We start from the raw sequence: 280648 nt of genomic DNA, 5'->3' as shown, positions 1-280648 counted from the left end.
GTGACTAGGATTGGTGGACAAGACACTGGGATCCTTTTCCCAGCCTTGTGTGATTTGGGGGAAGATACTGCTGCTCTCTGGGCCTCAGTTTCCCCTCTGTGTAATGGGCACTTGCTGAGTTTGTCCGGGGGCCCTGAGCCAGGGAGAAGTATGTTTCTTGGGGGGGGGGGGGGGTGCCGTTCCCACTGCTGGCCAGCTCTGCGTGAGTCAGGTGCCTATCCCTGGCCACCTTAGCCCTGTTCAGGCCTGAGATGTAGCTCTGTAGATTTCCAGGATCCTAGAATGATACAGATCACCTAATCCAACCCAGTCATTATACAGAGTGGGAACCTGAGGCCCGAGGGCATTCGAGAGGGGCCTTGGGCAGCGTCATATAGTGTAGTCCAGGCCTCTTTCCCCAGCCCCTCTGCTTTTATTCATTCATTCACTTGTTCGTTCAACAAATATTTTCCTGAGCACCTACTCTGTTCCAGGTAGGCTCTGGGGTTACATAAAAGAATTAGGTGCAGTCCTTGCGCCAACGAACTCAAGAGTCTAGTCTGGGAGCCAGATGTAGGTATCAGCACGTAGGTTCCAAACGCTGTGATTAAGGGGGTCTGGAGACTGAGAGGCAGAGGGGGCACATGGCTGAACCTGAACAGTGGGGCATCATCCTTTGTTTTTGACTTAACCCTTTCCCCTGCCACTCACACCTGTACACACACACACACACACACACACAGTAGATGATGATGATGATGATGGTGACACTGGCTGCCAGTGTGACAGTGCACTTCTTCCCCACACCAGACAACGTGCTTGGCATTTCGTAGACACTCTGTCATCTATCCTCACAGCAATTCTGCGAGGCAGACCTTGTCTCCCTCCTACAGACGCAGACTTGGAGGCTCAGAGAGCTTAAGTGATCCACCTGCGGTCACAGGGGATCCCCCCAGACCCCACCCCCGGCTCCCAGTCCATATAGAGGGACAGGCCGCAGCTCAGCCACTTGCAGCCTGTGAGGACGAACTTGAAGCACCTCTCTGGGCTTCAGTTTCCCACCCCTTTGGCGAGAACTATAAAACAGCATCCCGATGCCCCGCTGTGCCTCCTGGGCATTGCCTCTGGGCCTCAGTCTCTCCTCGGGCGCCTGCCCACACTAACCTGTCGCCCCCACCCCCCGCCCCCCTGCGCAGTGGGACCTGATGCAGAACATCATGGACGACATGCCCATCTACATGTACTCTGTGTGCAACGTGGTGGCCGGCGACCAGGACAACTGGCTCCGCACCAACTGGGTGTACCGCGGCGAGGCCGAGCGCATCTTCATCGAGCTCAAGTTCACCGTGCGAGACTGCAACAGCTTCCCGGGGGGCGCCAGCTCCTGCAAGGAGACTTTCAACCTCTACTACGCCGAGTCGGACGTGGACTATGGCACCAACTTCCAGAAGCGCCAGTTCACCAAGATCGACACCATTGCGCCCGACGAGATCACGGTCAGCAGCGACTTCGAGGCCCGCCACGTGAAGCTGAATGTGGAGGAACGCTCCGTGGGCCCGCTTAGCCGCAAGGGCTTCTACCTGGCCTTCCAGGACATTGGCGCCTGCGTGGCGCTGCTCTCCGTCCGCGTCTACTACAAGAAGTGCCCCGAGCTGCTGCAGGGCCTGGCCCGCTTCCCCGAGACCATCGCGGGCTCCGACGCACCCTCCCTGGCCACCGTGGCTGGCACCTGCGTGGACCATGCCGTGGTGCCACCTGGGGGCGAAGAGCCCCGCATGCACTGCGCGGTGGATGGCGAGTGGCTGGTGCCCATCGGTCAGTGCCTGTGCCAGGAGGGCTACGAGAAGGTGGAGGACGCCTGCCAGGGTGAGTGACGGTACAGGGGTGGCAGGAAAAGCTGCTGGGGCGGGGGCTGTGGTCCTGGCTTCTAGTGTCGGCTCTGGGCCTGTGAGATCCTGGTAAGGTCATCCCTGCTCGGACTCTGACGCGCGGAGGGGTCCGTTAGAGGAGATCACGAGAGCCTTCCTGGTCTTCGGTTTCCTTATTTATGGTCGGGTTCACTCATTCACTGAGAAGGGACAAACTGAAAAACAGGAGACTGTGGAAGGTTATGAGCAAGGATTCGAGGACAAGAATGCCTGGGTTCAAATCCCAGCTCTACGTTTAGCTGTGTGACTTTAAGTCAGCTTCTTAACCTCCCTGTGCCTGGTTTCCTCATCTGTAAAGCGGAGACAAACATAGTGCCCACCTTGTGGGGTGCTTATGATAATCAAATGACTTAATGCTCGTAAAGTGCTTAGGTCAGTGCCTGACACGTAAGTGCTTTTAAGCGTGGTTGTTATTTTTGATTCATCCCACAAGTACAATTTCAATATCTACCATATACCAGCGCTGTGGACCCATGATGCAGTCTCTGGACCTCGTTCCATCCCTGTTAACTCACTGCATGACCTTAGGCAAGTCACTTAACCTGTCTGGGTCTCAGGCCGCTCTCTTGTACACGGGGTGAGGGAATGGGACCCAGGATTCCGTCCCCTGGCTGCACATGAACCACCTGGGGAGTTTTTGGAAAACGTGTGCCTTGGGGTAAGAGTGGAAGGGAAGTGTGAGATCTGACGTTCCCCAGGGCCACGGTCCCAGGTTCTCCTGATGAATCTTCTACTGCTGACAAATGGAACCCAGAAAGGGGCCAATTGTACTGGACTCTGTCTGGGAGCGGGGCCTGGGCATTTGTGAGCTCACATCGGGAGGCTGTGGCTTGGCATGGCCAGGGCCTGTGACAGCGGAAATCTCTACAGCAACGTGGAATTTTTTTTCAATGGGTGACTTTTTCTAGAAATCGCTGTGGGGCAGGGCATTTGTGGAATGCAGGCCAACCTTTGGAAGGCCAGCTCATCCTCTCTCTCTGGGAATTTCTTTGCTGAGATAAGCGGGGTGTTGAGAAATTGGGGTTTAGGTGCCTGTAGTTATACGTACCCACCGGGTGATCTTGGGTAAATCTCTCTTCATCTCTGGCCTAGAATAGGAAGGCTTTTTACTTGTTTTTTTAGCTACAGATCCTGCAACACACGAAGTAGGTTGAAATGTCGGAGGAGACTGAAGCCTTTTCTGATCGGCTCCATTTGCCTCTTAAAGCCTCAGAACCTTGCTTAACACGCTCTGTAAGCCCCTGGATAAGAAGTTCCTTTTCTGGCCATAAGCCTCCCAGCTCCCCTCTGCCGTCTGAGTCTCTCTTCCTTAGGCGGCCCCTGCTTTAGGTGACCTCGAGTGCACACTCCCAGTTTCAGACAATGACTGCGGGGTGGGGGGGGCCCCGAGGCAGCCCAGTGGGTCGAGCAGGCTCCTCCCACATGACATCCTCACACAAGAATGCGGGGGTGGGGGGGGGGTGGTGAGGGGCAGCTGAAAACTTTCCACAGGCTGGTGATTCAGGCCCTGCAGAGATAAGTGGACATTGGGGTTGGGGGTGTTCTTTCCAGCAAGGCGGGGGGCAGCCTTCCTTCCCCTAGAGGCGGGGGGTCAGGGTTCTGGCAGGCTTTGTTTGTGAAGAGCTGGATGGGCCCCCGGGTAGGGAGGACTGGTTTCCACGAGCAAATCTTTGACTTTCCTGGTGGATCCTTCTCAACCGTGAGCCGCCCGGAGTCCTGGATTTTCTTCCTTGAGACCCCTCTACCACAATTAAAATTCCCTTCGGTGTGGTCCAAGGGCCACCGTGTGGCTGGGAACCCCCAGCCTGGCTGCTCTTTATCCCTGCGGATGTTCTCAGCAGCCCCTGACCACGATGCCAGTGGAGAGAAAAACAGTGACTCCTGTAGACAAGTGATCTTCACCGGCAGGTGTGAGCTAGGCGAGCACTTTATCCGAACACTTGCTCAGTCCGGCCCACCTTGAGGAGGCTGAGGCTCAGAGAGGCAAAGAGACTTGTCTGGAGTCACACAGCTAAGGCGTGTGGTCGTATCAGGATTTGAATCCAGGTGATGCTGCAGCTCCCGGGCCGGAGGATGGGCCGGGAAATGGGGCGGGAAATGACCAGTTCCTTTGGAATCCCTGACTCAGCTCCTGGCCAGGAGACAAGCTCTCTGGGTAGTCCCTGGATGGCGGGTCCTGGCACAGGAGGGAGGGTGATCGGGGGCTGTTACTAAGCACACTGCAGGAGAAACAGAGGCAGGTGCAGGGCCCGCCCTCCCTGCCTGGCCCTCCACAGCGCCGTGGACCCAGATTCTCCCACTGGGGCTTTTACTGATGACAGATGGAGTCCAGAGAGGGGTGTGGATTCCCTGAGGTCACTGAGCACCTGGCCCAGGTCATCTTCAGAGTTCGCTCCTTTTCAGGGTCCTTTCCCCAGGAAGCTTGGCACTCAGGAAAGAGTTAAATGGACAACGGCAGGGAGGCACCTCCCAGGTGCTGTGATCGGACAGGTGGGCACACTGCCCAGAGAGCTTTCTGAGCTATGTCAGGAATGAGCCAGCTTCACTCCGGTCCCCCGCCTGCCCCCAGCCCTGCCCGGGGTGGGGGTGGGGGGGGACAGTGGAGTCGCTCAGGCTGACCGTCATCTCCCCCGGGGCGGCTTTGTCTCTCCTTCCTGTGCTGGCATCGGCAGCCGAGCTGCTGGGGCCCTGCCTGGCGCCTTGGCCGTGGGCACTGCCGGCCAGGTGAGCAGGTGGCCAGCGGCCTTGGCCAAAGGCTCAGCCTAGCAGCTGGGAGGCCAGAACTGGAGGTGGGCGCCGTGAGGAATTCCTTCTTTGGAGGCTCCTGCTCCTTCAAGGGGCCCGGCCCCCTGGGGATGTCTCCTGTCTAGTTTCCCTGTCACCCGGTTCGTAGGGACACCCCAGTCCGGGCACCAGGCTGAGCATTTCACATGGTTTCCTTCAGTCTTCACAAGCCCAGAAAGGCTGAGGACTTTAGCTCCATTTTATAGATGAGGAAACTGAGGCCCAGAGAGAGGAGACAGTGACTAGTGACCAAAAGAGCTGGCAGCTGGCATGAGGAGGGCAGTGTACTGTGCCCAGCTCGCTGCCCCTGGCATGTGTCCTACCCATAAACGATACGAACTTGGCAAGTCCCCTCTGGGCCTCATTCTCCCCATCTGTAAAATGGGTGGGTTGGACCCCTGCCGATCTAGTGATCAGAGTCCACCTCCTGTGGACTAAGAACCTGGATTGCTCGGGCAAGCTGTTGACTGGGTGACCTCACCTCGTGCAGCAAGGATCAGGGTCCTAGTGCTGGCGTCCTGAATGACCCAGGCCTAGGGGGGGTGGGGGTGGGGGGCCCAAAGTGGAAGGGAAGGCATCCTCTGGGCAGGAGATGGCTCTAGTTACGGTGGTCTTTGGGTAGGGTGGCCCCAGGCTGTGTCAGGGGCTGTTGGCAGAAGCCCTGCTTAGTCAGGACATGACTGATCCTCAGGCTGGCCGCTCTGTGAGCTGTTGACTCTTGGGCACGTCCCCTTCCTGGGGAGTGCCACCGGGCCTGATTTCTGTGGTTTCCTCTGGCCTGCTGGGTGGGAGCCACGGATGGGATGGGATGGGATGGGATGGCCGCTCCCCACCTCTGTGCCCTGCCTGCCCCGCCCTCAGCTCACACAGGGGGCAAATTCACACCCCGGCAGCTCAGTGGGGCGGCCCCTCCCTCCCTCTCCGGAGGTAAGTGGGTCCCCTGAACGGAAGGAAGGAGGCAGGGAAAGCAAACAGAAGATAAAAGGCTGGTGGTGGGGAGACAGCAGGAGGCGGAGGCTGGCGGTGGGGGGAAGCCAGGCTTATCTCTGGCACGGTGGAGGAATGTGCCTGAAGATAATTCTCCAGGGTGTGTGTGAAAGGGGCAAGGTGCTCGCCAGGGGGACATCCCCACATGGGGCTGCCAGAGCCTGCTGGGGAGTGAGAAGCCACCGCGGTCTGGGGCCTGGGGCCTGGGGCCGACATTTCCCCTGGACGTTTCCCCTCGTCGGCAGGGTCCATGACTCCTGGGTCACCATTTGCTGCCCGTCAGGGCAGGAGACAAAGTCCACGCGCTTTCCCCCTGAGCCTCGGGGAGGTGACTGGCCCCAGGTGAATTGCCACTATGACCTCTTGACCCCGTGACCTCGCCACTACCAGTTTGGGAGGTGGTTGGGCCTGGGGGGAGGGGCTCTGCCAGGGGCTAGATTTGCGTCACTCCAGAGGGTGTGTGTCCCTAAGTCACTCCACGCTGCCATCTGAGAGGCGGGCACTGGGAACTGGAAAAACCGGGGTGCCGCTCTGGGCGCAGCCACCGTGCCCCAGTTCCCCTGCTCGGTGGGGCCCGGGCCTGCCGGGCAACCTGCACCAGAGAAGCTCTCCATAGGTGTGCGTGCCAGGGCCGGGCTCTGGCGCCGGGCGGGTGGGCATCCTGGTGCCCCATCCCTGCAGGGCCTCCGAGGGCACTGCAACCCTACTCACTTCCGTGGCGAGTGTTTAACGTACACGTCCTAGGCTTTGCCATCTTCGCGCGTTCATTCGCTCATTCGCCTATACCCATCCATCCGGTCAACAGACGTTAGCTGAACACCTACTGCGTGCCAGACCCGGGGCCGGGCCATGGGACGCATAGAAATGGGACTCTGTACCTGGTCTCCAGGAGCTGCCGGTCTCAGAGAAGATCCTCATGTGAGCAGAAATCATTTCAAATGGAGCACGAAAGCCAGGCTGTGAATTCCCCTGAAGCAGAAAGTGTTTATCTCTCTCGCTATCGTATCCCAGATTGTGCCAGACACGTAGGAAGTGCCCAACTTCTATTTGGTAAACAGAAGATTGAGTAATAGATGCCCTAATGGGGCAGAAGAGGGCCAGAAGTTGGGCAGTCTGGGACGGCTGTGGAGAGGCGCTCAAGCTGGGTGTTGAGGGATGCATAGGAGTTCCCCGGTTGGCTAAGGGACCCATGGGTGTTTGTGTATGTGCGAACCCGCAGTGCGTGACCCCGTCCCCACTTGCGTGTCCAGAATGCCAGGAAATCTAACCAAGTCAGAAAGACGCGGGGGCTTGTTGGTCGGTGTCCTCCGTGCAGATTCTGGGGCGCCCCCAAGCACGGGCACACCCTCCAGGGCCCCCGAGGACAGCCCCTCGTAGTTGTGCGGCTGGAGGAGGGGGCAGCACATTCCCGTCAGGCAAGTACTTGCCCTGTCGATGCTGCCTCTCCACTGTATTATCTGGCATATCCACAGCGGAAATCTCTCCAAATTCCCTCTTTCCTGCCGGCAGCAGTCAGGCCACCCCCGGGCTCTGGGGCCAAAGAATGGAAGCTGACTCTTCCCCCCACCCTCCACCTTCCTCCTCTTGGCATAGGGCTGGGGGCGCTGGGGAGCAACCGCCCGGTGGGGAGCGGGGGCACGGGGTGGGGAGGGGGGGTTGCAGGTGGCTAACACCTTCTGGGTAGAACCAAGCCTGAGCTGTGGGGGTTTGTGGGCCCCTCCCCGGCCTGAGGGTCTGGGCCGGATGTTCTAGGGGCCCCCGAACATCCCCACTCCATTGGGCCCAGACACCTGGAGCCAGTACTTACCCAGTGCACGGGCCCCTCCAGGGACAAGTCAGGGCACTTGGGGGAGTGAAATCCCAGCATAAAATGGCCCAGCTCTCTGGAATTTCAGTTTACTTGAACATTTGGGGGAGGAGAGAGCTATTTTTGTGATGTAACAGATACATAAGGAGGAATGCAAAACGCACGTGGATTTCTGAAGTACAGTAGGAGGCTTGGTTCCGCAGCCAACACTCCGGGCTCGATGCTACCTTTCCTTTGCATTGGCCATTATTGTGCCCAGGCTGAGAAAAGAGCTTTGTCAGGGAGGTGCCTTCCCCCCCCCCCCCGCTGCCCCCGTCGCCCCCCAATCCACTACCCTCAGCTGCTCTGAAATTAGTCTTGGGATTTTCTGGCTGTTGAAGCGGGTCAGGACTCATCTCCTGTCTCTTCGGGCTCCTTTTAGAAAGGTTGATTTCTCTTTGTGCTAAATCAAGATGTTTGTGGGAGGAGAGGGGCTCAAAGTCGAGTGTCCTGGGTTTAGGTTTTGGTTTCGTGTCTTAGGAGCTTGTTGACCTTGGACACGTGGCCTTGCCTCTCTGGGCATCAGACTCCTCTCCCCGAAAGTGGCAGGAATGATACGGGGCGCCAGTTTAACAGGCTGGTGGTGGGGACTAGGAGTGTCAGATGCTTGCTGGGCCCAGGAGCGGCACACAGTAGGTGCTCAGTCAGCGGTCCCTGCTAGTGACTGGGGCTCCAGACTCTGCAAGAGCGGGAGTTGGGTCCCAGGCCCCCTCTGTCCTTGACGAGCCCCCTGCCCTGCGGCCTGCGCCCTTTCAGGGCCCAGGCTGGGGTTCTGACGTGACAGCACGTGGAGGAATGGGCTGCCAGCGTGCCCTTGGAGTCCTGTCCCCTGACTCCCAGTCCTGCTCCCCTCCTCCTCTCACACAGGGAACGGGACAAGGAGGGAGACTCTGCCCAAGAATTTTCTTGACCGTGCGGATCTGACCGTGCCATTTTGCTCTACACCAAACCTTCAGTCCTTCAGTGGCACTCATTGTCCCTAGGATAAAGTCCTGGCTCCTTGGCCTGGCATTAAAGGCCTTTCTCAGTCTGGCCCCTGGAAACCTGTCAGCCTTAATGCCTCCTGCCCCCACTCGTACTTTCTGTGTTTTCTGTGTTAGTCCTGCTCTTTCTCGGCCTGACCCTCCTCCAACACCCCTGCCCCACTGAACTCCTACTCAGCCTCTAAGCCCCAGCTGAACTGTCCCCACTCTGACTCCTCAGACCTTAGCTCTTGCCCACCCCAATGGCAGACATTATCGTGTGTTCCTGTCCCCTGAGTGCAGGGGCTTTGTCTCATCTCGGGGTTCGTGCCACAGAACAAAGAACGTGGCACTAAGGTGGGAGGTGTCTCAGGACATTGTCCGCAGAATAAGCTGGAGGGAGGTACAGTCATGGTAGGGCTGTAGAAGAGGTTGTAGGAGAGGGTGGTCCCACCCCACCCTGGCCATTTGAGCAGCTGCCTAAGCCCTGGGCTGCCCTGGAGAGTGGGCCTCGTGTCTGGACAGCTTCCTGCCTAGGAAGCCAGGAGGGGGCTTGGGGCAGGAGCGGGACAGGCTGGTGGGAGGAAGAAGCCTCTGGAGTCAGGTGCCTGAGCCCCTAGCCGGCCTGGCCAGGACAGGACCTTCCCCCCAGAGGGAGGAAAAGCTGCTTCCTGGCGGCCCTCGTGAGTGGCGGAAGTGACTCGATCCTGGAGGCAGCTCCACGGAAGATGCCGGGGGAGGGGGGGAAGGAGGGGACCGGCCTTTCCTGCTTCCTGGTGGGCCAGCCCCGGAACAGGAAGGCAGTCGGGTCCTGGGGTGGGGGAACACCTGCAGGGGTGGCATCCTGAACGGGTGTGCCTGGCTGATCAGCCGAGATGGTGGTGAGAGTCCGCCCACAAGCACCAACGGTGTGGATGTAGTTACTGCCCTGGGCAGCTTGAACCTTAGGTGGGGACCCATCAGGCTGGTCTGCACAGATCAAAGGAGAGGAGGCAGGCGGGCAGCACGCTCTGTCCGGGGCCGAGCCAGGTGTGAGGTCGGATTCTCGGGAAGCCGAAAGGGGAGACGGAAGCCTTGAACGCCAGGCTCAGGTGTGGCCCTTGTTTCGAGAGCAGGTGGGGAGGGCGCGGAGGTTCGCAGCACAGGGGCGAGGCACTCGTTGTAATTTTAATTTAATTGTTTTAAAATTTAAATCCAAGTTGGTTAACATGCAGTGTAACAATCACAAGATGTTTCTCCAGAGAGAAAACAGGCCCACAGGGGTGTGTTTAGCAACTTGCACGGGGTCCCCTGGCAAGGTCCCACTAGAGAAGCCGCTGAGGGGGTGAACTGTCTCTCCCTGTGTCTGCCAGCCTGCTCCCCTGGATTCTTCAAGTCCGAGGTGTCCGAGAGCCCCTGTCTGAAGTGCCCCGTGCACACCCTGCTGTCCCCCGAGGGGGCCACCTTCTGTGAGTGCGAGGAAGGCTACTTCCGGGCACCGCAGGACCTGCCGTCGATGCCCTGCACTCGTGAGTCTTGCAGCGGGTCGGGGAGGTTGGCCGGGGGCGCGTGGCGTGCCGGTTGACACGTCCAGGCTCCCGGGGTCTCAACTCTGCCCTCTGTGCAGGCCCGCCCTCCGCCCCGCACTACCTCACGGCTGTGGGCATGGGCGCCAAAGTGGAGCTGCGCTGGACGCCCCCCCAGGACAGCGGGGGCCGTGAGGACATCATCTACAGCGTCACCTGTGAACAGTGCTGGCCCGAGTCCGGCGAGTGCGGGCCCTGCGAGGCCAGCGTGCGCTACTCCGAGCCGCCGCACGCGCTGACCCGCACCAGCGTGATCGTCAGTGACCTGGAGCCGCACATGAACTACACCTTCGCGGTAGAGGCCCGCAACGGTGTCTCGGGCCTGGTGGCCAGCCGCAGCTTCCGCACTGCCAGTGTCAGCATCAACCAGACAGGTGAGGGCTGGCCCGGCTGTGCCTCTGAGGCCATCCGGGATGTGGGCGGGGCTTCCGGAGGGTGGCCACCCAGGGTGCAGCTGTGTCCGGAGACGGGCAGCAGCAGGTGGTTAAAGTCATAGTCTGTGGGGTTGCTTCCGAGCTCTGTGACCTCTCTGGGCCTCAGTTTCCTCACCTGTAAAACGGGAGTAGTAAGAATAGAGTTATTGAGAGGATTCAATAAACTGTTATATATGAGGCTCTTAGAACAGTGCCCAGTCCACAGACAGGTTATACCAAGAGTCCCCTGTCGCTTTACTTTATTATTTATGCACTCGTAAATATTCGTAGGGCACCCCGAATGTGCCAGCCCGTGGGATCCAGCACCTGCGGCTCTGTGCTCTGGGGCTAGAAGTTAAGAATCCCAGCTGGGCGGGGAGGGGGGTGCCTGGGTGGCTCAGTCCGTTAAGCGTCCAACTTCAGCTCAAGGTGATGATCTCGCAGCCCGTGAGTTCGAGCCCCACGTGGGGCTCTGTGCTGACGGCTCAGAGCCTGGAGCCGGCTTCGGATTCTGTGTCTCCCTCTCTCTGACCCCTCCCCCGTTCACGCTCTGTCTCTCTCTGTCTCAAAAATAAATACACATTACAAAAATTAAAAAAGAAAAAAATAGAAAAAGAAAAGCCCTGAATGAACCAGGGCTGTGGGTGAGACTGGGTCTGGGTGCACTCACCCCCCTGCCCCCCACCAGCTCCTCACACCCTTCCCCCCTGCCACCGTCCTGCCCAGAGCCCCCCAAGGTGAAGCTGGAGGGCCGCAGCACCACCTCGCTGAGTGTCTCCTGGAGCATCCCCCCACCACAACAGAGCCGTGTGTGGAAATATGAGGTCACCTACCGCAAGAAGGTAACTCGAAGGGTCGGGGCTGGGCTGCAGGCAGGGGGACTGGCTGGTCAGAGGTGCTTGTCACATCCTGCACATGGGGACACTGCGGCCGGGGGTTTTCCCAGCAGTCACCTCTCCCAGGCCAGCACAGCAGAGTGTTGTGGGAGAGAAGACACAGTGCGCTGGAGTTTTCAGGAGAGAGAGTCGGGATGCAGGCAAAAACCTGGTCTTGGGGGCGCCTGGGCGGCTCAGTCGGTTGAGCGTCCGACTTCGGCTCAGGTCATGATCTCACAGCTCGTGGGTTGGAGCCCCGCGTCGGGCTCTGGACTGACAGCTCGGAGCCTGGAGCCCGCTTCGGATGCTGTGTCTCCCTCTCTCTGCTCCTCCCTGCTCATTCTCTCCCTCCCTCTCTCTCTCTCTCTCTCTCTCTCTCTCATAAATAAATGAACATTAAAATAATTTTTTTTAAAAGGCTGGTCTTTAAAAAAGCCTGACCCAACCTGGTCAGACAGACCTAGGTGTGAGTTTTGGGTCGTGCACCTGCTGGCTATAACCTTGTGTGACTCACTTCGTTTCTCTGAGCCTCGGTTTCCTCGTCTGTAAGAAGAGTGTCGAGTGTGCTAGAGAAAGTGAGCCTCCTTGCTAGGCTGGGCTGGGAGTGGTCTCTGGCAGGCTGATACCCCTGCCCTGCCCTCATCATCGGCCCCTCTATCCGTGGCCACCCCCAGGGGGACTCCAACAGCTACAACGTGCGCCGCACCGAGGGCTTCTCCGTGACCCTGGACGACCTGGCTCCGGATACCACCTACCTGGTCCAGGTGCAGGCGCTGACGCAGGAAGGCCAGGGGGCCGGCAGCAAGATTCACGAGTTCCAGACGTTGTGTGAGTTGGGTACCGGGAACGTGGGCCCTGAAACAGAACAGGTGGGACATCTGGGAGGAGGAAACGGATCAGAGAACTTAGCAATGCCCCCCTCCTGGTCAGCCTGGGCCTGGGATAGCCCTGTGTGGGGGTCAGCCGCAAGTCTGGGGAAGGGGCGGAATTGAGGGCTGGGGGCGGGGGACCAAGGACGTGCATTCAGGGCAGTATTGTGAGAAGGAGGGACGTGGGGTCCGGCATTGGCAGACTCGGTTCAAATCCCGTGTCACCGAGAGAGTCCCACACACCTGGAAAACTTACTGTTTTCCCTGGGGAGGACCTATCATTTGCCATCTATGAAATGGGAATAAATATTCTCATGCACCGTCACAAGTAAAAGCATCCAGCACATGTCTCGGGTCCCTCAAGTGGCCTTTGGGTGCAAATCCAAATCCACGGCATTGCCGTGACTTGGAGCGTGGCGGACTCCCTTGACATCAGCTGGTTTTCCCTGACAGCCACGGAAGGATCTGGCAACATGGCGGTGATTGGTGGTGTGGTTGTTGGCGTTATCTTGCTTCTGGTGCTAGCAGGAATCGGCGTCTTCATCCATCGCAGGTTAGTTGGAGCCCCGCCCGGGCTTCCCAAGGGCTGAGGTGGGACGCAGAGGGGGCGGGAACCTCAGTTTCCTGTCTGGAAAATGGGGCTGATGGTAATCTAATCCCTGCCTCCTGGGGGCTGTGAAGAGGCAGCCAGCCGTAAAGGGCCCAGCACAGCGCCTGGCACGCCGCAGGAGCTCAGGACGTGGCGGTCGTTATCTTTGCTCTTGGTAGTAACGGTGTGTCCACACTTCCTCTGGACACGCAGGCAGGAAGCTCTGGGAGCTCTAATGAGGAAAGCCCTCATTATGGCCACTTAAGGGGCCATTATGGGGCGTAGATCCCAAGGAGCGAGCCCTGCTTGCTTGCTCATTTCCTCCCCGCCTCTCCCGCTGCCTTCCCTGCACCCTCTCCCTGCTGAGCGGAGTGCTGAGCTCACCAAGCGCCCAGAGGGGAGCAGGAGGCTCCTGGCCAGAGCAGGTCGCTGACCTCCCTGTGTGTTTGGTTCTCCGGGGGTTTCTCTCAGGAGGAAGAGCCTGCGGACCCGCCAGTCCTCCGAGGACGTTTACTTCTCCAAGTCAGGTGAGAGGCAGCACCTCTCCATGCCCCTCCACGCCCCGCCCCGCCATCCCCGAGCTCTGTGGTGGAGAAGGGGACAGCCTTGCAACCAGGGCTCTGCAGTGGGCGGCTCAAAGGGGCGGGGCCAGGAGCTCCGTGGTCACGTGGCCTCCTCCCCTCCCGCTTGGGTGACCCCTCCCCAAACTGTGACCCCGCCCCTCCTGCTCCCTTCCAGAACAACTAAAGCCCCTAAAGACATACGTGGACCCCCACACATACGAGGACCCCAACCAGGCTGTGCTCAAGTTCACCACTGAGATCCATCCATCCTGTGTCACGCGGCAGAAGGTGATCGGAGCAGGTGAGCGCGGCGCCCCAGCAGAGGGGCCTGGGACCCGGTTGGGAGCGCTCGATTCCCGGGGCTGACGGGGTGCTCCTCCCACCTTGTCTTCCTTCAGGGGAGTTTGGGGAGGTGTACAAGGGGACACTGAAGGCGTCGGGGAAGAAGGAGGTGCCCGTGGCCATCAAGACGCTGAAAGCCGGCTACACAGAGAAGCAGCGGGTGGACTTCCTGAGCGAGGCCAGCATCATGGGCCAGTTCAGCCACCACAACATCATCCGCCTGGAGGGTGTCGTCTCCAAATGTGAGGGCTGGCACCAGGCTGGAGACGGGAAACCACCACCCACCCACCCCCCACCCCCCACCCCCCACCGGGCTGGACCACCCATGGCAGGGGTGAAAAGGGGCTGCTACCAAACGGGGGCTCGGTCCGTAGCTGTGCCCACCCCCACCCCCAGCGGTGCCCCCTGTCCACGACTCTGGCCACCCCCTCAAACCTGTGTCCACCCTCTGCAGATAAGCCCATGATGATTATCACTGAATACATGGAGAACGGGGCCCTGGACAAGTTCCTTCGGGTGAGGATGTGGGTTGGGGTAGGTGGGGGGTCCAGGGCTGGTGTGCCCGGGGTGCCCCGGGGGGCTCGGGGGCTGGTGGCTGAGGGCCTGTCCTCTGGCAGGAGAAGGACGGCGAGTTCAGCGTGCTGCAGCTGGTGGGTATGCTGCGGGGCATCGCGGCCGGCATGAAGTACCTCGCCAACATGAACTACGTCCACCGCGACCTGGCCGCCCGCAACATCCTCGTCAACAGCAACCTGGTGTGCAAGGTGTCCGACTTTGGCCTGTCCCGTGTGCTGGAAGATGACCCCGAGGCCACCTATACCACCAGCGTAAGTGCTGGGGCCGCTGTCGTCCCCGGGGATGAAGGGCTCGAGGGCGAAGCGGCCTTCACTCTGGGCACCTGGGCACAGCCCTCAGGAGGCGAGAACACTCTAGGGAGCGTGGAGGAGGGGTCCTGACTAAATCTGGCCTGGCTGCCGGAGTCCTGGGGCTGGCCAGAGGGGCAGTAGTGACCGGGCCTGGGTCCCCCACAGGGTGGCAAGATTCCCATCCGCTGGACGGCCCCGGAGGCCATTTCGTACCGCAAGTTCACCTCGGCCAGCGACGTGTGGAGCTATGGCATCGTCATGTGGGAGGTGATGACCTATGGCGAGCGGCCCTACTGGGAGCTGTCAAACCATGAGGTAGGCCCCCTCGCCCTGCCCGCCCTCTCCTGAGCCGAACTGAAACCCTTTGCCTGTTTCTGAACTCCAGCGGCTGGGCAGAGAAGAATTTGGGGGGCTAATCTTCGTCTGGTGCATTCAGTAAATGTTTATTGAGGGCCTAGTATGTGCCAGGCCTTGTGCTGGGCTCCAGGCCCAGTCCCTGATTATAGTCAGTGGAAGGACAAGGAAACAAGCCGATGGAGGGGGGGGGGGGGAGGGTGTCTGCGTTCCTGCGTGTGTGCACCCGCGTGTGCATGTGATATATGCGTTTGTGTGTGTGCGTGCACATGCCTGGTGCCTCACGCAGCCTGGAGGCTGAGACACGGAAGGGGAAGGAGGCGTGCCTAGCTCCTAGCTGAAGGAGTGTCTCCTATAGATGTCCCCAGACTGGAGGGAGGCTGGCTTCAGCCTGGGGCGCCCTGGAGGGTGCAGGGTCAGGAGCCCCTTCCTCCGTGGAGCTCTGGAGACAGACCCTTAGCACTAGCCCTCTGTACCTCTGAAAGTTGTGGTCTGAGTCAAGAAAGGAGGCCCATCCCCTCTGTTTCTGGGGCTCCCCTTCCCTACTCTGCCCACCTGCATGTACGGGGCCTTCTCGGGGATCCTGCCCACATCTGGCACCTGTGAAGGCACGCCTGACCATCCTGCCTTCCCAGGTGATGAAGGCCATCAACGAAGGCTTCCGGCTCCCCACCCCCATGGACTGCCCCTCCGCCATCTACCAGCTCATGATGCAGTGCTGGCAGCAGGAACGCGCCCGCCGCCCCAAGTTCGCCGACATCGTCAGCATCCTCGACAAGCTCATCCGAGCTCCCGACTCCCTCAAGACCCTGGCTGACTTTGACCCCCGGTTAGTTCCATATCCTCTGTGCATGGCGGCCCCTACTTTTGACTCCTGAGCCGCTTCACTGCAGCGGCCGGCCAGGGCTAGCGGACAGGGAGCTCGGCACTTACACGGGGGCTTTACTTACACCGGACAGGGGCTCGGGTAATGCTGATGGACGCCATCGACATATATGGGAAATGTGTTGGGCAGTGTGCGCCGTGCCGAACATGTTTTAACTCATTCAAACAACCGATGAGATGGGTCCTGTAATTATCCGCCTTTTGTTGATGAGGAAGCTGAGACAGGGCGATTAAGTGTTTTATGTGCTGGCAGGTGGCCAGGCTGGGGCTGTGCCCCCAGGAACCTGAATCTTAACATTTCATTATTTTGTGGTTATTGGTGGTGGCGTTGCCAGCGGGGGTAGAGGGGGGCAGCGGGAGCCGTGAACGCTGAGGGCTCGCGCCGCGCCAGCCTGTCTCCCTGAACCCTGCCTGATCTGGCTTCCCCGTTGCCCAGGTAAGGAAACTGAGGCACGGGGCAGCTGGGCGAATTGCCCAGGTTTAGGGAGCAGCAGGCTTGGAGCCTGGATGCGGCAGTCCCTCACTGGCAGGTGGGTGCTTCCTGTTGCAGCGTGTCTATCCGGCTGCCCAGCACCAGCGGCTCAGAGGGCGTGCCCTTTCGCACGGTGTCCGAGTGGCTCGAGTCCATCAAGATGCAGCAGTACACAGAGCACTTCCTGGCGGCCGGCTACACCGCCATCGAGAAGGTGGTGCAGATGACCAATGAGTGAGTCTGGCTCCCCCACCTTCTCCCCACCTCCCCACCGCTCCCCCTTACTCTCTCTTTCTCTCTTGGGGGAGAGAGGCTTCACAGGAAGGGCAGAACCAGGCCGGCAGCCAGCAGTTCTGGGCACTCGTTCCTGGCTACCCACCCCCCCACCCCTCGCGCCCCTCCCTCCGTCTTCCTGCATCTTTTTTTTCCAGAATGGGAAAATAATAGCAATTGTAATAAGAGCAGTGTTTATCGAGGGCTGACTATGCACCAGCTGTGAGCCTGAGCACTTTGAATCCGTGTGCATGCCAGCTCGGCAGGTGGGTCTTGTCAATGTTCCCGCCAGACATGTGAGAAAAGGGGGTGCAGAGAACGGCAGTGACTTGCCCAGGGTCCCATGGCCACTAGGGGAGCGGCAGGATTCCAGCCCTGGCCAGTGAGGGCCCAGAGCTCAGGGACCACGGAGGGCATTCGTGGAGGAACTGAGGTTCAGAGAGGTCACGTGGCCCACTTCAGGGCACACGGTCTGTAGCTGGGAATCTGGGGGAAAGAAAGGCTTGTCTTCACAGCTGGCGTCTCCTTGAATTTCCTGATTGCCTTGTGAGTAGATGTTACTACTTCCCCCATTTAGCAGGTGCGGAAACCGAGGCTGCCAGGTTATGTAGCTTGCCTAAGGTCACACAGCCAGGTAGGGGCAGCATTCCTGCCCAGGATGCCGAAAAGAAACGGGCAGAGCCCTTGGACTTCACGTCTCCCCAGGTGGTTGACTCTGGGCCTGCAGTCCAGCCTGACAAGAAGTGCCAGTTGCCCCGGCCCTGGCTCAGGGCACAGCCCTGTGTCAGGCCGCCCTGTGGGAGCTCTGCTTTCCCCTCCAACATCGGGGAACTTTCCCGGCATGGCCTTGGCTCGGACACCTCTTCCTGCCCCGGCGGGGAGAAGATATTATCCTCTTAGCCTTTTGTGCCTCCAAAAATAGCATTAGGTCCCAATAGCCCAGCTCGTAGAGGGTCCAAGGTCAGGGCCGGAATGGGCCCTGGGGCTGGGAGGTTTTGGGAATCACACGGAGGGGTCAATCTGGGCCTCCCACAGTTCGGGGTCACAGAAGTTCTGGGATCTGGGCCTGAGCAGGAATATTCTCCAGGGGCTTTGAAGACCGCTCAGCTGGGCTTCTGATGGCTGGTCACAGCTTCTTCAACCAGGCCACGGCCCATCCCAGGGGACGGGGAATCAGACAGGGACAGAGCTGGCCGGGGGGAGGCCTGGAGACGAGGAGAGAGGAGACGGGGCCCAGGAGATTTTTGTTGCCAGCCAGCGGCAGGGTCCCAAGCTCGGGCTGTGCAATCACACTTTGGCTTCAGGCCCCACATCTGCCGCTTCCTCGCAGGGGACCTTGGTCAAATTAGGGTCCATCTTTGGGCCTTGGTTTGCATTTCCCTGCTGTACAGATTGCATGGGTGCAGTTCAGGTGACAGCACATGGCACCCCGTAGGGGCTTAATCCACATCACTCTCCTCTCTCCTCCACCCCCTCGCTTTCTGCCTGAAGCCTGTGGGCAAATGCCAGGGTTCCTGGGCCCCCTCCTGGAACAGCCCCTTTGCCCCTCCAGGGGCTCCCACCAGGGACAGCACAGATTCTCTTGTGGGTGAGCAGAGCTGAGGGCAAGGTGAAGTGCTTACAGGAAACACATGTTCTTAGAAGCTTCCCGAAATAGCCCGGGGTGCTCCTTGGCCAATTCCTTTCCCACGAGCAGGGACAGGGCTATCTTGGATGGAGGGAGGCTGTGTGTATGTGTGTGTGTGTGCATGTGTGCTGTGTTTTGAAAGGCCTGAATAAAGGCAGGAAGTCATTCCATGCTCCCTCCTCCTCCCACCAGCTCGGTGGTGCTCAGAGCTCAGGCCTGTGTGACTCACCACCATTGCCTCCTTCTTGATTTCAAATAAATGAAATGAATGGGGATCTTAGAGCACTTTTTTACCCTGAGGGTTGTGTCTACACATGCCGTGAGTCCCGGTGGGAGGCGGTGAGCTGGTCTCAGAACTCAGCACTTTCCCCGATGGGGTCGGGGTTTAGGCTCCAGGGTCCCTTCCCTACCCCACTCTGGTCCCTCCCAAGGAGCTGGCTTGTTCTCCTGCGGTCCCACGGCGGCCACCTTTTCTCAGATCGAGCATCCACCACACTATCTTGGAGTTGCTCGAGGGTCTAGCTAGACTAGTGGTTCTACACGTCTTTTGAGGAACCAAGGAAGTAGGGGACGTTGTGCCCCAGGAAAACGCCCTGTCCCGTGTCTGGGGTGACACAATACAGCTTTCTGTGACGGAGGCACAGGCTGATGGGGCTTATGGTCTCTTCGTGCCCTCAGCGTGGCCTTGTGCCGACGGACTGTTTGCTGAGGCCACGGATCATTCACATGCGAGGCTCCAGGAGCCCTCTCTCACTCTTTGTGGCCAGGCCAGCACACAGTAGGCAGGGGAGGTGTGGCCTTTGAATTTCCCAGGACCGGGGTTGGCCTTGAGAGACCTCAGAGGAGAGGTAGCCCCCGTCACGTGTCTCCCTACCCCCATGATGAGAGTCGATGGGAATGGCAAGAGGGAGACTGAGGCTGAGGCAGGAACAGGCTTGGGATGGTCTACAAAGGCCACAGGCATCAGCGGGTCTGTGATTCTCATCTTTTGTGTCTCTGGTTAGCAAATGAGGCAGGGAAGGTATCGGGGTCTCTTTTGTGTTGAAAGAGGACGGAGCTGGGGTGGGTGGCTCAGGAGCGTCTCACCAAAGCTTCCCACTTTACATATAAAGAAACTGAGACCCGAAGACAGGACAGGACCTGCTCAAGGCTTTGATGAAGTCTGGGACTAGAATTTGGCCTCTTGCCTCCCAGCCCAGGGTTTTTGTTCCCAGGTGGGTCTCGGGAACAACCTCCGTGCCCACCCTGTCAGATTAACTACACCGATTTGGGAGAGGGGCTCAGGGCGGCCCCAGGGAACTGGCTCCGTGTCCCCCAAAGCAGCCATTCATTCATTCAGTAGGTACTCCTTGAGGACCTACTGTGTACCAGGCCTGTCCTGGAGCCCAGAGGACTAGGTCTCTGTCGGAACCCTCCGAGTGCTCACATAACCCCCTGATTCTTAAACCATACGTCAGGGTCTTTGGGACTCGATAAAATGTAGACTCCCTGCCCCACCTGGAGAACTTCAAGGTCCGTGAGTCTGGAGTTAGGCCCGGGATCCTGCCTTTTTAGTAAGTGCCTCCTTCCCGGGTGATCCAAGTGCTTCCCTGGGAGCACACTTTGAGACCTGTAGGTGTGGGGAACGCAGCGCTGCGTTTTCGGCACCCTTAGCTGTTTCGGTCAGAATGGCCCGCGGTGCTTGGTCAGGACGTTCTCCCAGGTGTCGGACTTCTGGCCTTCCTGCCATGGTGGGAGCAGCCAGCCCCTGTTGGAGGTCCGTGAGCCACCCTCCCCGCGCCCCTGGGTCTGCCCTTCCCCGCTCAGCACTTCTCCGAGGTCCCCCAGAGCCTGTGGGAAAGTCATGTCTCCGGAATTGCAAACAGGAGCTCGCACCATATAATTAGTTTCATTTACAGCCAGGAGACGGCCCATAAAAACCTGGGTGTTTTCATGGGTTTGGGCTGGTGGGTGCGGGTGGTGGAGGAGAAAAGTCCCAGAGTGAGCAATAAACATCCTGCTCCAGGGCTCCTGGGAGCATAAGTGGTTTTATAAGAGGATGGAGAGGCATGGAAGGGGGGGCGGGAGGGGGCTGTGGGCTCCTGGGCACGTCTTTCCATCTGGCACCCATGCCGCTTTCCCCCTCTCTGCCACCAGTTTCTGGGGTCTGCCAGCCTCCGGCTAGGTACTCATCCCCTTTTACAGGTGAGGAAATTGAGGTTCCTAAAGGGAAAACACCTGCCTCAGTGCGACCAGGTCACCTGACTGGTGACCCGCAAGCCCCTCCCATTGGGAGCCGGCAGAACTTTAACCTTCGAGGTCCCGCTGGGAGCGGTTCCTGAGTTCTTCCTCAGTTGTTAGCAGTGGGCACCCGGAGGGAGGAGGGGTGAAATAAAGCGGTGGCTGGGAAGAGACCTTGGGGGGAGAGCTTTGAGTAACACCCCTAGAGGGTCCCTGCCCCCTGCCCCCGCTCCCCTGCAACTGATGATGGTGTCGGTGCTGCCTGGGGAAGAGGACAGACCGAGAGTCTGGTTCGCGGCTTGTTCAATTTCCAGCTCTTTCCGCCTCCCAGCTGTGTGACTTCACCTCTCCGAGTCTCAGTTTTCTAATCTGCAAAATGGAGATGTAAAGAGCACCTGCCGTACAGATCGTTGTGCAGATTTGATTGGGGGGTGGGGGAAGCTTCTAGAGTTGGTGCTTCTGTTCTTTATGGGTAGTTAAGTTTATTTATTTATTTATTTTGGGGGGGGCAGGGGCAGGGAGAGAGAGAATCCCAAGCAGGCTCTGGGCTGTCCGCACAGAGCCTGACGTGGGGCTCGAACTCACCAGCCGTGAGATCAAGACCTGAGCCGAAATCAAGAGTCGGACGCTTAACTGGCAGAGCCCCACAGGTGCCCCCAGAATCAGGGCTTCTATCGGTTTCTTAACTTTGTCGATGTTAGTGAGCTTTCGGGATGTAGAACCTCCCGTCGGGCCTCTGCCCCCTCCGTGCCCCCCCTCTTCTCCCCTACCTCTCCCCAGCCAGCCCCTAACTCTCTCCCTTCCTCACCCACAGCGACATCAAGAGGATTGGGGTGCGGCTGCCCGGCCACCAGAAACGCATCGCCTACAGCCTGCTGGGACTCAAGGACCAGGTGAACACAGTGGGGATCCCCATCTGAGCCCCGGCCGGCCTCGAACCCCCTCGGCCAAGAATACTTGAAGAAATGGAGTGGCCTCTCGGCCTGCTCTGCACTGGGCCACCAGGGACCTTATTTATTTTTAGTTATTCCATATGGATGCCACCCTGAGGCCTCTGCTGGGGGGGGTGGTGGTCTTGGACGACACCTTGGCCTAAACTGAGGAGACGCTCAGGGACCCCGAGCTGGGGGCCTGTTCATCTACGAAGGACAGACTGCCAAGCACTTAGCAGGCACCCCCATGGCCCCAGCACCCCCTGGGGCAGGAGCCCCGCCAAGGCATTCAGACAGACACACAGGACATTTCCGAACTGACCTCCCCTTTGCTGTCTTGGGAGGTGGAGGGGAGGGGTAGCCTGTGGCCGTGTGAACAGGGTACCTCAAGTCCCACCCACGAATGAGAATCAGACAGCCAGCAAACTCAGCCGGGCAAGATCCACGGTGGTTCCCCTGTCCCTCTGGTGCCTTCCTCAGCCCCCCAGGCCCTGTCCTCAGCCCCAGCGGGCCAAATCTTGCTTCCCGGGGCCCTCGCAGGATGCTTGGTTGTGTTGAGGTTTTTTTTAAATATATATTTTATATTTTGTGGAGAGTATGTGTGTGTGGCAGGGGGCCTGGCCAGGGCTGGGGACAGACGATGGCCTGTGTCAGACATTCCCAGGCTGGGGGCCGGTCCATCCGGTCTCCCTCCCCTTTAGACAGCATTCACTACTCTGTCAGTGTTAACGATTTTGTTTTGTTGGGTATTTTTTTTCGAACCTTAATTTATTATTATTTTTTTTATATTTATTGTTAGGAAACGACTTATTTCTGCTCTGGAATAAAGTTGCAGATGGTTCAAACTGATCTCGGTTTTGAGTCTTTGGGGGGAGCCGTGGGGGCGGAGAGGCCTTCCGTGTTGGAAGCTGGGGGTGGAGAGTTCACTCCGAGCGCTTAAACAGAGCTTCTTGTCCAAGGCACACGCCGTGAAAGTGTGGGAGTGGGGGTGGGTGGGAGGTGGGCAGGGGGCCAGGGAGCAGGGAGCTGGCCCTGCCGAGCCTGGCCTCCACGCCAGCAGGCCTCTGTCACCTTTGATCTCTAGACTTCTGGAGGGCTGGGAGGCAGGAGAACCATGAGAACAGCCACCGCCTCCCTCCCACACGTCTCTGGAGAGAGCTCGTTGCAATAGTTTCTTCCACCATCCACGTAGGGCTCTGAGGTTTACAGAGGCTTTCCACGAGTTTTGGCTTGTTGGCACCTCAGCACTCAGATTTTGTGGCAGAGGAGGAGAGGAGAACTGAGCTTGGGCCTGGGGACAGGGCTTGTCCAAGGCCACACGGCAAGTCAGAGGCAGAGGCCAGAATTGGAAGCAGGGCCAGGAATCCCAATTAGATGCTTTTCTCACAGATGAGGAGACTGAGGCTCAGTCTCTGCACAGTGACTTGCCCTAAGTCACACAGCAGCAAGGCGCAGAGGGTCTCGGGGGAAGCCAGAGTCCTGATTTCAAACCCTGAGCCTTCTCCATGATATCACGCTGCCGCCCTGCATGCCCGAGGTCGTTCGCAGTGAGCCTCAGGAAGGTGTCGTATATAGGTGACCAGGGACATGGCCAGGTGAGCAGAGACGATCTGGGGCAGAGGAGGAAGGTGTCCTGGTGGAGGGTGGCTCCCGCACTGAGACATGTGGGGATTGTTGGGACAAGTGGCAATCAGCCAGTGGAGCAGGAGAGGACAACGCAGGCAGAGTAAACTGGAGGAGTGAAACCGTGTGGTCGTGCAAGGGGGAATCACAAGAACTTCGATGTCATTAGGGTACGAAGCAGGGCCTTGTAAGGCAGGTCCAGGAGTGGGGATTTTCAGGCAGGGGCAGTGGGGAGCCACTGAAGATTTTAAGCAGGGTGAGGCATGATTACTGTGCCCTAAGCAGAAGTCACTGGTAGAGGCAGGCCCAGAACCCCAGCCTCCTGACTCAGCTTGGAGCCGGGGGACAGCAAAATTCTGAGGCTGCTCGGCTTGCCTTGGGGTCTCAAGACTGGCCTGCTCTGTCCTGACCCCCTGCCACTGCAGGAAAGTGGCCTCCATGGGGAGCCGGGTCCGGGTCCGACCCACTAAGCATCAGGGAGCCATGCAGCATTGGGTGGGGCTGGGGTTGGGAAAGGAAAGAAGGCACTGGTTCGTCTCACCAGGCCTTCCTCCCGTTAGCACTAGGCCGCTGGGTGTGGCAGCTTGGTGGCTGAGTCAGCCTTTCCCGGGCCCTGACCCTTACCTGGCTTGACCAGGTGGCCACTATGGCTCTGTTATTGGGCTATGGTTACTGCCATTGCCAATGAGAGAACTGTGGGTCCGGCAGGGAGCAAGCCTGCGATCCCACGGTGAGCTGGGTCTCAATGGCACCTGAGGCCAGGCCTGAGTCCCATTCCCAAAGCAACTCAGCCACCCGCTGGCCCCACTGGTGAGCAGAAGTGGACACAGGAAGTGGCTGAGCACAGGAGAGAGATGGCCTCGTGGGCTGTCTCCCTCAGGGCCCTGATGGATATGAAGCCCTCCAAGGGCACAGGCCTCTGAGCTGCAGACTGGGATCTGTGCTCAAAGGCCAGTGGGCAGCTGTCTGGAGCCTCCAATGGATCTCATGATTGGCCAGAGGGGAAATTTAATTTTTTTAAAAGTTAAAATAAACCCAGCTCTGCCTTCTAGAAGGCCTAGAAGCAGTGACACCCCCACAGCAATAAGCACATCCAGCCCCCAGATCTTGGCTCCTAAACACCACCCTCTAATAAAAGAACCCAGAGCTCCTTAGAGAAATGGCTGCTTCCAGGGCCAAGACAGGGAAAATACAAGAATTAGTCTGGAGCATTCTGGAGGGAGGGAGAGTAAGGAAATGCTCAAAAAATAAACAGATGAGGGGATGTCAGACCCAGGAGCCAGGCTGAAAGAGATCCCAATGGCCAAACCTAGACCAAGTTGCACAGAACAAAAAACGGGGCGCCTGGGTGGCTCAGTCAGTTGAGCGTCCGACTTCGGCTCAGGTCATGATCTCATGGTTCGTGGGTTCGAGCTCCGCGTCGGGCTCTGTGCTGACAGCTCAGGGCCTGGAGCCTGCTCCAGTTTCTGTCTCCCTCTCTCTCTGCCCCTCCCCCACTCATGCTCTGTCTCTGTCTCGCAAGAAAGAACGTTAAAAGGAAAAAAAAAAAACGAAAAAGAACAAATAACATAGAATTAAATTGAAACCCAATAAAATAAATATCTATGAGTCTAAGCTGGTATAAACAATGATTGAATGACTGACTAAATAAAAAAATAAGACTAGACCAATCTTCCTTATAGAAGAGTTCCGCGTAATTCACGCTGGTTCTCACCGCCAGCAGGTGGTTAATTCCAAATCCAGGCTTTGAATGTACGGTGGACCCAGTGGCAAACCTTCCAAAGAAAGGAAGCGTAGAAAGGGTTAAAAAAAGAAGAGGAGGAAACAGAAATTTTACAGTGGAGAAACCCAGCAAACACTACTGTAACCACGTTGACATCATCAGTGAAAACACAGACCCAGGGCAGTAGGAACTTGTTGCTGGAATTTAAGGTCAGGTATCAGCAAACACTTGTACAGGGATTCAGTGGGGACCAGCCACCGCTCTCGGTGCTTTGCTCATGTTTAATTGTTTAACAGTTATAACAACCCCTTGAGGTGGGTACCACTGCTATCCCATTTTACAGATTTGAACACCGAGGCACAGGGAGATTAAATGACCTGCCAGAGCCATCTGGCTCATGCAAGGCAGGGGAAGGAATCAAGCCCAGGCAGTATTGGTCCCATGAAACGGAGCCCCTAATAAAATGCTTTCCTGGGGCCGCTTGGACAGCTCAGTTGGTAAGGCATGCCAGTCTTTTTTTTTTAATTTTTAAAAAATATATTCATATATTTTTAAGAGAAAGAGAGAGAGACACAGCATGAGCAGGGAAGGAGCAGAGAGAGAGGGAGACGCAGAATCTGAAGCAGGCTCCCGGCTCCGAGCTGCCAGCACAGAGCCCGACGCGGGGCTCGAACTCACGGACCGTGAGATCATGACCTGAGCCGAAGTTGGACGCTCAACCGATCGAGCCCCCCAGGTACCCCTGGACCATGCCACTCTTGAACTCAGGGTCGTGAGTTCAAGCCCCACATTGGGTTTTAGAGATTACTTTTTTTTTTTTCAACATTTTTTTTTTTTAATTTATTTTTGGGACAGAGAGAGACAGAGCATGAACGGGGGAGGGGCAGAGAGAGAGGGAGACACAGAATCGGAAACAGGCTCCAGGCTCCGAGCCATCAGCCCAGAGCCTGACGCGGGGCTCGAACTCACGGACCGCGAGATCGTGACCTGGCTGAAGTCGGACGCTTAACCGACTGCGCCACCCAGGCGCCCTGTAGAGATTACTTTTTAAAAAATGTTTGGGGCACCTGGGTGGCTCAGTTGGTTAAGCATCTGACTCTTGGTTTTGGCTCAGGTCATGATCTCCCAGTTTGTGAGTTCTAGCCCTGTGTTGGGCTCTGCACTGACAGCGTGGAGCCTGCTTAGGATTCTCTCTCTCTCTCTCTCTCTCTCTCTGCCCCTCTCCTGCTCATGCTCTCTCTCTCTCAAAATAAAACGAATAAACTTTAAAACATGCATTTCCATTTGCCACCCTCAACTGCCAAGACAGGACATTCTCCCTCTCTCTGCCATGTTGGGCACCTCCCTAGATACGATCTGAGAAGCATTGGTTCTGGAGAAACTGAGGCCACATAACCTTCCCACGTTTCCAGATATGTCAGTGCCATTTCCTGTTCTGTGCCAGGCTGGGCATGGGGCCACAGAGGTGAGTCAGGCCCCTCTCTTTCCTCTGAAAGAAGAGAGTTCTCAGTTAGATGCAGGCAGGGGCAGCCATACAGCAGGACCCGGGCTAAGAGGGGGAGGAGGTGGGTGAATAGGAGCAAGAAAGAGGCAACTGACCCATCCTGGAAGGTTCAGGCAGGCTCCCTGGAGGAGGAGGAGGAGCTATCCAAACTGAAACATAGGTCAAGTGGGAGACCACCAGGCAAGGTAGAGTAAAATGTCCCCAGAAGAGCCCGTCCCTGCCCTCCATACTCCAGACCTCTGTGGGTAGGGCCTGAGTCTCCCCCATTTGACCGGGACAAGCCATGTTCTGGCTCCAACGCCACCCTAGGCCCTGGCTGTCATGTCACGAGCAGCCCTATGATGCCAGCCCTGCTCTTGTCTCTACCCCAAGCAGAACCTTCATCTCCGACCTCAGTTGTCTCAGCTGGGAAATGGGCCCTCAGGCCGCTGCGCTCCTCGGGTTCTGAGCTGCAGGGGCCTTGGTAGCCCTTTGATACACCCAACCAAGCCCAGAAGAAGGTGAAGGCAGCAATTACGAGGGTGCTGGGTGGGGGTTGCCCTCTTTCTCAGCTGTAACCGGTCCAGGTGGCAAGTTAAAACAGTATCACCGGGCACCCGCCTCAGATCTCCTAATTAATTAGCGAATCCTAGAGGAATGGGCAGGCTCTCCGCCTTCCTTCCCGCCCCCACCCCCACCCCCACCTCCAGCTGTGGCCCAGGGCCGAGAATAGGGCCCACCGCAGGGCAGATGCTGCTGGAACAGAGGTTGAGGATGTGCGTCTGATGTGCTTGCGTTCTCAGCTCGGGCCCTCTGTGCGCTCACACCGTGCTTTATGCCTGGATCCCCTGCTCCCCAGAGCGGTGTTGGGCACCTAGTAGGCCCTCAATAAATATTTGCCCCATCAACAAATCAAAGAGGGGAATGGGGGGCCTTAGGACCCAGTGGGGAGCCATTTGGGGCCAGATTGTCAACATCCCAAGAGGAGGGTTGTGTTGGTGAGGGGTACGCGTTGCCCAGACAGCCACAGTTCCCCTTGGCCGGCTGGAAACCAGCGTTTCTGAACACCTACTATGTGCCACTCAGCGTGCCAAGTCCGAGACCCACACTGTCTTATTGAAGGATCACGATGACTCTGCAAGGCATGGGTTTATCCCCACTTTACAGACGTGGACACAGAGGCTCAGCACGGTGTCAGACAGAGGTCCCTCAGCAGGAGTGACAGAGCAGGGTTATGAGACCAGGGCCCTCTCGTCCCACTGCTTGCTGCTGATTGACATTTGGGGGTCTTAGGCATTCCTGGGAAGCAGGGCAGCCGGAAGACCTTTGGACAGGAAGAACAGAGTCAGGGACACTATTGGACGACTGTTGATTTTGCCGAGGGCCCCCGGGCATGTCCTGCGGCGTCTCTGGGTCTCAGTGTGCTCATTGGGCAACGTGGAGGCCGGAAGTCCGTCCCGGCTGGGATGAGGGGTTCCTGCCTCCTCCCCAGCCCTCTTCCAGGCAGTCCCCGGCCTCAGGCCCCACTCCAGCCCCCGGGGTCTGGCGTCTCAATCCAAGCCTTGTCAGCCAGTCCCTGTCGGCAGAACCAGACCCCGGTTTCTGGGAAGCTGCGGCCGCATCCCGCCCTGCCCGGGATGGGGGCCCCCCTCTCTCCCCCTGGGCCTTGGCCCCATTTCAGCAGCCTCATCACATTCCCCAGTGGCCTCCACTGCCGGATGGACGGACGCAGTTTCCACACTGGTGTGGCAGAGCCCGGGAGCTGCGTGACCAGGTCTCCTGCTGGGCAGAGAGGTCCTTCCCCCCCTCCGAGGACCAGGCCTCAGGGGCCAGTTAGACCAACCTCAGCATCTGGGCACAGACAGCCACACCCCTGCAGCCCCAGGACACATCTCCCGTGCCCAGCACCCCCAGACCCTGTGCCCTCACAGGGCACCCTTGTGCCAGCCAGACGCCTCAAACCCGCCCTGGCTTCTCCTTCCCGGCTCTCCCCACCCCCGCACCCCTTCCCTATTTCTGCCTGTACTCACTCTTCCAGACCCAGCTGGGATTCCCCATCCTCTAAGAGACTTCCAGAACCTCCTCCCCTGCTGCTAACTGATTTGGGGGAAATCAGCCCCAGCTCTCCGACATGGCCGCCTTCAGCACATGGCCGAGAATCCCGCTGGAAATGCTCTCAGAGGTGTCTGTCCACCCCTGACTCTTCTAGGCAGCTCAGCTTCCTTTCCTCAAGAACTCCGTACCAAGGGGCGCCTGGGTGGCTCAGTCGGTTAAGCATCCAACATCAACTCAGGTCATGACCTCGCGGTTCATGAGTTCGAGCCCTACACGGGGCTCTCTGCTGTCAGTGCAGAGCCTGCTTTGGATCCTCTGTCTCCCTCTCTCTGCCCCTCCCCTGCTCATGCTTTAGCTCTCTCTCTCTCTCAAAATAAATCAATAAACATTTAAAAAAAAAAAAAGAACTCCATCAAGTCCGCTACGATTTAGGTCGGTTGTCCCATATAATTAGCAATAGTATTCCTTTTCATGCTCTGTCCCTATTTGGATGATAATTTATTTGGTCGCCCTACCATGAGACGTGGAGAAGGGAGGGCTTTCCCAAAGCCCAAAAACTGGCAAGTAGCAGAGTCAGGATTTGAACCCAGCACCTTGCCCCAGAGCCCCGCCCTACACGGATGGGTTTTGGCGTGAACGAGCCTACCTCGGGCATTCTCCAGGGCCTGCTGTGTGCCGTCTGTTGACTGGAGCTCCTCCCCACACCCTTGACCTGACAAGCTGGCTTTCTCTCGCCTTCCGGCTCATGCGTCTGGCCTCAGAGAAGGTACCCCCCCACCCCTCTTAAAAGTGCCCTGGACCCCCTACCACATTTCTTTCCTGCACTTTTGACTCTTTGCATCTGTGGGCTCACGTGATGTGATAAATATCTGTCATCGACGCCCGCCTCCTGCTCAGCGGCCAGTTTCATGAGCCTGTTTGGTGGCCCCTGGATCCCCCAGTGGGATGCCCCCACATATTTGACGAAGGAACCAACGAGTGGTCCTTGGCACGCGCCAGGGAGAAGGGTGGGGAATAGGAGAGCCCAGGGGGTGCCCTCACAGATTCCTCAGGCTGCTGGGGAGAAAGACCCAGGGAAACATCAAGAACACGCAGAAGATAAATTCTGCGGTTTGACAAGCACGGGGACTGTGGGATCCGGAGGAAACAGTAACTTGCTCAGGGTAGGGCAGGTCAGGGAAGGTCTCCGGGAGGAGGTGCTGTCTGAGCTGGCTTGAAGGGTGAGGTGATAGCCGGGAGAATGAAGGGTTGCTCGGCTCAGAGGCTGAAGGCAGACCAGCGTGGCTGCAGCTTTGAGGGCAGGGCCCTGGGCCACAGGGAGGGTCGAGGCTGCAGGGGTCGGCAGGAGCCTGGACGCAGAGGGCCTTGCGGCACCACTGAGGATTTGATTTTTATCCTAAGCGTGGGCATCAGGGAGCAGCTCGATGGTTTTGAACCGGGGGAGGCGAGGTGGGCCAGAAAAACCTCAACTGTCGTGTTTTTTTTTAAAAATCGTGCGGTCCCCTTGGAAAAAAAAAAAAAAAATCTAAGTGTTGACTTATAAAAAGAAAAGTGGATTTATTTGTGTGCCACTGTGGGCCCGGAGCCCCTGCCTGCCTGGCCCTCAGGGCTGTTCTTCAGAACAGCTCCGCGGACTGAGCCACCCACCGAACTTGCAGGTGTCGCAGCCCCATCCCCCCACCCCCACCCCATCCCCAGCCATCTGTCTGGGAAGGTCCATTGTGGTGGCCTCTGACATCACCACAGGGGGCAGCGTGATGTCACGGGGCCCCATTGTGGCCGTGGAAGGCGAGGTGCCCCCCCCCAGATACCCCCTCCCGCTCTCGCCCAATCCTATTAAGCATGGGCTGGGGACAAAGGAAGGCGCTTTGTGTTTTAACGGGTCTGAAGTGAGTCACAGGCTGCAAAGGGAGGGCATAGCAAGAGCCTGTACATTCCAGAGCCTGCCACCTCCCCCAGCCGGGCCTGCAGGTCAGGCTGGAGGCCCTGCTGTCACCACCAGTCATTGTCCCCATGCCAGGCCCTGCGCCTCTTATCCGCGTCCCCCTCAAGTGTAGGACCAGAGCCTGTGATGTGGAGGCTGTGGGCAGGACCTCCTCGTACATCCCCGATGTCAGCCTGCGAGGTGGGGGTCCCCTAGAGCCCTGGGCTGGGAGAAGGAGCCAGCAAGAGTCCCTGAAAGATAGCTTCAGGGCACAGATGGGGGGGGCAAGGCCTAGAGAGGGACAGGACTGGTCACTGGTCACCCGGTGGCATCACTGAGCACTCATCAGCGAGCACTTAGTAAATTCCTACTGAGAGCCGCACTGGCCTGTGCTGTAGGTCATGTGATCCCTGAAACTCTGGAAGGTGGTGGCCGGGACCGGCCCCACGGAGCTGACCACTCCGGACAGGCCTCTCTGAGTAGAGAGGGAGGCTCAGCGTGGGGACAGCTAGGTGGCCGCTTCCTTGTCCCAGGTGTCTCTGAGAGATGAAGGAGGAGGACTCCCTGAGGCTCCAGCTCAGAGGTCAGAGGGCTTGCGTTGCAGTTCCTCTTCTGCAATGAACTCGCATGCCTTCCCCTCACTGAGCCTCTGTTTACTCCTCTGTAAAATGGGACCAATCAGGCCCTTCTCACAGAGTTGTGGTGAGGACTGGATGTGATGGTGTGGGTGCCCAGCTGAGGGTGGGGGCAGGGCATCACAGTACTGGCACACCCCCCCCAACCCCATCTCTCCTTGGGTGTCAGCCCTCAGCCAAGTCTCCTTCCAGGCTGGCGTCCACCCCCTTTGAGGGGCCTGTCTGGTCCTAGGCTGAGAGTAGGGTGCAGCCAACAGGGGATGCCTAGGCGGGGACAGGCAATGGCTTCAGGAGGGCTCAGCACACCCCACCGCCACCCGAGTGGGTTCTCCATCTTTGGCAGAGTACCCAGGCACGCGAGGAGGCTGGGGGTGGCTCAGTTTCAGGCAACAAAGCCCCCTTTCTCCCCAGCCTGAGGAATGCCCGGCACCCCTCTCACCCCCGCCTCCATCTATATGGAGACCAGACCCCAGGGTTCACTCTGTGGGGCCCAGGCTGGGCACTGGCCCTGCCCCGAGCCTGTGAGGCAGGCCTGGCCCTTTACGAGGCGGGAATGTCACCCACACACCACCTCACACACACACACTCACGTGCACACGCACACACACTCACACACCCATGCCCACATGCCTCCCCCAAAGAGCCCAGCCCTCAGTTCGGAGCCCTGAGCTCAGTCCAGAATCTGAGGCAGTCTGGAGCAAAGATGTCCACGGCTGGCTGGGGCTAGAGAAAGGGCCAGAGTGTGAGTGCCCTGTCTCACCTTGGCTCTTCCTGTGTCTTTGTGCTTGATGATGTTTTTTTTTTTAAAATATCTCAACTTGGCAAAGCAAAAAGTCACAGTCCCACCCACACCTGCCCCATTTTTTGAACTGGCATGTGAAATCCCAGTGTCGGAGCCCCTGACTCTGTTCAAACCCCTCATTTTTTACCAAGGAGGATGCGGAGACCACGGAGCCCCATCGGGCTGGGACTAGTGTGTGTGTGTGGGGGGGGGGGGGTTTGGGGGGGTGAGGGTTAGGGGCTGGTGAAGACTGCACGTGGGAGCTGGTGGCATCTCATTCCAGGGCAAGGGAGCAGAACTGGCCTCCCCGGTAAAGGATGCACCCTTTGTACAGATGAGAACACTGAGGCTCGGAGGGGAGGAGCCGAACATTCCCCAGTGAGGAGTGGAAGAATGATCTGAGCTCCAGCTCTGAGGCCCCGTGGGTGGGAGGGATGGTTAGAGGGGCCTGAGCCCCCAGCTCCCCTCCCAGCCACCGCAGCCCCAGTCTAGCCCCAGGCCTCAGCTAGGGCAGGCCCATCCTGGAAGTGGGTGTTCAGGCCCAGGCTGCTGCCCTGGTCTTGACCCCCTGAGCAGGATCTGCCCCTCCTGCCACAGCCCTGGCCAGACTCTGCCCAGACACCTCAGGAATGTGGGGGGAGGGGGAGACTCAGGAAAGATGGGGCCTGGGGTCCAGAGGTGGACAGAACAAAGAAGCCACGTGTCTGGACTCTCCCTGCACCCCCAGGCTGGACCACAGCCGGCAGAGGCAGAGGCCCCCAAGAGTGGGTCAGGCATGTGTCCCTATGTGCTGTGTGACCCTGGGTATCCTGCTGCCCATCTCTGGTTTCCTGGGCTGCAAAATGGGGTACAGGAACAGGGGATCTAAGGCAGAGGAGCCTGCTGCAGGCCTGAGGTTGGGACTTCTGGCAGAGGGTAGAGAGAAGTAGGGGGCCAACCCTGCGGTGGGCTCTTCTCCCTGCCTCCTCGCTCAGCCTCAGGAATCGCCTTAATTACAGCGTCAGCTTCCCTGCGCTTCCTGCCATAAACCCAGGAATCTAAATTAGAGGGCAGGAGGCTGGCTCCCCCTTCCCTCCGACCCCCCAAGTCTGCCGGGAAGTTCTCCTGGAGACAGGCCGCCAGTGGGGGGCTAACTACAGAGGTGCCCAGGGCCCAGGCTCGGGGGGTCTGAGAGGCCAGGCAGGCGGGCGGCTATCCAGAGGATCCTCATGCCTGTCACTGCTGAGCAACTGCTACGTGTCAGGCACGGGCTGAAGTCGCCCTTTTGATCCTCCCAGCACTGCAAGACTGACGTCAAGATCCCCTTTCACAGAGGAGGAAACTGAGGCAAGAGCCCAAGGTCACCCAGGGTCTCGGTGGCTGAGCCAGCTGGACCCAGGTCTCCAGCTCCCAGACCAGGGCTGGCCGCCTTTGCAGAAGGCAGAGGGAAGGGTGGGGAAGGGTGGAGAAGGGAAGGGGATGCTGACCCATGAATCGGCCCCCTGAGTCCCAGGGGGAGAGGGGAGGCTGTTGACGGGAGGGCGCTGAGGGGCTGGTGTGCAGAGATCAGGCAGGATGTAGGCTGCTGGGTTCTGAGCAGAGTCTGCCTTCTGTACGCCTGGCCTGGGCCTGGCCCTTCCCCGGGGGTCTGGCCAGGTAGATCAGGACTGGGCGGGGCTGGGGCCCTTCAGAGTGAGATCCAGCCGGAGAGCCGTGTGTGAGTGTGTGTGTGTGTGTGTGTGTGTGTGTGCGCACGCGTTTGGGGGTGTGTGCAGTTTGTGTCTGTGGGTACTTCTGTGTGACAGGGAGTGCATGTGTGCATGCATGTGGTGGGGAAGTGAGGTCATCTGGGCAGAAGGGAGCTGAGCTTGTCCAAACCACTGGAGCCACTGGAGGAGAGAGAGACAGACTTGGGGGGGAGGCAGCGTGCCGGGGTGGGGGTGGGGGTCTGAGGGAGGGAAGGAGACCAAAGCAGAGAGGAGACAGCAAAGGACAGAGACAGAAGGATGAGGTGGGGTGGGAGGCAGACAGACAGACAGACAGGATGAGGGGGGACGCCCCGGTGGTCGTGGGGGGACAAGGAGAGGCCCAGGAGCTGCCCAGAGAGAAGATGTTGAGTTTGACAAAGAGGGAGCCCGAGAGCGGGGCAGGGAGGAGCAGCCCTGGAGGGCAAGGGGGCTCAGTCAAAGGGGCTTCCCACTGGGCTGCCCCTGAGTGAGGACAGAGGGAGGGGGACCGAGGGAGGATGACTTACGCCTGCTTTTTGTCCCGGTCAGTGCATCTGAGGTCACCCAGCCCTCAAGGAATATTTTTTAATGTTTATTTATTTTTGAGGTTTATTTATTTGTGCCCCAGGGAGACACCAAATCTGAAGCAGGCTCCACGCTGTCAGCACAGAGCCCGACACGGGGCTCGAACCCACAAACTGTGAGACCATGACCTGAGCCGAAGTCGGACGCTTAACCGACTGAGCCACCCAGGCGCCCCGGCAATTTTTTGAGGACCTCTTACGCATGTATCCCAGGGTGGGGTCTACCTGAAGGAGCAGGAGTTCAGAGGCTTGAGAGCCCAGGGGGTGGTCTCTGGGGGTATGCCCCGAGAGCATGGGGGCAAGGAGGGGAGGCTGGGGGAGGCCAGGAGGGTGACTTCAGATGGAGTAGCAGCACGGAGGCTGGTGCAGAGCTGGGTCGGGCCACACCCTGGCAGGGCTGGGGCGGGAGGGGGCGGGGGCAGGTCCCACTTCTCCTCAGCCACATCCCAGCCCCATCACCCAACTCTCCTACGTGGCTTCCAAGGCCCCATGGGCCCTGCAACCTGGCTCGCCTCACCTCCCACCATGCTCTCTTCCTAACCCGGCGATTCTCAACTGTGGGGATTTTGCCCTCCACCACAGGACATCTGGCCACGTCTGGAGATGTTTTTGCTTGTCACAGTTGGAGGAGCGTGCTGCTGGTATCTGGTGGGTAGAGACCAAAGATGCGGCTAAACATCCTATAACACACAAGACAGGCCCTACAACAAAGAATCATCCAGCATACTCATTTTCCCTCTTTTCCCCCTGAGCATGCCAAATGCGTTCCTGCCTCAGGACCTTTGCAGTTCCTTTTGGCCTTGACTAGAGCACCCCTCCCTAGACCATCACACAGGTTGCCTTCTCATTCTTCCAGAACCTGCTCAAATATCCCCTCCTTAGAGCAGTTTTTCCTGACGCCCCCACCCCCTGCCACACTCTCTATCAGAAACCTCTGTTTATTTCCCTCCCAGCACTTATCCCCAAATCACGACGATCTTGTTTATTTATTCAAGTCCTTATTATAGTTTGTCTACTCTCCACTTGGCCGTGAGCTCCATGAAGGCTGGGAACTTTGGCTTTTCAGCAGCACCCAGATGCTGAGTACCGGGTGTTAAAATTTCACTTAGAAAAGCCAGGGGCTATTTTAAGCGCTTTGTTTAGAACACTTTGCATATATTATCTTAATATTATATGTTATCTTGGCATATATTATCCTATGAGGTAGGCGCCACTGTTGTGCCCATTTCACAGATGGGGAGACCGAGACTCAGAGATGTCAAGTAACTTGCCCAAAGTGACACAGCTGGTCAATGCATGAGCTGGGATTTGAACCCAGGGAGGTCGGCTGCAGAGTTCATGCCCTGACTTGAAGGGGCCACACTACAGCCTCTCTGCAAATGTGAGTTGAGTGGATGTGACTTCATGCCAGGAACCCAGACCCCCATCTCCTCCTCTCCCTGAGAAAGACGATCGCCACTCTGTAACCTGGCCTTCTTGCCTCTCGCCCCCGCCCCAGATCTGTAGAACTGAGGAGCCTCTCCAAGTCAGCAGGGAGATAAGGTCCTCATTGGCAGATTCTGACAGGGAAGAGACTTGGGGACCCAGACGTGGGGGCTTCTCGTCATGGGGATCCCCCGATGCAGCCAATGCACTGGGGCCACAACTGCTGCCCTGAGTCACTGTTGACTCTCCCAGGCACTCCTGGGTGCTGGGGAGGAGGCACGCCCCTTCCTCGAGCCTCCCTGGCAGGGCAGGGTGGACCAGCATTGGGGTGAATCTGAGGGTGTGCCCAGCCCCGCACTGGGGCTCCCCCAGCCCAGCTGGCCTCCCCTAAATGAAGAACGACAACCAGGAGGGGGCGGTTGGTAGGGGCAGCAGGAAGCTCTGGGTGCCCATGCCTGCTTGGAAGGCTGCCCAGAGCTGTTTGCTGCCCGGATTCCCAGCTAGGACGCCACTCACGGTCCCAGCTTACTGCCCGCCCCTCTGGCCATGTCCCCGGGCCCTCTCTCTGCCGGGCTTGGTACCCGTCGATTAACCCAACAGCTGATCCAGTCTCCCCAAAACATCCTTCCCTGTCCCATCAAGGGACAGTCTCGACCTGGGATCTGCCAGGGAAGGCTGTAATTCTTCTTCATTCGACTAGCCTTTCGTTCCTAACCATCGCAGTGCGGTGGTTAGAACGCGGATGCTAATCTATACGGCCGAGTCAGTATTTTTCCCGCTGTGTGATCTCGGGCAAGTGTCTGAGCTGGACCCAGTTTTACAACACGGGGAAGTTACTGGGCTTTGGGAATTTTCGCTGGGATGAGGCATAGAGTACTGAGCACGGCACTCAACTTGTGATAGGTGTTCCATCATAGGAGCTGTTCTTTTTCTTTATTCTCCATGAAGAGTTTCCTGAGGCCCCTAGAACACACAGACCCCTAATAGCAACCCCCAGCCCGGATAAGGCTTGATCCTGAAGGCCTCCTGAGCGGCCCCAGGCCGGGACTCTGGATTCTCATCCTGGCTTCACCATTGGGTTGCTGTGTGATCCGAGTGAGTCGTCATCCCTCTCTGGGTCTCGAGCTCCCTGTGTGAACAGTGACTGGTTGGCTTGGATGAGCAAGGAGAATCTGTACTGTGAAGAATTCCACCTGGGTTCGAATCCTGACTGCCGTTTACTGTGACCCCGGGCAGGTGGCCTCTCTCTGCCTCGGTTTTCCACTGCAAAGGGGAGCAATAACAGTACCTACCTCCAGGAATAAGTGAATTCATGCCTGGAAAGTGCTTCCAACAAGTCTGATACGCAGCTAGGGCTCAACAGGTGTTAGCCGTTATTATCAGCTAACATTATCTCTAAGGATCTTTTTTATTTTCAATGGAGATATAATTTACATACCAGGAGATCACCTTTTGAAAACATACGCTCGAGTCATTTTTAGTACACTCAATACTAATTCCAGAATCTTATCATCATCCCTAGATGAAAGCCTATACCTGTAAGTCCCCATTCTCCACACCCTGCCCCCGGCAACCTCCGGTCTGCTTTCTGGCTCTGCGGCTTTGCCCATTCTGGACATTTCATATAAATGCAATATGCAACGTTGTGTCTGGCTTCTTTCACTTAGCACGACGTTTTCAAGGTTCGTTCCTGACCTATCCGTATTTCATTCTTTTTTTTTCCTGGCTGAATAATATTCCATTGTGTGGATGGACCACGTTTGTTCATGGACATTTAGGTTGTTTCCATTTTTTGGCTATTAGGCACAATGCTGTTAGTGAACATTCAAGTATAAGTTGTTGGGGTTTTTTTTTTTAAGTTTATTTATTTATAATCTGTACACCCGATGTGGGGCTCGAACTCACAACCCTGAGGTTAAGAGTCTCGTGCTCTATCAACTGAGCCAGGAGGGTGCCCCCAGTGTAAGTTTTTTTGGAAGCGTGTTTTTCATTCTCTGGGGTATCTTCCTTGGAATAGACTTGCTGCATCATATGATAACTCCGTCTTCAACTTTGTGAAGAGCTGCCAAACTGTTTTCCAAAGTGGCTGCCCCATTTCATTTCATTTTTTATATGATTATTTACTTTTTTTAGGAATCTCTACATCCAACGTGGGGCTCAAACTCACGACCCCGAGATCAAGAGTCACACGCTTTGGGGCGCCTGGGTGCCTCAGTCGGTTAAGCGTCTGACTTGGCTCAGGTCACCCTCTCGCCGTTGGTGGGTTCGAGCCCCGCGTCGGGCTCTGTGCGGACAGCTCGGAGCCTGGAGCCTGCTTCGGATGCTGTGTCTTCCTCTCTCTCTGCCCCTCCCCTGCTGGTGCTCTGTCTCTGTCTCTCTCTCTCTCAAAAATAAACATTAAATATTTTTTTAAAAACTTTAAAAAGAAAGAGTCACACGCTTTTCCGACTGAGCCAGGCGTGTGCCCCTGCTGCACAATTTTATACTCCCACTGGCAATGTATGAGGTTCCAACTGCTCCACACCCTTGCCAACAGTGGCTAATGTCTTCTTTTGTATTGTAACCATCTTAGTGGGTGTGCAGAGGCATCTCGCTGTGGTTTTGATTTACATTTTCCCAATAACTGATGATGTCAAGTGTCTTCACGTGTGCTTATTGGTCATTCACACATCTTCTTGGGCGAAATGTCCATTCCTTTGTCCGTATTTAAATCGGGTTATCGCTCACTTTATCATTGAGCTCTAAGTATCCTTTATATATTCTAGATACTAGGCCCTTATGAGATACTTGAGGCACAAATATTTTCCCTGTTCTCTGGGGTGTCTTTTCAATTCTTGATGGTCCCTGGAAGCACAAAAGTTTTTATTTCTGATGAAGTCCAATTTTCTGCCTTTTTCTTGGCTTCTACTCATATGTCATACCTAAGAAACAGTCGCCTAATCCAAGGGCATGCCTGTTTTTGTCTAACAATTGTATCATTTTAGCTCTTAGAGTTAGGACTCTGATCCATTTTGAGTTAATGATGCATGTGGTATAAAGGGCGTGAAGTAGAGGGGTCCAGCTTCGTTCTTTTGCACGTGAAAATCCAGTTGTCTCAGCATTATTTCCTGAAAAGACTATTTCCCCCATTGGATTTTCTTGGCAACCCTGGTCAAAAATCAATTGATGGGGCACCTGGGTGGCTCAGGCATTTAACTGTCTGACTCTTGATTGTGGCTCAACTCATGATCTCATGGTTTGTGAGATTGAGCCCTGCATCTAGTTCTATGCTTGTAGCACAGAGCCTCCTTGGGATTCTCTCACTCTCCCTGTCTCTCTGCCCCTCCCCCACCCTCTCCTTCTCTAAATAAATAAACTTAAAACAAAAAAATCAATTGGCCAGGGGTGCCTGGCTGCTGGTTCAGTTGGAAGAGCATGTGACTCTTGATCTCAGGGTCATGAGTTTGAGCCCAATGTTGGGCATAGAGATTACTAAATACATACATACATACATACATACATACATACATACATACATAAAGTTAAAAAAGTCAATTGACCATAACGTGTGGGTTTTTGGACTCTCAATTCTATCCCATATATAGAGAGAGGGTGTAAGCGAGCGAGGAGTGGAGAGAGAGAGAAAAAGAGAGAGAGAAGTGGGGCTCGTATGAAGTGGGACACGAGCTCACCTGAGGTGGGGCTCGAGCTCCCTCCATGTGGAACTTGAACTCAAAAACCATGTGATAATGACCTGAGCCAAAGTCAGATGCTTAATGACTGAGCCACCCAGGTGCCCAAGATTTTATCTTTTTAAGTAATCTCGACACCCCACCTTGGGCTCAAACTCATAACCCTGAGATCAAGAGTTACAGGCTCTACTGACTGAGTCAGCCAGGCACCCTGGTCCCTTTCATTTCCATATGAATTTTAAGAGGAGCTTGTCCATCAGGATCTTTGAACGTGTGATTCTAAGGCCATAATTTCTTTATAATTCCAATAACTAAAGTCATTGTGGTCTATTTCTATTGTCTTCTTTAATTGAAATATAATTGACAGAAAATATTGTATAAGTTTAAGGTGTAGGACATGTTGATTTGATACATTTATATATTGCAATATGATTACCATTATAGCTAACACCTCTCTCATGCTACATGCTTCTTATCTCTGTCGTCTTTTGATTGTGCTGCTTCTTGCTCGTTGTGTCTTATTTCCTTGTGTGTCTGGTTATCTTTGACTATGTTCTGCTCAGTGTTTGAAACCGATTTGTGAAAATAACCTGAGGCCTGAGATGATGATACCTCCATGCAGGTGACTTTTTTGTTTGCTTCTACCAAGCACCTGGAGACACTTTAATCCAAGGCCACTTTAATTCAAGTTCAAAATTAGAGTCACCCAGGTGCTTGGGCTCACTCAAGGCTTGTTTTTTGTTTGTTTGTTTTTTAAAGTTTATTTACTTTGAGAGAGAGAGTGTGTGTGTGTGCATGCATGTGCATGAGTAAGCCGGGGAGAGAGAGAGAGAGAGAGAGAGAGAGAGAGAGAGAGAGAGAGAGAGAATCCCAAGCAGGCTCCATGCAGTCAGCTCAGAGCCCAGTGTGGGGCTCTATCCCACGAACCGTGAGATCATGACCTGAGCTGAAACCAAGAGTCTGATGCTCAACCAAGATACCCAGGCACCCCAAGGCTTGGTTTTCTCCTGGTTCACCCTTATTCTGAGGATGTCTCAGTTTAAAGAAGATGCCAGGTATCAGGCTCCCCATCTTGGACAAAAAGCTGGGCTTACCTTTTGTCCTGTCTCCTCCCTGGCCTCCCATAAGGCTGCCAAAACCACAACTCAGTTTCAAGGCCATTTCTTCCAGATTGGTAAATGCCCTCAAGGCAAATGTGGTCTTCTACCCTGGGCTTTCCCCCCTGGATTTTTGCCTTCTCCTAGATTCTCACTAGGGAATTTTTTTTTTTTTGCCAGCTAGTTAATTGGTTGATGGTTTTAAGAAGATGATCTTTTTGAATTGGCTCTGGAGACTTCAATTGTTTTCAGTAGACATTTCTTTCAAAATATCTATCCCCCCATTCCTGGAGACGGAAGCCCTGGCATCTCCTTCCCTTTGCCCAGGCTGTGCCCAGAATACACCCTTTCTCTATTCATCTCAGGCTCTCTTAATCTCAAGGCCCTGCACAGAGCTTTGCCATCAGAAGCTCTCGCAACTCAAGGTCCCTGGTCCTGCGATTCCACGTCTCTGTTGCTGCATTTACTCATCATCAAACATTTATGTGGCACCCATAGTATGCCAGGCCCATCCCAGGCACTGGGGATTCTGCCCTAACAACACAGAAGCTGTCCCTTACCCTTGAGGAGGGTGATAGATAGCTGGTTGCAACTGAGGGACATCAAGGTTGGGAAGGGGAAGCAGAGGGAGCCGTGGAGTACATTGCAAGGAGATCCAACCAGGGGAGGCTTCCAGGAGGAAATAATATTTAAACTGAGGCTTGAAGGATGTGGAGCAATTACCCAGCAAATGACGGGGGAGGGAAGGGCATTCCAGGCAGAATGAAGATGTGTCTTCACAGAGATGAAGAGATGTCTTCACCGAGAGGTGCTGGGGAATCAGGAGGGGGTGTGAGGGAGGAGGGGGCCAATGGGTGAGGCTGGGAGGTGGGTTTGGCACCCCATCTGGCTTCCTGGACAAAGACGGGGCTACACTTGAGGGAAAGCAAAACTTCCTTGACCTTCTGTGCTGAACGATTCCTTTCAGGAAAGGTCCGAGTCCTTGGCTCATTCCAATCCCTCAGCTTTGGCCCCCTTCCTCTCCTCCTGCCCCGGGCCGAATGGAGGGAGGCCACATCCTCTTGTCACAGGAGAAGCAGGATGTGGAGCTGAATGAAGCCACGGAGACTCTCTTCCTCAACGGCCTCTGCCAGAGTGTCCTCTGTACAGGCCCCGGGGCCCTTCCTGTGGCGCCTCGGGCACCATCTCGTTTGACTTGGACGGGGTCCCTGACAGAGAGGACGGATAGGGTGTGGGGGCGCTGAGCCCTGAGCCCCAAGCTTTGAGGAAAGGTTCCAACGAATACTGTCCTCTGCATAGCCAGGATTCTAGTGACGGGGGACAGATGGGACCTCAGCCCCTCACCTGCTCCCCGGGTCACCGCAACATCAAGCCTGGGAGGTGAAGGCTGATTGACCCAAGGGAGCCAGGAGTTGAGAGGAGACTAGATTTCTGTCCTGACCACTGAAAAGTTTATAACACAGAGTTGGATGAGCGATCCTAGCTGGGGAGGGGTTCCCCCCCCATTATTTAATCCACTGAGCCCACCCCACCGCACCCTATTATCCAGATGTAGAAATTGAGGCTCAGGTCACGTGACTAATGAAAAGCGGAGGCAAGGCCTGAACCCAGGTCTTCTGACTCCTGGCTCAGCCCTCACTTCCTCCTCTGCTCCTCCCACACGCCCATTTCTGGTGGTTGTGGTGGTGGAAGGGGGTTTCAAGGCCCACACCTGGGCTGTGGTGGATGGGGCTGACAGGTGCTGCAGGAGTTCACCGTTCCCCAGCCCCGAGAGCCTGAACCTCGGCCTCCTGGGGACAGAGGGAGCTTACAGGCTCCTCTCCCTCCGGGGTCACGCCTCATCAGAGGCTGTCGTTTTTCCTGGCCCGTGGCTCCAGAGGCATCAACAAAATGGGCTGAGCAAACACATCTTGCTCAGTTGTTCTAAGACTCTGCGGATGCTTTCCGGCCAGAGACCGCCAGAACCACGCCCCCAACAACGCTGGGCTTCCTGCTCTCCGGGAGGAGGGAGAACACACCCCTCAGAAGGGGCCGGTGAGAGGGAGCTGGTGGGGTCTAAGAAAGGGTCTGGGCTGGAGATGGGTGCTCCTGGGGAGGATTCCAGGGGGGTGGATCCTCGCTCTGGATTGGCCGCTCGCAGGGAGCAGGGGTAATGCTGTGACTGGGTATCTTGATCATTTTAATCTAGAAGGGAAGAGGAATGAATTGAAGCGAAAGCTGTGTTTGGCAGAGGCAGCTGTCATTCATTTAGCCAGATAGAGGGACATCTGGTCTTTTTCGTGGTTTGGGCCATGGTTACTTTTGTCTGTGTTCAGACATGATTACGGAGTGGTCTTGCCTTTGTCTTTTTTTTTTTTTTTAAAGTTTATTTATTTATTTTGAGAGAGAGAGAGAGGGAATCCCAAGCAGGCTCTGAGAGCTCAGCACAGAGCCTGACGCAGGGCTCAAACTCACAAACGGTGAGATCGGTGAGATGGTGACCTGAGCTGAAACCAAGAATCAGAAGCTTAACCCACTGAGCCACCCAGGCTCCCGGAGGTTTTGCTTTTGTCTTGATCCATCAAGGTCGTTGAGCAGCCTCGTCTGAGGTTGGCGATCCGTGAAACTGCACTTGTTCCCAGGAGCGCAGCATAGCCTGACAGGGAGGGCTCGGCTGTCAGGGGCTCCTTTTCTTTCTCCACATGAGGGGAAACAGCATGGAGCCCTGGAGAGCTAGCCGCGTCACATGGGGTGCCTGTGAGGAGCCAATGCCAGCCACGCCTTGTCGATCTGTCCCAAAGCTACAGAGGAAGCCAAGAGGCTCCAGAGTCAGACCCGGGTTCAAATCCTACCTTCTTTCAGCCTCTTGGACAAGTCACTTCCCCTCTTGCAACTTCATCCACTAGACAAATATCGAGCAAATACCTGTTGCATGTCGGGGACTGGGGACCTGGGGCAAGTGCACTTAATTCTCTGGGATTCAGTTTACCCCTCCAGAAAATGGGAATCGTACGGGTACCTGATAAATGAGTGCCTATCTCCCAGGGTTACTGTCGGGTTCGATGAAAAACTCCGTGGAGTCTAAAGCACAGTTTGGCACAAGCCAGCTACACTTCCCGGGGTCCCTGCCTCCCTGGCCACCCCTGCCTGGGGGGTCTCCACCAGCGGGGAAGCAGGAGGGGCCCATTCCGTGTCCAGCCTGCTTTGGAGAGCGAGTCCCCTGCCCACCCTGCCCAAGACTCCAGCTGGTCCCCAAGCAGGTCTACTGGGGGTGCCCTCCCAACAGGGGTGCTCTGTAGTTGCCCGGCCTTTTCCAGAGCAGCGATGCCAATGTGGCTCCTGGGGCCTGGGGAGGCAGCGAGGGTGCCAAGGCTGTGGGGGTGGAAGAAGGCATGCTCCGTCCTGCCTTCTCCAGGCGTGAAGGAGGGGGTGGCGGCAGGAGGGTGTGAGAGGCCAGCACAGAAGGAAGTTTGTGTGCCCATTGGTGGTGTCGGGGGGAGGGCCCATTACATGGGCCTGAGTGGTATGGCGGGTGGGGGCTCTCGGCCCCGGGGCTGCGCGTGGAGGTGCACGTATGCGCGTGAGCAGGATCTGACAGCAGGATGGGGCGCACATTCACGTGTGCGTGGGTGATGCCCCCACCTTGGCGCCTAAGGTCTTGAAAACAACCCGAGTTTAGGATTCAGGCTAGCCTGAGTTAATCCCCAGTTTGGGGGACTTTCTGGCTGTGTGAACTTGACCAGGTCACTTACCTGCTCCGAGTTCCATTCATCTGCTCCACAAGTACACCTTGAGCTCTTGTGTCCCGGGGATTGGGCAGACAGGGGCACATAAGGTAGAGCCCAAGCTCTCATGCAACCAGCCTTACTTTCCCCATCTTTGACTTTTTTTTTTTTTTAAGTTTTATTTGTTTAAGTAAGCTCTATACCCAAAGTGGGGCTTGAACTTAGATCCCTGAGATCGGGAACAGAGCCAACAGGTGCCCTTTACTTTTCCCATCTTTTTCGTAAGTGTATTTATTTATTTTGAGAGACAGAGAGAGAGAGAGAGAGAGAGCATGAGTGGGGGAAGGGCCGAGAGAGAGAAGGACTGAGAGAATCCCAAGCAGGCTCTGTGCTGTCAGCGCAGATCCCAACGTGGGGCTCAAACCCACGAACCTTGGGATCATGACCCTAGCGGAGATCAGGAGTCGGACGCTTAACTGACTGAGCCACCCGGGGGCCCCTACTTTTCCCATCTTTAAAGTGGAGGCAGCAATGTCCACCTCCCAGACAATATCTGTGAACTTCAGGGCATAGGGTCTCCATGCTCGGTGGAGATTTGCTTTCTTCCGGCTTCTGGAAGCCTTGGAGCTGCACCCTTCTCCTAAAGGACACAGCTCTCAGCTGGTGGGAACAGGAGCCAAGGGGGCCCTCCTTCAGGGCATGATCCAGCTCCCAGACTGCCCTTGCTCTGCCCTGCTGGCGTGGGCCCTGGGAATGAGTGGCAAAGGCATCTGGGATGGGTTGGATGAGGTGGGGGCCTCAGCATTCCAAGAACCCTGGCGCCTTCCCAGCACCAGGAAAGAGAAGTTGGTGGGGGGGCAGCCTGGAGGACAAAGATCCTCTGTGGGCCCCCTTCAATCAACCCCACACACCCACCCGGTATGGGCACAGGTGTGGGATGGAAACTCCTCCAACAAGTTAGGACACCCTCTTTCCCCTGGGCGGGGCTCAAGGGGAGGGGGCTGGGGAAAGGGCAGAGGAGATGCCTGCCAACTCCCCACTGGCTGCTGTTTGCACCCAAGCGATGAGCTGGCTCTTGGCTTCACTGCCTTCTCACCTGGCCAGGTGTGCCAGGAGAAGCCGCCTGGCTCCTGCCTGGCTCCGCTCGGCATTCAATGCTCTGGTCCTGCTGGATTTGGGCACAAGAAAGGAAGCTGGGGGAGAATGATCCTGGACCCTTGCTTAGAACCAGATGTCTGATTGCCCTCTCTGCCTGATTTCTCTCTTGGGTCCGCAGCAACTCCTCTGAGTTGTAGCTCCTCTCGAGGGGGAGGCTGGTAGAGCTTCGGGCGCCCCTGGGCCAGAAAAGATGACGCCTGGAGAAGGGGTTCGTGGCTTCTCTTCCACATCAGTGGGCTGCCGTGCGTCTCAGTAAGAATGCCTGCCATTTGCCAGCCCAGAAGGCAGTGGGGGAAGAAGGAGGCTGTTGCTAAGGTAGAAAGGATTCGGGTTGCAGCCAAGAGAGCCTCTGCAGCCCCAAGGAGGGATAGCGGAGTCAGAAAGGGATGCTTATGAGGCTGCTGGCCTGATGTGTCTCAGGGCCTGCCTTTGGCAGGGGAGGGGAGACAGGCCAGGGGAGATGGAGAAGAGGGCTGGGGCGGGGATGGGAGGGCCGGGTCCTCACTCCTTCATACGACGTAAGGGCATGAGGATCCTACCCCCAGCCTACCGCCCCCACCCATCCCCTCACACATCCCCAGCCATCTCCATGCAGAGAAGCCAGGCTTGGGAGCTCTATAGTGAGAATTGCAGGGTGATCGTGGGCAAATCCCCGTCACCCCTCTGAGCCTCAGTGTTCCTCTTCTGCATGATGGGTAGATTGTATCTGCCTCTCAGGGCCCAGGTGAGACCACAGCCTGTTACACCAGCAGCCGGATGTGTGAGGTGCTTTGTACATGCCACACCTCCCTGCACATGGTTTAATTTTTCCCTCCCATCAGCCCTCTGAGGCAAGCACCACTATAGTCCCATTTAACAGATGAGAGTCCAAGGAGACTGGTGATAAGCTGGGATGGACCTGCCATGGGCAGGGACCCCCTCTCTCAGAGAGCGGAGTGAGGCAGTCACGGACTGTGGCCAAGTTTAAGGTCACGGCTCATCCCCGACACAGGGGACTTCTCTTCCAGTTCCCTTCCCTTAAGCAATGGGTCAGGGCTGCGGAAGCAGCTCTAATGACACTGATTGGCATCCAGGACCCAGGTCTCCCCCCTCTGGCTTGAGGTTCCGCCCACCACCTGCCACCCCCAGCTCCCAGGGTCACCCCGTGACACCTGCTTCCTTGCCAGTTCCAAGCTCGCTTTGTTTTATGTTCGAGGAAGATGCAAGGAGTTTAACACACCGTGGATATGTCGGTAGCTCGTCGGGCTGGGAGGAGGAGCTGGGAATGACCCCAGGCCGCCCACTTGTGCCTGTACCTCCTAATTTCATCCACTTGACCTGCATTGAACCTGGCTCCCCACTCCTTTTCCAGGCCCCTGCTGCTGCCCAAGCTGGGGCCTCCTCTCTGTCCTCCTGGCCTCCAGTCCGGTCCCTCCCAGCAGCCTTAGCTGATCACTCCCCTCCCCTGTGCTGAATCCTTCAGCGGCCCCACTCTGCTTCCTGACAAATCCTGACTGCTGGGTCTGGCGCTCAGTGCTCTCCCCGTGGTGACCGGCCACGCCAGGGGCCACCGGGGCCCGTGGGGCCTTCTCCTCACCACTGGCTTCCGGGCCCTGAGTCAGCCAGCCCTGAGCCTCTTCTAGCAGCGAGGGAGACAATGGTTCCATGAGTCCCCAGGGGGAACTGAGGCCCAGAGAAGGAAGCCTTTTCCAAGTCCTACAACCAGGCTTTCTGGCAGAGGGGAGCTCCTCTCTCCTGGACCTTTGCTTCCGTGGGCATGGGCCCCTTGGGAGTCAGCTGCCCATGGCCAGGGCTGAGCTCTCCTCCCCTCCTGCATGGCCACCCAGCTTCCTGTAAGCTGGGTGCGAATCAGCCTGTGCAAATCACCCCCATGTGCTCTGTGTACCCCTTGGACCTGCTGCCCACACGCCTGCTCCCCGCCTGGGCAGCCTCTGGTCAGCATCCCGCTGCCTCCCTGCTGGTGGGTTTGGGGCACAGGCCTCGTCCCGGGACAGCCTCCCTCCCCAGGCAGGGCGGTCTCCATCCTAGTGCCCCCCCCCCCCCGGCCCTGCCCTGCCCAGGCGGCCCCAAGCAGGGGTTGTTTTCTTGGTGCTGGGCCTGGCTCAGCCCCGGGGCCTGCCAGTCACGTAGCCAAACTTGTTCCTCCTCTCCCACTGCCCAGGCTGCTGAGCACAGCGGTTTCCTGCTGGGGAGAGCACAATGGAACCCGCCCCTGAGGGACCCACCCTGGGGAGGCGCCAGCCCAGCTGGCTCTGAGTGCTGTGTGACCCGGGACAGAACCCACACCCTCTCTGAGTCGTGGTGTCCCTGGTGAGAAGTGAGGGGGTGAGACAAGGTCACGAGAGGCCATCATCTCCAATGCTGATAACAGCGAACTTTCCTTGGGCACTAAGTACAAGCCAGGTGCAGCACCCCCGCATCCTCGCGGCCACCTGTAAGCCTGGCCGGGTCAGGGCTGGGTTAATTCACTTGGCCACAGTGGAATGTCCCTTTTCTGTCCAACCTCCCAGAGTTGCTTCCCCTCTCCTGCAGATTGGAGATCTGCTCTCGCCATCTCTGCCCCCCCACGCCAACCCCCCCAACCCCTGTGTCTTCTTCCTCCTCCTCCTCCCCAGCAGGCACCCACGGAGAAAGGAGAGGAAGTGTTAGAAGGTCGAAAGCGTCACCTGCACCAAGTGCTCCAGGCCTGCTGCCCTGGCTGACAGTTGGGGGGAGGCTTAGGGAGATATGGGGAGGGGGCTGACAATGGGAGGAGGAGAAGAGACAGCGGGGAGAGGGCTGAGGGCTGGACATGGCCTGCAGGCTGGCCTGGGAAGGAGCTAGCCAGTTGGGGACCAAGAATTACCCAACAAGCCGCCCACCAGAGGGTTTCGGAGGCTGGGAGCCTGAGGTCCTACAGAGTTTTGCTCCCGCCTCCCCACCTGTCTCCACCTCTGGCACAGTACCACCACCAGCCTCGATAATCTCTTCTTCATCTCCAAGTTTGGACCGGGCTCTCCATTCCAGGGCCTGACTCTGAACGAGATCCTCTGAGTGGTGGGCAAAGGGGAAGTGGCCACAGTCCCATGATGGCACTTCCTCAGGACACACAGATGAGCAGCCCTAGCCTCCCTGCCTGACTCCGTCATGGGTTAGGGTACCGTATGGGTTTCCACGTGAGAATCAGGGAGACAGCAGGGCCTGGGTGCCTGCAGCAAGACCCTGCGGTTCCCCTAGAGGGAACAAGTGGCTACTGTCACTGACGTCCTGTCTCCCAGTCCCTCCCCCCCCCAGCCCCGACTTCAGTGTCCGAGGCCTGGCAAACACTCTTGATGACTGACCCCCTCCCCCAGACCTCCAGGATCAGAAGGTGTGACTTTGCTCCTGTGCAGCCATGACCTTCATCCTGCCTGAGTCCCCAGGCCACGGAGGCATCACAGTGACTCTACTCTGAAGCTCAGTGTCCCCAAAGGAACCAGCCCTAGACAAAGTCCCAGCTGACACATATCCCCCCCCCACCTTGGGCCCATGGGGTGTGGAATCCTAGCCTTGCCTCTCTGAGCCTGTTTCCTCATCAGCACAATGGTCCTCGAATAATCCCCACTTCCTAGGCTGGTCGAGGACCAAAAGCAACAGTGTGCATAAGGACCGTCACCCAGTGAGACGGAAATCCAAAAATTTTTATTATTTTTTTTAATGTTTATTTATTTTTGAGAGAAAGAGAGAGAGAGAGAGAATGAGCAGGGGAGGGGGAGAGAGAGAGGGAGACACAGAATCTGAAGCAGGCTGCAGGCTCTGAGCTGTCAGCCCAGAGCCAAACACACGGGGCTCAAATTCACGAACTGTGAGCCCATGACCTGAGCCAAAGTCGAATGCTTAACTCACTGGGCCACCCAGGCGCCCCAAGAATTTTTATTTTTAACTGGATGTGCTTGCCGTCACTGTGTGTGTCTTTGCCCCACCTTCTCTCCCACACCTCTTTTTTTGTTTGTTTGTTTTTAAAGATTTTATTTTTAAGTCTCTGCACTCCAGATGGGGCTTGAACTCACAACCCCGAGATCAAGAGTCACGTGCTCCACCGACTGAGCCCGTCGCCATTTTTCCTCTCCCGCACTTCTGACTCCCTTATTTCCTTCTTGCCACCTTCGAGGCCCCCAAGCCTGCTGGAAGTGTCCCCCATTGTCACAAAGAGCCCAGAAGCCCACCTCCTCCCCAGCCCACCCCGGACTCCTCCCCAGACAGGCTTTGGCCCTCCTGGCAGGTCTCAAAGCCCGACCGCTGGGCCTCCTCAGACGCCCCCAACCCCAGCTCCTCAGCCGACTAGGGAGTCAGGGCCTGAGGGGGTGGGGGGGTGGCAGCTCCAGAATCTACATGTTTTTTTTTTTTTTCAACGTTTATTTATTTTTGGGACAGAGAGAGACAGAGCATGAACGGGGGAGGGGCAGAGAGAGAGGGAGACACAGAATCGGAAACAGGCTCCAGGCTCTGAGCCATCAGCCCAGAGCCCGACGCGGGGCTCGAACTCACGGACCGCGAGATCGTGACCTGGCTGCAGTCGGACGCTTAACCGACTGCGCCACCCAGGCGCCCCCAGAATCTACATGTTTAACCGGCTTCCCAGTGGATTCTGATGCCCTCTATCCTACCTGCTGGAACAGGAACATCCGACACCTTGTGGAGTCCTGGGAGCCCCTCTGTCAGCAACATCGTGACCTGGTTGCTGCCCCCACCCACTGGGGGGGAAAAAAAAAAAAAAAAAAAAAACCTTTCCCAAAGTGTGATTTCTTCCCCACCCGCTTCTAGAACTGGGAAAGCAGGAGCGGGCAGGGCCGGGCTGGGCAGGGCTGGGCAAGGGAGACCAGCAGCGTTGTGCTCGTTTTTAGGGGTTTTCCTCTCCGGCTGGTTCCTAAGCAGAATGCCTGGGTGACTATGGGGACAGAGCCTGATGCAGCCCCTCGTGGGGCCCTCGTGGGGCACAGTAGGAGATGATGGGGCTGGGGGCTACATTTATGCTCCTCCCAGAGCCAGGCCAGGGCTTGAAAAATCTTTAAAGTCCCCTTCATGCAGGAGTTATTCCCCCATTTTACAGAGCAGGGGTCTGAGGCTCATCAGGGCCCAGGGGTGTGCTCAAGGGCACACAGCTGAGGAGGGGACCAGAGAGGTGACTCAGCAAGGGAGTTTAATTTGGGGCTGCACAGGGGCTCGGCTGCTCTTTCCTCCTCCAAACTCCCTCCCTTGCTTCGCTGTACCCTCCCCCAACTCTGCACCCCTCCCCCCAATCTCTCAGGCTGTGTGGCCTCTCCTCCTTCTTCCCCAGGCGGCCCCATCCTCAGCCCTGTCCTCATCACCCTCCCCCAAAGTGGACACAAGCCCCTCATGGCTTCAGCTGCCAAGATCCAAAACATCAACCTGAGGTCACAACAGCAACATTTAAGGAACTTGCGTGGGTCAGGCCCCGCCGTAGAGGTGTTCCGGAGGTATCAGCCAGCTGGTTGAACCTCACCACAGCGCAGTGAGTAGATGCTGTTACACGAGGAACACGAGGCCCAGAGAGGTGAAGTAATTTTCTGTAGGGGGCAGAGCCAGGGTTCAAACCCAGGCATCTCCCATACTTCCCTTCCCCTTGTCACCCCTCTGACTTCCAGCCCAGACCTCCCACCCTGGCTTCAGGCTGGACCACCCCTCCCAGTTTCTCTTGAGCCCCCAGCAAGGGGGTCACCAAGCCTGTCTGGCTCCTACCATAGCTCCCATCTCCGTGTCAAGAATTGTTTGTTCCAGGTCTCCCGCTAAACCTAGACTGGGAGCATCTCAGGTCCCCTTCAGTCACGGCCATGTCCCCACACTCAGCCCGGCAAGCTTGGCACACAGTAGGGCCTGAGTCCCTGTTCTAGAAGGAACAAAGGCTTTCCAGCTCAGAATCTGGCCAGAGCCTCCCCCACAGTGCCCTCTGCTGGTCAGACCAAACACTGCCCTGGGGCCTTCCAAACATCAGCGCGCAACTGATCCCCGTCACCCTAATAACCCCCTGGGTTTAAAAAGCTCCTTTCTTCCTCTGAGCTCAAAGCACTTTCCCATCTGTGATCTCCCTGGCTTGGGACCAGCTGCAGCATTTCTCTCCCCACTTTACAGAAGCAAACCGAGGCCTGGAGAGGGCGAGCCCCGGCGTGCTGCTGGCAGATCCAGAAAAGAGCTTGTAAGTTTGTTTCTCCAACCCTCTCGGTTACAGGTGAACAGACTGAGGCCCAGAGGGGAACGGACTTGCTCACATGAGTCCTGGGAAAGAACCTGGTGTCCTAAATACCGTCTGGGGCTCTCCCGCGACATCGAGATCTCTGCAGCTCAGCAAGGGGTGGCCACGTCATTAAACATGAGGAGTCTCTGTTGTCCCATTTGTAAAAGGAACAGAACTTCCAGCTCTGTTCTGCCTGCCCCCCCTCCCCCGTGGGGGAGATGGAGAACATAGAAGCTGTGAGGCGTGAGGCCAGGCGAGGCTGGATAATGGGAGAATGAGGGCCGTGATCCAAGCCGCAGACATCAGCAGGACCCTCACCCCTGTCTGGCATAAACACAACCCAGGAGGCCACTCCTCTCCAAAACTTGACCTTCCAGTGGGCTGGCACGTTTTGCATGCTGCCCATGCGCGTCCTTCCCTGGATGACCTGGTCGGGGTATCAGAGGCGGAAGGTGAAAAGCAGTGGTGGCCAGTCTAACCCCACGTCTCAATTCCTGCCCCCCTGTTACACCCCTCCTGGCTCTTCTCACAATCCGTCAATATCTGTATTTATCTTAGTGACTTGTTAATATCTCTTCGCTGCCAGACTCTAAGTCAGACATTGGCAAGCTTTTTCTGCAAAGGGCCAGATAGGAAATCGTTCTTGCTTTGAGAGCCATACCATTTCAGGCTGTTGGGTTTTTTTAAAATTTTTTAAATGTTTATTTATTTTTGAAGGAGAGAGAGACAGAGTATGAGTGGGGGAGGGGCAGAGGGAGAGAGACAGAATCTAAAGCAGGCTCCAGGCTCTGAGCCGTCAGCACAGAGCCCGACGTGGGACTCGAACTCACAAACTGCAAGATCATGACCTGAACCGAAGTTGGATGCTCAACCGACTGAGCCACCCAGGCGCCCCCCATTTCAGGCTGTTGTAAGGTGAAGCAGCCATAGATAGTAGAGCGTGGGTATGTTTCAATAAAACTTTATTTACAAAAACAGGCCACGGGCTGGATTTGGCCCAAGGATTATAGTGTGCCAACAACTTCTCTAATCCCCAAGACAGCTGAAACTTGTCTGATTCCTCCCAAGTGTATCCCATTGCTTGGGCAGACAACACATTGCAGGCACAGGTTTAATAAATATTGGATGAATGAGGGAGAGAAACAGGAAGACCTATGTGGTGACACCGAGGGACACGTGTGATGGGGACTGATCAAGGGGGGAGCAGAGCTTGTGCAAACGTCACGAAGCAGGGTTGGAGGGGATGCTGTCTGTCCCCAGGAGTTACCAGGCTCAGAATCCCCCCAGAGGTCAAGGTAGAAGGGAAAGTGAGGGGTCTAAGGGCTGCTGCAGTGTGGCCAGGACTCGGACCCATCCCTGGGGTTACTGGATTAACAGGACGGGACCAGAAGGGGTCTCGGCACAGCAGCTGGCACATGATTATGTTGTCGCTGTTATTAACCCAAGCATCCGAAACTGCCCTCAAGTCCTCACCGGTGGCCCCACTTGGGTCAGCGGGACTCTCCCCCACGGAGGATGTGATGAGCACGAGAAAGCCTGTCCGTGGAACAACTGGGGGATGTCTGTCCAAGTGCTAAGGACACACACCACCTGCTTGCTCACAGACCGGAAGCTTCTCCAGGGCAGGGTTTGGTCTTGCCCCAGTCTCCCCCACGCCCAGCACAGTGGCCGTGTCTCCTCCATCAGACTGGAGGCTTGCCTTTCTCTCTCCTCATCCCACCTAGTCCAGCTTGTTGCCTGGGGGGAAGTGGGGTGGAGGGTGGGGGGTGACTCTGGCCTGTCACCCCACTCCAGCTTGAAGCCCTCAGTCCCAAGCCTGTGCTGGGAATGCACATAGTCTGAGCTCAGCCTGGTCTCCAGAGGTAGCACCCAGCACCTGAACCCTCCCGGTGGAGCCTGGAGTCCCACTGGCTGTGGGGTTCCAGTCCTGGCTCTGCTCCTAACTAGCCTCGGTTCCATCTTTCCTGGGTCTCAGTCGCCACTCTGCACAGTGGGGGTCAGGACCAGGTGATGTCCGAGCTCAGGAGTGTTGCTAGCCTATAGGACACTTTGTGCAGATCTGGGTGGAGACAGCGCTCCTTAACAAATAGGTGACACCTTTGTGTTAAGAAAAAGGCACCCCATATGGAGGCAGGCACAGCCCGTGCCAGAGCTCAGGGCTTGCTGACCAGAGGATGGGAAGGGTTCTAGTGCCCTCCCCCTCAGCTGGGCACCCCTGTGCAGGTCGCACGATGCACAGCCTTGAACTGTGGCTGGGTCTGAGTCGCCAGCATGGTACTTTCTGGGTCAGTTGGCCAAGGGAAGAAGGAAGAGGAAGGCAATAAAGATGCTGTCTTGGGCTGCCCCCTGGTGGCCACCTCCTGCATGACACTCACAACTCAGGAAAGCCAGCTCTGGTGTCTCTCTTGGTCCGAACAGGGGGGGCCTCCTCCCTGCCTGCAGAGATCCAATGCCCAGGGAGTCAGAATCTCAACTTCTGAACCCTGAGAAAGGGATCCTGTCATGAAGCGGCCACTGCGGACCAGGCCCGGGACGGGCACGTTAGAGATAAATTTAGTGCACCTGTTTCCTCACCAGCCTGGGAGCGTCTCCAGGACAAGGGCTGGTCTCTTCCCAGTGTCCCTAGTGCCTGGCACAGTGGCTGTGTCTCCTCCGTCAGACTTAGAGCTCCCTGAGGACTTTGCCTCCCCAATCAGATGGGGGGCTCACCGTCCTCTCTCTCTCTCTCTCTCTCCCTCCCTATCTCATCCAGTTCAGCTTGTTGCCTAGAGGGTTACAGGGGGAGGGCTCGGACCTGTCACCTCACTCCAGCTAGAAGCCCCCAGGCCCGAGGCTGGAGCTGAGAGCGGCTTTCTTTCTCAGGCTTCCCGGAAAGGCCCCAGGCAGGGCTGGGCCTCCAGCGAAACAGGACTGGGGAGGCTGGTCCGGGTCTCAACAGCACCTGAGACTGGGAGACTGGAAGGAAGCTGGGTGTGCAGAGGAGGAAACAGGATGGGGCTTCCTGTTGCCCTTTGGATAAAGGGCAGATTTCCGTGTGAGACCCTGTGGAAACCGGCTCCGTTAACCCGCTCCTCCCGCTCTGTGCTCCAGCCACCACCACAGCCCTCTCGTCCTCCTGGGAGTCTGTCCCTCCTCCCACCTCCCGACCCTTCAGACTGTTGTTGCCCATGCCACTCAGGCTGCCAGGCCGAGTCCCACTTCCCCCTTCGGCTGTGGACTCGGTCACCATCTCTTCCCCCAGATGCCTCCTGGGGCGCCTAAAGCCGGGTAAGGCCCCTCTCTCCCACAGTCAACAGCTCTCTCCTAGCACTTCTCGGGGTTGTGATTCTCAACTTACCTGGGCCGTTACCGGATTAATGTCTCCCTCCCTCCAGCTCTTCTCCCTCCCCCAGTGAAGAGGAACCTCATCTGTCTCATTGATGCTTAATCAGTGCTACGCAGGGCTGGGCACATACTAGGTGCTCAGTAAACATCAGTCAGATGAAGGAAAGGTTGCTTGAGTCAGTCTTGGCCCTAATCAGTTTCTAGATGTGTGACCTTGGACAAGTCTCACTTTCTGTCATTCAGTTAACGAATACTTACCGAGCACCCATTAGGCACTGTTCTGGGCATACCCGTCAAACGCAGATCTGCTGGGCTTCCAACTGCTTTCCTGAGAAACCAGTACTGAGATGTGTGAGGCCTGGAGATGGGCAACCCGGAAGTCTTGTCCTCTCCCACTGGCCCCCCACCGAGACATCAGAAAAGCCAGTCCCCTGTACGCCCCTCAGTATCCCTGCCTCGATACCTTTGTGCACGCAGAGCACTCCCCCATCTTTGCCTGCCGAGGTCCCGCTCAACCTTCAAATTCCCACGGCAGGGTCACCAACACCTTGAAGGCATCCCCACGATCCTTGGCAGAAGCAGTTCTGCTCTTACAACACTCGGCTGGCATGGGGATACACCATTGTCCACACTGACCCAAGCTCTTTATGCACATGGCTCCCCCCGCCCCGGCCATGCCACCCCGGATCCCAGAAGCACCTGGGCTTAGACTGAGTGTGATTCATCACTGTAAGCGTCCGGTTGATTGATCTTTCTCTGGTCAGCCCCTGCAGCATCTACTCTCCACGCTCCAGCGCCCAGCCCAGGGCCAGGCACTCAGCGCTGGCTAGTGAATGTCTGTTGCTAAGAACAGCAGCGGCAGGCCATAGAAGCAGGGGCTCTGGATGGATCCCCAAAGTCCTGATGGGAGAATGGGATTCAGGGCACCGCCTGGGCACTCTCTCCCCTGGTCCCCTCACTCACGAGGGCCTCTTTCTCTCCCTGCTCTCCCACAGATGGTGAAGCAAGGAGGGGACTGGGGGGAGGGTAACAGAAGGTCACAGGGCAGATGGACTGTAGGCTGCTCTGGGAAAGGACAGCTTGCCCCCGGGGAAGGACAACCACACATCTTAGAGCTGTCTGGGAATCTGGGAATCATCAGCTTCAGCAAAATTCCAAGGACTAGGAAGGTGAATGTGGGCGCACAAGGGGGAGCGGCCCACCCCTGCGAGGCCCTGTTTGCAGTGAGTGCCAAGCTGGGCCGACAGGCAGGCGACCCCGGTTTGACTCTCTATCAATTTGCTGTGTGACCTTGGGCAAGCCCTTGCCCCTCTCTGAGCACCAGTCTGCACACGGACAGGATTGAGTCAGTGTGGAGCTGACCAGCACGAATGTCAGAGGCTGGGATAGCCAGGGCCACCCCACCGCACCCTGGTCATGTCTCTGAGACGGTGAGCGGGGGACTCTGCGTGGGGCCACTGCCCAGCCTCATCCACCTGTCCCTGTCTTAGGCTAAAGGGGCACAGTGGGCTCCCCAGGCATCCTCTCCCCTGCGAACTGCCCCGTTCTCGGCTGGGATCCCCCCCCCCCCCGTCCCTCCCACCCCCAGAGCTGCTAGGCTGCCAGCTGGGAACATCAGGAGCTGTGACCAGCGTCCTGCGTCATGGTGAGTCAGAGCCATCCCTCCAAGCCAAGCCCAGTCACCCCACGACAAGAAGAGAAAGGACACCTTGCCCCCCCTGCCCCAGGCCATACAGGAAGGGTTCCTCTCTTCTTTCCTTTTCCGCACTAGCCAGGCCCACACCTGGCACTGTGCAAGGCACGGAGGCATCCAGGGTGACCTGGACAGACTGTCCCTTCAGAGCTATCCTCCCTCAGGCCAGAGTTGGGGGGTGGGGGCTGCTCTGAGAGGGGCAGCACATGGGGGGCTCTGAGCACACGTGGCTGAACTTAGCACTGACTCTAAGGCTGGCACATCTCTCTCGTTCACACCAGCACATAGTAGGCACTTCACGCACATTCATTGAATGAAGATTCCTCAGGCTTCCCGTGGGCGTAGAGAAACTTGGTGAGGCAAGAACGCATCACACCTGTGTTCACCGTCACTGTTACTCATTTTTAGCCCTAAGTACCTACTATGTGCCATTTTGCCTATATTTCTCATTCATCCTTACAGCAGTCCTGTGAGGTGAGATTTTTTTTTACCCCCAATTAACAGATAAGAAAACTGAGGCTCAGGGAGGTGAGGCAACTTGCCCAAGGTCACACAACTTCGTGTGAACTGAGCCAGCATTCACACCAGGTCTGCTGACGCCCATGGTTAGAGCCACTCTCCGTCCACACCCTACTTCAGACAGGGCACCAGGCCTGGGGCTGGGGGGGGGGGAGGGGAGACAAAAAGGCCAGCACCCTCCCCCACCCCCCTGGCAGTCCCGCCAGGCCCAGACCCTGCCCTGCCAGAGGCCTCCAGCTCCAGCCCACGCTCATGCCTCAAACCTTATTCATGCCTCACAACCCTGCACGGCCATCGCCAGGTTTTGGAAGGCAGCCAGCGAAGCTGGCTTCCTCACCTGAAAAAGGTGCCCAGGTAGGTGTAGGTGTGAAGATGGGGTGAGATACGAGTGCAAGCTTGTGCAAGGGAAGGTTCGCTCAGGAGCTGGGTGTGTGAGTGTGTAAGACGTGTGCAAACGCGGATGGCTGCATGTGTGTGCTAGTGTATGCGAGCTCGTGTCCATGAGTGGGTACGGATGCGTGGGACACGCGTGAGAGCGTGCGCGTGAGTGAGCCGCGGTTGCCCCATGAGAAGGGACCCAGGGCTGAGAAGAAGCCCCGCCCAGCCTCTGTGCGGCCAGTGAGCCCGGAGGAGGAGCTGACCCTCAAAGTCGCCTCACAGCCTAAGGGACCTCAGGCAAGCCTTCGGTGAGCCTCAGTTTCTTCCCCTGTTCAATGGGCGGAGTGGAACTGGCGTTACTGCGCTGCGCCAGGCGTCTGGTCCCGATTAAGTTAAGGTGTGTGCTTTGTGCCCCAAATCCTGGAATCTCCGCGTCCCCGCTGCCGGTCCCCTTCCCTGACCTTCAGCCCCCGTCACCAGGTGGCGACGGGTGAGGGTCAGAGGTTCCATCCCCTCTCCCCGGCTCCCCGCCGCTCGCCGTGGCTCCCTCCCTCCCTCCAGCCCGGATCACCCCGCACCCCCGCCGCCACGCCCGCGCCGGGCACCCCCGCCCCGCCCCGCCCCCGTCCCGCCGACCCCGCCCCGCCGACCCCGCCCCCCAGCCGGGGCTGCGGCCACAGGTGCGCGCGGCGGGCGGCGCCGGGCGCTGGGGAAGGGGCGGGGCGCCCTGCGCGCGGCTCTGCGCTCGCGGGCTCGGGGCGCGCGGTCCCCCGGGTCCCCCCGCCCGCCGTGCTGCCCGCGGCTGGCAGGAGCGGGCGCGGCGCGGGAGGCGGCGGCGGGCACGACCCGGCGGGAGCGACGGGGAGCCGAGCGGAGCCCCAGCCCCTTCCCGCCCGCTGCGCCGGCGCCGCGCGTGAGCCCCGGGCCCGCGGAGAGATGAGCGCCCGGCGGCCCGACGCACCCGAGGCGCAGCGGCCCGGCCCCGCGGCCCCGTGATGGGCTCCTGCGTGTCGCGAGGTGAGGGGGCTGCCGGCCCGGGTGGGGGGGTCGGGGGTCGGGGGCCCGGGGCCCCAAGCCGAGGACGCTCGCACGTCCGCTCGCCGGCTCCCGGGAACCTGGGGGGTGGGAGCGGGGGTGGGGGGCGACCCGGCCTTCGCGACCGGTACCACCCCACGCCACCCCACCGAGCCCCAGGGGACGCGGTGCCCCGGGAGGACGGGGGAGGGGGGCAGCGCGGGGAGAGCACGGGGAGGTCACCGCATCCCCAGCCCGGCTTGGAACCACACCCAGGCAGGTGGCTCGGAGCGGGGTCGCTTCCAAGCCGGCAGCCACACACCCCCTGCCGTGTGCCCTGAGGGGAGGGAGGCTCCTGGTTGCTCCTGGCTTCTCTGGAGAGGCGGTGGGGACACCAGGGGAGCAGGCCGACTCTCCTTCCCACACTCCCCCAAGGCACAGGCCTTCCTTGCCCGACGCGGGCACTTCTGTCCCCTCACCCCAGGCCCCTGTCTTCAGGGTCCCGGAACCCCACGGACAGCAATGGGTTAATGGACACGCACAGGTTATAAAGAAGGTATCCCTCCCCCCACCCTCATCCCTAACGCCTCGTCCCCACCCCCATTCGTGGTCAGGGGACTGGAAGGGACAGAGACAGCTGATGTTCCCAGGAACCCCTGGGCCTTTCTTTCTGCCTCTGAGCTTTCGGCCCTGGCCCCCTCTGCTCTCTTGCACTTCCCAAGGTGGTACCCCAGGAGTGGGAGTGAACTGCCCGGAGGGGGTGGCGGTGGAGTCCTGCACAGAGCAGGGGGGCTGGAGATGGGGGAGGGGGGGCTAGGGGGGTGGAAGTGACTGAGGCCTTGGCCCCAGCTCTGCAGACTGAGGCCAAACCCACTGACCACACAGTGGGTCAACCACACAGCCAATAGCTTACTTTCAGGGGTTGAGGGATGAACAGGCACTGGGGAGGGGCCAAAGAGGCCCTGGAGGGGGTCTTATCCTGGGGGGGGGGGGGATGCTGAGGAAGGAGCGCAGCACCCCTCCCCCATCCTCTGGCCTCTAAGGAGCTCATCAGTCCAAGTGGGACGTTCAGGCTAGTAGCTTGGGGTGTCTCAGGAGGGTGTCAGGGCTGGGATCGTGGGTGGGACTGAGGTTGTGTGAGGTTCACAAACTTATTCATTCATTACGCTGATGTCAGCGCGACACCTACTGTGTGCGTGCGGGGTGGGCGTCTAGTGGAGATGGGTCCGGTACAGCGTCTGCCCTTGTGAGGCCTAAAGCTGGCCAGAGGGGAAGGTAGTTTCAAGGGTTCCAAGGGTTCCGGGAGAGTATTTAAGATCCTTGAGGACTGACAGCCTCTCAGTGTGTTTCCAGAAACCGGAAGGCTCTGGGCAGACTCTGGGTGTGGGGCAGCTGGGATCTAGCATTTCCTTGGTAACTGTCCCTTCCGCATCACTTGGCCATCCCGCGCCAGGGACCCGAGTGGACCTGTCTGTGAGCTGGAAGGCTGCAGACCCACTGAACACAGCACAGGGGCCAGAGAGGAAGAGATTCCTGCCAAGGTCCTCTGACCCCCCAACCAGGGGCTGGCACCCTCTGCCGTGCCTGTCTGAGGTCACACAGGCACCCTTCCTTCTGCGGCTTGGGCTCCCCAGTGCCCCCGCCAGATCAGTTGTGTGTTCTAACCTTGTCTGCTTCCTGGGGCTTACAGCCCCAACATGCATGGGGCCAGTTGGATGAAGGTCCGGGACCACTTGAGCAGAGGACAGCTGTGGTCCCAGGGACCGATGCACTAAGTGGAGGCCACCCAGCCTCTAATTGTCACTGTCAGAGTGCTTACAGCTTACCAGGTATTGGTTGGAGCATTTTAGGCACAAGTAGCTAATTTGGGGTAGGTACTATCGCAGAACCCATTTTACAAATGGGGAAACTGCTCAGAGGGGGAGTTGAGTGACCTGAACATAGCTGACCCTGTGCCCTTCGCCTCCTGCACCACACCCCCAACCCGTAGCCCGGGGGGCCTGGCCTGCTCCTCTCCGGCTACAGGCTTCCATGAGCTTCCGAGTGTTGTTCTCGGAACACCCAGTGCCAGTAACAACCGCTGTCTCCAAGCACTTCGCTGTGCCTGCTACGTAGCCCTGAAGCCAGGCCAGGGATCGCGAGCCTCATGCTATGCCCATACTCAGCCCAGAGCCTGCACCCAGGTGGGGCCGCCCTAGCCAAACCCGAGCCCCGGGTACAGGCCACACCTGGCAGAGCCTCCCCATAGCAGCATGGGGCAGCACGTCCCTTCTCTGTGCCAGGCCTGAGAGGTCAGGAGTGCAGACTCTGGAGCTGGCCAGCCTAGGTTCCCATCCACACCATTCGCTAGCTCTGTGACCTCAGCAAGTTACTTAACCTTGGATGTGTGTCTCAGTGCTCTCATCTCTAAAATGGGACTAATACCAGTATTGATGTCCTAGGGTTGCCGGGCAGGGATCAAATGACTTAATTCCTGTAGAGCACTCAGACCCGGGCCTGGCCGGAAGTAAGCCCTCATAAGTGTTACTATTTGTTTCATTTGAAATGTTTTGTTATCACCGAGATAACAAAGAGACCCTCTTATCTGGGAAAGGGGAGGCCTCGGAGGCTTCCAGCCTCGTCCTGCCCTCATGACTGCCCTGTGGCAGGCATTTGAGGTACTGAGGACTTGGGGAAAGTCATGGGGACCAGAGTAAGGCAACACATGCTATTTCCAGGAGCTACTTTGTATTCATCATCTACTAAGCTACCATTTATCAAGGGCTTAGCCTCACCCCGGCTGAGCCTTTACTCCTCTGACCTAGTTTGTCCTCATTCAACCCTGGGAGGGGAGACACGGGGCTCAGAGACAGGAAGAGTCTTACCTGAGGTCACACAGCCAGGACACCGAGAGGCAGGATTTGAATCCAGGTCCGTGGTAGCCCAGCGCCTGAGGAGGGACCCCTTGCCCTTTGCTTTCTGATGTGCCCTACGTGAGAGAGGTACCCAGTGCATGGCCAGTGCTTAAAAAAAAACAACTCTCGAATAACTCACGTGGTTGGGGCTTTGCTGCCACCACTGGTGACAAAGTGTATGGAGCAGGGGGAGTTAATATCTACCTCCCTCTCTCCCGGCTGCAGGCTCTCTCAGGGCCGCCCCATGCCCCTGGCACCCCCCCGCCTGCCCCTCCTGCCCCAGCCGTATCCTCCAACCAGCCCATCAGCCTCCTGGCCTCACCCTGGGGCTCTCAGTGCCCTGGGCCCTGGGGTGAGGGCAGAAATTGGAGACTGAAGCCTTTCTTCTGGAAGGTCAGACATCTATGATGTCTGGGAGAAGGCTCCAGCTCTGAAGGGGCCGGCCAGAGCCACCCACAGTGCCCAGGGCCCACTGACCATGCCCCCGTCCCAGCCCCTCAGCTCTTTCTCACCCTGGCCCTTGCAGAGCCAGTGAGCAGTCCGACATGGGCACTGGGGGAGACTGAGGAAGGAGTAGATCGAGCCTTGTTAGGAGCTCACTGTCTGAGGAAAGAAACACAACCTTGCCCGTGGAGTAGTCTAAGTGGGGAGGCAGGGCATGGACACACACACGTACACACACACACACACATGCAGAAAAACTGCTTGAGGAGATCACCACTGGTTAGTGGTTTGAGCACAGTCTCTGGAATTTCAGACTGATTTAGGTTTGAACCCCCATCTCTGTTCTTATTAGCTGGTGACTTTGCAGAAGTGATTTGACTTCCCTGAGCCTCAGTTTCCCTGTCTGTAAAGTGGGCATAATAGGATCTACTTTGCAGGATTTTAGTGAGGGTTAAACAAGAGATAATGGATGAAAAGGCCTAGGACGGTCAAGGCCTAGGCCCTGAAAAATAGTGGGTGTTCAATAAATAATGGCAGCAAATCACTGCAGGCCAGACTTTGCTCATTAGGGCTAATACAGCCGAGGCCAATCTAGGCAGGCTGCCTGGAGGAGGTGAGGCTAGCACAAGATGAGCTCTAGGATAGCTCATCAAAGAGACTGAGCCACAGGATGGCAGAAGAAATGGAAGGGCCCGTTGTCTCCCTCCCATCCTTGGTTGGGGAATGGAAACGGACCCCCTTGCTCTGCATCAGCTCACTGATGAAGTTACCGCTGTGGTCCTGGTGACCTATAAACAAATGTCCTGGGGAGCAGAAGGGCACTTTGTCCACTCGAGGCCAGGCCTCTGCCAAGCTCAGAGCCACAGCCTGCTGTCATGGCAGTGACTCACCAGGCAGAGAGGCCAAGGGCTCACTCCCGGTGGCCTCCCTCTGCACAGTCCCCACGGTAAGCTCCAGCCCTAGGGGCAGGACCAGAGGTCACCGGTGGTGACCGCGATCTGTCCACCCGCTCCAGAAAGAGGATCTCAGGTCTGAGAGGGGAGAGGGACAGAGCAGCCACCGTTTCCGGAGTGTTTGATGTGACGGGTGCTTCATCCTCGGCAACCCTTTCCTGAGGATGTGGGGACTCTCATCTCACAGGTGAGAGCCCACAGCTCACAGGGGCTGTGACGCATCTGGGATTGGACCCGGGGCAGGGACTGTAAAAGTGTTCTCCTCAGAGACTCGGACAGGGCCTGGACCTCAGCTGGCCAGCAGCACGCACCCGGGGAGCCCCTGGCTGGAGGACTGCACTGTGCGCTCAGCCACAGGGGTCCTGAGAAGCTTAGAGCCCAAGCTTGGCGGCTGTGGGTGGGTGGGGGGCACGGTGAGGACCTTTGCACCCCGGCTGCGTATCAATTACTGTGTGCTTGCTTGCTTGCTTGCTTGCTTTTTAAGTTTATTTTTTATTTATTTTGAGAGAGAGAGCAAGTGGGGCTGGGGCAGACAGAGAGGGAGACAGAATCCCAAGCAGGCTCCATGCTGTCAGTGCAGAGCCCGATGCGGGGCTCGAACCCACGAACCGTGAGATCATGACCTGAGCCGAAACCAAGTTGGGCCCTTAACAGACTGACCCACCCAGGCGCCCCTCCTGTGTGCTTTCAAGAGGAAGTTTACCCTCTCTGGGCTGCTGGGAAAGAACGGGGTTACCTTGGGCCCTCCCTGCCCTCATCCTGGGGTGCAGAGCCCTGGGAGACACTCCAGGGGCAGATGGCAGCCACAATGACTAATGGGCTGGGACGCGAGCACCAAAGAACAGCTAAAGGGGCTAGATGGCTCCGAGGCACGTGTGAGAGGGAGCTGAGCTGCAGACTCACCCAAGGAGCAAGCAGAGAAAACCAGGGTGGGAGCTTTGCAGCAAGAGGGGCTTAGGTTAGACATCAGGAGGAACTGTCTGCAGAAGATGGAGGAGCTGGTGTGAGAAGGCAGGAAGCATCCCTGGTAGGCAGGAGAGAGCTCTGGCTGAAGGCACAGGGACAGAGGACACGTCTGGATGACACCCCTCTCCTTGCAGGATCAAGATGGCCCCTTCCAAGTTGCTAGGGCAACCAGAGGCTTGTCCCTGCTGTGGCCAGGGGAGGTGGGGGAGGGGGCAGGTCTCCAAAGGGGCCTCAGGCCTTGAGGTCAAAGGAGCAGGGTGTGGACCCGGAGAGGAAGGAGGGCCCCACCACTGCCTCGGAGAAGGAGACGCCCACAGGAGCGGCGGCCAGGGGTCCCCCCAGGCCGTCCCCAGCCCCCACCCCACATGAAACACTGTGTTTTTCCAGTTGCTGGTGGTGACGAGGCTGCCGGTCCCAGCTGGGCGAAGAGCAGCCTGTGACTTCACCCTGGGCTGCTCCATTACCTGACGTCTCCATGGCAACCAGCCTGTGACATCACGGGGCCAAAGTCCTCAGGGGGAGAAGGCAGCTTTGGAGGAGGCTCCCAGACGCCAACTGAGGCAGGGGGCAGGAGAGCCGGAGAGGGGCTGAGAGCCAGCAGCCCTCCAAGTCCACCTTGACCAATGACCTTGCTCAAGCCATGTCTGCTCCAGGCCTTTGACACGGCCTAGCAGCTTCCGCAGTGCTCAGCTCCCCTTACTCTCCAGTCTGCAGACCACACAGTTTTAAAACAGCTTCAGGGACGACCAGGGACCCCTAGAAATATTCCGGCACCTCTCAAAGTTCCCCGGGACGGCCTGTAGCCAGCACAACTCTGCCTGCACCCCGGCAGGCCCCTGCTTATGCACTCTGGAATCTCAGGAATGGCCACTCTCAGGCGTTTTTGACTGGAACCCGTAGCAATAAATATATTTTGCAGCACGACCTAGCACACACATAGAAAATTCTTACCACAGGTGCGTAGGCACACTTGTGTGAGCACATGCGTGTCTGTGCAATTTAAAGTTTCATGGGGCGCCTAGGTGACTTGGTTAAGCGTCCGACTTCAGCTCGGGTCATGATATCGCGGTTTGTGAGTTCGAGCCCCACATCGGGCTCTGTGCTGACAGCTCAGAGCCTGGAGCCTGCTTCGGATTCTGTGTCTCCCTCTCTCTCTACCCCTCCCCTGCTCACACTCTGTCTCTCTCTCCTTCAAAAATAAATAAGCGTTAAAAAAATAATAATAAACTGAAGTTTCATGAAACAATACTCAACCTGACTCCTCCGTAGGTTCTGGTATTTTCTGTTTCATTTTATCACTTTTTTAACAGACTCTTTTTTTTAAGTTTATTTATTTTTTGGGGCGGGAGTGGGAATGTGTGTGAGCAGAGGAGGGGCAGACAGAGAGGGAGAGAGAGAGAATCCTAAGCAGGCTCCATGCTGTCAGTGCTGAGTGAGACGTGGGGCTCGATCTCACAAACCATGAGATCATGACCTGAGCTGAAGTCAAGAGTTCGATGCTTAACCGCCTAAGCCACCCAGGCATCCGTATTTTATTCTATTTTTTTTATTTTTAAATGTTTGTTTATTTTTTGAGAGAGAGAGAGAGCACGTGCACACACAAGCAGAGGAGGGGCAGAGAGAGAGAGAGAGAGAGGGAGACACAGAATCCGAAGCAGGCTCCAGGCTCCCAGCTGTCAGCACAGAGCCCGATGTGGGGCTCGAACCCATGAACTGTGAGGTCATGACCTGAGCTGAAGTCGGATGCTTAACTGACTGAGCCACCCAGGTGCCCCTATTTTATTTTATTCTTTAAAAATATGACCTAGTAAGCGGCTTGCATGACCCACTGAAGGATGTGCTCCTGCTTGACCACCACCTTGGAGGGACCTGGAACACGGTCTTTGTACACATGGAGACTCTGAAACCCAGAGAGGGCCAGTCCCAGCTCAGGGACACGAAGCCGGGACTCGGGATAAAGAGCAGGATGTGTGGAATGTTCCCGTGTGCAAGCACACGGCTCGGCCCACACTCCTCTTGGCTCCTGGGTGATTGAGCTCTGAGTTCAGGGCGTGGGAATGTCAGTCCTGACTCTGCCTTCCTTTTCTCCAGTCCTGCTTCAGACAGGCTCATTCAGACCTCCCTCAGCTGCCCGCCTGCAACCGCCTCTGGGCCAATCTCAGGGGATCCTGAGTCCCGTCCAGTGTGGATGGAGACTTTCACCTCACACCCCATTTGGTGTTCCCTTTGGCCGTCCAGTCAGGACTGGCCGCACCTGAGGGCCACAGCCTGCTTTTTCCTCTGCGGGCCTCCCTCCTCTCTCTGGGTCCCATTCTCCTCTGACATGTTGGGGTCTGGCATGAGGAACTTGTAGAAAAGTGGCCAAGATATTTTTATCCATCTGGAGTTCTAGTGATCTCTGTTGGCTCAAACTGGCTCACTGTTGAGGCCAAAAAAAATTTGTTTTTAATGTTTATTTCTTTTGAGAGAGAGAGAGAGAGAGAGGCAGGGAGAGAGGCAGGGAGAGAGGGAGACAGAGAATCCCAAGCAGGCTCTGCACTGTCAGCGCAGAGCCTGATGTGGGGCTTGAACTCGCAAACCATCAGATCATGACCTGAGCTGAAATCAAGAGTTGGACGCTTAATCAGCTGAGCCACCCACGCACCCCTGTTGAGGCAAAGTTTAGTGAGCAATGTGCAGGCCCTGTGGCAGGTGCTGGGGCTGTGGTGGTGAATAAAGCTGACGAGGACCAGCCTGCAGACAGCTGATGGTCTACGGAAAGACTGTGAATAAGGAAAGGGACATATACTGTGTGGTGATGGGCACCATAAGATCACGGGGTAGGAAAGGACAGGTGTCATTAAACAAAATGGCTGCGGACCTCGCTGAGGTTCTAACATTTGAGCAGAGACCCGAATGCAGTGTGGGAGTGAACCTGCGGCTATGTGGGAGGAGAGAGTTCCAGCTGGAGGAACTGAGCAGCCAGTGCAAAGGCCCTGAGGCAGGAATGTGCTGGGCGTGTCTGAACCATCAGTGTGGCTGGAGTGCAAGAGGGAGAGAGGTGGACGTTGAGGTGGCAGGGGGACCACAGGTCCCAGATTAGCATGTGTGAGTTCTGCCAGGGGCCATCTGGGGGGCCTGCCCACTGCAGGGAGATCTGACCTGGTTTGACCTCTTCCATTCTCAGCCCAACTCCCTTGACCCCTAAAGTTGCCCACCTTCCAGCCTCTGAGGCCTGGGGTCCCCTTGTCCTTCATGCAGCCCTCTTAGGGGGCACCAGCAAAAGTCAAACACGGCCCCTTCCTCAGTGTCCTGTTGACCCTTGAGAGACTCATAAGGCAGGCCGTTCCACTCCTCTTCCCGGCCCAGCTGTCTCTCCCCAGCTGTGCAGACACCCAGCCAGGGGTGGGGCGGGTGGGTAAGGATGCTGGCCTCTCTTGTGCCGGCATCCCAGATTTCTGAGAGCCCCCTCACTTCACTTGTGAAGTCAGCAGCGTCAGAAGGGTGGTGGATGGCTGGGGTAGAACAGCCTGTTTCAACCACCTTGAAGAGGGTGTTTGCTTCCCCTGCCCTTGACAGTGGCTTTCTTCCAAGTGGGGTACCCGGTACGTCTCTGTTCTGCTTTGGATCCTGGTAGGCAATACCTAGAGAACAAGAATAGTCAAGTGTCCATTCTACAGATGAAGAAATGGAGGCTCCAAGAGGCAAAGTCAAGGTCCCACAGGTAGTAAAGGGCAGAGTTGGGATTTGAACGGGGCGATCTGGCACCAGGGTGTCACCCAGTTGTCTCTGGACCAGCTCCTCAGGAGCAGACCCTGGAATGAGGATTTGGGTGCAACTGGTGTGTGAAGGAGATCTTCCAGAGGAAACCAGTAAAGGAATGGAGAGAGCAAGGCAGAGGAGAGGGGCCGTAAAGGGTCTGTCGCCCTGCGAGGGTGGCTGCAGCCCCATCCCGTGGGGGGGGGGGGGGACTCTGAGCTTTTCAACCCCAAACAAAGGGTCATAAACTCGCCTCCGGTTGCCAGAGAGTGGCTCACCCGAAGGAGACACGGTTGCTGCCAGTTGGGAGCCAAGCCCATGGGGCAGGGGCTGTGAATGCGCAAAAACAGGAGGAGAAAGCGATCCAAAGGCACAAGTGAGGCCAGTCTGTCCTCCGGCTCCCCATCCTCCCCTCCCTGCCAACACCTCCCGAAAGCCCCCTAGTCACACTTCAGCCCACGGCCCAGCCCTGCCTCTGGGAGCACCTGATACCTTCCACCTCCGCTTCCTCCAGGAAGCCCTGCTTGCTTCCATGCCATCTGCTCTTGCAGACTCTGCCTGGGCTACCTAAGCCAGAGGAGGGTGGTGGGAGCTAGCGTCCAGCACAGGGACGCTGCAGGCTGGGACCAGCGTCCTGCAGAGATCCCCCTCCCTGCCACGGCCCAGACACCCCTGCTCCTCCAGTCTCCCAGACTCCACGGTTTTGTGCAAGCCGCACACCCCTCCCTCTGCCCACAACACCTTCCTCCTGACACCCCCTCCTGGCTAGCTCCCCCATCCGCGTGAGGAGTCCGTTCCATCACACCAGGAGAGGGGGTGAAGAACGGGAGCACTCGTGGGTGCTCCTGCCCCCCCCCCCCACCGCCCATCAGCCTTGTGTTTGAATGAGGGGCTTTGGGACTGGTTTCCATGCAACTGGGAGCTCCCAGAGGGCAGGGATGAAGTCTTAATCCCGCCTCTGTGCCCAGGTGCTTGGATGGTACAGACATGTATTAAATGGATGCTTAGTGGGAGAAGAAATGAATGGATGCATAAATGAATGAATGAATGAATGAATGAATGAATGAATGAATGAATGAACCAACTAGAATGTCAGCTCCGTGAGGGCAGAAACCATCTCCGTCTTGCTTGTCATTGTTTGTCAGTGTTCCTAGTGCCCATAACAGAGCCTGGCACGTAGTAGGTGCTCAGCTAATGCTTTGGAATGCATCAGAAAGAAATGCTTCCTCAAGTGAATGTAAGGGTGTTCCCAGTTACCCTCTGGAGGTGGAGTCCTCTTCAGTTCAGCCCAAGAATTCAGTCCAGCAAACCCCACTTCTTCAGTTCAGCCTGTCATCCCTTCAGCAACTTCTGCAAGCCTACTATGTGGTAGTCCCTGAGAATGCATCACGATGGGACTGGTCCCTGCCCTCCCACACATGCTTTTAGCAGACAGCCTGTGCTAACTGCTATAATACAGGCAGAGGTCATTCCACAGTGTCGACAGAACACCCTCTGGGTGCCAGGCCCTGTTCTCTGGTCTTTGCTGTGGTCTCTGCTCTCATGGTCTCGCATTCCCGGAGGGACCGGACACTTCAAAACACAAGAACGTCAAAGAGTGCCGGCTGCTGTAAAGGAAGCTTGGCCCCGGGGGCAGGGAGGGCCCCCTGAGGAGGTGACCTTGAGCCGAGACCTGAGTGACACGGTTCAGGAAGATCTGGGTATGGTGTTCCAGGTGGAGGGGATAGCAAGGACAAAGAACAAGTGGGCCATTTGGGGAGCAGCAGGGAGGCCAGAGCTGCGGGAACAGGGACCAGGCTGGCGTGCAGGGTGAGGGGCTGGCTCTCCGGTCAGGTTCAATGGAAGGAAGCCAGCGGCAGGTTTTCAGCAAAGGTGCAGTCCGACCTGTAGCATCCCTGGGCGGCGGGGTGGAGAGGGGGCTGCGTGCCAGGAGAGGAAGCAGGAGGCTGTGGCCCTCTTGGGGTCCGGGTGAGAGAGGGTGATGCCCCCTCGTGGGCAGCAGTGGTGGGGATGGAGACGGGAAAATCCGGAAGGGAGGCTGGAGAGAGAGCCAGTAGGGCTTGCTGGTTGGGAGGCTTGGGGGAAGGCAGTGCGGAGAAAACTGGATTTTTGGTTGGTACAGCTGGGTGGACCATTGCATCATTTTCTAAAATTGGAGACGTGGAGGAAGATGGGCCCGAGTTTCCTTGAGACACCTGCCGGGCACCCGTGAAGGGAGTTGGAAATTCAGTGTGGGGCTCAAGCAGAGTCAGGGCTGTGGGTGTGAATGTGGGCGGCAGCCGCTCGCTCTCCCATGAGACGCCCTGGGAGAGAGGAGGGAGATGAGGAGCGGCCGGGAGGGAGCGGAAGGGGGACCACGGAGGTGGGAGGGAAGCCCGAGATGGGCGTGGCTTGAGAGGGAGGGAGGGGCTGAGAAGCCAATGAACCGCTGGGCTTGGCCAGGTAGTCAAGGGCTTTCTCCGGAGAGGCGACCCGAAGAGGGTGGAGGAGGGGCACCTGGGTGGCTCAGTCGGTTAAGCGGCCGACTTGGGCTCAGGTCGTGATCTCACGGTCCGTGAGTTCGAGCCCCGCGTCAAGCTCTGTGCTGACAGCTCGGAGCCTGGAGCCTATTTCAGATTCTGTGTCTCCCTCTCTCTCTGACCCTCCCCTGTTCATGCTCTGTCTCTCTGTCTCAAAAATAAATAAACGTTAAAAAAAAATTAAAAAAAAGAAAAGGGTGGAGGAGAAAATGGGAGTCCAGGAAGTAGAGGTCGAACACAACTCTAAGCTTGGCCTGGAAGGGGTTGGAGGATTGGACACGGAGCTGGGGGGAGCTGGGGTCGGGACCACCACACCGGGGCCAAGAGGGAGACAGACAGACCGGACGATCACAAGAGCAGAGAGAGAGCAGAAGTGCTGGGTGGGGGGCAAGGCCAGGTCCCAGTCCCTGGTTGGGACGGCTGGTCTGGGCTCGGCTCAGATGGGGTAGGGATAGTTCTTCCTCTGTCATAGGAGGGAGAGCCGATGGTGTGGGCAAAATGCGGGCGGGGTAATGATTTGAGGTAGAAAAATGGGGCCAGGATGGAGCCTGCCGAAGGCTTCTGGATCTCAGTGAGGGATGGGGAAGAGTCAGAAGCAGGGTGTGGGGTCGGGGGTGCCAAGGTTGCCGGTTTGAGAAGGAAAGACGCCGGAGGGAGTCCACCTGGCAGGAAGCAAACTTAGCAGTGATGGGAGACAGGTGGAAGGGTCCCCAGACGGTGTCTTGTGCGAGGCCGGTGACTTTCTCCAGCGACATGCAGGTCCAGGCGCAGAGCAGGCAGAGGGGAGACTGAACACGGTTGAGACTTGAGGGCGTCCGCGAAGGAGAGCTCAGTTCGCAGGCTGGGCCAGGGCTGGGCCGGGAGGGGAATGAGGGCACCAGGGGCTAGTGGAAAAGAGGAGGGGAAATGGATTGGAGGTCTCCATGAGGTCAAAAATTCTGGAGTGTGGGTGCTGGAATTAGGGGAAACGGAGGAACAGGCGGATGGGCGATAATTCTCCTGGAGGGGACCAGGCGGGAGGAGATCTAGCCGGTCTCCTCATCTGCCATGGCCTTGGGTCTCTGTTTCCTACAGGATGACAAGGGATGATAATATCGTCGTGCCCATCCCCATAAGGAGGAGAGTGTGCGGTTTTTCTGAGTTTCTCCTGTCATTGTATTTCCAGATCTGTTCACAAGTGCCCACAAGGACTGCCCCATGCCCCAGGGCACGGGTCCTCTGAACCCAGACTTGCCCTGCAGCCATCCCCCTGCTGTCGCTCCAGACCATGTCACTGGCAAGGTAACTGGTCACCCTTCATCCCCACCTATGCCCTGGTTCCCAGAGTGTCCCCTACAGCTCCCCACGGGGACCTGAAACCTTTCCAATCTTCCCTTCCTGCCGCACTTGGCTACTTCCTGTGGGATCAGAGCCCCCCAAGGTTTGGTACTCAGTTGAATGAAGGTCTGGGTCACCCTGGGCATCCAGGACCTGGACCTGGGTTGTTTAGAAAAGAGAGTCCTGCCTTGGAGATTTTCCCACCCAAATGAACTCAATCTTGCAGATAACAAGTCCCCCCACCCCACCCCCCCACCCCCTACCACCAGCCCACCAGCCCTTAGCAGCCTGCATTGCCCTCTGGAGGGTAGAGTGCCATTCTTTTTTTTTCTTTTTCTTTAAGTTTATTTAAGTAACCTCTGCATCCAACGTGGGGCTCGAACTCACAACCCTGAGATCAAGAGCTGGGTGCTGGGTGACTGAGCCAGCCAAGCGCCCCCAAGGAGTGGCATTCTTAGTCCGGATGCATTAGGAAGAGCTTGCTGGGGGTCTCAAATCGTGCTGCATAATTTCCACCCCCACCCCAGAGGTCGTGGCTTGGACCTACCTGTTGATATAATTATTATAATATAATATATTTTTAGCGCATACACATGCTAAGTGTCATGCTGGGCACTTTGCATCATGTCATTTGCCTCACGACAACCCGTGAGGTAAATGGTAGTATCACCCCTTTACAGAGGAAGAAACTGACGTTCTGGGATGTTAAGGCATTCGGCTAAGCGTTCCCAGGTGCAAAGTACAGAGTCAAAACTCGAACCCCGGTCGGACCACCATTGCCTGCCCCCCGCCCCCCATCTTTCCCCCACACGGCAAGGGAAACCAGGGCACGACCCAGGAGTAGGCAGACCCCGACCTCGGAATACCAGAAGGCCGACCGACACCACCGCCCCGGGCTCCAGGACCTGTGCCTTCTGCTGGCACTGTGTGCCAGGCCCTGCCTGACCCTCTTTCTCCTCTCGTTTTAGGACAAACAGATGGATTTCTGTTGGGATCCTTGGCAGGTCAGTGCGTTTGCCCTTCCCCCGGTCCAGCCAGCCGCGGCTGACACCGTTGCCCCTCACTGTGCAGTGCCCAGCCTGAACGCCCAGTCCTGCCGGCCCTGGGAGAGGGGGACCCTGACGAGAACAGCGGGGTGGGATGGCCCTGTGGGGGAGGGCACAATCCCTCAGGGAGGATGCCTCGTGGGGATGGAAGTGGAGAGGGGGGTGCCCTCTGGCAGGTGCGGGGGGGATGTCATCTGACACCTCTCTTCCCCGCAGAGGTGCTTCCAGACCACCAACGGCTACCTGTCTGATTCCAGGTCCTGCTCCAGCAACTACAATGTGGCGGCTCTAGCCACTTCGTCCCTTGTGGGTAGGCCCCGACTGCCCTCTCCTGCCCTGGAGTTAGCATGTCCCCCACCCCTGGACACTAGCCGTGGGGAGGGCAGAGCTGGGCCGCAGAGGGAAGGATCGCAGCCCCGCCCGAGTCACCATTTTCCAGATGCCACGCTCCGGGCCGGGTTCGGCCAGGGATGGTGACTTGGTGCTCCTGACCCACCCCCCCCACCCCCCGGCCGGGTTAAGTTGTTGGGGTCTCCCCGGAGCCCTGAGGAGCTGGCCCCGAGTCTTCAGATCTCTTCAGCAGATGCAGTCTGCCCGTCACCCCCCCTTGGGTCGGGTTCCCTAGAAGCAGAGCCCCAGACGAGGATTGTGCGAGTGCTTTATTGAGGGGTAGTTCTGGAGGGCAGAGTGTAGGAGTGAGGGCAGCAGGGCCAGGGGAGGGAGCCCAGCAAAGAGGGGGCCGCACGAGAAACCGTTCTCGGCCTGATACCCCCGGGGAGCTCAGGAGCACGGACGGACGGAACCACTCCCGGTGCTGACGGATGCTTGGATATTACTGCCCCCCGTTGGTCCCTTGTTGCCCCTGGGAAGGCTCTCCAGCCTCTGGGGCGGCTCTGGGTGAGGCCGCTCCTCTCAGCCAAGGGCAGGCTCTGGGGAGAGCTGCAGGCGGGAGGCAGTGGCAGCGGGGAGGTGGGCGCACAGGCCAGCACGGGGTCTGCCGCGCAGGTGGCCCAGAGCACACCTTCTGGGCCGTTCTCAGCAGGCCAGCCTCTTTGCTCACAGGTCTGTCCCACGTACCTCAGGCTCATGTCTCCTTAAATCCCTCACGGCCCTCACGGCCCTCCCTCCGTTTGCCTGGACCCTTTGCCACCTGAAACCCCTTCCCTCTGCAGGGGCCCTGCGGGGGCCTCTCGAACCACCTCCTGCAAAGACCTTCGCCGGTTGCCCGCACATCTAGCTTGGGGAGGGGGTCTCCGCCTTCTTCCTCGCCTCTGTCCTCCCCATTTTCTCAGTCTTATGGCTCCGGTTTCCTTGGTGGACACCCCGTCTTGCTTAAATATTGCTGTTCCTTGCGTCTTGGCTCTGAGACCCCAGTGACTGTGTGCTCAGCCTTGGTTCAGAGAGACGCTGAATCATGCCTGACAGCCCTTTCTGTCAACTTCCACATCCAGCCAGTCTCCTCCTGAGAACCCCTCAGGCCACCCGCACCCCCCCACCACACTGCCCAGCCCCTGTCCTGTCTCTTGCTTCCCTTCAGTGGTATCTGACAGAGCCTCATCTCCACCCTTGGCCCCTTCCCTAACTAGGATGCTCTTCCTAAACAGCAGATCTAACCTGTCACTCTCCTGCTCATTAGCCTGCTGTGGCTCCCCATTGCTAGAAGGAAAACGTCAGAGTCCTTAGTCTAGCCCCTGAGGGGCTCTCCAGCCTCTTCCAGTCTTAGTGTTGCCCCCACGTCTCACCCCTGGTAATCCTGGAATCACGCCGAATTCTTCCATGCCTTCCTTCTCATCTCATCTCTGAAATAGCCTCCAGTCTTGCCTTCTTCTGTCCAATGCACCTACAAACCTACCAACCTACCTGTAAAGCTCAAACCCCAGTCCACCTCTTCCAGGAAGCCTACCTGGTATACGGCACCCCACGCAGGTCCCCCCTGCAGCAGAGCTGGCACTGGGCTTGGCACAGGGGATGCTCTCTCAGCACTTATTAATTAATGCATAAAGGGAGAGGACCAGGTGGATCTCGAGTGGATCTTTGGGTGGATCTTCTGGGGCAGAAGGGTCTAAACCTGGTCAAAGGGAATGAGGGGTGTGGCAGGTCTGGGGAGGAAGCACCAAGTGGAGGGGAATATTGCCTGAAAGCAGGATGCTGGTGGGGGGGGGGCAGTGCATGGGACCTCCACATGAGTGGGGAGCATCTAAGTGAGGTGGGGGGCCTTGGGGCTTGGGGCCCGTGGGGTACAGAGTGGGCACGGGCATTGGCTGGGCAGGGGGACTTGCACAGATAGATACAGGGCTTTGTGGGTATGAGGCTGTGAGGACGCGGGGCGCTGGGTGAGTACACAGCGATGAATGATTATAGGGCATAGGTCATTGGGTGGGCCTGAGGCACTGGGGGGGCCTGGGGTAGCGGGGGTAGGGCCCTGAGCTGGGTTCTGTGTCAGAGCGGTCACCCAGCTGCCCTCCATGCCCCCAGGGGTGGTGCAGAGCATCAAGGACCACATCACGAAGCCCACGGCCATGGCGCGTGGCCGCGTGGCTCACCTCATCGAGTGGAAGGGCTGGCGTGCCCAGCGGTCGGGCTGGGAGCCATCCCCGGCTGAGGATGAGCATTACTGTTGCCTGCCAGACGAGCTACGGGAGGCCCGCTTTGCTGCAGGTCAGAGGTTGGGGGCGGGGGGGGGGGCATGGGGACGGGACCGTAGGGTCTCTGGTCCTTAGGGGACCGAGGGTCACCACCTGGGCGGTGTCTAGGCAGGGCAAAAAAAAAAAAAATGCCAGGGGGTGGACGGGGCATCAGGTGGGCGCTCTGATCACCGGGGCCTGGATGGACAGCCAGCCCACTGCAGAGTGCCAATGCGGCCTGGCACCGAGGCCCTGCCCCCATCTTCTGCCCTGTCCCTGCTGAGCTGAGTCCCGCTGTCCTCCCCCTCCCCCAGGGGTCGCCGAACAGTTTGCCATCACAGAGGCCACACTGAGCGCCTGGTCCTCGCTGGACAACGAGGAGCTTCACCCCGAGAACAGCCCTCAGGACGTCGTCCAGCGACAGGGTACCTCCTGGGCCGGCGCTGGGGCGGGGCGGGCGGAGCGGAGCAGGGCCTGGGTGCCTGCCCTGCCACCAAATGCACCGTGACCTCGGACCACCCCCCGCCCCCCTCTCCTCAGCCTTGGTTTCTGCATCTGTCCAATGGGGCTGGGGATCCTTGCCCTGCCCACTGCCCAAGGAGAGCTCTAAGGGTAAAGGAGAGAAGAATAATAGTAATAATGCATCGTGGGGATTGAGTGATTACTGTGTTAAGTGCGTATTGTATTATCTCACTTAATCCTCACGACACCTCTACGAAATAGGTCCTGTTATTGTCTCAGGGAAACCGAGGCACCAGGAAACTTGCCCTAGGTTACACAGCTAGAGGCATCAGAGCCAGGACCTGAACCTTAATCCCTGGCACAACCAACCAGTCTCCTAGAACCTCAGGTCACCCCCCCCCTGTTACTGCTTCAGCAGGGCTTGGTCCTGGGTGAAGCCTGCATACGAGCTACTTCATGTAATCCTTCCTCTGACAGCGAGGGGAGGGAAGGGAACGGAGGCCGGGGAAGAACATTGTCCCAATTTTCAGAGCGCAGGATGCAGATTCGAGTCCAGGCAGCACGGCCTGCTTTTAACTCCTCCACTCATTCCACCACCCCTGGAACCCCCAGGGAGAAACAGGGGCTCAGAGAGGTTCAGTGACTTGCCCAAGGTCACACAGCTCAGCAGTGACAAAACACTGGCCTTCACCTTCCCTCACACACCAGGAGAGGGTGAGGAGGGGGTCCGGGACTCCATTCCTCATGCCTCCTCCCCCTCCTGTTGGTTTTCCAGACCTAGAGAACCTCTACCTTCAGGACAGTCTTCTGAGCGGCCCCTCCCAGGATGACAGTCTTCTGGCCTTCTCTTCCCCTGGCCTCTCCCCCGATGGCTGGCCCTCACCCGATGAGCCCCCCATCACAGATGCCGACCCCCAGGCCCCCAGCCCTGAACAGCAGCATCGGAGGCGGCTGCCTAGGGGCCCGGGGCCTGAGGGTGGGGCCCACCTGCAGGGCTCCCTCCCCTCGGTGGACAGCATCTCCCTCTCGGAGGAGGAGGACGAGGTGTTCTACAACTGAGGTGGGGGCTACATGGCTCAGAGCCTCCTCATACTGTGACCTTGCCTGGGGGGCAGCCCGGGCATATCAGGACGTCGGGGTCCGGGCTGGGCGACTCTTGACCCCTCAGGGCAGGCAGAGGGTGGGTGCAGAAGGGATGGGGGGGGTCAGCACTCCTTGTGGACCACTCTGTGCCTCCGTGGACCTGCCCCAGCAGTAGGAGCCATAATCCCCCTTCTCCCTTCTTTACTTGGCTCAGGTGGGCACCTTCCCCCGCAGGGTTTCTGTCATCAGTGGGCTCAAGGACTCTCAGCAGACACCAGGGCAAGCTGCCCAGAGGACCCTGCAGCTGGGCCCCCAGGCAGACGCAGAAGGGCCTAGGAAACCCACTCGGAGTGGGACCTGGGGCCCCTGCCCTGACCCCGGGGCTCAGTCCTTCCCCCTCCCTCTGTGTTCGTGCCCCCCTCCCTCAGAGGTGGGACAGCCTCTCTGGTAGCTAAGTGTGTGTTCCTCAGTTCCCTTCTTGAGAATCTCTGTCTCTGGAGGGTCTGTTCATCCCTCACTCTCTGAACCTGCTCCCTGGTGCCCCTACCCCCTTCCCTGCACCCTGGAAGGTTCTCTGCAGACATTAAAGTGGTGGATTCACCCAATGAACTTGGCCTGGTCTCTGGGGGAAGGTGTGTCCTTGGGCCCCTGGGATAAGGGGGTTTTAGAGGGACTCGGTGGGGGGGGGGGCCCTATGCCCCGCCCCCCCCCCAACAGGTGGTTCACCCACTGCCAGCCGGCCCGGAGAGGCCCCACGGGAGATGCCCAAGATTCTGCGGAGCACACACGAGCCACACCCAGGGACGCTGCTTCATCAGCCCAGGCTCAGCCAAGGAGGAAGCTGGGGCTGGGGTGAGGGTAGCTGGACCACAGGGTTCTTCTTATTCGTGAGGACAAGCGTCATAAGACCTGGTGAGGGACCTGCTCTCCTGCTTATTTAGGAGCAGTGGGAGGCCAGGAACCCAGGCCTGCGATGCCCACAGGTGGCCACCAGGGGGCCCCCAAGAGCTCGCTCAGGGCCCGCACAGGTACATCAACGCCCTTGGAGCTGAGGGGGGGGGGTCTGCAGCTCTGGGAATCGGCTTTATTTTTCTCAGGAGCCTCTGGTTGGGAGTCCTACAACCCCCAGAGGGCCTCTGTACCTGCCCTTGGTGACCGCATACACCCCTGTCTTCATTGTAAATTTGGTGACTTTTCGATGAGCACCCACTGTCCGCTGGTTTTCTGCGGTCTCCATTTCTGCTCTGTCCAGGGTGGAACTTGTCCCTTAAGGCACATAGTGCTTGCGTCACCCAGGATGGACCATGGTGACCGTGGGGCCCTCTTTGGTGCTAGGTCGGAGCTGCCCGCTACACTGAGCAGTTGAGCTGGGCGGGAGGTGTGCCGTGATGGGGGAAGAGAGGCAGGGTCCCTGCCCAACCTCCTTCACCAGGGCAGCTGAGGCGCCCTGTTTCGTCTTGCCAGGCTGGCTCACTTTGGGGCTGGTGGGTTTGTCAGGCTGGAAATTGCTTTCTTCAACTAGAACAGAGAAAGAGGGGTTGGGGGGAGGGAGGATGTAGAAGAGGCTAAGAGTGGGGGTTCCAGTATTACCTGACTCTGCTCGGGGTTGATTCTGGGGTGAACGTTGAAGCCAGTGCCCCCCGCCCCCCGCCACTGCACAGATGGAACCATTGAGGTCCAGAGAATGGCAAGACTGGCCACTGGCCACAAAACAGCGGCCAGCCACTCTGGGCCAAGAAGTGAGGCTCATCAGAATCCAGTGAGACCCCTCTAAATTTAGATGGGAGGATACTGGTGCCCCCCCTTGCCTCCCCAGCCTGCTAGAGCATGGCTCCTCTGCCTTGCTCCGCCCCTGGGACCCTCGTACCTCCACCCAAGACACGGAGCCTACAGCTCTGCCCCGGGACGTCACAGGGAGGGACTGAAGGTTCAGCAGCTCGAAGAGGTTGTGTGCCTGGAGGAGGGGTTGTTAGGAAACATTGGAGGACATGTGCTCAGCCCACCCCTCTAGCTTCAATCTCGCCCTGGGGGCTGTGAGCTGAGGTGGAACCCTGGCCAGGGCTCCGTCCCAGTGGTGCCCACCTGCCTGTCTCTGAGCCTGGGAAGGGTAGGGCGGCCGCGTGCATAGTGGTGGGTGGGAGACAGGACCCGGGCCTGCAATATCCACCATGACCACCAGAGGTCTCCAGAGTCCGCATAAGGGACCAAGGGAGAGGACGGGTTTATTTAAAGGGATCCAGGATCATCCAGCAGCACAGAGGAACTGAGGCCTCCCCCAGGTCCCCAACCCCATGTGCCAGGCTCTGTTTTGCAGGGTGGGAGGGGATCAGCATTCAGAGTGATTAAGTAATGTGCCCAAGATCACACGAGGAGAATATGGTAGAGCTGAAACCGAGACCCATGTGTACCTTTATGCAAAGACACATTTTTAACTACTGTCTCTCTCCACCCAGAGGCTTCTGTTCCCCCAAGCTCTCCCTCTTCCCTTAGTCTTTGCGTCATCCCAAGAATCCTAGCAATAAAGGCTGGAGAGGACAAGGACTGCTGTGTCCATTCCGCAGATGAGGAAGCAGACCCAAGAGAAGGAGACAGAGCATGCCAAGAAAGCTGGAGCCCAAGTTCCCCCCTTGGGCTCTTTCCCTCTACCCCACAGCCCTTGTCTGCCCGCAGGCCCGCAGGCCCGCAGGCCCCAACCCTCCCCACTGTCTCCCACTACCTGGTGCAGGGAGGTCTCCGGAGACAGCTGCAGGGTCACTGGCTCCATGGGACAGCCCCCTGCCAAGATGTCCTGGAGACACTGCTTGGGGATGGTGGGAAAATCATGGGGGGCCTGGGCCAGCCACCCCTTCCTCCAGGCCGGCCCCCTAGAACCACCTTTCCCAGAGGCCCCCTCCCCTCACGACCCTGCGGACCACTCCCCGTCCTGTACTCACCTGGTGTCCTGGAGCCCAGGAAGGTGGCTCAGCCTGGAGTGCCTGCACCAGGTGGGCCCTTTCCATGGTGCCCACCAGGATCTGGGACTCTGCACAAGTGGAGAGGGAGAGAGCCGCATCAGGAAGGAGAAACTTGCATCTGCTGGGCACCGACTATGTGCCAAGAACTGTGCTGGGTGTTCTCGTGTCTCTCAGGAACCTACAGCAGCCTATGGGTCAGGAACTATTACCCCTCCTTTTACAGAAGAGGAAGCTGAGGCTCAGAGGCACAGAGAGGTTGATCGTCTTGCCCAAGGTCACTCAGCTTTTGATGTGGAGGCCTGGTGGTTGAGGGCAGCTGGGTGAGGCTGCCAGGGGGCCGGGAGGTTACCTGCCCACCCTGACCGCCCCGGTGGCGGGGCCTCAAGGCAAGAGCAGGTTTGGGAGAACTAGAGTGAAGATATCTGTGCATCACGGCCGGGCTTTGCCCCTCATTTCCCCCAGGAAATGCACCGTGTGCTGAGGGCTTGGCAAGCCTCACTCCAGGCCATGACTGGAGCGGGCACAGGTTTGAGGGGGCAGTCCTGGTAGTCTTCCTTCTTGTCAAGCAACATTAAAACTTTACAGCTAGAAAAAACAAAAACAAAAACAAAAACAAAAAAACTTTACCACCAGAAAAACAAAAAACTTTACAACTAGGAAAAAAAAAAAAAAAAACCTTTACAACTAGATAGGTAAATACTCTCCCTTTAAACAACAGCAACGACAACGATAACACTTAAAGCTGTGTCTTAGGTGAGCGCCAGGGTCCCACAACCTGCGCCTGTGCTGGTTGGGGGCTCTTTGCTTCCTGTGGCTCTAAGGGTAGAAGTAGACTTTGTCTTGGAGGCCAGTTCTGTCTTTGTTCCAGGAGGTGAAGCCTCTTAGGGGAGTCAGACATATGCAAGTATTTTCAAACGGGATATTTGGTGCATTCTGTGGGATAATGTTAAAGGTATCCCAGTTTGAGTGGGGAGAGGGCCTGGCATTTGGGGTGAGAACCTCCGACAACTCCATAGTGCACTGGTCCCTATTTTCCAGGTAGGGAAACTGCAATTCTTAGAGCTTGAGGGGTTTGCCCAGGCTTCTGTTGCTCATAAATGACGTTATGGTCTCTTGGGGTGGGTATGGGGGTGACCCATACAGTTGTGCAGGTTGCTCCCTGAACAAGGCACCTGCTGAAAGGATGAGTGGGCGTCAAAATCCTGCTGTGCTATGCTTGCCAAGTGTGTACCTTGCCTTGTTTGCACATATGGGCTGGCGGTGGCCCGAGTGGACATAGCTGCCCCCCCCCTCCGGCATGTCTTTCCCACTCTTACTGTACTTGTCCCAGCGGGAAATGATGCTCTAGCTAGATCCTTCCCCAAGATTCAGCTCGTGTGTCTTTTAACAAAGGTGCCCATCCATTTTTCTCCAAAGAGATCTTTCTCATGGCAACGGGGTTTCAAGAGAGGTGACTAAGCCGGGGAATGCTTGAAGGGGAGACCCTGGTAGTGTTCCCATCGATTTATCCCCACTCCCAAGCACACGAGGACTGGTTTCTAAAATTCCTAAAGGTATCCGCAGAGTGCCTTACAAGCCCCCTCTCGTCTCTCATTTAAACATGTCAACCGCCCCAAGTAGGGCGGTTGCTACCTCCATTTTACCAGTGAGGAAACCGAGGCTCAAAGAGGTGAAGTGACCCACCTGAGGTCACACAGTTGTAGAGAGAAGATTCAGACTCAGGTGCCTGACAGGTCCCATGCCCTGCTTTCCCTTTCCTGGACCTGAGCCCCCAAGGCTGAAGAGAAAGGTCGAGGGAATGTCCCCTCCCCACCCGCGCTCCCCCCTTCCTGCCGGGCACCTGTGCTTTCCACCAGGAGGTACTTGGCCATGTCCGTGGAGGTCACGACCTTGACCACTTCCTCCAGCGGTGTGTCCTTGGCCACCGTGGTGATGGTAGCGTTCATGAAGTGCTCCACAGTCACTCGGTGAGAGCTGAAGGCGGAAGGGCGCTCCCTTCAGGTCCTGGAGTGGCAGGATGTCCAGACCCCAGGACGAGGCAGGGGTACCTGGTTCTTGGCTGTGGGCAGGCGCTGAGACATTCCTAGGAGGAGCAACTAGGGTGGGGAGGAACTTGGCAGAACCCGAAGGTGGGGAGGAACTTGGGGACCGGCTCACCTATGGCCTGACTCTGGATTCCTAGCTCTCAAACCCCTGTCTCCCCGCCCAGACTGTCTCCGCTTTGGTTTGTTTTACTCGGAAGCCTTCCCTGAAAAACTTCATCTGAAGGGAAGTTTTATGGCAAAATGAAAAAAAGGCTTTCAAGTTTGAACATCACTGGAGTAGCCACCCCCGTTTTACAGATGGAGAAACTGAGGCCCGGAGCAAGGTGGCAGCTTGCACATGTTGGGAGCTGGGCCTTGGGTCTCAGAGACTCTCAGTCCTGCTTCTCTGGGAACAGAGGCTGCCATGTGAGGACCTCAAAGCCTGATTCCAGCCCCCTGTGTCCCAGTCAGGACAGCAGAGCAGGAGTGGGAGAGAGGAGGGGACCTCCCAGATCTGGCGTCGATTCTCTGTGGGACGCGAGCAGGACAAGGCATCTCTCTGAGCGCCAGTTCCCAGCAAATCGGCAATCTCTGTCCTACCGTCATGAGGACGGACTGATGGCTAATGAGACGCAGAGGCCCAGGAGGCCAAGGACTTGCCCAAGGTCATGCAGGGAGCTGGAGAGAGTGCGGATGAGGTGGCTGTGTGTTGGCCTCTTCCATACCACCCAGGTCCAAGGTCAGCCACAGTGAGGGTTTTGTGGTTTTTTTTTTTTTTTGGAGGCGGGGCCTCACGCCAGCCCACCCAGACCCATCACCCCCATCAACCAGCCCAAAGTGGGCACCTCTCACCTGATTTTCCGACTTCGGATCCACGGGAGGTATGGCAGCTTCTTGACAATGATGGTGCCGTCATAGAAGGAAGGCTGGAAGCTCTGGGCGATGGCGTTCGCTGCCAGCACGGCCATCAACACCGGCAACGCGTGCACTATCTGGCCGGTCAGCTCGAAGGCCAGCAGCGCCGTGGAGATGGTGTGGGTCACAGCCCCTGAGAAGGCCGCAGCCCCTGCAGGGGGCAGACCCAGGGCGGGGCGGCTCAGGCCAGGGGCCAGCCTCGTGCAGAGCGCAGAGCCACCCGGGGCTAAGGCCACGTGCTAGACGGCAGCTGTCCAGAGGCCACACGCTGGAGGTGCCCCGGTGGCTGGGCTCGGTGAGGGGGAGCGTGGTAAGGGAGAGTGTGGGGCACCAGGGACAAGACGGGAGCCAGAGAGAGTCACGGGGGCTCAGGGAGGGGGCTCACGGGGAGGCGCAGTGACCACTCCATGCCCCGCAGAACCACCGGCTGACCCCCCAGGTCCAGCCCAGCTCCGTCATGTCTCCCCGCCCAGGGGGAACTCAGCGCACTCACCTGCCAGGGCGTACCCTCCAGGCATAATGGGGTTGGTGACCCCTCCGGCCACGATGCCCTCAGGGAAGGCAACAGCCAGGGCCTCCCCGATGAGGCGCCCGATGGCAGCTCCTGGCCACAGACAGCAGGGGGAGGGGGAGCCAGGCTGACCCGGCTCCCACAGCCCTCGGTTCCTGGGGACTAACCTCAGTACCCTCGGAGGAGGGAAGGGAGGGGCCAAGAGCCACAGCCCTGCCCCAGTAACCCTGAACCTCTCAGACCCTCAGAACCCCAGACTCACCGAGGATGAATATGGGCATGAAGTAGCCGGCAGGCATGGGGATTGTGGTGGCCAGAATCAGCATCCAGAACTGTGGGCGGTGGGAACCCAGCAGGGCAGAGGTTAGGGGCAACCGGACAGGAGTGGGCGAGAAGAGGGAATAGATGGGGGGACAGGGGAGTGTCCCGGGGGGAAGGGGGTCGCGCGGGCACGCGCCCATCGCCGGTGTCTGCTGTTGACCAGGAAGGCGCTGACCGAGGGCAGGAAACCCGTCCTGACAAAGTGCCTACTGTGTGCCTGGCACCGTGCCGAGGGCTTTCCTCTCTTCCTTCTCAACCTTCCCTCCGAGGCCGACACAGCAACCGTTTTAAAGACGAGGCAACCGAGGCTCAGAGAACTGAAGCAACTTGGCCAGGGCCGCACAGCTGGCGGGAGTCAGATCAGGCGGGCCGGGCGGAAGAGGCCCAGGCCACGGACAAGCATCCCCCTCCCAGGCTGGTCTCCACTCTGTGCGCTCCCCTGGGGGCCCCCTGGCACCCACCTTCATAACCAGGAAGAAGGCGAGGGTCCCAAAGATGGTGAACCGTGGGTGGTACCACTCGAACCACAGGTTCTGGGGGTCGAGCTCCTCAGGCCAGGGCGGGGATGAGTTCCGGGTCATCAGCGCCCACGAGTTGTTGTCGAATAGTGACTCCAGATGCTGCTTCATGGACAGCTGGTGCGGGGGACAGGTCGGTGAGGGGGCTGGGGGGCCCCTTCCTGCCACCCCCCTGCCCTGCCCCTGCCCCGAGTCTTCCTCTGCCCTGTCCCGCCTCGGGAAGGGCTCTGATGTCCCAGAGCTGCGGTGTCCTCGTCTGGAACTCGAGGATGACCCACAGGCTTCCCCTTACGGGTGTGGTGGGGATTACGCGAGATGACGGGCACAAAGTGGGTGACGGATGGCGGGGGGGGGGTTCCCAGCCCTGCACCCCTTACCCGAGAAGCGATGAAGCGGCCCACGCCAGGGGGGTAGGTGATGGAAGCAAGAACCAAGGCGGCCAGGGCGGAATACAGAGGCTTGCTGTGGGGTGGGGGTGGAGGGGGCGGGTAAGCTCCAGTGCTGGCCCCCCTCTTCCCTCACCCCCCCGGAAGGGGAAAAGGACAAGAGCGGGCCCCCCCCACCACGCTGGGGGCCGGATCCACTCCAGGGGAGGAACCCTGTGGGGGTCAGCCCCACCCCGCCCAGACGGGGCTCCCATCAGGCCATGGGGGCCACGCGTGGCGGGCCTGGGGCAGAGGAGGCCGACTCTGAGATGCCAATGCCAGGGGGCGGGCAAGGTTCGGGGAGGAGAGGGGCTCAGTTAGCCCTTCCGGCTCCATGGGAAAGTGGGCCTTCCGTGGGGGGTGCAAACTCAGTGACAGAGTGAGGGGTTGGTAGCCCAGCAAGCTGGGGGTGGTGGAGGGGGGGCTGAGGGGACCCGGAGAGGGGCTGTTAGGAGGGAACCAGGGCTCCATAAGTGGCGTGTGGGCTAGGAAGGTTTGGGGGGCTAGGAAGGTTTGGGGGAGGACGACAGTACAGAGGGCAGGCTCTCTATAAAACAGATCAGGAGGCTGAGAGCAGGGGCCAGGGGGTTGCTCCCCCTGAGAGGTCCCCAGTCCCTGCCCAGAGCCTACCTGGTGGCCAGCAGTTTGGAGGTGACCCGGTTGGTCTTAACAAAACCAAGGAATGTTCGCTGACAGAAGAGGTAAGCGCAGCTCAGGATGCCACAGATGGCCCTGGGGAGGGGAGGGGAGTTCTGGAGCCCCAGCCCGGAAACAGGGTGGCAGTTCAGGCCTGGGGCGGGGGGGGGGGGAGGCCCCCAGTGGGGGGCACTCACTCACCCCAGGGCCACAAAAAAGAAGATCTCTGGCAGGTCGAAGGGGACATCCACCCTGAAATTGGTCTTGTAGAGGGAGGTGATGGTCTCTGGGGAAGGAGGGGAATGATCAGGGACCACGCTCCTACCCCAGCCAAACCCCAGTCCCAGCCTCAACAAACAAGCGTGGGGGTCGTGCCAAGTCCCGCCCCCATGAAGTACCCTTTCCTGGCATTCAAGGCCCCAACAACCAGCCTTTGCCTCTTTGCTCACTGTGCCATCTTGTACTCTCAGGGCCCCCATCCTTCATGCCCAGTACAGGTCGGGAAGGAGAGGGGAGAGGGAGAAAAGAGGGAAAGAGGGGAGGGGGGGGAGGGACGAGGAGGGAGCCGGGCCTGGGGTCAGGTGGTCTGATGGGGACTCACCCTGCTCGCTGTTGAAGACTGCCAGGAGGCGGAACATGAAGGCCCCACAGGTGGCAGCGAAGAAGCCCCTCCAGTAATCCCAGACAGAGAAGTGGGAAGACATGACCTCGATGCTGAACAGGACGCCTGAAGGTGATGCTGAGCTTAGAGCCCCACCCCCACCCATCCCAGCACCCTGACCCCTCCCGTCCTGCTCTCCTCTCTCCTTCAGGCCTGCCCTCTCTCTCTTCGGTCCTGACCTGAAGTGAGGGAGGGCAGGCAGGAGCCCAGGGCAGATGCCTGTGTGTGTCCTCCTGGGCCATCTCAATCCCTCCAATAGCCCTAGGGAGTGGGGCCACTGTGGTCCCCATTTTATAGACAAGGAGGTGAGTCTCAGAGGGCTGACCCCACCAGCCCAGGGTCACGCAGGGAAGCTGGATTTCAAACCCGGGTCTGCCTGGCGTAACCCTGAAGTGTCTCAATAAACACGTCCACCCCACCCAGGGGTGGCCGTGCCCTCAAAAGTCTGTTGTAAGAACCAAGATCTCAGCTGGCCCCAATCCCTCCTGCAGGTCCCTCAGCTGGACACAGAAGTGAACAGATCAGTCCACAGCGGTAGGGGACAGGAGCGGTGTAGGGGGGCCCTGGGGTGCAGGGAGGGGTGCGAGGGAGGGTCTCACCGCTGAAGGGCGCTGCAAACACTGTGGCCACACCCACCGCGGCCGCTGCCACCAGCATCTCGTTCTGCTTGCTCTTGTTCTGTGCGAGAGGGGATGGGGGGGGGAGTCCGGGGCTCAGAGTCAGCCCCCACCCTCCCCTCCTTCTCCTCCCTCCAAGGATGGCCCTCCCTGACTCCCTTACCTCAGGCTCCCCAATGGCCTTGGTGTGCACACGGCCCAGGTAGGCAGCGATCATCACAGACAGGTGCACGAAGGGGCCCTGTGGGGGGGGGGGGGGGGGCGTGGGCACAGGGGCGGGGCTTGCGGGGGTGGGGGGCGTGTCAGAGCCCTAGCCCCTCCCCCTCGGGGCCCAGGGTTGGGGGAAGCGGCGGGGGGGGTGGGGGGGGGAGAGCGCAGAGAGAGCCTCATCCAGGCCCGCATGGATACCCGTCCACACCCTTCTTCATTTCCCCGGTTCTTTTGTCACACGCTGGGGACCCAGCCCATCTCCTCCCCAAGACTGAGCCCCTGAAGGCAGGCATCGGCCTGAGTCCCCGCTGACCCGGCTTCTGTGGGGCCCTGGGGGGAAAGGCAGAGGGGCATACCACTTTGCCCAGGAAAAGGGTGCTGCCAGTGGCCAGGGTGCAGGTAAGGCCCACGACCTTGGCCCCGAAGTTCTTAATATCCAGGTAGTCCTCCAACACCACGCCTGACAGAATAGTCTTCAGCTCTGGGATTCCAGAACCTTGGCAGGGGATGGACAGGGGGGCAAAAGGAGGCACAGTCTCCAGATTAGACTCTTAACACTTCACCCTGCGCAAAATGTTCCACGCCGTGAACCTGTCGGGTCCTCCAAAACCCTGAGTTGGGATTTGCAAATTCATTTGCAGAGGTGAGGGTCAGAGAGGGGGACGTGAGCTGCCCATGTCGTTCCAGCTGAGCCTGGCGGACAGCTCTGACAAGGTGGGGGGAACCCAGGACAGAAGCTCAGGCCACCCGCGGATGTGCCCCTGGAGCTCCCCAGCGCTGGCCTGGAGCTGGAGGCAGAGCTGAGAGGCCCTGGGGGAGCCGTGCCCCTCCTCCCTGGGGAACCCGCCACCAGGGCTCCCCGTCACCACCCAGAAGAGCCCTAAGAAAGGAAGCAGAGCGAGCAGTGAGCCAAGAGTCCAGATCTGGCCTTCTCTCTGTGTGACTCTGGGGCAGTGACACGACTCCCCTGAGCCTGGCCTCCCTGGCTGTGAAATGGGGTCACTGCTTCCTGCCTCCCCCCATCAGAAGCCGCGAGAGACAGGAAAAGGCTTTGGCACGAGGCTCCGCGGTACAAAGCACACAGGCAAATGGCTCACCTCCAGAGAAGGGTGTGATGCTCTGGCTGAAGCCAGAGGAGAAGGAGACCAGGGCCACAGGGTACACAGTCCAGGAGAGATACCGGAGCAGGTGGCTGTCCCCAATCTCCCGGTAGAGCCACTTGTGTGCTGGGGACATCCGGGAGTCAGGGAGCCATCACAGCCCTCAGGTGTCCCCCGACCAGGAAGTGGAGGCTCAAAGAGAGGAGGCCCGGGGCCACCCAGGGAGCAGCAGATCCCCAAATGGAGGGAGACATAGGACCCTGGGTCTATATTCCAGTGTCGCCGCTCCCTAGCTGAGTGACCTTGGGCAAGTGACTTAACCTCTGTGAGCCTCTGCTTCCCCGTCTGTCAGATGGGCTAGCAGTGGGACTTCCCTCCCAAGGTCATTGTGAGAGAGCTCTCAGATGATGGCCGGGGCATGTGCATAGCAGGTGCTCAGGAGAGTCCCTGAGCAAGTCCGCCAGAGGGGTGTTAGAACCTTCCTGCCCCCTTATCCCGGTTCCTGGGAGATCTCAGGGTGCAGAGAGCCTGCTGAGGCGTGGGAAAAGAAAGGTCTGTGTCTGGTAGCCTGACCAAGTGCCCTCGCCCGGAGTTACTGAGCCGAGAGCAAGGAGGGAGGGAGGAGAAGAAACAGGGGCAGCAAGAACAGGTGGGCAGAAGCTCGGAGGACGAGCTTGGGCACATCCGGGCCTCTCTTGCTCATCGCGCAGATGAGGAGACTGAGGCCCATAGAGAGGCAGGAGCCTGTCCAGGGTTGCGCAGCAAATCAAGAGCAGCGCCTGCACAGACCCAGGCCTCCTCCCTACCCGGAGCCTTCCTCCACCCCCGATGCACCTGGCGGCCCATGTGGCATCCCGAGAGCGTGCGTGGAAGCCTGTGTCCAGAGCAGGAGTGCGTGCCAGGGAGGGGTTACCTCTGACCACGCGCCCGATAGCGAAGTTCATGGCGTAGCTGATCAGGGCCATGAGCACCCCGAGGGTCATCAGGAAGTACCAGTCCTCCCCGACGCGGAACAGCTTCTGCTTCAGCCACTCCAGGCCCCCTGGGGCAGGGGCACTGGGTCATAGCCCGGGACAGGGGTGGGGCAAGCACGGCCCCTTCCCTGGAGGCCTGCTCAGGCTCAGGGCAGGGAGGGCAGGGGCAGTGTGGGGCTGGGGCCATGTGGTCAAGCCCAGGGTAGCCCAGAAGGGGGTCTGCACACGAGGGGCAGAGCAGGAACTTGGACAAGTGAAGGTGGCCGCACGGTGGGCCCTGGCGGGGTACAGAGGCCTGGCACCCTCCCCGCCCACCCCCCACCCACACTGGATACTCATGGAAGAATGATGGGGCAGCAGGGGGTGGGGAGTGTGTGCTGAGAGCCACAGCTTTCTCCAGTGTCTCCGCAGGGCCCACGGCTTACAGAACACAAGGGGCTAGCAGGACCCCTCCATGTCTCCAGACCCGCGGGGCCATCCTACAGGCCGCACCGGTGTCAGACCAGGCAGCACCCACTGGGCCCGGAGCAAAGCCCCCAGTATAGCCACCAGGCCTTGGGACCTGCTCTCCCCAAAGGCAGACAACAGACATCGAGCACGTCTGACCCATAGGCAAAGGGACAGGCAGACAGATCCCTTCCCTCCCGGCCGCCCAGTGATTGTGGGCACATCAAGGCAGGACAGCTCTTGGGACTTCAAAGTGGGTGGGGGAGGTGGGGTCTGGGTAGACAGGGGTGACGTCCTGAGGGGTCTTCGATAGGGAGAGGAAGGGACCTAGCTCTCACCTCGAATGCCTCTGCGGATGCGGGGACACGGGCCCCATAGCTCCTGAAGAGTCACAGGGCTCCCCGAGGAGCCTTCGCGCAGCCCTACCAGCTCTTCCATCGGGTCCCTGAGCAGACAGACAGACAGACAGACCCTTGGTAAGCTGCTCCAGTGGCTTTACCCTGCCACTTGGCCCTTCCAATGCCCCTAACTTCCCAGATAAAAAGGAAAAGTGTTTTCCTGTTTGCATGTGTGTGCATGTGTGCGTGTTGTGTGTGAAGTTACCAGGAGGGGACATAGGTCTGCTGTGCCCTCATCACTAAGGGGGTGCCACCGAGGATGCGGGGTGGGGACCGGGGTTCCTAACTGTGCCCTGTGTCCAGTACCATGTTGATCAAGGCAGGACCCCAAGCCTCAGAACTCCCTTCCCCTGCTGTGGACACAGCTCCCGCTTGGCTCCTTCCACTGCTCAGAGCAATCTCCTTGACCCGTGGAGTCACTCACTCTGTGGGGTCCCCAGGGGCTGCTCTGACTCCCCCTGCCCATCCCTGAGCCCCCCTCTCCTCTGCTCAGGCCACAGAGGCAGGTAAACCGCAGGCGCTGAAGGAAAGGCCGTGAGGATTGAAACGAGGTGCTGGCCCCCTGCCCCCCAGCCTCCTGCCCCAGCCCGACCTGCCCTGGCCCAGCTTCCACCCAACCCAGGCCCCGGCTCCACACCCAGCAGCCCCTCACCTCTGTCCGTTGGCCCTGCTGTGGCCCCAGCCAGCCCTCCTCTAACAGAGACACTTCTGCCTGCAGCCCAGATGCACCTGAGCAGGTCTGCGCTCCACCAATCAACATCCTAGGCCCCCCTCCCTCCCCGCCCTGCCCGGGTTTACCGTGGCCATTAAGAATGTCCTTGACAAACCAACCAGAACTGCCCAGGCCGGTTGAGCCGTGCAGGCCAGAGCGGCCAAGGGGGACCAGGAGCAGGAGCTTCCCGAAACCCAGGACAGCCACACGGAGGGTGGCACTCAAGCACGGTGCAGGTGCCTGCTGTGGGCTGGGGGACATGGGAGAGAGAAACTCCTGCACACCAGCAGGACAGGGAGGGGTCATCTGTGGGGGGCTGAGGGTCAGGGCCCTGGATTCTCAGATCGGGGCATGGAAAGGGTTTAAAAAAGCAGAGAAGAGGGGCGCCTGGGTGGCTCAGTCGGTTAAGTATCCAACTCCTGATTGGGGCTCAGGTCATGATCTCATGGTTCGGTTGGTGAGATTGAGCCCGCGTCAGGCTTGGGGCTGACAGCATGGAACCTGCTTGGGATTCTCCCTCTGCCCCTCCCCCACTCGCTCTCCTCTTTCTCTCTCTCAAAATAAGTAAATAAACTCAAAGAGGCAGCAGCAGCAGAGAAGGGAGAGGGGAGAAAGCCAATGGAGCTGGAGGAAGACCTTGGGCAAAGGCGAGGGGGCCCATTGCTGCTGTCCCCTGGCTGTGTGCCAGGCTCTGTGCTCAACCCTCCCCCAAATCCGTGAGCGCTCACAGAAACCCAACGAGGTGGGAGGTATTATCCCATTTTAAAGAAATTGGAGTCTCTGGGGGGTGATGCTTCCGCTCCAAGGTCACAGACACCGAGGGCAGAGCCGGAATTCCCAACCAGGTCGGTCAAACTCCAGCCCGCACACTCTCCACTGCCCACCTTGCTCGGAGATCGGGGGTTGGGGACAGACCTACAAGCTGGAGCAGGGGCAGCGATTTGGGGCACCACAGACCCCCGAGGCCTGGGGAGGAACTTGAACTTGATCCTCACATCCGGCCCTTCTGGTCTCAGAAAACTGCCCTCTCAAACTATAATGCCGAGTGAAAGCCACAGACGGTCCCACCCCAGCAGAGGGTAGGAGTGAGGGCACGAGGGACATGGTGAGGGAACAAGGTTATGTGCCTGCCGCATGCCAGGCCCTTCGTGTTTGCAACACTGTTCATCCTCCCACGGCCTTATGAATCAAGGGCGGTATCACCATTTCACAGCCTCTGATCGAGGATCAGAGGGGTGCCGGCACGTGTCTACAGTCACACAGCAGAGGCTGAACCCAGCCCTAGGCTGCCTGGCTTCCCCCCTCCCCGGAGTTCCTTCAGTCCCTGTGGCTTTAATCAGCCAGGGCAAGGGTTTGAGCACAAAGCAATCGATTTGGGTCTGATGCCGCTTTTGGAAAGATTTGGGCAAGAGATTTGGGGTAACTGCCCTCCCTCCCCCCCCCCCCCGCCCGCCAAAGCTCCTCTGTGAAAATCATCATGGCCCTTCCGTGACGTGTTAAAATCCTGGCACCCTGAGCTGCTCTCTGCCCCCGGATGCCTGGCCAAGTCCATCCAAAGTAGGAGCGCGTGTGCCTGTCGTGGGAGGTGGTGGGAGGTGGGGTGCGGGCTTGGTGTTCTGCCTGGACCTGGTGGCCCTGGGCCCGCTGTCACCTTGCTGCCACAACCTGCTGACTGTGTACAGTAACAGGAAAACTGTTGAATAGGCTACAATCCCACAGCCGGCATCGGCCGGGCCAGCCTCACCTCCCAGCCCTGGGAGCACCAGGAAGCTGGGGAAAGGGCAGCAAAGTCCCTCCAAAAGGCATTTTCCTGCGTCATGTCCCAGCAGCAGGTGGGGGGGGGGGGCGGGGAAGAGCAGGCATGGTGCCAGAACAGCTCTGCCACCCCCATTGGTCCCTCACCACTCGGAGCCTCGGTGTCCTCTTCTGCCCCAGGAGGAGTCATGGCCACAGGGGGCTCTCTCTGCCTCATTCATCACTGAGTCCCCCAGAGCCTAGAACGGTGCCCCCCACATAGTAGGTGTTCAATAAATACCTGCTGAGTGATGAGTGGTTTCCAAACACAGGCCTGAGGGCTGGCTGTGTGGGGACCTGATGGGAACAGATTCCTGGTCCCTTCCCAAGACCCCAAATCAGAATCTTGGCGCACAGAGGGAAGAGTCTGTGTTTGTCGAACGTTCCCCCCCGGATGATTGGGTGCCCTGGCAGGTTTGGGATTCGAGGTTCTGGATCATCTCTGAAGTTCCTTCTATCCCTGTGATCTGGAGGGAGAGCATTGCCAGACACAGGAGAATGGCCTTGATGACCTTTTGAGGTCCCCCCTGGCCACTGAAGTCAGTAGATCCAGTACATTCACGGGCGATGCCTCAGGGATAGGAGGAAGGGGAGGAGGAACGGTGGGCGGGGGTGGGTAACGAGATCTGAGGTCCAGGAGCAGTGACTCAGGCCCTCAGCACCATGACCGTATGTCTGCATTTAGCCACTGGCTCCTGTTCCCCTGGCGGGCGGCAGGCTTCTGGGCCCCCCACCCCCGCCCCTACCCTCTTTCCATCTCTGCCTCGTGCTGATAACTTCCTGGCAGCCCTACTGGAACCCCTCGGACAGGACGGGTGACACGGGCCCAGCAGTGATCTCCACCACAGTGACAGACCCCTCTCGCCCCAGCCGCCACTCAGCTCCCAGCTACACCCTGAGCCCTAGGCTGCCCCTGCCGCACATACCCCACCAGCAGCAATAATCACCCCTAGATGGAGCCCCCCCCCCAAATGATGTTCTGTGGGAGCCAAAGCAGAGGAAAACAGTCGCCACCTTCAGGAGCCCCCAGTCTGGTGGGGAGAGAGGCAGACCCCTGCACCAGGGGAACCACCAGTCTGGTGGCGGGAGGTGGGGGGGTGAAAACACAGCAGAGAAGTCACAGCCCCAGGAAGACCACATCACAGTGCCAGGCGCTGGGGTGGGCATCTGGGCAAGGGCCTCTGTGTGGCTGCAGCAATCACAGAGGCCTTTATGGGGGAGGAGGAAACCGAGCTGGTCTGGGCAGGAAAGGCAGGATCTGGAGACAAGAAGAGAAACCCCACACTGTAGCCTGGGCAGTGCCACCCCCTCCCCTCCAGAATGGCCTCTCCTGCTTCACCTACTGGCCCTGCATGATGTCAGTCCTGGCTCGGCTGAGCCGTGGGTGGCCCGAGAGGGGTTTCTGGAGCTTCTGGGCTAGCCTGTCTCCATACACATACGGTCAGGTCACCCCAGCCTCCTAGAGGGCTTTGAATCAGACCCATCTGGCCAGCTCTGCCACTTACCCCCGTGCAAGCCCCACCCTCAGCACCTCTTTCCTGAGCTGTGGGGAAACCATATGGGGCCATGCTGGAAAGCTCACAACCGGGAGGCACTCCAGAAGTCAGAGCTAGAATAATGTCTTCGGGAATTCTCGATTACCTCTAACCGAAACCCCGCCCACTGCGGTCCTCAGCATCTCCATTGAGCTGGAGGTCAAGTGAACGGTTCCCGGAACACAACATGATAGAACTTTTTTTTTTTTTTTTTTTTTTTTAAGCAGGGTTCATGCCCAGCACGGAGCCCAAAACAGGATTTGAACTCACGACCCGGAGATCAAGAGTAAGATGCTTAACTGACCGAGGCATGCAGGCACCCCAACCTTCTAAATCTTTAAGGACAATTACCAAATTATCCGCCCTCCTCCCCTGAGTCCTAGCCCGACACCCCACCCCAGCCAAGGACCGCCAGCTTTCTCCTCTTGGGGCCCCAAAATGTCCTGAGAGTAGGGGGAGGGCAAGCATGGAATCTGGGTCCCCATGGGAGCCGGCAGGGGGACAGCTGCACATTCTACTCCCCCCCAATCAAGGGCTGTCTCAGTCTTTCCTAAGAGATGGCCCTGAGGGAAAGAGTCACCTCACACAAGGGTCCAACAGGTGGGGGTCCTTCACCTACCCCTACCTTCTCACCTTGCACCTCCTACTGTCCCCAGAGCCAGGGGCTCGGGGCCCCACCGCCCTGACTGCCCACCACCTAGATCCCCTCTTGCCAAAGACTGGGATGTTGGGGGAGGGGGGACAGGAAATAGAAAACCCTGTCCTCAAGCAGCTTGCAGTCTGATGGGGGAGGCACAGTCCTTAGCCCCAGGCCGATGGGGGCACGCAGAGACTCAGAAGCACCACACCCACAAGGTCCTGGGGTGGGCACGGGGGGTCCGAGTGGCAAGGGGACAGATTGCCCCCGGCCCGCTGCTGCGGAGGCCCCTGGGCTGGAGTTCTCGGCGTGGAATGCTGGGCTGTGAGCTCAGCCTGGGCCTGCGTGTGCCGGACTGTCAGCAGTGCTGCCTCACCGGAGAAGATTTCCAGCCCCCTCCGGGCCGTGGCAAGGCCTAAATTTAGCTAGGAGACAAGGGGCTGGCCCCAAGCCCAGGGACGGTCGGGCCTTATAAAGCGCCGGCAATCAGGGCCCAGCATGCTCCCCCAGAGCCCACACCCTCTGCTGTCCCCCTGCCCGCCTGGCCAGGGCCCGGCCGCCCGCCGTGGATGAGCCACAGGACCTCCTCCACCTTCAGAGCGGAGAGAAGCTTCCATTCCTCCTCCTCGTCCTCCTCATCCTCATCCTCCTCAGCCTCCCGTGCCCTCCCAGCCCAGGACCCGCCCATGGAGAAAGCCTTGAGTATGTTTTCCGAGGATTTTGGCAGCTTCATGAGGCCCCACTCAGAGCCCCGGGCCTTCCCAGGCAAGTTGTCAGGGCTTTGAGGGGAGGGGCGATGCACAGGTAGGGGACACCTGCTCCTGGCCACCTCTGGAGACGGCTGCCGAGCTGCCAAGAACAGGTGCTATACAACCATAGCCACGTGTGGCCACCAGGACAGATGTGGCCAGGGACAGATGTGGCCAGGAGAACAGGCTGGTCTCCAAGGAAGAGTTGTGGCCCCAGGGGTCATCTATGATGCCAATGGCCACACATGGCCCGTGGCCAGGTCCTCGCTGGTGATGTAGGGGGCAGGATGGGGTTGAGGGGTGGGAGGCATCCCCCAGCCTTCAGGCCTGGGTGGGGGGCTGGGGGGGCTGCCACAGACACGGTCCCATACACATAGTCCTCCCACCTGTGCTGGGTGAGGCCTGGCCCCACCACGGAGAAGGTGGGCTGCGAGAGGTGAGGACAGGTGGGCTGAGGGGTTGGGAACAACAGCTGAGAGGGAGGCGAGGCCTGGGGGCCTGCCCCTTTCCCCAAGAGGAGCCAGAGACTCGGGTTCTAGATGCAGGTCTGCCCGGTGCTCAGCTCACAGCAGCCTCCTCCACAGCCCGTTCCGGGGGGCCGGGCAACATCAAGACCCTCGGGGACGCCTATGAGTTTGCAGTGGATGTGAGTGACTTCTCACCTGAAGACATCATTGTCACCACCTCCAACAACCACATCGAGGTGCGGGCTGAGAAGGTGAGCCTGCCCACCCTGTCTGGACCCCGGCTCCACGTCTGTACCCTCTGTACCCCATGCTCCATGCTGGGACCCCAGACCTTGTCCAGTGCCCCTCCCCCGAGCCCCCCCCAGAACAAACTAGAGACCTTGCTTCTATTACTTGTAGGCCACGGGACCCCAGCCTCTGCCTCTCCCTGCCCCAAGACTCTGAGGTCCTTTCTTTAGGAGTCAAGGGCAGCTGAGGGAGCCACAGGGGAATGGGAGAGGGTGGAGGGATGCAGGGAGGCGGCACCTGAGGAGGTGAGTTGAGGGGGGCCCAGAGGATGGACATAGTGGCCGAGTGGGGACAGCTTTCCTGGCAGGCATATGGGTAGGAAGGGGGCTCACCTGGGAAGCTGGCAGGGAGGAGATCCCCCACGTGACATTCCCTCCCCTACCCAGTGGTTCAGCCCCCATCCTCCTGGGATCCTTGACCTGGGCCTAAGGCTGGCCAGAGGCCCTGCAGTTCAGGGTCAGACACACTCTGGACCCACCCCACACTCCCTCCACCCATGGGCCTCAGGGTCACTGGGTCACTAGGGTCTCTGAGTCCCAGCTCCCAGGAGGCTGAGACCCCGGCGGAGGGTGTGGCCCGGCCTGCACAGGAGCGCTGCACCCTCCCCACCCCCACCCCCAGGGCCCCAGTCACCACTGCCCATCAGAGAGGGCCAGCCAGGCTGCCTCCAGATCCCCCACGGCCTAGCTTCCTCTCCCGAGCAGGGGAGGCTACATGCCCTGGCACCTCTGCCAGGGAAGCTGAGGACTGTGGGCACCAGGACCAGAGGGCAGCACGTGCCAGCCCTGTAACCCCCGCCAGTGACTCAGCCGCCCCAGCCTCCTCTGGACACGATGTGCCGGCCGAGTCGTGGGGGCGGGGCTGCCGGCCCAGCCCAGGCCCCGGACGCCCAGTGCGTCTGGGCATCCCAGAGGGCACGGCCCTGCTGTGTGCTGTCTTCTCTTTGTCCCCCGGGGGCTCTGAATTCTGCCACCGAGCTCCCTCTCTGAGCTGCCCCCCCCCAAGCCCCTTGCCTCCCCCTGGGAAGCACTGGAAGGCAGCTCTGAGGCTGGCCCTGCATACAGCCCTCAGCCACCGCCACCCTGGCCAGCCCCTCTGCTCCCGAGGGTAGAACCCCTTGGCATGTCGGGGCCCGGCTGGGGTGAGAGGAGGAAGACTTGATGTGAGCAGGACGGGGCTGGGGGCATCCGGCCCTGACCCATCACCCCTTCCCTAGCTGGCAGCCGACGGCACAGTCATGAACACCTTCGCTCACAAGTGCCAGCTGCCCGAGGACGTGGACCCCACTTCCGTGACCTCAGCCCTGAGGGAAGACGGCAGTCTCACCATCCGGGCCCGGCGTCACCCACACACGGAGCACGTCCAGCAGACCTTCCGGACAGAGATAAAAATCTGAGGGCCTCCCCTTTCCTGTCCCCCCCACTCCCCCCTTCTCCCCCACTGGCCTGCCAGAGACATTTTCCTCACCTCTCATGACAGCTTGCAGAACATCTCAGCTCAAGTTCCAGGCCCTGACACCATCAGACCCCAGGTGGGTCAACCCCGCCCCCCGCAACTGAGGCCTTCTGCCTCACCTGTGGCCTCCAGGTTCCAGATGTGGCCTCTTTCCCTTAATCCAGAATAAAGAGATTGAGATTGGAAAGGGAGACCCCAAAGAACCCACTTTGGGGAAGGGGTCTGGGACAGGCAGGAGCACTAGGCAGATAATCTGCAGGTCAGACAGATGGACAACTCCTTTGATCTATGGAGTCCCTGCAGGGGGACAGGGACCTGGGACCCCCTTGGCCAAGGGGAGCGGGCGAGGAAGAGGCGGATATTAGCGGAGGTGCTGATCCCGGTGGTCGGACAGCCCAGGGGAACCACAGGGGGGCGGCCGTGGCGGGAACCCTCTTCTCTGCCACTCCCCGAGCCCCAAACCAGCTGCCAGGCTCCCTGCTACCCGGTGTCCCCACCCACCAGCTATGCCAGGGCAGGGCCACACAACGTCTGTACATAGATGGGGTTTTTCCGATACAGAGGGTTCACGATGAAACTGCAGCACTTCTGCCCTCGGTTACCTGCTGTGCCCTCGGGCGAGGCCGGGCAGAGGTGGCGGGGCTGGTCCCTCCTCCCACCTGGAGACCTGGGCTCCCGGGGCTGCTTCCGCAGACAGGTCCCCCAGATGAGGTGAGAGAGAGAACATGGATGGGGCCTTGGGTCTTCAAGGTTGGACCCCGGCTTCTTGCCAACCTTCCCCCGCGGCCAGTCACCTCCCCCCCAACCCTGCCCCTTCTTCAATCAATGAATCTATAAGGCTTGGTGCGTGTACATACAACACGCACGCCTATTGTCCTGTCCTTCAAATACTGAGCATGACCATTGGTTGAGGCTGAATGCAGAACATTCTAAAATCGGATTTTACAATCTCTATTTTTATCAATGGGGAAACTGAGTCTCTGAGTGGTTGAATGCCCACCTTACTCATTAAAGGTTGGATTTGAACCCAGGCTGTGAAAGCTGCTCTCAAACGGCCCCACCCCCAACCCCTCTGTGCACTGGGGACTAGTTCCCCTCATTTTGTCCCTTATGGCCTATGTCCCCCTGCCCCACATCTTCCTGTTGGAGGGAGGGCCCAGACCATGGGAAGAGCCCCCAGCCCAGTTCCCTCCTAGTCTCCAGTCCAGGGCAGGGACCCCCAATCAGCCTTCATGCTGAGGAGCCCCAGACACCTGCAGTGACACTGGCCCAGTCTCCAACCTACAGATGCAGGGGTGGGGGGAAAGGGGGTGGTTCACAGTAGTTGAGGCCCCCTGGGGCGAGAGGCGGGGCCAGCTTCTGACTTCAGCACGTCTTGGGTCAGTGTTCTATAGGATGGCCTCTGATGTGACCCTGCCATTCTGGGGCCCTTAAGGGACGGCTGGGGGGTGGGAGGGGGCATGGGAGGACCCCAGCATTGTACCCTGCACACACAATAAACCACAGAATCACAGACTTCCGGAGATCACCTGCCTGAAATTCTCAAACTTGGGTCGGGGCTGGAGGCAGCCAGGGGGAGAAACCCCAGGATAGACAGATCTGACTTCCTTGAGATTTGGGGGCAGGGGTGGCACCTCAAGTAAACTTCCAGGGCCTCACAGAAATATGGGTGGCCTGTGGTCTCCTCCCTCAGCTCCCAGACCCACCTGAGCGGGAATCCCAGAATTATTGCCCTGAAAAACCTTACGGTGTTTTCTCTCCCAACCGCCAGCCCCTGCTGCTACATGCCGAGCACTGTCCCAGGCACAGGGACACCGAGGGTGGGCCAGCCGCACTGTGTCACCTGCCCTCTTGAAGCCCATCTGGTGTCACATGGGCTCTGAGGACCAGACTGGCTGAGTGACTGGGCTCGGGGTCACGCAGAGCCAGGGGCAGAGCAGGGCTGGAACCTGGCTGGAGGGCTGGCTGGTTCGGGGAGTCTGCGTGCTCTCTGGAGGGACCCCACCCCACCCCCAACACCAGCAGGCGCTACTGAAACCCGAGTGCCAGGCAGTCTCCGGTGCAGCTCCGGCTGGCTGCGGGCCGGAGGAGGGGAGGAGAAGGAGAGGGGGCGCGGTATTTCCAGCCTCCGTGACTCACTGATTCCACTGGGCTATTTGCAGCCCCGAAACTCACCAGCGCGGGGGTTGGGGGTGGAGCCGGGCCAGCTTCCCAGTCTCCCTCGACCCCTACCCAGGGTCAGGCTCACCTTGGCTTCCCGACCCCAGCGATGCCCCTCCCAGGGTCGCGCGAAGGGGGTGGGGGCTGGGGGCTGGGCCGCTGGCAGCCGGGGCTGAGAAAAGAAGTTTCTCCAGAAGCGGCCAGTGGGGCCGAATACCATCCCCCCCCGCCAGGCCCCAGAACCATCCCCCCGCCCCCGACCGAGGTTCCTGAGCTGAAGATTTTGCAGGGGACAGAGCAGAGCTGAGAGAGCCCTCCGACCAAGGTGACCCTGTGGGAGAGGAGGGCGGGGAGATGGGGACAGCGGGGGGCCCTCTTTCATCGGCTCCGCCCTCTGGGCGCCTGGGCTGGCCACAGCGCTTTGTCTCCTCCGCCCCCCACCCTTTCCAGGCTAAATATAGGCCTGGCTGCGGGCCCTGCGCCCCACCCCCACCCCGTGAGGGATAATTTTAGCAGCCCCATTCACTGAGTGCCTAGTGTGTGCCCAGCATGGTGCTCATCCTTACAAGGATCCTGCAAAGTAGGTACCAAGGAGGTTCAGAGAGGTCAAGCAGCTGGCCCCAGGTCGCCAGCTTGGAAGTGACTTGGCTGAGATTTGAATCCTTGTCTACACCCGAGGGGGAGGGGCAAGTCAGCTCCCCCGCCCCTATTCTGGCGTCTTGCACCGGAAAGGCAAAGTTGTGCATCTATAGTTTTTGGAGTGGGCCTGTGCAGGAGGGCAGGGGGAGTGGAAAAGATACAGCCTCCCGGGGCCGGAGACCTGTGAGAAGCCCAGGTGCCGGGGACCCCCAAGGGTGCCAAGGACCTAGAAGTTTCCCTCACTTTTAGGCTCAAAGCCGCCTCCTCCAGAAAGCCTTCTAGAGCTACCAGTTCAGGGGCACAGACAGAACCCAAAGAACCTGAGGCCCAGACTTTATGTTCGAACTTGCCAAGGGTGAAGGCAGACCCACTTGCTTGGCCAGCCCTGTGCCCTTAGGGAGTCAGTCCACACTTCTCTTGGTGTGGTGGGGAACCCAGGCCCAGGGAGGCCCAGCGCCTCGCCCCGGGGTCACCCAGAAGTCAGTGGCCGAGGTGAGATAAAGACCCAGGCCTCCAGACCCTCCGGCCAGGGCATCTCTTCCAGACCAACCCCTTCATGCCATGGCCACCTTTCCCCCCAGCCCAGAGACAACTCCCACCTCCCACACTGTACACCCAGGCCCCCCACCTCCCCCCTCCCCAATCTGCCTGCGATCCTAGTTCCGAAAAGGCAGAAGATGTCTCACTCTGCCCTCTTGCTCCCAACCCTGGCATGGGAAAGGGGCTAAGCGCGCGTTTGTTGGGTGTTTGAAAAAGCCAACGAGCCTCAGTAAATAGTGGAGGGTCGGTCGCAGACTCTGGAGCTACCTCACCTGGGTTCAAATCTTGACTCTGCTGCTTCTGACCTGTGTGACCCTGGGGGAATCACATAGTCTCTCTGTGCCTCAGTTGCCCCATCTGTAAATGGTGCTCATAGAATCTACTTGCTAGAGGTTTTTTCTTTTAATTTTTTTTAAGTCTATTTATTTTGAGAGAGAGAGAGAAAGAGAGAGAGAGAGTGAACATGAGTGGGAGAGGGACAGACAGAGAGGGACAGAGAGAGGATCCCAAGCAGGCTGAGAGCTAACGGCAGAGGCCACATGGGGCTCGATCTCAGAACCAGGAGATCGTGACCTGAGCTGCAACCAAGAGTTGAAACCAACCGAGCCACCCAGGCGCCCCGCTAAGGTTGTTTTGTAATGCATGTAAGGGACCCGGGACTCGTGTGTGGTGGCTGGCTGTAGCTCACGGGTGCCACACACTGAAAATGCTACCGTTATTGCGTTTAGGTTTGGATCCCGACCTCCTCAGCTTCACCCACCCTGTGGCTCCGTGGAGATCGAGACTCAGGCAAGGGGTTCAGAGGAGTTGCCGGATTGCTGCAGCCTTCTGTCCATGAAAAGCAGGTAAGGGCAGAGCTAAAAGGTTCCCTGTCTGGGCCCTGGGGGGTGGAGATGGCAGAGAGAAGCCTCTGGAAGCCTTAGTTTCCTCATCCCATAAGCAAAGATCAGGCACCACCCTTCCGGGGGCTGCCAGAATGCACCAGAGAGAGATGGTGTTTTTGTATAAGCTTAGTAAATGGTAAACTCTTGTTAAAATTGTGCTTGTTTGCCGAATAACAAAAACCAAGGCTCCGCCCACCTGGCTTTGCCCTCAGATAACAGAGGGTCCTGAGTGGGTGGTGACTTGAGTACCAGCAGGACTGGTGGTCAAGGCAGGAGTCTCTGGGCAGGGGAGGTGGATTGTTTACAGTCAGCACAGCTGAGCTACCCCACAGCTGGCCTGCCGCTCACTGTCACCAGCCAGCTGGGCCAGTCCCCAGCTCTGAGGCCTTCCAAGGCCCAGACCCAGAGACAATCTTTCATGGGAGTCTGGGGGCTACTAGACAGGGCTGCTGGCCCTAGGGAGCCCCAGAGGGGGGAGGCAGGACTGCAAATCTGCATCTTCCTTCCATTCTCTGTCCCCTCCTTCTCACACAATTTTTTTTAAGTTTATTTTATTTATTTTGAGAGAGAGAGAGAGAGAGAGACCAAGCATGAGTGGGGTAGGGGCAGAGAGATAGAGAAAATCCGGGGCGCCTGGGTGGCTCAGTCGGTTGAGCGTCCGACTTCAGCTCAGGTCACGATCTCGCGGTCCGTGAGTTCGAGCCCCGCATCGGGCTCTGGGCTGATGGCTCAGAGCCTGGAGCCTGCTTCCGATTCTGTGTCTCCCTCTCTCTCTGCCCCTCCCCCAATCATGCTCTGTCTCTCTCTGTCTCAAAAATAAATAAACGTTAAAAAAAAATTTAAAAAAAAAGAGAAAAGAAAGAGAGAAAATCCACAAGCAGGCTCTACACTATCAGCACGGAGCCCAATACGGGGCTCGAACCCACGACATCAAGAGTTGGACGCTCAACTGATTGAGCCCCCCAGGCGTCCCCTTCTCACACAGTTCTTGACCACCCCCTGTTGTATACTCACACTTGAAGGCACTGGGGACGCAGTGCCTAAGCATGGCCACCAGCCTGGAAACACATGCATTTACTCACACTTTAACTCACTCACTGGTTCAATGGTCTTTCGCTTATTCATTCCCTCAACAGAATTTCGCTAAGCTCCTACAGTGTGGTTGGTAGGCAGAGCTCTGAGGTCAAATACCTTAATTTCAACCCTGGCTCTGCCACTTGCTAGCTGTGTGACCTCGGGCCAGTTGCTTAACCTACCTGAGCCTCAGTTTCCTCATCTGTAAAATGGGATAATGCCGCGCAGGATTGTGGGTGGCGAGGCTAACTGAGCTGCTCTCCTCCACCTGTGTGTTCCACCTCAGTGAGGGCCCTGCTCACCTGCTCAGCCCCACACACTCCCTGCACACTGCCAGGCCCCAGGCTGGGTCCTCGTAAAACCGTTTGCTGCTGGAACGGATGTGAACGCAGTGCCAGCCGCATGGCTCAGGGTCGTGACGCTGTGGCTTATAGTCACACTCCCTGGGGTTCGGATTTGGGCTCCGCCTCTTTCTGCATCTGTGGAATGGCGATAAAAGTCATACCTCTCCCAGGGGTGCTGTGTGATACATATAAAAATATACACAGTCACGGGGCTCCTGGCTGGCTCAGTCAGAAGAACTTGAGACTCTTGATCTCAGGGTTGTGAGTTCGAGCCCCACATTGAGTGGAGAGATTACTAAAAAATAAACTTAAAGTAGGTATACCCATATAGTCATCGAGACCAAGCGGGTGTTGGTTAGAATGAAGGTTTGGCTTCTGAAACCGTGGGCCCCACTAGGTGGCCCACCCCGGGGCCTTAGCCCCATGCCCAGCAAGTTCCAACTGTCCTTGGCCCGGAACCTATGGGGTGCCCTGGAGTCTGGGGATAGGGCGACACCTGCTGTTCCAAAGTAGGATGTGCAGCCACAGGCCCACCCTCTTCCTTGAGGGCCTCAAACTCCACCTTTGCAGCCATTTCTTTGGGCTCTTCTAATTCAGTGATTCTCAACCAGGGGAGGAGAGAGGAAGGGTAGATGTCATCCACATTACTCTGTCACCACCTCTCTAGTCTAAGTCGTCACCTCCCTTTGCCTGGATTAGGGCACAGCCTCCAAAGCTTCCCTACCTTCTGGTCCCAGCACAAAAGCTAGAGAAACTTTTTTTTTTTTTTTTTTTTTTTTAAGTAAATGCAACACCCAACACCCAACACCCAACACGGGGCTTGAACTCACGACCCTGAGATCAAGAGTTGCATTCTCAGGGCACTTAGGTGGCTCAGTCAGAAGAGTGTGTGACTCTTGATCCCAGGGTCCTGAGTTCAAGCCCCAGGATAGTTGTAGAAATTACTTACATAAATAAACTTAAAAAAAAAAAAAAAAAAAAAAGAACAGTCGCATGCTCTACTGGCTCTAGAGGAACCTTTTTTTTTTAAAGGTGGGTCTGGGCCCGTCACTGCTCACAGTTTCCAATGGAACCTATCTCAGAATAAAATCTAAAGACCTCATCGTGGCCCATAAGGCATCGTGTGATGTGGTCCCTGCCACTTCTCTGGCAACTGTTTTCTGTACAGATGCACACGTTGTCTGTCCCGACTGGAGAATAAGCTCCTTTAGAGGGGGCCCTGTCTGTCCTATCACCGCTCCAGTGCAGGGTCTAGCCCAGAGCCGGGCACACAGCAGGTGCCCAATAAATACTTGGTGACTGAATGAATGAATGCCCTAGCTAGACTGAATGACTCTGGTCCCTTTTCCTGGAACACTCCCCATCCTGGCTCCCTTGCCTTTGTGTGGTTCACTCCACTGGTCAAATCTTAGTCTAGATATCACTTCCTGCAGGAAGCCCTCCCTGATCTCCTCTCCCCAGAATGGACTGGTCAAATCTTAGTCTAGATATCACTTCCTGCAGGAAGCCCTCCCTGATCTCCTCTCCCCAGAATGGACTGGTCACCCACCACCCCAGCATTATCCTGTATACCCTTACTGTTGCACTTATCAGAAGCTATCAGTAATAGTAATAGTCACTTCCTTTCCTGGCTTCCCACCAGGCTGTGAGCTTCTGGAGGACTGAGTTATGTCTGTTCTCTCTGGATCGCCTCTGCCTAGGAGGGATTCTGCTGGGACGAGAGGCCATCAGCCCTCTGGTTAGGAGCAACCCGGGCTTGCCTGGGTGCCAATTCCAACTACACCAGTCTGTGGGGCCTGACTACACCCCTCAGCTCTTCGGACCTCACCTCCCTAATCTGTGCCGCCTCACACTGGCTCTGCAAGGAGGCCGCTTCCCTGGCCTGGAGCAAATGGCCAACACACGTTTGTAGAAAACCGATAAAATAGCCATTGAATATCCAAATGGACATTCAGCGATCTTAATCAGAAAGCCTTGAGCCACGCTTCCTCGGATGAGTTGATTCAGCATTTCACACATCGCTGTGCGTCTTACACCCTCACACGCGCTCCAGTGACCCCACTTCCTGCGGGGTAACACGACCACCCTGGGAGGCGGGGACCACCTGGTCCCTTGTATCCCGAGGGGCACGTGAGGCTGGTCGCAGTAGCTGCTGAGGAAGTAACCGCTCCTGTTTGTATCTGTTCAGACATGATACCCCGTCACCTTTCTGAGCACCTTCTGCCCCCCCTTGAGAAGCAGTTTCCCTTATTTCCCATTTCGGATTGCCTGGGAATTTCCCCCACCTGGTATCCATGCCTCCCGGTGACCTACAGACTTGCACGAGGGTGACTTGCCTGTCGCACTGGGACATCCTGACCCTGCTCTGGCCGGCCCTGGGATCAGATGCCAGCCAGGTGGCCCTGGGGAGTGTGGATTTTCACAGTGCTGGCTTTCTCATCTTTTACTTAAATTATTTTTGAGAGGTAGAGACAGATCATGAGTGGAGGAGGGGCATAGAGAGAGGGAGACACAGAATAGTGAAGCACGCTGCAGGCTGAGCTGTCAGCACAGAGCCCGACGCAGGGCTCGAACTCACAAAGTGCCGAGATCCCGACCTGAGCCAAAGTCAAACGCTTAACTGACTGAGCCACCCAGGCGCCCCTCCTTCTCATCTTTTAGGTCACACTTTGCCACTCACGGGGTCAGAAAAGCTTTTGGCCCCAACGGCTTCCCATCCCAGCACCCCATTTCCCTTCCTCCGTAGTCATTAGTTCATCACTATTCAAAATCATCTTTATTTGGTTACATATTTAGCCCTTTCCCTCTCCCCCACCCAGAGGAGGAGCTCCAAGAAAGCTGTGTCATCTTCCCCAGTACTTTGCAGAGCCTGACGTGGAAGCCGCTCCGTTAGAATTTGCTGTATGAATGGTCTGGTCTCTTTCCATGTGCAGGTGCCTGATCTTGCTTCTGCTGAAAGGCTCACAAAGATAGGAAGGAGGAAGGTGGATACCCTCGAGTGTGTCCTTGGTGGCTGTTGCAGATGTCCTTTGTCGATCCAATGCTCTTCCTTGGCTCAGGCACCAATGACTTCTGCTTGGCTGGGGAAAGGGGGTTGGGTTCTGGGAATTGCAGTCCCCGAGCTCGAGCCTGGTGTGCCAACCCCCTCCTTCATGGCCAGGCTCTTCCAATTAATCTGCCTGCCCACAGACACAGGAGGAGAGGGCTTTGAGCGAGCCTATGACAGTTCCCCAAGCTGAAGACCTCGAGGGCACAGACTTCAAGGGGTTTCCCTTGGCTTCAGGAGCCTCCTGCGGGACCAGTGGACCGACTGGGGAGGAATCTGGAGCCCCAGTCCCTCTGCAGGGTGGCACGGCCCCCCTGGCCTGGGCAAGGCGTCCCCTACCCAGGGGGGCCTCCTGAGTCAGGTGGGGCTGGTTTTCTCCACAGAACAAGATATAAGTCTTCATTGGCGGGGTGACGGTTCCTAGATTAGGACCAGGGGCTCGGGGCAGCACTGGGGGTGCTATCAGGGAGATCTGTCTGCCACGAGCACAGTCGATGACAAAAGTCAGGTGAGCGGGGGGGATGGCCTTCTGATGGCAGCCCGGCTTCCCACCTAGAAGGAGGGAAAAGACCAAAGGTCCGTGTTAGCACAGCGGAGCGTGGTTTCCATTCATGGTTTGGTTTTCGTTCCCTGGTGCCCTCCCTTAAAGGGCTTCCCTTCCCTTCCCTTCCCTTCCCTTCCCTTCCCTTCCCTTAAAGGGTTTAACAACCCTTCCCTCGAAAGGTTGGCTGACACACAAAGACGGGAGGAGAATGGGGTCTAAAAGCATGGATTCCTGCCCCCAGGGAGGCCTGAGTTTAAATCCTGGCTTTCCCCCTATCAGCCATCTGAGTGGCTGGAGCAGAGTCCATTGCATCAGGGCTCCTGGTAACCGACTCTGATACACTGGGGGAGGGGGAGGAGTGAGGTTCTGCATTAAAAAAACATTTCTTTTTCTTTATTTAAAATTTTTTCAATGTTTATTTATTTACTTATTTTGAGAGAGAGAGCAGGGGAGGGGCAGAGAGAGAAGGAGACACAGAATCCGAAGCAGGCTCCAGGCTCTGAGCTGTCAGCGCGGAGCCTGACGCGGGGCTCGAACTCTCGAACTGCAAGATCATGACCGGAGTGGATGTTGGACGCTTAACCGACTCAGCCACCCAAGTGCCTATATGTAGTTATTTTTGAGAGAGAGAGAGAGAGACAGCAGGGAAGATTTTTGAGAGAGAGACAGAGACAGAGACAGCAGGGACGGGGCAGAGCCAGAGGGAGACAGAGAATCCCAAACAGGCTCCAAGCTGTCAGGGAAGAGCCTGGCGCAGGACTCGAACTCACTCACGAACCATGAGATCAAGACCTGAGCAGAAATTAAGAGTCGGATGCTCAACAGACTGAGCCCCCCAGCCCCCCAGGTTCTGAGTTTTTAACAGGCTCCCAGGGGATGCCGGTGCTGCTGGTCCACAGACCACACTGTTTAAGTAATGAGGTCCTCAAACAGGAGGAAGGTCCTGTCACCTTTTGCAGACGAGGAAAACTGAGACTCCAGTTTGTGCAAATGCTGGTCCTCCCCTCCCAACACAACCTTGTGCTTAGCCTCAGAGCACACCAGGAGCACCTGTGCTGTCGGGCCTGGGAAGGAATTCCTGCCATCTTTCTTCGGTACCCTTCCCACCCGGGTCCAGGATAAGCCCTGAGCCAATCTGCCCACTTATCAACGAAGAAAGTACCAGAGCAGCTCTCTGTGAATCCAAAGCCTGTACTCCTTGTTTTTTTTTTTTTTTTCAATTAATTATTTTTGAGAGACAGAGACATAGCACAAGTGGGGGAGGGACAGAGAGAGAGGGAGACAGAATCCGAAGCGGGCTCCAGGCTCCGAGCTGTCAGCACAGAGCCCGCCGTGGGGCTCGAACCCACAAACCGCGAGATCATGACCTGAGCCGAAGTCAGACGCTTAGCCGACTGAGCCACCCAGGCGCCCCTAAAGCCTGTACTCTTAAACAATTAACCTTGGAGTTACCGAAACAGCAAATAAAGCCATTCTCTCAACTGTATGCCCTTCATCACGACACAGGCTCAGAAGGAAGCTTACGTTCTGGTAGCTTTGCTGACACAGGAAATAAATGAAGCCCACCCATGGCTTGAGAGTCCTGGCGGCTCTGGGGAGCGTATCTGCCCTCCCCAGGCTCCCTTGGCTGGTCTTTGGGAAGTGCTGACGCCCCTCCGCCATCGCTTACCTGAACTGGTCTCCACGTCTGTCTCCAAGCCCGTGACCTTGGGGCTGGCCTTTGGGTCGCTGGGGTCTTCTGAGGGGGTCATTGCTGCTTTCCACAGGGCCTGGATGGAGGAGCACTTCTCGGCGGCCTCTTCCAGGATGAGGCTCCCCACCCAAAGACCGGATCTGCAGAGTAAATTCCACCAAGAGCCACAGGAACTGGCCTGGGGCAGCTAGGGGATCGCTTTGATCAACAGGGTTATGTCAACAGAACTGCTGTTGGGTCGCTGGGAGGCTGGCCTTTTCTACCAAACAGATACTTATGTCTTTCAACTCCAGCCGCTTCCCACACGTCCTTTGTCTTAGCCTGTCCGGCGTTAAACAAGAAACATGTATTTCTCCCGATCTTAGAGGCTGGGAAGCCCAAAATCAAGATGTCCACAGATTCCGTGTTTGATGAGGACTCACTGGTTCGTAGATGGCTGTCTTCCCACGGTGTCTTCAGGTGGCTGAAAAGACACAAGTACTCTCTGGGGTCTCTTTTATCAGGACGCTAATCCTACCCTGAGGGCTTCCTCCTCGTGATCTAATCACCTCCCAAAGGCTCCACCTCCTAATACCATCACACCGGGATTAGGTTTCAAAATATGAATTTGGGGAGGACACATTCAGTCCACAGCATCCTTTAAATCAACTGTTTTTACTGAAAAAAAAATATATATATATATATACTTTATTATTTTTCGAGGGAAGCATAGTTGACCTACAAGATATATATATTTAATGTTTGTTTATTTTTGAGGCTGGGGAGGGGCAGAGAGCGAGGGAGACACAGAATCTGAAACAGGCTCCAGGCTCTGAGCTGTCAGCCCAGAGCCCGATGTGGGGCTCGAACTCACAAACTGAGATCATGACCTGAGCTGAAGTCGGACGCCTAACCGACTGAGCCACCCAGGCGCCCCATAAATAATTTTTTTTAATTGACTTGTTAACTAATCTCTACACCCAATGCGGGGCTCAAATTCACAACCCTGAGATCAAGAGTAGCAGGCTCTACCGACTGAGCCAGCCAGGCAGCCCTGTTTTATAACTGGAAGTTTGTAACTCTTAATCCCCTTCACCTATTTTGCTAATTCCCCACATCCACCCCTCTGACAAGCACCAGTTTGTTCTCTGTATTTATGAGTCTGTTTCTGTTTGCTCATTTACTGGAAATCTACTTTAAAAAGAAAATTAGTATTGCTACATTAAATGGAAACAGTATCACTTCTGTACATCACAAGTAACTCTGTATGGTGTAAAAATATGGTCCCGCAAAGGGATCCATGCCTTAGTCCCTGGAACCTGCGACCATGTGTGCTGGCACAGCAAAAGGGACTCTGCATTTGTGATTAAGGGTATTCCACTTTTAACATCAGTTCTGATGTATGTGGGTTTTCCCCCCACACCACCAATTGACTCAATTCTGACACCACCTTGCTGGACAGAGCGTCAGATCCCCCAGGTTAAGAGCTCAGTCCCACGTGGCTGCCATTTTCCCCCACTGCTCAAGCCAATTGCAATTCCACATTGCCATCTGTGCTTCTGATTTATAGATCAGAGGTTCCCACAACCCCCTCCTTGGGTTGGATTTATTTGCTAGAGCTGCACACAGAAGTCAGAGAAACATTTTATTTACTAGATTACCAGTTTATTATAAAAAGATACAACTCAGGTGAAGCCAGCCGGAGGAAATGCACTGGCGGGGCATGGAAAACGGGGCGTGGAAAACTGAGTGCCCCACTCTTCCCAGAATCTCCTCCATGTGTTCACCAGCCCCAAAGCTCCCCTGAACCCTGTCCTTTTGGGGTTTTTGGGTTTGGGGTTTTTGGTTTTTTTTTTTTTTTTGAGCATCGTTACAGTGGTGTCATTGATTAAATCATTGGCCATTAGTGACAGAACTCAACCTCTAGCCCCTCTCCCTTTCCTGAGATCACTGGGTGGGGCTGGAAGTTCCAACTCTAATCACTTTATTGGTTCCCCTGGCAACCAGGCGCACCCTTAAGTGACCTAGGGGCTTTCCAAAAGTCACTTTGTTAACATAACAAAAGACACCTTTCTTGCTCTCTTTCACTAGGGCAATTCCAAAGGCCAAGAACCAAAACAGTGACTGGAATATATTTCCAGTTTATCCAAATGAGCCACCCAGGCGCCCCAATGGTGTAGTCATTTTAGAAAACCATTTGGCAGTGTGAACACATATGTCCAAACAAAAACTTGTATGCAAATGTTTAGAGTAGTAGTATTTATAACAGCGAAGGTGAGAATATATACAATAGCAAAGAAGGAAACAGCTCAAATGTCCATCAACTGATGAATGGATAAACCACGTGTGGTATATTCACGCAACACAATATTTATTATTATTATCATCATTATTTTAAAGTTTCTTTCTTTCTTTTGAGAGAGGGAGGGAGAGGGAGGAGCAGAGAGAAAGGGTGAGTGAATTCCAGTGAGCCCTGATGAGGGCCTCAAACCCACTACCGACCGACCGCAAGATCATGACCTGAGCTGAAACCAGGAGCTGGGCACTTAACCGATAGAGCCCCCCAGGTGCCCCAACGCAGTATTATTTGACTATAAAAAAAGAGTGAAGTGATGATACCTGCACAGCAGGGATGAAGCTTGAAAACTACTTGAAAGAAACTACATGTTGTCTGATTCCATTTATATCAAATGTCCTAAATAGGCAAGGTCATCAACACAAAGTAGATTAGTGGTTGCCAAGGAGTTGGGGCGGGGGAGAGTGATGGCTAATGGGTGTAAGGGTTTCTTTTTGGGGTGATGAAAATGTTCTGAAATTAGACAGTGGTGATGGTTGCATGAGTCCGTGAATATACTAAAAACCACAAGTATACGCTTGCAGAAGGTGAATTGTATGGTATATGAATTAAATCTCAATAAAGTTATTATTTCTTTTAAAAGGACACGAGCGCTAGCCTACTTCTCTGAGTGAACTATATATATATTTTTTATTCTTTATTTTTGAGAGAGAGACAGAGGGCAAGCAGGTGGGGAACGAGAGAGAAGGAGACAGAATCCAAAGCAGGATCCAGGCTCTGAGCTGTCGGCCCAACGCAGGGCTCGAACTCATGAACCATAAGATCATGACCTGAGCCAAAGTTGGACACCTAAACCACTGAGCCACCCAGGCACCCCACCGAATGAACTATATTTCCAGGTAACTTTGGCCCTAGTTGATGAGGGAAAAGTTCTTGTTTACAAAAGAATTCCAGCTGGGGCACCTGGGTGGCTCAGTAGGAAAGAGCACGTGACTCTTGATCTCGGTTCCTGAGTTCAGGAGTTTAAGCCCCACATTGGGGGTAGAAGTTACTTAAATAAATAAATAACTAAAAGAATCCAGCTAGTAAATGTGGAAAAGAATGATAACATCAGAAATGCATCATTTTACGACCTCTAATGAAATCATTGACTCGAATGAAGAAACTGTTACATGGGAGGTCGATGGGGAACTTTCCAAAGAAGGAATCCAGCTGCTGTCATCCAAACCTGCCACTGGTCTTAGCACCACTGAAGGGGTCTCTGATGGGACTCAAGAGAAGCACTCAGCAGCACCTAGGGACATGTTCTTACGAAAAATGTCGTATCCAAATCTACTCAGGCCTCTGTAGCTAATTTACAGGAAATAGGAGGAGAGAAGAGGTGGTCAGATGACAGCACAAGGAAGCAAACAGAGAAATCCAGAATGTGGGTCTTTCTACAGGACGTGCTTCCAAAGAATTTTCTTCTTCTCCTCCTCCTCCTTCTTCCTCTTCCTCTTTTAATCTTACATTGTGGAAATGTAAGATGATTTTTTAAGAGTTGCACACTGGGGCGCCTGGGTGGCGCAGTCGGTTAAGCGTCCGACTTCAGCCAGGTCACTATCTCGCGGTCCGGGAGTTTGAGCCCCGCGTCGGGCTCTGGGCTGATGGCTCAGAGCCTGGAGCCTGTTTCCGATTCTGTGTCTCCCTCTCTCTCTGCCCCTCCCCCATTCATGCTCTGTCTCTCTCTGTCCCAAAAATAAATAAACGTTGAAAAAAAAAAAAAAAGAGTTGCACACTGAGGGGCGCCTGGGTGGCTCAGTCCATTAAGTGTCTGACTTCCACTCAGGTCGTGATCTTGAAGTCCATGGGTTCGAGTCCTGCGTCGGGCTGTGTGCTGACGACTCAGAGCCTGGAGCCTGCTTCAGATTCTGTGTCTCCCTCTCTCTCTGCCCCTCCCCTGCTCATGCTCTGTCTCTCTGTCTCTCTCTCTCTCAAAAATAAATAAGCACTGAAAAAACAAAGTTGCACACTGAAGTATATAAGGATGGAATGACATATCTGGGTTTGCTTTATCTTATTTTATTTATTCAGAGAAAGAGAGAGAGGAAGAGAGGGGCAGAGAGGGGGCGGGGAGAGAGAGAATCCCAAGCAGGCTCTGAGTGTGGAGCCTGTCATGGGGCTTGAACTCACCAACCATGAGATCATGACTTGAGCTGAAATCAAGAGTCGGACGTTTAAATTTTTTTTTTCAACGTTTTTATTTATTTTTGGGACAGAGAGAGACAGAGCATGAACGGGGGAGGGGCAGAGAGAGAGGGAGACACAGAATCGGAAACAGGCTCCAGGCTCTGAGCCATCAGCCCAGAGCCCGACGCGGGGCTTGAACTCACGGAGCGCGAGATCGTGACCTGAGCTGAAGTCGGACGCTTAACCGACTGCGCCACCCAGGCGCCCCAAAAGTCGGACGTTTAAATGACTGAGCCACCCAGGCACCCCTAGAGATGAGACTTCAGAGATTAAAAAAAGAAAGAAAAAGGAAAGGAAGGATATATTAGGTACCTGTAGCAAAGAAAATAATATTTTCTCTAGATGTTATTTTAGTTTATTATTTTACCTAGTACTTTATTGTTTTTTCCTTTCTTTTCCTTTTAAAGTAAGCTGTACACCTAACAGGGGCCTCAAACTCATGATGCTGAGATTAAGGGTCACGCACTCCACCGTGTACAAAGCATCTAGTACTTTGTAATATTTCCAAAATGGAGATGAATTAAAACGTGTGTGTCGAGGACGTATGCCAAGGATGCCTGTGAAGTGTTAAGAAAACTGCTTCATGACAAATAAGCAGAGAAAAAAAACTCATTGCGCTTACAAATTCATATACTGTTATTCAGCTTGTGATTTTCAACCTGTGTGTAATCAAACTGATCAACGAAATTGTATAAACAGACATTTGTCAGTTTATCTACAACCCTTCGAGTTTACAGCCACAAGTGTTGGTCAACCACTGAGGTTCTCCTCGTGGGGAAATGGCCCACATGTAAACAATTATTGAGCTTTGGGAGGACATTAGGGTAGGGAGTGGATGGGGTTTTGGTTGGAGACTCCAGAGATGGCGAAGAGCCCTGTGTGTCCTTCGGATAGCTAAAGGGAGGGGACAGTAGAGGGGGAAGCCCCGGGTGGAGGGAGTCCCTTAGTTATTAATAGACTAAACAATTGTCCCTAATGAGGAACCAGGCAAGTCACAAGCCTTCACTCATTCCATCAACAAATGTATACTTAGCTCCTGCTCTCAGCCCCGTGGCCCAAATGTTTCGATCCCTTCTTGGATATTATTCTAAGGAGTTTCTGGCATCTCAGCTTCACTTAATAAAGACCACGGTTGGGTCGAGATCTCAATCAACCAACCAACGGTGCCGTTAGAACCATTCTCAGCTGTTAGGGCTGGGACAGTAAAACTCAAAAGTCTGCAGTGTGCACTTATATTTATAAATTTGGCCAAATCTAATGCTATGTTCCTTCCTCCCTGACTTAGCATGTCTAAATTTCATGGACAGTCTCTAGGTTTCGGCTCATTTATTAGCTAAGGTTTGCTCTTTCTTTCTTTCTTTCTTTCTTTCTTTCTTTCTTTCTTTCTTTTATTTCATCACCTCTCTGCCCAGACCATGTGCTTGTTCCCTGGGGCACTCTGGACTGGACTCAGATCTGAGGACAAATAAAGGATGGTGATCTCGGAGAGGGATCAGCCTCTCTTTGTAAAATAACTTCCTCAGATAAGGTCAGTACGTGCTTCCCAGGGAAAGCAGGGTTAGTCTCATTCAATGGGAGGAAGGGGTTGCATCTCTCTGCAAAAGAGTTTCATTGAATTTTGAACTTGGGGAGGCGGGGCATTTAGTCATCTGTATCCACCCAAACACCCCTATTTTGACTCCTAACTGCCACTTGTTCCCATTCAGTGCACTTGGCCAGGCTGTGAATACAGCTTTATTGCAATTATATTACAATTCAGCAACCTACAGGATCAGCTCGAATTTTTGGTTGCATAAGCCCTGTAGCTACAAGAGAGGAGATCAAATGTTTAGAGTAGTCACGAATGGCCCTTGCTTCTCTGGTCCTGTCTTGAACTGAGAATTTAAACCCTAATTTTTTTTTTTGAAAGTCTTCAGTGAAATTATGAATAGCCAACCTACCCACGAGTCCTCATTATCCTCATTTTCCCCATAATGTTCAATTGCAGTAACTACTCCACCTACCAAAGCATGTCTTTATTAGGCACTTTCCCCCAGGCAACAATACTTATTGTGATAAGTGATAACTTCTGTAACTATTTTTTCCCCTGCACAAAATAGGCTAGATTTGCATCACCTTCAAATCTAATGCCCTGACCCCTTGGGGGTCAGTTTCCTGCAGAAATAGAAACCTTGCTGGGCTTTCTCTTTAAACTTTTTATTTTGAAAAAAAAACAAAAAACAAAAACAAAAAACAAAAAACAAAAAAAAAAAAGAATGTAGGTTCACACGCAATCTTAAGAAACAATACAGAGCAATGCCACCACCTCCTTCTTTGCCCAGTTACCCCCATGCTAACATCTTGCAAAACTATAGAACGCTATTTCGACCAGGATATTTACATGGATGCAGTCAAGGTGCCCAACATTTCCATCACTACAAGGATCCCTCATGCTGTCTCTAGTCTTCCTTTAACCTAAAAGGGATTCAATACAGAAAATTAAGTGTTTATAACATTATTGGAGGGGCTGAAAGAATGGTCTCTAGACTGGTCCCCTAGTAATGGCTCTCAGAACACCATGGAACTCACCAGTCAGACGCTTTTGCTTCTGCCACAGTCAGGAAAGTGAGGAATCAAGAAGCCACCACTGAGATTATTGCATTCAACAGATCACCAGCAGGAATCCACGGATCTAGATTTGGGACTAGAAGCTGGTTCCCGGGCGCTGGAATGCTGAGTTTGGCTGTCACCATCTCACAGATGGCTTCTGAACACTAGTGGAGCTACAGACTGGCCACCATGCACTGTTGAAGACCCTCACACGTGCCTGACCTTGCTTGCCAGCCGCAATGAGCTAACATCGGTAGGACAGTTCTTACCAACTTGCAGAACGCATCTGTTTCTGGAATTCTAACTGCAACTGGGTGTGGGAAATGGTATTTGAACTTTTTCAATTCTGGAAGGAGTGGGTGGAGTATACCCAGCACAGATGGACACAGAGGTAGGTCTGTGTCCTTCGTATTGGGAGCACAAGAGGGGTCCTATCAGACTTGCTATGATTTTCTTTAAAAGAAAGAGTGAAGTCAACCTGCTACTGAGTCCTTTCGGTTTTCCTAGTTGTTGTGAGGGGAGGAGAGGTGACTTGGCTGACCCATGTTTGCTGAAGCTCCTTTTCAGGCTAGCCATCATGAATTTGTAGGTAACAGTCTGTCCCTTTGGGTACTTCCTCCAGCTGTGCTTGGCTGTGGGTGCAATCAAAGAGTAAAGGAGCAACTGGATTTACTGAGGGTTGGAAAGCTTAGCAAACCTGATGAGGGAGTGTGGGGCAAGCTGAGGGCAAAGTACAGGCTAACAGCACCCCCCACGCCCACCCCGGTTGAACATGTGTGATGTTTCTGGGACACTCCTGGCTATCCAAAAACAAAGGAAAGCAGTTCAAGTGCTTGTCATGGTGATGTGGGAAACTAAGGCAAGTGAAAAATCAAATTCCTAATTTAATAGGCCTATAGCCCACTGACAAGTCCTTGAAACAAGCACAGTGACCTCCCTCTAGGATCCCAGCTGCCTCAATGCTAGGGGCAAAAGAGAATCTTAACATCATCCCAACCTTGAGGATCCTGTAAGTCTACTTCCTTTATCTCAACTGCTCCAAGATACATGCTGGCAATCCTACTCCAAGTTTATGGCCCCTGATATACATCTGAAGGGTCTCATGACTAAGGTTTTATTAAATGGTAATAAATGGCATTTCCCTAGCAACAGCTAGCCCCTCAAGGTCCCGGAAAACTTGCTTACAAAAATACCTTAGGGACTCACTCTATCCCTGACCGCCCCCCCCCCCCAACCTGAGGGTATATAGTGAGTTACCCGTCAGGACCCCGGTGCAGCTCTTCCTGCCCACGGGTCCAGTCCCCGTGTTTTAATAAAATCACCTTTTTGCACCAAAGATGTCTTCAAGAATTCTTTCTTGGCTGTTGGCTCTGGACCACCCCACCATCACCCCAAAACCTCATCAAAACCCATACGACAAAAAGACAAGGGAGCAAAGGCGTGCAGGATGGTGACAAGAGTGTGGTTACCATTCATGGGAAATCAACAGGATCAGAAGTGAAGAAAGGAGAGAGCCCGCGAACTGTGAGGAAATAGAGAAGTCAATAGCCTAGAGGTGCTTTCAAGTTGGAAAGAGGCCAGAGAAGGACTGTTCACGTCTGCAGACACTTTTTTTGTTTCTAGCACCCTCATTCACACCCACGCTAATCCTGGCTCTGCCCTAAATAGAGAACGGGGTAATGATTGGCTCAGAAGGTAGAAAAACATAAATGGGGATCTGCTGCTTTGGAGCCACACAACTGGTTCACATCTCTGCTCCACCACTTGTAAGATACGTGACAATGGGCAATTCGTTCAACCTTCCTGGGCCTCCGTTTTCTCTTCTTCAAAAGGGGGAGAAAAAAAGCCTAACCCCACGGTTAGTGAGAAGATTTAAGGAGATCATGCGCGTAAAGCGCTTAACAGTGCCTGGCACACAGTAAGCGCTGAACGCGGAGAAGCTGTTACTGTTATGTTTGGAACAGAAAACCAAAGAAGGGTTACAATGAGGACAATTCTAAGTGCCGAAGTACTGTGTATAATACAGAACTTCTGGGCAGGTAGGCGCATGCGCCTGTCCGCGGTCCTCGGCCGGCGCGGGTGCTGCGCATGCGCCGGAAGTTGCAGCCGGGAAGCCGGCGAGGTCGGTTCCGCCCGACTCTGACATGGCGGCGCCCTTTGTCTGCTCTGAAGTGCCGTCCCCGGCCTTCTCGCGGCCGTGATGCACCTCCCTCTACGGTGGGGTCCGGGACATGGCAGGTGAGGGCCAGCAGACGCCCGGGGCCCGGGGAGTCCCGGGAGCCGGGCGGAGGCGGTGAAGGATGGGGCGCAGCGGGACGCCGGGGACGGTTGTGTGGGGGAGGGGAGGGAAGTGGAATGGGAAGGGAACCGGGATTGGGGGGGTGACCCCGCGGGGCAAGGGGGTGCGGGGCAGCCGCCAGGCGAGCGAGCGCTGAGGGGGCGAGCGGACCGGCAGTTCCCGCGAGGGAGCGCGAATCGCCTCCCGCCTTGGGTGACACCCCGGCTGGTAGCATCTCCGCCCCCGCCGCCCGGCTGTCACCGTCCCTTGACCTCGCGCGCCGTGGCGGGTGGTCGTTCTGCGGCCGCGGCGTGGCGCGGTGTCGGGGCAGCTCGCGTCGGCGCGTCGGGGGCAGGAGGGCACGGGCTTGCCGGACCAGGAGGTGTTGGCAGAGTGGGAGGTCCACACTGCCCCTGTACAGGATTATTTCATTCATTCCTTCCTTCCACCCGCGGCGGCTAGGCACCTGATAGGTTGTGAGGCTAGAGCGAGTGCACCAGACAGACTTGACCCTGGTGGAGTGGTTGAAAGTGTGAACCGTGGAGCCAGGCAGCCGGGGTTTGGATCCGGACTCGGTGCTTGCCGGCTGTGTCCTGAAACACGTGAGGTTCTCGCTGTCTGCCCCGGTTTCCTCATCCTTAAAGCAGAGATGGTAATAAAACCTGCCCCCTAAGGTTGTTCTAAAGATTAAATAAGGTAACAGGTGCAAGGTGTGGAGAACCCTTCCTAGCATAACGTAAATGCTGTGTGTGTGTGTGTGTGTGTGTTGCTGTGACTGTTCGTTTGGTGGTCATCCCCCAGAGCTCAGAGACTCATGTGGGAGCCGTGGACATAAATACGTGGTTCTGAAACTGCCCTGAAGGAAGAAACGCATAAAAGTTCTCCTTGCTCGGGAAACAGAGTAGAGGCACCTCACTCAGTCTAGGCGGATCCAGGGAGGCTTTCTCTCCCCAGGAGGCTGAGACCTAACGGACGCAAGAAAAGGGGGAGGATTCTCACCTGAAGACGGGAGTTTGTGAGAAAGTTTAGGGGCTACTGGCATAACTGAATTGAGTTCTCTGCCCTAGAGACAGAGACAAGAGGTAGGACTAAAGACGCAGGCTGTGGCCTGGTCCTGTGGGACCTCGTGAACCTAGTTAAGGGCTTTTAAGTTTTAGGTCAATGGAAAGCCGTGTAAGAATCAGATGTGTGGATTAGAAAGATCACCTGTTTATGTGGAGGAGGCGTTAAAGGGAGCAGGCCTGGAGACCCGTTAAGAGGCTGCTAGAAGAATCCAGGTGAGAAATGAGGGTGGTCTTGAGTTAGGTTAGAGGCAGAGGGTGGGGAGAGAGGTTTTGGAGAACTGGCAAAACTCGGTGGTTACGTAGATGAGCAAGGAGAACTTTTATGCTTTTCTTCCTTCAGGGCAGTATCAGAATCACGTATTTGTGTCTGGGGCTCCTAGGGGCAGAGAGGTGTCGGGACTGACCTCACACTTGTGACCCACAGGTGGTGGTGCCACTCAGTGTGATAGGGAACAGGACGGGGAGTAGCTGTGAGAAGGGAAGATACGTTTAGTTTTGAACATGTTGAAAGCAGGTGCCTGTGGAACAGTCAAGTGGGACTATACAGTGGCGAGCTAGAAGTCGTCCTCCATCAAAAGTCACTGAGGTTGTGGGAGTGGGTGTGCTCACCTAGGGCAAGGGTATATTTCATGGGAAAGCAAGAGTGTCTGAGACCCCCGGAGGGATGCTGATGCTGTAGCAATGCGGTAACTTGGGCACAGCCTTGTCACTCTTGCTTTTTAGCATTGTGTTATGTCTTTCTGGTAAGCAGGGGTGTGTGAGGGCTGGGAGAGGGTTTACTCATCTTTGTGTCCCGGGTGGCCGGCACAGGGTCCGGCACGCAGCAGGCCGATAGTGATCCAAACGAACTTGTCCTGAGGACTGACTTTGTGCCGGGCTCTGAATTTGCCTGTGTTTCATGGATGAGTGAAAAAGGGCGGCTTTAAGGGAGCAGGTGCCTTGCAGGTTCTCATCCGATTTTCTGCTTGGGTGTCTTTGATTCAGGTGATGAGCTGGAGGAGGAGAGCCAAGCTGGAGTTTACGCAAACTGTCAGAAAAGAGTAGCCTGGGCTCCTTGGAAATCTGAGGTATGTCGGTAATGCTCAAGGATGAAACAAACCAGAAGGTCAGCTCGCTTGTCCTTCTCCTCTAGGCTCAGCGAGATTCAAATCACCCTTTCAAGGCAGCTTTTTCTTTCAAGCTATACAGTGAGGACAGTATGTGAGTGTGGCTGGGAGATTGTTGCTGTCATTATTCGTGGTTTACCAATGAAGACCAGACTAGGTTAATCACTGGGCAAATGCTCACACCTTGTTTTAATCAAATACAGCCTAACATGCTCCAGCCAAGCAATCCCAAAATACAGTGGCTGAAACAAACTCGAAATTTACTCCTCTCCTCTTGATAATCTAGAAGTAGGCAGTCCAGAGTTGCTAGGGCATCCTGCTCTGTTCTGTGAAGTATCCGGAAATGGGGTTCTAGTGATCATGTGGCTCTCCTTGCTCAAACCCAGATCTCCGTCTCCTGGTCCAAGCTGGCCGCTCCAGCCCCTGCCATGATTGTCTGCACCCCATCTGGCAGACAGAGTGGGGAGTACATGTTCATTCCTTTTAAGGTTCTAATGTTTAAAGATCTGTATTCTTGTACAGCATGTCCCCAAACATAAGCATCTGGTGTACAACCAAAGAACGAATCATGAGTGTCCCAAAGCTGGAGGGAAAGCTGGCTAAGGGAGCCTGCTTGGTCCCTGTGTGACTGGATTGCTGACCCTGGGGCTTGGGCCCAGCCTGAGGGAATGTCCCCTGTATTGGTGACAGAGGGCTGGGCGTTCTCCCCAAGGCAGACTGCTCTGGCTTCAGGTGGGTCGACATGCTTGGGCACAGGGAGTCCTGGCTTGTTAATGCGTTCAGCGCTTCCTGTGCCCAGCAGGTCAGACGCCATGCCAGGTGCTAGCTAGGGAAGACTGGATCCTGGGAGCAAGGAGCTCTTAGCCGTGTGGGTAATCACCGTACAACACAAGGAACACTACGGGGGTCTATTCCCAAGTGTGAGGCGATCCAGGGGAAGGATGACTGATGGTGGAAGGCTCTGCTGAGATAGGGGGGGAGATCAGACTGAACAACGTGTTTGCATTGACATTTGTGAAGCTTCCCTCATAGGCGGTGAGGACTCTGGTGTTAGGTGTGAATCTCTGTTTAGTGGCTCTGTATCCTGAGGGCCAGTTACGTCACTGCTGTGCCTCAGTTTCCTCCTCTGTCAGATAGGGATAACAGTACCTACATCACAGAATTGTTTTGAGAATTCCCTGTGGGAAGCCGGGTTGTGTCCTCGCTCAAGGCAGGAATTATCCCGATTGTCCAGAGGGGATCAGCGACCGCTCTGGGAGTTCTGCCAAGCTCTCTGATTAAAGGGGTCCATCTGTGGATTCTCAGAGACCGTATTCTGAATGGTCTGGCGAGGGGTCCTTTGGGAAGGGAAGGATTGCCTCTGCCTGTTGAATTCCCATAAGCTCAAATGCTGCTGGGAAGCCTTCTCTGGGCCCTGCCCGGTCACCCACCCCAGCTGAGGGTAGAGCTCCTCTTCTGTTGATTTCTTAGCATCCTGCACTGACATCTCAATGCATTCCTACCTCACGGGATAATCCTAGGTTTCTCCGTCTCCCCGTTGGCCCATTGGCATCGTGCAGGCGGGGACGGGGCTTGTTTCTTCTGGTTCCCGGCACATAGCTGGTGCTCAGTAGACATGCTTGGGTGGATGAATGATCAGCCTTGGCTGGCTAGGGAGGAACCAGTAGTCAGGTTGGAGAGAACCCCAGCGTGATGTGGGGTTGGCATGCTATTGATTGAAGACAGGAGAAACCTGACGGTTTATTTGGTATCTGGCTGGAGTAGGGGTATAAAATAAAATGGTGACCTGTGAGATTTGACAGTTTAGGTCAGAAGATCGTTCCTCTGTCTTTTTCTAGTAGAGCATGGTTTCTCAACTTTGATTTTTTTTTTTCAATTTTTATTTTTTTAATGTTCATTTATTTTTGAGAGTGAGAGAGACAGAGTGCGAGTGGGGGAGGGGCAGAGGGAAAGGGAAACACAGAATGGTTTCCCTGAAGCGGGCTCTAGGCTCCCAGCTGTCAGCACAGAGCCTGACATGGGGCTCAAACTCACCACAAGATTCATGCCCTGAGCCGAAGTCGGATGTTTAACCGACGAAGTCGCCCAGGCAGCCCCTTCTCAATCTTGGTGTTATCGACATTCAGAGCTGCGTAAATCTTTGTTGTGAGCTGTCCTGTGCACTTCGGGATGGTTCTAGCATCCCTGGTCTCCACCCATAGATGCCTGTAATACTCACCTACCTCACCAGCTGTGACGATGAAACGTGACTCCGGACATTGCCAAACATCTCCTGGGGCCAGATGGTCTCCCGCTGGAAGCCTGCAGTGTAGGGTACTGGTTAGAAGTCAGACATACCTGGACTCTTACTCGTTCTTATACCCACTAGATGTGCCTCTGGGCAAAATACTTGGTCTCTCCAAGCCTCAGTTTCTTCCGTTGTAAAATGGGGGTACTGATGACCTCACACATAACTTTATTGGCTGGAATTATTGATGAGGTGATGAATGTGAAATGCTTAGTCGGGTCCCTGACTCCATAATTGGTAACTGGTGTTATTATGTGTTAGGAGAAGAGGACCCTTGAGAGGGTCAAAAAAGGAGCGTGCACAGTTGAGGAAGAAAAAAAATGTTTGGTATAGGAATACGTACAAGGTACAAAAGTCAGAAGGTTCCGAAGAATGCCTTGTGGGGAGGCGAGTCACCCTTCCATACCTGACCCAGTTCCCCTCCCAGAGAACTGTTAATGGTATCTGTGGATCCCTCCAGAGCTGTTGCATGCATGTATATGTCTCTGTGTGTATCTAGGGAGGACCATTTTGTAAGCGTCGAGTGGTTTGATTTTGTTTACAGACACTGAGCTCCTGCGTGTAGAAGGGCAGCCTCTGTGGGCGGGGCTTCAGGGTTTTACTAGTTTGCCACTTAAAAGACCAGGTGGCTCACTCTTTTCCGTCCTGAAATTCCTCGAAGGATGGTGCTTGCGCGGGTGGTCACAAAAGGGAGGGGCCCAGCCCGAGAGAAAATGAAAAACTCCAGATACGTTTGTGTGCACGAAGCATGTTGTCCTGGAGACCACTCCCTCCTTCCTTTGCTGGCCACGGTTTCTAAATGACTGAAATAACAGAGGTCGAAGCGTAAGCGTTTGCTGAGCGGTTTCCGCACTTGCTGCGGACGTGTGCGCTGTCGGCACAGGTACCCGGCCCTCTCGTGGGTCCCCCTGCCACCAGTAGCTACCCATCCAAGGGCCAGTGAAAGTAGACCTCCGGGCTGTAATCGCCACGGATTCATGCAGAAAACCGGGGATTGGGCTCCGGGCTCGGAGAGTCAAGCCTGCTTGTCAGGAACTGGAGAGATGTAAGCCTTGAACTTCCAAGGAAGGAAGCAGAGGGCCTGGTGAGAAGTGGGAGTTGCTCAGTCCTGTCTAAACAGCCGCCTGAGGAGGCTCGGGGGTGGCGGTTCCCGCTGAGGGCGGGACCACCCCGAAAGCAGGTGCAGTGGGTTCCTGGTAACATCAGAAGCCTCCTCTGACATCTTGACGACTGCAGCTGACACTGCCGTGTGACAAAAGGGGGGCCGTTGAGAGTAGATCCTGTAAGCCCTCATCACAGGAGAAAATTGTTTTCCTTTTCTTTCTTTTTTTTTTTTTTAAGTTTATTTACTTATTTTGAGAGAGAGAGCACGAGCAGGGGAGGGGCAGAGAGAGGGAGGGAGAGAGGGAGGGAGGGAGAGAGAGAATCCCAAGCAGGCTCCACGCTGTCAGCACAGAGCCCAACTCAGGGCTTGAACTCACGAACTGGGAGATCATGACCTGAGCTGAAACCAAGAGTCAGCCCCTTAGCCAACTGAGCCACCCAGGTGCCCCTCTTTATTTTTCTTGTATCTCTGTGAGAAGGAGGATGTCAGCTGCACCTGTTGTGATTACACGTCACCATATATGGCAACTCAGACGAGCTGTACACGTTAAACTTACCCAGTGATGTATGTCAATTATTTCTCAGTAAAGCTGGAACCCACCCCCCCCCAAAAAAAAAGAAAGAAAAAGCACTCAGCTTTTGTCATAAGAGGTCTGGCAGTAGAACCTGTTCCCCCCACCCCACCCACACCACTTCCTATGCTGGAACTGTTATTAATCAAAGCAGCCACTTTCCTGTCCCGAATGGGAGGCGCTGGTGCCCAGCGGGAAGCTGTTTCTCCAGGCGCTCTGAGCCTGGTGTGCAGCACGTCCCATTTCGGTAGTCTTGGCAGTGGGGGGGCCCCCGTCAGGGACTTTCCTGGTTTACTGTAACTCAGCTGCCCAAGTTCATGCCTCGAAACATTGTTTAGGGGCGCCCGGGTGTCTCGGTTAAGCGTCTGACTCTTGGTTTTCGGTTCAGGTCACGATCTCACGGTTTGTGGGTTTGAGCCTTGCATGGGGCTCTGTGCTGGCAGTGTGGAGCCTGCTTGGGATTCTCTCTCTCTCCCTCTGTCTCTCTCTGCCCCTCCCCTGCTCGCCCTCTCTTTCCCTCTCTCAAAATAAATAAAATTAAAAAACAAAAACATTGTTTAAAGTCAGAAGGAACATTGTATAATTTTGTAAGTTGTTTTTTGTTAAATATTGAGTAGATACAAAGAAATATATACAGCATAAAGAATAGATACAAGGAAACCCATGTAACCATGGCTCCATTTACAAATAAGAATGTTACCGTTTGTTACCTTTGGAACACCCCTCCCTGATCCTATCCTGTCCCCACCCCCAGCTCATCACAGTTTTGCTTTTATCATTCTCTTTACAGTTTCAACCACGTGTGTTTGTATTGCTAAACAATGTGTTGTCTCATTTTGCATGTTTTTGTTTTGTTTTTATTTATTTATTTTTTTGAGAGAGAGCGCGCGCGCGCGCCTATGAGCAGGGGAGGGGCAGAGAGAGAGGGAGATGTGCTCGGACCTGGAGCCTGTCCGAGCTTGCAGCACCGAGCCCGACGCGGGGCTCGGACTCACCAACTGTGAGATCGTGACCTGAGCCGAAGTCCGACACTCAACCGAATGAGCCACCCCAGGCACCCCTCATTTTGCATGTTTTGAACTCAATATAACCATGTTGTTTTCTTTAGTTTCTTAAATTGTTGGCTTAATATGGGTTCTTGAGAGTGATGCATGTTGCCTGTAGTTGTATTTCGCTTTCACGGATAAAGTTCCCTTGCAGGAGAATTTACTTATCCTTTCTCTTGCTAGCAGACTTCTGGGTTGTTGAGTATTTTGCTGAGACGGTGTTGCTGTGAGCATTCCTGGCCCCCACGTGCAGCTTCTGCAGGGTGCACCCTCGGGAGTGTGGCTGAATCTCAGGGTGTGTGACCTTCAGCCCAACCAAATAATGCCTAACATTTCCAAAGTGCCTTCCCCCGTTTACAGTTCAACTGAAAATTCTGTTTGTTTCACATCCTCCCAACTCTGGTTTTATTAGGCTCTAAAAGTTTTTCGTAATCTGGGGCACCTGGGTGGCTCAGTGGGTTAAGCAACTGACTGACTTCAGCTCAGGCCATGATCTCACGGTTCATGGGTTCAAGCCCCGTGTCAGGCTCTGTGCTGACAGCTCAGAGCCTGGAGCCTGCTTCACATTCTGTGTCTCCCTCTCTCTCTGTTCCTCCCCTGCTCATTCTCTGTCTCTCAAAAATAAATAAACGTTAAAAAAAAATTTTTTTTTAATTTCTAGTAATCTGATGGGAATGACGTCTTGTGTGCTTTTGATATGCATTTTCATGATTAGTGGGCTAAGCATCTTTTCATATACTTATGAAAAGTATTCAGGTTTCAGCTGCTGTGAAAAAGCTGCTTAAATCTTTTGCTTATTTCTCTACTGGGTTGTCGATTTTATTTCATTTTATTAATGTTTATTTATTTTTGAGACAATGTGAGAGACAGAGCATGAACAGGGGAGGGGCAGACAGAGGGAGACACAGAATCCGAAGCAGGCTCCAGGCTCTGAGCTGTCAGCACAGAGCCTGACTCGGGGCTTGAACTCACGAACTGCAAGATCATGACCTGAACCGAAGTCGGACGCTCAACCGACTGAGCCACCCGGGCTCCCCTGTCTTTTTATTGTATATGGATTTCTTGTTTGTTTTTGGTTTTTGTTTTGTAGACTGGCCCTTTGTCGGTTATATGTGTTGTACCTGTCTGTTTCCTCCTGTTTGTTGCTTTTCACTGTGGTTTTTGTTTTTTTTTAAACGAATTCTTAATTTTAATGTTTATCATTTTTTTTTCTTTTATGGTTTGCACTTTCTGTTCCTTTTAAGAACTTCCTTCCTACTTTATAAAAATATTCCCCTGCATGTTGTCGTCCAAACATTTTTTGATTTTGCCTTTTACGTTACGGTCTTTAGTCCATTTAAAATTATTTTTGTGTATGCTATGAGATAGGGGGCTGATTTCTTTTTTCCTTTTTCAAAAATCTTATTTAAAACAACTTCTAAGCTTTTTTAATGTTTATTCATTTTTGAGAGAGAGAGAGCGCATGAGCTGGGGAGGGGCAGAGAGAGGGAGGGAGGCACAGATCTGAGCTGTTGGCACAGAGCCTGATGCGGGGCTGGAACCCAAGAGCAGCACGATCATGACCTGAGCCAAAGTCGGACACTCAGCTGAGTCACCCAGGCACACCTAAAATGTTTTTAATGTTTATTTTTGAGAGAGACAGACAGCATGAGTGGGGGAGGGGCGGGGGGGGGGGGAAGAGAGAGAGAGAGTCCGTCCGTCCAAAGCAGGCTCCAGGCTCTGAACTGTTGGCCCAGAACCTGACGCGGGGCTCAAACCTGTGAGATCATGACCTGAGCTGAAGTTGGATGCTTAACTATCTGAGCCATGCTCCCCCCCAATTTTTTTTTTAATGTTTATTTACTTTTGAAAGAGAGATAGAATGTGAGTGGGTGAGGAGCAGAGAGAGAGAGAGAGAGAGAGAGAGAGAGAGAGAGAGAGACACACACACACAGAATCTGAAAGAGGCTCCAGGCTCTGAGCTGTCAGCACAGAACCCCGACGCGGGGCTCGAACCCACGAACTGCGAGATCATGACCTGAGCTGAAGTCAGATGCTCAACCGACTGAGTCACCCAGGCACCCCGCCCCCCCCCCACAAATTTTTATTTAAAAAAATTTTTTTTAAGTTTATTTATTTTGAGAGAGAGAGAGAGCACGTGTGAGCTGCCACCAGCCGAGAGCCCAGCGCAGCACTCCATCCCACCAACCATGAGATCATGACCTGAGCCCAAATCAAGAGTTGGATGATTAACGGAGCCATCTGGGGACCCCTCCTTTAAAAAGAAAATAAATATAAATGGACTAAATTGTCCTAGTACTATTTATTGGGGGGAAAAATCCCTTTCATGTGGATCTGTACATGTGACCACTGACCGTCTTAATATGTCAACATCCACAGATAACGTGGATCTGTTTCTGAGCTCTTTACTATTCTCCGTCTCTGTGCCAATATCTTTCTGCCTTAATGGCTGAATTTTTATGTGATAGTTCTTGGAACCTAGTAGGGCTTTGGCCCTTTGCTCTTCCATTTTAATTTCATTTCATTTTTTAATGTTTATCTTGAGTGAGAGCACATGCAAGTGGGGAAGGGAGTGGGGAGAGACTCTCAAGCAGACTCCATGCTGTCAGCACAGAGCCTGATGTGGGGCTTGATCTCATGGAGCATGAGCCAAATACCCTAAGCCAAGATTAGGAGTCAGATGCTTAACCAGCTGAGCCACCCAGGTGCCCCCATCTTCATTTTAGATTGTGCTTGTCAAATTCCATAAAAAGTTGTTGGGATCCTTTATTAGAATTGTTTTTGAATTTATTCCATATCAATTTGGATAGAGTTGGCATTTTTATGATGTTCAAGTCTTTCATGAACATGGTATATCTTCCAGTTTACATAAATCACCAAAGTCTAACTTTAGTCACTGTCTTCACAGCCTACTGTCAAACAATCAAGGACCTTAGCACACTTTAATTCCCATCACTCCCTCCTTTTATTCTATTGGTGTGCATTTTAGTTCTTTTTTTAAATTTTGGAAGATGCCATTAGTTCAGTATTGTTTGGATTCACTCACTTATTATTGACTACTTTAGTTGGTCCTCATTCTTTCTTGCATTTAATATTTTCATTCTGGGATCACTTTTTGTCTCCCTGAAGTATATCTTTTATAATGTGTGAGTTTGGGCTATCATCTATTTGGGGGCTTTCTAGTGTTTACCAGTTCTTGGGGCGGTGGGGGGGGGGGTGGATTTTACCTGCCAAGATTTTGGTATAGGCAGTTTCTGTGCCGTCCTTTTTTCCATTGACTTATCGTCCTTTGTGGCTCCAGCTTTATTCTGGAGGATTCTCACACGAGACCTCCCTCCTTAGGAGGGAGGGAGAACTTGAGCCCGCTCAGTTCTGCAGGTGCCTTCGATACCCACCCTCAAAGCTCCAGTTGCTCTCTGGATTCCAGCCTTTGCTGAATTTTGTTTGACCTCTCAGTGTTCCTCACTGACTTGCCGGTTCTTTGATGCATTTAAAAAAAAAAGTCTCACAGTTTTCCTTCAGCATTTGTAGTTGTTTGCTGTGAGACTTGGCCTGGTTACCTGGTGTGCCACGCTTCCAGAAATCAGGATGTTTCCGAGTTTTAATCCTGTGTTTCCTCTGGCAGCAGGAAACACCGGAGATTAGAACTAAGACTTAGTGATGTGCGCTAAGGGTTTTCGTAAGATGTTTTGTAACACTCGTTAGTATAAGGAAAAGGAGTTGGTAAGTGCCAATTAATGACAGAATTTGCCCTTTGGGGACAGACTAAGGGTCTTTTGAGGCTGGCACTCCATGTCTGCGGAGGTTTTGTCCTTTTCTGAAGTGGAAAGAGCACATCTTTAGAGTATGATGGACTTGGCCTTGAATCTGGGCGTGTCGGTGAGAGCTGGGTCAGCTGACAACCTCTCTGAGCCTTGATTTGCTTATCTGCACAGTGGGGGTGGTCAGATTAACACCCTTCTCTGGGGATTACTGCGGGTAGTGATGACGTAGCATGTATTCTGGAACACGCTGCAGGCCGGCAGGCAGCTACAGCAGCTCTCAGTCTCCACGTGCTGCTGCCCTTTGGAAATGATGAGCCTGTGATCTTGGTAACCTCCCAGTTGTTTCACGTGGTGGAGCTGATCACGTATTAGCAAGGCTGTTTTCTCTGGGCACAGGCACACGGTCCCAGCCACAGTCCTTTACCAGGACTCCCAGTTTTTCCCAGCTGGGCGAAATCCCCATCCGATTGGGAAATCGCCGCATCTGTACCGTGGGCTCTCTGATCAGCTACTCACATCCAAGCATTCGTTTTTACCCAACCAACGAATGCATTAAAAATTCCCATCAGTATCAGCAGGCCGCCATCTAGACAAAATGTACCATTTCATGATCCTGAGAACACGCCCTGGCCCACGGTGGAAACTGTCAGTCTTTTAGATTTTTGCCTGCCCTGTTCTGGAAGTGGTATCTCGTACTTCTTTATATTTCTTTATTAGGCTGAACGTCTTTTTTCCTGTATAAAATACATTGACCACCTGTGTTTCTTTTGTGAATTGCCTCATTTCCTTGACTCATTTTTCTGTTGGGAGGGTTTTTTTTCTTGTTAATTTTTAATAGCTTTATTGAGATACCCATGCAGCACCCATTTAAAGCGTGCAATTGGGGTGCCTGGGTGGCTCAGTTGGTGAAGCAGCTGACTTCGGCTCAGGTCATGATCTCACGTCTCATGGGTTTGAGCCCCACATCGGGCTCTGTGCTGACCGCTCAGAGCCTGGAGCCTGCTTTGGATTCTGTGTCTCCCTGTCTCTGTCCCTCCCTCACTCACACTGTCTGTCTGTCTCTCTCTGTCTCTCTCTCTCTCTCTCTCTCTCTCTCAAAAATAAACATTAAAAAAAAGTGTACAATTAAATGGCTTGCAGTATATTCCCAGAGTTGCACAACTATCACCTCTATTTTCAGAACATTTGTATTATCTCGAAAGAAACCCATTACCAGTCACTCTTTGTTTCCAAACTCTGTCTCCCGGAGCCCTAGTGGGCAGTCATTATCTATCCTTATGGATATGCCTGTTCTGGACATTTCATGTGAATGTAATCCTGTAACTTGTGGTCTTTTGGGCTGCCTTCATTTAGCGTAATATTTTCCAGGTTCATTCATGTTGTAGCATATATTTTTACTTTTTTGTTTAAGTAACCTTGATGCCCAGTGTGGAGCCCAACGTGGGGCTTGAACTCATGACCCTGCGATCAAGACCTGAGCTGAGCTCACGAGTCAGATTCTTAACAGACTGAGCCACCCAGGCACCCCTTTATCATTACTTTTTTATTGTCCAGTATTCTATTGCCTGGACCCACCACGTTTTATTTATCCATCAGTTGACGGACATTTGGGTTGTTTCCACCTTTTGACTATTACAAGTAATGCTGCCGTGAACATTTGTGTACAAGCTTTTACGGGGACATAACGTTTTCATTGTTGTTTGTATGAGGAGCCTTTTGTATAACAAGAGTGTTAACTCTTATTTGCAACATAGGCTGCAAATATTCACCCCTAATTTATGTTTACATTTGGGAAGTTGAGAAGATAAGGGTAAAATGATGAAACAGAACATTTAGGGGCACCTGGCTGGCCTGGGTCAGTGGTGCGTGTGACTCTTGATCTCAGGGTTGTGAGTTTGAGCCCCGTGTTGCATGTAGAGATTACATAAAAATAAACTCTTAAAAAAAAAAAAAAAAGGAACAGAACATTTAGAATGCTGACCAGTCTTCCATACTTCTAAGAATTAAGTGTATGTGCCGACTTCCCCCCCTGTGGCCCCAGTAAGTGGCCCCTTGGGGCTGGTCTGCATACCTCAGAGGGCTGCTGCAAGCTGTCTTTCTGTACCTGTTTGTGTCTCTCTCTCTCTCTCTCTCTCTCTCTCTCTCTCTCTCTCTCTCTCTCTCTCTCTGTCTCTGTCTCTCTCTGTCTCTCTCAGGCCTTAGGACCGGGAAACAGGAGCCAGGCAGCAACTAGGGGTGCTTTCCAAGTTTCTCTCGGAAGCTCACACTCCAAAGCGACTGGCTGAAAAACCGCTAGCGTTTACGAGTCAATCAATCGTTAAAAGGCTTCCAGCAGCTTTGCTGATTCACGGCTGTTGCAGGTGGAGGGGATTTGAGGGGCTGGAGGTCAGCCAGCGCTGTTTGTTCAAGGGCAAGCGCTGGGGCCCTGAGCTTCCTGAATCCTCCCAGGGCTGTTGTCCAGAAACTGTTCTAGAGCTGCCCTTTAGCAGCTGGAGTTGAGGAGCACAGCAGTTTTAAAAAACCATTGGAGGGGCGCCTGGGTGGCTCAGTCGGTTAAGTGGCCGACTTCAGCTCAGGTCATGATCTTATACTCCGTGAGTTCAAGCCCCGCATCGGGCTCTGTGCTGACAGCTCAGAGCCTGGAGCCTGCTTCCGATTCTGTGTCTCCCTCTCTCTCTCTCTGCCCCTCCCCTGCTCATGCTCTGTCTCTCTCTGTCTCAAAAATAAATAAAAACATTAAAAAAAATAAAAAAAAAATCATTGGAAATGGAGACATTGAGTTCTTGACCACTTGTTATCCAGGCCTAACATAACCCAAAATAGCCCTCTAAAATATCCTTGTACTCATTTAGTTTTCCTCAGTCAAGTTTTACAAAATATTTTCAGTCAAACCAACTATCTGGAACGGTAAGTAGACAATTTGGTGCTGGCTTCTGCTGTGCATAGTTCTGTATCCGAATATATATGTCCTATGTAGCTCTTGTCCATCTCAAGATTTCCAATACAGGGAAGGTTTTTGTTTTTTTAAATGTTTAATTTTGCGAGGGAGAGTGTGAGTGGGGGAGGAGCAGAGAGGGAGGAAGACAGAGGATCCAAAGCAGGTTCTGCGCTGACAGCACAGAGCCCGATGAAGGGCTCGAACCCACGAACTGCAAACTCATGGCCTGAGCCAAAGTCAGATGCTCAACAGACTGAGCCACCCAGGCGTCCTCCAATATAGGGAAAGTTTTTTGTTTTTTTTTTTTTTTAAATTTTTTCTTTTTAACGTTTATTTATTTTTGAGACAGAGAGAGACAGAGCATGAACAGGGGAGGGTCAGAGAGAGAGGGAGACACAGAATCTGAAACAGGCTCCAGGCTCTGAGCAGTCAGCACAGAGCCCGATGCGGGGCTTGAACTCATGGACTGCGAGATCGTGACCTGAGCCAAAGTCGGACGCTTAACTGACTGAGCCACCCAGGTGCCCCATATAGGGAGTTTTAAATGAAAGTCTGCTCAGTGCTGGGTTACGGTCTCATTTTTGTCGCTCGCTTGGTATCTGTTATACATTTGTCATCTGGCAGTCTTATTGGTGAAAGCATTTATTCAACATTTATTAAATCTTCACACTAGAAGGGATCTTAGCAGTCACGAATCCTAGTGAGGAAACAAGCCGAGGAAAAGTCACGTGAAATGCATGTGCTACGTTGAAGTCCGAATACATCCACTCCCAAACAGTTGGTACTCAACTTCCTTTTTCTTTTTGGCTTGGGTCCCGACCCTGACTAGTATCATGGGACAACTAATCCTTCCTTTGGAATTGTCATGTTCTACCTGCTTTCTCGATGAAAGCCCCGGTGTTCCTCCAGAATCATCGTGTTCTTTGCAGAGAGCAGGTAGGTGACTTTTGCCATCAAGGATGAGCACTGCAGCCTGTGTTTCAGTTACTGTTGAGCGGAATAAGCATTGCCATTTGCAGGGCCTTTTCCTGGTCTTTCATTTCATGGGGGCCTGGTGAGATTTCACATCTTCTTTTAGAAGAAGTTGGCATCAGATTCCCCTTTCTCCTTCGGTATCGCTAGCGTGGGTTCACGTGCAGCTGGAATGATGGTCGCCGGCAGCTGCGTTATGCAGCGGGAACTTGTATCATCATCCTCCCCATTTCAAGAAAGGAACCCGAGGTGCTCGGCCCGCTTTGGTTTGATGCCGAGGCAGGAGGGGGTGACTGGGGCCAGGGGTCCGGCGAGTCCCTGAGGCCGCACGCAGAGCTGCGTGTGAGCCTCTCTGGAAGGTCATCACGGCGTCCGAGCGGCTCGGCCGCACCTGGCAAAGGCCGCCGGCTGCTCTTCTAGGGGATTTTCACTTTTGTCCCCGTAAGGAATTTCTGCTCATAAAGATTTCTCGGGTGACACATTCGTTGTGCAAATTACCATAATTTTCCATTTCCCCTATGAGAAATGTTTTCCCGTTGAGAAGTTTTGAGTCACCAGGTCTCGTAGAAAACGTCTTAGAGGTTTTATAGTAAAGAGAAATGAAGGCGCTCAGGCATTGTGGACACTGTCTTTCTCCTTCCTTCCTTCTTCCTTTTTTTTACTTGGTTTGGCTTTGTTAATGGCTAACATTTAGAAGTGGTAAAAGAGAATGCAGAAAGGATGTGCCCTGGCAAGTACAGCTCCTTCCCGCCCTTGCCCTGCTCCTCCGAGGGCCCCTCCCCTGTGTCTTGTACTTCCGGTGACATATGAGCGAGGATCACAGCCTGGGCTGATGGTTTTGCACAGACCTCACGGCCCGGCTTCCCCTAGGAAGGGTCAAGTTCCGAGTGTGTCAAGGGACTTTGAGCCGCTCCGAGAAGAGGTACTCAACATTTTTCAAAGGATGTTACAATGTTTAATGGGCAGGCCATTTGCACGGGTTGCCCTGAAAGGTCCGCGTGAATGTGTGCACCCTCCTGGTGCCAGCTGGGGGTGACATTGCCTCATTTTTCCCATCCCAAGGGTCCAGCACTGTGGGACTTTCTAACTGCTTTTTCTGCTTCTGGCCCTTCCTCTTGGAGTCTGTTCTCCCTACTGATGCAGCCAGAGTGACCTTTCAGAAATGTGAACCTCCCCGTGGCCCCCCCTTGCTCCAACCCCCGGCAAGGCTCCCGACGGCCAGGCATGAACGCGAGGTCCTGGCATGGTGGGCACGGCCCTGTGTGCCTGGCCCCGGCCTGTCCCTCCAGCTGCATTTCTCACCACGTTTTCCACTCAGTCGTTTCTCTTGGGATGCTGAGGGGTGCTGTCCCTCCCCCACCCGGTCCCGAGCCCGCGCACCAGTTTTTCTCCTGAACGCACCCCGTTGCGTATGCTGTCCTCTTCTCTGAACATCCTTCTTGCCTTTGTTCGTGTGTCTTGTTGGCTGTGACCAGGTACCGTATCCTCCTGTGGCACCCCTTCAGAACTCAGCAGAGGATGGCGACGGGGTCTAGAACCTTCTCCCCGGTGAAAGGTCCTTGAAGGTGGGCGCCTAGGCCTGACCTTGTTCCCGGGGGGGGGGGGGGGGCCGCCAGCTCCCATCAGGTCACCTGCACTGGGCAGTCCTCTGCGGTTGGTTTCAAGTGTAAGTTTGCTACGCTGTCCCCTCGGCCACCACATGTGAAGGTTAGACCCCCGAATCCAACCGTGTTAACCTCAGTGGGCGACCCGCCTCAGGCTTTCTGCCGAAGAGACACAGTAACAGAGGCCTCACAGCAGAAGTTTGAAGCCAGATGGACACAACGGCCGAGACCCGAGTGCCCTTTTGTCACGTTGGACCAGGCCGTGGCTCCCTCCTCTCTGTCCCCCTGCTGTGGAGAGGAGCCGTGTGCCTCAATGGCAAAGGGGGTTCGCTTGGGATAACCTGGTTTGGTTTGTTTTAATTCATTTTTTCCCCTTTTTGTTCAACTGTGTATCAGTCACAGATCTGTGTTAAGAGAAATGGGGTGCTTGGGTGGCTTAGTCAAGCGTCTGACTCTCGGTTTCAGCTCAGGTCATGATCTCCTGTTTTTGTGGGTTTGAGCCCTGCGTGGGCAGTGCAGAGCCTGCTTGGGATTCTCCCTCTCTCCCTCCCCCTCCCTCCCCCTCTCCCCCCTCCCTCCCCCTCTCCCCCCTCCCTCCCCCTCTCCCCCCTCTCCCCCTCTCCCCCCCCTCCCCCTCTCTCCCCCTCTCTCCCCCTCTCCCCCCCTCTCCCCCTCCCCCGCTCATGCTGTCTCTCTCTCAAAATAAATAAACTTAAAAAAAAAAAGATGTAATATTTGATTCTACCTTTGCCTGTATTTGCGCAGTATGACCTGTTATTTCTCTGTCTCTCTTTTTTAAAGTTTATTTTTGAGAGAGAGAGAGTACGAGTGCCCTGTGGGGGAGGGGCAGAGAGAGAGAAAGGGGGAGAGAGAGTCCCAAGCAGGTTCCGCACGGTCAGCGCGGAGCCCGACGCGGGGCTCGAACTCACAAACCACGAGATCTTGACCTGAGCCAAAACCAAGAGTTGGACGCTTACCTGACCGAACCACCCAGGCACCCCTGTGTTGTGTCTTTAGCCCTCACAGTGGTGTGGTGGTTTTCCTGGTGAATGGGTGAGCAGCCTAGAACCCGGAGAAGCTTGCCTGAGGCCACCCTGGCAAGACTGGAGCCAGGATTCATTTGCACATCCTTTGATCTGAATCTGCTGGTGTCTCCTCTTCTTTGTCCAGTATGTGCTCCCGTGGGGACCCCGGTCCGCCCTGGTCCTGTGTCTGTCACCACCGGCCCTCCTGTGGCCGTCTCAGCCGGTACACCAGCCTCGCTCGTCGCCTCAGGGAATGCCCCCAGCACTCGGCCAGTTTCTCAGAGAACAACTTAGAGTCCTCCTTGACTCCTTTCTTTCCTGGCATCAGCTGACTGTGGTCTCTACCAAACAGCTTCCTGATCCCACCGCCTCGCCTGCCTGGGTGCGGGGCCTCCATTGCTTGCCTCTCCCTGCCTCCCTGCTGTTCCTCTGTCCCCTCCTGCCTCCTTCACGCCCCTCTGCACCCGGTCCCCTGGGGCGCCCAGTGCACTTAGAAGAAACTCCAAAGCCCGACTTGCCTCTCATCAACCTGAGTGATCTCTGCCTCTGCCGCTGCCCGCCCCGTGCCCCCCCCCCCCCAGCTTCCTCCTTTCCAGGCACCCAGCCCCTTTGTCAAGGTCATGCCTGTCTCAGGGCCTTTGGGTTTACTCTTCCTTGTTCCTGCAACAGTCTCTGGGCTTCTACGGCAACAACGTGGCTTTCTCTTCCACTTCATTCAGGTCTTGGCTTAAACGTCACCTCCTCAGAGAGGCCTTCCTTGACTGTTTTCTTAAATATGAAACAGCCTCTGCCTCTCGTCTCCTCATCTTCTTGCGCCTTCTTCACAACACTTAACACGTGAGATTGTGTATCATATTTATTACCCGCCCTCCCCCGAGGCCTCGTAGCTCTAATGTAGTGAGCAGGCACTCCTCCAGTGTCTGTGAAAGGCTGTTGTCTCTGGGTCTGTTTCCCGATTTAGGGGCTGAGGACCCTTAGAGGGGAAGGTGATAGTTAGGTAGCCACGCAGCTGTATTGTGCCTCCCCCCCCGCCCCCCCGGTTCTCTGTATATTGAAGGAGATTTCTCATTCTTACGACCTCTCAAATGCACAGAGATGCTGTTGTGATTAGTAGGAGGGAAATGATTTTTCATAGTGGTTTTTGTCTATTATTTTCTCCATTAACAAGCACCGGAAGTACGATTATCATCTCATGAGGGTCCTCAGAATATTTGACCTTGAGTAAGTCACACTCAAAAAGTCCAGGAATAGGAGCGCCTGGGCAGCTCAGTCAGTTGGGCTTCTGACTCTTGATTTCAGCTCAGACCATGAGCTCATGGTTTGTGGCTTCGGGCTGTGCATTTATAGCGTGGAGCCTGCTTGCTATTCTCTGTCTCCCTCTCTCTGTCCATCCCCATCCCCCACTTGCGTGTGTGCATGCTCTCTCAAAATAAACATTAAAAAAAAAAAAAAAGGCCAGGAATCACCTACCTCTCTATACAGGCCTCTTCCCTGACTTGATTTGTAATCATGTGATGCCAAGGTCCTGGGGTCAGTGCTGTCAACAGCTGTGAGGAGGAAGTCAGTCTGTCCCACCCAGCAGTGGGTTTATTAAACCAGGGGAGGCCAGGCAAAGTAGCAGCCTTGTTTCAGGCTATGTCAGTGCTCGGGGAGTATTGGGGTGGAGGGGCCGGGGGGTGTGTTGGGAGAATGATAAAATGCCACCAAGTCTCACATATTCTGATTTTGTCTTTTTTGGAAGCAAGGCCCTTAACTCACCCTCTGTCAAGCTCTTAAGAGTGCCCAGAGCAGGTCGTAGCATGATGGATTCTGAACTGGCATGGGCACGCCGGGATCTGGGACAGCCCTTTCCTCAGGGCCGGCCAACCTTCCCACCGGGCCACATTCCTGGAGCGGTGGGCTCCATCGGGGGTCAGGGAAGGGGATGCCTGTTCCCTCTTCAGAAGCGTGGTTAAGTGTTCGAGATAACGGGGGTTGTAGAATTTGAAAAGCAGAGGCAGTTGTACAATTTAACTTTATATTTAGGTATTATTTTTAGAGTTTTAAAAATCCGTGGTTTTTTTTGTCACACGGACTTCAAAGAAAATGCTACTGAATCTTGGCTGGTGGGAACGTGTAGACAGCAGCAGTTGATTTTCAGAGTGGGGCCATTACCCAGTGGAAGATGAAGTATCAGAATCTGGGCCTGTTGGGAAGGGCCGAGTCCGTTTGTGTGTTCACCCTAAAGGGGAAATTGATTTTTAAAAGTTTGAGAAACACAAGCTTAATATCAGAGCCGTCCTTGCCGGGCAAAGAGGAAGGTGCTAGAAGAGCTGGTTTTGTTGGCATCTGCCCCTCTGCCATGTTGTGCTGAAAGGGACAGCTCGTCACACTGGGCGGGTGGGTGGGCGGGCTGGGCCGGCAGGTCTCACAGTTACAAGGCTGGCCTGCTGTGACCTTCCATGTCTTTGGCCTGAGTTTGTGTGCGCCCAGCTGTAGACGGGATCTACCTGTGTTTCTAGAAGATCTGGAATGCCGAGCGACTGGAAGCTGAAGGGTGATCCCTCTTACCTGCCCCCGGACATGACACGGCTGTGTCACGTCCGGGCCTGCACCCGGGCACGTTGTGTTCTGGGAGCTGGGGACTGCTGTTTCTCAAGGCCAGCGTCTCCTCGCGGTAGGCCAGTTGTTTCCTGGCTTGGTGGCTTCCCTCTGCGTGCAGTTCGGTGCTTGCTAATAACCCGGGTAATATTTCACGTTTGACAGGTGCCCCTTTGACTCTGAGATGGGGCGGTGCTGTGTGGACCCACTTAGGGCTGTGGGCAGGTGCTCCAGCCTTCGCCCGGCAGCACCCGTGGGGCTTAACAGAGCAGTTGTTCAATATAAAGTGCTTCCCCCACAGAGAAAGTAGCTCTGGATGGTTCTGGCCCAGTGCTCCTCCCTTCACGCCCTCCCTCTCTTAATGTTAATTGGGCTCTGGGATTTTTCCAGATTGCTTTTAGAAAGAATAATGGGTTACGATTACAACTTCCTAACAAGGTCAAGTCACTAAATAGTTACCGGGTGCACCCAAGGTACCCGGCATAAAAGGATATGTAGAAACCATCTGATACGATCTTCGACCTAAAAATACAGCCATAGTTTGCATCTTTCTTTCCTGGTAGCGTTCGTTTCTGAGTGTTTACCGTATGTCAGGCACTGTACAGGTGCTGTGCTTACATTTATCTCCTGTAAGCCTGTAGCACACGTGGGAAGTGGTCCCACTGGCCCCGTTTTGCCAGGGGAGGAGCTTTGCTGGAGACGCCCGGCTGGTGTGGTGGGTGGCAGAAGCTGGACTCGGGTCCCACCTGGCCCGACCCCAGAGGCCCTGTGGCCGCGGTGCTGAACTGCCTCTCGCCTCCTGGAGTCCCGGAGGCCGCGGTGCGGAACTTGACTCTCAGAGCGGCCGTGTTCTTAGTTCTCAGGTGGTCGGGTGGTGCCGTGCGCGTGTTGAAGAGACGTCGTGAATGCCATTTCGTCGTGGGTGGGGGCGGGGGCGTGGGGACTTGGGGTCCAGATTTTGTTGAATTGCTTGCATTTCACCACCCAAGGAGAAGCCCTTCTTATGGCCTCATCTGCTTGCGGATGTTTGGGAACTGGGGGAACGGGAGGGACCGTGTTTGCCGTGGCCAGCCCCCCGCGCACCCCACTCGAGTCCGCTGAAACCTGACGGACACCCAGTGAGAGAGGCCAGGAGCGTGCTTGGAAATAACCCCATCTCTGCAGGCTTGAGTGTGGCACCTGTCCCTCTCTCTTTTCTTACTGAAAATTGTGTCAGCTTTGGAGAAATGGTACCGTACGGAAGTATATGGATTGTGTGTGTGTGATTTAGATAATACATCTAGGTGTGTCCAAGTAAAGAGACGGAATGCTCTCAGGGTCTCAGAAGACCTCTGCTTGCCCCTCCTGCCATCCGGACAGAACCATCTTCCTGGGTGTTCTGGTACTCCCTGCCTTCACGGTTTTGCCAGCTGGGTCCGCTCTCCCTCGCTGGGAGCAACCACCTTGAAACTCAGTGACTTCAACTATTGGCAGTTTGTTACTTCTCCCGATGTTGGGGGTTGACTGGGCAGTTTCTTTTGTTCCATGAGGCGTTGAGGTCGTTCATGTGACCGTTTAATAGCTGGCCTGGAAGGTCCAGGAAAGTTCTCTCATACTACTGTCAGCCAGGGCCTCCTCTGGAGGCCCCTCCATGCGTCTTGTCCCTCCAGCAGGCACAGTCCCTGCCTCGTGGTGAGAGTCATCACAGGGCCCCCACCTGCAGCTGGAATCTTCTGGCACAGGGGGAGCGGTTGGTGGCCTTCCTGAGAAGGGTGCCCACGCCGTCCGTCCGTGTCCGGTCGCTTAGTCGGGCCTGTTGGGAATCATGCTGCAGGCGCTCTCCAGGTCCCTTTTCATCCCCGAATGAATTCCTTGTGGGGCGGGCCGGGGCTGTACGTCCAGCCAGGTTGGTGGCTGTCCCCAGAGCCTGGGAAGTCGGCCCCGTTCCGCAGGGATAGCCACAGAGCAGCTGGTGACGTCCTGGGGAAGGTGCCCGAGTGCAGTGAGTGAGTGGAAGGTCAGGCCAGTTTCTTGAGTGGGCCAGTCGGGTGCCGGTTTGGGGCTTCAGCTTTTACATCTAACGTGAGGACTTTGTGGGCTCTGTTCTGTTTGCATTTTCTCTAGTTCGAAGCTCTTGGGGTCTTCTAGTAGTTTTCTCTAAGGCCCACCTTTATCTCTCGAAAGCAAGGAGAAAGAAGGCAGCAGGGGCCCGCACACTTTGGCCTGGGCGAAGGCATCGCAGAGCCGGCCAGGGGCTGGGGGAACCGCACTCGAGCACTGACGCTGGTGACCAGAGGCGGCTGGGCTGTTGCTCTTGTACCATTTCAGGTCTCTCCTCAGACGGTGACTCCGAGTGTGCATGGGGGTGGACAGCCCCCCGGGCCCGCGGGACCCACGCATGTGGCTGTGCGGCCCAGGCAGGTGCGGGGTCTCCACGCCCTCACCTCTTCCTGGAGCCTCTAAACCTGGCCGGATTGCGGTGGGGTCCTGTCTCCGTGGAGCGTAAAAGAGGAAACAGGACACAGTGGGAGGACTGCCGTGATCATTCTAGAGCATTTCTTGCCACCTCTGGTGCCCCTGTTCTCGCTCAGCCCCTCCGAGGGAAGGGCCCGGCCAGCTGGCCCCTCACCTGCTCGCCACATCACCTTGAGGAGACAGGGGCTGGTGGAGCTTTCTAGCAGGCTGGGCCAGCTGGTGGAGGCAGCTGGGGGCCTCTGAGCCCCATCTGGGGGGGGCGGGTTGTGGCCTGCCTGTGGGCACCCCCGCTGGGCCCGAGCCCCCACGGCTGCGCTCGCCCTCCCCGGGGCTGATGGCAGGACTGGGCTTGTGAGCCTGGCTTCTCGGGCCTGTGGCCGGCGCCGCCTTCTTTCTCTTCCTTCCTTGTCCTGCCCCCTCACACTCCCCGTTTCTTTCGCTGCTTCCTCTCTCATCCTCTCCCCTTTTCTCTCTTCCTTTTCTTTCTTTGATTTTGTCAGACCAGGTGCCCTTTAGGAGTGTTTCTCTGTTGGGGCAGCTTTGGGACAGCTGCGGAGGACTCTGGAGACCCCCACACCCGTGTTTGGGGAGGAGCCCGCTTCTGGGCGGCAGCTGGCAGCGGAAGAGCGTGCTTAGCGTTGGGGAGGGGACGTTCCCCATGGGCACCTCTGCTCTCCTGGGGGTGGGGGACACTGGAGGTACCGGGCCACCAGCCACCCTCTCCCGGGACCTTTACTGGCCCCCCCACAGCCTCTGAAATGAAAGCCCCTGCCCACCCCCCATGTCCAGCCCCAGGAGAGCCTGCTTCGTGCCCTTTCCCTGGAAGCTGAGGCCGTATGGCAGCACGATGGCTCCTCGCGGCCTCGGGTGCCCTGACACCCCGGACTGATCGGCCCCTTCCACCCTGTTGGCCGGGAGTCTCTTCTCAGGTTTACTTTCGCAGCAAGTTAGGTCGCGTTCCAAGCTGGAGGGCGAGGGCCCTGGGACCAGCTCTGTGCCTCGGGGGTGGGTGGGTGGGGGGGGGGGTGTCAGCTGATGCCCCCTGGTGGTTTGTGTACCTGGGAGACCCTTCCTCCCAGCTCAGTTTTCGGCTTGGCTGCTGGCGAAGGTGAGGGAGCTCCGAATGGGCTTACCCTGAAGCTGATGGAACATCTGCCCCCTAGGCCTCTGGTTGTCCTCCCTTCTCTCCAGACGCGCTTCACCTGGGCCTCAGAGGACACAGGCAGCGACTGGTGACTGGGGCTCGGGGGCCGCCCGTGCTCCCACGCACTCACCTGTCTGCTCAAGTGCCTTTTTCTGTCGTGAGAGGACAGCTGTACGGGTGAGCTGGCCCAGGCCTCTCCTTGCCGCCCGCCTTTGGTTCCACGTATGCCGGGCCTGGACTGAACTGCTTTCAGATGCTAGGCCTGAGCGCCCTGGCCTAGGTGTTTAACCCGCGGACTGGACATTGGTCCTTGTCCGTGTTCTCCAGAAACAGAAAGGTTTCTGGAGAAAGCAGACACCTTCCTTCCCCGCTTTTCCCAGAGATTAAAGACAGAGAAGGATGCCTTCACAGGTGTCGCGTGTCAGCCGTGGCCTTTGCTTTGGTGGCTCCCTGCTGCTGCTGGCCGGCTTGGCTCCAGAGCGGGTTGCTCAGCGGACGCCGAAGGCCTCCCCTCTGGACTCCAGGGCTGGCTCCTGGCGCTTCCCTGCTGACTGGGAATGCTGACTGGGAATGGCTGACTGCTCCAGCCATTGGCACCGCGACGGAACGGAGAAGCGAGAAGCCGTGGCTCTGTCTGGGAGCTTGTGTGTGGAGGCTGGGACCAAAGGACCGTCCTGGGGACGTCGGAGGGAGGGAAAGGGTGTTTCTGGGTCCCCAGCAACAGCTTCTCTGAACTCGTGGCTCAGAGGATGGCTGGCACGTGGGGCGCAGTGTGTTGCCACTGCCACATCCCCCCCTTACCCCTTGGAGCCCCGCCTGCCGCGCGGTGACTTCCCCCAGCTTTGCAAATACGTGGCCCCGCTTCTGAACCGTTTCCAGACACCACAGGGTGGGTGGGCTTCTGGTCCTTCGGGGCTGATCTGCGCTGGCTAAGCCCCTCGTGTGGGGGCGTGGCTTTCCTCGTGGCGCCTCGCGGCGGCCCGACCGCCATACATGGTCACTGCGGCTGCAGCAGCACCGGTGACTCACCCCCAGGAGGCTGATTTAACTGAACAGCAGGAGCCAGTGAGGGGCTGCTGCACCCTGGGGGCTGGGAGCCCCCAAAGTGTCATTCTCACCTGCCCGGAAACAGCCCGGGGGCAGCTCCGAGCAGACCCAGACCTCAGATGCCGGGCCAGGGCACCGACAGCCTGGTCCTGGTGGATCAACGTGATGCGGTCCCAGGAGCGGGGCGTTGACTTTTATTTTGAAGTTGGGTCTTTCTTGAACTGAGGGCCCGCTGCTTTCCCTATAAAATGCTGGTCTTGAGACTGACTCCGGTGCGGTGCTGCTGGGGAGGAGAGGGCTGCTTTAGATACTTATTTAGTCACGGCCTGTGGTAGTTCGTGATTGTTGGGCGCCGGGCCATGGAATTTTTCTGAGCATTTTCGCTTGAGACTGTTACGGGATTTCCAGGCCTTTGTGTGAGGCCTCTGGCAGAGAAACTGCAGCCAGCCCAGCAGCTCTTGGGGTCAGGGCCAGAGCTATTCCTCCTCCGGGGACAGCCTGGAGACGGTTCTGGAGGCAGAGGACTTTATGTCGTTTCCTGAGCCTGTGAATCAGAGAGAGAGAGAGGGAGAGGGAGAGAGAGATCCCTCTCTCCTGGACTTTGCCAGAGCCCTGTGGGTGCAGCGGGAGAGGGTCCGTTGCTGAAATGCCGGGTGATGAGACATCTGTCACCTGTGCGTGGCAGAATGGGAAAAGTAAGAACAAAGTAGAAAGGTTTTCATAAGGCCAAATGTATCGAATTGAAAGATCTGTCCTTTTTTTCTAAAATTATGTCATGTGTTGTTTTCATAAAAAAAAAATGTTAAACTGACCATGTCTTTTTCTTAAATGCTCACCGTAATCTGTGTTTTGTGTTTGTTTTTTGATTTTTTTTTTTTAATTTTTGTTACCTGGCAGAACACAAAGGTGGCCGTTTTGTGTTGGTCCCTCCATGCTTGTGGTTGGGAACTTTGCTGGCCAGTAAACCCGGGGCTCTAGGAGTCTTGGCTTGCAGAGGAAGTCTGGAGTGATTTTACCCCTTGTGGATTTGTTTGAATTCTCCCCATCTCCCCCTCATTTCTCACCTGGGAATTTGGGGGGGCAGCTGTCAGGCTGGCTGGCCCCCTGTCTCTGTGCTAACGCAAAGGCCCTTTGGCTCTCCCCAGCCATGGACTTTCCCCAGCACAGCCAGCACGTCTTGGAGCAGCTGAACCAGCAGCGGCAGCTGGGGCTTCTGTGTGACTGCACTTTTGTGGTGGACGGTGTTGACTTCAAGGCCCATAAAGCAGTGCTGGCGGCCTGCAGCGAGTACTTCAAGATGCTCTTCGTGGACCAGAAGGACGTGGTGCACCTGGACATCAGTAACGCGGCAGGTACCCCGTTGGGTCCAGGGCCAGGCTCCGTGAGGGTCGGGGGCCGTGGCTGGCTCTGCGCCGCGCACGGCCCTCCCGGGAGCGGCCCCTCCGAGGCGTCAGGTGCACCAGGCCGCCCACACGGGTGCTGCCACGAGTGTATGGGCACCAAGCTCCTACCGCATTCTCGACCGGGAGCCGGGTGGTAAGAGGAGAACTGACGAGGGAGGGCTCCTGATACACTCTCAGCCGGAGTGAACTAGGACAGGCTCGTCAAGAGGGACAGAGAACAGGTGGGCTCTCAGCCCCCGACCCCTTCCCATTGCTGAGTCGGTCCCGAACCCCTACTCCAGTGCTAACTATGATGGAGATGGGAGGGGTGTCGGGAAACCTTGCAGTTGAGGAAGGAACGGGGCCTGGATTTGGCTCTGGCCCGGGACCGCATGACGCGCCATGGGAAGGTCAGGGCAAAGTGCCGTGCCCCCATCTTACCGGTACGGAAGCTGAGACCCAAAGAGGTCAGGTGACTGGCCTGGAGGTCAGATACTTCGTGGCAGAGCCCTGAGGAAAGCCAGTGCCGACACCTTCGTGTTGGGGCGCCCTCCAGTGGTAGGGTGCAGCGGCTGGCCAGAGCTTACCCTGGCGGGGGCGGGGTGGGGTGGGGTGTTCCCACTGCCGTCCTCTGTGCAGGGTAGGGGTTTACACCCTGGTCCTCTGTGCAGGGCGGGTGTTTTTCCTCTCGGTTCTCTGTTCACACCCTCTGTCCTTGGTGCAGGGTGGGCGTTCACCCCCGCTGTCCCCCGTGCAGGGCGGCCATCGTACCCCCTGCCCTGTGCGGGTGTGCTTCATCTCGGAGGCCGCCGTCTGGGCCGAGGACCCCCAGGCTGTCCGCCTACCTGCCAGCACGGGAGATGGGGGGATGGCGGCCCGCCACTCCACTTTTCCCAAATCCCTGGATCCTGCGACCGAGTGGAGTGGCAGAGCCGGCTGGAAAAGCCAGGCCCCGCGAGGTCCGTGATGGCTGTCTGTGTCCTTGGCAGGCCTCGGGCAGGTGCTGGAGTTTATGTACACGGCCAAGCTGAGCCTGAGCCCTGAGAACGTGGACGACGTGCTGGCTGTGGCCAGCTTCCTGCAGATGCAGGACATCGTCACGGCCTGCCACGCCCTCAAGTCCCTCGCCGAGCCCGCTGGCAGCCCCGGGGAGACTACGGTGGCCTCAGCCACGGAAGGTGAGGTTATGGCCAGGCTGTTCCTGAACACGTGGCTTTGGCTGGGGTGCCGTCTCTGACTCTCTGGGCCTCAGCGTCCTCGCCCGGCCCTGCCTGTGTCACGGGGTGCTAGTCTCAGGAAGGCCTCCCGAGGGGCTTGTCGTCTGCCTACCCCTCCCCCCCCCCTTTACCCACTTCCCGTGTGCTCTGCTGCTCCAGACGGCTGGGGGTGCGCTCGGCCCAGGCCCCTGCGCGTGGGGTCGTTCCTCCAGCAGCTCTCCCTGCTCGTGCCCTTCCCCCTGACGCCAGGGGTGGGCCAGGCTCTCGTGGTACCCCTCGCGGAGAGCCCGTCTCCCTCCTGAGCACGGAGCTCTGATGGGCGGTATTGCTTTGCGTGTGAGGTCTGCTCCCTGACCAGGGCCGGAGCCCCCGCGGAAGCAGCAGCCGGGACTGTTTATTCTGTGCTCAGCCGGTGGCCTGGCATGGAGTGGGTGCCCGATGAGCAGTCTGGTCAGCCAATATGTAGATGTCTCCCCAGGGAGGATCTGGAAGAGCCAGCAAGTTCTGGGCCACCTCACCCCTCCAGGCGGTGGGCGCGTGGTGGGAAATGGCAAGACTGTCCCGTTCCATCTCCAGGAGGAGACAAGAGAGCCAAAGAGGAAAAGGCGGCTGCTGCCGTGCTGAGCGAGCCGGACCCGGCCGGAAGCGGTCCACCCACGGGCCCAGACAGGGAGCCCAAGGAGGAGCGGGGCGGCCAGGCTGAGAGCACGGCCAGCGGTGAGTTGTGACGCCGAGTCTGGCACCTCCCGGCAGCCTGGGCCCTGGGGCAGTGAGCGGCCTCCTGGGGGGGTGCCTCCTGGGGCTGGGAGAGCCGTTCACTCCAAGGCACCTGCTGCAGCGAGAGCACGGGCACAAGTAGCCTGAGTTTGGACGTGCGGCACCCCCCGCCCCGCGCCGGGCCACAGCCACTCCCCGGGGGCCTGGTCCAGGGGAGCCATCCGGCTGCCGGAGGGAGGGTCCTCACGCAGCCTCGGTGTTCCCACACCCCACCCAGGTGCCGAGCAGACCGAGAAGGCCGACGCCCCCCGGGAGCCGCCCTCCGTGGAGCCCAAACCCGACCCCACGAGCAGCATGGCTGCTGCGGAGGCCGAGGCCGCCTTGTCGGAGAGCTCGGAGCAAGGTGCCCTGCCACCAGCCCGGCCGGGCCGCCGTCGCTCACGCGTCCCCGTCCCCCAGGGCTCCTTCCCCCACCCCCCAGCCCCCAAGCTGATCCTGCTCCGACTCGGGCTTTAGCTTCGGCCGAGGCTGTCTTGCCATTGTCAACTCCTGACCGCTGTCTCGGTTGCGCACCCCGGCTGGGCTTCTCTCGGCGCGGACGTGTTGCTGACGCAGCCTCAGTGTGGCTGCTGCGTCCCGGCCGCCCCCCCCGCACCCACTGTGCCGTCAGTCCGGCTTCCCCGGGGGTGGAGGCCCAGTCCCACCTCCCAGCAGCGAGCGGCCTGCTCCGCAGTATCCTCTGCCCTCTCCCCGGCCGGCACCGGGGCCGCTTGTCTGTGGTGGCCACACCGAGCTGGCCCCTGCGGGGGACTTGCGCACACAGGGAGGGCTTCGCTGGCTCTGAGGCCCCTTCCGGCCCTCCCGAGCGCCTCAGTGCCCACCCTTCTCCGGCAGAAATGGAGGTGGAGCCGGCCAGGAAAGGAGAAGAGCAGGAAGATGAAGGCGCAGCGGCCGCCGAGGTCAAGGAAGAGGGGCCGCCGCTGGAGAAGGGGGAGCCCCCCGAGGAGAGCGAGGAGTCTGCCAGCACGGACTCGGGCCAGGAGCTGGGCACCGAGGCCCGGGGCCCGCGCTCGGGCACCTACGGCGACCGCACCGAGTCCAAGGCCTACGGCTCGGTCATCCACAAGTGCGAGGTGCGGCCCTCCCCTCGCTCCCCCCACCCCCCCTCGCTCCCCCCCCCGCCTCCCCCCGCAACCCTCGCGGCCCCGCAGTCCCTGATGCCCGCCCCCCGCTGCGCCCTGCAGGACTGCGGGAAGGAGTTCACGCACACGGGCAACTTCAAGCGGCACATCCGCATCCACACGGGCGAGAAGCCCTTCTCGTGCCGGGAGTGCAGCAAGGCCTTCTCGGACCCGGCCGCCTGCAAGGCCCACGAGAAGACGCACAGGTACGCCGCCCCCCCCCCCGCAGGGCCCCGGCCCCCGGGAGCCCAGCGACCGTCCCCTCTCCCTGTCGCCCTGTGACCACCAGCCCGCTGAAGCCGTACGGCTGCGAGGAGTGCGGCAAGAGCTACCGGCTCATCAGCCTGCTGAACCTGCACAAGAAGCGGCACTCGGGCGAGGCGCGCTACCGCTGCGGGGACTGCGGCAAGCTGTTCACCACGTCGGGCAACCTGAAGCGCCACCAGCTGGTGCACAGCGGCGAGAAGCCCTACCAGTGCGACTACTGCGGCCGCTCCTTCTCCGACCCCACCTCCAAGATGCGCCACCTGGAGACCCACGACACCGACAAGGAGCACAAGTGCCCGCACTGTGACAAGAAGTTCAACCAGGTGCGTGCCGACGGAGCGGCGAGGAGGGCCGGCCGCGCCGGGGCCCGAAGCCGACGGGGCCCTGCCCCGGCCAAGCTCTGACCGCTCTGCCGGGGACTCTGGGGCGGGGGGTGGCGGCTCGGGCCCCAGAGACCCGGGCCGGGGGTGGGGGTGGTCTTCCCTTTCCGCCTCTGGGACCTGGAACATTCCACGGGCCTCGAGGAAGGACGGAGTGGTCCAAGGGCCCGGGAGAGGGCCGAGAATCCCTTGTTCGCCGGCGGGAGGGGTGGCCGAGGCCGGTCGCGCGGGGTGGCCCCCTCTGACCCCTGCCTGGGTGCAGGTGGGGAATCTGAAGGCCCACCTGAAGATCCACATCGCGGACGGGCCCCTCAAGTGCCGAGAGTGTGGGAAGCAGTTCACCACCTCAGGTAGGGCCGGGGCTGCCCCGGCTGCCCTCGCGTCACGCCCCTCCGCTCCTCGCCCCCCCTCCCCGCCGGCGCTCACGCGGGCCCTCCTGCCTCCCGCCGCAGGGAACCTCAAGCGGCACCTTCGGATCCACAGCGGGGAGAAGCCCTACGTGTGCATCCACTGCCAGCGGCAGTTCGCGGACCCCGGCGCTCTGCAGCGGCACGTCCGCATCCACACAGGTGGCCGGGCCGGGCCGGGTGGCGGGCGCCCGGAGGCTGGGGAAGGCGCTCGGGGAGGAGCGGGCGCCGACACCTTCTCCCGTCGCCTCCCCCTGTCCCCAGGCGAGAAGCCGTGCCAGTGCGTGATGTGCGGCAAGGCCTTCACCCAGGCCAGCTCCCTCATCGCGCACGTGCGCCAGCACACCGGCGAGAAGCCCTACGTCTGCGAGCGCTGCGGCAAGAGGTCCTGCCCCGCCCGTCCCTCCCATGCCCGGCGCCCTGCACGGTGAAGGGGGTCAGGAAGCGAACCTAGAGCTCAGTCGGGAACTGGGTGGACGGCTGCCCGGCCCCGGGCGTAGGCCCCGGGGCTCGGCTCCGGTCTCGCAGCCACGCCGGAGACGCCTGCCCGGCTCCCCCCGGCTCCCCCCGGCTCCCCCCGGCTCCCCCGCCATCCTGGGCCCTGGCTTGTGCAGCTCGGTGCAAGCCCCCTCCCTCTGCGGCCCTGCAGGTTCGTCCAGTCCAGCCAGTTGGCCAATCACATCCGCCACCATGACAACATCCGCCCTCACAAGTGCAGTGTGTGCAGCAAGGCCTTCGTGAACGTGGGGGACCTGTCAAAGCACATCATCATCCACACTGGTGAGCCCCTGCCCACTTGCCTGTCTGTCCCTGGCGGGGGGGGGGGGGTGGTGGTGGTGGGGGCGGTGGGAAGGGAGGGCCCTCCAGATCCCAGCCTTGGGCACTGGCCCTTGCTGCAGGTGGCCTTGAAGGAGGTTCAGTTCAAAGGAGGACCCCATTTAGAGTTTCTAGAAGGTGCAGTGGCCACTGGACGCTTCTGTGCAGCCCTGGTGGCTGCCCCAGAGCACTCGCTACTGGAAAAGACAGGGCTCTGGGGCAGCTGGAGGCCACTGAGGTCCTCCCCCCCCGCCCCCCCCTCCCAACGGCAGGCGAGAACCTTGCCTCCCCCCTCAGGAGAGAAGCCCTACCTGTGTGACAAGTGCGGTCGTGGCTTCAACCGCGTGGACAACCTGCGCTCCCACGTGAAGACCGTGCACCAGGGCAAGGCGGGCATCAAAATCCTGGAGCCAGAGGAGGGCGGGGAGGTCAGCGTGGTCACCGTGGATGACATGGTCACGCTGGCCACCGAAGCGCTGGCGGCAACCGCTGTCACTCAGCTCACAGGTGCGGGCCGCGGGCAGCAGGGGCGGGTCACGGGCAGCCGGCCTCTGGGGTGGTGGCGACGGGCAGGTGCCTTTGGCCTTAGGCCCCTTGGACTTTGCCCACAGTGGTGCCAGTGGGGGCCGCGGTGACCGCCGACGAGACGGAAGTCCTTAAGGCCGAGATCAGCAAAGCTGTGAAGCAAGTCCAGGAGGAAGGTGAGGGGGCCGCCCGGGGCGTGAACACCTGTGAACCCCCGAGGGTTCCCCCCATCCTGACCGGAGCCCTCCGCCTCCCACAGACCCCAACACCCACATCCTCTATGCCTGCGACTCCTGTGGGGACAAGTTCCTGGACGCTAACAGCCTCGCCCAGCACGTGCGGATCCACACGGCCCAGGCGCTGGTCATGTTCCAGACGGACGCGGACTTCTACCAGCAGTACGGGCCGGGCGGCACGTGGCCGGCCGGGCAGGTGCTGCAGGCCGGGGAGCTGGTCTTCCGCCCTCGGGACGGGGCCGACGGCCAGCCTGCTCTGGCGGAGACGCCCCCCACCGCCCCTGAATGTCCACCGCCTGCTGAGTGAGCAGGCGTCTCTCCTCTGACTGTTTATTTAAGGATGGACGGCACCCTAGATCTGAGAGGGGTGGCCCCGTTCCCTAGAGAATAAATTGGATTATTTTCTAACGCTGCCTATAGCTCCCTGTGGGGTTGGGGGCCGGGGCTGTCAGAGCCGGGCCGATGCTCCACCCGGGGAGCTTCTTGGCCAAGCCAGGCTGTCCCTCGTGCAAGAAGGGGCCGGTGCCTCCGGACCGGTCGAGAGAAAAGCTGGCTTCCTTGTCCTCAGTTGGGGTGGGGGCGGCACGCCTGGGGCCAGAGAGACGGTGGCTCCACGCACCCCCGTCCCCTCGGCCGGTTTCCTCCTCGGGCTTCTCACCTGTTCGGCTTCGGGACCCGAGCTCCCCGCCCCCGCCACGGAGCACAGCTGTGAGCCCGCTCCCCCTCTGCCCCGCTGGGTTGGCTTAACCAGGATCCAGGCAACCCACAAAGCCCCGCTCAGAAGCCCACTCGGCCAGAGCAGCAAGGTAGGCAGAGAGCCAGGCCCGCCGGCCACAGTTCGTTGGGCTTGCGGAAGCAGGCGCGCCCCGCCCTCACCTCACAGGATCAAGGCCGAGCTAAGTGCCATCTTTGGGGAACGTCTGTTTGCCGTGCATCGGCGGAGTCTACGACCAGGCTCTGGGCCCGGAGACGCGTGGGCCGGGGGCTTTGTTGGGGGTGGGGGGCACCGTGAGCGCCGCCGTCGGCGGGAGACGTGATGCCGTCTCTGCCCCGTGTCTACAGTTCGCTCCCGGCAGCCGTGATCCCTCCCTCAGAGACGGCACCACCCCCTCAGCAAAAGCACAGGCCCGTTACGAGCCCCGTGACTGTCCCATGTGAGACCCCGAGTCCGTGGTCCCCGTGTTCCTGTTGCCCCATCCTCCTTTCGGGCTGTGCCGCCTCGGGGCCAGCCTGCTCCAGACCTGGAGGAGGGAGAGGCGAGAGACAGACACCAAAGTTTGCTCGAGGGGTTTCTGAGTTTGCATGGGCCGGGGGGAGCGGGGCGTAGTTTGTTTTTCCTGTATCCAACTTTGAAGTGCCTTCCGCGTTACCCAAGAACAAGTAAGTTTGGTCTGTGACAGAAATCTCTTTTGTATAAAACAAAACGATGCTTGGGGAGGATTAAGTGGCAGAAAAGAGACAGGTCCCATGTAGACTTGGGGAAGGAAACAAGTGGGACGAGGGCTAGGTGTTCCCATAAGCAAAGGACCCTCGGTCCTCCCACCCAAGTGACAATCACATTCACACTGGACGTGTTTTGTATTTTTTAATAAAGTTTGTAATCCAATGGACACACAAAACAAAACTGCGCTGAGAAAACCAGTTTCATAAATTAATAAGTGTTAGGAAGTTGGGGGGAGAGGTCAAGGTAACAGGAAGAGGGGAAGCCAGTCTTTTTTGTACAGTCTTTTTGTGTGTGTGACACTTCAAATCGCGGGGGCCGGGCCCGTGCTGTAACGAAGCGCACTTATACAAATGAGTGACAATACAAAGTCTGAGTATGAAAATAAGATTTTCTCTGAAAACACATTTTTGGCACAGATTAAAAAAAATGTATGTCAGGGGAATTTGATTTTTTTTTAAGTCAGTATTATATATATTTATATATATTATATATTTATATATACACACATCCCAAGTTCTGCATATCCCACCAAGAAAGAAAATCCTTCTGTTTGCTCTTTGATTGTAAACTGTACATCCGGGTGAATCACAGATGGTGGCAGCAGGAGAATTAAGAAAGGTGACACATCCAAATGAGCAAGGGGAGGGGCGGGGTGGGGACCAAACAACCCAATGAAATGTTCCTTGACCCCGGCGTTTCAGCAGAAGCCTGAAGTCCTGCGTTAGAGTCCTCGATGCGTGTTCAGGTACACCCAGACATCCAGAGTGTCACAGCGCGTCTTCACTGTGCAAAAGTCCAAGTCACTAATTTAGTGCAAAGGCAGTTCTGTTTTGTTTCTTAAAAACAAAAACAACAAAAAATTAATTCCACTGCCCAGTTCCTTTTCTCCAAGAGGAGGAGGGAATCCCAGCCCCAAGGTGCCTGCAGAGTCCATCGGTTGGTGGTCTGTCCTTGGGCTAAATGTCATGTAAACATACAAGTAGCAGCACCACTGCCCAGAGGGGTCTGTCCGACTGAGCCGGGTGGGCGGGCTCGAGGGCGAGGCTGGCATCTGGCAGTGGAGTACGTCCCCTGCGGCAGCTTCTTCCTCCACTTGACTGGGTTGTCCTGTGTTTACTTTTTTGCTGCAGAGCCTCGGGGAAATACACCGAGCGGTGGCTGTTCAGTGGCTCACACAGAGGCAATGACAATCATGAGGTGGGGAGAGATATTGGAGATGCTGGCGAGGAGGTCAGGGGCCAGACGGGACAGGTGGCTCTCCGAGAACTCACAGGGCGGGAAGATCTGTAGCACATAGGCGGGCTGGAGAAGAGGACAAGAGAGGGAGAAAAGTGGGATCCCCCGCCTCCGCATCGGTCACCCCACTACCGCTCTTCCAACCACTCCCGACTGGGGGCCCTGATGGGGCCCAACACAGAGCTGGGGGGAGTCCTGTTTCCCGGAGAACTAACCTCTCCGTGACTTTGTCCAGCAGATGAAACCTACAAGGTGTCAGAAAAACTAACACGAACTAAACTATCCTCCTGGGAACCTCTTCCACAGCATTAGGCTAAGAACCTCCGCCGTCTCGGCTGTTCTTGGGTTGTCTCCAGGAGGGGCAAGGACGGCCCCTCGTCTACACTCTGCTTGCCTGTTGCCTCTATCCAGATTGCCCTGTGCCCGCCTCCGGACTATTCTGGTCGGCACCGGTAACCAAGCCACCAGCTTAGATCGGCCCCACACACGTGTGCCCCGAGCGAGGACACCAGGCTGACCTGATTGGAGCCGGGGTTGGGAACGTTGATGATCCCTGCCGCCTGCTTGGCCTGCAGATAGGTGATGAAGGCCGCCTTGAGGGACTCAGTTTGGCTCACGACATCCTCTTGGTCACGGCCACAGGGCAGAGCCAGCAGCAGACAGTAATCTGTCTCCACCTGTGGCAGAAGCGTAGCCGTCAGTGACCAGGGGCCTCCCCCAGAAGACAGCAGCCCAGGCAGAGGCTTGTCCAACCCAGGGGTTCAGCTCCTGCGTCCACAAAAGGCCCCCTTTCTGAGGTGACCTTCAAGTCTACCCTATTTTTTGACTGAAAAAAAAGGTTTCTGAATCTAGAGGCATTTTACACCCCCCCCCCCCCCCACTGGAGACCAAACACAGCAGGAATGCCACTCCCACGGCCAGCCAGGGAGACAGGCAGGTGGGGGCGCCCCACGTCCTCCCTCGCGGGCAGGGCAGTTACTGGCCTGGGCCCTGAGACTTACCGTCATCCTCCGGGCAACCCCTTCCAGCTGGGAGGTCTCCAGCCGCATCCTCTGGGCAATCCTCAGCGGGGGGCCTCCTTCAGAAAGCGGCAGAGACCGATGCGCCAGGACGTTGTTGCCAGAGACAAAGTGGAGCTGCACGGCAGCCGTGTCGTTCTTGAGGGCCAGCAGGCCCTGCCACACAATGGGGTACTTCTGCTCTCGGGGAGATAGACAGGAAGTGAGCGCAGGGCTGGAGAGCAGAGCCCCACCGGACGTGGCCCCGGGCAACAGCTCGCTAGTCTAAGTGGGGGCTTCAGGGCACTGAGCGCCGCGCAGGGCTCGGAGGGGAGCGGGGCAGGGGCCCTGGCCAGGCTTACCTTCAGAAGCTGGACCATGTCCACGGGCCTCTGGGAAGTCAAGTGTGGAGAAGAATCTGGCTTGGGGGTGGCCTGGGCTTCAGTGTGCGTCAGGGCCAGTCCTGGAGGGGTGCTGGGACTTGAGGTCGTGGGGACAAACGACGGCTGCTTTGGGGCAGCCTGAGCTGGGAGAGGGGCCGGGAGGTCAGGCTTCATGGAGACAGACACAGGCGATGGGTAGGAGGTCTGACTTGTTTCTGCCTGTGCCCTCTGGACCTGGGCATGAGGCTCGGCTGGCCTGTTTGTGGGGACGGTTGGGAGACGAGGCTGTTCGACTCCCGTCTGGGTCCCCTTCGCCTCCTGGGAGACCTGAGGCATCTTGCTGCTTGGTGGCTGGCCTGGCTGGCTGAGCTGGGAGGGCTGGCAGGGCTGCGTGGGCTGTGCAGGCTGTGTGGACTGCACAGGCTGGACAGGCTGTGTAGACTGCGCAGGCTGAGTGGGCTGCAAGGGCTCACCTTCAGGAGCCGGGCCCTGGAGTTCGGCGGGAGAGCGGGGGACACAGTAAAGAGCCTGTTGTGCCCAGCACCCTGCCCCGCACCACCTGGCCATAGGTTTCTGGGCAGGGTCAGCCTCAGGCACCTCCGGTGAGCCAGGCCCACGGCGGTGATCCTCTTGGGCACTCGGGATTGAAGGTTCTGGCGGGAGGTCACCCGCTCGCTCCCCCCTCCTCCCCCCTGCAGCCAGTAGCCACCTCCTGGTTCCCACAGCTCCTTCCCGTGTCTCCGCCCCCTGCACTGTGACCTGATCCCCTCATCCTGCAATTTAGGGAGCTCCTCTTTAAACTCACGAAAACGGCAACACATTTCGGGGACCTCACTGGCGTCTCAACCGCTATAGGGAGTAAGGCTGATCTGTGGCACTCACCTGAGCGGGAGCCTTGGTCCGAGGAGGTAGACCGATGGAGGCGGCAGCAGGAAACTGCGTGTGTGTGAGCTGCGCGGGGCTGTGGTAGGTGCGGATGTCTCCGTATCTGTACTCCTGAAACAGCTCCCCGCTGGAGTGCACGATCTGCACCCCATGGGTCACCACCACGGGTGGGGTGAGAGGCAGCCCCTGGAGCTGGCTGCTGGGGGTGACCGTGAGGATGCGGGCCTCACCGTGGGGGGCGGGGGCTGGCGCGGCTTTGGCATCTGCGGTCTTGGCGGCGTCTTTCCCGGGCTGCTGAGGGACCTTGCTGGCTGGTGGCACCTTCACTACCCCGTCGGCTGCCCGGGGCTGCTCGCTGACTGCCGTCACGTGCGGATGCACCATGATCCTCACGTCCCGGGGCACGGTGTACGGGTGCAGTCGGTACTCAGACTGCATGACCAGCACCTCTGACTGCACAGGGGCCGCAGCTCGAGCGACAGGGAGGTGATAATGCACTTCTTCCTCTGCAGGGTGTTGGGGGGCCAAGGCCGGCACGCCAGCTGTGGCTGGCTGCGGTGTGCCTGCACGCTGCGGGGCCCGGACCTCTATCTGCTGGGGCTGCAGAGGGGCCCTCGGAGAGTGAAGGGTCTCTGGCCGGATGCTGTAGGTGATGCTGGGCAGCGTGGGAGTGTTCATTCTCACCTCGCCCTGGGACAGGTGGCTGAGGGACACGGTCTGGGTGATGCTGTGCGGGGGCATGATGACAGACTGCTCCGGGTGTATGCTAGAGATGAACTGAGGCACAGGAATGCCCGCAGCCAGCATGACCGTGGCATTAGTGGAGAGCGCGGTGGACGTGGTGCTGCTGGGGTGGCACGCTCTCGGGAAGGGGGTCGGAGCGGGCCCGCTGGGGCGAGGAGAATGCGCATCTGGCTTTGTGGCTGCCAAATGGGAGACCGTTCGATCTGTCGGGGTACTGGGCCCCGAGGCGACGTGGTTCACTTCTGTCGGCAGTTTGCTGGGCAGAGCAGGAGGGTGGTGGGGAGTGAGCGCAGACCCCAGGTTAGCCGGCTGAAGGACCTTGGTCTCTATCTTGAGGGTGACGGGGTCAGCAAGCTTTTTATTAGTGGTGACTATGCTTGGGGTGAGGACCAGCTGGTTGTGAACCAGCACTGGGGGTGTGTTTATGCCCTGGGTGAGAACCTTCACTGTGCCACCCTGGGTGACAGGGGTGGACACAGAGAGGTGAATGGGCTCGGGCTTCTCCAGGGATGGACGGTCAGCCTTAACAGATGAAATCACAGGAGACGCGTTGTACGTCTGGGCAGTCAGTACCAGAGTAGAATGGGTGGCCACATTTGCATAGCCTGAAGGGGCCTGGGGGCCTTTGGGCGAAGGCTGCGCTGGTGCGACAGCATCCGGTTTGACCTGGGACTTGGACACTGACTGCTGAAATTCGATGTCCATTGCACTGGCGGGGGGGATCTGGCTAATCTTGGCGCTGATCCGCTGCGGGCCTTCAGTCTTCTGCCCCGAATAGCTCAGGAGCACGACCCCTTCGGATGTGTTCACACGCAGGCCAGCACCAGAGCCCGTGTCTGCTGGACGGTCGTCAATCACCGACATAGACCCTGGGTGGAACCGACTGTTTTCATTAGTGCTCGGTCTGGGTTTGCACTTTGCTGACGGTGTAATCACTGCACCTGCCACGGTTACCGCACCTGTCGTGGCAGTCACACTGCCAGAGGCAGCGGTCACTGCACCTGCTGTGACTGTCACCGCGCCTGCATTCATGGCGCCCGCAGCGGCGTTCACCGCGCCCACGGTGGCGTTCACCGCACCCGCAGCGGCGTTCACCGCGCCCACGGTGGCGTTCACCGGGGTGGTGAGAACGTTCACTGGTCCCGTCAGAACGTTCACGGGCCCCTTTAGGACGTTCACGGGGCCGGCAGGAGTGTTTACCAAACCTTTCAGCGTGGTCACCGGGCCCTTCACAGAGCTTTTGAGGGCATTCACCGGGCCGGTAAGGGCATTCACTGGGACCAAGGACACATTCACCAGGCCCGTCAGAGCGCTCACCAGGCCAGTCAGGGTTTGAGGAGCTGGTTTTGCCAGAGTGATCTTTTGCGAGTTCTCCAAATCAATGCTCACAGGCATCCGACTAATAACAGAAGTAATTTTGGGAGCAATGACTGGAGCCACCTTGTCCTTTTCAGTGGCTACTGGAGCCTCTGGGGCCTGTGTGTCAGAGGTGTTGGTTACTGGAGCTGCTGGTTTTTCTTCTAAAAGAGGCTTTTTAGACTCAACTGGAGGAGGGGGCGGTGCCTCATGCAGGCAAGGGGCGGCACTGACGGGCTCTGCAATGGCAGTCGTGACACTCGTGGAAGTGACGCCAGTGGCGGAGACGTATTTGGGGTCCATGAGGATCTTCCTCAGCGTACTGGAGCTGGTGTCGATGTCAGAAGCTTTCGTGTCTGGGGGAAGAGCTGGAGATGGGGTGGACTGAGCCCGAGGCTCCTCCTGCCTTGTGATCCACTCTGTGACCTTCGTAGAGGAGCTCTGGTGTGGGACCCCCCCAGAGGCGACAGGAGGTGGGAGCTTTGCTGCAGTTACAGAAGGAATTGGGGGGGTGGGTGTGCTGGAGTCACTGGGTGGGGTCACTGGGTCACTTTCGATGATGGAATGCACCTTGAATCTGGCTTGAGGCTCATCCTCCACCGGTGCTGGCTGGGAGGGCGGGGGAAGGTCTGGGAGTGCAGATGCTCTGGTCGGTGTCTTTTCTTCCACGCTGCTGTCTTGGGACAAGTTCTCCAGGGATGGGGTCTTGCTTGGGTCAGAAGAACAGGACTCAGGTGGAGCGGACTGGGGCTTTTCTCTCTGCTTCTCTTCCTGTGGCGCTTCTGGGGGTGGCGCCGCCCTCCCCTCATCTGTAGCAGGACTCTTGCTTTGACCTTGGTCAGGTTCAGAGACAGGAGTCTCTGTACTGACCCCCACTTTCTTATTTGTATTCCGTTTGCGGCGTGATCGAGTTGTCTTCTGGCGCCCTTTCTCTTTCCGAGCAAGAGGGACTTCTGCTTCTTTTGATCCTTTGGCTTCTGGCACTGGCTGGGAGGGTTCGCCGCTGTTCCCTCCAGCTTCCTTGGTATCTGCTGGGCCTGCTGAGGGGTCAGGGGCACTGACTGGCGGCCCAGAAGATTCTGCGGCAGCCTCGGTCTCCAAGATGCCGGACACAGCCTCGTGGGTCTCAGGCTCCATTCCCTCCCCAGGGGGCCGCAGCACTTGAGGACGGGGCTGTAGATCTGCCTGTGGTTCTGCAGGGTAAGGGGGGGCTGCTGGGAAGTTTTCTGGCTCCCCAGAAATGTCATTGATGATGGAGCCAATGGCCGCAGCCAGTTCTGTTTCACTTGCTTGGTGTGCGGGCTTGTCCCCATCTTCTGTGGAGAGGCCCTCTGGTGCATTTGTGGCTGCCGCCTTGAAGGCCGCGGAGGTGGTCTCAGTGAGCTTCGCGATGTTCTCCACGGCCTGCTCCAGCTCCATCTGCCTGGCTAACTGATTTGGTTCTGGGGACGGCGTAGTGGCAGACACATCTTCCTTCTCCTCCGGTTCCTTCTCCAGATGGGCCGGATCGCTGTTCAACTGGGAAGATAAACTCCCCTCCTTCTGGGGACTCTCGCTCTTCTCAGGGGGACCCGCCACTACCTCAGCCTCCTTTTCCACTGCTGGCCCCGCAGGGCCCGCGGCCACGCTGGGACTCGCACTGGTATCCGCGGTTTTCAGATTTGCAGATTTGTCCGCGGCTGACCTAGAGTTTCGAGATCTCCCTCTCTTTGACTTGGAGTTTTTTTCAGGGGCTGCTTTTTTCTCCACCACTTCAACTGCAGGGGCTTCCGGTACATTTCTGTCTGTGCCAATTTCTTTTTTGTCACGTTTCTGTTCACTTCCTGCTTCTTCTTTATCAGCCTTGGACTTTGTATTATTTTCTTTCACATTGACCTGGGGACTCACCTCAGTGGCCGCCTCCAGACGTTCAGCATCAACTTTTGGCTCGTTTTTGCCCCTTTTCCCTTGTGGGCCACCAGCAGCTCCTGATTTTTGGGCTCGTGGGGACCTCCATCCCTCCGCTGGTTTGAGCGTCTCAACTGGTTCTTTGGCCTCGGTCTCCTCATCTTCTTCAGCTCGACGGCGTGTTTTCGGAGGCCTTCCCCTCCGTGGGGTCGTGGGAACCGCCGCGGCCTCCTGCAGCTCTCGCTCCAGTCTCTTCCTGGTCACTCGTGGCTGCTCAGTGGGCTCCTTGACGGGAGAGCGGCTCTCGTGGTCTCCCATGGTTGCATAGACACTCCTCACGTTCCGGCGCCTCGTTCGGCTGAGGGGCAAGCTTGGTTCTGGGTGTTCTGGGTCTGCCGTGGCATTTTTAGAGGCGGTCCTTGTAATCTTCTCTGCCTCCATCTTCAATTCTAAAAGCTTCTGTGCTTCTCCCCGCGGAGAATTGGACCGCTTGAGTTTCTCCCGGTCTATCCGCTCGCTCTTCCGGGTGACAGGCTTCTCCACAGTACTTGCTGCGGTGGCCTGAACAGGGGTCTTGGAACGCTTACTTTTGTTTGGCTTTTTATCTTTCGTGGCAACCGGAGGATCGACCTCAATGTCTTCAGCAGCTTGAGGCTGAACCTCAGGGACAACTTCAGCTTTTGGATTTGCACTGGGCTCAACATTAGCAGCTGAGTTTGGCTTTTCCACTTTGGGCTCATCAGCGTCCTCAGGCTTCTGAGTCGGTTTTGAAAGCGGTTGGGCACTGTCGGGTTCTGGATCTACAGTGACCTCAACCTGAGAAAATGAGGCCCCAGGAGTTGGAGGCTTGGTGTCCAGATAAGGCAGCTGGTCAACTGATGAACTTTCTTCAACAACTGATGGAGTCCTGGCAGCATCTTTATTGGTGTCCGCTCCTGGGGGCAGGTCGCCTTGCTCGGTTTGCTGCACAGCAGTGGGAGCCTGCTCAGACACAGGCTTTGCTTCTTCTGAGGCAGAGGCTGGCTCCCTGGGCTTCTCTTCTGTCACCAAAGGCACCTCCCCTGCTTTTTCACCTGCTGTCGCCTTTTCCGGTGATGACGATACTGACTCTGGAGTTACAGCTGTGACAGCAGGAGGCCCAATGGGAAGGGGGGTCTTCGGTTCCGCCTCTTTACTCTCAGAGGCAGATTCTGGGGTCTCAGGATGATCCTCTGTATCTTCCTGTTTTTCAGCCTCTTTGGGTTTTTGGTCTTTTTCCTTTTCTTTCTGTTGCATTCGCGTGAGTTCCATAAATCTGCTATGGAAAAGAACTACTGGCTCTTGAATCACGTCAGCCGTGCTGTTTGCTCCATCAGACGCCTGCCTCCCATACAACCTGCCAGCAACGAAGTCTGATTCCTCGTCTTTTCTCTCCAGATGCTGCAATCGCTTGGAATCTTGTTCAAAGATTGAGCTGTGTAAAAAACGAGAAGCAAATAATTCTTGTCTTTCCTGTTCTTCTTCTTTATGGTCATCTTTTTTATCATCCATTTTTCCTTCGGAATCAGTCCGAATTTTCTTCTTTTTCATGTACCAGGATGGAATAGGTCTTGGAGCAGAGTCAACCTTCTCTTTATCTTTATTGTTTCGAAAATTGGCAAAACGGGAGTCCCAATCAAGAAAAGACCAGTTTTCTTCTCGAGATGAAGAGAGGGACTTAGCTCTTTCAAGCAAAGCCTTCGTGTCTGGTGTGATTGTCTTATCCAGTGCAAAAGAGTAAAATTTGTTCCTTTCTAAAGAACTGGAGAGCCTTTCCTCTCGCTCACGTAGCTTGTCTTCTCTGTCCCTCAATAAAAAAGACAACCGAGAACTTTCATATAGTGCAGAGGCTCTGGGTGAGTGGGATTTGTGTTCACCGTCTTCATCAGAATCAGAAGGCACCTCCCCAGGTTCCAAGTCACGTACAGACCTCTTTCGAAGGCTGTCTCTCTTAATTATGCTGTTTGGGAAACTCACATCAAATCTGCTGGCATCTTGTTTCATTTGAGAATCCCACCGGTTTAGTTCATCTTCAGAATTCAAGACAGAGAGCTTTATTTTGGCCATGTCTGCCATCTGTTCTCTCCTGCTAGAATCATAAGGATTAAATTTTAAAGACTCTTCTCTGACTGTGATGTTAGAATAGGGGAGACCTTTCTCATCTACTTTAGGAGACCCTCTTACTGACATGAGCCTAGGGGAGCCTATAGGGTCGTCGTCTTCATGGAAAGAGCCATGTCGGATGCTGGGAGAACCGCCAGCCCTTTCAGAATCTTCACTGATCTGGCGTGAACTTCTGTAATTCCTCTCTCTCTTGGTGCAGACATCAAAATCCACGTGGTCCATCCTTTTCTTTTTGCTAGGAGGAGAGTCGTCAGTAACATCTTGGGGGGGTTTGCCTACCTCGTGAACCAAACTACGTCTTTCATATTCATCTACATCTTTTTTAGGACTGCCAAACTTCTCAGACTTGGCTATTTCCATCTCCATCTGCTGTTTTCTCCGACTCTGCTCCATTTGTTTTCGGTAACTCTGCGTGTGATCAATATCAATGCCAATTTTTTCTTCAGTATTTACTGAATGTGGTTTCTCTTGGCTTGGTTTACATTCAAGTGTTTCATCACGAAGACTGCAATAGTTTTTCCTAATATCTTCTCTCTCTGGTCCCTGATCATCTAATAATTGCAGCTGTTTGAGTTGTGGTTTTGAGGGAATAGGTTTTTTTGACTGGATTTCTTGATTTTCCACAGAGTCACATACTGGTTCTCCCAGCCTTGCTTGTAGGTCTGAGTTGGGCCTTGAGCCAGTCCCAACAGAAACGCTGGCAAGCTCCTGACACTCTTTGGGGCTGGGAGCAGCATTAAGTCTGTCTAGTTTTATTTTCTTAGATTCTCGTTTAAGAATTTCTTTCCTTGCAGGCTTTCTTTCTGACTCTCCTTCCCTCAGCAGAAGGATGTCTCTAGAGGATAGGTCAGGCTGCTTTTTTAAAAGTACCCGAGCTTCCTCCATCTCTGGACTACTTTTCTTGACTTCTGATTTTTGCTTTTCTACTTTCAAATTGGAATCTGCAAAGCGCCGCTTCCTTGCTTCCAGCTTCTCCAAGTCTGCAGCGCTGACCCCATCAGCAGTCTGCTCTGGTTTTAGGTGCTTCCTGGATTTAAGCCTGCCTTCCTTATCTACCACTTCTATGTGGCTTGACAGGCCCTTTTCCTTTGGCACTTTCATTCGAACCGGTTCCAGTTTAGACAAGTCAGACTTTGCGGGCTCTGTCTGACAGACCTGAAGTTTCTGATCTAGGGCAGAAGACTTGGCAGTGTCATTATCAAGCTTGGCTTTCAGCTTTTCCAAGGGAGTATGGTCAATAACTTTCCCCTCTTTTTCTTTCACTCGGGTCAAAACTACACAGGGCATGAGCTCGAGGCGGTTTTTTGCTATCCCTTCTTTGTCAGCTTTTTCTCTGCTCAGTTTGTTAGAACTCCTTGATTTTTCGGGGCTCTGTTCCCTCTCATTTTCTTGGTCTGTCTCTGAAGACTGAGAACTAGGAGAATGAACTTTTCCTTTTCGTTTCTGCTTTTCAGTTTTGTCCTTTTCCACTTTCTCCTTCCTTATTAAGCGTCTCTCTCTTTCTACTCTCTCAGGATCAAAAGTCCTTTCTTTATCTGCCTTTTCATTTTTTGTATAGCGTTCCAAACGAGATTTGTCCAGTTTTTCATATCTTGGAGGGGAAAGTGAGCTACAGCTTCCACTCCGATCTGAGGACCTGCTGTAAATCCTCCTCTCTGAGTCACTCGGCAGCCGCTCGGACTGTGAGGGAGAGGTGCCAGGGCTCTGGGGGCGCCGCAGGTGCACCGGGCTCTGACTGCGCTCACTTGGCCGTCTCTCGTGGTCTCTGTCTCGGTCAGACTCAAATCTTTCGCGTTCTCTTTCTCGTTCCCTTTGCCTGTAACTGTATTCCCGAATATCCTGTTCATAAGGATCGTTTCTGTAATCCCTGTATTCCCGAGGATCGTCATAGTATCGTGACTCATAGTAGTCTCCTTGGTAAGTTTCCCATTCTGAATAAAATTCTCTCCCTCGAGCTGGATAGTCCCGTCTGGAGTCCTCGGGATATGTGCCCGGAGTACGAACATTCTCATAATACGTACGATCTTGGCTATAGTCATAAGATCCCCTTCGTTCCTCTCTATCAAATTCAAAAAAGAATTTATTAGTTCTTTTGTGTCCTTGTCATTTACCAATTTAATCACACATATGAGATTAAAAGCCCTATTCTAAAAATCTTTGCCATTATTTAATCATTAGACTTGGATGGTCCAATATGGTACATAGCCGCAATTTACATGTGGCTATCAGTAACTTAAAATTTGAGATGTGACTTTAAAATACACATTGGACTTGGTACATTTATCTTTTAAAAAAGAAACCCTTCAAATAATTTAGATTGATTACATGTTGAAATGGTAATATTTTAAAGCTATGAGTTAAATGAAATTAATGTCACCTTTTCCCCCCACATTTTTATGTCTACCAGAAAATTTAAAACTGGTTCAGTCGATTAAAAATGCAACTTGATTTCAGTTCAGGTCATGATCTCATGGCTTGTGGGATCAAGCCCCACATGGGGTCCACGCTGACAGTGTACAGCCTATTTGGGATTCTCTCTCTCTCTCCCTCTCTGCCCCTCACATGTGTGCATGCTCTCTCTCAAATGAAATAAATAAGCTTAAAAAAAAATTTAAAACCACAGTTTAGTCTACATGTTTCTACTGGATGACACTTCAGCCCCCCGCCCCTTTTTTTGGTATGAGGCGGTATGACATAACAATCACTAGTATATTACACAGTATCACATCCCCACACTTTTGAGTCTTTCATAATTACTTTTCTGCCAAAAATATTCTTACCACAATCTGGGAAAAAAACGTACTACTGGTAAAAATAGTTTAATTAAAATATTAAATATTAAAAAATATTTTAATTGAAATCCTCCCACCTATGTGACCCATAGGATACTGAAAACACATCTATCTCAATTCACAGTTTAAAAAAGCATGCTGGGGGCCAGTCTCCCTAGGCTGTCTCCTCACTTGTAAAATGATGGTAACCTTTCCTCAGAAGGTTCTTAAGATTAAATAAGATAACATTTGTAAGAACTTTCCTAACATAATGTGAAGACCTTCAGTCATATTGTTACTTTTCCCCAACCCATGAACTGATTACAAGCTTTGTGAAAGGATTCCTCAATTGTAAAGGAATTCACCATGGTTTTCTCTTACAGTGACCTATAGGGGGCATTTAAGATAAGATTAAATTTACACACAAGAACACGTATGATAGATAAAATGAAATTCACCCATAACAGAGACTAATTCTTTCACTCTCGTTCACTCTCCATTTTTGTTCTCTCAAGCAGGTCATGCATTCTACAAAGTACTGCCATTAGTGGCTCACTGAAACAAAAATCTAGAACTTAAGCCCCTAATGGCATGAGCTTTGTCTCCTTGGCTACAATTTTTTCTAGCTCTTGTAACAGTGCTTGACTCATAGGAAGGACTGAAATATCTATTGAAAGAATGAACCTTAGAAAAATATGTCAGTGGGGTTCCTGGGTGGCTCAGTTGGTTAAGCGTCTCTTTCAGGTCATGATCTCGCAGTTTTTGAGTTCAAGCCCTGTGTTGGGCGCTATGCTAACAGTATGGGGCTGCTTGGAATTCTCTCTCTCTGCCTCTCCCCTGTTCACACATACGTGTGTACATGCTTTCTCAAAAAAAAAAAAGGGGGGGGGAAGGGAGGAGAGGAGAGGAAAATATGTCAAAACTACTACTGGGTGTTGTTCCAATACACTCTCCACAGCAAATGAACTATCTAAAGACTTAATATCCAAACACCAGAAGCATGACACATTATTATATATATTTGTATGGCATTTCTCAGTCCAAAAAGAGTATTTTTTTTTTTTACATTATCTAGGTTATTTTTTTTTTAATGTTTATTTATTTTTGAGAGAGAGACCAGAGCGTGAGTGGGGGAGGGGCAGAGAGAGATGGAGACACAGAATCCGAAGCAGGATCCAGGCTTCAAGCTGTCAGCACAGAGTCCAATGTGGGGCTTGAACTCACAAACCGCGAGATGGTGACCCGAGCCAAAGTCAGACACTCAACCAACTGAAGCACCTAGGCACCCCTATGTTATTTAATTGGTTTTGAGATGGTCTTTCTTAGAGTTCCACAGGAATCAGAGTCTTTGCCTAAATAATAGCCAGCCGTCTTGCAAATGTTACTAGGCATGGAACTTGGCTAATTCATTGCCACCATAAATTCCAAGGAAGCACCATTTTCATAAATATAATCTATGCTTTCTTTTTAAAAGAAATGTTTATATGAGAGAGAGAGCGCGCGCACGCGCAGGCACACGCACACGAGTGGGGGAGGGGCAGAGAGAGAATCCCAAGCAGTTCCACGCTGTCAGCGCACAGAGCCCAACGCAAGGCTCGATCTCATGAATCATGAGATCATGACCTAAGCTGAAATCAAGAGTCAGACGCTTAACCAACTGTGCCACCCAGGCACCCTACTTTCATGCTAATATAAAATAATTAAGATACCTAGAATGGCCACTAGTTCACTGCCCACATTAACAGTAGGCTTGAGAGATGTTTTACTCAGACTACAACTATACCCAAAAATATGAAAATATTTACAGAAGTCGAAGGTATATGTGTAAATGTTAGTGCTGGAGCACTGTTCAGTTTAATAAATACTGATTTTGCACATATTTTGCTGGGCCTTATGACTACCAAAAGAAATGAGTGTTCCTGTCCTCAAAGAACTCAAGTAAGAGACAGTACAACTCAACACTGAACCTTGGACAAAAGGGTGTTCAGGAACCTGGAAAAGCCAGGTTTTGAGAACTCTGTTCACATGACTGCACAATATCCCAATTCCCCTAAGTAGGTGGGAAATTCATCTAAAGCATAATAGGCTCTTGTAAATTTATCTTGAGAATCATTTTGGTAAAGTATAAAGCTCCATGCACCAGCAGGAAGGAGCACTGGGTTTATCTCCAGACTAAAGTCTTAGCCTGTGACCTTATCAGCAAGGCGATCTGATCTTCGGTTCCACTAAAAGTAACACAAGATAAGAAGGAATAAATGAAATGCTTCTTTTAAACTGCAGAACCCTATGCAAATCGGTCACTGTTTGCATTCCTGAGGGAAACTACCATTAGAGGTAAACCATTTTTTCATTCATTCATTTATTACGCATTCAGTGGGATGGCTTCCTTCCACTCTATATGAAGGGCAGATATCCTCAAGTTCTACTGCAAAGAGTGCACTCCATAAGCACTGCCATCTAAAAAAAAATGGGGCAAAACTGGGTCACACCCTTCTGCTTCCTACTTTGGAGATAAACTCCATTCAAAAGGGATAAATAACCATGGGTAAAAACCAAAGAACAAAGCCAGAGCCAGAACGTCAGTAAAATGAGTGAATTTAAAAGTGGTAATATACAAAAATTAACACCCACACAGCATTATCCAACCCTCACAAGACACTATTCTTTGAAAAATATTTAATGTACGCATAGAGGATTTTAATGGATGTTTTGTCTTAGGTGCCACCAGACCACCAACACACTTCGTACTGGCATATGGGTAAGAATTCCTGTAAGTACTAAAAATGTTAAAAATGACTTTCAACTGCTACTTGGGGAGCCAGGGTGGAGACCTTCTTTCTCTCTCCACAGACACATATATTCTCATGCATATGCACATGTATGCTCTCAAGTGTGTGCGCGTTCTCTCTCTCTCTCTCTCTCTCTCTCTCTCTCTCTCTCTCTCTCTCTCTCTCTCTCTCTCTCACACACACACACACACACACCCACCCACCCACCCACCCACCCACACAGAAAAACCTTATATCGAAACCGACATTCCGGCTAGAGGGCTGTGGACTCCAGTCTACTAAGCGAAAAACCATCAAATCTTTATAGAAGTTCAGGCTTTTGGGAATTTGGCTGTGGGGTACATTTTTCATTAAAACAAAACAAAACAAAACAAAACAAAACAAAACAAAACCTCCTCACGGCTGCCTGGCTGGCTTGGTTGGTAGAGCGTGCGACACTTGATCTGGAGGTTGTAAGTCTGAGCTCACATTATGGGTACAGAGATTACTTAAAAATAAAATCTTTAAAAAAAATAAAAATAAAAAACTTTCCCGGCATTCACTGAACGTTGTTCAATATTCCACAAGGAAAGGACTCAAAAACTATATACCTTCTTCTGTAACTTAAAAACAAAGTGGCAAAAACATGCAGTAAAAAGGGAATCAATGTATTCAACAGGTTTCTGGCAGCACAATCAGGATCTGACTCATACTTGTAGAACCCCTTTTATACTTGAACTAGAGTGTCTAAAGGCATTTTTCACACGCAGCCTTTTGTTTAATGCATACGTACAGGGGTGGAGATCCAGTGGTAACATTCCAGGACACTTAATCACAGAGACATGTTTGGACAAACAGCCTGACCACGTGGATAATAGTTTCCATTTTCTTTTTAGTTTTTTGAGAGAGCACACATGCACAAGGAAGGGGCAAAGGGGGAGAGAGGATCCCAAGCAGGCTCCACTGATCAGCACAGTGCCCAACATGGGGCTTGATCCCACGACCTCAATTATGACCTGAGCCAAAATCAAGAGTCAGACACTCAACTGACTGAGCACCGCCCCCACCCCTCCCGCAACACACCCTGATAGTTTCCATTTTCAAATATGATCAGCTATTGAAGCACTTGGTGACACTATGTTACAATGTTTTTAACATATCCAGGCTAAAAAAGAATCCATCATCAGTTTGGGGGCAGTTGTACGCTAACAGAGATAGCCTGGTTCAAACTGTGAGAACTTAAATGATTCTGAACTGCAATGTTTCCTACAAATAGCAGAAAAAAATATCAAATACTGTACTACAGTACCATGACTGAAAAAAATCAACAACAGGAAATAAGGTTTACTTTTTATGTTGCTAAAGTTACCAATTTATATATGCTTTGGCTGATTCACAAATTATTATTTAAAAGATTTGAATTCAAAACAAAGTTCTTGGTAATCTTTAAAAAATTTTTTTTAATTGTATGGGCACATGCATCGTGATAATCTGGACGTTGTCATTACTCAATAAATATACAGGGCACTTAATAGTTTGTAACGCCCTTTAACATGTTATCATATTTAATTTAAAACTGTAAGGCAGGATATTTGTACATAAAGTTATAATTTAGCAAAATAGTAACTCTTTCAAATTATAGGGCTTTCAGTGAGAAATGTATTTAGGTTACCCTAAATCCCCTGAGCCACATGAAAACTGAATTCATAAAAATAAACCTGTGTTTCTGTATGGGTGGAAAAAAGGAAAGGAGTTTTTGGGGGATGAATTTAGAAATAAGGAGTGAAAAATAAAATTTAATTCTATATAAATTTTATGTATTTGAAATTTTAAAATTCAAGTTATGCTGATAGGTTTAAAATACATACCTTATTGCTTGGGGGAAAAAAATACATACCTTCTTTCTGCTAACATTTCATAAAAGTCTCTGATATCTTGACCAGACTTTTCCATACAGTGATAAAAAGCCAGCTGGCTTTCCCGATTTGCAAAATCCACCTTAAAAACAAAGAATAACAGGTGTTTGATTCAAGTTTCAGATTTTTAAAATGGAAAGTGTTATTGGATTTGAAAATCCTTCCCAACACAACCCTCTAGATAAACTTCAAGTAAGAGCAATCTATCTCAACTAAGTTAAACAGTCCTAACTGGAACTGTATTTTGTTAACTCGAAATCTCTTTCAAATTCAATACAAATCTTGACAACGAGGTATACTTTATTATTTTTTAATGTAAACTCTATGCCCACTGTAAGGCTTGAACTCATGACCCTGAAATTAAGAGTCTTATGTTCTACCACCTGATCCAGCCAGGTGCCCCAATAAAGAAGTATAATTAAAAGTTCTAGAACCCAGGGGCACCTAGGTGGCTCAGATGGTTAAGCATCAGACTCCTGATTTCAGTTCAGGTCATGATCTCACTGTGGGTTCGAGCCCCATACTGGGCTCTGATGCTGACAGTGCCTGCTTGGGATTCTCTCTTTCTCTCCCTCTTTACCCCTTCCTCACTCACACATTCTCTCTCTTCCTCTCTCAAAAATTAAATTGAAAAAAAAAAAATTTTTTTTTTAAGTTCCTGAGTCCAATACTGAAGGAGTGGAAAAGGCAAAATGGAAAACTGAAATGATACCTATCAGGATTCTAGGTTGCCAAGTAATCAGATCAATGAAATCCAGCAATCTATATGTATATTTGCTGGAATCAGAAAATATAAAACATTTAAACTTCACTCACAGCTGGGCCTCAGAGTCATTATTAAAAGACTATGATACCTGTTATTTATTAATATCTTATTTCAATCGAACCACCATAGGTAGTAAGTGCATACATTTCTTCAAGTTCTCCTGAACCAAAGTTTTTTAAACAAAAACACCAGACAAAAGATTGTATGTTCAGTGGTTACCCACTCTCTAGAAGAGGAGGAAAGAGGAAGAGAGGATCATTCCGGAAACTGGAATGACTGACACTTCAAGTTCCTGGGATGCATACACCCACAGGTGAATGCAGGCCAGCCTGCTCCAAGAGTCTACATGTAAGCATTAGGTACCTGGGATGTGGAGAGGCACATTTCCTTGAACGACAATTTTTAGGGAAGGTTCTGTGGTTAATGACCCTGTGCCCTCAAGCAGCCAAATGTAAAAATAGTAACGTTCCCCTTAAGAACGGGCCATACGGCACACTTGCTGTAAACCACGTCCCTTGCTGACCGCCCACAAAATGCCAGTTATTAAGACGGTGGGGTCTCAATGCAATTTTGTTTTACTTCTGTTTAGTCATTCTGCACACCTTAATTTTATTCCCACCGATTTTCCTCCCCTTGGTCTCTTTTACAGCTGCTTGCGCATATTCAATTTCATTGTAGAGGACCAGGGCCATGCCTTTTAAGCGGTCAAACACCACCTGTAAAAAACAAAACAAAAACCAAATAAGAGCCTCATCCACTAGACTCATTGTCAGTCCCAAGAAAATCTTAGGTCACAAGGACACTGCCAAAAAAAAAAAACAAAAAACAAAACAAAAAAAACCCAAAAACAAAAACAAAAACAAACAAACATTTTCTCTAATTCTAGAAAAAATGTCAGGGCTTTTCCCAGTGAAGATAATAAAACGTGTAGGGACTGTTTACAATTGCGGCTACTGTGCCTTGAGGTACATTATGCCTTTATTTTGTCTTTCTTTATTTTCCATGTTGACTAAGTTCTGTACTGTGTACTTAAGTAGGCATTCTTGTAGTTTGGGCTCAAAAAAAAAAAAAAAAAAAATCAACACCCCTGAAAGAGAAAAAAATGTAGAACACTGAATCAACAATAAATTTCAGTGGATTTTGGTTAAAACAAGCATTATTAACTTAAAGCTACTGGATTTTTCCATTTATACTAGCAGTCTTTATGATGTGTATTTGTCCAAACAACAAAAGCTACATTTAAAGAAATGCTGAAATTATACACCACGCCCACCACAGTGTAACTCTGCTCTCAAAAAGGGAGTTCAAACTCTACTTTCACATAATGGAATGGGGCCCACAGACCCTTTTCCTGTTGTTTGTGGGTATGTTACCTTACAAACTTTGACTAGATGAACACTGTATGATTGTCCCTTTAAAGTCATCTTCTTTTTTAAAAAATAAAGTCTAATGACATATTTGTGTGATTGTAAATAACTAGACAATTAGACTAATTTTCATGTGAGATAAAATAATAAAAACCTCTAAAAAACCTTCTATTTAACAGTATCATGCAAATTAGTTTCAAAATTAATCATCATGGCTAGTTCAAAATAGTTTTTCAAAATACTTCCTCACATCGTAAGCTAATAGATGCAAAAGCCCTTCTACAACAAATTACTAGTAATTTTTAAAGAAAAGAAAACGTCAACATTAAGAACTGGGGCTGACAGGACAGAATTCCAAGAACAGGGAGTCAGAAGTAACCTGACACCAACACCAAAACCTCCCACCTACCTTTACCACAGGACCATATCGGCAGAAATGGCGTGTTAAATACTGATCCGACACATTTGAAGAAAGCCCGTCTAACCACACGCAGTTTGTAGGCATGCTCTTTCCAAAACCCAGCTGAATAGGAGAGGTGAAATTTCTATTAGTAAAGTCACCAATTATTCAACTACAGAATTCTGAAAAAATCTGTCTTCTGTAGGAATCTTATCAACCATCATCCCAAGGGAGAAACATCTGGTTAAAATCAAACAGAAATGTACACAAGAGTGATCCTGCCAGGCTAAGTACTAATTCAGCTTACAGTACAAGAGGATGAGGGTGCAGAGAATTATATCACCTTTACTGTTATCTAACTGTACTGCAATTTGAAATAATGAGACAGACACACACACAAACACTCCAAATCATAACGGTGTAATAACTTATGCAAAGTCCTTTACCTTGAGGCGATTATTTCCAAGGTACTCTCCATCCATCTTCTTAATAGCCTTACAAACGCTGGCAATATCACAGTACTGCAAGAATGCGTACTGAGGAACTCCATTTACTTTCTTAATATCAATATCCTGAAAAAGCCAATTAGTACCAATTAGTGACAGGCCAACAGGAAAATAAATCAGAATAAACTAAGCCCAAACAAAGTGCATATTTCTCAAAACAGTCATATTCCCCAAAATCATTTTCTTAGTTAAAACCATACATTGTAATACAACTGTAAATAGCCTGAAAGACTACACAACACAGCATTTGTAGTCACAACCATGAAATCCTTCCGCTGTGAAATTCTTTGCAGAAGAGAAAGTGCAAACTCAAAGTTTAAAATTCACAATACCTGTGTTAAGACAAATTTATGAAGAAAAAGGCTGTGCTTGATTCAGCAGCACATATACTAAAACTGGAACAGTACAGAGATTAATAAAGGCAGCCTATTTAATAAAAACCTAAGAAATACAGTTGACCCTTGAACAACAGGGGTCTGGGGGCAAGGGAGTTAGTTAGGGCACCCACCTCCAAGGCAGTTGAAAATCCACATATAACTTTTGACTCCCACCAAACTTAACCACTCATACCCTACTGCTGACCAGAAGCCTTGCTGATAACATGGTTAATTAACGCATATTCTGTAAAAGTTATTATACTATATCCTTAAAGTAAGCTGGAAGAAAGAGAATGTTATTAAGAAAATCATAAGAAGAAAAGTCCACATACAAGCAGATCCATGCAGTTAAAACCCATGCTGTTCAAGGGTAAACTGTAATTCGCTTCTGCAATAATCTAAAAACCTTTATTAGTGGCTGGCTGGCCATTTAAAATACAATATCTGAGAAGAATAAGAATGAGAAAGAAATCAAGTTTTCAAAAAAGTGATCCTAAATTTTTAAAATATGCAATCCTAAATTAGAAGACTCATTCAATGTATCAGTGTATCTAACTGAACCAAGCCTGGTGACTGATATATATAGTAATAATCTCTCTCTCATATCCAGAATGAATAAATATATAAATACCTGAACTACCTTGTGAAGATGTATCAGAACACCATCCCTTGATTAAAGAAACAGTCTATAAAAGGCAAAGCCCCATCTCTTTATTTTTTTTTTTAAGTTTATTTATTAAGTAATCTCCACAGCCAACGTGGGTCTCGAACTCAGGACCCTGAGGTCAAAAGTCATGTGCTCTTTCAACTGAGCCAGCCAGGCGCCCTTAACTCCAATTCTTTAGAAAGACTGAAACCTGTACTCATGCATGACACTCTGGTCCTGCCGACTTCACTACTTAGACAAGGTGGTGTAAAAAAGCTGGCTTACACATGAAAATGGTCCAGAGAAACCAGATACGTGGATTGCAAAACTTACACTTGAACAATAATGACCCATATGGTGATTATCTAAAGTATTCTGTAAATCACAATATTTAAGCCTTTTTAAGGGTCATAAGCCAATAATCAAAAGCTGAAACAGAGCAAAATGAATAATGCATTTGAAGAGCAGTTTGAGGAATCCTTAAAAAAAGCAGTAGTTTATACTTAAAATAGTTCTTTTTTTTTTCTTTTAAATAGGCTTCACCCCCAGCGAGAAGCCCAATGCAGGGCTTGAGCTCACAACCCTGAGATCAAGACCTGAGCTGAGATTCAGTGTCAGACGCTCAATGGCATAAGCCACCCAGGCACCCCTATACTCAAAACAGTTCTAAGTAATGGTAAATAGGAGTTGAGTTTCACCAAAATGTAGAACGCAACAATCCAGAATAACTCCATGTAAGAGAAATGGTCTCCAAAGAATATTGGTGGGTAGGCTCACTACAAGGGTTCTTCTAGCTACAGCATAATCTATCAATAAGCAGCAGACCATTTCTCCTAAGTTTGTGTGTCATTAAAATAGTTACCCTCGTGAGCAATTGCAAACATGGAATAATGGTTTTCAAACAGAATAGGACATGGCCACTTATTAAGCATGGATCTTAAGCACTATAATCACTCCATTTGTAGCAACCCTGCTGATGAAAATGTATCTATGTACACAAATACAATTTCTTACACTCCTCCAAAATTCAAAGTAGCAGCCACATTCAAATAAAAGTATATCCGAAAGTTTTATCAACTCATAGACTCATAAATGCTAAGCAGCAAAATAAATAAAACTTTTCTGTCACAGAAAAGGCTGGAGCCCAGGTAGGTAAGTGAACTCATCTAAGTAGGCAGTACGGCTGGAATTAGGGTGTGTGATAAAAGAACTTAAAATAATTGAAATTCAAGAAAGGAAAATGAATGTTTTGCTGTTTCTCTAAATATATAGCTTGTTTTTTCTTACTTTGTACCAACCATTTCTATCTCTTGCTCCTAGTCCCTTTGAGGTTTAGGTCAACTACAAGCACAAATATTTTATTCACTAGATTGTATCATTTTAAAAAAGTAAGAATTTTTACTTCCAACATTAGTGTATAAATAAGGATGGATAGATGGACAGACACATACACACACACACACCTGAAAGATTAACAGTAACTGTTCTTACCCAGCACGTTTTTTTACTCTCTAAAGTCCAAATACACACAACAATTTTCTTGCCGTTACTAATACAAAGTCTAGGAAAGACAGAAGTAATTTCCCTATTTTTTTCAAACACAAAACAAAATAGTATATATATCCCAAGGGTACAAAGCTGTAACCAAACTACTTTCACTATAAAGTGACTCAAGTTTTGAGTCACGAGGAACAGAAAAACCCTTCGAATTCCTAAATTTAATAATGACTTGCAAAATATAAAAAGTGATTCTAATTAAAATTTCAAAACAGAACTGAGCTTCCAGCATGACATCCACGTTCCAGTAAATCCCCAAGGTACTTCTGACGTGAATTGTGATAACACAATACTCCTATACTAAGTTGCTGCTTCTTTCTTACAGACTTCTCTTCTTTTATTTTCCTTCCCACCCACAGGACTAGATATGGCTTTAAACAGTTCTCGATGGACAAAGAAAATAAGAAAAATGGATAGAAAAATACATATATATAAATAAAACAAAGACAAATACCTATTATATAGTTTTATATACACACATAAAACAGTCCCCCAAGGAGTTTTGCCAGACCATCTTTTAGCAGGAGTTAAAAACACAGGGCAAATGAGAAAAGTATTTGTTGCACCATCTAAATATCATCTTTCCAAATATAATCTTGTACTATGCTTTATGTTTTACGACAAAGATCTAAAACTTTTTACTGTAAAAAAACAACATACCACAATTTCTCCGAAGCGCTGGAAGATGTTGCGAAGGTCATGATAAGTAGTGGTTTTTTCAAGGTTGCCAATAAAGAGGGTTCTTGTTGCTTTGGGGTGAAATTCATCTATCCTTTCATCCAAAGGACGAAATTCATTTTCACTTTCCGTTTCTGTTAAGTGGGATGGGGGCAGAGTAAAAAGAGAAGAGGGTTTTTTTTTTTTTTCTTTTTCTTTTTTAGGTAATCTCTATACCCAATGTAGGGTTCAAACTCACAACACCAAGATCAAAAGTCACATGCCCTACAGACTGAGCCAGCCAGGCACCCCAAAACAGAAGAATGTTTTAATGTATATTTAGATATCACAGGAAAATCTACATTTAAGAAGCTAAATCTCTGAAATATTGGGTGTGAATACTCATACAATCTGGAAAAGGTATATACAGCTTCAGAAATAGCTGCCTTTTGCTTAACTCCAAAGGCTAAAGAAACTTGTCAAAAAAACTTAGGGGTAAGTAACACTTTCTTTCTTTGATCTTCAAAACAGAAAAGTGGACTGAATTTCAGTCCGCTAAGTTCATTTGTTTTAAAAATAATCACTAACACAGAAATAGATTAAAAAAATTTTTTTTTCAACATTTATTTATTTTTGGGACAGAGAGAGACAGAGCATGAATGGGGGAAGGGCAGAGAGAGAGGGAGACACAGAATCGGAAACAGGCTCCAGGCTCTGAGCCATCAGCCCAGAGCCCGACGCGGGGCTCGAACTCATGGATTGCGAGATCGTGACCTAGCTGAAGTCGGACACTTAACCGACTGCGCCACCCAGGCGCCCCATTAACACAGAAATAGATTTTAAACCCCAGCAAAAACAGCAATTACTTAAGCCTAATCTTAGGTTCCAAAAATTCTGCAGCAGGCTCTCAATGGGAAGTATAAAACACAATCTGAAACACACGTAAAACTCAACTGAAAACAGGCCAGCTTCATTACTTAATTTGCTTTTCAGCATTTTATAAAATATTTAGCATTTTGCATCTCTGTTAATTAACAGAGCCCAACCATCTAAATGTAGCGATTTTTAGATACAAGAAGAGTAATTGTATGCAAACTGACTGCAGCAGTACTTCTGAAACTGCTGCCACATGGGCCCCAATGACACACACAGGGAGACCACACGCCACTCCTAAGGTTTCTATTTCTTATGATTAAAGCCCTGGTTTAATGTCTAATTCAAGCACAACCTTTCTCTAAAGCTCCATTTTAAACACGGTCCAGTGCAGAATATTCAATGTTTTGTTGATAATAACTATACACAGCCTATTATGTTCTTTTTTTAATGTAAAACAAAGCCACACAAAAAAGTTAACAATTAACTGACTGAAACAAACTGTTTAGAGACAGGCACTAAATATTACTGATGTCACCAACAACACTGATACTGAAAAGATTCAACTTCTGAGCTGCTGAGTGAATTCAGACAGAACACACCTCACTCCCGATTCCAGTCTGACTGCTCTAATGGCAGCTCAGCTTAATCTTACTGGTGTCATCAAAGAATATGTACTTTCAGAGACTCAAGTGGACCCAGAAACTGCTAGGGTTCCTGTACCTGTCTCCATACTGTATTTTGATCATATCTCCCAGGGGAGATCTCATTTCAAGATCAACTAGGTCTTCTTGAAACTAACAGAGGGCACATATTTAGGAATATTGCATTTAAAAAGGGAGAAAAAATGAAAAAGAAAAGAAAAAATAATTCAGACACATCTTAAGGTTTATACTCCAAAAGGCAGAATCAGAAAGATAGAACATAATTTGCAACCATTAAAATCGTATGTACTGGCTTCATTTCCACCAAATAAATAGCTCAATAAAAATTTCAAAATCAGAAATTCAGTTTAACAAAGATTTTTAAAAAGTGTATTTTCCACATGTAATCTATTTAACCTTCATGACCAGTTCAGGTCTTAATGCCTGCAGGTCAATGTAAAAAAACTCTTTTATCTTCGCAATTTCATGTTTAAGGGATTGTAATGATCTATCTGCATAGAACTAAGAAAGCACAATCTTAGAAGCCACCTGGGGTCTATATGCAAAGTTGGGCTTCTTGGATTTGGATCTTTCTAACAAGAGGTCCCTGACCTAAGGAAGCCATCAGCTCCATACATTTCAGTACAAAACATTTTATGACTTAACCATCCAACAACAATTCCAACCAAGTCTCCATACTCGCATTCAACTGCTTTCAAATATCCCATTCGACAAGTGTTTCATGCTGTCCCACCTGGAAAAAGTACGTTCAAGCTTTCCTACGCCTCAACCAACCAAACTTCTCAAAATCTTCACTAGCAGGTGTGGTTAAAGCCCAGGTGCTAACTGATTAGGTAAAATGCATTTTTTACAGTGAAAATGACAAGCCAGCCCCACGACTTGGGAGATCTGAGGGCCATCTATTGTTAAAGGCCCTGAATTAGATCCCCGCTACTTAATAATTATATGTGGCTCTAACAACTTCCTACGATACGTTATATGACATTCTAAATATTATTCCTTAGGTCAATTGTGACCTGTTCTGAATGTGTTAAAGAAGAACTCCTGAGTTGTACTTAGCTCAGTATAACTTAAGAGAGTACATCTCAAACTTGGAAGAGGAGGGAACATGAGGGCATTACCTATAATCCCTTTGAATTCTTGTGTTTATCATAAAATTATGCACGTTTTACAATCTTCCCTCTAGCAACTCTGTGCCTATTTTTTTTTTAATTTTTTAAACATTTATTTATTATTGAGAGACAGACACAGAGTGTGAGCGGGGGAGGGGTAGAGAGAGGGGAAGACACAGAATCTGAAGTAGGCTCTGGGCTCCGAGCTGTCAGCACAGAGCCCGACACAGGACTCGAACTCACGAACTGTGAGATCATGCCCTGAGCCTAACCAACTGATCAGTCGCCTAACCAACTGAGCCACCCAGGTGCCCCCATGCCTGTTTTAATACATACAAATAACATTTACACAATCTTACCAGGGAAATTCTATTTTTTCCCTCTTAACTGTCAAAACAATGAATATTATAAGAAAACAGGCTATGTTTGCCCTAAAATTCCATTCAAAGTTTTAGGTGTGTGTTTTTGTTTTGTTTTAAAATAAAGCTCTACAGCCAATATGGGACTTGAACGCACAACCCTGAGATCAAGAGTCACATATTCTACCAACTGAGCCAGCACCCCTCAAAGTCTTAGTCTTAAAGTTGGTCTCAGTTACATAATGTGACTGCCTAATTTAAGCATTTCTCCACAAATTTACTTACAAGCTGCCTTAAACTGGAAGGTTCCCAAACTTGAATATGTGAATTCTGAACCATTAGGCTGGGACAAGGTGAAAGGTCTGCACTATAGGTGGTTCTGAAACAGGATAAACACTGACCCGAGCCATGCCTGAGAAGACTTCCTGCCTTACAACAGGTCTTACAGGTAGATTCAAACTAATAAAATGTCCCCTTGAAACTCTCAATGGGTCACACTCTTAAGATTTAGTCCTGCTTTTCTTTGTCACTAAGCTTTCAAGGTCATGGAAACTAGGACAACAGATCTAATTTGTGCTGGGCATAACAGAAATAAAAGCAGTCTAACTAGTTCCTAGCAAGTCGTCTGTTTCTTAATTCAGGGTAACTCTGATGTCATTCTCCAAAGAACTATCTCCTTATCTCATTCAATTCAATCCTTTTGGGAAGACAGGACTCAACAAAGGGCCAAATTGTGCCTTTCAGCCTCTTAGAAGTCAGCATTTCTCCCTTAAAGAAACAGAACAATTTTCACCCTCCCTAACCAAAACAACATAATTTTATTAACTTGAAAAACAAATATAACCAGTCTTTAAAACAGAAGACATTGGAAGTATGTCAACAAATAAAGTTGGAATAGTGTCCCAATTCAGGGTAAGATGTGACCTTTTCATAAGGTGAAATATAAATCTTACTAAAAATTAGCCTCCTTGTCTCTTACCTGGCCCTATCCATGCTGTTACTTCAATCTGCATGCCAAAGAAAAGTTTTCCTTTTGATGCAGTCAATGCTTTTTCTTGGTCCTCTTGCTGCCGAAAGAATACCAAACCATACCTCTCTTCTGAAGTTCCATGGATCTGCACTGACGTCACCTTTCCAAATTTCTTAAATTCATGGAAAAGGCCATCTTTAAGGCTTGTATCTAAATCCCCACCCAAAAAAACAAGGTGCTTATTTTTCTAGTTCAGTTACAATTCAATTAAAACAAGCTACAAAATCTCTGGCTTGATTTTTGACCTAAATTTTGTTAGCATATGAACCTTTTAAATAAAATAACTAAAATGGTATTCATAATTTTCCTCATTTAAAATGTTAATATTTTGAAATGGGTTTCCGATCATAGTTTTATATCCAAAATTATTTCAGATAACACAGGACTCCAGGCCAATATAATAAAATTAACGGAAAATAGCATTTCTATAATTCACATCAAATTTCCCCTAATATCAAAATACTTAATCCAGTAAGTATATTTACTAAAAACTAAACATGTTTTCTTCATATAACACTCACCACACAATCTTTGTATATGTATATACAATGGGCACAATAACGTATATATGTACATATATATGTGATATAGTAAATACAAGTAACATGCAAGCTTCATACACGTAACAACCTAGAAACTACATACAGTTATGATAATCCCTTAGTTTTCCTTACGTGGCATTTAAATAGTAATGAACCACAAAAAAGAAAGCCTGCTGTCACTACAAGACAGAATTTAAGTTGCCCAGCCTCATATTCCCCAACAGTAGCAGAGAGGGAAGTACAGTAACCCAAAACTTTACCTGTAGAGCGTACTGGGAGATTCTGAACCTTGATTCCAAAACTTTTACGCGGCTCATCTTTCTCCAGGGATGAAAGCAACTGGGAAGTGGGTGCTGGGACTGCTGCAGATTGAACTGATCGGGCTGGAGAGTCATCGCTTGAACTACTGCTGGAGTCAGTGCTGCAGAAGGGCAAAAAAAAGACAAACAGAAAATGAATACATATAAAATTTCTGAAAAATCAACAAGTGGCAATAATTACAAGCAACAATCTACATTTTAGGTCTGGGATTTCTGGACACCCTCCCCTCTCTCCACACTCTATTTCACACCCCTCCCTTGGAAGGCAGAACAAACACTGGCCTGAGACTGTGGAAGCAAAAGTAACAATCTTCTACCACCACAGTCCCCCAAAAGACAAATGTTGTATTCTGTGCAAAATGTGAACAACGTTTTCCAAATGAAGTTAAGCCTGTAAATGCAGTTCACTTAAAGGTGGTAATAGAAGAACAGTGAATTGGGATGCCTGGGTGACTCAGTCCACTTAGTGGTTGAGGGTCTGACTCTTGGACAGGGGCTCAGGTCATGATCCCAGGGTTGTGGGATGAAGCCCTGCGTTGGGCTCCATGTGGAGCCTGCTTGAGATTCTCTCTCTCGCCCTCTTTCCCTTTACCCCTCTCCCTCCGATAGTGCTCTCTCCAAAAGGGAGGAAGGGAGGAAGGGAGGAAGGGAGGAGGAAGAAAGAAAAAAATTCTTTTTTTTTTCTTTTTTAAAACCATGGTGAATATATGGGTTTTTTTTTTTAATTTTTTTTTCAACGTTTATTTATTTTTGGGACAGAGAGAGACAGAGCATGAACGGGGGAGGGGCAGAGAGAGAGGGAGACACAGAATCGGAAACAGGCTCCAGGCTCTGAGCCATCAGCCCAGAGCCTGACGCGGGGCTCGAACTCACAGGCCGCGAGATCGTGACCTGGCTGAAGTCGGACGCTCAACCGACTGCGCCACCCAGGCGCCCCTGAATATATGGGTTTTGGATTCAGAGACTGCAATTCAAATCCTGACTTAGATGTAGAGCACATATCCTTGGACAAGTAACTTCACCTCTTGCTAAGCCTTAGTTTCCACATCTGCAAAATGGAAACAATAGAAGTACCTATCTTGCAGGGTTATGAAGTAAAATAACCCACAGGTTTACTGAGTTTCTACTCTGACAGCAATCAACAAGCAAAGTGGCACTGCTGTTACCACCGTCGTCACTACTACCGCTGCTGCTACTGCCACCACCGCCATCTCAGGGACATCTTAGTTTTGAAGAAAACAAAAACATCCAAAATAATTTCCTAGGTATTTTAATTTTTAAATATTTGAGGGACTAATGAAATACTACGTAAATTACTTGAGTCTTGTTGGTTTAAGCTCTTTTCTCTGTAAGAAATGTGAGAAATGAGTCAATGAAACTGAATTTATTACTCTTCAGTTTGATACAATCCTCAAAGGGGGAGACAGTTGAAAGACAAGGAGAAAACATTACCACATTCAGATTAAGAGAGAGAGATACCGAAACAAATTTATGATGTCTGAGATCTGTATGAATAATAGGAAAGTCTCTTTTTAGCACCAGACGAGCAAAGACTGCCATGGTTTTGTTCTAACATCTCAAATATATTAATAAAAAAGCTATTTACAGGGTCTGCTATTTAAAGGTTTCTGAAATTTTGCTTCACACTCTTCCCCTCCCTACTGTGGAAGCCTTATCTTTTAAGCAAATAACTCTGGTGGGAGGGGGGTGGTTAATCCACCTCGAACACACTAGAGGGAAGACCTGATAGTTTTTGTCATTTGGGCTAAAACTGCAGCTCTCACAGCCAATGCAATCTCTAAACCAGCCAGATAAGTAAATCCAACCAAGGAACTAAGGCAAATTTGCCTTTGCTTTTTTAAAAATTAAGAAATGCTGTAAGAAAACAGAGTACTATAAGAACATACACAACATTTTTACTTAGCTCTCACGTGTTAAGGCAAAAATGAAAGCTTGATAAGGTTATCAGAGCACCCGTACGTTTGAAACAGAAATAAACCAAAGCCAGTAAGATCCAAAAGGACATATCTGAGTTACAAAATACGAACTACTAGGGATAGAAGTCTCAAGACAGAACCGCAGATTGTCACAGCCAGGCCTCCTATACATGACTAGGCTTCAGTTTTCCCTATAAAAATAATTTTTTTCCTAGATCATTCAGTAAAAGCAGGGCTACTAGCACCAAGTGATGTTCATTCAAATTAAGGGTTAATAAAAGTAATCTTCTATTTTTAGCACAGAAGGGAAAAAATGCTTGTTTTATGTATTAAGTACTCCAAGTAATACAAGATTACTGACTAGGCCACCATTTGATTACAGTATAGAATATGTTATGACTTATCAACTTAATTCCAATGAATCACAAAAAAACCATTAAGGAAAATAATTACAATTCTACTGATATTATAAACACCAAAAATTCCTTAGCAACAGTGGGTAAACAAATATGGGTAAGAGTAGAATTTCTGCCATTGAAACAATCATGAGGCAACAAAAACCAAGTTCTAGATAAGTCTGTGTTATAAAAATGGAAAACAAGGTGACCAATGGGAACAATGACTTTAAAGTACAAAATGATGATAGAAATTAGATTTGTCATAAATGCCATCGCAATTTTGGTGAATTCCCTGCTACCACACTAATTTTGAAACAAGATGTAGAATTTCACTGGCAGAATTATCTGCTGACCAATTTGAAGTGGTAACTACAAAAGGGAAAGGTTTTTAAAGCTTTACAAAACGTTACAAAATGATAAAATGATTCAACTTTTGAGTTCACATTTCAATATGCTAACCTAATCTGCAATGTGCATTTCCAGTGTGGTCTGTTAAATGTACGATGGATTTTAAGATCATGAATCAAAATGGGGGCACAAATTTAGACCCCCAAATATTTATCAGTTCTACTAAACTGACAGAAGGCCCAAATGCCCAGAAGCCTGTGTCATTTTTAAAAAAAAAATTTTTAATGTTTTATTTTATTTTTGAGAGAGAGAGACAGACAGAGCATGAGAGGGGGCGAGACAGAGACAGAGAGGGAGACACAGAATCTGAAGCAGGCTCCAGGCTCCGAGCTGTCAGCACAGAGCCTGATGTGGGGCCCAACATGGGGCCTGAACTCGGGAATGGTGAGATCATGACCTGAGCCAAAGTCGGATGCTCAACCAACTGAGCCACCCAGATGCCCCAAAGCTGTGTTGTTTTCAATTTTTAGAAAATTCTTATTTTCATAATTTTGCTAAAACTAAAGAATCACCAGGGCCCTGGGGGGCTCAGTCGGTTAAGCATCTGACTTCAGCTCAGGTCATGATCTCAGAGTTTGTGGGTTTGAGGCCCATGTTGGGCTCTGCACTGACAGCAAGGTGCCTGCTTCGGATTCTCTGTCTTCCTCTCTGTCAGCCTCTCCCCCACTCACACTCTCTCAAAAATAAATAAATAAATAAACATTAAAAAAACAAAAAACAAAAAACAAAACTGAAGAATCACAACGTTCACCAAAGCTTTCTTGAAAGCCAAAAGTAGTTAGTCAGAATCTATTCCAATCTAAATTGTCTTAAAGTAGTAGTGATATTATCAGCTAAGTTTTAAGAAAGTGAATTTTAAATTCATAAAGCCACATCAATATTACATTTTCAACATCAATATTACATTTTCAACATCAATATTAAATTTTTAATGTTTATTTATTTTTGACAGACTGTGAGCAAGAAGGGGCAGAAAGAGGAGTGGGGGACAGAGGGTCCAAAGCAGGCTCCATGCTGACAGTAGTGAGCCTGATGTGGAGCTCAAAGTCACAAATTGTGGATCATGAAGTCGGATGCTCAACAGCTGAGCCACCGAGGTGCCCTCAACATTAATATTACAATTCAACATCTAAATGGTAGAACTGGGGAAAAAAAATAACCCACAGTTTAAAAGAAATCTAGTTACACTGTTCTTAAACACCTAAGACAAGTAGGCTAAATTACTTCTTACATGTGCGCAGAATTTTTCACTAAGATTACTAAGAAAACTAAGAAGTAGAGCTAAAAATTTCCACAATGAAGAAATACAACAAACAACAGTTACTTGACAATTCTTTTTTTTAATGGTAAGTATCTTTATAGGAACCATGTTTTACCAATAAAAGGGAAAATAAAATGCAAAAATTACAAAAGGCAATTTATCAGGAAACAGATAAAAAGAAATGAATATAAAGGTGTACTAAAGGGCACCTGAGCTGGCAATGCAGTTGTACGAGCAATGATTAGGAGTACATGAAAGCAGGTGGCCTACCAACACAACTATATGGAAGATACTGGTTAGTGCCCAGGTAAGAACCTGTGACAGGGCGCCCTATCCTTTGCATGGAGGCCACCGCTTGAGGAGAAGCCCACCTCCCTGAGCCCTGCTGCCTCCCTCCAACTGCCTCACCCAGCTGGACCAGCTCTGCTCCAGTGCAGGTATCCACATCAGTGAACCATTCCCCTGTGTGGGGAGTGGCACCTACAGCTCTAGAATGCCCATCTCACAGGTCTCTCCTTGCTGTGTCTACAGGGCCTAGGCTTCCAGGGAAGGGACAAGGCCCTCTGGCTGAGGGCAGTAGCTCAGGAACCTCGATATAACATTAAGAGAACAGAATCTGGGATGCCAGGATTCATTAACCCCAAATTACAGTGTCCAATAATCAACTATCCCTATTCCTACAGCCATTTTATACACAGAAATACAGTGAACACTTGACTCTTAACACTGAAAATGTCAAGGCACTGGGTATACTATTTATAAAATGACTCAGGGCTAAATTTGCTCATACACAAGAGCTGCATCTAATGACAGACATCAACATCTGTATCCCTGTATTTGTAAACACTTGATTATTATAAATATTTACTTATGTTGGTTTTGTTTTTTTTAATTGGGGGGGGGGAGAGAGAGAGAGAGAGAGAGAGAGAGAGAGAGAGAGAGAGAGAGAGAGAATGAATGAGAATGAATGCAAACAGGGAAGAAGGGCAGAGGGACAGAATCTCATGCAGGCTCCACGCTCGAGGTGGGGCTCAACCTCACGAGCTAAGCCGAAATCAAGGGTTGGACACTCAACCTACTAAGCCACCCAGGCACCCCTATGTTGGCTTTTTGAAAGCTCAAAGATTAAAAAACATTTAACCAAATTAAGTTAAGAAACAAAAATCTGGCATAAATGGAAAAAGGAGCAATTAAAGCAACTAGAAAACTCTGCAATTAAAACAGTCAAGAGGGTCTATTTGTTAAATGCAGATATAATCTCAAGTGCCAATTTTCCAACCACCTCTCTTCTATCAGAAAGCTAATAATTTTCTCTCTACATAATATACAAGCTTGAATCAATAAGGAAAAAGATGCAAAATGCAGCTTTTCCATCAGGCTTTGGCAATTCAAAACGTGCCCACTGTCCTCATGCTTCCATGAAATGAAGGGGAAAATCATATAATTTCTTACTTAAATGGGGTGTGTTACCACACCAGGTAATAACCCCTCTGTATCCGATGTCTCATAGGTCCAAATGTTCAAGATAATCATGGTTTTTTAGTGCAGCAGTTCTTTCAACGGGGGTCCCAGTATCCTTTCAGGGGGTCTGTGAGGTCCTCCTTACTTCAATTACACATCTGTGTGAGGCCAGATCTTCATATACTTCACACACACAAATTATAGTAACAGTCTGAATACAGAGTAGTTATGAGAATCTATCTACTTAAACCAGACTTTAAAGAGATTAGCAAAGATAAATAAAAAAACACCAGTCATCTCACTATTTTTGGTTTTAAAAAATAGTTGTATCACACCAGCTGAAGCTCTAAAATTGGCTAGGGAAGTTCCTCCCCAGAAGCAGACATCATCTTGAGGTGAACAGCTCCCCTAGGATCAGGGATGAAGATCTTCATCTCCAACATGAAACCTTTATTCCTTTTGCCTTTTCTTGCTTTTTGCTTTTCTTTTGCTTTTGACCCTACTTGCCTTTTCTCTGTTAATGCACAGGAAGACAATGTTCCTTAACTCTGGCGACTGTCACTAAATCTATCACTAAGGCCACAAAACTGCACAATAAAAGTCCTTAGAATGTCTTCCTAAGGCGGTTTGAGATAACAGAAGTGCTTTAGATTACTTATGGGCTGAACAGTGTACCACAGCAAAGTACCACACAGGTACTTTTTGCTTGTACCTGGATCAACACCTCTGGTATCACAGCACATATCAGAAATTAACAAACAGGCCACCTAGCTAAAACAGGCTGATGCCCCTCCAGGTACATTCTTTAATTTATTTGACTTCAACTGGTTTGGCTCACAGGGTCCTAAGGAGCACATTTCAATCTTTGGCATTATACAACTGACAGTCATTATTGCTGTCTCCCTAATGGGCTATATATATTCTCTCAAGGGTCTTAAATTCATGTTTATAGCCATCAGCAGCACATCAGATGGTCTCACCAGGCTTGGAGAAACAGAAATGAGATGCAACACCAAAATGAACAGCAAAAACAATTCTTTCATGGACTTGACTTCACAACCTATGGGTTTTAGTGAGAGTGGCATTAATACTAAATTTTTAGTTCCACTCTCACTTATTAGAGGATGACCAAAAGTGGGGGGTGGGGAGGGGAGTTGTTAAATTAATTAAAGAAGGAGGCTATTAGACTGAGGTGGTTCTAATACCTTAAACAGGCTATGTAAGCAAACCAAAACCTAAGCCTGTACATGCCTCAAGGTTAAGAAATCAAATACAAAGACAGCCCATCACAAACAGACAAGGAAGCTTTTCCAAATAAGGCAAATGCAAAGATACAACTGATCAAATGATTTCCTTGCTTTGCTTCCACACCTTTTCTCTATTAAAAGCCTTATCCTACCTCCTGTTGGTGGAGCAATCCTAACCACTTCTGGTTTGGCACTGACCAATTTAAACTGATTTTTGCTCAAATTACTAAGAGAAAGAGAGAGTGAGAAAGTCATATCAAATGAAATAAAAAACAGAAGTTTCAAATTAAAAGTCTTAATTTCGAATATGACAAATGTCAATAAATACTACAATAAACAAAAGATAATACTTTCAGAATATACAAGGATCCTGAGCCCAGGAAGTAAAACAAAACAAAAACAAAAAACAAAAAAGCCACTAGTTTAATAGGCAGTCTGATGTGATCCCAATTCCATTTTCAACTCTACCACTTCTAATATACCTGAGTTAACCTCAGTATTATAACTCTGCTTTTTATAAGAAAGGGGAAAGAAATACTCAACTGTGTGGTCTAGAGTAAGATACCTCTTTTTGTCTCTCTCAGCTTTAATTTAGCTAGTGAGTTACCAGATCTCATGGCCTTCAAAGGTCCTGCTAACTCTAGGGGTCTATGCTACACCACCTACCTCCAGCCACTCATCTCTGATAGCTCCCAAATACCTATAGCATAAAGTCCACACTCTTCAACAAGGGAGAGAGGATCCTTTACAACTTGGACCCAAACTAATTTTCTGACTGATCCTTCTCACTCCCTTGTCTTGACCCTCTTACCCCACCCACTAATCATCTATCCATATAAGAGCAATGTATCAGGGGACACCTGGATGGCTCAGTCGGTAGAGCATGCAACTCTCTGGGGTTGTGAGTTTGAGCCTCAAGCTGGGTGTAGAGATTACTCAAAAACAAAATCTTAAAAAAGAGCAATATATCAGTTTCTAGTCATGGGTATCTTTTTTTTTTTCTTATTAGACATTAACTCATTGGTTAGATTACTTCCTCTCTACTCTTTAATTCTCTTGTAATGTAAACGGTGATACTTGTGAAGGTTGTGGTAAGGGTTTAACAAGTTAATGATTATAAAAGGCATAAGCACTATGCCTAGCATACAGCAAGCACATAAGAGCTATTGCCCATACCATTCCTATTGAAGGCACTTTTATTTTTTAATTTTTTTCTTTCTTTTTTTTTTGTTTTTTTGAGAGACAGAGAGTGTGAGCAGGGGAGAGGGGCAAAGGGAGAGAATCTTAAGAAGGCTCCGAGAGAATCTTAAGAAGGCTCCGAGAGAATCTTAAGAAGGCTCCACACTCAGCCTGAAGCCCAAGGCAGGGCTTGATCCCACGACCCTGTGATTGTGACCTGACCCAAAATCAACAGTGGGATGTTCAATCAACTGAGTCACTCAGGCGCCCCTTGAAGACACCTTCCTGTCCCTCCTTGCCTGCCCTGCCTTCAAGAATCAGCTCCAATGTTAACCGTCTTCTCTGTAGCTGTTCCTGACATCCCGCTCCACCCCACTACATTCACTGGTTTCTTACTTTTACTATAACGTCTACCTCAAACTTCACTCTATATTGTAGCTACTCATTTTTGAAAGACCAATAATGAATTCATCTTTGCAAACACAGAACCTAGTATGGTGCCCGATACGTAATGGATGTGCCTGTAAGAAATTACAGATTGGAATCGTGAAAATGAATGAAATTAATACCTAGGAAAGCACACCAAGCTCCATAAAATGAAGGTATTAACTAAACTCAGTATCAAAGAGTAAAATGAAATTTCTATTTTTTTAATTTGTAAATTTTTTTTACAGTTTATTTTGAGAGTGACTGAGCACAAGTGTGGGGGGGGGGGGGAGGGGGGAATATGAACATGAATGAAAATGAGTGAGAATGAATCCCAATCAGGCTGCACACTATCAGTGCAGAGCCCAACATGGGGCTCAAACTCACAAACCATGAGATCATGACCTAAGCTGAGACCATGAGTCAGATGCCTAACCTAACTGAGCTACCCAGGTGCCCCAAAATGAAATTTCTGATAAAATATTACTTTGGAGCAAATTCTACAAGGTTATTTCTTTCTTCTTTAATGTTTCAGTGTCAGCTCAGAGCCTGGAGCCTGCTTCGGATTCTGTCTCCTTCTCTCTCTGCCCCCCCCCCCCAACTTGTGCTCGGTCTCTCAAAAATAAATAAATGTAAAAAAAAAAATTAAAAAAAAAAAGAATGGCTGTTCTAAGTTTCTAGAACTTTAATAATTTTTTTTAAATTTATGTATTTATTTTGAGAGAGCAAGAGTGGGGCAGGGGCAGAGAGAGAATCCCAAGCAGGCTCTGCACTGTTCAGCAGAGTGCACTGTCTGGACTGTTTATTTTTGAGAGAGACAGACAGTACAAGCGGGGGAGGGACAGACAGAGAGGAAGACACAGAATCTGAAGCGGGCTCCAGGCTCTGAGCTGATCAGCACAGAGCCCAACGCGGGGCTTGAGCTCACAAACCGTGAGATCATGACCTGAGCTGAAGTCAGATGCTTAACCGACTGAGCCACCCAGGTGCCCCAGGTTCCAGAACTTTAAACACTAATAACCTGACTGAAAAATCACAGAGATCTATAAAACAAAAACACTGCATGCATTTCATGCATCCTGTTACCTCGACCGTGGGACATTTTTGGTGGTCATAACTGTGGGTGGGGGGTGAGGTTATTACTTCCATCTCGTGCACAGAGGCCAAAGATGCTGTTAAACATTCTACAGTGCATAGGGGAGCCCCACGAAAAAGGATTATCCATGAGCAGTGAATAGTCCAACATTGAAAACCCCTGCCTACATTCTTTAACTACTTTCCCTTTTTTTGAAAACCCAACATGCTAATTTTAAGCTCCAATTCAAACATGGGATCCTTTAAAGGAACTGTTCTTATTACTATTACTTCATAAAAATATTTGAATTCCAAAACTTACAGAAAAAAATGAAAAAAAAGGTCAATTTCTGAAAATTAGACTACTCAAGAAGCTGTCACTCAATTTTAGAAAACATGATAAAAAGAGAAACTGCTAACAGCTTTTTACAATATGTGCTTCATCATGTCAATAACAGAGTCACAATTCTTGTAGAAAAACTGTTTTCACGTAAATAATGGGTGAAATATACAACACTGCATCCCATATTCTAGTAAGGTTTACATCAATGGAAAATATTCTATTCATATTAAAATGGTTTCTTAGTTCAATAGCTTTCTTTACTCTCAACCTAGGGATTCAGGGTGGTGGTTTAGTATCACAATCAGATTTTTCCCCACCAAAGTACCATGTTCAGAAGAATTGGTAAAACTTCTATTTGAATAAAGAGCTTAATGGGGTATTTTGTTTTATAAACTTGAAGACATTTTATTTTTTTCAAGTTTATTTATTTGAGAGCTAGAGAGAGAGAGCAAGTGGGGGAGGAGCAGAGAGAGGGAAACAGAGAATCCCAAGCAGGGCTCGAGCTCAAGAACCGTGAGATCATAACCTGAGCCGAAACCAAGAGTTGGACACTACTAAGCGACCCAGGCGCCCAAGACATTTTAAGTTTGCCTTTATGGGGCTCCTGGGTGGCTCAGTCAGTTAAAACATCTAACTTCAACTAAGGTCATGATCTCACAGTTTGTGAGCTTGAGCCCCACATCAAGCTCTGTGCTGAGCTCAGAGCCTGGAGCCTGCTTCAGATTCTGTGTCTCCCTCTCTCTCTCTGGCCCTTCCCCACTCACACTGTCTGTCAAAACAACAACAACAACAACAAAAAACCATTATGGAGATATCTATATGTATATCTCTAAATCTACAATGGAATACTATTCAGTCTTTAAAAAGAAGCAAATCCTGCCATTTGTAATAACATTGGTGGGCCTAGAGGTCATTGTGCTGGGTGAAATAGGTCAGATAAAGACAAATACTGCATGGTATCACTTATGTGTGGAACTAAAGGAAAAAACCCATATAAACAGAGATGGTGGTTGCCAGGAGGGTGATGGAAGTGGAGAGAGGTTGGCAAAGAACACAAGCGTTCAGTTGTAAGATGGATAAGTTCTGAGGATCTGAAGTATAACCTGGTCACTATAGTATTGTGTAACTGAAACTTGCTGAGTAGAATATAAGTGTTCTCACCAAAGGAAAAAAAAAGAGAAGGTAAATATGTGAGGTGATGGATGTGTTAATTAAGTCAAGTCAAATGTGGGAATCCTTTCACAATGTACACATATATCAAATCACTTTATATACTTCAAATATACTACAATTTTATTTGTCACTTACAACTCAATAAAGCTGAATAAGCACACATGTGAAAAAATAAACATTAAAAAAATAAAAAGTTTAAACTTGCCTTTAAAAACAATAGACAGCAAAAAAAAAAAAAAAATCAGATGCAAAAATGGGCACCTTGAACTTGAATAGACATTTCTCCAAAGAAGATACACAAATGGCCAAAAAGCACATGAAAAGATACTCAACACGACTAATCATTAGAGACATTCAAATCAAACCACAATGAGATACTACTTCACACTCATTAGGATGACTATTATAAAAAAAACAATATAACTAGTGTTGACAAGGATGAAAAGAAATCAGAACCCTTATGCACTGCTGATGGGAAGGCAAAATGGTTACAGACACCATAAAAAAAACAGTATGGCAGTTCCTCAAAAGTGCAATTAGCATATGATTCAGCAATTCTACTTCCGGGTATATAGCCAAAAGAACTGGAAACAAGCAGGTTTACTGCAGTGGTGAAATGGGACCTGTAACATTTTCTGCGAGGCTCGTGAAGGAGAGTGGAAGTAACAAGACTTTTCACTATTAGAAACCAAGAATAGTAATTTTAGGTAATTTGCCAAAATATCAATTAATATACTACTTCCTACACTTTGACTTCTAGGGTCTAAAGTAAAAAAAAAAAAAAATTAGATCCCAAAGGTTACAAGTGGGCTATTTCTGAAGTATGACCGTATTCAAGTGGAGATCAAAGAAGCCCAACTGAAAGAACTGTGGAGTAACAGTGACAACTGGGGACTGAACCAAAGTTCTTTTTAAAAAGGGGCTGTTTTGGAGGTGCTTGGCTGGCTCAGTCAGTTTGAGCCCCACGATGGGTGCACAGATTACTTAAAAATAAAATCAGGGGTTAAAAAATAAAACAAAACAAAACAAAATAAAATAAAATGAAACCAGGGGTGCCTGGGTGGCTTAGTCAGTTTAGCGAACGACTCTTGATTTTGGCTCAGGTCATGATCCCAGGGTGGGATTGAGCCCTGTGTCAGGCTTTGCACTGAGCATCGAATCTGCTTAAGACTCTGTCCCTCTCCCCCTCTCCCCTGCTCATGCGCTCTCTCTCTGAAATAAAACACATACATATATATAAAAAGTTTTTTAAAACTTAAAATCTTTCAAGGGCACCTGGCTGGTTCTGTTGAGAGAGCATGTAACTCTTGATCTTGGGGTCATGGGTTCGAGCCCCACGGTGGGTGTAGAAATTACTTAAAAATAAAATCTTATAAATAAATAAGCAATACGGCTGTCTTGAAGATTAGGATTTTGACTCTGGAGGAACTCAGGTGATTGGCAGTGGAAGGAATTACATGTAAAATTCCTTAAATAAGAACGGACTTAAAAAAAAAAGGATTGAGGGGGCGCCTGGGTGGCGCAGTCGGTTAAGCGTCCGACTTCAGCCAGGTCACGATCTCGCAGTCCGTGAGTTCGAGCCCCGTGTCGGGCTCTGTGCTGACAGCTCGGAGCCTGGAGCCTGTTTCCGATTCTGTGTCTCCCTCTCTCTCTGCCCCTCCCTCGTTCATGCTCTGTCTCTCTCTGTCCCAAAAATAAATAAACGTTAAAAATAAAGGATTGAAAACAGGGACTCAAGAGATACTTGTACACACACATTCAGAGCATGTTTGTTTTTTTTTTAACGTTTATTTTTCAGAGAGAGACTGCATGCACACAAGCAGAAGAGGGGCAGAGAGAGAGAGGGAGGCAGAGAATTGGAGCAGGCTCCAGGCTCCAAGCTGCTAGCACAGAGCCTGACAAAGGGCTGGAACCCACGAACCGTGACATCATGACCTGAGCCCAAGTTGAATGCTTAACTGACAGACACCCACACACCCCATAGCATGTTTAACAGCCAAAAAGTAGAAGGAAGCAACCAAAGTGTCTATCAAAAGAGGACTGGTTAAACAAAGGATAATATCAATATAAAACTGAACACTATTCAGCCTTTGAAAGGGAGGAACTTGAATGCTCATAGTTAAAGACTAGACAGAAACTGTAACTCAAAAAAAGTTAACCTGAATGAACCTTGAGGACATTACGCTAAATGAAATTAGCCAGTCACAAAAGGACAAATCTTTTATGATTCCACTCCCAGAAGATATCAAACATAGTCACGTTCATAGAGACAGGAAGTAGAATGGTGGCTACCAGGGGCTGGGGGAGGGAGAATTAGAAACTGCTGAAGGGATATGGAGTTTCAGTTTGGAAAGATAAAAAGGTTATGGAGATGGATGGTGGTGATGGTTGCACAACAATGTAAATGTGCGCTGAAACTACACACTTAAAAATGGTTAAAATGGGTGGGAGGGACATGCCTGTCTCAGTCAGTAGAGCATGACACCCTTGATCTCGGGGTCACAAGTCCAAGCCCCAGGCTGGGTGTAGAGATAGAAATTACTTAAAAAAAAAAAAAAAAAGTTAGATGGTAAATATTATGTTATTTTGCCACACACACACACGACCTAAAAAGTAAAATACAAAGTGAATAGTTCTCTTTATGCCTTAGAAAAAGATGAGAGATTCCAAACCAGTCAATGAAACAGGATACCTGCTGCTTGCTGTCAATAAAGCTCTGCTAAATCAAAGGGTCTCACAACCTGGTTGATCCACGTAAAGTTCCTCAGAAATCATTTCAGAGGGATAAGTTAGCTCTAACTGGTGATTCTGCAACTACTGCAAAAGACATGGGGAAAGCACTATGCGCTCAACTGTATCAATGATAAATTAAGCTCTTTAGAACCGAAGGTAATGAAAAGTTGTCTAAATTCTTTAAATATAGGATACTTACTGAGAAAAACTATTGATACATTAAAAAATGCAATTGTAGGGGTGCCTGAGTGGGTCAGTCAATTAAGCGTCCAACTCTTTATTTCAGCTCAAGTCATGATCCTAGGATTGTGGGATGGAGCCCCATGTCAGGCTCCATGCTGACCACAAAGCTTACTTGGGATTCTCTCTCTCTCTGCCTCTGTCCCCCTCTCGCTCTCTAAAATAAAATAAAAAATAAAATTCTTAAAAAAAAAAAAAAGTAAAATAAACTATTACTAAAAATCAGGTGACTTTACAAGGCCCTAAAATTCCCTAGTTAACTAAAAATTTTTAGATGATGGGGGTGCAGGGGCACCTGGGTGGCTCAGTCGGTTAAGCATCTGACTTCAGCTCAGGTCATGATCTCATGGTTAGTGAATTCGAGCCCTGCATCGGGCTCTGTGCTGACAGCTCAGAGCCTGGAGCCCGCTTTGGATTCTATGTTTCCCTCTCTCTGCCCCTCCCTTGCTTGCACTTTGTCTCTCTCTCAAAAATAAACAAACATTAAAAAACAAAAGACTAGCTTGTCTTGGGGAAAAAAATGGGGGTGCCTGGGCGGCTCAGTCAGTTAAGTGTCTGACTTGATTTCAGCTCAGGTCATGGTCTTACCATTTGTGAGTTTGAGCCCCATATTGAGCTCTGCACTGACGGCATGGAGCCTGCTTGGGATCCTCTGTCTTCCTTGCTCTCTGTCCCTCCGCTTCCCCCCCCCCCCCACTCTCTCTCAAAAATAAACATTAAAAAAAATTTTTTTTAAGATGATGGACTAGCAGATAGATACCTAGTCACAAGTGCTGACTACAATTTTATGTTCAGATTTAGGGGATGGAGGTATGGGGCGAATATATGATTAGATTCTGCTGCTACAGACAGATACTGCTACTAGTGGGTAAAGTAAAAACCTTATCTTTATACGTACTGTCACTGTGTCCAAAACACCTTGCCTCAGAATTACTTTTGGCTTAAATTCCTAAGAGCCTGGGCTCACAGAGTCATTACGTTCTTGGCAAACCCTTAGGAGTCAGAAAATCTGCTACTCAAGTAACTTAAAGCAAAAAGCAACAAAACATGCCTTATCCCTGAAAGTTATAAGGAGATATAACATGTCTGCCGAAGGAACAAGAAATCCTATATGGCAGCAAAGTCTTTGTACATCCATGGGATGACTTATTCAAGGGACAAACTGGAAGAAATCTAAACTGTCAATTATAACAAAGGGGATTTTTCTCATAGGCAGTATATAAAAGCAGATGTATTTCTTGTTTGAAAAACCAAAATGGTTGAAAACACATAAACCGAGAAAGCACACAGATTAAGTGAAACTGCAGTATTTTTTATTCCAAATGGTTACGTGCAACTGCTGTAGTCTTTACCAAACCCACAAGTAAATTTGAACTTTGAGTTTTGCCTCTCTCCAACTGAACTTTGGTGCTAATTACATCTCTATCCTATCCAGAATAAAAAAGAAGTGCTATTTCTCACTTCTGAACTCTCTGTTAAGGCAGTTCCAGACCCAAGAGGTTAGAAGGGCACCTAATTCCCCAGCAGGAAGCCTAAAGCCATCTACTATTTGGTTTACTTACTTACTTACTTACTTACTTATTAATGACTTCAAATTACGAAGAAACTCCAGCCTAAAGTCTTTCTGCTTAAACAACTCCTGCAGTTTCTTCCAGTGGAAACAAACTCAAAAGCTACAGTCCAAATGGCTCCAACAACCATGACACAGCACTATCAGGAGGCCAGTCTGCCCTCCCCTCCACCATGGAAAATGATGTTCAAAGAAGTACCAACTCCCCCAGTTTTGGTTATATAAATCATGTCTAGAAGCACACGGGTGTCTATTAAAGAGTCTTATTCTAATTCCAACACCCAAATTCCACTGTATGTTAATAGACACATTTTAAACCTGTATCAAAAAATATAAACATCACTTAAAAATTACTTTCAAAAGCTTATGGTGTTTTTTTTTAATTATTAAAAAAAATTACTCTGGTTAAAATGATTTCATTTTCTTCTTGGGGGACTAAACTATTTGGAGGTCTAGATATTAAACTTTTTCAAAAGCTAAAATATTCCCCTAGCCACCCTGGAAATCAACATGCATTTTTGCCTGACCAAAATGAAATTTGTTAAGGATGGAATCTGGAAGTAGTTCAGTCTGTATTTTAGGCTTACGAGTCCCAAGAACCTTTTCCATCAGTCCATAATTTCAAAGAGCACAGAGGCTCTTAGAATTAAAATAAAAAGAATGTATTCTATTTTTCTTTAAACATGACAAAAAGCACTAAACGGATGCACAGATTACTTCGTGACACTGTAATCTGGATAGAGCCTGCTTCTACAACAGTGCTGTCCAATAAAATTTACTACAAACCAAAAATTTTAACTTTTAAGTAGTCACAATTTAAAAAGTAAAAAGAAACAGGGGAATTTTAATAATGTATTTTTTATTTAATGTAATATATACTCAAAATATTATTTCAACATGCAGTCAATGTAAAAATTACTAATACTTTTTTGGCTACATCTTCAAAATTCAGTGTATATTTTTTAATAGTTCTACTGAGATATAATTTCACACCAGAAAAGTGAGCCATTTAAAAGTACACTACTAATGATTTTTAGTATATTTATGGAGTTAGGCAATCATCATGATGATGTAACTTTAGTACATTTGCATCACCCCAAAAAGACACCTCATTACTATTAGCAGTTACTCCCCATTCTCTTCCACCCCCAGCCGTAGGTAATCACTAATCTACTTTGTGTCTGTATAAGTTCACCTATTCTGGATGTTTCATATCAACAGAATCATATAGTATGCAGCCTTTTATACTGGCTTCTTTCACTTAGCATGTTTTTTGCAGTTTGTCCATGTTATAGCACAGATCAGTACTGGTGCAAAGACTAACCAAATGTCAAGTGCTCAAAGGCCACATGTGGCCAGTGGACAACACTGGGCAAACTAGTTCTAGAACCAAAAAGCTCCTCAATAAACAAGCATATCACCTGTTAAATAAGAGACCACGTTAAAGCCATGAGAATCCTTAAAGAGAAATGCCATTTATGATAGGCAACAAGTTAGAGATTAGTATTTTAAAATAATTGTTATAGTATATATGAAAACCATTATGAAAAACTAATGCCAAGGTATTTGATAAAGCCACAAGTATTTCTCATTATAATTCCAGATAGCTCCAACAAACGGGCAAAGTGATTCTTAAAGGCATAAATTAACTACTTGTGAAAGTACATAATTAGCAGAAAAAGTGGAACTTAGTTCCAGGGTACCTACCGCTTTCACTTTAAAAAACTACCTTCATTGATGATTTAAAACAAACAAAAATACCCACCATCCCTTGTTCAGAATTATACCAACAATTCTACACAAGTTGAAAAGTTTTTAATTTAATGACATTAAGAAAACCTCAAATGGTTATTAAGTAATAAACCAAATTTAAACAAAAATGTGTAACCCAGGGCACCTGGGTGGCTCAGTCAGTTAAGCATCCGACTTCAGCTCAGGTCCTGATCTCACAGCTCGTGAGTTCAAGTCCCACACTGGGCTCTGTGCTGACAACTCAGACCCTGGAGCCTGCTTCGCATTCTGTGTCTCCCTCTCTCTCTCTCTGCCCCTCCCCCACTTGTGCCCTGTCTCTCTCAAAAATAAATAAACATTTAAAATAATAAAAAATAATAAAAAATAAAAATTTCTAACCCTATTTTACTGAGCTCTATATAATGTTTTCCCACCTGATTCTATGAATATATTTTACTACCCTCATGGTAGCATATATTTCTAATCTCTTCTGCACCAAGGAAAATTTTCAGAGTATGACTAAGATTTTTAAGAGAAACTAACTCTATTGTGCAAAGTTAATCTTAAAATATATTTCACTCATAATTTTATCTGAAAGAAAAAGTTCATTTACTGTACAAAGTGGATTTAGGAAGATGTTCTACAGAAGTCAATTTATACAATTTCTAGCAGCATAAACTCTAGTAGCATATAATTTAATAAATGATCACACAATTTAAGTAAATAAATTACCAGAGGGTACTCTTTCTCACAAGAGAAGTAATCACAAAACTACCCTCTATAAAGGCAATCTTTCACTTTATACTCTAAGACACAGATTTAAAAATATAATAGGGGAAGGTGCTTGTAATAAAATCTTGGCAAATTCTGAGCTTCAGAAAATGGTAATGTTTAATTTACTTTAAAATGAGATTAGCACATTTTCCTTTACATCTGTGATGGATGATCCCTTATTCAGGGCAGGGTGAAATTATACCAGGGTTTCTGAGAATGACCTCTAAATGTAAACAACCCCAAAAAAAGATAAAAGAGAAGAACACCAAAACTACTCCTTAACCATAAGTAAACTTTTACCATAAGTAAAAAAGATTAACAGAGGTTTCAATATCATTCCAAAAGTCTGAAACATAAGCAAAGTTATGGAAATTTCCATTTTCTATATAGCCTTGGCATCCACAAAGACAAAAATAAACTTACTCTTTTATTTGAGGCTTTAATTTGTGGCTTAGTGACTTCTGGGTGTTCTCTGATGAGGAATTAGGCCATGTTTAATCGCTTAATTCCCTTATTTCTCAAAGAGGAAAGCTAAGTTCTTTATATGCGCAAAGTAGCTATGACACTAAAAATTTGCAATTTAAACGTAACATCTTTTTAAAGAGTTTGCTTCCAAGTCAAACAAAATTATGCACAGTATTTTTAATTTTAAAATTTGTTGTTTAGGATTTTAATCTGAATTACTCTTTGTTAATTTTAAAGCAACATTTAAAAAGTTTACTTCAAGATTAAAATTCACAAGATATGGAGTCACAAGTTTACCCCCAAACCTATTTTCATTTCTTCCACCTAACAATCAAATTAATCAAAATAAACCCCAAGCACAACCCAAATGAAAAGAATGAAAAGGTGTAAGGGAGAGACAGTTCATCACTTAAAACAGACTAACTTAACTAAAAGCATATTCCTGGGGAACTCTGGAAATTAAATAAATTTTGGGTAATATATTATGCTTTATCACCAAATGCAAACCACGTCATTATTACCCAAGCAGTGGTATGGCAGATGCTGTTTGTCAAGCCCTGGCTTTTAAAGGGCAGAAGACAAAAAATTACAGTGAAAGCAAAGGAGAAAAAAGGTAAAGCACTGAAAACAGCAGCATTCACACCAGCTTCTAGTCTCAAGCTCCTGACTGGATCTGAAAGGCCTCCCCCTAGGAATGAACCGGCTTAACTGGCAGCCACTTCACAGCTTGCTCCTCCCTACTGCCTGCCCAGTCACAGCCCAGAAACTTCCGCAGTCCCCGCCCCACCCCCTGGGCTGAGGGCTGGGCAGAAACTCTGGCAAAATAAGGAAGCCTCTGGGAGGTGGCAAGCAGCCAACTCAAACTGGATGATTCCAGTTTAGGCTGGTCTGACTCAAAAACAAGCAGTTCTTAGCCTTCCTCACAACATTCAGGCACACTGACAGCCCAGGCAGCACACAATGAGCTCTCCTCATTTGCTCTCAGGGTTAAATCTACCCGGTTCTCATCTCCCTAGTAGCAGGGAATCTTAAGTGAAAGCAAGATTCTCAGTGCAGAGCAAATACGGATCAGCCTAGCACTTGTTTCCAAAACTGCCTATTCCATACAGAACCCTAACACTGACAACATCTATTACCTCTGGAAAGCTCCTCTAAAATTTTTATACTTGACAAAAAGAGGAAAAGCCATAAAGGAAATCAATCTATTTATAGATCTCCACAATGGAAGTTAAGCCCATCAAAGCAATCAGGAAGCAAACACCTCCATTTTCCATATTATGCATTAAAAAGGCTTGGCTAGTAGGCGCCTGGGTGGCTCAGTCTGTTAAGCAGCCAACTTTGGCTCAGGTCATGATCTCACAGTTCACGAGTTCGAGCCCAACATCGGGCTCTGTGCTGACAGCTCAGAGCCTGGAGCCTGCTTCAGATTCTGGGTTTCCCTCTCTCTCTGCCACTCCCCCACTCACGCTCTCTTTCTCTCCAATCAATCAGTCAATCAATCAGTAACATTTAAAAAAAAAGGCCTGGCTAGCTAATATGACCCCAAAAGACAGAAGATTGTGTGTAGCTTATTTCCCCAAAAAACAAACTATACCGCAGCTTAGAAAGGAATGTGCTTCAAAAATGTGGGCTCTTCAACTGATGCTGGGAATGGAAAAAGATACAATAATACACACACACACACACACACACACACTCATTCACTGGGGTTTACTCTCCAATGCACACGCTGGTCAACATTTATTCCATGCTGCTCAATCGCCCCAAAATGGCATTAAAGAGGGAATGACCAAATGTTGGTTCTTCTGGACAGTAATGGTATTTAATGGAGCCACTCAAAATATGGGGAGACTTTATGTGTATTTTTTTTAATATTTACTTATTTTGAGAGAGAGAGAGAGAGCAAGCAAGTGAGCGCGCTCGAGTTAGGGAGGGGCAGACAGAGAGAGAGAGGGAAAAAGAGAATCCCAAGCAGATTCAGCACTGTCAGCACAAAGCCCAACTCGGGGCTCGATCTCACAAATCATGAGATGACCAAGAGTTGGACACTTAACCGACTGAGTCACCCAGGGGCCCCTATGTGTATTTGAAATCTAGTAATTTTCTCCAGAATTGCAGACACACTAATATGCTTGCTGTCCTTTCCCACCCCCAACCCTTCTCCCTCCAAAATTGGTAACTTTTTAAAGAACTTAAAAACCTGTCATCTATACCTCTTTATTTTAGTAATAAACAATTTTTTCTATGGAAAAAAAAAAGAACGTAGATACCGTTATCTCAAGGAGAATAGTCAATCATAAAGTCAATGAAACCACTAGATGGCTTTTATTTAATTTCATCACAAGTAAGAATTCAAAATTTTGGGGCACCTGGGTGGCTCAGTCAGTTAAGCGTCTGATGTCAGCTCGGGTCATGATCTCAGGGTTCATGGGTTCGAGCCCTGCATCAGGCTCTGGGCTGACAGCTCAGAGCCTGGAGCCTACTTCAGATTTTGTGTCTCCCTCTCTCTCTGCCCCTCCCCTGCTCACGCTCTGTCTCTCAAAAATGAATAAAAGCGTTAAAAAAAATTTTTTTTAGAGTTGAAGATTTCAAGATAAAAACTATATTATTGGAAATAGGCAACGAATACGTTTCATTTACAATACTGACTTTCAGCAAAACATTCTCCCTTTTGAAATCTAAAGTAATTTCAGCTGTCTAAAAAAGTAAAGGGGGCACCTGGGTGGCTGAGTCAGTTAAGTGTCTGACTTCAGCTCAGGTCATGATCTTGCAGTTCTTGAGTTGAGCCCCACGTCGGGCTGGTGCTAACAGCTCAGAGTCTGGAGAGAGGGCGGGGGGGGGGGGGGGGGGGGAGGGAGAGAGAGAGAAAGTGTGTGTCTCTGCCCCTCCCCCGATCTCTCTCTCAAAAAGAGAAACATTAACAAAGAAATTTTTTTAAATAAAAACAGTAAAAATGAGGCATAAGTACAAAATAAACAGGCCAAGAATGGTTGTGAAATCCATAAATAAATCAGCTATTTAAAATGCCTTAAAATGGAGGGTGCCTGGGTGGCTCAGTCTATTAGACATCTGATTCTTGGTTTCAGCTTAGGTCATGATCTCATGGTTCATGAGATTGAGTCCCACGTCAGGTCCTGTGTGGACAGCATGGAGCCTGCTTGGAGTTCCCTCTCCCTCTGCTGTCTCCTGCTCCACATTCTCTCTCTCTCTCTCTCTCTCTCTCTCTCTCTCTCTCTCTCAAATACACTTTAAAAGAAATGCGTTACAATGGTGTTAGGTTTAAAATAAGCATGCAAATATTTTCATTTTATATGAAAGGGACAAAAAATAAAGATCTCTCCTGAGAATATTTATTATCCTTGACTTTGGCTTCATAAAGGCCTAAACCTTTACTGTCCCTCCTTGAAAGTCCTATGAATTCTCCCAAAACATACACTTCACTTGTTATCCTCAAATCAATATACATCTGAATTGTCTATTTTCACATTTTAGCTAGCATAATTTATGTTTCAATGGTTTCTGTGCACGGGTATGTTCTCTTTACACAAAGAACAACAACAAAAATCTCATTTCAATTTAAGCAACTCATCTCAAACTGACAGGTACAAACAGCAAAGAGGAGAAAGGTTGGTATTATGCAATAAAATCAACTTCATTTCTGCTCTCACTTCAATCCTACGCAGCTACAAACAGAAGAGTTGGAGGGAAATATCATGGTTTCTAAACACCAGTTTCCCAAATACAGTTTGATTTGTTGTGTCACTTTTTCCTGAGATTAACACAAACTATTTTGGCCCTCCTAAATACATCTGAGAATGAGGAATCAGCGCAACAAAACCAAATTTTATCTCCAAATAAATCCAGAAGTTATCTGCCTATTCATTATTATAGATAAGAGATCACTTTTGATGGTAAAAATTCAACAAATGTGTCTCTAAGATGAAACATTACAACAATCACCAACAAACTATTAATTCCTTTAGCACTTAAAAAAACTGGTTTTTAGGGTGCATGGCTAGCCCAGTTGATCTTGTGGTGGTGAGCTCAAGTCCCATAATTGGGTGCAGAGATTACTTAAAGATAAATTCTTTAGAGGCACCTGGGTGACTTAGTGGGTTAAGTGTCAGACTCTTGGTTTCAGCTCAGGTCATGAACTCACAGTTCATGAGTTCCAGCCCTCTGTCAGGCTTTGCACGGAAAGCACAGAGTCTGCTTGGGAATTCTCTCTCCCTCTTGGCCTGGGTGGCTCATGATCTCACAGTTCATGAGTTCCAGCCCCACAGAACCCACTTTGGGTCCTCTGTCCCCCTCTCTCTCTGCCCCTCCCCCACTCTCTTTCTCATCTCTCCCCCTCCCAAAATAAGCATTAAAAATAAATTAAATAAAATAAATTAAAATTTTTAAAAAGCATAAAAAAAATAAAACCTTAAAAAAAACGAAAGTGACTTTTACTTTGTGTATATATATTAAAACCACTGCCATAACTGACAATTTCCAGCACATTATATATCATAGCAAATTGTATAGGCAGGTAATAAAATGAGTGTTCCTTCCCCAAATCAACATTCCAAATAAACATACTTGTAAAATAAGAGAAATGAAAAATACACGGTCACTATTAATCCCAATGGCTTCCCTCTCACATAATCAGCTTCGTCCATATTCTTTCACAAGCCTGCAAGATGACAGTAATTTTGGAAATTTTTCTACACAAACTTGAAAGAAAATTCTCTCTCCCTACTTAACAACCACTAGCCTCCTCATTAAATCACAGACAAAAGGGTATTTGAATAAAACTCCCCCTTGGGGCACCTGGATGGCTCAGTCGATTGAGCATCCATCCGACTTCGGCTCAGGTCATGATCTCACCGTTCGGGAGTTCAAGCCCTGCTTCGGGCTCTGTGCTGACAGCTCAGGGCCTGGAGCCCGCTTCAGATTCTGTGTCTCCCTCTTTCTCTGCCCCTCCTTCGCTTGCACTCGGTCTCTCTGTATCTCTCTCAAAAATAAATAAACATTAAAAAAAATTTTTTTAAACTCCCCCTCTAGTAAACTGTAATCTACAACGTCTTGACTGTTCACAAAATGACTAGCAGAATTGGTCTTTATAGAATAAAAAGCTCTTTAGCACTTTTAACTGTATCTGTTGTAAAAATCCAGAATGTGTTCAATATTCTAATTACTGTTAAAATATACTTCAGGAAAAATAATCTTAAATTGTCTACTATTAGAAAGAAATGAGTAGGGTTATGACAACTTTGACATAATTTACTCAAAAATATAAAAGAGGAGCGTCTGAGTGGCTCAGTTGGTTGACTGTATAACTCTTGATTTCGGCTCAGGTCATGATCCCAGGGTCGTGGGATTGAGCCCCACATCAGGCTCTGTGCTGAGAGTGGAGCCTGCTTGATTCCCTCCCTCCCTCTCTCCCTCCCCTCCCCCCCATGCCCCTCTCCCCAGCTCATGTGCACACTCTCTCTAAAATAAATAAAATTTTAAAACATATATATGTAAAAGAAATATAAAAGTGAGGTCTACAAATAATACTAGCCAAAGAAGAAGTTTCATTTCCCTTTCAATAAGAAGTAAATCATTTCAATTGCAAAGGTAAGACATTAGACAAGATAGGGGCTTTAGCATAAATCACACCATATCTTAATACAGCATCACAGCTGAAGAGTCTGATTGCTCCAAAATTTTTAAAAATATTTACTTATTTTTGAGAGAGAGAGAGAGAGAAGCAGAGAGAGAGAGGGAAAGAGAATCCCAAGCAGGCTCTGCACTGTCAGCATAGAGCCTGACGTGGGGCTCCAATTCATGAACTGCGAGATCATGACCTGAGCCAAAATCAAGAGCCAGATACTTAACTGACTGAGCCACCCAGGCTCCCCTAAGTTCTTTTATTTTTAAGTTTACTTATTTTGAGAGAGAGAGAGAGAGAGAGAGAGAGAGAGAGAGAACACGAGAGAACGAGTAAGGGAAGGATAGACAGAGAGGGAGAGAAAGAATCCCAAGCAGGCTCCGCACTGTCAGCACAGAGCCTGACAAGGTCTCAAGACTGTGACATCATGACCTGAGGCAAAACCAAGAGTTGGACACTTAACCCACTGAGCCACCCATGGCTGTTCTAAGTTCTATAGGCTTTTCTCGTTACTTTAAATAAACACCACAAATGTCAGTTTTCCTGCTCTAGAATGTAAGAAAAAAAGAGTATCTCTCTCTGTCTTCCCCTTTGCTGTCCCCAAGCTTCTTCCTTAAAATCTTCCAACTATGGGGGCACCTGGCTGGCTCAGTTAGTAGAGCATGTGACTCATGATCTCAGAGTCGTTGATCTCAGGGTTGTGAGTTCAAATCCCACAGTGGACATGGAGCCTACTTAAAAAAAAAAAAAAATCTTCCAACTATGACAACATAAAAAAATTCTAGTAATGTAATAACTATACCCAAAAAAAAAAAAAAAACCCCATGAAATTTCACAGGTATTTTCTAAATCAACTTATTCTAATTTTAAAACTCTATATAGGTAAAAAAGCTTGCCGTATATTCAGATTTACTCAAACAGGTAACTAAGCACAATTTAACGCCACATGGCTTACCAAAAGCCACAAAGAGAAAAGAGACAATGAGATGTTATCTGCTAGTTATTTTCATGCAGTTTTCTTTGCTTACTACTATATTCATTTTCTTTCCACCTAAATACCTATTTTTGTGACTAAAAAGAATCAAAATCTGTAGTTACTGGACATATTTAGAAAGACAAACCAACAGAGTTCAGAAGAACAAAAAGGCAAAGGTTGACCAGAGCCCAAAAAGCTTTTAAGGGAGAGGATGGGGCTGCCTTTGGAAAGTTGAAAAGATGCACCTAGCCATACACCCAGATTAATAAAATTTTACATGTTAGCTCTTAATTAGACACATACATAGTTTTTGTTTTGGATTAGCCATTGCAAATGCTTAATCTAAACTAGTTCTATTCTTGGGGCACCTAGCTGGCTCAATCAGAAGAGCATGCAACTCCTGATCTCAGGGTCGAGAGTTGAGCCCCATGCTGGGTACAGAGATTTCTAAAAATAGATAGATAGATAGATAGATAGATAGATAGATAGATAGATAGATAGATAGAAGCTAGCACGCAAGCTTTGATAATATATAAATAAAATAAACTAGTTTTATTCTTGGGGCTCCATACAAACCATCTTATTCTATAGATCTGGTGCACAACACAATATTTGTTAAATAGATGGCTGAATGTAAATTCAAAAGTTAACTTTATACTAAAAAGAGATTTAGAGAAGTAATCTATTGAATAGGAGGGAATGGAATAAGAAAATGTTTCAGATTATCCAAATCTCAACTCTCTCCTTTTACCCTTTTCATCCATTTCCCCCTCATTCATTCAGTAAACTTCTGTAAGGTGTAAAATCAACAACGTAACTGCCAGGATACCCTTTCAGCAATCTGGTGAAGTCTATATACCACTTTTCAAATAGTGTTTCTAAATACATGAAGTAAAGTAAATAGGAATAAAAGGGAAAACAATTATATTGACATGGTTATTAAAAGATTTAAATTTTGTGGTAATGTCTTCATTGACATTAAATTACAATACTTAACATAACACTGAGTTTAATAACTGCTTCCCAGTAATGATGACTAGAAGCCCAATTCTGAGATACCTGCAGAATTACCTGTGGATTTATACTGGTAACAAAGTAACTCATACTGTTAGTTAGTACCACTGGTTTTTGATGCCTATTTTCATAATGGGAGGCAATACTTAATTTCAGTTATATGTTACTAGTAAGTGAAAAGATGTCATTTTCCTGATCCAAGTTCAGGGACCCTAAGCTAGGCCAATCATCTTTGGTTGTAATTGAAGTAAACAACTGGGAAACAAAGCATAATCAAAACCTACTTTAAGGGGCACCTGGGTGGTTCAGTCAATTAAGCATCTGTCTCTTGGTTTCAGCTCCGGTCATGATCTCACAATTCATGAGATCAAGCCTCACATCTGGTTCTGTGCTGACAGTGCTGAACCTGCTTGGGATTCTCTCTCTCCCTCTCTCTGCCCCTCCCCAACTCATGCTTGCTCTCTCTCTCTCTCAAAAATAAACAAACATAAAAAAAAAAAAAAAAAAACACCAACTTTAAGATTATTGGGAAAGTTTATGAACTAATTTAAGTTCCATAAATTCTTCTTCAATTCCCTTAACCTATATTAAAGAAAATTCATTAACATGATAGGAAAAAGAAACTATAGAAATAAAGTATGTTCAAGTTCAATCAGGACTTTGAAAATAAATGCTTTTGTGGAATTTACATATTTAAAACTTTCTGCTGGAAGGAACAGTGACTTCCTAAACCATGACAGAGAAAGAGACAGAGCATCATAGGGCTGCACATAGGGAAGTTCTTTTTTAATTAAAAAAATTTTTTTTCAATTTTTCTTTTTTTTTTTTTTTTTTTTTTGAGAGAGAGACAGAGAGAGCAAGCGAGCGAGCAGGGTAGGGGCAGAGAGAGGGAGGCACAAAAACCAAAGCAGGCTCCAGGCTCTGAGCTGTCAGCACAGAGCCCAATGCGGGGCTTGAACTCACAAACTGAGATCATGACCTGAGCCAAAGTTGGACACACTGACTGAGCCATCCAGGTGTTCCCACATGGAAGTTTTTATACCGTTAAGTCCCAGTTCTCACCAGTTAAATACTGATAACAGTTATGCAGAAACTGTAGGTGTGTCATTCATAAAGACTTCACAACCAAACTGCTATTAATCCCATGTTTACTCATTTGAAATGCACTGCTAGGAATCTGTTCACCAAAGTTCTAATAATTAAGGGGGATGGAGAGTGATTAACTTTCCATGTCATGCAGACAGAATACAAGCTTGTTTCTATAGCTAGAACTGAACTATATTTTATCTACTACAAAATGTTAATCTTAAACATTTTTAAAGACCTTGGAAGGTCATAGTTTCACAGTCATAAAGTTTTAAAGATTAGAAAAAAGAACTTATTCCTTCCAAAAGGAAACTGAACATTGTGAATCTATATAACATCTCAAAATACTGCACTCTGAAGTCAACATAACAGTAAAGGAGAAGAGGGCATTTGATAAAAAGGAGGCTGAACCCAGGGATAAGAGATATGCTCTGCACACCAAAAGACTATTTCCCACACTTGTTTCAATCACAGTATCAAATCTTTTAGCTATTTACAACAATTTTGCTTTATCCTGTGTTAACTAAGAACTGTAACCAAGTATTTCAACTATTTATTGAACATGTACTTTGAGACAGACAATAGACTAGGCTCTGTGGTGTGCACAAAGGAAGACCTGGTCCTGTTCTCACAGGATAGCATCAAAAGGTCCATCACTGAGTCCCATCTCCAAAAAATTCATTCTGTTTTTCCACAAATCAACATAATCTGATTCTTACTATGTCTCTCCTGCTTGTCCCAACTTAGGCATTCTCAGAGTCCAAGTTTTCCTTTTCCAAACTACTGAAATAGGCTCCTAACTGCAATCTCTGCCTTTCCTATTCTAAGTCACCAAATGCCCTTCTAAAGCACAGACCTCAACAAACTATCTCCCTTCTCAAAATCTTTCAACCACTCATCTCTGCATGAAGAATCAAACCCAAATCCATTATCATGGCTAAGTCACTCTAAATTATTTGCTGTTTGCAAAACATTCTTCCACCACTTGTACCTCTTCAGGTTGTTCCTTCAGCCCACAATGTTCCCTGTCTAGCTTAAAACTCACCTCTTCTTGTTAAAATCCTACACATCCCTCATATCCCTAAATCATAAAAACTTCCATCCCCAAGTATGAATCAGGCAGGTGACAGAGGAGGAAATATCTTCTACTGATTGTAATTTAGTACCCCTGTAGATTTTCTAAGCTCATCCTGCCTTTGTGGCAGTTATCTTTCTGACTGTAAATATTCAGAAGTATATAACTGCTCCTTTTGCTTATATAAACAGGAATTAACTTCACCAAATTGATCAGATGACTTTTGGGTTCAAGCTTTTGAGCCTACAATGCTAAGGGTTAGATACCAAACCACTATCACTCCCACTAAGTACAGTCCTGAAGGCGCTAAATGATGTTTCATTTTGACCCAATAAAGTGCCATGGCATCCCTTTAATGAGATAGGTTTATGGAAAATGACTAAAACCTAAACACTTTAATTCCATGTAGGAGAAAGTGGGACATGACAAGACTTTATAATCAGCTTATAGAACTTGAATGAATCTCACGGCACCTGGGTGGCTCAGTCGGCTGAGTGTCTGACTTGAGCTCAGGTCATGACCTCACTCACAGTTAATGAGTTTGAGCCCCACACTGGGCTCGCTGCTGTCAGCAGAGCCCATTTCAGATCTTCTGTCCTCTTCTCTCTGCCCTTCTCCTGCTTGCACTCTCTCAAAAATAAACAGTAAAAAAAAAAAAAAAAAAAAGAATTCAAATGAATCTAGTCAATCATTTATCTCAACAATATACCAAAAATAAAATCAAGAGAAGTTAAGGGTTTTCTTTTTCTTTTTGATGTTTATTTGAGAGAGAACAAAAGAACAAGAACGCAACCAAGAGCAGGGGAGGGGCATGGTGAGAGAAAGAGAGACAATGAGCTCAAACTCACAAACCATGAGATCATGACCTGAGCTGACACCATAGTCAGACGCTTAACTGACTGAGCCATCCAGGCACCCCAGTTAAGGGTTTTCATCCACGTGAGAGCTGAAAGATAAGGGTTTTCATCCTTGACAGAGGCTGCAAGTGTGGAGCCAGAACCTAATTTTCCCCAATTACATGATCATTTACTTTTCTTAAATTAATTCTAAGCAGGCAATACTAAAAGAGAAATAATTAATCTGGGCATTTTAATCAGGTCAAAAAATTCGTATCCTGTAAATTTAAAATATATACCCCCTAAATATAAAACTATGACATGTGACAAATAGATTGAAAAACAGTAACTGGAAATGGGAAATGATTAAAGATTATCAACTGAATAATAATAGCTAGCAATTATTAAAGGCAGCATTTATTAAATATATAGAGGCATCAAGCTCAGCATGTGAAATACATTCTTTCATTTCAATCTTCACATAATTTTAAAGCACGATTCTTATAAGAGATGAGAAGCTGAGGCATAGAGAGCAACTTGTCCAAGTAACGTGTCCAAGATTACTAAAATGAGTAATAAGCTCTACTGTCTACCTAGATCTATGATAAACTTCTAAGCTCTTTCCTGTTAAGTTTACCTTCAAGTTATGATTTTCATCTTTAGGGTAAAACTCCTTTGTAAAAAAATTCCCAACTAACGAAATTAGCTCACTCAAGCCTTAGTGAACGGCTAAGTTACAACCTGCGTTTAAAGAAAGCTTTTCTACTTGAGTTTATAAATTGGCTACCACTTTGTTGTTAAAATTAGTTAAAAGGTATTCATAAGTTCATTTAGTCATTGATATTAAATGTGTCAACAATATATTTCACCAATACATCTTTAACCAAACAGCTTTTATGAATTTCCAACCAAAATAATAGAAATAAGTTAGCATTATACACCCAAGCAATTAAAAACTGTAGAGATACCACATTTTCAATGGCACAGGATTTACTTCATTCAGCTAAAGTTACCGTTTTTCTGCCTCTTTTGGCCATTTTAATATTGAGCATCTGAAACATGAAACAGTATTTGCAAATTGCTTAATTTCAGTTATCAGACAGAATGAATTCAATGGCCACCCGCTAATCAAAGCTTCTTCATTCGTACATGATCCAAGATTACTTACTTTTAAAAACATTACTATGCTACAAATCATTACCCCTGATTGTTGAGAATTTGTGACAATTTATTCAACAGCTTGTCTGTTATAACAAAAGGCTGTTAACCTACCTGTCACTGCTGGTACTACTGCTGCTGCTGATTGAATCACTACTGGAGGATCTACTCCTAGAGCCGCTGCCGCTAGGGGACCTTGTGGGTCTAGACGCTTGGCTAGCCAGCCTCTGAGGAGACTGATTTCTAGACTGGGATGAATGTGGTGACCGACTCCTGCTGTGCTGGTAATTCCGCTCTGGCCTTCTGCCTCGTACCTCCCGGGTAATATCATCCCTGTAGATATCCCTGTGTACCACACTGGGCAGTGTAAACTGCTCCCGAGCCCTAGGTTCGTATCGGGGGTCATGAGCATCAAAACGGTTTGGACTTCGACTCCGAGAAGTATAATAGAGCCCATGTTGTAAAGTCCGCTCGCGAGGATCTCTATAGTAATCCTGATCGTAATGTCTTGTCCGATCAAATCCTCCCGTCCCCCGTTCATGGTGTCCATAGGCACTATGTTCATAAGCACGCTCCCTGTTATCTGAAGCCCTGCATTTAGGAGGGGGGAAAAATATTTAATCAATCAGAAAAGGGCAAGCAAAACTAAAAGCAAGTCATGCAAACATTCACTTCAGCATTGTCTGTCTGCAACTGGTCATTTTCTAAACAGCATTAACCTACTTAGTAAGCAAATACTACCAAGCTTAACATTTTACTTGACTCCAAATATTACCTTCACAGCTGAGCAATCATTGTGTATATCGGGCTTTCATGACTAGTGTTCTGCAAGTCAGCTGCTCTTTTTATTAGGGATTTTCTGGCTTACATACAGAAATATACATATACCATCTCCTTTTCACTTGTAGTTAAATGGAACAAGAAGGGACTACCATTTTAATATCAACGTTTTCTATACTTCCATCTGGTTATAATATACACCAAACTTTTACTTACTTAGCAAATTTATTTTAGGCAAAATTTCCATGATACATTTTAACACAGACATGAAAGCCCTATTGCAATGTATGTCCCAGCAGTAAGAGGGCATTTTCAAAAAAGTCCAGAAAAAAATTTTAAGTGTGACTTTTTCTCATTTTTGACTTCTTGGGTAATTATAAAAACTATTAGATTATGTAAATTGCTGTGCCCAAGCAATCACATTTAATAACAGAAATGGAATCTTAAAAGAAAAAGAAAACCACTTAGGATATCAAAATGATGGGTTGACACATGCTGTTCTATGGCAAATTTAATTAAAGGATAAACATTATTTTATCTCATGGTGCTATCAAATTCTACAGAATTTTTAAAACGCCTATTCCATGATTCGACGTGTTAATATTTGTACTTAATAGTTACAGGAAATATGTTCTCTTAGATTTTAGCTACACTCAAATTGCCTCTGATGAAATCAGCCAATTTTGGGAACTGTAAGATATTCGAAGGTTGCTATCAGCAATGGTTTAACTTAAAGGTATTTTTTGTCGGACAAGAATATTTGCCAACCTACGGTTACAAAAACTGTTGTTGCATATGTTCCATTACACACATGCAATTCTGTGCTAGTATTAAAAACAAATTCTAATCCTATGAAGAAATCTTAACATTTTCTACTTTTGTAGGAAACCAGAACTCATTTCCTGAGTTCCTAAAAGACCATTTCATTACTTGAATCTGAATTTGAGAGTTTCTTCTCAACCTTATATTTGGATTAATCTATCAAAGCATTAAGGAATAAGGAAAGAAACAGAAGAATTAGGATCTGAAAAAAAATCTTAAAACTAATACTATGCCCCCAATATATACATAGATCCTTATCTCTCCACTAGTCTTCATTTACAGCCACCATTTCACTTAGTAGCAACCATACCTTCCCAGGCTGTTTTTGCTATTTGCTGCTACGATGTAAAGCAACTGGCAGGGCAAAAAATTCAGTAATATCTTTCCTTTTTAAATGTATTAAATAACTTTCTCCTTTCTAAATTTGCTACATTGCTGGCATTTGGATAGATGTTTCAATGCCTAACAAACAATAGGGTTTCCTTTGAGATTTAAGGAGAAAATTTCACAAATAATTCAATTAGCACCCTATCAAATGTTAATTGGTAAAAGCTGTTATTAATGATATACCAGAAGCAATAAGCAATAGTTCTAGGAGAATTACTTCTACAGCTGGTATTTTATAAATATGCGAAGTTCTTATCCATTAGGAAGATACAGAAGGCAGGCACAAGAGCTAGCAGAGCTGAAATCTAATAGCTATTCTTTGATTCATCTATTAGTACTAAATACTTCTAGAGTTAGTGGGGGAAAAAAAGAGAGAGTTTGACTTGGGTTAGGAGAGGGGCTAATATACACAGGTCAGGACATACCAACCTTTTCCAAGTGTGGAAACACGACCTATAATCCCAATTAAATCTAGGGAGAGAATTGTGAACATAACTTCCCCAATTTTGGCCCCTCTTACGGGGGTAATCCACCTTCTTAATGGGCAAGGGTGTCAAATGATATTTAGATGAACCACAAGGAAAAAAATCTTAGTGACCAGATAAAATAATTCCACTGGAAGCAAGTAGTCCCAGACAAACTGTAACTCTCAAACCCCCAGACTTCTTTCTTGAGATAGCAGACAATTATAAATTCATCCACATTTATAAAAATTTCCAGCCCTAAGTATGAATCAGGCAGCTGACAGCAGAGGAAATATCTCTAGGATTCCACCAAATGAGGAAGTAACAGTTGTTCGCCAATAGTTCACCTTTGTAGCCATCCAGCACAGTCAATTTTGATTGCTGTATCCGCAACTGATCGTCACCATGTGTTCAAGGCTAAAGTACCTTTAATTGGACAGCAACTTGTTTAAGAAACAAAACAGTAATCCTCTTCCCCTGGGCTAATGGAATCTTGACTGCATGACATCCCATACATTCCAGCAATCAGAAAAGCATGGCTATATTCCAAGATTTAGAAACATTCATTATCTCAATTTTCCCCCATTCCATCAAGGAGTATAATTCCAACATGGAAACTGTGTAGATCCAAAATGGAAAAAAATCAAACAGTGCCTTCACTCTTCTTCATCCAAGTACAGATTTCCAGATTAAAGTATTGTTTGTAGAATCCAAGCGGTTGAATCATTATGGTCTGCTAGGTTTTTTGTGACAATCCAATTCGTTTGTACACTTTATGTAGTGAAAATTGAGAAGCAGATATCAACTTCTAAAAGAATCTGTAGGCTCTAATATTCCAGATATATTCCATATAGTACAACCACAAATCTGTAGCCAAATAGCTCCATCAGATAGCAGAGATATATCCAAGGAAGGCCTTCACATTATCCAAGAGAAGGAATAGTTAACTCTAGAAGACAGGTAACTCCAAAAATGATACTGCCATACAAAATCTTCCACCACTTTACATCTCAGGAGTAGATATCCAACCAGCTGCAGGAAATATCCTCTACGATTCCACAAGATACCAGCCACTGGGAAGAAATCACTTCCGTTTCCAACCCAAAATAGGAAACATTGAGAATGCCCAAAACTTTAAATCCATCTGGGGCCCCTAAATATGAGTTTCTGTTTCTCACCATATCAAATACAAAATACCTGCCTACAGAAACCTTGGAACTTACCCATCAAGTCTCCGCTCATAACGTCCTTCTCGTGCATGAAGTGATGGTGGGGGGCCATAAGCAGGCCCTCCACCACCTCCTCTGAACCCAGAAACCTCTCTACTACGAGATGCTATGGAAACTGTATCATCCAATCCCCGAGCAGCACTCGGAATGGTGCCTGGTTCATTATAATCCGTGCGTAGGTCTCTATCTCCCATTTTGTTGACTGAGTTGTGAGCTTTCTGTGCACTTTTGATGTCCACAAAATCCACAAAGGCAGCCACTCCTCCTTCAGATCCCCTCTTGGGGAGAATTTTGACACTTTCCACGCGGCCATATCTGGAAAAAATAAAACCAACATTATTGTTGCATAGGAATAATTTTCCAAAAACAGTTTTTGAGAATTTGTTTCATATTTTTAGACAATTTACATGGTCTATGAACATGGGAGGAATTGCAAAGTGACACCTGGAACGGCTTTCACACTCACACTTTTCTTTCCTGGGGCAAAAATGTACACATTTTTAAAAATCTTTCCTTCTTTGAACAAGAGAAAAAAGAGCATGCACACAAGCAGGGAAGGGGCAGAGGGAGAGTGAGTCTTAAGCAGGCTCCGTGTCTAGCACAGAGCTCAGCACAGAGCCTGGTGTGGTGAGATCATGACCTGAGCCTAATTTAAGAGTTGGGAGACTTAACCAACTGAACCAGTAAAGCGTCCCTACAAATTTTTTTTTAAAGTAAGCTCTATACCAACACGGAGCTTTGAACTCATGACCCCTGAGAACTAGAGTCATAAGCTCTACTGACTGAGCCAGCCAGGAACCCCAAAAGTTCACAAATGTTTTAACCATTTTATTGTTCTCACTTCTTAAACACAGTATTTACTAAATTACTTTCCCCTTCAAGAAACAGCTGAAATGAATCTCTCAGAAGTTTTAGGAATTTTCACATCCTAAAAAAAGATATTAAACCTAAAAAAAGATATTAAGATTGTTCAATGTTACTTAGAGGTCTTTAAAGATGTTTATTAAAGTAAAAATTGTAACTGATAACAGCTACTTTAGATTTCATTTTAACTCAATAAGTGAAAATGGTCTTAATGAAAAAATGAGATGATTTCATATCTTAAAGGTAAAATAAATCCAGTATTGTGTGTCTACTTATTTTCCAGTGTCAGTCTAATTTTTTTAATGCAGTTTTCTGCTATTTAATTTCTTCAGGAGGTTAAAACTATTAAAACATAATTTAGGCATAGTTAGAGTTGTTTTTCATACAAATTAATAAATTTGAGAAAATCTTTTGATAGACCATATGTTCCCATTTTTATTAAAAAATCATTATGTTTGCAAAGAAAAATTTTAGGACACCTTTTATATTTTGAAGCATATATATAAGAAATACCAGGACTTGGAATTTTAAAAGTCATGAAATTTCTACAAATTTCATTAAGAGTTAATTATGTTTTATGTACTTGTAATTTGGCATTTTAGAAAGGCAGGCACAGCACTTTTAAATATAGCATTCGTATTTGCTGACAACCCAAAATCATAATTTTACACTTCCCCTGAAGAAGCTGACATTATCAGAAAGCAGAACTTTCCTCTTTACATCCTGTAGTATGATTTAAGTTACTATCTCTCACAAGGGAAACATAACCCTAAAACTCAATTTCATCCGGCAACTGAACTAAAAGTAACAAAATTATTTGTTAATGAACTAATGAAAGGATCTTTTTAATTTGGGAAAAAATTGTTCAAAATTGAAATAGTTCTTTTCTTTCCATACAAACATTAAATAATACCTTCCATTATATCTGACAAAGGACTTGCAGAATACAAAAAACCTTATAGCTCAACCCATTTTTTTTAAATAGGCAAAACACTTCAACAAAGAAGACACACAGATGGCAGATAAACAGTAAAATATGCTCGAAATTATTAGTCATTAGGGAAATGCAAATCAAAACCACCACAAGATACTACTTCACACCCACTAGGATGACTATTTAAGGGGGGGGGGGAGAACGAGTGTTGACAAGAATGAGGAGAAATTTGAAATCTAGTGCAGAGCTGGTAGAACTGTAAAATGGTGCAGCAACTGTGGAAAAGTTTGGCATTTTCCCAAAAAGTTAAGCATAGAATTACCATATGACCCAGCAATTCCACTCCTTTAAGAAATGGAAACTGGTGCTCAAATAATTATGCAGACAGCAGTGTTCACTGAAGCATTATTCACAACAGTCAAAAGATGGAAACAATCCAAGTGTCTACCAATGAATTAATAAGATGTGAAATACACATAAATGGAATAGTACATTAAGACATAAAAAGATGGGGCACCTGGGTAGCCCAAAAAGTTAAGCATCCAACTCTTGATTTCGGCTCAGGTCATGATCTCATGGTTTGTGAGAGTTCGAGCCCCGTGTTGGGCTATGTGCTGACAGCATGGAGCCTGCTTAGAATTTTCTCTCCCCGCCCCTCCCCTGCTCGCTCTCTCTTAAAAATAAACTTAAAAAAAAATAAAAAAAAAAAAAGAGAGAGAGATGTAAAAAGAAACAAAGTTCTGATACATGCTACAACATGGATAAAAATTTGAAACATCATACTAAATGAAATAAGCTGGACAAAATGGGAAAATATTACCTTATGATTCCACTTGTATGAGGTATCTAGAATAGGCAAATTCATCAAAATAGAAAGAATAGAGGTTACCAGGAGCTGGGAGAAGGGGGAAATGGGAGTTATTGCTTAATGGGTATGGAATTTCCATATGGGATGAAAAAATTCTAGAAATAGATGGTGGTGATGGTTATATATAACACTGTGAATGTACTTAATGCCACTGAACTGTATACCTAAAAATGGTTAAAATAATTTTATAGTATGTATATTTTACCACACCCACAAAGTTTATCACTAAACAGAAGGATGCATACATAGGTTTTTCTACTAAAAAAGAAAAAAGAGGGAAGCAGCAGAGGGAAGCAACTCCCCATTAAAAAAAAGTTAGTTAGCCGAAGAATAATACAAGGAAAACAAATGTTTAAGCTTATGTCTTGAATAATAATGAGCTAAATGCAATACTGAAAGAGGGACCAGATAATCCACAGATAATGCAGATAAGGTGGGCTCACCATCTCTATTCTTTTTCTAAATATCTATCTATCTATTTATTTAGAGTGTATGCGCATTGTGCAAGAAGGGGAGGGAGAGAGGGAGGGAAGGAGAGGGAGAGGAAGGGAGAGAGGGAGAGGAAGGGAGAGAGGGAGAGGAAGGGAGAGACAGAGACAGAGAATCTGTGCTGTCAGCATAGAGCCCAATGCAGAGCTTGATCCCTTGAACCCAACCAGGAGATCATGACCTGAGCGGAAAGCTCAACTGACTGAACCACCCAGGTGCCCCTCTATCATTTTTATATTAAGGAAAGCACACTTTGGAAAGAAAACACATACAAATCTATCTTCCAATTTAACAAAGGAGAACTTAATCAGATATTACAATTCTATATTACTCTTCTACAATGTGAAGACTGGAAATTTCCAAATTAAAAAAAAAAAAAAAAAGCCAACTCTTCATACCATGAACACTCAACTGGTAAATACAACATCCTGACTTTTGCCTACGCTTTCTGAAACAACACATTTTCTACAGTTTTCAAGTATTCCTCAAGTATCAAGATGCAACATTTATCTGACGTTTACTAATTAAAAGAAAAAAAGAAACCATAATTAGACACTGTTTCCTTTCTGAACTATATCAAGCAGTAGATACAGGTTTTCAGAGAACCTATGGAGTATTTTCCAGTAATACATACAAAATAACTTTTTCTAAAATTACAGGGTCACTGGTTGTGTTACTATCTCATTTATAATTTTTAAAGAATTAAGAGAAACTAAGTTTAAAATAAATGAGAACATAAAGCTAATAAATTGTGTTTGATGGTTATAAGCTGCAGTATATAACAATCTTATAGGTTTGTCTTCAAAACCAGTCAAAAAACAATACTAAATTGGTTTCTGGTTGGTCAAAAACCTTCAAAATTAAAAAATATTAAATTTATCAACACACACTGTATTCTTCTGAATTTTTAAGAGTCAATGTAAAAATCACCCAAAAGAGGAACACCTGGCTGGCTCCATCAGTAGAGCATAAGACTCTTACTAAGATCTCTGGGTCATGAGTTCAAGCCTCATGTTGAGTGTGAAGCCTACTTAGAATTAAAAAAAAAAAAAAAAAAAGTTATCCAAAATAATACCAGGTCTGGTGAAATGTTTGGTCTCCTTTCAGCAATGGACAATTTATGTAACAAGCACTGACCATCGTTAGCAGTTCCTTGAAAAATATAATTTCACTGAATTAATGGCCTCAGAGCTCACATTAGAAAGCAATATTGACATAGCTGAAGAAAAGCATGGGAGTATAAGAGACTAGGAACCCAATTCAATTAATTATATGCTTTTTAATAAGTACTGTTCTAGGCACTTGATGCATATTAGGGAGCAAAACAAAGATCCCCAGTCTCAGGGAATTTAATTATAATTTAGTCCTGATAGGTGAAGAGTCCTCCTATTCTCAACTGTTTTTATCAACTCTACAAGAAGCTTACTCTGTAATTTCCAAAGCAACACCATTACATAAAGCTAAAGACATTAGTATGCTAAAACCCAATGAATTCTCCCAATACCTCTTCTTTCCAAGAAGGCACTGTACTCAACCATTAATGGCTGGGTTACCATTAAAATTCAATGATTAATTTTAATCCTAGCTTTTGCAACAGACCCTACCAATAAGCAATAGTAAAGAACAGCCACATACAGTACTGCCTTTTCACACAAAGCCTCCTGCTACAGAAAACAATCCTCCCCAAGTCATTTTTGAAACAAGACAACAGGTCCACTCCGCTTAGAAAATACAATCAAATTCTACATCTACTTTGCCCAGTTAACTCCTAGAGTTAAAAGAGCCCCTCTGAGTCTTTTATGATTACTAACATTACTTCTGCATTTTCAGGTAAAGAGATCCTTTCTAAAGCTTCAATGCTGTCCTGCTATCCCAGGTAAGAGTTAATAGAATTATGGGGTGCCTGGGTAGCTCAGTCTGTTGAGCGTCTGACTTCAGCTCAGTCATGATCTCACAGTTCGCGTTGGGCTCTGTGCTGACAGCTGGGAGCCTGGAGCCTGCTTCTGATTCTGTGTCTCCCTCTCTCTGTCCCTCCCCTGCTTGTACTCTGCCTCTCTCTCTCTCATAAATAAAAAACACTAAAAAATTTTGTAAGGAAGAGTTATAGAATTAAATACAAGAAAAATATCAGCTTCTCTGATGAGGCATGCAATTAACCTACACATCTACTCATGTAAAATGCAAAATATAATTTTCCAAACATTATATGTTTTATCAAACTACCAATAGCTTTGTGTATTTCCCACTTTCCCACCCTACCATCCCACTATGGCCAACATGTTGCTTATTCAAAAGCAAATGGCCAATAGGCACAGACAGAAACAAAGCAAAGATCAAATGAACATGTCATAAGGTATAAAAAGGCCTAAAAGATAAATATTAAAGCTTGGTTAGGCTACCTAGAATAGCAGAGAAAAGAGGGACACCAGGTGGCTTAGTCGGTTGGGCATCTGACTTGATTTCAGCTAAGGTCATGACCCCAGGGTCTTGGGATCAGGCCCCACATCAGGCTGGGTGCTGAGCATGGAGCCTGCTTCTTATTTTTCTCTCTCCCTCTGCCCCCTCTACCCTGCTCATGCTGTCTCTCAATCAATCAATAGTAGAGACAAGAAAACGTGTGTTTGTTTTTTTATACTATAAAAAGATCCAAAATCATTCGTCTTTCAAACTCAGACAGTTGGGTAATAAATACATTCATTACAACTACCAAACTATCTGGAATAACACAGGAACATCAACACTTACATTAATTACCTTTTCATAGCAATAACTTTTACAAAGGAATTGCTAATTTATAAATCAACCCGTTTGATCTTATATTTATACCAAAAGGCTAGTTTCCCCTCTTATGTCAGACTTTTACTTCCTATACCAGTGACTGGAAATACTTCAGGCAATCCCAAAGACAGAATCCTCAGCAACTTGTTATGTTGTAAGAGCACCTAATTAGAGCTGGCCACATTTTTCTTATAGAATTGTGGGTGAAAAAACATTTTTATCGTGATAAAATGCAACATAAGCTAACCATTTTTTTTAAAAAGTAAGCTCTATGACCAACATGGGGCTTGAATTCACGACCCTGAGATCAAGAGTCATGTGCTCTACCCACTGAGCCTGCCAGTCGGTATTTTAACCATTTTTAAGTGTACAATTCCAATCTTTTAAAATTAAAGTTATTGCTTGTCATCAACTTAACAGAGGTAGATATTAAAGCTACCTCATTCACAATTACTGATATCCCCAGATTTCAACACATTAAATGTGGTGTACAACTCAGAATCACATACTTAGATTCCAAAATGCCTACAATTTGGACATAGCCAAATAAGGTATTTGTAACATGTCTCATTATAACAGTTAAATTAAAACCCAAAGTAAAACTTAAATTTTAACAGTGACCTAGAATGACAAAATAAATTTACGTTATTAGCATGACAATGATAAAAGGTAATGGTCTTATTTTATCCAAAAACAAATATCAAAAATTGATATAAACCCACAAAAACAGGGAAATAATACTTGCAAACTATGTATCTGGTAAAGAGCTCTTACAATTAAACCTAAAAATGAATGCAGTTTAAAAATACACAGGGGTGGCTGGGCGGCTCAGTGGGTTAAGAGTCTGACTCTTAATTTCAGCTCAGGTCATGATCTCACGGTTCAGGAGTTCTAGCCCCACAAGAGGGGCTCCGTGCTGACAGTGCACGGATTCTCTCTCCTTCTCTCTCTGCCCTCCCCCCGCTTGTGTGCTCACTTTCTCAAAGTAAATAAATAAAAGCCTAAAAAAAATCTTTTCTAAGAACAGGCAAAGGTTGGGGCACCTGGCTGGCTTAGCTAGTGGAGCATGAAACTCTTGATCTCGAGGCCGTGAGTTCAAGCCCCATGCTGGGTATGGAGCTTACTTTAAAAAATAAATAAATGTATTACCTAAAAAAATATATGATATGGCACTCAGCGACTATGAAGCTGGGCAGATCTCATCTGGATGATGGCGTGGATTTCACTGTCCTCCCAGCCTTTCCACCTTCTCCTGAAAGCCCTCAAAATAAATGGTTTGAACAAAAAAATTTTTTACATAGGGGCACCTGGGTGGCTAAGTCCATTGAGCGTCCGACTTCGGCTCAGGTCATGATCTCGCAGTTTGTGGTTTCAAGCCCCGCATCGGGCTCTGTGCTGACAGCTCAGAGCCTGGAGCCTGCTTCGGATTCTATGTCTCCCTGTCTCTCTGCCCCTCCCCCGCTCACACTCTGTCTCTGAAAAATGAATGTTAAAAAATTTAAAAAAAAAGATTTTTGGGGGCACCTGGGTGGCGCAGTCGGTTGAGCGTCCGACTTCAGCCAGGTCACGATCTCACGGTCCGGGAGTTCGAGCCCCGCATCAGGCTCTGGGCTGATGGCTCAGAGCCTGGAGCCTGTTTCCGATTCTGTGTCTCCCTCTCTCTCTGCCCCTCCCCCGTTCATGCTCTGTCTCTCTCTGTCCCAAAAATAAAATAAAACGTTGAAAAAAAAATTTAAAAAGATTTTTTTACATAGATGTATGTATATGTGCATGTATACGTATGTCCATACAATGGAATTCAGTTTGTCCATAGAAAGGGATGAGCCTCGAAGACATTATGCTAAGTGAAAAAAAACCAGTCACATATTGTATAATTCCATATATTATATGAAACATCCAAAAGACAAATTCATAGAAATATAAAGCAGATTCATAGAAATATAAAGCAGTGGTTGCCAGGGCCTGAGGAGAAGGGAGAATGGGGAGTGCCTGCTAACTCACGTAGAGTTTCACTATGCTGTAATGAAAATGTTCTTGAAATTAGTAGTGATGGTTGCCTAACTCTGATTATACTCAAAACAACTGGATTGTATGCCTTTTTTTAAAGATACATATACACATATATACATATACCTATATATATGTACATATGTGTACACATATATATGTGTATATATATAGTACATAAATTCTACAGCCACCAAGGGGCTCAAACTCACTACCCTGAGATCAAGAGTCACATGCTCTACTGAATGAGCCAGCCAGGCACTCCTGAACCGTACACTTTAAAAGGATGAGTGTTATGGAATGTGGATTATATCTCAATAAAACTTACTAAAAGAAAAAGATGGGGCATCTGGATGGCCCAGTCTGTTGAGCATCTCCTCTCTTTTTTCTTTTTAATATACATTTTTTGGGAGAGCATAAGCAGGGGAACGGCAGAGACAGAGGGAGAGAGGATCTGAAGCAGAGAGGATCTGAGGCTCTACGCTGACAGTTTGACAGCAGTAAACTCGATGTGGGGCTCATGACCTGAGCTGAAGCTGGATACTCTACCAAACTGAGCCACCCAGGCTCCCCGAGCATCTGAGTGTCAATTTCGGCTTGAGTCATGATCCCAGGCTTGTGGGATTAAGTCCCGCATTGGGCTCTGCACTGAGCATGGAGCCTGCTTAAGATTTTCTCTCTCCCTGTGCCCTTCTCCCCTACTCCCACTCTCTCTAAAATAAAAATAAAAAATAAATAAAAATAAAAGAAAAAATATAGGGGCTCCTGGCTGTCTCAGTCATAAGAAATATATGTATGATAAAATAGTGCCTGTCGGGGCGCCTGGGTGGCTCAGTCGGTTGAGCGGCCGACTTCGGCTCAGGTCACGATCTCGCAGTCCGTGAGTTCGAGCCCCGCATCGGGCTCTGTGCTGACCGCTCGGAGCCTGGAGCCTGGAGCCTGTTTCAGGAGCCTGTTTCAGATTCTGTGTCTCCCTCTCTCTGACCCTCCCCCGTTCATGCTCTGTTTCTCTCTGTCTCAAAAATAAATAAACGTTAAAAAAAAAAAAAAATTAAAAAAAAAAATAGTGCCTGTCGCTGTCCTTTAATACAAAAGATTTTGTATCTCCTTTAGTCATGACCATCTGTTATGTAAACACAAATCAACTGCATGCTGTGTTGTCTACAACTGGGCACACTTGGAAGACATTTTCTATTTCAAGTATGCCTGGCTGGGAAGATAAGTAACCCACTACTGATGACAACCACTATCTGCCACCTTCATGTCACAATGACACAGAATTTCTTTCAGTAAATCTACTGTGAAATAAATTTATATAGAAAGATTTAAAGCTATTTTTAAACAACATATTCTTGTTTTAATCATGCTTTCTTTTGCCTAAGTACAAATAATTACTAAAGATGGCAAAAGACAGACTGAGAATCCCTAAAGCCAGCAAAAGACAGCCCTAGTCTCACTAGAGAAAAAAAGCTAATACCGTGAGAGATGTTTCTCTACTTGGAGGGATGAAGGGAGGACTGGAGAAAAACAAGAGGAGGAGAAGAATGATTTGTAACAATTTGCCAATATGTGTTATCTCTCTGCAAAGCAAAAAACAAACAAACAAACAAAAAACAAAAAAAAAAACCCTATTAATTTGTTGTATAATCTTGGGTCTGGGAAAGACTTTCAACGGTAAAAGCTTTTTTTTTTTTTTAGAGAGAGAAAGAGGGTGCGTGCACTCGAGCAGGGTTGGGGCAGAGAGAGGGAAACAGGATCAGAAGAAGGTTCCGTACCAACAGCACAGAGCCCAGTGTGGGGCTCAAACCTGAACCAGGAGATCATGACCTGAGCCGAAGTCGGACACTCAACAAAATGAGACATCCAGGATCCCCTCTCTGTTTTCTTTAAACTTTATTTATTTTGAGAGAGAAAGAGAGCTGGGGAGGGGCAGAGAGAAGAGGGAGAAAGAGAATCCCAAGCAGGCTCCATGCTGTGAGCACAGAGCCTGACAGAGGCAGGGAGGCTAGAACTCACAAACCATGAGATCATGACCTGAGCCAAAAGAGTGGGATGCTTAACCGACTGAGCCACCCAGGTGCCCCGGGGTAAAACCTCTAAATCATAAAGAAGAAAACCACATAAACCACATAAAAATTACAGTTCCTAATAGCAAAATACTGTCAAAAAATGGGGGAAAATACTTGTAACACATGAGAAATAAAATGTTTTCCTAAATATACAAACAAGTCTTACAAATCAAGGGAGACAGAGGCCCCAACAACAAAAAAAACAGGCAAAATATTTTAACATAAAGTTCTTTTCAAATACGCACATACACATAGGGAGCACCTGGCTGGTTCAGCTAGTGGAGCAGGAGACTCTTGATCTTGGGGTTTGGGGTTCAAGCCCCACACTGGGTGTGGAGATTACATAAAAATAAATAAGATATGCACATACACATAAATAGTAAACAAAAGAAAAACACTCAAAAAAGTTGCTAAATTTCAAGCTTTTGAAAATCTGAATTTTAAAAATCTGAATTTTTAAAAAGGTACCACATAACACAAAGACCTAAATTAATAATACCGAAGTACTAGCCTGAGTAGAATAGCCATTTCATAACACTCTCTGCAGGAGTATAAATTAGAAAAACCTCCTAGGAAGATAATTTTATAGTATTGACTGGAACTAAGTACACATCCCCAGAAATTCCATTCACAGGGATTGATCATGTATATGTAATTGCATGTGTCTGCAAACAGTATACAAGATTGCTTACTGCAATACTGCTTATAACCGTAAAAAAAACAAAGCAACCACCATTTCACTTTGTCTGTATGAATTTAACTGCTTTACGTACCTACTATAAGTAGAATACAATATTTATCCTTTTGAGATTTGCCTTATTTCACTTAGTGTAATTTTTTTTAAACAGGCGAAAATCAAATTTAATAGGTGTACATACAGGAAATCCACACAGACATGGGATTCCCTCACTGAGCGTAACTTCTTCAAGGTACATCCATCTGTAGCATGGGTCAGAATTTCCTTCCTTTCTAAGGCTGAGTGATATTGCATTGTATGTTTTCTGTTTATCCATTCATGGGTCATGAACACTATGGCTGCTTCCATCGTTTGGCTATTGTGAATAATGCTGCTATGATCACAGATTACTTTTTACATATGAAAAACTATTTATTGGTTCTACTTAGGAGAGTCTAAGAAAACCTGAAAACCGAAGAACTTAATTCGAGCAACAAAACTATACTCATTTGTTAACCTAATCCATGGTGAGTGCCTAGAATGCTGTACATGAAAATTTGATTGGGGAGCCTGGGTGGCTCAGTCGGTTAAGCGTCCGACTTTGGCTCAGGTCATGATCTCGCGGTCCGTGGGTTCGAGCCCCGCGTCGGGCTCTATGCTGACAGCTCAGAGCCTGGAGCCTGTTTCAGATTCTGTGTCTCTCTCTTTCTCTGACCCTCACCCTGTTCATGCTGTCTCAAAAATAAATAAATGTTAAAAAAAAAAAAAAAAAAAAAGAGAAGAAAATTTGATGACTCACTCTTGAGAAAAATGTTTTCAAGGTAAAGCCTTGAATGACAAAATTCTTCAGAACTATTACAGGCATCATTACGTCAGTGAAAAAAATGCATTATTTCACACCAATCTAATGAGAAACTATTTACTAAGTAAAATTAATTTTAGGGAGTGCCTGGCTGGCTCAGTCAGTAGAGCATGCACCTCGATCTCAGGGTCGTGAGTTCAAGCCCCATGGTGGGCATAGAGTTTATTCAAAATTTTAACTTTTAACAATTTTTAATTTTTAACAAAAGGATAATGCTCAACTGATATGTACACCTCTGAAAGATTATTCAATTATGAGAAAAAATTCCAAAGATTCTATAAATTTTTATTTTTTACATTTTTATTTAAGTAATCTCTACATACAACATGGGACTCACACTCAAGATGCCAAGATCAAGAGTCACACACTCCTCCAACTGAGCCAGCCGGACTCCCGATTCTATAATCTTTAGATCCTACTGGTGAGATCAATAGGAAGTCTGAATCTATTAGACAATTTTAGAACTAATTCATAAAGTTTTTCTCTAGAGAAAAGGAGAAAGGAGTCTGTACTGCAAGAATCAAATTATATAGTGCAAGAATATGATGACCACCAAGTTAACTTCTGGACATTTGTTCTCAAATTAATTCATGAATAACTTCATTAATGTGTCTGATTTACACAGGACTTTTCTGGGAAAAGCTCAAGTATAATTGTAAATGGAAGCAAATGATTATTTATGATCAACCATTTCTTAAAGTAATGACAATGAATAAAGCAGTTAGGTGAAGAAAAAGGAGCAAGGCAAGCTGATCAAAATAAAGGGAAGGCTGGGGCACCTGGGTGGCTCATTTGGTTAAGTGTCCGACTTTGGCTCAGGTCATGATTTCGCGGTTCATGGGTTCGAGCCCCGCATGGGTCCTCTGCGCTGACAGCTCAGAGCCTGGAGCCTGCTTCAGATTCGGTCTCCATCTCTCTCTGCTCCTTTGCTGCTCATGCACGCTCTCGCTCGCGCTCGCTCTAACACACATACACATATAAATAAAACATTAAAAAGCTTTAAAAAAAGGGGAGGGGGAAGGTTGAGGCGCCTGGGCAGCTCAGTGGATTGAACATCGACTCTTGATTTCAACTTGGTTTGTGATCTCACAGTTCCTGGGATCAAGCCGTGCGTGGGGCTCTGCACCGACAGCAAAGAGCCTGCTTGGGTTCTCCCTCTCCCTCCCTCCCTTAATAAACTTAAGAAAAAGAAAAAAAGGGAAGGCTGGAGAGAACAAAGTTGAAGTGGCAGAAGCCAAGAGAATAAAAAATAGCAAAAATCTACATCAAGAATTCCTAGTCAGAATGCAAAGGGCTCTTTGAAAACGTGCTTCCTACCTGACTTAATAGGACTATTACTTACAACTGCTGAGAAGAAATTCATTTTTAACCTTATGACTAACTTCCTAGTAAAATAATTTAAAAAATGACTTTGGGAAATTTATGAATACTTCCAATATTTCACTTGACTAGTGACTTTTATCCTTATTTCTTTTTTTTTTTTTTATTTTTTTTCCAACTTTTTTTTTTTATTTATTTTTGGGACAGAGAGAGACAGAGCATGAACGGGGGAGGGGCAGAGAGAGAGAGGGAGACACAGAATCGGAAACAGGCTCCAGGCTCTGAGCCATCAGCCCAGAGCCCGACGCAGGGCTCGAACTCACGGACCGCGAGATCGTGACCTGGCTGAAGTCGGACGCTTAACCGACTGCGCCACCCAAGCGCCCCTATCCTTATTTCATACTACATGGTTGCTAAGATAAAATAGAATCAAGACAAAACGTATCCCACCTTTTAATATACATAAATTCCATATTCTTTTTTATACACCATTATGAGTACTTCTGTAAACTCTTTGAAGACTACCTCTACTCTCAGATTTAGGAAATGAGCTCACAGTATCACTCCTGAATCTTAAAAGGCCTATAGTTTTTGGGTGTTTTTTGTTTGTTTGTTTTTTTGTTTTGTTTTGTTTTTTGCTCAGTTCCATTGTTTTGTAAACTTTTAAGTAAATATGCTTCCCAATACGGAACCTTGGCATGAAATTAATCCCATCAAATTAAAAAAAAAAATTAGTCATTAGTCTCCATGCCAATCGTTTTGTTAAATGTGCCAACTTCCCCAGTCAACATTTTAATCTGGTTAATCTCTAAAACTAAAAAACTTTTTCTACAAACAAAAAGTCTTTTAGGAAGAATAAAAACATTCGGAAAAAAACTCAGAAAAAACATTTGTTTTTAATTTTTTTTCATGTTTATTTATTTTTTAGAGAGAGAAGGACAAAGCATGATGGGGGGAGGGGCAGAGAGAGCAGGAGAGACAGAACCTGAACCAGGCTCCAGGCTCTGAGCTAACAGCACAGAGCCTAAAGCAGGGCTCAAACTCATGGACCGTGAGATCATGACCTGACCAGAAGACGGACACTTAGCCGGCTGAGCCACCCAGGCGCCCCAGAAAAACATTTTTAAAACAAAATTTCCAGTAAGATCAACACAAGGGAAATCAAGTGTCATAACCCTGTGAGACCCAAAGCTGTGATGAAAGTTCCTTTTATACATCTACTTTTAGAATGACAAAGCAAACCTATGCTGAAAAAGATGATCTGTGTCAAAAACCACTGTGGAAAGCGCTACTTATAGAGAGGTGTGGGTGATAAGAAAAACTAGAGTATATCCCTATACTTCAGATTGGTGTAACAAAACATATACACCATTTAAAAAATTCACTGCAATATAATTTAAAACTATTTAAAACTTTACAAATACCACTTAAGTCTTGACCCAAAAAGTTGTTTGTTTTTTTTAATGTTTTTATTTTTGAGAGAGAGAGACAGAGCTCGAACAGGGAAGGGCAGAGAGAGAGGGAGACACAGAACCGAAGCAAGCTCCCAGGCTCCCAGTTGTTGGCACAGAGCCCGACGTGGGGCTTGAACTCGTTCACCGCGAGATCATGACCTGAGCCGAAGTTGGACCTCAATTGATTTAGCCTCAGAAAGGCTACTTTTGATTGAGGAGCATAGCTCGTTAGTAGAATGATTCATTTCAAAGTAACTGATAACACCAATGTTTTGTATGATGGATATAACACTACTTGTAGATATTAAACTTTTTTTTTTAATTTTTTTAACATTTTTATTTATTTTATTTTTGGGACAGAGAGAGACAGAGCATGAACGGGGGAGGGGCAGAGTGAGAGGGAGACACAGAATCGGAAACAGGCTCCAGGCTCCGAGCAATCAGCCCAGAGCCTGACACGGGGCTCGAACTCACGGACCATGAGATCGTGACCTGGCTGAAGTCTGACGCTTAACCGACTGCGCCACCCAGGCGCCCCATTAAACTCTTTTATAATCCAAATGAAGTTTAATATATACTTTTTAAAACTTTATAGCATTCTTTGGGAATGCAAGCTGGTGCAGCCACTCTGGAAAACAGTATGGAGGTTCCTCAAAAAACTAAAAATAGAACTACCCTATGACCCAGCAATGGCACTACTAGGCATTTATCCACAGGATACAGGTGTGCTGTTTCGAAGGGACACATACACCCCCATGTTTATAGCAGCACTATCAACAATAGCCAAAGTATGGAAGGAGCCCAAATGTCCATCGATGGATGGACGGATAAAGATGTGGTATGTATATGTGTGTGTGTGTGTGTGTGTGTGTGTGTACACATATACAATGGAGTATTACTCGGCAGTCAAAAAGAACAACATCTTGCCATTTGCAACTACGTGGATGGAACTGGAGGGTATTACGCTAAGTGAAATTAGTCAGAGAAAGACAAAAATCATATGACTTCACTCATATGAAGACTTTGAGAGACAAAACAGATGAACATAAGGGAAGGGAAACAAAAATAATATAAAAACAGGGAGGGGGACAAAACAGAAGAAACTCAAATATGAAGAATAAACTGAGGGTTACTGGAGGGGTTGTGGGAGGGAGGATGGGCTAAATGGGTAAGGGGCACTAAGGAATCTACCCCTGAAATCACTGTTGCACTATATGCTAACTAATTTGGATGTAAATTTTAAGAAATAAGATTTTAAAAAGTTAAATTAAATTTAAAAAATTAAAGGGGCGCCTGGGTGGCGCAGTCGGTTAAGCGTCCGACTTCAACCAGGTCACGATCTCGCGGTCCGTGAGTTCGAGCCCCGCGTCGGGCTCTGGGCTGATGGCTCAGAGCCTGGAGCCTGTTTCCGATTCTGTGTCTCCCTCTCTCTCTGCCCCTCCCCCATTCATGCTCTGTCTCTCTCTGTCCCAAAAATAAATAAACGTTGAAAAAAAAAATTAAAAAAAAAAACCTTTATAGCATTCCAGTAACCTTTATGCATAATGAAGAATGACAGCTATAACAAGATTTCTTAAACTGGAAAGACCCTAGGAATCTTATAAAATCAACCCACTGAGTTTCTGGGAGAAATTAAATGTACCCACTTTAAATTTTTTTTTTCAACGTTTATTTATTTTTGGGACAGAGAGAGACAGAGCATGAACGGGGGAGGGGCAGAGAGAGAGGGAGACACAGAATCGGAAACAGGCTCCAGGCTCTGAGCCATCAGCCCAGAGCCTGACGCGGGGCTCGAACTCACGGACCGCGAGATCGTGACCTGGCTGAAGTCGGACGCTTAACCGACTGCGCCACCCAGGCGCCCCTAAATGTACCCACTTTAGATTAATATATGTGTTAATGAAGACTTAAAGCATCTTATTTTATATACAGCATCACATACTAACTGAATTTTAAGTGCTCTCTATAAACTTAAGATTTTTGCAAACCTAGTTTTCTCTGACTAAAGTCTGGCCCACCAGAAGAAGTCAGTACCTATTACAGCATGTAATTCTAACTATGATGTGCCTGAAATTCAGATCACTGAAAGAATTCAACCTGACTAAAAGAACCTTAGAAATCTAAAGATTCCATTATTCGTAGGCTAAAACTAGGGGTAAGAAGGGAATGTAAGAACTGAAAAACAAAACAAACAACCCATGATAAAAACAGCAGTTCTAATCACTAAGAATGCAACCACAAAAAAAAAAAAAAAAAAAAAAGGGAGGGGTGGGAATCAAGCTATTCACAGGACACAATCTTTGCTTTCTAGTCAAAGTTTTTTGAAGATTTTAACTTTCTCAGCTCAACCTTTCTATGTCAAAGTTAAAATCAATACTTAAGGGGAGCCTGGGTGGCTCAGTGGATTAAATGTCAGATTCTTGATTTTGATTCTCCATCTCAGTTTGTGGGTTTGAGCCCTGCGTCAGGCTCCACACCGACAGTGTGGACCCTGCTTAGGATTCTCTCTCTGACCCTCCCTGCCCTTTCTCTCTCACATGTAAGCACGTTCTCTCACAAAATGAAGAAACTTAAAAAAAAAAAAAAAAAAAAAAGCAGTTAAATCATTCTTGGGGCACCTGGGTGGCTCAGTAGGTTGAGCATCCGACTTCTGCTCAGCTCTTGATCTCACACTTTGTGGGTTCAAGCCCCCCATCAAACTCTGTGCTGACAGCTTAGAGTCTGGACCCTGCTTTGGATTCTGGGTCTCCCTCTCTCTCTGCCCCTCCCCTGCTCACAATCTGTCTCTCTCAAAAAATAAAATAAAACGTAAAAAGAAAAAAAAATTAAACCAATGGTTAACCTTTTTGTGCCCTGGAATGCTTTGATGGTCTGGTGATACCTATAAATCCTTTCTCAGAATCGTATTATTGAAATTAAAATACACGGAATAAAGAAAACCTATTATATTGAAATACAGTATCAAAATATTTTTATTTCTTAAGTGTTTATTTTGAGAGCAAGCAGGGGAGGGACAGAATCCCAAGGAAAAGAGAGAGAATCCCAAACAGGCTCTGCACTGTTAGCAGAGGACGTGGGGCTCCATCTCACAAACCTTGAGATCATGACCTGAGCTGAAAGACTCGGACACTTAACCAAATGAGCCACCCAGGTGCCCCTATTAAAATATTTATATATATAATTCTATTCATAAAAAAAATCAGAGGACAAAGGTGATATTAACATATACCAAAAGACAATGTTATCAGCAAAATTCACACAGCAAGAAACTGTACAGAACAATCAACCTGGTTAGCAACAAATAAAGTTGTAAGTAAAGAACCAAATTAAAACCTATTAGGGGCGCCTGAATGGCTCAGTAGGTTAAGCATCTGACTTCAGCTCAAGTCACAATCTCACAGTCTATGAGTTGGAGCTCTGCATCAGGCTCTGTGCTGACAGCCCAGAAACTGGAGCCTGCTTCAGATTCTGTGTCTCCCTGTCTGCCACTCCTCTGCTCACACACTCTCTCTCTCAAAAAATAAAAATAAAAACAAAACCTATAGATTAGCAGGGCACCTGGGTAGCTCAGTTAATTGAACTGCTCTTGGTTTTGCTCAGGTCACGATCTCACAGTTGGTGAGTTCGAGCCCTGAATTGAGCTCTGTGCTGACAGCTTGAAGACTGCTTTGGATTCTCTCTCCCTCTCTCTCTGCCTTCTCCCCTGCTTGTGCACATGCTATCTCAAAAAATAAATAATATTAAAAATAATAAACCTACAGATTAGCGACACCTGGGTGATTCACTCGGTTGATCATCTGACTCTTGATTTGACTTTTTTTTTAATTTCTCTAAATCTTTTTTTCAATGTTTATTTATTTATTTGGGGGGAGAGGGGGGCAGTGAGGAAGGGAGACAGAATCCCAAGCAGGCTCTGCACTGTCAGCACAGAGCCAGATGTGGGGCTCAAATCCACAAACTACAAGATCATGACCTGAGCCGAAATCAAGAGTCAGCTGCTTAACCAACTGAGCCACCCAGGTGCCCCTTGATTTTGGCTCATGATCCCAGGGCCATGGGACTGAGCCTCAAGTTGGGCTCTGCTCTGAGCACAGAGCCTGCTTGGGATTCATTCTCTCTCTCCCTCCCCCTCCTACTCTGGCCCTCTCCCCACTCATGTTCTCTCTCTCTAAAATAAAATTTAAAAATTAAACATTAAAAAACCTATGGATTAAAAGACTTCAATTATCAAAATGTTCATTCATAAGTAAATAAACAGGGGTACCTAGGTGGCTCAGTCGGTTAAGCATGAGACTCTTGATTTTGGCTCAGGTCATATTCCCACGGTTTGTAGGTTCGAGCCCCACGTCAGGGTCTGCACTGACAGTATGGAGACTACTACTTGTGATTCTATCTCCCTCTCTCTCTCTGCAGCCCCCCCAACTCTCTCTCAAAATAAATAAACTTTAAAAAAATAAGTAAACAAACTGTGGTATCATGACTACGATGGTAGTGGTTGTTACAATGCCTACATTTCTCAAAATTCAACAAGCTCTACATTTAAAATAGGTACTGTAAACTAAGCCTCAATAAAAAAAATTGTAGGGGGGTGCGGGTGCCTGGGTAGCTCAGTCAGTTGAGCGTCCGACTTCAGCTAAGGTCATGATCTCACAGCTCATGGGTTTGCGCCCCGTGTCAGGCTCTGTGCTGACAGCTTGGAGCCTGGATCCTGCTTCGGATTCTGTGTCTCCCTCTCTCTCTGCTCTTCCCCTGCTCGTGCTCTCTCTCTCTCAAAAATAAATAAAAATTTTTCATAAAAAAATTTCATATTAAAAATTTTTATGAAAAAAAATTTTTAATAAAAAATTTTTTAATTTGAAAGAGAGGGAGAGAAAGAGAGCACGAGCAGAGGAGAGCAGCAGAGGAAGAGGGAGAATTCCTAGCAGGCTCCATGCTCAGTGTGGAGCAGGACACAAGGCTTGATCCCATGACCCTGGGATCATGAACCTGAGTCAAAATCAAGAGTCAGATGCTCAACCAATTGAGCCACCTAGGCACCCCCTCAATACAACTTTTTAAAGTTTATTTATTAAAGTACTCTCTATGTCCAATGTGGGGCCTGAACTTATAAACCCTGAGATCAGGAGTCACGCACTCCACCAACTGAACCAGCCAGGTGCTCCTTCCCCCCTTTAAAATTTTTTAAATAAAAAATTTAAAAATTACATATTGCCAATTATAATTTGTGTACCTTATATAGAAAGTGAGTTTTGTTTGTGTTTTTTTTTAATGTTTATTTATTTTTGACAGAGAGACAGACAGAGCATAAGCAGGGGAGGGGCAGAGAAAGAGGGAGACACAGAATCGAAAGCAGGCTCCAGGCTCTGAGCTGACAGCACAGAGCCCGATGCGGGGCTTGAACTCACAGACCGCGAGATCATGACCTGAGCTGAAGTTGGACACTCAACCGACTGAGCCACCCAAGTGCCCCAGCAACTGAGTTTTTAAAAAAAGATTCTTAAAACAATTACAAACGTGAATACTGACTGGATATTTGAAATAGGAGGGGCGCCTGGGTGGCTCGGTCGGTTAAACGTCTGACTTCAGCTCAGGTCATGATCTCGCAGTCTGTGAGTTCGAGCCCCACGTCGGGCTCTGTGCTGACAGCTCAGAGCCTGGAGCTGTTTCAGATTCTGTGTCTCCCTCTCTCTCTGACCCTCCCCTGTTCATGTTCTGTCTCTCTGAGTCTCAAAAATAAATAAACGTTAACAAAAAAAAAAAAAAAAAAAGGAATACAGATCTTCAAACATTCCTTATCTTCTAGACATAAATACTGAAATATTTATGGATAAAGTAAGATGTCTGGAATCTACTTCAAAATAATACAAACTCCACCATTCCCTTGTGCCAAAGAATAAGGGTCTTAACTCATTAAGGAACCCCTTGGATGGGGACCAAGAGTATCAAGAGGGAGGAGAAAAATAAAGCTGAGTGCAACCACCATGGACAACAGTATGAAGGTTCTTCAAAACATTAAAAACAGAATTACCATATGATCCAGAAATTCCACTTCTGGGTATTTATCCAGAGAAAATGAAACACTAATTTGAAAAGATATGTGCATCCCCATGTTCACTGCAACATAATTTACAACAGCCAACAACACATGGAAACAACCTAAGTATCCATGGACTAAAGAACAGATACGGAAGAGGTAGTGCATACATACACGATAGAGTACTATACAGCCATAAAAAGAGGGAAATCTTGCTATTTGAAACAATGTGGATAGATCTTGAGGGCATTATACTAAATGAACTAAGTCAGAGAAAGAGAAATAACGTGATCTCATTTATATGTAGATTCTTAAAAACAACAATAAAAACCACAAACTCATAGATACAGAGAACAAATTAGTGGTGGGGGGAATGAGCAGAAGGGTGAATTGAAAGGGGGTCAAAAGGTACAAACTTGTAGTTAGAAAATAGTCGTGGGGCTGTATTAAGACTCTGTTAAGCACGAAACTCTTGATTTCGGTTCAGGTCATCATCTCACAGTTATTGAGTTCGAACCCCGCGCCAGGCTCTGCGCTGACCATGCAGAGCATACTTAGGATTCTCTGTCTCACTCTCTCTCTCCCCCCTGAAATAATTAAACACTTTAAGAAGTAAAATAAAATCTTCAAAATAAAGAGTCCTCATCAGAAGAAAAAAATTTTGTAATTATGTATAGTGACAGGGGTTAACTAGACTTATATGGTGGCCATACTGAAGTATATACAAGTACCAAGTCATTATGTCACATAATTAGTTTCAAATATACATCAATTATAATTCAATTTTTTTAAAAAATGCTAAAGTCCATAAGGTTTGGAGGAAGGTAGGGCCAAGGCAAATTTTGCTGAGATACCACACAAAGTGAGTAACTAACAACAAAATGAATAAATGAAGCACTGATAATTCCTAATATTCCCAACAAGCTCCTTTCTCACTATCCCTCTTCTATGTGACCTAGCATATAATAAAGCCCAGACTGATCCAGTGATTAACTTCATCTCACAAAGTCAGTGGTAGAACTAGAACCAAAACTAAAATTTTAAGAGTGGGATAGTTCTAAATGGGTTTTAACCAGAGAGGCAGGTAAATTTACTCATCCACAAGTTGTCTCCTATGAGAGAAAAAATTGAGGGCAAAAACATTCAAGTCATTTCCAGTCCTACCTTCCTTTTGTTTCCTTGTCCCTCATCCCCAAATGTTGGTTTTCCAAAGAAATGTGCCTAGAGGTGGCATCTGGATATGTGCTACACTGAGAATATAACTGGGCAAATAAGTAAATATACTGAGAGGAATTGGAGATAGGTTTCTAAGAAAAAATTTACGGAGTGCCTGGGTGGCTCAGTGGGTTAACCATCCGACTTCGGCTCAGGTCATGATCTTGCGGTTTGTGAATTCGACCCCCGTGTTGGGCTCTGTGCTGACAGCTCGGAGCCCGCTTTGGATTCTGTGTCTCCCTCTCTCTCTGCCCTTCCCCTGCTCATGCTCTGTCTCTCTCAAAAATAAATATTTTTGTTTAAAAATTTACAAACTTGGAAATGGGAGGTTAGAAAGAATCCTTGTGTACTGGAGCACGTGAATATTTTTAACAATGTGACCTTGAGATACAGATATGGTATATACATGAAAATGTGTGTATACACACACACACACACACACACACACACACACACACACAGAGGTATATACACACAACACACATCTTAGCTTTGTAGCCAAGGGTAAACTGAGCATCCAGATCTTGGTTTCTAAATACCATCCTACACTAAAAAAAACCCAGGACTTCTTGAGGAAATGGTTGATTACAGGACTGGGGCAAGGAAAAGTACATGGTAAGTCTTTGTTGTACCTACAATAAATGCTCAAAAGAGTAATGGGGAGATATCAAAAGGACACAGTAGCCTGTTTGAAGGAGCTTGCACTGGCCAAATCTAGAACAATTTGGGTATCAAATAAACCCTGGACTAAAATTCAACTGAAAAAAAAAAAAAAAAAAAAGAAAGAAATCATGAGTATTATATACACATGTAAAGTTTGTGTCTACAGAAGACTAAATATAGAAGTAATCACAGCAGTATATAATAAAGGCAAGACTTATCATTAGATACTAAGGCTAGTGGCTATAGGCTTGATAATGGAAGAAAGACTCTCTGCATAATAGTGCAAGATCTCCCCATAAAATGCTAATCAAATACAAAGGGGGAAATAGTAAAAACATTAACTTGACTAGGTGAGCAAAGTTAAACTATCACCAGTGGTGGGATGGATCCATATCGTCTGTCTCCTTATAGGTTACTGTGAGAAGGGCACAGAATCATTTGTGGTATTCTTGCCAAAAACGCATGACATGATCTGGTCAGGAGGATATACTGGCTAGACTCAGGCGGAGGGTCATTCTGCAGAATGAAAGATCCATGCTATGTAAGACTACCAGGCACATGAAAACTAGGGTAAGACTGGGGTCCATAGGTGGCTTAGTCAGATAAGCATCTGACTTCTGCTCAGGTCATGATTTCAGTCGGCATGGGGCTCTGATCCTCTGTCCCCCGCTCTGCCCCTCCCCTGCTCATGCTTGGTCTCAAAAATAAACAAACAAAAAAAAAAGAGAGAGAGAAGTTAATGGAGTAAATGTATCAAAATGCTAACAATTGGGGAATTTGGGTGAAAGGGGTGTGGGAATTCCTTGTACCATTCATGAACTATTTCAAAACAAATTATAAATGGAAAAAAATAACACTGGTAGGAAAGAATTGGATCTAAGTGTGGACAGGCCTTCATTCTGATGTATCAAATGCCATCTTTTCAAAGAGGCCTTACTTACTCCCCCCACCAACATGGCTCTCCATCCCCTCCTTTGCTTTATTTTTCTTCATAAGGCAGGACAAGCCACGATTGACGGTTGTTGAGGCTGAATGAGGAGTACGTGGGATTCATTTACTATTTTTCTATTTTTGTATATGTTCAAATTTCTCCAAAGTATAACTTTTACACATAAATTAGTAATGTATATGCATCTTTATTAATGCATTAAAGTACCTAGCAGCAGGTCTAATTGCTACTTTAGTTTCCAAATCGTGATAAGCATAAATGATTCACACAGAAATGGGGAAGTGAAAAGGAACCTGTGCAACAAATGTAAGGTGAAATATGAAAACACTTGATTTGTGTTGGTGAAACCACAGGTACTATTCATACTACCATGTTGATAATACCATGATACTATTTTCTTGAAGAAAGTGATAAGCAATGTAAGTATTTCCCATTTGAATGTTCCCACAAATATTCCTTAACTCTAAGAACCGGAGCAATCCTTTATATAATAAAAAATCTTTTTTTTTTTTTAATGTTTATTTTTGAGAGAGAGAGAGAGAGAGAGAGAGAGAGAGAGCAAGCACAAGCCGGGGTGGGGCAGAAACACAGAGGGAGACACAGAATCTGAAACAGACTCCAGGCTCTGAGTTGTCAACACAGAACCTGAAGTGGGGCTCGAACTGATGGAGCAGAAGATCATGACCTGAACTGAAGTCAGATGCTTAACTGATTGAGCCACCCAGTCGCCCCTGTAATAAAAATCTTTAACTGTGCTAAATTTCAATTCATCTCTATACTCAAGATGAACTCCTTAAACACAAAAATTCACTAAATTTAAGTCAGGATAGAGATATTCTTTTGTGGGTTTTTTTTAGATGTTTACCATTTTCAATTTAGCAGACACAGACATAATGTAGGGGGGAAAAAACCTGAATATTATAATACTCTAGAATTATACCGAGATTTTTTTTATGGCAAAGCATATTTCCACACACTGAAAACCAATTAGATAGTACACAAAAATTATATGGTTTCTAATAAAATACTTAAGCATTCTCACTGGTTTCCACAACAGAGTATGCTATTTTCACTCACAATATGAGTAGCTCTAAGGCAAATAATAGTAAGTAAAAATAAAGTAAGCAGGGAAGGTTAGAAATTTAACTACAGAAAAATACTACTTTGTTTTGTCTCCTTGTTCAGCAGACTAATATATATGTTGGTTTCAAGGGCTTGCACATTTATTTCAAATCATCCAATAAGGAAATTCAGGAGCCCAATCTTAAATTTTTTTTTTCAACGTTTATTTATTTTTGGGACAGAGAGAGACAGAGCATGAACGGGGGAGGGGCAGAGAGAGAGGGAGACACAGAATCGGAAACAGGCTCCAGGCTCTGAGCCATCAGCCCAGAGCCCGATGCGGGGCTCGAACTCCCGGACCGCGAGATCGTGACCTGGCTGAAGTTGGACACTTAACCGACTGCGCCACCCAGGCACCCCATGGAGCCCAATTTTAATAAACATATACACTGAAGGAATTTGCAGACTACAATGCTTACTCTAAATGCTGTGGACTAATTAACTACAGCTCAAACACTAGATTTTTTAAAGTAACAGAGAAATACACCGTCTCCAATTGGATATACTAGTTTTCAAGAACTACTGCAAACATTTTTTTAAATTTTAGCAAAATTTCAAAGGAGAAGGTGAGACTTAGAAGACCATTTGGAAAAACTGTCACATTACCACTATCCTTATAACTTGTATATAAATTTTCCCAAAGCATGAGTGCTCACAGGATTAAAAGTGTCTCATAAATCAAGCCTGAATTCGCTTCATGAGCATACCAAACAATACAATGCCTGAGCAATCACCAGTCTACAAGAAAGGTAGTTGGAAAAAGGTGCCCTCTACACAAGTCAAACACCACCATTCTTCCGGGCACTGAGCCCTGTTTTCCTCTAATCTGCCAGAGACATTCTACTCAGGAAGTAAAAAAACAACATTTCAAGCATTCTATGTGATTTTTTAATGCTATTTCTCAAGATAACTGATTTTTTTTTTATTTTTAAAACGTACAAAAGCCCATCATGAAAACAGATTATCAAAATTATAACATTCAAAATCAGAGATGTTTCTACATAGAAACTGGCTAGGCTCTAAAAAAGAAACGACGTAGCAATGATGTAAGGCTAGGGTGAGTCAAATCTGTTTTAAGTCTAAAAATATATCTAGTTATAGAATACTAAAGAAATGGAAACTCTTCCACTATATTTTTATTGTGTCCCAAAAGTAAAGATATCCAGATACATGTAACACATAACATACATTCCAGAGATTTAAGCTCAGAAAACCACTGAAAGAAGACCTTTGAAATTAGCAAAACCAAAATACATTTTTAAATAGGTCTCGTTCTTTGACAAATTTTTTACATAAGCTGCTACCCTGCTCTATATCTGCACAATCTTTAACGTATTCTCAGTAACTGGACATGGGAAGAACCTGAATATGCAATTTACTCATTATCTACAAATAAGATATAAAGAATTTTAGATTCTTTAAAGGGCTCTATTCGTTTGTTCGTTCTAATTCAGGGAATCATCTTTGCATACACCTCTCTTACAACTAAAAGACAGCAACCAATTGTTGTGTAACTCCTCCCTTCCCCCCTTCCACCCAGCTAACATACAAAGGAAAGGACTTTCTCTATTGTGCAAATTCAGTCCCTGCAATAGATCTTTGTTAACTAAAATCTGATTCAGAAATAGTGCTCATTTAATTTTTTTCAACCAGCATATTAAAAGCTGTAAAGATAATGAACACAACAAATGTGTTCTTATTGTAAGAGGGTAAAGCCAAATTTTGAAAATGCCCTGATTACACTTTAAAGATTTGGTCATTCTTTAGTATGGAAGAAAAAAAGCCAGATCAGCATCCTTCTCTCAATCTGTTTTTCACCAAAAACACTGATCAAAATGTAAATAATAAAAAAAAAAAAATTTTGGTTCTGACCCTTCCCCCACCCCCACCCCCACAAGTACCTCTAAACTGCCAGCTCCCTAAACTAACTGGCTTAATCTTAAAAAAAAAAAAAAAAAAAAAATTACTACAAAAGCCTAATCAGTGTTACAAGAATAATCATTTTGAAAACGTTTTATATAATGTATTCCCAGTATACATCTCTTAATCCTGTAAAACACTTATCAGTTAATGTAATTAGCTAGGAAAAGGGAAAAAGCTGGTAAAAGGCATTGTAGGGTTTCTCGCATTTTGATTTCTAGAAAACACCAGAAGTGAGTATCCTTAAATTTCCTTGCAGAGCTGTCATTCTGGTACAACTACCTTTTTATCCCTTTTACTTAAATTACTCAAATTTCATTTTCCTCCCGGTAGCAATCACACATTTTACAAAACATTTTTTACAACAGGGATAAAACGCTTTGAATTCCTCCAAACAGGGTCCATTTAGCTCCACAGCTGGAGAAGCAAAAACATTTCTTGTACATGTTTAAGAATAAACAAGAAACCAAAAATGGAGATTACCTGTCAGTAGGAAGTGGGAGAATGGGAACTGGGAATCCCGAGGTCAGGGGTGAAGGGGAAATTTTTCTCTATAAATCTTTTAGTCTTTAAACCCATAAGAATGCAATGCCTATTTAAAGAAGAACGTTTGTTTAAAGTTTTTAAATGTCGCTTTTAAAATAATGGAGTTTGGTGGACACACGGTCTGCTTAGTTTTAAAATAATCTGCTTTTATCAGCAGCATCTGCTTTTGCTCTGCAATAGGTGAGATACTCCTTTAAACGCAGTCGCGAGCACTGTGCCGGCTAAGCCCTCTTTAATACAGTAACGTTCCTCCAGACCTCGGCTTTCGAAGGCAGCTCGCATCCTCCGCCCCCTCCTCCCTCGGTGCATTCTGAGATCTGCTCGGCTGATTCCCACATAAAGTGGGTCCTGGCCGCCATTTTAGAAAGTCATTCACACAAGCCGGACCGCAGCACCAACCACTTAAAAACCTCCCCAAACTCCCCTGCACGATTTCCTCTTTCCTTTCCCTAACCCCTCATCTTGAGAGGAGTCAAACTCCCTGCAATAGGCATGCAATGTCTCTGGAATGTGCATAACGCGAAATGACACGTCTGGCCACAGAACACTGAGGAGCAAAGCGAATGCTGCAATGCACGTGTTTGCACGTCGGTACAGACGAATTTCCCAGGCAGAGACCCACAGACAAAGTCCACCAGGGGTTAAAAGTGACCACATCTAAGTGGTTCTTCCACTCCAATAATCTGCACCTCCAAGATTTTCCCACTAAAGCAGTGAAGATACTGGGGCTGTGGGTGGGGGTAATGGGTGGAGCAGCGCCAGGGAGAGAAAGTTCCCATCTGCCTCCCAACTGAGCCCAAGGTCTCGATCCCCTTTATCACAATGGACAGAGGTGAGTTTTTGCTCCCTGCCTCGCCCTGCCTGGTTTCTCAGCACAACGTAGTAAACACCGGGAGAGTCCCTGGAAGCGCGCCTCCCCCAGCCCTGCCTAGGACAGCGCTAGCAGGTTATGAATGGCCTCACTATTGCCGGCTCCTTTTCACACGCGGACACGCGCAGACGCGCGCTCCAGCGGTGAAGATTTAATACCCCAGTAACAGCAACCACCAACAGAATCAATGATCCTCCATTTAAAAGACAGAGTGGAGCGCCGCTGCCTCTGCTTCCATTTCCTTATCCAAGCAGCTCCAGAGCAAGCGACGCAATCTATTTTTCCCATGGTGACTCACTAATAAGGGCGCTCCATAATTTCCTTCACTCACTAGATAGTAAGGGGAATTAAGAGGAAACCAAACTTAAAATCTTTGAGGATTCTGAATATCGGAAAATACAGTAATTTTCAAAGGCAATCACAGATTTGCTACAGTCCTTCTCATTTTGCACCAAGCCTAAGTAAACCGTCACTTCCAGCATCTGATGCCGAGGACTCTATCCGTTACGGTACACGTATGTTTCACAAAGAAAGCAAGCGCCTAAATACTACTGTAGAGGAAAGATGGATCAAAAACAACACAGATTCCTATATTTCACACACAAAACACATTCTGGGAAGTTTAAAAAAGCAGCTACGTGTTCTAATCTTAAAAGACTTGCTTTTTCCTAACCACCGAGTAAAGAACTCTGGGTGGGAGGGAATCTCTTTTTACCGGCGGCCCCTACGCGCTAACCCGGCGCGGCCCCGGAGGCAGAGAGCCTGAGGCTTTCGGGCTCCGACGCGAACTGGGTACCGTCTTACCCGAGGTGGGCCTTCCCCGGCAAGCCCTCGGTCCCCACCGTCCTCCTCGCCCAGGGACCCCAGACGGCTGAAAGCGGCCAGGAAGGCGAAGGAGCCAAAACAGGCGCACCAACTTATTTTCAGACACCATCCTCTCTAGCCAACCCCGCAAAAAGAAAAAAAAAGGGGGAAAAAAAAAAAAACCAAAACACAGAAAAGAAAAAAATGTGCGCTTGCTATTTCCCTTTAGTTTCTAGATCTGTAAGTCCTTGGTGAGAGGTGCCTGGAACCTCGTAGTGTCTCCCCAATTCTGAGATGCACCTACACCACCTACCAAGACTTCTGCCCGGGTCAAACCTCTCCTCTCACACAAACCCCTCTGTAGGTCAGACATTTCCGTCAGTCCGCAAGGCGAGGAGCGGGAGCTGCGGCGGGACTCCGGCGTTGGCCGCGCCGCGGTGGGGGTCCCTAGGAGGCAGGGGTCCGGGGCGGCGGCGCGCAAGGATGCGACCCCACCGCCGCCCGGCGCCGGCTCCGGGGAGGCCGGGCGACAGCCTCCTCCTGGCTAGGTAAGGAGAGGGCGGCAATGGGGCCGCGCCGCCGAGGCCGAGGCCCAACGCCGCGACGCGGGCCGAGCGGCGACCAGACAGCCGCGCGCTCCTCGCACCCGTCCGTGGGTCTGGCCCGGGTCCCCTCAGCAGTTCCGCGCACCACGGGGAGGGGCCGGCAACGGGCCGGACGGGCAAGCAGCGCCTGAGGAGAAAGCGCGGCCCCGGGCCGCGTGTCACTCACCGTTTGAAATGCTCGATGATCTTCTCTTCCCGCACATTCTCCGGTAAGTTGCCCACCCAGAGGTGCCTGGTTTCCCGGACCATGCTGGGCGGTGTGCCGGCGACCGCTGGTGCGGGTTCTCCCTCGCCGGCTTCGTACGAGCCCGTCAGCGCCGGGAGGCGGGCGCCGGGGCGGCGGCGGCGGCGGCTGCGGCGGTGGCGTCGGCAGCGGCGGCGGCTCCTCCGGCTCCCCCCCGTGCAGAGACCATCCCTCTCCCCCAGGTTCTGACTCTCGGGCCTCGCAGCTCCGCTCTGCCGCCACCACACACCCGAAGCCGACCCTCGCGCTCCGGCGGCGCATGCGCCCGGGCGGCGGCGGGCGGGGGAGCGGGGAGGAGGGGCGAGCGGGACCCGGGCGGCAGCGACTACGACGAAGCTGGCGCTGTGGCAGCCGGACGCTTCCCACCGGCGCGCGCGCCCCGCCTCCCTCGCCGCGGGCGCGCGCGCGTCCGCCCTCCCGCCGAGGCCGAGGCGCCGAGTTCCTCCCAGCCGGCGCGCAGGCGCGCGGGGAAGGGAGGGACACGGGGTCGGGAAGGAACGCTCGCGCGCCGGGTCCCGGTGCGCAGGCGCGCAGTCGCGCGAGGAACCGGCCGCGGGGCGGGCGCTCAGTCAGGCTTGGGGCTCTGCGCGTGCGGGGGCAGAGACGGCCTCCAGCCCCTCGAGCAGGGGTTCCAGGCGCCGGTCTGGAGGAAGAAGAGAGAGAAAGGGGGTTGGTTTTGATAGGGCTGCGTGTCAAAGCGGCTGCCAGTGCCCCTCCTAGGAGAAGCCAAGACTTCTTCCCCTGCTCACCCTTCGGCCAGGAGCTGGCGGTTTCCGGGCAGTTGGATCCCCGCCTGCTTGGGAAAGTGTCAGAACAGGGCCGCCCTTCTCTCTGCCCAGCGAAGCAGTGACAGCTTCAAAAACCCATTCCTCTCAAGAATCATTAGCTTGTAACGTTAAGCAACTTTATTTTATATAAGATTGCGAAACCTTTTGCAAGCTATCCTAGCTGATCGTTACAGGATACCAGGAATAGAACTGAAATGAGAAGGCTACGTATCTAATATTGTATAAAGGATTCATATAGAGATTTACTGTAATTTAACATTTAAGCATAGAAATGGATCAGACCTCTGGCCTTTCCAGGCCTAAAGGCCTTTAAAGACCACAGTAGAACTTTTATATCAAGACCAGTTTGCAACCCTGGAGAAAACCCACAAAATTAAGGCAATTGTACTGAGTCCAGAAAAATGGAATTGTTTAAATTTTCTTTTCCATTTTTTATCTACAAAAATAACGTATCAAAGGCGTGGAGCTTCAAGTACATACCAGACTGTAAATATTTTGTCTCATTCACTGTCTCCTTAAATAGGAGCCAACTTACCACCAAACTATGCTGTTTTGAATTGAAAAATATGGTCACCATAATCAATGGCACTAATACCCGGATCACCTGTGCATAATTAGTTTCTTTCGTTCCCACAGACAGTAATGCTCCCAAGTAGTTTTGTTGTTGTTTGCCACATAGTCTAACCTAAGTTTCTTAATGATTGTTAGACTTAGAGTCACATCAACTGTCTTGTATTTGGTTTAATAATGGTCTATACTAAATAAATAACCTTGATCTCAGCAGGTCTGATGAATTGAGATAATCTCTCCTCTTTTTAGGACGTTCAAAAGTCTAAGCAAGCCCCCACTTTAAACAGTTGCAACAATTACAGTACAAGATGTGCTAGCTCAGGAGCTAACTTTACCATACATTTGAAATGATTTTTGGAATTTTGACAAGTTACTTCTCAAACTTCTAGATTCTAAGGTAATTTAACTAGTTTTTATGCTATTTTCCTAGCTTATGTTTACACGTTTTCTATTTCAACTTTTTTTTTTTTTTTTTTTTTTTTTTACTGTTTGGGAACTTCAGTAAGTCAGAAACAGAAAGAGGTGGTGGCAAAGAGTTAGAAACAGAAAAGCCCTACCCTAATAGTGGCACTCATTCATAATTTAGTTAAGGTATTAGTGCCACCCCAGAGGTTCGTCTTGTCTTCATGCAAATCAGTCATTAAATTAAATGGAAATGTGTGTTCTTGAAAATATTCTGGAATTGATTTCTCAGTAAAAAAGCACATCAAACCACATTCAGATGTAGGATAAGTCATTTACATTTGGCCATTTCTCTGTCACATCAACTATCACATAAGGAGTGTCAGGCCAGCACCCTATTAACCTAAACCCCTGAACTATATAGCCCTGTATATACAGATGCAGTTAGCGTTGAACTAAAATGCATGTTTCCATGAAGCATGAATTTCAATATAAGCAACCACAATTTGAAACACATTTTAAAATATGTAAATGATTTATTTAAAACCTGATAGGCTATGAATTAGCTGAAACCTCTTGGGAAAGACCAAAGTGTCACCATGAAGAACAGAAGAGATTCAGCTCAACTGCATTAAGAGGGGCAACTAACAAAGACGAGGATTCAGAAAATAGGGTCTTGCGCTTAGAGAAGGGGATATCTCACCTTGAATGCAGACTTCAGTTAAAATCATGCTGAAGAAAAATTCAAGGGCTGAAAAAAAAAAGGGGGGGGGGGGCTTTTAGATGCAAAATCAGGAGAGACTAATTAGAGTAATTATTAAATATGGTATCCATCTAGGACTCCCACAGAACAATAAAAGGATAAACTAGAACAAAGGAAGAACCAGTTAAGATGTTTTATACTACTTTCTGCACGGCACAAGAAATAGGGGACATTAAGTGAAAATTAAAGCAACATGTTTACCAACTAAAATTTTTTTTAACATAACGCAAATTGTTAAGCAAAATTGAATTAAATTCTCCCAAAGACCTTTACAGATCACAGACTGTCAAAAAGATTAGGTACAAATGTCAAATTAAGAGGGGCGCCTGGGTGGCGCAGTCGGTTAAGCGCCTGACTTCAGCCAGGTCACGATCTCGCGGTCCGTGAGTTTGAGCCCCGCGTCAGGCTCTGGGCTGATGGCTCAGAGCCTGGAGCCTGTTTCCGATTCTGTGTCTCCCTCTCTCTCTGCGCCTCCCCCATTCATGCTCTGTCTCTCTCTGTCCCAAAAATAAATAAACGTTGAAAAAAAAAATTTTTATATAAAAAAAAAAATGTCAAATTAAGAGAATATCAGTTCTCGTTTTGCCAGAGATTTACCAAACTGAGAAACAGTCTCTCTCTAACAAGATTAAGGCTGTAGCAAAATCCCATCAAATGTCATTTGATACCACCTTATACTCAGGATCTCTTGAAGTGTTAGTCAGAATACCTGTTGGGCACCAAAAATAGCAACCGAAGTATTCATGTTAGTTTCCTGGGCTTTTAAAAATCTGATGTGTATTTCTAAAAAGAGAATTCAGTTTATAAAATGTCAACATACATCAACTAAATAGATATATAGATTATTTAATGAATAAAAAAATTTCAATTCTTATCTGTTCAAATTCTTAATGTGCTCCTTTGATGCCAAAATATATATATATACTATATATACACATATATATACTATATATATATACTATATATATATATACTATATATATATACTATATATATATACTATATATATATACTATATATATACTATATATATATACTATATATGTGTATATATACTATATATGTGTATATATACTATATATATATATATACTATATATATACACTATATATAGTATATATATACTATATATACTATATATATAGTATATATATACTATATATATATATAGTATATATATATATAGTATATATAGTATATATATACTATATATATATAGTATATAGTGTATATATACTATATATATACTATATATATATACTATATATATATACTATATATATATACTATATACGTGTATATATAGTATATATATGTAGTATTTATATATATTGTATATATACATAGTATATATATAGTATATATGCATATAGTGTATGTGTGTGTATATATATATATACACACTATATATATAGTGTATATACATACATATAGCAATTTAGGTAGGAAGTCTGTCCATCTTTGTTAAAGTTAATAGTTGCAGGTTAAAAATATTGCCCATATTCCTTACTGATTCTTTCAGCATAACAAACACTGCTTGACCATGAATTGAAAAACACTGAAGAAAAAAACATTGATGGTATGAATGAGACCTTAATGCATAATGGAATAACCCTTGGATTAAGAGTTAAAAATTCCAGTTCCAATTTTGTCACTGGCTATATGACCTAGGCAAATCAATTAAATCCTCAAAAGTCTCAATATCCTTATCTGCAAAATGAAGATAAAAAATATGCTTTCTCTACCAAAAATGGTTGCTAGAAGTATCAAAGAAGATAACATATGTAAAAGAATTTGGAAGAAACACACCATAAAAATATCACAAATACTAATAAGTTGACCACTAATTTCATATTTACATCAAAAATAAGCATCAGTTGGGGCGCCTGGGTGGCTCAGTCGGTTGAGCGTCCGACTTTGGCTCAGGTCATGATCTCACGGCTCGTGAGTTCAAGCCCCGCGTCGGGCTCGTACTGACAGCTTGATCAAGAGCCTGGAGCCTGCTTCTGCTTCTGTGTCTCCCTCTCTCTCTGCTCCTAACCCACTCACATTCTGTCTCTGTCTCTCTCAAAAATAAATAAACATTAAGAAAAAAACTTTTTAATAAAAAAAAATAAGCATCAGTTGAAAGAACATACTATTACCAATTTTCACAGTTATAGCCAAGTCCTATAGTCAAATCAAAATGCACTAATTGCATATTAAGTGTGCAGTTTCTGGTTTTTGTGGGTTTTCGCTGACTTTTTCTATTGCAAATCTCCTAATAACAACAAAACTGGTAAGTGCATGCCCTTTGCACAGCCCCAAATCAAGTATTTGATTTTTTTTCAGTGCCTTTCATTTTTATTGGCAATGTATCAGGAAACACTGGGAAAGCTTTTCTCTGTTTCTGTCCTTGTTACAAAATATTTACAAAAGCAGAATTTCTTCATAAGCACTTATCTTTGTATGTTTTCAATAGCAAGGCAACCCACTCTGTTATTCTAGTTTTTAAATTATTTTAACAATAACTGATGCTCACTGAAAAAGATCAAAAGTAGGTTGCGATCTCTCATCTATGATAAGTGGATAGTGAAGTGAATATCCTCATTTAAGTATTACAGATAATTCAGAAAGGTAACATTAAAGCAGAGCCATTTGCAAAGGGAAATTAAAATAGATGTTTTTAATCAGGTCTTACTTTCACACTGTGAGGAGCTCCCGTATTTAACATGCTAGATGTGCTCAAAGAGTTCAGTCATGCATAATGGAAGCCCAGTTGGAGAAAGCATCTGAGCCTCAAACTCGGGCTTTGAATGCTACCCCAGCCAATAGAGCAGATAAATTAATATCAACATTTGAGCAGGAGGACAGAATCGTTACCAGATAGTTAACAAGATTTTGGTTACAAATCTAGTCTCAAGCAATTAAAACTAAACTATTTCATGACAACACATATACTTAAGATACAAGCGCTTGTTTCTAAAGGCATCATGTAAAAATACATTAACGGGCTCTAAAATGATCAAAGCCTATTTGACAATACAGATTCCTTCTATTATTAGAAACAGTTTTCCAAACAGTAGAAATGAAACAGACAACACTGCTATATTATTCTCAAAGAGTGTTTGACATACTGCTAGTTCTGAGAGTCAACTGGTGAAAGGCAGACTTGTCCATTAACAGACTTATTTTGATATAGCAGGCTCACTCTGGTGGAATTATATATACATAAATTATCAGAACTTCCATCAATTGAACATTAGCCAGCTAGCTCTCTAAATCATTCTTTCAGCAGGCTAACATTTCATCATCTATTTTCCTGTTCAACCCTCCAAGAAAGCTAAATAATTTATCCCACGTTTTTAGTTTTCCAGAAACGAATGTAATGGCTGATATTTTCTTATAAAAAAATCAATTCGTATGTTTCTACCATTTCCCAGGAAAGTTGCTAAAAGTAACTTTTTTCCCTCTATGAGGAAATACTGCTAATGTACCTAATATTTACAATTACGAACACGATTTATTAACATTTATGGCATTGGAAAAAATGGACTGGGAGGATATTTTCAAATATATTAATCACAGCTGTGCCTATGTGGTAGAATTTTTTTTTTTTAATTTTAATTCTACTAAAGTTAACAGCCAGTGTTAGTTTCAGGTGTATAATACAGGATTCAGCAATTCTATACTGAGTGCTCATGATGACAAGCGTACCCTTAATCCCCTTCACCTATTTCACCCATCCCCTCACCCACCTCACCTGAAATTTAAATTTTTAAGAAGTTTTTTTTCATCTATATTTTCTTAAAATTTTCTTCTACACCTTCTTCAGTTAACACATACTGCTTTTATAATTAGAAAAAGCTGTAATAAAATGACTTTTCGAAGTCAGCATCTGGGTTACTTCAGTTAAGGGTTTCTCTGAAATGTTGATGCTGGACTCTACTAAATTAACATATTTAACAGATCCCATGTGAACAAAATGTTATTCACTATGTTAATTCGGAGATTTCATTCAACCTTTTAAACCCCTGCTGCTAATCCTCATGGGAGAAAAGACTAACCCTCTTCACTAGAAGTGCTATACTTTAATCAAAACACCTCATGTATTGCAGATTGTAACTTTTAAACATCAGGCAGTCAGCAGAATACAAATCATGCAAATCAAGGCTACTGATTAATTCAAAGACTACTATCAAAGTATAGTTGATGGAATCTCAAAAACAGTAATACCAAATAAAATGTGTTTAGTAACTTGTTATATAGGTTTTGAAATTTTCAGCAGACTCAGGGGATTTAAGCTTCCCTGCTCTAGTTTGAAATAGAAAATTTAGACAAAAAATTATTTATGTACTCATTCAAAATGTTTTGAAAACTGTTTCCATTTCAATTATTATTGTTTGATAATAATGCCTCTTTAAATCACATCACTGCCTCGAATATTTTGCATTACTCGTCAGGAGGGTAATGATTGCTAATTTTATATAATTCGACATTAGAAACCTTTTGGCTTAAGATAAAACCACACTATTTAAAGACAAGGTAGGACATGATGCCTTTCTGAATTAAATACTGGAATTATTTTTCAGGCTTTAAAAAATTAAATTTCAGTATTTTGATGGAGGCACTCATTGAATTTTTTTCACGCCATATACTACAAGAGTCATGGAAGCCACTTCTTACACTTCTTTTTGGTAAATACTCTGGCTGAAAAGAGAATGCCTCAGGATAACTCTTAAAGGATGCTTGATTAAAATGGTCATTAAAACGGTTTCTCTAAGAAAACAGAATCATTAAGAGTCAGAACTAAAGACTTCACTGTATACTGTAGTTAGCTGGCAGAAGGGGCAGGGTGGGATGAACCACTAAAAGGGGCCTATGTTTTCCCCACCACACAAGATGATATAAACACACACCCAAGCATAAACCTTTCCCTTAAATTCACTCGAAAGTGGCTTCAAAACGGGGTGCTCTTGTCTTTCACAATTTTCAACTTAAGTATATATATCGTTCCCCTCAGGATCAGTTTCCAGAGATCCTAATTATTAGACCCCAATAAGAACTTTGTTTTTATGCCTATTTAAAATTATAAAAGGTACAAGTAAATAAATGTAAAAAAGCTTTAAAAAAAATCGGGGTGCCTGGCTGGTTCGGTGGATAGAGCATGAGCATGCGACCCTTGATCTTGGAGTCTTGAGTTCAAGGCCCAAGTTGGTATAGAGTTGACTTAAAAAAAAATAAATAAAAACATTGTTTAATTACAAAACGTACAAACAACATCTTCCCCTTATTTAGTGGTGTTGCCCTTACTTTAGGGACTTTGACTTCAAAGACTCTCATTAACCATAATTTGTTAGGATAGAATCTCTAACCGAAATTCTGCGAATTCAAAGGACAGTTAATCTGGTCATTTCCAAGCTTCAAATTACAGCCTTGTTAGCAGGGGGAGAATTCTATTGCTTGCCAGGGCCTCAACGCAGCCTCTGGATAGCTTTTCATATACTAAGAGTTCTGTTAGGAATCTGGCACCAACTCAAAATTCCCACCAGGAAGAAAGATCTTCCTTCCTTAGGACCCACTGCGTGGCTCCGCCCAGAGCCTTGACCTGACCTGACCTCGGACTTTGCGTGGTCAATGGTGCACGCGCACCTGCGGGCAAGTTAGCGCTGCCCAACAACTTCAGAGCCAAAATGCGGCTCTCGACCATAAAATGTCTGTCTCTAGGAGCCCCCAAGGTGCCTTCCTCGCGAACAAGCTCCCTCTTTTAAACCTTACATCTATCAGGATCTGAAGGTACGTTACACGCTAAACGAATATCGGAAGGCAATTACTCCACCAGTGAAACGAATGTCCTTCAAAAGGGGGCAGGGAAACAAAGCTCAGGACTGGAGACAGCAGACCTCCATGCCCTGCCAAGGGAACCTCACTTAGCCTGCTGGATTTCAGAAACGGGCTGGCATGGGGAGCGGATTACAAGGCAAGATAAAAGAGCTTGGGGGTGGGGGGGGGGGGGACTTTAAGAACCCACAACCCTGGCAGTAACTTCCACCACACTTCTAAGGGGAGAGGAAAAGAAAACTAAAACCAAAGGCACCTTGAGAAACACTAAAAGCTGTTACTATGGTTACCACTCGGCGAGCTCAATTCTGCCCAGAGAGACCGAGCAGTACGCCCGGGCCCTTTGTCCGCATCCACACACCAAGCACAAACCTAGCGGCCAGCCCCACCAAAGGCTTACGTCTGCGACCGAGGGAGGCGTTCCAAATAAAGGACACCTTTATTTTGGCTTAGTGAGCAAGAACTGCAGGCAGCGCCTGAGGGAAGCCGGCGCGGCCACCACCTCGTCCCTGGGCCAGGGCTGTTCCCGCCCCCTCCCCGTTTGGAAAAGGCTCCACCACACTTGCAGGCACCGAATCCGGTCAGGAGCCGGACCAAACATGGCGCAGGCAGGCGTGGAAGGGAACCAACCAGACACAGTCCGAGCTCATCCCTTCGGCACAAAAGGAAGGCTCAGCTCCGGGAAACCCGCGAACAGAATTGTTAACCCCTCAAGACGCTACAGTTTCCCCGAGTGGGAGCTGAGGAAACAGTGAGTAGGACGCAACCGAGTGGCTCAGACGCACTTCATAGCGAAGACGCTACCGCAACCGGCGCGGAGAACACAGCTCGGCGGAGACGACCTGCTGCGCAGGCGCGCGGAGCAACGACGCGAGCGCTTCGGCCCTGCCCCTCCCCCCCCTTCTCTCAAAGGCCAGGGGAGTTGCCCCAACGCGCTGGCGCAACGACGGAACGTGGTGGGGGGGGAGGGGAGGAAAACCTGTTCCCTTCATTGTGAGAGCGAACGGCCCCGCCCCGCACGCGCGCGCGCACGCCCCACTCTCACACTTGCACACGCGCGCGCCGAACTTGCCGCCCAATCCGGCGCGCATGCTCCGGGAGGGAGGCGGCGGCTGAGCCTGCGGCTTTTTGGTGTTTCCCTGAGAAGTTTCTGGAAAGACGGAGCCCAAGGGAAGCTGGGGGATGGGGAGCACAGGGAAGCGACCGTTTGAGAGAAAGAAAGCGAAACATCCAAAACACACCGACACCGCCCAGCTTCCATCCATCACGTCATGGCCGAGTTAAAGCCCAAGGCCACCAAGACCCCCTCACGCCACGGGGCGGGGCGGGGGAAAAGCTTGGGGACTGCAGCAGCCGCTCCTTCCTCTGCCTGTGCCCAGCCCCGAGACCCCTGACCACGGGGAGAAGGGAGAGGGCAAGGGGGGAGCGATGAAAAATCTAAAACGCTCACTGGAGGTTTGCGTGGGGTGCAAGCCGACATCCGCCCTCTGGAGCTGCCCGTGCACTCGTGGGCCGCCCGTGGCTCTCCTCTGGGTCTCGAGCGTGGGCTCCGCATTGAGATTCTACGCGGCTGCCGAAGTGCTGGTTCGGGAACTCCTTAACCCCTGTTTCCTCAATCTCCCCCTCATTTGGGGGGGGGGTGTCATTTGGTCCCTCTTCCTGTCTTCACTTTGATGGCCAAGAGCTAAAGCTGCGGGCGTGCAGACACTAGAAAGGGGTGCTCCCTGCCCGCGCCAGCCCGAGGAGCGTCTTGGGCGGGCAGGGGTCGCCTGGCTGTTGTGCGACGTTCAATTCTCTCCAGGTTTTGGCCCCTTAAGTGAGAGCCTCCGGCAGTGGGGCAAGTTTGGAAGCGCAAAGGCGGCACACGCACAAAGGCGCCGCCTGGTTTGCGGAGTCGAGAAGCGGCCGCCGGAGTGTGGGGCGCGAAGGCGTACCAGTGCCCAGGGAGGGTCGTCCCCGACCGCCACCACAAGGAAGCCCGGGCGGGCATTGTCGCGCTCGGGGGGCGGAGGGGGGGGGGAGCGGGGAGAGGCCCGCGGCGCCTTTTATTTCTCCGTCGGCGCCGGCTCGGGACTTGGCGCGGCTGCCATTTTGTGGCGCGGCCGCCATTTCGCGGGGCCGAGGGGGCAGCGGGACGGGGGAGGGGCGCGCGCCGCCGCGGCCGGCGGGGGGCGGGGCTGGCGACGGCGCCCGGGCAGCCCCCAGCAGCGAAGGCGAGCGCGTCCCCTTTGTTCTTCGCCTCTGGGCTGGGGCTCCGCCGCCGTGCCGCAGCGCTGCGGGCGGAGGGCGTGTGCGCCCCCCGCCTAGCCGCGGAGGGGCGCGCGCACAGTCCCAAGTCCCCCCTGCCCTCTGAGCCCTTCCAAAGGGAGGCCCGTCACCCCTACCCTCGCTCGGTGAAGGGAGTGCGTTTTGTTGGGCCGTGCCCCGAACACCACCGTGGGAAGCCGTGGTTCACCCTGAGCATGAAGGCGCTTTGGGAGCCTCGTGCGGTGGGGGTAGCAGATCGGTTTGGATGCCACTGCCTTGAACCGTAGTGGCGCCCCGCAAATAGAAGAGTGCCGGGCCACGCGAGCTGGGAGACCTGACAAAGGTGCCGAGCGCTAGCGTAACCGAGAGGTCGGGCTCTTTAAAGAAAGAAAAGTGCCTTTGAAGTGCTGTCGGCGGGAGGAGAGCCGAGACGTTGCCGTTCATTGGCCGGCCGCGAGGCACGCACTGCGCAACTAGTTTCTGATAGGTTTTATGGCCCATTATTTCGATCTGAGCCATAAACTGGAACAATAGATTGGAATATTTTATTTCTGTCTGTTGAGACCATCTTCCATTTCGCTTCTTTTCTAAGCCCCTTACGAGTATGTAAATAGCAAATTGACTCAATAAAATATTACGAGCCTTCCAGTGTCATTTCGAATCCTGAAAGAGCTATTGTTTTTCTGATTTCAAGGGAATATTAAAATGTGAATCTTGGCATTTTAATGTTCACTTTGCGGCTGGAATCAACAAAGCCAGGAAATTCAAGAGTAATGCTTCTATATTTGTCTTCCAGTCTTTGCTTTTTGTGCAAGGTATTTTTGTTTAATGGGTGTGGGTGTTGTGTTTTTTGTGTTTTTTTTTTTTTTTTTTTTTTTCAGTTTTGTTTTTCTTCACAGCAACATGAATTCATAAGCGAGCCAGCCTTTTCTGGCTCAGGTCCCCATGTCTTTTGGTGTTACAGCTACAGTAGGATTGATTCCCCCTCCCCTTACTATGTATAATTGGGGGGGGGGAGGGGGCTGGTTATCTGTTTTAGTAATAGGGGAGTTAAACGCATAATGATAGGATGGAAAGTTAAAAAAATATATTATCGTTGAGGGAACAGATCAGGATTTGATGGCTTCCAGATGAAAAACATTTTAGGAGTAGCTGTTAGATCCCAAATTTTGTCTGCATTTCAGTATGACTAAAAGCACTGCCTGGAATTTTAATTTCTTATACTCTGTCTCAATATTCTGCAAAGCACAATAATGCTTTTTGTGTATTGAGAACTTTTGAAATATATTGTTTTTAAAACACTGTCACTTTTTGTTTGTACAACCAAAATTAAGTAGTATGAAACTATTAGCTTTATTGGGAATTAGGACAGAATAAGGCAGACAAAACATGCCTTTAAGAGCTAGGCAGTTGAAATTTATAGAGTGATTACACAGTCCTTTCCCTTTGTAGAGCTGTAGAAGGATCTGTTTTAACAATTCTGATTCCTGCCTGCAATTTGTTTTTATTTATAAAACATGTTATTTCCCACCTTTAACTCTTACACTTAACACGAAAAGCACACCCCCTTTCTGTACAAAATATTTGCAGTTTGTATTTTCTTTAGAGTGGGTGCTATTTAGCACTGTTCACCTGTCCCTAATGACCAGTGCCATACATCTGCAAAACAGTTGAACAGAAATTCAGGAAGCTTCTCTCCCATCCTAATGTTGGTCTCAAAAACATGTTCCAACTTCCTATGCCAAAAGGCTAAACAGTATTAAACAGGTGGGCTTTAAATGTGCAGAGTCAAGTTCAAATAAGCAGATTCTGAGTAACAACAATCTCATGATCTGCCTGCCCTTGGAGTTAAAGTGCTTTGTGTGTCGTCCTAGGACTGGTTTTGTTTAGTCAAACCACGCAGGACTAGAGAATTCCACGATCACCAATCCATTGTTCCTATAGCGTTCTTTCTTTTTAAACTGAGCTTCTTAATTTGTACTGTTTTGTGTTCCCTGAAGAAAGATTGGATGTTCACCAGAACCTTTAATTAAACCAGGATTCTTATAGACAGCCAGGGCAGAATCAAAGTGGTATGTGCTAGGCCCTTGGGCTTATTTTTTTGACGTTTGGTGAAGATTGTGTGCAGCTTTTCAAAACAACATAGAAACACTGAAGATCTCTAGCCATCGTTACGGGAAAGGGCGGTTTTCATGCCAAATTCTCGCATAGGAGGGAATTTAAAACAATAACAGTAATAACCTTTTCCTGGTAAGGATAAATAAGCCCTTCTAGAGACTTTAGTAATATGGGAAGTTCTTCAAAATATTTTGGCAGCAGTGAAGCACTCCCACGTGCTGGAATAGTCTTCCCCTTTGAGGCAAAACTCAGAAATTCAGCACTTCAGAAGTACTGGAGTTCAAAGAACAAATCTTTGCGGCCAACAGTATGTTTCTTAGGAAAATAGAAACACGTCTATGAAAATAAAAAAGACCCTGGAACAACCCAACATTTGTCTTGCCAGAGTACAAGATTCCTGGTAATTGTGCAGTTTATATGAAACCTGTAGATTTAACATTTTGGCATCATGGTTTAGATGGCCTGTACAGACAATACATCAAAAAGACTTCTGGGGGCGCCCGGGTGGCTCAGTCGGTTAAACGTCTGACTTTAGCTCAGGTCATGATCTCACAGTTTGTGGGTTTGAGCCCCTCGTCAGCCTCGGGGCTGTCAGCACAGAAGCCTGCTTGGGATTCTGTGTCTGCCTCTCTCTCTGCCCTTCCCCCGCTCATGCTCTGTCTCTTTCAAAAATAAACACTAAAAAAAAAAAAAAAAAAAAAAAGTCTTCTGAAAGTCAAGCTCTTTATTACTTTGTTTATGTAACAAGTTTTGAGCATCAACTTCGTGCCACATCCTATTCCAGGTACTTAGGACATATTGCTGAAGACAGCAATCAGATTGTTATTCTCATGAAGCTTAGCTGGTTTGGGAAGGGGGGTGCAGGGGGGATGGTGGGAGGGGGAGAAGAGGCAATGAATATAATCCACAGGACAATGGGGCACCTGGGTTGCTCAGTTGGTTAGGCCTCCGACCTTGGTTCAGGTCCTGATCTCACGGTGCGTGAGTTCAAGCCTCGCATCGGGCTGTGTGCTGACAGTTTGGAGCCTGGAGCCTGTTTCAGATTCTGTGTCTCCCTCTCTCTCTGCCCCTCCCCTGTTCATGCTCTGTCTCTCTCTGTCCCAAAAATAAATTTAAAAAAAAAAAAAAAAAGTTGAAAAAAAAAAGAAGGGACTTGAAGGGTGCCTGAGTGGCTCGGTTGAGTGTCTGACTCTTGACTTCAGCTCAGGTCGTGACACCAGGGTCGTGGGATCGAGCTCCATGTCCGGCTCCACACTGAGTATGGAGCCTGCTTAAGATCTCTCTCTCTCGTTCTCTCTCTCTCTCTCCCTCTCCCCTTCTGGCCCCTCCCCATCTCGCACGTGCTCTCTCTCTTTCTGTCAAATAAAATTTTAAAAAACAAAAGAAGATACTCGAGTAAAGACTGGAAGAAACTAAGGGACCAAACTGGCTGTTTAGGGAGGTGATTCCACAGAGAAGGAACGGGAAGTGCAAAGGTCCTCAGGTAGGAGCATGACTGGCACGTCTAAATCTAGCAAGGAAATCACTGTGGCTGGAACAGAATGAACAATGGAGAGAGTGTAAGAGATGATGAGGTCAGAGGTTAGGGGAGTAGGGGCAGGTCTATAGTACCTGGAAGGCCACGGGGGAGGACTTTAGCTTTGAATCCGCATGGAGGTGTTGCAGAGGTGACTTGGGTTTTGAGCGCTATTGAGAATAAGAGGCTAAGGATAGAAACAGGACCCCATGCAGGGGCTCTTTCAGTAATCTAAGAGACGGGGGTGGCTTCGGTGGCTAAGGGATCCTGGATATATTTTGAAAGTAAACCCAGAAGGCCTTGCTGATGGATTGAACATAGAGTTGATAAAAAGAGGAGCCTGAGGTTTTTAACCTGAGCAACTAGGAAGATTGAGTTGCAATCAACTGAAATAGGGAACACTGGCTAGAACCGTTTTATAGAGGAATATGAAGAGCTCAGTTTTAGATCTGTTCAGTTTGAGATATTCATTAGATGGAGACATTAGGTAGGTGGCTGGATATGAGTCTCGAGTTCAGGAAGAAGTTCTGAAGATCTATATATTTATATATTATTCAGGAGATCTAGTATACATACCTATATTGTGTCTGTGCGACGGTGTGAGAGAGAGAGTGGGAAAGAGGAGAGGGGAGGGGAGACGGAGAGAGAGAGTTGGGAGTTGTCAACATATGAATGGAATTTAAAGTCTGAAACTGGATGAGATCACCGAGGGAGTAAGTGTAGTTATAGAAGAGAACCAGGAAAGCCCTGGGGCATTTTGACGCTTAAGAAAGAGATCTCAGAAGTCAGTAACTTGCAAAGCAACTGAGAAGGAGCAAACCAGTTAGGGAGGAGAAAAACCAAGGGAGGGTAGTGTCCAGGAAGTCAGAGGAAGAAACTGAAGGAGGAGAGAGTGATCTGTTGTGGGATGCTGCGGTGAGGTTAAGGTGAGGCAGGATTGACTGTTGGAGCGCCGTGGAAGTCTTTGGAGACCTCGACAAGAGAAGTTTTGGTGGAGTAGTGGGGCAAGAGCCTGCCTGGACTAGATTGAAGAAAAAAATTAGCGAGTCTGGAATCACTTTGGGAAAAGTCCTACGGTGGATTTGGAGGGGAAGATGCCAGGGGTGGTGATGGTTGAAAGTACCTTCAGTTTCAGAAAGTTCCTGGATCTTTTAGCTTTGCCTCTGTCCCATAATGACATGATCGGTATACACTTTCTTTGGAAAAGACAACTACTTCCTATAAAATCTGCACATTCTCAACTTGGAGTTTGGTCAACACTTGGAAGAATTTGGTCAGTAGGACAAGGAATCTAGCAGAGAGCTTTTCCTGGAGTTTATATAACCATCAATGCTCACCAGCAGTCTGGAGTGCTTAGAGATACAGCCAAGCAGACTTTGCCCTGGTTTCTCAAGCGTGTACCTCAATAATCCCTGATGACTCTGCAGCTTTTGTTGGACTTCCTGTAAAAAGCCTTAGACCAATGATGGCAAACTGACTCTATCACAAGAATGGGAATGCCCTAAGAGTTAAGTGCCCCTTTCAACAGGTTTCCTGTACCTGTCATATTGGAGACTGCTTGAGTAACAGCAATTGCCAGTGAATGACAGTTAACCAGATTGGCCGTGTGCTTTATTTGAAAACGTATTTATCATCCTGGGCCTGAGCTCCACCGTTAGAATCCTGCATACTGATAAATATAGTTAAGTTAAAATTTTTATTTTCAATTATATTACCTGGTCATTTCTTATAGGAGCATGTGATAAAATACAGATATAAAATATTATGTATATATTAGCCTAGAACATTTATGCTGAATAGTCACCTTTGAAACCATCTTTATTTGGAAGCATTTATCAATTTGGATGAAGCCTAGAATATTATATGATTGAATTTATATTTTCTTTTTTTAATTTTTTTTAACGTTTATTTATTTTTGAGATAGAGAGAGACAGAGCATGAATGGAGGAGGGTCAGAGAGAGGGAGACAGAATCTGAAACAGGCTCCAGGCTCTGAGCTGTCAGCACAGAGCCTGACACGAGGCTCGAACTCACGGACCGCGAGATCATGACCTGAGCCGAAGTCGGCCGCTTAACCGACTGAGCCACCCAGGCGCCCCTGAATGTATATTTTCTAATACTCATGAAACATTGCACCGGCTAGCTTATGCAGTCTTAAACCATTTTTCCCTTGTCCTGGCCCACACAACGCTTGCATCAGTTACCCTGATTTGCCCTGTAGTGATCCATTTGGGGGCCAAGGAAGACCGTCTCCCTACGATAGAATATTAGAATATCAGAATATCAGAATCCTAGGCCAGTCTGATACATCTGCCCTGTGGGACTTTTTCACACCTCCTGAAAATCACTGATGTAGAACTTAAATATAACTGAGGCACAAATGGTCTTTTCCTTTACAAACCAGTTAGTTGACTTGAGATTTATTTCTAATGGTAGGAGTGCATCAGTTGCTGGCACAGAGGATATGTCATAAATAATTGACTTCCTTGAGAGGTCCAAGACTACTACATTTTTTAAAAGACATATCTCCTGTCTTCTTATTTATTTATTTATTCATTTATTCACTTATTTATTTTTTAGTAAGCTCTATGCCCCAATGTGGGACTTGAACTCACAACCCCAAGATCAAGAGTTGCATGCTCTACTAACTGAGGCAGCCAGGCGCCCCATATATACTTTCTTACTTTAAAAAAAGTATACCAATAGCCAAATTATGGAAAGAGCCTAAATGTCTATCAACTGACGAATGGATAAAGAAATTGTGGTTCGTATACACAGTGGAATACTATGTGGCAATGAGAAAGAATGAAATATGGCCCTTTGTAGCAACGTGGATGGAACTGGGGAGTGTTATCCTAAGTGAAATAAGTCCTACAGAGAAAGACAGATACCATATGTTTTCACTCTTATGTGGATCCTGAGAAACTTAACAGAAGTCCATGGGGGGAGGGGAAGAAAAACAAAAAAAGAGATTAGAGAGGGAGAGAGCCAAAGCACAAGAGACTCTTAAAAACTGAGAACAAACTGAGGGTTGATGGGGAGTGGGAGGGAGGGGAGGGTGGGTGATGGGTATTGAGGAGGGCACCTTTTGGGATGAGCACTGGGTGTTGTATGGAAACCAATCTGACAAATTTCATATTAAAAAATAAATTAACTAAAAATAAATTTTAAAAGTATAGCATCTATTATATTAGAGAAAATGAAATTATTTGTACAAATATCATGCTGGATTTTTTGTTAACTTTATTTATTTATTTTGAGAGAGAGAGAGAGAAAGAGAGCACAAGCTGGAGAGGAATAGAGAGGGAGAGAATCCCAGACAGGATCCGCACTGTCAGCACAGAGCTCGATGCGGGGCTCAAACTCAGGAACCATGAGATCAGGACCTGAGCCGAAATCAAGAGTCAGACGCTAATCGGAGTAAGCCACTCAGGTGCCCCATGCTGGATGTTTCTAACCATTGATTATAGTTCTGCCTTTTGAAGAAAAACAGAACCAGTTTTGGGGTTTTTTGTGACAAGTCTTCTGAATATTTGAATTTCCTTATCTTTGTGTGAGCCATCCTTACATTTGTTCAGTAAAGACTTGATTGACATTTAAATTAGAGAATGGGAGGAGTTGGCTGTAAAGGGAGAACAGAAAAATGGAGAGGTAGCTGGTGAGGGATGAGTGGCCGGGGAAAACGGGATCTAGGGAAGTTTGCTTGTTTTTAAGATGGAAGAAATTACAAGACTCTTTTATACCACTGCTTATACGGTAGATAACTGATGTGGGCAGGAGAGTTTGACCGGATGCAGATTCTTTTTTTTAATTTTTTTTTTTCAACGTTTATTTATTTTTGGGACAGAGAGAGACAGAGCATGAACGGGGGAGGGGCAGAGAGAGAGGGAGACACAGAATCGGAAACAGGCTCCAGGCTCCGAGCCATCAGCCCAGAGCCCGACGCGGGGCTCGAACTCACGGACCGCGAGATCCTGACCTGAGCTGAAGTCGGACGCTTAACCGACTGCGCCACCCAGGCGCCCCAACCGGATGCAGATTCTTAAGTAGGGGAGAAGGACTGCATACGGGAAGGAACTGGCTTTGGATAGGAATATAAAATGGTTCATCTGTCTCAGCCAATTAAACGGAACATGCACTTTCCCCATGGGGGCCAGTGTGCAAGGCTGTAAACAGTCGCCTCTTTGGTAGTGTGGGCAGAGTGTTGCTTGTATGATTTGCCGTAAGGGACCTTGGAGACAGTGGACATTCATGTCTGATCTCAGGCTATCTCCAATCTAGACTCCAGACGTACGCAGGTACCTTTGGAAAGCCTCAGGGCACAGTGACCAGGGTCCACGCTGGCCCAGTCATCATGTCCAAGCTGCAGAACAAGGAGCATATGATTCAAGCTCTAAGCAGGGCCAAGTTCAAGTTCCCTGGCGGCTGGCAGATCCACATCTTCAAGGAGTGGGGTTTTACTGAGTTTAATGTGGACGGATTTAAAGACACCGTGGCTGAAAAGCCCCCCAGGTGGCTGTGGGGTCAAATACAGCCGCAGTGACGGCCCTCTGAACAAATGGTGTGCCCTGCCCTCTGGAGAACCTTGGCAGTGCCCCCTCTTGAGGCAGCCCCATCAATAAATCTTAGTCCCTTCCTGTCCAAAAATAATAAATTGATAGATAGATAGAAATAGTTCATCTAAAAAATAATAATAAATTGATAGAAATAGTTCATCTAATAAAGAAATAGTTCATCTAGTGAGGGACCAGAAGCTGTAATACATGGATGTAAAATGCTGGTAAACAGATGTGGTTGAACAAGTCTATACAAGAAATGCCACGATACACTAAGAGACAGTGTCAGGACCAGGAAGTTATCTACGCTTCATTTTCCCCGACTGAATATGAGAATAATGATACAGTACACCAGTCAAAAGGTTTCGATTTACTTCCTATGTTCTTGGTCATGTCTCTTAAACGTTTTTGGCAAGATCTTTGTGTGGCTTTGCCACTAAACTAACCTAATGTCTGGCAAACAGTAGTTGTTCAATAAACATTCGCCGAGTTAGTTTCAAAAACAGAGTTGTTTTGAAGATCCAGTAAAACAAAGAATGGATGTAAAAAAAAGTGCTTTGTAGTCTGAGAAATGCGATTCAAATCCAAGGTGTTTATGTTCAGGACAGTCAGGATAAAGTTCACTGGGTTTTTTTTGACTCCTTAAATGAGAAACATTATGTAAATGTGGAAACATGGTCATTGTTACGGAGACTTTTTTCTTTCGTCTTAAAACAATTTTTTAAGTTTATTTATTTATTCTCAGAGAGAGGGCGCGTGAGCAGGGGAGGGCCAGGAGACAGCGAGAGAAAATCCCAAGCAGGCTCTGCACTGACAGTGCGTAGCCCGATGTGGGACTCAAACTCACAAACCTGTGAGATCATGATCTGAGCCAAGATCAAGAGCTGGATGCTCAGGGAGCCTAGGTGGCTCAGTCGGTTAAGCATCTAACCTTGGCTCAGGTCATGATCTCATGGTTCTTGAGTTCAAGCCTTGTGTCAGGCCCTGTGCTGACAGTTCAGAGCCTGGAGCCTGCTTTGGGTTTTGTGTCTCCCTCTCTCTCTGCTCCTCCCCTGGTTGCTCTCTGTCTCTCTCTCTTGAAAATAAATAAACATTAAAAAAATTAAAAAAAATAAAAAAGAGCCAGATGCTTAACCAACTGAGCCATCCAGGCGCCCCATAGACTTTTTTTTTTCCCTTAGAGGAATAGAGCAAAACCTAAAGTGTCTGTGAACTAGCTTGTCAACTTTGGCCTTTTAACCCGTGTAATGTCACAGAATTGACAAAGTATAAAAAGGCCAAAAAACCTAAAACCATCTAAGTCAGCCAGCTGTATACGAGTGTCATAAAGTTCCAAGTTACATTTATAATACTGAGCACATAAGTATTGTATTACCTTTCCTTTTCTTCCTTCCTTTGTTTTGCCTTGTTTTTTGGTAGATTATAATTTCCAAAATAAATACAAATTGGGGATGTGGATTTACTTTTCCAGGTAACAATAAAGTTTCAAATTTGTTGATGTTTCTGCTGAGAATTTCTTTTTTTTTTTTATTAAAAAGATTTTTTTTAATGTTTATTTTTGAGAGAGACAGAGACAGAACATGAGTGGGTTAGGGGCAGAGAGAGGAAGACACAGAATTCGAAGCAGGCTCCAGGCTCCGAGCTGTCAGCACAGAGCCCGATGCAGGGCTCGAACTCACGAGCTGTGAGATCATGACCTGAGCTGAAGTCAGACGCTCAACCGACTGAGCCACCCAGGCGCCCCACTACTGAAAATTTCTTAAGGTACCCAAGTACACCAGTCTATTTTCATGATAAATCAATATGATCTTCACACATATTGTAGGACTGATGTGGACCAAAGCTCTAGCTGATAAGAATAACTAAGAAAAAAAAAAATGCCATTCAGTGCATGTGTATTTTCTTACCAGGATTACAGGAGGTAATATACTTGAGCCCTGGAGTTTGAAAGCAATTTCCTATATGCTATGATTTGTTTGTTTGTTTTTATTTTATTTTTTTTTAATTTTTTTTCAACATTTATTTATTTTTTTGGGACAGAGAGAGACAGAGCATGAACGGGGGAGGGGCAGAGAGAGAGGGAGACCCAGAATCGGAAACAGGCTCCAGGCTCCGAGCCATCAGCCCAGAGCCTGACGCGGGGCTCGAACTCACGGACCGCGAGATCGTGACCTGGCTGAAGTCAGACACTTAACCGACTGCGCCACCCAGGCGCCCCTGTTTGTTTTTAATATCTATTTTTTTAGGTAAACTCTGCCCCCAACATGGGGCTTGAACTCATGACCCCAAGAGGAAGAGCCTCATTCTCTATCGAATTGAGCCAGCCAGGCACCCCACGCTAAGTAAGGTTTTATTCCCTAGGAGAAGCTCTTATCTGTGACTCTGACAGAATATCTGCGAGGAGAAGTAAATCAACTCAATGCCATCATTTTCAATTTTTCGTCATTATCACTGGCGATTAGATATTACATAATTAGCTACGGTCACACAAGAGGATTCAGCAGAGCAGTTTAGGATTAAATTTAGGAATTAGACATTAGGAACTCACCAGGATCCCATAAGTGTGTTTAAGTGTTGTAATACGGGATGCTTAATTAGACCTCCAGCCTCGTTCCTGCTGTTACCCAGCACTGGGCCTTTTAGGATTACCTAGGAAAAAGAATACTCAGTTCTCAGAAAATCTCAGAAGTCACGCTCAGGCTGAGGAAAGATATTTGCTGAGTAATGCAGCTCAGTCCCCTTCCTTGTAAAGCCGGAACTGCCATATGTGTTTTTTCCAATTAGCCCCACCAGATTTCTTCTCGGCATGATTGGGTGTCCTCGGGCCAACCGTTCTGCCTCTGGGGATTTACGCATTCTCGGTGAAATTTCTCTACACCATCTGATGTGATAGTCTCCCTCTACAGGTTTCCTGTTCTGGGTCACGTTGAAGGATTGTGCCACCTGGTCTTAACCTACTTCTGTCTCCCGCTGCCTCGGTAAAGAACAACAGTGTTGACCTCCACAGAATGGATCTGCCCTCACAGTAACACCCGTCCACCTTGCACCTTGCACCGGCCACCTTTTAATCGGGAGGATCCCCAGACCCGCTGCAAACATTAATTACGCTTCATAAATACCTCACTGATACTAGGCTGCGAGCCCCAGTAGCCCCATTTTATGATTAGGCTTCCCCAAATGAGATGGAACCTTTGCTTCAGCCCACTCAGAACAGGGACAAATCTGGGTCATGAGCACAGCTCCCCTCGCCTACTTAAAACTGCCCCTAGGGCTGTAGGAGAACTAATTTTCTCCCCATGCTCCCCCAATACCCAGAAAGTAGTGTTTTTATTTTGTTTTATGTTTTAATTTTTTTATTCATTTATTCATTTTTGAGAGACAGAGAGAGACAGAGCATGAGGGAGGGGCAGAGAGAGAGGGAGACACAGAACCTGAAGCAGGCTCCAGGCTCTGAGCTGTCAGCACAGAGCCCGACGCGGGGCTTGAAGCCATGAACCGTGAGATCATGACCTGAGCCGAAGTCGGACACTTAACCAACTGAGCCACCCAGGCGCCCCTGTTTTGGTTTGTTTTAATGTATGAGTGTTTCTCTCTGAAATGCCTATCTTTCTTTTGCAGCTGATTTGGAGCCTGTGACTGCTTTTCTAAGCTAGATGTGGGGATTTTGTGTGTGTGCTGAATTCACCTCTGGCAATTTGTTTACGATGAAATGAAGGTGTTTTACATTTGCCCTCATGTGTATGTATATCATCACCAAAACCAATTCAGGCCCTTCTGGCCCGTTTTCTTTTTTCCCTTCCTTTCTTCCTTCCTTCCTTCCTTCCTTCCTTCCTTCCTTCCTTCCTTCCTTTTCTTTCTTTTTTTTTTTTTTTTAGGGACAGGACCATATGGTGATTCAATTTTGGTTCTCTTGGATAAGAGGTTGCACCCTGGAGTCACCTTAGCCAGGGCTGCCCTCTTGAGGTTTACATATGCAGCCGCTCATTCTTTTAATGTATTTTTTAAATAATATATATATATATACATATATTTTAATGTTAATTTATTTATTATTATTATTATTTTTTTTTTTTTTTTTAGAGAGAGACAGAGTGTGAGCAGGGGAGGGGGACACAGGATTGGAAGCAGACTCCAGGCTCTGACCTGTCAGCACTGAGCCCGACCCAGGACTCGAACCCACAGACCGCGAGATCATGACCTGAGCGAAGTCAGTTGCTTAACCGATTGAGCCACCGAGGTGTCCCTCCCTGCACCTTCTCACTCATTCTAAAGCTTAGATCAGGCCTGTGTGTGAGGAGCAGAGAGAAGCCATACAAAAGGGCTAAGGACCAAGCGGTCATTGTCATAATAAACCCAGAAGCTTCTTATCTGCTTTGATGTGGTAGTGTAGTGAAAAGAGCCCTGACAGGGAGCCAAGAGTTCTCAATTGACCATTGGCAGACTGTGTGATCTCAGGCCGGTCATTTTTTTCTCTCTGTGTCTCAATTCCCCAACAGAACGGGAGCTGCTGGTCTAGTCCAGGGGTCAGCCAAGTTCTGCAAAAGGCCAGATCATACCATGTGGGGCTTGATGAGCCATATTGTCTCTGTGGCAACTACTCAGCTCTGGCACCATCGCTCAAAAGCATCCACAGGCAAACTGTAAGCAAATGAGTGTGGAGATGTTCCAATAAAACTTTATTATGGAAACGAAATTTTGAATTTCCTGTAATAGTCCCATGTCACAAAGCATTATTCTTCTTTCAATTATTTTTTGCACCATTTAAAAATGTAAAAAAAAAAAAAAAAACATGTGTAGTGCTCAGGCTGTAGGAAAAAATAGGCAGTGAGCCAGATCTGGCCCAGGGCTAAAGTTTGCCAACTTCTGGACTAGATAATCTCAGAGAGCCCTTCCGGTTGAATCTTCTACACGTTTAAAAGTCGACTTAACTATAGTTCCTGTTTGTTTCTTTTTCTTGGAAGACACATGCCCTTCCAGCGTGATAGAAGGGACATTGACCCCCCCCAAAAAAGATGTCTGCCAACTTCACACTGGTCAGCTTTAAACACTAGCAGTTCTTGTTTCTTGTTTCTTTTTTTAAAGATACTTATTTATCTTGAGAAAGAGAGTACGCTTGAGCAGTGGAGGGGCAGAGAGAGAGAGGGAGACAGAGAATCTCAAGCAGGTTCCACGCTGTCAGCACAGAGCCCAGCGCGGGGCTTGGTCCCACGAATTTCAAGATCATGACCTGAACTAAAATCAGATGTCAGAGGCCCAACCGACTGAGTTTGAGCCAGGCACCCCGCATTGATTTAAGATTCATCCCTCATGCAAATGCGATATTCTTACATCCGAAAAAATACATTTAACTTTATCGTCAGTACATCTTAACGAGGATGTGACAGAAAGTTGAATGTGGATTTGGAGAGGAGCGGAGGCCCAGACACTGTGTCTGGAAACGTAAAATGGTGTATTTATAACTATATATGCAAAGGTGGGCTGAGAGAAGGAAGAAGCAGGCTTTTCCCCACTCCTCAGCTTTGCAGAGTTCTGACCCCCCACTCGGGGTCCATGTGCCAGTCTTCTTTAAGGAATGAGTGCTTGATCAGGGGTCAGGAAAACTGGGTCTCAGTCTAGCTTGTGGCTTGCTAGGTAAGAGGGAAATCATTTGCCTTCAGCTTCCTCATCTACAATATGAGGATGACGACCCTGCTGTGCACCGTGCAAAGCTGAGCATATGTATGAGTGCCTGTGAGCTCTACAATGCCCCAACAACGTCCAGAATGTAAGGAGCATTTGCCCGGTTGAATTAGCCACCTCCCACTGACTAGCAAGCTATAGTCCTTCCCTTCAACTGTAATGTTGCTGCCCACTCTTTTTTTTTTTTTTTTTTAAGTAAGCTCCACACCAACATGGGGCTCGAACTCATAACCTCAAGACCAAGACTTGCACACTCCATTCACTGAGCCAGCCAGGCGCCCCCGAGAAGCCCACTTTTTTTTTTTAAGTAAGTTCCACACCAACATGGGGCTCAAACACATAACCGCAAGACCAACAGTTGCACATTCCATCTGCTGAGCCAGCCAGGTGCCCCCCAGAAACCCACTCTTGTCACGACGCTAATGGGCCATCCTTGGGTGGGGTTTCCACCTGACTCCGGTGGATCGCTGCCGTGAAACAAAGAACAGCCTGCCCCGTTGCCCACAGAACCAACCAGTTTCAGCTTGAAGAAGATGTCACATGACCGACACCAAGATGGTATTTCAGAATTTCTTCAGGACTGAAATTCTGATTTACGTTTGCATCTGCCTCAGAGATGTGCTCAGTGATGGATTGGATTCCAGCCTCTTCCCACAGCTGTCTTCTCCCCTCCCTTTCCGCTTCTCAGGCCCACCCCCACCCCACGCACTTCAAGAGTCACCTCCAAGAATGTATCCCTCTCCAGTCCCCTCTGGACTCCGAGGTCTTAGAGCAGTTTCTTTATTGTCATTCACTTTGGCCTTTTTTCTACCCTACTCATGTGGTTTCATGCCTGATCGCCCTAACCAGATTGTCTGCTTCTAGAGGGCAGGAACTCATCCACGCCAACTTTAGAGCTGGAAGGAATCTTGATGTTTATTCCCTTACTACATCCTCTCGTCTAATGCCCGAACCACTTCACGACGTCTCTGACAACTGTTGCTTTGGTCTCTTGCGGGCCTCTGGTTCTGGGGCCCTCCTTACCTGAAGAGGTCTGGCTCAATGTAGGAATATAAGATGCTAAACAGGGGGCGACTGGCTGTTTCAGTCGGAAGAGCGTGGGACTCTTGATCTCGGGGTCATGAATTCAAGCCCCACATTGGGTGTGGGGCCTACTTAAAATAAATAAATCCGCTTAAAAATAAAGATGCTAAATACAATGTTGTTGAATTCAAGCTACTTCTCCCTTAAGGCCGAGTCTGTCCTTGGCTGGGAGTGGGATACACAAGAAGGAGAACATTGAGGAACGAACAACATTTTGGCTAAACATGTTGGGGAATGTTTCCAACAATCTTATGTCCAGGCTATATAATTCACGTGTTGTGATTCAGCTCTTGCCCAATGTTATTTAGGGTAAGTGAATTACAAAATATCAACTCAATTACCTCTTTTTTTCTCCCTTAGGAGAGGCTTGGAGCATAATCATTCGGGATGACATTCAACTAGGGGCTGGACAGGCATTTCATCCATGCAGCTAACACTTGGTAGGAGCTGTGCCGCTTTCAAAGCCCTTTCCAAGACTTCAGCTCATTAGAACTTTTTTTTTTTTTTTTCAACGTTTATTTATTTTTGGGACAGAGAGAGACAGAGCATGAACGGGTGAGGGGCAGAGAGAGAGGGAGACACAGAATCGGAAACAGGCTCCAGGCTCTGAGCCATCAGCCCAGAGCCCGACGCGGGGCTCGAACTCACGGACCGTGAGATCGTGACCTGGCTGAAGTCGGACGCTTAACCAACTGCGCCACCCAGGCGCCCCTAGAACTTTTTGATGGAAGCAGAATTACCATAAATCTATAAAGGAAGAAACTAAAACTTGAATTTGGGGGCACCTGGGTGGCGCAGTCGGTTAAGTGGCCGACTGCAGCTCAGGTCATGATCTGGCAGTCTGTGAGTTCGAGCCCAGCGTCGGGCTCTGTGCTGACAGCTCAGAGCCTGGAACCTGCTTTGGATTCTGTGTCTCCCTCTCTCTCTGCCCCTCCCATGCTCATGCTCTGTCTCGGTCTCCCAAACATAAATAAACATTAAAAAAAAAATGTTTTAAAACTTGAATTTGGTTCCGAGGGTGACAGAGGCTCCTTAAACCCTGGTGTTCAATGTCCAAAAAGTCTAGTGCTCTGTTTCCCTAAGGGAGACAGTCATTCATCTAAAAAAAACCCTGACATTCTAAGTAGAGTTCACTCTGTCTTGCAAAGGCTGCATTTGGCCCTGGAGAAAGGTTCAGGGTCAATGACTACATATGGATACAGATTCCTCTGATGCCAGGAATCCGGGATAAGTGGCAGGAGACAGCCAAATACCTCTCTAGCCTTTCCCCCCCTCCAGTCTCCCCTTCTGTCCACTAGAGATGTAAGCAAATTCCTCAGATTCCCCCTGCCCAGTTCTGTGAAATGTTTACCTGTGTGCCAGGATCGACCTATATGTCCAACGGGGGTTGCTTCCCAGGCAGCATGATTTCAGGGGCTCCTGGGTGCTGCTGCTGGCCTCCTCCCCCATCCCGCCCCACTCAGTGGCTAGCTCAGCTGAAATGTCACTGCTAGAACTTCTCTCCTTTGCTTGAAGTGTGATCCCTGTTAAATTCAGAGACACCTTGGGAGCGGTGTCATTTTAACACCATTAGCAATCACAGTTCTGGGTGAACGGGTTTCAGAGTCTTTCTTAAGAGTAGTGGGGTTTCTTTCACGGAGAAAATGAAACAAACCACACGAGTCATGAATATTAATTACGGAAAAGGAAGCCTACTGGACACAGCAGGAAAGACTCCCAGAGCAGACCCGCAGCACGATGTGAACAGCACTGCCAACCCGCGCAAAGGGTGAGCTGGGGAGTGAGTGGTCCTGGGATCATCTGTAGCTCATTTGGAGAGACGTGCAATGGAACTAATCTCACTACGTGCTACACAAATCAATCCAGGTGTTAAGTGTGAAAAACAAACCCTACAACTTACAGAAAAAGATAGGATGATTGTTACGAGCTCAAGGTAAACAAGACTTTCTTAAAATTAAACGCAAAAGCAGAAACAACAACAGGGGCACCTGGGTGGCTCAGTTCATTAAGCATCTGACTTCAGCTCAGGTCATGATCTCACCATTCATGAGTTCGAGCCCCGCGTCGGGCTCTGTGCTGTCAGGGCAGAGACTGCTTCAGATCCTCTGTCCCCCCTCTCTTGCTGCCCCTTCCTAGCTCATGCTCTCTCTCTCTCTCACTCTCTTAAAAATAAATAAGTATTAAAAAAATTAAAACAAAACAAAACAAAAAAACAACAAACAAAAGCAACACAGACCACAAAGGAAAGAATCGATGCAATAACTCCACCAAAACAAATCAAAAGATATCTTAAGACAGAGATTGTTAACTCTGGCTGCACATGAGAATCACCTGAGGAGCTTTTGAAAAATCCTAGTACCCCGTCTCCTCCGGGGGTAGGCCTTAGGTACAGCCTCACCCCTAACACTTGCAGGGCCTAGAACAAGAGTAGCAGTGGAGGGGCGCCGGGCTGGCTCAGTCGGTGGAGCATGTGACTCTTGATCTTGGGGTTGTGAGTTCGATCCCCACGTTGGGGGTAGCATTTAGTTAAAAAAACAAGAAAAAGAAAAAGTACCAGTGGAGATTCACCTAACGAGGTCTAAAGATGTAACAGCTACAAATCAAGCTAACAAATTGCTAAATAAAATATTTTTCTATCTTTCCATCTTGACAAATAAACCTTCATAACGATTTGGGTGCCCGGACCAAGGTAGAAGGGGGTCATGGGTTTTGCAGGGTGTTGAGGGGGGCGGGCACATCCCTCGGGCTGTGTGGACTCGATACTGAGCAGGGTCTTCTAAAGCAGAGCCCAGGGCAGGGGTCCCTCCTACCTTGGTCTTAGGGTAGAACTGCCTGAACACCTGTACTTTTTTGTTGCCAACCTTTCATCGATGTTCATACATATAGATACATGCATAGAAAAGTACACAAATTATATAGGCATACGGCTTGAGGAATGTTCATTAAATATATCCATTAAGGATATATAAATATACCAGAGAATTTTTTTTAAGTACTCTCTATATTCAATGTGAGGCTCGAACTCACAACCCTGAGATCAAGAGTCACATGCAGGGTACCTCAGTGGCTCAGTCAAGCAACTGACTATTGGTTTCGGCTCAGGTCACGATCTCATGGTTTGTGAGTTCAAGCCCCACATCGGGCTCTGTGCTGGCAGTGTGGAGCCTGCTTGGGATTCTCTCCTTTCCCCTCACTCTCTGCCCCTCCCCCTCTTGTGCTCTCTCTCTCTCTCTCTCTCTCTCTGTGTCTCTCAAACAAATCAACTTAAAAAAAAAAAAAAGAGTCGCATGCTCTACTGACTGAGCCAGCCAGGTGCCCCTCGTAAAAAAATTTTTTTAAAGAGAAATAGCAACAAAAAGAAAGGACTGTTAAACACAAAATTTGGGGTAGTGGTTTCCTCTGGTGTGGACCAGGGGATGGGACAGAGAAAGACACATAATCAATAATTCCTAAATTGGGCATCAAAAGCACACAGTTTATTATGCCTTCTAACTTACATATGTCACATACATTCTTTTGGACATCCTCAAATCCACTCAGGGTCCTGTCATCTAGGGGCATTCAGCTTAAAGACAACTTAATCCTGGATATTTCAAATACTCCCGGCAGAATTACTGCAATTGATGATCTTGGCTCCTCCAAAAAACAAAACAGAACTTTCTATGAAGAAAGGGAAAAGGAAGCACGTGTCATAAATTTTAAAACAATCCAATGCAACGAGGTTATGTTTTAATCTTTTTTTAAAAAACGGATTACAAATAAAATGCATAACACATAAAATGTGAGCACTATATAAATCCACAGCACAAGAAATAAAACTTCCCCCAAACGCTCTGTCCTGAAGTCAACATTGTCAACAGTGACGTATGTATTCCTCAACCTTTTCTAAACGTAGTAACAGGACTAATTGATTTTCGCAGAAATGAGATTATTCTAGATAAACCCTTCCGAACCTTGCTTTTCCATCTAGCAACGGTCTCTTGAACAGATTTTCCCCCCACGAGGTCATCTTTCAGAGACAAGAGCAGGTGGAAATGGAAAACACCTTCCCCTTTCTGCCTGACACACTCATCTTTGAAAATCCAGCCCAAGTATCACCTCCATGAACCCATGGGATGCCAGGGTCAGGGAGACCCCAGAGATCTGCCAGTCTGCCCCTCCCCCATGTTACCAACAGGGGAACTGAGCCTTGGAAAAGACTGGCATTTGGCCCAAGTTGACCCAACAGATAGCCGCTGAGCCGGGAGTAGAGCCCTGGTGCCGAGCTCTGGGCATCCATCGCAGAAGTTGCTTCCCTGGGACCCATGACGCGCTGTTTCTTATCACGAAATCCCATTGTGTATGTACATGCACCTGATCTCACCTAAACGAGGATATCATATGTCCACTCATTGAACCAAAATTTATGGAGGGCCTACCACGTGTCAGACAGCAGTGAACTGGACAGAGAAGGTTCCGGTCTTACAGAAGTGTGGAGATGAAAACAAAGTAGGTGTGTGATGTGACAGAGAATGGTAGGCACCCAACCATCATGTGCTGTGGCTTGTCGCCCCAGACAGGAGTGAGACAAGACACCCAGCGGACAACTTTAAACTTGTGTCCCCTTACCAGGCCACGCAGTCTGTGATCTGTTGTGCGTATTTTTAGAATCCCCATCATCTTCTTTTTTTTCTTTTTAATTTTTTTAACGTTTATTTTATTTATTATTGAGAGACAGAGAGACACAGAGCGTGAGCAGGGGAGGGGGTAGAGAGAGGGGGAGACCCAGAATCTGAAGTAGGCTCCAGGCTCTGAGCTGTCAGCACAGAGCCCGATGCAGGGCTCGAACTCACAAACTGTGAGATCATGACCTGAGCTGAAGTCTGTCGCCCAACCAACTGAGCCACCCAGGCACCCTATAGAATTCCCATCATCTTCTGATTAGCAGAACCACATTGTGATTTGTGTGTCTTTAAAAGGGTTAATTTGTTTAATGTAAACATTTAAAATGTACTATAATTTGGGGGGCACTGGGTGGCTCAGCTGGTTGAACGTCTGACTTCGGCTGAGGTCATGATCTCAAGGTTCATGAGTTTGAGCCCCCCATTAGGCTCATTGCTGTCAGTACAGAGCCTGCTTTGGATCCTCTGCCCCCCTCTCTTTGCCCCTCTTCTGCTTGCACTCAAATATAAATAAAACATTAAAAAATTATAAGATGTACTATAATTCTTGTAAAGCTATTTTAGCATTTCTTCATTTGGTAATGCACTGGGAGCACGGTCCCCCCGACCCCCAACCACGGAAGCATTCCAGAGTCCCCTGAGTCTCTACGGGACCCTAATTTCGAGGTACGTGTCAACTCCTCGAAGGCAGGAAGAAGTCCTAATGTTCTGCCCACAGCTGTATTTATATTTGTTGGGGAGATCGTTATCAAAGAGAAGTTCACCACTGTGCCCTCTAGCCTGCATGGGAAAATAAGGCAGATAAATCACCCAACAGACACCGACTTGGGACTTCCCTCCCCAGAATGCTCAGAGAACATACCTAGCTGTCCTCCTCCAGGGACTTTGTTTACTCTGTCCTGAGTGTGCAGTCAGTATGAACTGGGAGCCCGGGAAGTTTGAGCCAGGGGAAGAGACCCCAGCCTCCAGGGACAAGTCCATAAGTTGGGAGGTGACGGGCTGATCCCAGGGACAAGTCCCTGGGATCAGCAGGGGCTTCTCACTTGTCCGTAAGGAGACAGCATAGAGTTGGAGGCATTTGGTCTCTGAAGCAGATTGTCTCTTTTCCACTGCTGGTCCCAGTGGTCAGACGCTGTTTCCACTGTTCATGTGGCGTGTGGGAGAGGAAAATACAAAAATAGGCTTGGCCAGGTGCAGCGGCACCTGCCTTGTGGGCCAGAGGGAAGCCTGCGGCGGGCTGCTCGGTGTTGTAAGCCAGCTAGCCTACACATCGCCCTTGTTTTTTGTTTTCAGTTATACAAATACATGTTTATCTTAGTCCATCTGGGTTGCTGTAACAAAATACCATAGACTGGATAGCTTATAAGCAACAGAAATTTATTTTCTGGGCTGCCTGGGGAGCTTAGGTTCAGGTCACGATCTCACCGTTCTTGAGTTCGAGCCCCTCATCGGGCTTTCTGCTGTCGGCGCAGAGCCTGCTTCAGATCCTCTGTCTCCCCCCGTCTCTGCCCTTGCCCCGCTCATGCTCACTCGCTCACTCTCTCTCAAAATAAATAAATAAACATTCAAAAAAAGAAATTTATTTTCTCACAGCTCTGGACACTGGGAAGTCTAAGACCAAGGGACCAGCGGATTCAGAGTCTGGTGAGGACTCGCTTCCTAGTTCACAGACACGTATTTTTTTGTTATATCTTCACATGGAGGAAGGGGTGAGGGATCTCTATGGGGACTCTTCCTCTTCCTTTTTATTTATGTATTTAAATTTTTAAATGTTTATTTATTTTTGAGAGAAAGAGAGACAGAGCAAGGCCAGGGGAAGGGCAGAGAGAGAGGGAGACATAGAATCTGAAGCAGGCTCCAGACTATGATCTGTCAGTACAGAGCCTGACACAGGGCTTGAACTCACGAACTGTGAGATCATGACCTGAGCCAAAGTCAGATGCTCAACCGACTGAGCCACCCAGGTGCCCCTTTATTTATTTATTTTAAGAGAGAGAGACTGAGAGAGAAAGAGGGAGAGCAAAGTGTGGGCAGGGGAGAGAGAGAGGGAGAATCCCAAGCTGTCTCCACATTGTCAGCAAAGAGCCTGACACAGAACTCAATCCCACAAACCATGAGATCATGACCTGAGCTGAAATCAAGAGTTGGACGCTGAGCTGACTAAGTCACCCAGGCGCCCCTTAAAGATTTTATTTTTAAGCGATCTCTACCTCCAATGTGGGGCTTGAACCCACAACCCCAAGATCAAGGGTCACAAATTCCACAGACCGATCCAGCCAGGTACCCCTTGGATGATTATTCTTTTTAAAAATATTTACTTTTTTATTATTACTAGAGAAATCCATACTCCTATCAAAAACAAAAAGGAAACAATGGAAAGTGAAAATGACCGACATTTAAGTCCCAGTCCCAATCCTCAAGATAATTAATATGTGGTCTTACAGATTTTTCTGTTCCTGCGTTCAAACATTTTTTTTTAATTTTTTTTTTAACGTTTTATTTATTTTTGAGACAGAGAGAGACAGAGCATGAATGGGGGAGGGGCAGAGAGAGAGGGAGACACAGAATTGGAAACAGGCTCCAGGCTCCGAGCCATCAGCCCAGAGCCCGACGCGGGGCTCGAACTCCCGGACCGCGAGATCGTGACCTGGCTGAAGTCGGACGCTTAACCGACTGAGCCACCCAGGCTCCCCAGTTCAAACATTTTTTAAACAAAAATGGAGTTGTTCAGGAGTGCCTGGGTGGCTCAGTCGGTTAAGTGTCCAACTTCGGCTCAGGTCACGATCTCACGGTCCGTGAGTTCGAGCCCCGCATCGGGCTCTGTGCTGACAGCTCAGAGCCTGGAGCCTGCTTCGGGTTCTGTGTCTCTTTCTCTCTCTTCCCCTCCCCCACTCATGCTCTCTCTCTGTCTCAAAAATAAAAAATAAAACAAAAAAAAAAATCGTAAACAAAAATGGAGTTGTTCCATGCACGCCGTTCTGCGATTTGTCTTACCTGCTCTCAAAATGTGTTGGTTCATTCAGACAACAAATGTTTATTGAGCCCCTACTGTGTGCTCAGAAGTTAGAGATCCAGCAATGTCCTTGCCTTCAAAGAATTTGCATTCTAGTGGAGGGGATAGTCATGGATGAGACACAAAAACACAACAAGCAGGGGTGAAACCCAAGAAAGAAATGACGAGTGAGAAAGGCCAACAGGAAGGCAGTTTGTATGGTTTTATGTCATCTTTTGGCGATTCTGCAGCGCGCAGTGGAGTTTCCAGCCTTTCTGTCACCAGTGATGCTGCAAGGAACATCTTGGCGACATAAATTTGCATGTCTAGAGGAGCAGATCTTTTTCTTTCTAGGGCTGGCGTCTGTTGCCATAGCCACAGCTGAAAGGGGGCTCTGGGGAACATCAGGACGTGGGGGGCAGAGGGAAGGGGGAGCTGCAGTGCAGGGAGCGAGCACTGGGTTCGGAGTCACACTGGAGAACAAACCACCGCTCTGCCATTTGCCTCCCCTCCCTGAACCTCCCCATTTGCAAGACGGGGAACCCTCTAATCTCGCGGGGTTATCGCGAGGATCACACATCAATTTTCCCCATGTGCTTCCTGGAACAGACATAGCGTTTTGTTCTTACATCCATCCACTCCTCAAACAGCTTTGAGACAGCCGTCAAAATACATTCAATAGGGACGGAGTTCCCTCGGGAGCAAATGAGCAGATTTTGTAAAGTGCCATTTCCTTTCCGTGCGCGTAGGAGGGGTCGAACCTTGCTATTTAAATTGTGATCTGGGGACCAGCAGCCCTGACTTCACCTGGGAGCTTGTCAGAAGGACAGAATTGCCGTCCCACTTCAGACCCATTGGTTCAATACTTGCATATTAACAAGATGCCCAGGATTTCACACGCACACGTTAGTCTGAGAAGCACTGGTTTAAAGTAGAAGGTTAAATGGCAGATAGAGTTAACTATCTCTTCACATCTCGATTGGAGATTGAAGAGGCTGTGACCTAAAACATTCTTCTGGGTTGAATCTGGACTACCAGGGGACTCATCCTCCCAGGGAGAGAACTTGACGAGACCCGATCATTTCCCTGATCTGTTTCTCGAACCAGGTGTGGGAATCTAGGCTACCTTAAGATCTTGAGCTGTCAGGCCTGGGAAGGGCCTGAGAGGTCTTCATTCCAGCTCAGCGGCTGCCCTGCCCACCCCTGCCCCACCCCCACGTCACAGGTGAGGCCCTGAGAAGGGCTGTAATTTGCTCAGTTACACACCCACCTAGTGGTGGCCTCAGTCCCGGCTCCTAGCCAGTCCTTCCTTCTGGTCTCAAAGTTTGGCCCACCATTTTTTTCTATGGATTCGGCCCCTCTTTTTCGAAAACGTGATTTTTTAATAAAACATTTTTTTTTCAACGTTTATTTATTTTTGGGACAGAGACAGACAGAGCATGAACGGGGGAGGGGCAGAGAGAGAGGGAGACACAGAATCGGAAACAGGCTCCAGGCTCTGAGCCATCAGCCCAGAGCCCGACGCGGGGCTCGAACTCCTGGACCGCGAGATCGTGACCTGGCTGAAGTCGGACGCTTAACCGACTGCGCCACCCAGGCGCCCCGAAAACGTGATTTTTTAAAATACTGGTTTGTTACAAAAGAATGAAGCGCCTATTGGAAAGAATTCAAACAACATAAAAATTGCCCCGACACCTCCACGCTTCGGTATCTATCTACTCAAGAGAAAGGAAAACATAAGTCACATGCAACACCTGTACACGAATGTCGACAGCAGCACTATTTGTAATAGCCGAAAATGGAAATAACCCAAGTGGCCATCAGCTGATGAATGGACAAACAACACGGTGTATTCATGCAATGAAATATCTGATAATTCAAAAGGACAAAGTACCGATACGTGCTACAACATGGGTGCGTACCTTGCAAACATGCTAAGAAAGAAGCCGGCCCTGAAAGACCACATAGTATTCCGTTTATAGAAACATCCAGATTAGGCAAACCCAATGAAACAGAAAGTAGATTAGTGGTTGCCAGGGGCTGGTGGGTGGGGAAATGGTTAAGTGACTCCTCATGGGTAGAGGTTTCCTTTTCGGGGGGTGTAGGGTTTCCTCTTGGGGTGATCAACATGTTCTGAAATTAGGCAGTGGTCATGGCTGTACAACTCTGTGAATATACCAAAAACTACATGTGAAAAAAACCCTTAAAAGGGTGAATTTTATGGTATGTGACTGACACCTCAATCAAGCTGTTCTAAAAAAACAAACAAAAAACGGTAGAAGAAAATAAAATACTCTTTAAGTCACCCTGCCCCAAGTAGCTACTTATTCACACCATAAATACTCACTGAGGGCCGTTCCTGAGCAGTCTGTGGGATGAGGACTCCATGTGAAGCAAATCTCACCTCCGATAAGCAATGGTCACCCCAATATCCAGAGCCCCATGACCAGTGCCTACACGGCTGCAGACTTTCCACCACTGACACTGAACCCTCACCTCCTTCCTTTCCCTCTGGTAACCCAAGCTCTACCCATCCAGGAAGTCCAGCCCTGCTCACTGGCCACCCCCGCCCCCAACCAGGTCACCAGCCACCTCTTCCAACTCTCCATCCTTACACCAGCCTCACCTGACAAAAGTCCAGTACTGGGCAGGGGAAAAAAACCCACTCTGAACTCATGCGATGCGTCCCCACTGGGCCCTTAGCGTTGCCAGACGCCAAGGTCATTTTCTCCCCCTGACTGTTGCACACCCTGTCTGTAAAATGGGGACAGTAATAGTCCTGGCACATAGTAGGCCCTCAACCGGGGACAGCCACTGGGGTTACGATCTGTGGTCTGCAGTCCAGGGCTCCCTGGGAACCTGGTCTCTGGGGAGACCCCCGCTGCGGTCATTTGTTTTGTTCCACTGGCTGGGAAGCCATGGGTTCTTTGCCATGTCTGATCATCCTCCCGGTGAGAGGGGGGGACGGGGCTCAGGGCAGTGAAATGCATGACCGAGTTCAGCAGTAGGAGAGGGAAGGTTACAACTTCCTGCCGCCGACCTCCCACAGGGTGGGTCAAGCCTGAGTCAGATGGCCAGGGCCAAAATGGAAACTTACCAGGGCCTCAGAAAGGGTGTGTGGAGGAGTTGGGGGTGCAGACAGCCGGCACCCCAGTCTGGAGAGAGGGGGAGGATGGCTGCCCCAGGAATCTGGGCTGTGCCTCCCTCCAGGGAGCTGGATCAAGGCCCAGAGGAAGGAGGAAGTGTGAACATGGCTCCCCAGTGACTCACTTCACCCATCTGGGGCAAGTCAACTCTCACCCCTGCCGGAAGCCCGCTTGCCTCCCACCCCGGGAATCATCCTGCTGGGTCAGCCTACTCATAACACTGACCCCGATCCGCCCACGGTCTTCTTTGTCCTCCACCTCTCTGTGGAGGTGTTGAGATGTTTGCAGGTGCCTGCCTGGGTCTAAAAGTAGGTCTTAGCAGATAATAGTGGCAGCCGGAGGGGTGGGAAAACCCTGTTCTACAAGTCGGGACACCTGGGGCTGTGCCACCAACCAGCTGGGTGGGCCTGCCAGGTCTCACAGCCTCTCTGGGCTCTAGTCTCCACTTCTTCAAGGACGGGAAACTGGATTCCATGTCCTACCCGTCCCTTGGCTCTGGAATTCTACCAGGGCTTGGGAATTCTCCGCTGGCCACTGCCCTTAGGGAAAAAGTCCCACCCTCTCCGCCCAGCCCAAGAGGCCCTTGCTGATTTGGTCCTGCCTCTGGGAATCTCATCCTCCCCCTTCCCACACACAACCCCAGCAACATTCAGCTGGGCCTAGCTAAGAGAGCAAGCTCCTGGAATGCTCTCGGTACAGCACCTTCACTGGCTGACGCCCACTCCTCCATTGGGCCCCAGCTTGGTGAACACTCTTCGGCCTTCCTCTCCAGGCCTGCCAGCCGTGCGCGTCCTCCTGCGGGGCTGTTCTCTCATCTCTCTTCCCCATTAAACTGAGCTCTCAACTGAGGGCAGGCACCTGCATACGGAAGGGTCAAAGAAAGTTTTATGAATGAAGGAAGGAACAAATGAATGAAACGGGAGCTCCAGGCAAGTGGTTTCTTCCCTCCACATGGGGCCTCCATGCGGCCACCCCAGAGCTCTGCCCGGCCCAGGATGGGGTGCTGGTCGGAGGGGGGCAGATTTTCAAGGGAGGCTCCAGCTGGGTTCTGGCCACGCCACAGCCCCAGCTGCCTGGCCCATGACTCACAGCCCCCAGAGTTTTCTCAGCCTTCCCTCATCAACCCTTCCCTTCTCGAATCTGCCTTCTGATCCGGCCTTTGATCAGGCCTTCAGGGCTAATATCTCTCGGCTTCTCTCCTGCTCTCCCCAGTGTCTCCCCATGAACTTCTGATCCCCACTGGCTTTAAAGAACCAGCTGGAGAGTCCTTGGCTGTATTGTTTTCTGAGGAATCCTCGCTTTGTTTACAGAAAGGACAATATCTGTCACACACGCCGGCTAAAGGTCACCGTGAATTTCTGTGACCCCCCCCTCACCACCCCACCCCTCATTTGACATCTGTCTCCTGGTTTCTGGGGTGGAGGGGAGCCCCAGCACTTTCCCCACCCCACCCTAGCACCCCCAGGCTCGACAGGCCACCCGGGTTAGGGAATGCCATCTCCAAAGCACTTGTTTACATGGGGCTGTGAGGTGCGGTGGGGGAGGGGGAGGGGCTTGCTCCAGTCCTGAGAACAATTGTGAATCTACTTCCCCTTCTGGGCCTCCATCAGTGAAACTCCTCCCTCCCCCAGCTCAGCACATGCCCATTTGCAAAAGCATCTGATGGCCTTTGTGTGTCCTCTTGTCCATGACAGGCAGTGCCCCCCACCCCCCTCACAGGCTTTCCCTCTTTGTCCGCTTACCTTTTTAGGAAGAAACTTTTCATTTGGGAATAGGTTCGGATTTGCAGAAATGTTGCAAAGATCACAGAGTTTCCTTACACTCTTCACCCTTTTGTTAACATCTTACAAAAACCACAGCGCATTTGTTAAAAGGAGGAAACCAATGCCGGCCTGCTGCTATTCACCAAACTCCAGACCTCATTCCATCTCACCAGTTTTTCCACAAAGGTCCTTTTTCCATCCCGGGATCCCATCCAGGGAAACACACTGCCTTTAGTTACCTGCTATTTCATCCCCCTTAAAGGTGATGACAAAGGTATAGACATCGCTCAGAGGCCAGTGCAGTGCAGAGAGGGATTAGGACTCGGCACTTAAATGTTTATTTATTTATTGTGAGAGACAGAGAGCGCTAGCAGGGGAGGGGCAGAGAGAGAGGGGAGAGAGAATCCCAGGCAGGCTCCGTGCCGTCAGTGCAGAGCCCGACTCAGGGCTTGAACTCACAGACCACAAGATCATGACCCGAACTGAAATCAAGAGTCAGAGGCTTAAGTGACTGAGCCATCCAGGTGCCCTGGGATGTGACATTTAGAGCTAGAAGTCACCAGTAGCATGGCCTCCGGCCCCGTAGGCCACTTATCTGGAGGATGGGATCACAGGTAGTTAACTTCAAGGCAGGAGTGAGGACGGAATGAGATCATGTCTGCAGGCATCTTCCTGCCCACAAGTTGGGAGCTGCTGTTATTATGACCCTCAGCACCATCATTATGAAGGGGCCCAGATCTCCTCAAGACTCCAGGTTCTTTGCTAAGGATTATGTTTAAGATTTCTTTTTTATTTTTAAAGTAATCTCGGGGCACCTGGGTGGCGCAGTCGGTTAAGCGTCCGACTTCAGCCAGGTCACGATCTCGCGGTCCGTGAGTTCGAGCCCCGCGTCGGGCTCTGGGCTGATGGCTCGGAGCCTGGAGCCTGTTTCCGATTCTGTGTCTCCCTCTCTCTCTCTGCCCCTCCCCCATTCATGCTCTGTCTCTCTCTGTCCCAAAAATAAATAAACGTTGGAAAAAAAAAAAAAAACTTTAAAGTAATCTCTACCCCCAACAAGGGGCTCAAATTTACAACCCCAAGAGCAAGTCGCATGCT

The 280648-nt window shown here is 50.0% G+C and overlaps 8 protein-coding genes, 3 long non-coding RNA genes and 1 other non-coding gene across 22 annotated transcripts in view; 7 read left to right on the top strand and 5 right to left on the bottom strand.

The window, feature by feature from the left end:
* EPHA2 (EPH receptor A2) overlaps positions 1-22180 on the top strand; it is a 27467-nt gene extending 5287 nt beyond the window's left edge. The window contains exons 3-17 of the mRNA XM_045035142.1: positions 1176-1845; positions 9839-9994; positions 10093-10425; positions 11191-11306; positions 12014-12167; positions 12662-12761; positions 13269-13324; positions 13536-13661; positions 13759-13944; positions 14157-14218; positions 14320-14529; positions 14734-14883; positions 15558-15751; positions 16358-16513; positions 21214-22180. Of these exons, the coding sequence (XP_044891077.1) occupies positions 1176-1845; positions 9839-9994; positions 10093-10425; positions 11191-11306; positions 12014-12167; positions 12662-12761; positions 13269-13324; positions 13536-13661; positions 13759-13944; positions 14157-14218; positions 14320-14529; positions 14734-14883; positions 15558-15751; positions 16358-16513; positions 21214-21319 (2775 nt within the window). The 3' untranslated portion in view covers positions 21320-22180. The remainder of the gene's footprint in view (positions 1-1175; positions 1846-9838; positions 9995-10092; positions 10426-11190; positions 11307-12013; positions 12168-12661; positions 12762-13268; positions 13325-13535; positions 13662-13758; positions 13945-14156; positions 14219-14319; positions 14530-14733; positions 14884-15557; positions 15752-16357; positions 16514-21213) is intronic.
* Positions 22181-50101: 27921 nt separating this feature from the next.
* Positions 50102-56550, top strand: LOC123379484. The gene is made up of 2 exons (XR_006583945.1): positions 50102-51072; positions 53974-56550. It is a non-coding gene; the product is annotated as an uncharacterized LOC123379484 (long non-coding RNA).
* A 747-nt stretch (positions 56551-57297) lies between these two features.
* FAM131C (family with sequence similarity 131 member C) lies at positions 57298-76690 on the top strand. 3 transcript variants are annotated; one of them, XM_019836244.3, is made up of 7 exons: positions 57298-57422; positions 70719-70834; positions 71839-71874; positions 72133-72226; positions 74392-74574; positions 74855-74965; positions 75778-76690. In XM_019836244.3, exons 2-7 carry the CDS (start codon positions 70751-70753, stop codon positions 76059-76061), a joined length of 792 nt encoding a protein of 263 aa, XP_019691803.2. In that variant the 5' UTR covers positions 57298-57422; positions 70719-70750; the 3' UTR covers positions 76062-76690. The 3 variants fall into 3 exon arrangements, with proteins under 3 accessions (XP_019691803.2, XP_019691805.2, XP_023113941.2); XM_019836246.2 differs by lacking the exon at positions 57298-57422 and adding an exon at positions 57789-58042 and having other exon boundaries at positions 72174-72226; XM_023258173.2 differs by lacking the exon at positions 57298-57422 and adding an exon at positions 57797-58042.
* Positions 76691-77155: 465 nt separating this feature from the next.
* Positions 77156-89551, bottom strand: LOC101084978 (chloride channel protein ClC-Ka). 2 transcript variants are annotated; one of them, XM_045035141.1, is made up of 20 exons: positions 89449-89551; positions 88737-88843; positions 87891-88019; positions 86975-87103; positions 86234-86373; positions 85831-85908; positions 85650-85728; positions 84991-85116; positions 84591-84675; positions 84384-84485; positions 83706-83790; positions 83272-83445; positions 82752-82821; positions 82472-82582; positions 81916-82129; positions 80880-81013; positions 79019-79107; positions 78802-78885; positions 77953-78039; positions 77156-77603 (listed from the first exon to the last, which is right to left on the bottom strand). In XM_045035141.1, the coding sequence occupies exons 2-20, from the start codon at positions 88834-88836 to the stop codon at positions 77556-77558; spliced, it is 2064 nt and encodes a 687-aa protein (XP_044891076.1). In that variant the 5' UTR covers positions 88837-88843; positions 89449-89551; the 3' UTR covers positions 77156-77555. The 2 variants fall into 2 exon arrangements, with proteins under 2 accessions (XP_044891076.1, XP_023113940.2); XM_023258172.2 differs by having other exon boundaries at positions 78802-78882.
* A 4403-nt stretch (positions 89552-93954) lies between these two features.
* Positions 93955-97464, top strand: HSPB7 (heat shock protein family B (small) member 7). Its single transcript, XM_003989515.6, has 3 exons — positions 93955-94239; positions 94808-94941; positions 96195-97464. The coding sequence occupies exons 1-3, from the start codon at positions 94044-94046 to the stop codon at positions 96372-96374; spliced, it is 510 nt and encodes a 169-aa protein (XP_003989564.2). The 5' UTR covers positions 93955-94043; the 3' UTR covers positions 96375-97464.
* Positions 97465-104827: 7363 nt separating this feature from the next.
* On the bottom strand, positions 104828-107950 carry SRARP (steroid receptor associated and regulated protein). The gene is made up of 2 exons (XM_003989514.5): positions 107334-107950; positions 104828-105672 (listed from the first exon to the last, which is right to left on the bottom strand). Exons 1-2 carry the CDS (start codon positions 107413-107415, stop codon positions 105245-105247), a joined length of 510 nt encoding a protein of 169 aa, XP_003989563.1. The 5' UTR covers positions 107416-107950; the 3' UTR covers positions 104828-105244.
* An 8584-nt stretch (positions 107951-116534) lies between these two features.
* Positions 116535-148971, top strand: ZBTB17 (zinc finger and BTB domain containing 17). Of its 6 annotated transcripts, none has more exons than XM_023258170.2 (16): positions 116535-116688; positions 118777-118859; positions 142581-142787; positions 143807-143995; positions 144611-144751; positions 145029-145154; positions 145646-145884; positions 145996-146138; positions 146222-146522; positions 146842-146929; positions 147032-147148; positions 147251-147413; positions 147636-147766; positions 148100-148309; positions 148414-148503; positions 148587-148971. In XM_023258170.2, the coding sequence occupies exons 3-16, from the start codon at positions 142583-142585 to the stop codon at positions 148868-148870; spliced, it is 2427 nt and encodes an 808-aa protein (XP_023113938.2). In that variant the 5' UTR covers positions 116535-116688; positions 118777-118859; positions 142581-142582; the 3' UTR covers positions 148871-148971. The 6 variants fall into 6 exon arrangements, with proteins under 6 accessions (XP_023113938.2, XP_044891075.1, XP_044891074.1 ...); XM_045035140.1 differs by lacking the exon at positions 116535-116688 and adding an exon at positions 117070-117380; XM_045035139.1 differs by lacking the exon at positions 116535-116688 and adding an exon at positions 117462-118005.
* On the bottom strand, positions 136214-140937 carry LOC123379483. Its single transcript, XR_006583944.1, has 2 exons — positions 140519-140937; positions 136214-139256 (listed from the first exon to the last, which is right to left on the bottom strand). It is a non-coding gene; the product is annotated as an uncharacterized LOC123379483 (long non-coding RNA).
* A 1163-nt stretch (positions 148972-150134) lies between the features above and the next one.
* SPEN (spen family transcriptional repressor) lies at positions 150135-251468 on the bottom strand. Of its 3 annotated transcripts, none has more exons than XM_045035138.1 (17): positions 251243-251468; positions 243913-243960; positions 241372-242092; positions 212150-212470; positions 208588-209064; positions 178211-178371; positions 177358-177558; positions 173373-173524; positions 170073-170198; positions 169636-169749; positions 168462-168575; positions 167075-167175; positions 153507-161697; positions 152604-153113; positions 152245-152439; positions 151762-151920; positions 150135-151309 (listed from the first exon to the last, which is right to left on the bottom strand). In XM_045035138.1, exons 3-17 carry the CDS (start codon positions 241452-241454, stop codon positions 151178-151180), a joined length of 11037 nt encoding a protein of 3678 aa, XP_044891073.1. In that variant the 5' UTR covers positions 241455-242092; positions 243913-243960; positions 251243-251468; the 3' UTR covers positions 150135-151177. The 3 variants fall into 3 exon arrangements, with proteins under 3 accessions (XP_044891073.1, XP_023113934.2, XP_023113935.2); XM_023258166.2 differs by lacking the exon at positions 251243-251468 and adding an exon at positions 250578-250680; XM_023258167.2 differs by lacking the exons at positions 208588-209064; positions 251243-251468 and adding an exon at positions 250578-250680.
* LOC123379428 (60S ribosomal protein L10-like) lies at positions 241453-260216 on the top strand. The gene is made up of 3 exons (XM_045034869.1): positions 241453-241565; positions 241655-241909; positions 259955-260216. Exons 1-3 carry the CDS (start codon positions 241453-241455, stop codon positions 260214-260216), a joined length of 630 nt encoding a protein of 209 aa, XP_044890804.1.
* LOC111562136 lies at positions 259786-259917 on the top strand. Its single transcript, XR_002745180.1, has one exon. It is a non-coding gene; the product is annotated as a small nucleolar RNA SNORA70 (small nucleolar RNA).
* Positions 260217-270445: 10229 nt separating the features above from the next.
* Positions 270446-280399, bottom strand: LOC123379482. Its single transcript, XR_006583943.1, has 2 exons — positions 278493-280399; positions 270446-270651 (listed from the first exon to the last, which is right to left on the bottom strand). It is a non-coding gene; the product is annotated as an uncharacterized LOC123379482 (long non-coding RNA).
* Positions 280400-280648: the final 249 nt, after the last annotated feature.

Source organism: Felis catus, chromosome C1, assembly GCF_018350175.1.
Source record: "Felis catus isolate Fca126 chromosome C1, F.catus_Fca126_mat1.0, whole genome shotgun sequence".
Classification (NCBI taxonomy): Eukaryota; Metazoa; Chordata; class Mammalia; order Carnivora; family Felidae; genus Felis; species Felis catus.
Note: the sequence above shows the minus strand (reverse complement) of the source record. Positions and strands in the feature narration are given on the sequence as shown.

What these genes read in the sequence shown, in the direction of transcription:
- ZBTB17 (XM_023258168.2), top strand. Translation starts at nt 142,082, where the DNA reads ATGCCGGGTGATGAGACATCTGTCACCTGTGCGTGGCAGAATGGGAAA. An exon ending in GGACATCAGTAACGCGGCAG is followed by an intron (nt 142,788 to 143,806) that starts GTACCCCGTTGG and finishes TGTCCTTGGCAG; the next exon opens with GCCTCGGGCAGGTGCTGGAG. An exon ending in GGCTGAGAGCACGGCCAGCG is followed by an intron (nt 144,752 to 145,028) that starts GTGAGTTGTGAC and finishes CACCCCACCCAG; the next exon opens with GTGCCGAGCAGACCGAGAAG.
- FAM131C (XM_023258173.2), top strand. Translation starts at nt 58,021, where the DNA reads ATGGGCTCCTGCGTGTCGCGAG. An exon ending in AGCCACTTCGTCCCTTGTGG is followed by an intron (nt 72,227 to 74,391) that starts GTAGGCCCCGAC and finishes CCATGCCCCCAG; the next exon opens with GGGTGGTGCAGAGCATCAAG. An exon ending in GGAGGCCCGCTTTGCTGCAG is followed by an intron (nt 74,575 to 74,854) that starts GTCAGAGGTTGG and finishes CCCCTCCCCCAG; the next exon opens with GGGTCGCCGAACAGTTTGCC.
- LOC101084978 (XM_045035141.1), bottom strand. Translation starts at nt 88,836, where the DNA reads ATGGAAGAGCTGGTAGGGCTGCGCGAAGGCTCCTCGGGGAGCCCTGTG. An exon ending in CATCCGCAGAGGCATTCGAG is followed by an intron (nt 88,020 to 88,736) that starts GTGAGAGCTAGG and finishes CCCCTGCCCCAG; the next exon opens with GGGGCCTGGAGTGGCTGAAG. An exon ending in CCCTTTTCCTGGGCAAAGTG is followed by an intron (nt 85,909 to 86,233) that starts GTATGCCCCTCT and finishes CCCCCCCCACAG; the next exon opens with GGCCCCTTCGTGCACCTGTC.
- HSPB7 (XM_003989515.6), top strand. Translation starts at nt 94,044, where the DNA reads ATGAGCCACAGGACCTCCTCCACCTTCAGAGCGGAGAGAAGCTTCCAT. An exon ending in AGAGCCCCGGGCCTTCCCAG is followed by an intron (nt 94,240 to 94,807) that starts GCAAGTTGTCAG and finishes CCTCCTCCACAG; the next exon opens with CCCGTTCCGGGGGGCCGGGC. An exon ending in TCGAGGTGCGGGCTGAGAAG is followed by an intron (nt 94,942 to 96,194) that starts GTGAGCCTGCCC and finishes CCCCTTCCCTAG; the next exon opens with CTGGCAGCCGACGGCACAGT.
- SPEN (XM_045035138.1), bottom strand. Translation starts at nt 241,454, where the DNA reads ATGGTCCGGGAAACCAGGCACCTCTGGGTGGGCAACTTACCGGAGAAT. An exon ending in ATCATCGAGCATTTCAAACG is followed by an intron (nt 212,471 to 241,371) that starts GTGAGTGACACG and finishes TATTTTTTCCAG; the next exon opens with ATATGGCCGCGTGGAAAGTG. An exon ending in GGACCAAGGCTCCCGCTCAG is followed by an intron (nt 153,114 to 153,506) that starts GTGAGTGCCACA and finishes GCCGAACTCCAG; the next exon opens with GGCCCGGCTCCTGAAGGTGA.
- LOC123379428 (XM_045034869.1), top strand. Translation starts at nt 241,453, where the DNA reads ATGCTGGGCGGTGTGCCGGCGACCGCTGGTGCGGGTTCTCCCTCGCCG. An exon ending in CGGCGGCGGCGGCTGCGGCG is followed by an intron (nt 241,566 to 241,654) that starts GTGGCGTCGGCA and finishes CGGGCCTCGCAG; the next exon opens with CTCCGCTCTGCCGCCACCAC. An exon ending in TCCTCCCAGCCGGCGCGCAG is followed by an intron (nt 241,910 to 259,954) that starts GCGCGCGGGGAA and finishes TCTCCAATCTAG; the next exon opens with ACTCCAGACGTACGCAGGTA.
- SRARP (XM_003989514.5), bottom strand. Translation starts at nt 107,415, where the DNA reads ATGACCCCCTCAGAAGACCCCAGCGACCCAAAGGCCAGCCCCAAGGTC. An exon ending in AGACGTGGAGACCAGTTCAG is followed by an intron (nt 105,673 to 107,333) that starts GTAAGCGATGGC and finishes CCCTCCTTCTAG; the next exon opens with GTGGGAAGCCGGGCTGCCAT.